This window comes from Crotalus tigris, unplaced genomic scaffold (assembly GCF_016545835.1).
Source record: "Crotalus tigris isolate CLP2741 ecotype Arizona unplaced genomic scaffold, ASM1654583v1 scf7180000018491.14276545383:2951260, whole genome shotgun sequence".
Classification (NCBI taxonomy): Eukaryota; Metazoa; Chordata; class Lepidosauria; order Squamata; family Viperidae; genus Crotalus; species Crotalus tigris.
Window position 1 is genome coordinate 2,319,929 of NW_024097037.1, and position 280,929 is coordinate 2,600,857.

Here is a 280,929-nt window from a genome sequence, read left to right on the forward strand (position 1 = left end):
TTAGTATAGACACATAAATATACTGTTTTATATGGTGCCCTGGGGATTTCAATATCTTAATAGTCCTATGCAAAAAGTTTGAGCATTTGTTACAAAGAATGTAACAAATTTGTTACAAAGAATGGTGTTTCTGAGATAACTTAGAACAGTCATGTAGGTAATTGCTTTTAATATGCAAAGGAATTTTTGAGGGCTCCTGCCCTCTGGAACATCTTGCTCCCCGATGTGAGGGTGTCAGATGATGTATATTAAACACTCAAGTCTTAGTAATTGCTCTAGCCACTTCTACTATGAAAGGTCAGAACCTAAGCTGAAGATGGAGGATGTATTTCCTATTATAATAATGGAATGAACACTTCTGCTGATGTGGATCCATACAGTAGCTATAGAACCGAACCAGGTTATAGAATCAATACCTAAGGCTAAAGAAAAAATGGGAGGACGAATACTGGCAATTATTAATCAGTACTTCTGATCTCCAGTGGTGGCTTATCAATGTGCAGATCAAAGAGAAAATAGGGGACATTGTGCTTTGATTTTTGCTTGCATGAATGGAGAGGGCTTGCTGTGTTCTAAATCATAAGAAGAAAACACATAAAGATGAGAAAGGGATGATTCCATGCTATTCTTGAAATAGTTCAGGTAATATTTAGCCTTAGAACTTAAGCTTTTGCTCTTGCATTACTGGGAATTATTGGTAAACCTGCATATTTCTCATAAATATGTGGATGTAACTGCAACCAAAATTAATATCATGAAGTCAAATGGAAAAAGGAATATAATATAGAAGGTGAGGTAATCTGGCTGTGACAGCTGTCATCCCAGTGGATTGATTGGCTAATCTGGCTGGCTAGGGAAGTGTCCCCTTCCTTCCTCCCAGCTCCATGGGTCTTCCTCCCAAAGCTGTGCACTTGGAAGAGGATGACTATAGCTGATAGAAGGAGCCCACCATTATTCAGTCAAGGAATATAATATGCTGGCAATTTAAATTAGAGGCAAGACTATATATGTAGAACAACTCAGCCAACATTCAGTTCTTTATTTGCTTACATCAGAGGTCCCCAACCTTTTGGGCACCAGGGACCGGTTCCGTGAAGAGAGGTTTTTCCGCAGACCGGAGGGTGCATGGTTTTGTGTGTTGCCTGCATCCCGCGGATGGGGCTTTGTTTGTTTGTGCGGACTGGTTGCTGGTATGCTGCGGCCCGGTACTGGTCCACAGACTGGGGGTTGGGGACCCCTGGCTTACACCCAATAGACAGAATCTTGCCAGATAAAACACTATTCTCATCCTAATGGACATACTCTGGGAGATTCTAGGGAGTAGTGGTCCTTACTCTGTCTCCTATCTAGTTCCGAACTGTCTACCTCTTGTCTCCTTCCTTTCTGGAATGTGCCTCCCTCCTTCCTGGGAAACTGCCATTTCACTGCAATCCATCACACCAACTCTCCCTTTTTGGACACTATCTCTCATATCAGTGAAAGAGCTAAGATCAGGTTTCTCACTAGACTACAGTGATCAAGGATGTTACTGGTAGTATCACATATTGTAGTGGGTGGAGAAGAAACCAAGCAGATTAATAGGCAACTTCAAGAAAAAAAATGCTATTTATTCTCTAGTTATCTGAGGAGACTGTCTTATGAGCCATAGATAGAAATATTTCAAGATGAGGAGGCAAAACAAAAAAATATTTGAAGACTAGAAGTCTAAACTTGAACCAAGAGAACCATGCACAGACTGGAAGCTGTCTATATTATGTGAGTTTAGCTTATAATGGATGTTAGTTTACTTCAGCTTTGAAATAATTACATTTAGGGGTTAAGTAAGATAGTAACGGAGCTGGAAATTCGAAAGCACATACTGTAATAAGATCAAACGTTCTGAGCAGGGGGTTGGACTAGATGATCTCCAAGGTCCCTTCCAACTTTACTACTACTACTACTACTACTACTACTACTACTATTACTATTATTATTATTGTCAGTGACTCTGAAAATAATAGCATTGTTAACTCCGGTGGATCAAAATTACAGTTGCATAGAGAACTGCAGCCCTGGCTGATCTTTCTTGTGATTCTGCTGGTAGGATTGATTGATTGATTGATTGATTTATCCTATTTCTTAACTGCCTATCTCCCTCAGAGAGGGGCTGTTGTTGCAAAGAAGTCTACAGAACGCAAGGAAGAAGTATTTAGATCGAATTCTATAGGGAGAGAGATAAAAGTAGCTAACAAATCTTCAATAAAATAAAAGAAATTTATGAGTAGGATATCTCATGCATGTATGCATGTCCTTGCATGCAGACACATTCACAGATAGAAGCACACTGTCTTTTGAGTTTTCATATCATATGACATTGTCGTATTTTCAAGCCAATTTTCATAACCAAAGATTAGAAACTTTTATAAAGTGATGAATAAAAATATCAGGATGATAAATTCAACATCTAAGATTTAATTCCATGCTTGAATTGTTTAAATAAATAATAGAGAAAGTCCTGAATTAAAGAAATGGGGGTGATGCTTGCTTGGTTCCCTAAATACCTGCACAAACAATATAAGAGTGGGTTTTGTGTCGTGTGGTTCAGAGCATAATAAGCCTCCCTGGTGAAAAGCTCCAGTGAACTTCATAACCCATAACCCACTGTAAATTGGAATTATTCTGATTACTGATTGCTTGGGAGGATTTTGAGCACACACAACAGTTGAAACAGATCAGAAGTTAAGGAGAGAAGAGACCGAACGGGAAGATAAAAGATGAATAAATGAGGAAGAAAAGGGAGATGAGAAACGGGAGGGACAGAGATGGTGTTTACAAGGGGCTGAATCAATTGTGGAATTTTAATCTGAGACCTGATATTGATTGGTGGGAGATGCAGCAAAAAACTGCAGTGCTATTAATACAGAGAACATACTGTAATTTATCAGTGTCAGACAGAGAATCCAACCTGCTGCTTTAATCCTTATGTTTTCTGGGTTTTTTTTTTTCATTACTAAATCTCCAGATAAAAGGGATGCTTATGTGATCCATGCTGGAGATCATTACAGAAAAGAAGTTCAATATTTCTCCATTTCAGAATGTTATAATCATATTATGCACATACTAATGATGTCTTACTGTGGAAATGTTGAATATTATATGTAATACTCGATAGAGGGGTTTGGGTTAGGCATTGTTCAATTTGCAGAAAGACAATATGCTTTGGAGAGGAGAATTTTAGAGAAATACAGAGTGTGTGTGTGATAGTTTGGTGTTGCCTATGGCTCTCTAGCATCCAGTCACTTATGTATTCAGCCAGACACACTACATTTTGTTAGCTAATAAAATGGAAGGTGATTGTGAGAGTGATAGCACAAGTTCTCAACTTTCTCATAGGAAAGCGGAGGAGGGTTTCTGCTGATTGGCAAGAAGAAAGAGGCAGGCTGAGATTTAAAACAGGTTTTCTGGAAGGAGTGTGTTTTCTGGAAGGAGATGGAGGTGTAATGGCTGGCAAACCAAAGAGGTGAACATATGTTTTAGTAGCCAATGGCCAATACATTGTATCTATTTTGTTTTTTATCCATCTTCGGCTTCAAAACTTTTTTGCTTAAAAGATAATAGAATTCAGATTTTTCAATCAAAGTCTGAAGCCAAGTGAACTATCAACATTCTGTGCTTTCTTTAATAAATAAAGAGGTTTTACTGAAAGTATAAGTAATGTGACTCTTATACATCGAGTCAATGTGCTTTTGAATATATATGAAAGAAATGAAGAAAAATATAGAAACATGCTCTTGAATTTTGAGTTCTGATCAACTGATAAAATTGAATCTCTTCAGCTGCGGCTTTGCCCTGCCTTGTGGCCTTGCCTTTGCCCTGTGGATTTGCCTTTACCTTGCCTTGCTTGCCTTTGCTTTGCCTTGGCTTGGCTTGCCTTGCCTTTGCATGTGGACTTTTTTTGTCTTTGTCTTAGAACTTGCCTTTGCCTGGGGAACTTGCTTTTGCCTAGTGGATTGGACTCGCCTTTGCCTTGAGGACTAGTATTGGCTTCATTTAAATAGCCTGTGGAACTCAATGGGGTTGAGTTAGTGCCAGGACAGAGAATTGCTGGGAAATAGCAATTCAAACTAGGAAGTCTTAATAAAGACTCCTTACACTCGGTGTGTCTATGCATGTGTGTGTGTGGGGGGGGGGGACAGCACAGTAACCCTCATAAATACATGCTGGTTGCCAATCACATGACTGTGGGGATGCTCCAACAGCTATAAATCTGAGGACCAGTCATTAGTCACTGTTTCCACTGCCTTTGTAACTTCAGACAGTTGCTAAATGAATAATTGTTAAATCCAGGACTATCCTGGATTTCAACTTCAAATCTATATTCTACTAAAACTCTTATTTCTGTTTGCCTGTAAACTTCAAGTGGATGAAATTGAAAGGTATAGGGCAACAATTATTGAACCAGGGTAACTTAAATGGGCTAATTTACAAAATGCTGGGACCCATGATTACTGTAGGAATGAAATTTGGGAAAGTTATGCCTGCTTCAGCTGAAATTTGAAATCTTTTAACAGCAGGGGGTGGGGGAAAGGAAAGGAAGGATAAGGGAGTGACTTGGATGCTTGCTGGTAAAGTAGGGCTGACTGGGGGGGCACTTGGGGGGGGGCACTGGTAGTGAATAGTTGAGTTCTTTTCTTCCCAGAAGAGAGGAAGACCTTGGAAACATGTCAGAATGGGGAGCAGGAGTATACTTTCCCTTGCAGTCCATGACTACTTTTGTTTCCTCTCCTCACTTCAAAGTGGCAGTGATCAATGATCTAAACATGAATTGAGCTATTTAAAATATAATAGTTGTATAAATATCTATTCCAAAATAATTTTTAAAAGTTGCTTTGCAGTAACAAAAGACAATAGACCTAAATTTGCTCAGGAAAAAATTATCTATAACTCCAAAGCAAATAATATCCTCACATAAAAGGTTTACTAGCCAGGAAACAAGATTGTCTTTCTCTTCTGCAAAGTAGATACATAGAAAATATATTTATATGGTTATTTGATAAAGAACAGGATGCTTAGTTGTATGGTTCACTGGCTATGGGTTGATTCTGTTATCTGACTATATAAAATTGCTTCAGTAAGAGTTAAAATACTTTTGAAATGAATTTGATTAATTAGCAAGCTAAATTTGTTTGGCAAAATATACTAGTATACTGTATGTTTAATATTTGTTTGTCCTCTTTTAGAGGCCTAGATATTAACATAATGTAAACTGTCCAGAGAAAATATAGTTCTGAAAAGTAGCACACAAATTTTTAAAATAAAATAAAATTTTAATTCATTTCAAAAGAGTTGATGGTTAAAGTGATTGTGAGTAATTTTACATAACATTCAGATTATTTGTAGAAAAACCTATTGCACATCAGATGTTACTAAATCAGACCTTCTAAGTCAGAAAATGAATAGCACAGGGACGTTTATTGTCTTATAGAATATCAAAAGGCACATTTCCCACTTACATTCAAATGTAAATTGTTTAGGTTTCCTGACGTGTTGCACCATTCTGTGCTTTTTTAAACTATATTTTCCAGGATGTTTCATCATTAGCTGAACTAGCTGGGAGTTTGGAGAGCTGAATTGCAGCAACAACAGGAGTGCCACATGCTTCTTAACCTTGTTCTCGATTTTCTGGTCATGCTTTGTTATGCTGTGGTGTTGAAAAGTTAAACTTCTTTAAAATTAGGTTTTCTTATTTAAGACTTGGATTTTTTATGTTTGAATCATGTTTCCACGGTCAACAGAAAATGACACTGAACTAAGGAAGTTGTTGGGATTCAGAATACCTTATGATACTGTAAGTGACCTTGAAGATGAAACAAAAGGCAGATAAAATGATGTGGGCTTGTATTTTGAGGAGAAGTATGAAAAAGAGCTACCTTGTCATAAAATAGAAAGAAATACATATCAGGATCCATGACAAAGGAAAGCCAAGACGCCAGCCTCAAGGCTAAGTCTGGCTGATGACATTATTGCTGATATTGAGACGGGCTTTTCCTGTCTGTGCAATGTAATTAATTATTTATGTTTATTGATATCAATCTATTGTCAGGGCACTCAGTCAGTTTGGCTTGGAGTCCAGTGATATTAATAAAGAAACTTTGTTTCAGGTCTCCATGCTTTACTTTGTATTGTAGTGGATCACTTTTTCCCACAAAACGTATTTATTATGGTTTGTCGCACAGTCAAACCATTTTTATGGCATTTTTATCCACCTGTGGAGTCCTTCCCAAGGACCTGGGATAGGCAAATGCTGATGTTTGATTGTGTAAGGGGTATTGTCATAGGATGTAAGCTGTTCTGAGTAACCCTAACCTTTTGCAATTTAGCAATGGCGAATTTGTCTGTGTCAGTGGTGTTACTCCACTTCTTTTGTGATTGCACCCAAGACATCTATTACTATGTACCTTTGCTTTCTTTTGCTATAGTCGTTCTATTTCTATTTGCAGGTGTTTCTGATTTGTTATCTTCTCCAGTTCTTTCTCTTCTCTTCTGCTCTCTCCAGGTACTGCCATGTCCATTATCCAGACTTTTTTTGTCTTTCTTATCGACAAGTGTTATTATGGTCTATTGCACACTCAACCAGATGTTCAGACTAAATTTGGCATTTTTGTTAACCTATCAAATCCTTCCCAAAGACCTGGAATAGGCAAATGTTAATGTTTGATGATGTTAAAAGTATCTTCATAGGATGTAAGCTATACTGAATAAAGCTGCTTTTTGCATTTGATTGATAGTGAATTTGTTGATGATGATGCTGTTCAAGTGATGCTCCAGTTGTTTTGGGATTGCATCCAAGGTGCCCATTGCGATAGGTATTACCTTTGCTTTCTTTTGCCACATGTGTTCTATTTCTATTTCTTGCCCATTTTGCCATTTGACGTGACTCTAAATGGCTTAGATTTGGTCCATTGTGGTTGGTATGAATGTTTAGATCCTTCAAACGTATCACAGAATCTGAAAAAAACTTTAAATGTAGTTATAGAAAAGTGTCCAGGGATATCTGAAAGAGATATCTGAAAGATTGTAATTAAGATCATCATCAAAATATTTTCTCTGGATGGGTCACAACTAGAGACAGGGCATATTTAGTGCACACTTAGGAATTTTTTTTTAATTAAGAAAGGTGTACTCAGTACCTTCTTTTTTAAGATGCCAAGTGAACTTCATCTTATGTTTTTCTTTTTGGTTTTTATGATGTTGTTTCTTTAAATGTTTATCATGATGTACAAGTGGCTTTTTAAAAAACATTGACTCTAGTTTTGTATTTCTTATTGATTGTAGACAGCTTACTTTATCTGTATTCTTAATATTGTCATAGTTTATTATGTTTTTCATTGTGAACTGTTCTTTAAACTTTGGTAAATCAATCAGCATAAAAATAATCATAACAAAAATCAAAGGCTGACTTCAGAAAACCTTCATGAAACTGAATATAGATAGAAACATTGACTAGGAAGATATCTGTATGCACCTCTAGGTTTTGGCTTGTTCAGAATGGATACTTTGACAATATAAATTTATGCTCTGAAAATATTATAATTTGCATAATTTGTGGAAATTTATATTTTCTGAGAAAAGTGAACCCTTTCAGTTAATTACACCTTATTGCTTTTACATATTTTACCAGATATCTTGACTTCTAGCAAAACTGGACTCCAACCATGGCAAAATGGCTTCCATTCACCTCCACTTGAATCCTGCTTTCTTGGACATTTTTCCACAGAAGAATGGAAGGAAGAACAAGCTTTACTTCAACCTACCAAATAAATTCATATTGAACAAGGACTAAGTGATTTTTTTTTAAAAAAAACTTTATTTCATGTACCAGGATTTTTTTTTAAATTTTTCCTCTTTTAAAAATTTTTCTTTTTAACAGTCTGAAAAAAAATAATAAAATAAAGAAAATGGAGATTTGTGTTGAATTAGTTTGAGATGAACATTAGCAATACCCTTATGGGAGAAAAAACAAAACCTTCATCAGTCCCAATCCTCCCTCTTCTCTCTCTCTCTCTCTCTCTCTCTCTCGCTCTCTCTCTCTCTTTCTCTCTCTCTCCTCATCCCATCTCATCTCATATTTACACACTCATTCTCATATGCACAAATATTCATTCATTCAACAATTTTGGGATTTCAATCAAAATACTGTCCTCTGCTTATGCTGGAGTACAGGAAAACAGTTTTTAACTCATTTCTTGGGCTTTGGGTATTAGCTTATTTAACTCCTCCCAACTTTTTATTGTTGCTGATGGGCAGGCTGAGGCTTGAGCTATAGTTGTAGGTTTAGACACTTAGTACTGAATGGGAGACCCCATACTGATTACTAACAATACTGTTTCACTGTATTTTCCAACTTGTTTCTGTTCAGTTATTTTGGGAGTGTATTCAATGAGTTATCAGCTAATGCCTGGAGAAGAACTGATTCTGCTATTGTCTCAGTGTTTCATATATTGTCCTCATGTTATCCTGAGTGGGACTCCATTTTTCTATCTAAGAAAATAAACTTAGGAGGAAGCAGCATTAAACTGGGTGGGTAGAGGTTTTTCTCTGACCCTATATAGATCCCAGCAGGTACAGAGTAGCTATGTGTGTGAAGGTTCTTTGAGTTGAAGCAGCACCAGCATGAGCAGGAAAAATCAAGCAGAAACCTAAAGGTAACTGGATATAATGGCTGGGTCAAGTTTACTTAATCCCCAATCTCCTTTCAAGGCAACACAAAAGGCTCAGATATTGCAAGACTACAGAGAATTAATTCCATATATTTTTGTCTGAAGCTCGATCTGCATCTTAAAGCTAACTCAGTACCACCAGCAGTATAACCAGATCTCTATTCTCACCCAAGACCTTGTTAGACACTACACTCTTAATCCCTCAGCTGCTGTGGCACCAAATGATCTTAACAAGTTTCATGGTGATTTAAATGGTTGTTGTGGGCATGTTATGCCTGAAATCTAAGGGATTGAGGGTGAGGAAGGGAACATGCCCCTTTTTGGTAGGAGAAGCAATGACATAAGTTGTGAGGAAGAAAATCAGATAATTGAAAAGGAAAGCTAGTATCTCTAATGTCCCACAAAGTTTTCTTCAATTGTAAGACCTCCAGATATGTTGACTTTTAATCCCAGACTATTTAACAATGGCCAACTGGAGGACCTTGGGATTGTAAAGGTTGCCTTACAGAGTTTATATTCCCATCCTGGGTCAAATATAGAAAGTTATTTCTGAAGTGAGCAATTTGGAGAATTTAGCATCCAAGCCTAGCAGCAAAGTAAATATAGGAAGCTCATTTTTTTGTGTGTGTTTAACTAAGAATGTTTAATAGATATTTTAATCTCTTTATTTTTTACTTATCTTAGTTTTTGCTAAGATTATACAAGACTTATAAGACATGTCTTCACCTGGCAGTAGGAACCTGCCAACATCCAGTTTCTTACTTACTAGTAAAGTCACAGGAACTCCTTTCACATGAGATTCTAACAACCTCTGGGATAAAGTTTTCAATATTTCTTTCAGGCCATAAATAAGGCAGGGTACCAGTACACGAATGGAGATCTGGCCTTTGTAATTAACAAATCAATTAGGGGGGACTTTCAGAAAAGCTTACATATTCCTGAGACAGAGGAAAGAAAGAAACTCAAAATAACCCCACCTTGATTTTGTTTGACTTAAGTTTGGACAGAAAAAATCCCTCATAAATTTTCAACATTCTGTTATTCTATTCTACAGTAATAAAGAACATTTCTGGAATCCCTGCCATGTTGTTTCTTGACTGGGCCTACTTCAAAGAGCTCACATCATTAGATCTGAGGTGCAAAAAATCTGGACAATGTCTAGATGCAACAAAGAGATGCAAATATACTGAATGCTTTGTTGCTACATAGTAGCCCTAAAATAAGGAAGAGTCTTGGCAGGTATTCTGTACTTCCCTTTCTCTTAATCACCTTGCTTCTCCATCTTACTGCATTTTTGAGGTCTTCCTTTCTTAATATGATCTAGCTAACCTCTGTGATAGAACATATACTATAATCCCTGCTTTCTTCCTGTCAGATACATCAACAATGAGAGGAGGACCAGATAGATCCTTTCTCAAATTCTGTCAAAACTTATAGAGCTGTCAGATTTCATGTTTGGGGCACTTTGGCTGTTCTGTCTTTGAATTAGAGACAAAAATAAGAAGCTGCAGTTTCTTCTAAACGTTGTCCTACAGAGGTGGGAAAAGCTGCACTTACCAAATATTTCCTCTTCTGAATGATTTTTAAAAACTCAGCGATAAATTGTCCCATACTACATATGGCAGACCATAAGTAGGTCTCAGAGAAAGGCAGACTGAATGTACAGCCAGAGATGGCTAGCACTAGCAACAGAAAGAAACCAGGGCATATTTTTTTTTAGTGTTATGGATTTGGCACCAGAGCTGAATTTCAGCGAAAGACAGCCTGTTCAGTGTACATGAGAGGAACGCCAATGGTTTTGACAACATTAATCCACAAAGCAGAAAAGCTACGGATGTAAATGAAGCTGAGTTCAGTGGGCAAATAGTAGCTATTTCGCCTAGCATCTTTCTAAAGCCTGCAGATGACTGCAAGGCAGAGGTGTCCACAGAGTTTAGTAAAAAAAAGTCAAAATAGCAGAGTTCTGCCTGCTTTTATATACAACACACATTTTAAAAAAGGGTGGTGTTTTGATACACCGTTGCAGCCACCATCCTGACATTTATATTTTTTTTTACCATGCCCCATGGATACCCCTGCTACAGGGGGAGAACAACTTCTAGATATTTTTATCAGTTTTCTAAACCAAATGATAGTGGCCTTATTTTCTCCCTGGGGAGATTGTTTTCTTAGTCCATAATTCTCATGACTGGGAGGGGAAGTGGGGAGGGAGGAAATGCTATTAATGTCAAATAACAGGGCAAGTACTGGGTATCATTTAAAAAAAAGTGCTGTTGATTTTTTTCTAAGATTTTAGTTTTCATAGTTTTCAAGTTGGAAAAGGATGAAAATAAAAATATTATCTCACTTTCTGGCAAGTAAATCCTCTCATTATATTTACATTTATTTATAGCTGTTTTATTTTAAAAAATGCCACTTTATATTAAGCTTTTTGTGGTTGTTGTTGCAATGTCCCGATTAACCTCAGAATAATCATAGGCTAATGAGGCTTTAACTTCCTGAGACCTGGAGATTAGCACACTGGCATTAACCTTGCAAATCCCCAAGGACAAGGAAGGTCACTGTTAAGCTCCATGGGCCAAAAAGGACACATTGAATCCCCAATTATTCCTAGGGTGGCGGGTTCAAAAACTTAGGTAGGTCCCAATGCACATACAAATAGGTTATCTACAAAGACACCAAAGTCACTGCATTTTATTTCTGGCAGGAGGTTGCCAGGAACTTGCAAATCCACAATGGGCTAAAAATGAAAATAAAAATAAACTAAGAAATTAAAGAGTAGATCTTCCCCCCTCCCCTCCCTCCAATCCAAAGAGCTGCCTCCTCTTTTTCCCACTTGTTTTTTTTTTAAATTATTATTATTATTATTTATTTCTTGGTTCCTTTTTTAAATCTGCTTTTATTAAATGTTAAAATAATGGTACATGGGAAATCATGCATTTTCTTTTAAATTTATTTTCTATTTTTTATATTTTTAAATTTCTCTTGATTTTTTTATTTTTTATTTTTTTCCTTTTTTTTAAACTTTTTTTCTTTCTTTTTGGATGTTTCACTTAAGTTTGTTTGTTGTTGGTTTTTTTTTTTTGCTTTTGGAAGGTTCCTATGGTTGCTTTCTTCTTGCCCCTACAGGCCCTCCCCACTGCTCCTCCCTCCTGCACCCAAGTCCTTCTCCCACCTTCCCTGTCCTCCAGTTTCAGCCCCTCATGATAGCTTCATACAGGGGTGGTCCGGCGGTTGGCTGTGTTAGTGTGGATAGAGTCTTTGTTTTCTTTCTGGATACAGTTGTGTACCTGGAGGAAGCTGTTATCCCTGTCTGAATTGTAGGTGGCTGTGGGGGTAGTAGCAGCCTTCAGGGGGTCCCTGGTCAGGGTATACATTGAGATTTCCGTGGATGGGAGGGTGTTGAACCCTTTGATCCCAACAGGAGAGGCATCCCTGGAGTGTGAAGGCTCAGTGGAACGGGAACTGGAGCGACTGCGTCTCTGATAGCGGTAGCGGTAGCTGGGTATGCGGGTGATGGCAGAGGACTGGAGGTAGTCCGTGGTGTGAGTGCTGGCACGCAGCTGTTTGTGCCGGTCAATGAACATGTGTACAGCCAGCACTCCAACCATCTCAGCTATAATGAAGGACAAGGCCCCAAAGTAGAAGGACCATCCATAAGAGTAACTGTTCTTCTTGGAGTCACTTTTTGAGGGGTCTCCAGCATTGGCTGATATGTACACAATAATGCCAATTATATTACTCAGACCTGTAGGCAAAGAGAAGGAGAAAAAAGTTATAAAATGTCTTCTATGCATACCTAATATAATTTGAAGAGGCTTTGTAGACAAGGGTGATTATTCTGCTGCTACTGAGATATTTTGACCTATTTCCCATTAATAACATGGCCATTTTGAAAAGCTTAATAGTACCAGACAGCCATTGAAAGATAGCATTTGGGGATTTATCTGAGACTCTGAATGTTCCAATACTGTTTGTATTAACATCATAATGACACTTCCTGACTCAAATTCCTTTTGAAAAACTTTTCAGAGCAGCCTTCCCCAGCCTGATATTCTCCAAATATATTGGACTTCAAGTTGTACATCCTTAGCCAGCACAGCTAGGAAGCTCAATTCTCCTTAATATTAACAATTAAAATCCTTACTTTAGGCCACAAAAATATAGAATGACAGAAGAGGAAACACAACACAATTCTAGCAAATATATGAATATATGTTTGTGTTATCCTAGACTAGTAATTGCCTCCATCATTTGATGGCATTGAATTTTCTCTCTACAGATTTAAATTGATGCTTTAGATAGGCTTTAGCTTACTTATTAATACTGTATAGAAAAAAATTGCATATATTGAGGTATTTGTTTCCTAATATGTTCAGCCATATAGAGTATTATTCAAATATTTTTGTACTCCTGTAATGATTTCTTATATCATATATTGCACCAACCTAACATAGACATTGCCATATCTATAGTATAACATTCACCAACTTGAATTCCTTACCAACTATTTGGAGATATATTTCATTGTATGTTGGAGAACTATTTGGGTTTTTTTAGATTCTATGTTTAAAACAGAATTGTATTTTTTTTTTTGTCCAAAGGATCCTATGATGATTTGCTGGAATCTCAAGACAGAGGTTCAAATTCTTTCTTGATGAAATCATTATTAGGATGGCATTTGACTAAACAAACAGCTTTACTCTGCTTTGGCAGTTTTCATGAATTTGGAGTTGAAGGGATAAACAACAGAGACCTTCTACTCCTAGTGTTTGGTTGGAGGGTATATTGCAATGCATCCACTTTGTTGATGTCTGTTGTTAAACTGAAATTTATTAGACCTGTATTTTGCCACCTTGGAAAATTATACTAATGGGCATCGAATAAAATATTGCTATCTAGACACCATTAATCTTTAGCAAACTAAAATATAAAGAAAGTCAAACAACTGCTGAATTACATGTCAGCTAGGCATACCTTACTAGGATTGCAAAGCTCTGGACAGCGACCAGATGGCAGCCAACATTAAGATTTTCTGTATCTCTGCTGTCATTTAGTAATAATCTGGTTTTAGAGGTGGAGTTGTAGAAGACCTAATCTTAGAGTTATCATGAGCCTATATGTACAAAGTCTGAGCCCTTTATGTGAGAGGAGATGCAATATTGACTCTCAACAATTGATAAGTGGTGTACAGTCTCTAACTAAGCTAAGACTTATATGAATAATGAAAGAATGATTTGTTTGCTATGTTTCTGGGCATTTTTAATTCAGACTCCCAAAGTTGGTTGCATTCTAGACCCTGATCCTGGAGAGACCACCGTGAGATCCTGGATGTCTCGTGGAAATCAGATGCACCAAAGTACTGCATGAAAGCCCTATGCAGAACATTGATATAATTTAGCCAATAGTGGAAGTAGGAAGGAATGGACAAGTATGGAGGTCTACAACTAGATTCATCATTAACCTTAAAACATAAGATCCCTCATGGATTGGGCCAAAGGTTCATTTAATCCAGCATTCTTTTTGGACAGTGGCCAGGCAAATACCTTCAGGAGCATATGAAGGTGATAACTGCCCCTTGCTATGTGGAGTGTATGCATAATATTTTAGGCATTCTGGGAAAAAAACAATAATCCAATTTCATCACTAGATGCTGCCACAATCAACATATGAAGAGAATAATTAGAAACAAGAGACAAATGTCACAAATAGAGAGACAGGCTCTTTAAAAAGCCCACATATACACTCCAACATTTTCATTGCTTAAAAGAGGATGTTACAGAGCTGGACTTTTACACAAGGAGTAATCTTAGACCTTATTTTGGCCTAGTTCGCTATGACGTGAAAACCTGTGTTTCAATTGTACCACTTCTTATTGCAGCCAGGGTTCACATGATCAAATGTTCCTCCATTAAAAAAACAAATAAAATACACTTCTGTATCTAGAAATATTTACATCTAGAAAAGAAGATGATTGGAAGAAAAGTTAAGCTAGAACTTTTCTTCTTGGCATCTGATTTTTCCAGGATTTCCTCAATAAGAAACTATTCTGAAGGGATTGTACTGTACTTCATTTGAAAGAGCAGGCAGTCCTTGACCTCCAATTGTCTCTGGATTTGCAGATAATGACTGTACCAAGGACTGTATTTGCAAAATTATGCCTAATTCACCAGCTGCAATTCTTCCTGAGCCAGTTAGATCTGGCAATAGTTACCTGTCCCTTTGTTACATCATAGTTAAAGTACTGCAGCATGTTTCATATGTGGCAGTCTTAAAGCTGTTCTTTGAAATAAAGGCAACATATATGTCATCAGATAAATAAGTAAAAAATTAATTATAATTTGTGCAAAATGCAGCTGCTATGTGGCTTAACACTCCAAGATACCAGGGTAATGTTATGCTTGTCCTAACACATCTCCCAGTTGTTTTCTAAGTGTAATTTAGAAAGTTATATTTTATGCTGTTGACTATAGGATATAGGAGATTTGATTTTCTTATTTGAATGTATAGATATTAATTTGGCTGCTAAAGAAAGACAGCCATAAACATGTCCCTGATTTTAGAGATTTATAGGGCCCCTGACAGGGTCTTCTGCATTTTCTCAAGCTATAATACAAGCTGCCTTAGGAAATGCATTTTGGAAAATGAGTGAACCCTTTGTCTTGAGCCAGGATTTTCTAATTGGTTGGTGATGACTTTAACTGTTAGGTCATCCTATCTAACTTAAATGGGTTTCTAATGTACATGCAGTTTTGTTATTGCCTGTCAGCCGCCTTGAGTTTCTATGAATGGAAAGGCAAGATTCAAACTGAAACAATAAACAAATGTCTACTGTTTGATATGGAGGGGTTTTTTTTTACTATTTTTTTTTGGGGGTATGGAAGAAATTCAATCCTGTGAGTCTTCACCTGCATGCTGCAGTGGTAAAGCCCAAACTTTCTTTCAATATTAAACGCGCATAGGAAGCCAAATAAAATTTCTTCATTTTTCTGAGCTGCTCTTTCTTAAACAACCTAGCAAACAGGACCTAATGTAGAAAAATGTTTTTGTTTGTTGAGATGTTCTTTTCTTCTGGTGAAAGATTATCCATATCACCATCCAATCTATGGTCAAATAAAGGTGAGAAGTCTTCTACTAAGGCAGTGCTTCTCAACCTTGGCAACTTTAAGATATACAGACTTCAGGATTGAGAAACATTACACTAGGGGTAAAAAAAAAAGAGGCAGCAGCCACATTTATCTGCTGTGGCCAACATAAAGTACTATATCTGGCACATACCTAAACAGATTTGCCACTTCCTTCCTGGAGGAAAAAGACGTGTTCAGCCTAGGAAAGCACTGATAGGGTAATATCAGGAGAATGGGAATAGGGGAACACATGTCTGATGTTCTTTGCCAAATATGTAAGTTGTCATCCAGGATCTTGGGTTTACTTTCATTAGCATTACTTTTAACATTTATGAAACCATATTACTAACAATGCTCTTGAAAAAAAATCCTGTCTGAATATAATGTATGTAAGGCAGCTGAAATTTTAGAGGCAGTGTATTGCATTGCCAGGGTCAAACTAAGTATGACAGCAGAAGGTCTATTTGTTTAGACATGATCGGAGAAGCCCAAGTTTCATGCAAGAAGAGATTTAAAGTGAAGGTAGAACCACATCTCAGAATTTCCAAATGAGGGTAGAAGAATCTTAGTTTTACAGCAAAAAAGCAGGTGAGCAGGTGAGATATATGCTCCACCTGCCCTCGGCATGTTGAAAACATTGTGGATAAATTATTGTTCATCATGCTATTGCTTGTTGTGACTCTAGTTTATTTTTTTTCTTCCAGTGAACTCCAGCACAGAACTGAATCTGGCTGTGGTGTTTGTGGGGGAGGGGAAGTAATGAGAAATTCCAGTGAAGAAAACAGAGGGCACTAGTTATATCCATGTGTTGCTCTATGACTGGATCTCCTGTTCCCAGCTCTATGCTCAGGTGACACACACACAAGTTTAAACAAATTATTCTTCCACTGTCAAATCTAGTTCGACTTCCTCTAAAATAGATTGCAACTTTGAAACATGGAATGCAACTGCAATGCATTCTTTCTCTCCTGCAATCACTTAGATTAAAACATCTCCTTTTTCATTTTGCATAATTTAATTCAGTTGAGGAAATGAATAGTGTGATTGGAGTTGGGAAATATTAGCATTCCCAGTCTTTTTCTTTTGATTTATGTTCCATCCCAATGCTCTGGGAACCGATTGTTCCCTTTACCTCCCAACACATTGGGTCCCTCCCTCCTTTTTGATTTTTGTGATTTTATCCCTGTGCAAAGAGGCAGCCCATTGGTCCCTCAGCCCTTTTACCTGCAGACACGAAGAAAATGCCGGCACTAAGGATGATGTTATGTCGGGTTTTGTAGAACTCGCTGGCTGCAATGCAGAGTCCACCCATAAAAAGCAGAATCACACTCAGGATCGGAAAAATACTAGAGGCTCTTACAGCCCCTGTAAGCAAAGAAAACCAGAGGGGTGGGGGAAGGTAAGGGAGGGGGAGGATGATAGCAAGTGTGGAAGACAAGGAGAGAAGGGAAGACATGCAGTTGGGGGGCGGAATTAAGGAAGAGTGTGGAAGATTGGTGAGGAGTGCAGCAAGGTGGAACAAAAAAGACATAGCAAAGAAGCACAGGAATTGGAAGGCCAGTGATAAGGAGAGAGAAAGAGGAGGAGAATGAAACAGAGCATCAACAGAAGAAGAAAGCTGTTACAAATGAACTATCAACATATTGGATATTAGAAGAGAGCAGTGTACTTAGAGCTGGGAACAGTCAAATGGCGTCTGGTAACCAAAACAAAACAAAAACAAAAACACAGTGCCATCCCTTTGAACATACAGAAACTCTAAAGGCCAGAAAATTAAAACGATGCCATGTACCATTCATCATATTGTTGACAAATTGCAATCAGCAGGAGATGTCCTGAAAATAAACACAGATATTGTGCAGAAGTGGGCATGGAAGACTCTCCAGATGGACCCAGTCCTTGCTCACAGGCAGGCCTGCACACAGACACATGGTGGTGGGGTGGGGAGCAGAGAAGGTTTTTTATCATTCAGGATTTGTGCCTCAAACATGGAATCTTATGAAGATTCCAGATGAAGTCTTCCATTTTTCACAGTCCCCCCTTTTATGCCTTGTATCTTTCCACAAAAAAATGTGTTAAGGAGGAAAAGAGGGAATTGCTACCCAATTGCCTTTCAGCTGCTAACACTTGACTCTAACTCCCTAGAAGCACATTATGCTTTGGAAATGTGTACGTGTATTGCAAATTAATGAAGGCTGTTATAGGTATTTGTATTCATTTACTGTATTTACCCTAAAAAAAAATGACAACTGATTTAAGGCTTCTTTCAAAAATAAAATTAGACAGGAAAAAATGTCTCTCACCTAGTGTATTATCATACTTCCTGGAAATCTAAAATGACCTTCTCCTTTAAAGGTTTGGGCAAATTTTAACTTCCTTGCATATAGATATAGTACTTCACTCCACACAGAGGCTAGCCAGTAGATGGCAATAGCATGCAGGTACATAAATGCACATAGACGTAATGATTTTCAGATTAAGCATTATGGAGAATGGGGAGCTTTTGCAAAAATATGTGTGACTAGTATGACTTTTTTTAAAAGCAAACATTAAAGCACTCTCTCATGAACAGTTGTAAGCATGTACATATATAAAATCTGACTCATCTAGGGATTTCTCACACATACAGTATATTAGATGATTAAAAGATGAACATGCACATTATGGGGTATCCATATAACAGACTCAGTACTTTTTATTTCCAGTGTATAATATAGCAGCATCTAAGTCAGCCCTCCTCATCTTGCTGGCTTCCCTAAACCTGCTGGTCTCTAAGCCTATGCTGGCTGGAAATTATGGAAGTTGAAGAGCAATCTGAATGAAGAGGACCTGGTTGGGATAGACTGATATAAATTATTCATATTAGAATAATCAGAAATACACTTTGAAAGTGTGGATAAAATTCATCCGTTTACAATTCTTTCAGTATGGTATGGCTTGGCTACATTAAAATGTATAAGTAAAATATTTATTTTGATGTAACAAAATATAATATATTGTTAGTTGTCTTGAGTGCTTAACTAGATGAAGCATGTATTTATCTTTTTAAAAGATTAAAAAATTCTTTACCTAGGGATAGGGAATAAACAGTCCCAACAAGATTTTTAATGCATCTGATTTCTTTTCATAAATCAATATCAAAATGTTCCTTTGTTTCCAGTTTTCCATCCCCACTAACTCCTGCAAACCTACAGGAAAACTTTGCAAGATGCAATAGCAAGACAAGTATCATGATAAAGAAGTTCACAGGAAATCTTTGGCACAAAGAACAAAGAACTAATTAACAGCAACTTTCTTTCTTGAAAGGGCCATGTGATTCTAAATTGAACTGTCAAGTTTGGCTAGTGGGTTATACAACACTGTAACTTAAACTTCAATTAACAAAATCTGGTTGTTATATTTACATAACATTCCATACTTCAACAAATCTTACAGCTTAATGTAATGGCCCAGTTCATATGTGTTAAACAAAGGTTGAGATTTCCACAACATGTTGGATGACAAAGTACCCAACTAGTTTAGTATATTGTTTAAATCCAGTTAATAAAAGCTATCAGTACATATTGTTAGGTCATATCCTTGTGTAACAAGAGTGATATATGTGTTGAAACAGGATGATCTGCATGTATTCTATCGTGGGGAGCTTTATGTGCAGTTGTCCCTGCATTGAGATGCTCCCTGGATCTAGCAAATGGGCTGAAAGCAAACAAGAAATGTGACTGCTAATGGGAAACCATCATGAGTGGTTAGCCATACAGATTGTCACTGACTGGGGAGTTAACGTCCCCAATTGTCAAGATTGGGAAATCCTGGTTTATACTGACAGTTTTATTTTCACAGTGCTATATACTAAATAAATAAATATTTTCACAATTTTCATATTTTGGCAGTATGATATTCTAGTAAGATGCTATGGAAGTTCTAGAAATGCATATAGTAATTCTTAGCTAAAGCTGGGCTAATTTTGACTAGAAACACTATCTAATCTGCAGGCTTGTCGTGAACATTGTAAGAAATTGAATATTTGTTGATAAAAGTTATAGTTCACATAACAAAAGTAATCCTAGTTGTGAGTATTGTGAGCGAAGTCAGTGTAAGAAACCAATTCGTTTTAATGTGATCAAATAATTCCCAATGTACTTTGAATTTCAACAGGATAACATTTTATTGTTTAAAAATCTCCATTTACTGTCTCCAGAAGGAGCTCTATAACTGCAGGAAAGTGATTATATATAGTTTTTTTCCTGAGAGTTTTAAAAGCGATTTGGAAACAAGTCACCTGTCGCCTAATACAGAATTTTTAGAACTCAAATTTTGGAAATTTTTTCATTTTAAACATTTCCTGTATTCATTTTGATCAAATTATGCCACTTTGAAGAAAAAGTAAGTGTTGCATTGAATAGCAGCTTTGCACATCCTGGCATTCTTCAGAGGGGCTGGACTGGAATTCCCTATGAATTCTAAGAAGAAATGCTTATTTATTAGAAAACAAAATGAACACAACACTGTTGTGATACCTCCATTCTTGGGTCATGATATCTGCTTTATTTGGTGTGAATTTTAGTTCTCATGCTGCTTTAGCCTTTTGGTTACCCAGAGGGTGGCATTCACAGGCAATACAATTCTATTTGTCACCAGTTTCTCAGAGGTTTTTCTAAAGAATGCATGAGTCAATAAAGGATGAAAAGGGGGAGAAACCTTTATGTTACAATGAGACACTTAATTTTTAGCCCTACAGTCTATGGGTATAATACCAAGTTCAGAATTTTTTTGTGGAAATCATGGACATGATTCTGTCCCACTCCAGGAGATTTAAAATCCACTGATTTCAAGTCTTTATTAGACAAGTATCTTTGTCCATGTTTCAGAGAGAGAACTATGCTTCACTAATGATCTCTAGAAAACACTGATGAGATTTAACACTGAGGAATGTCAGTAATTGCTAGGAGAGGCTCATGATCAAAGGTCTTGTAGAGCATAGGTGGATCCTACAATTTCCTTTTTTTTACACACATTTTAATTAGTCCAACACAATTGCAATAAAGAATCTTTTACGGTAACATAAGGCTTTTTCTGAACCAGTTTTCACTGGCTGGAAAAGAGCCATTTCATGAAAAAGCAAGCTGGTTACTGCAAACTAAGCTTAATTTGCATGATTTATTGCTATTGCAGGGCATAGATTTAATTAAAAACATGCAAATCTGCACATCCATTATTATCATTTTGTATGTATATGTGTATATCCACTCACCCACCCACACAACAGCCACTCTATGCAAGCTGATAAAGTACATTAAAATCCTCCATAAAACTAACAGATATAAAACATGGAAGCTAAAGCTATGCAGTTAGAAAGCCTGGGAAAATAAATAAACTGTAGCAAGGAATGGGCTTAATTTAATTTAATCTATGATATAGAATTGTTGCCTTGTAAGGTAGGTAGACAAAGTAACATTCTTTGTTATATCATTTGGCATTTACAATTTGCGTATTTGTGTGCAGATGATTTACAGAGGCACAGGTGGCTTTAGTGACTGCGGGATATTGTAGAAAATAATAAATAATGTGGGATTATTGCAACATGGAGCTGCATATAAATAGTTTACAGGCTTTAGTTATTATAAAATATGGTGGCAAGAGTATGGAATGACTGTAATGTTTTATCAGCAATGCATCATCTTCATTCTTTTTGATTTCATTTCCAGACTCAGTTATGCTGTTGGTTTGGGCTGCTATATTAGGGTAGACTGGAAATCAAAAGCACCCTAGAAGGTGACAGTGGCAAATCACTTCCGTAAGTCTGGGAAGTCTTGGGTGTGCAGGAAGAGAGATTTTTCTGCTGTTATCCCCTCCTTATGGAACATTCTGCCCCCAGAAGTGAGGTTGAGCCCCACTCTTCTGGTCTTCTGGAAGAGTGTGAAGACCTGGTTCTGCCAACTTGCACAGAGATTGAAGAGTAGCATGCATTCCTGGGGGTGGTTGGTGGCTTGAGGGCGCTCCCTCTGCCTTTTAATTTTTTTTTTAAACTCTGTTTTGAATTGTGTTTTGACAGGCGTATTTAATTGTGTTTTGATTTGTGTTTCTATAGTTTCCTGGTTTTATCTGTAAAATTGCTCATTTGGACAGTGAGATGGGTGGTATCTAAATTTGATAAACAATAAATAAATACAAGAAAATTGGATAGATCTGTCCATGAAATGACTAGGAGTGGAACTGACCTTGAAGGACACTTTTTATCTGAAGGGTTACCTGTTTCCTTTCTCTTACGTCCTCCACATATTTTCACATAACGAAATGCAAGCAGGTTTCAGTTATGGTCAAGTACTCATAGGACACATATAAGCCCAGCTAGTGCCTGTCTAGTATATTTTTAGTGAGAGATTTAAATTCTTCTCAGCTCATATTTTTACCTTGACTGGTTATGCTTGTTATTTTGTGGGACTTTTTAAATAGTTGCGTTTACCCGCTACCTAATTTGATATTAAAATGGTTTCTTTCCTGGGGGAGAAAATAGAGGGAAAAACCCTTCTCAGATTTTGTTTTTAGTAGTCAGTAGTTAACATATTTTAATTTGTTTTGCTTTGAGATGATTGTTTGTGCTTTTATGGATGTGGCTTTCATTAGATTTTAATTTTTGTGTCATCTATATTTATATAAAGCATCCTGAGAATAATTTGTTTTAGATGGATAATAATTCATTAATAAAAGAATAATATTATTTGGTGAAGGTTCAAGAATTATACTCCATCTTCCTTGGAGTGGAATTTATCAAGAAAGCTTCCATTCTTGCTTCTTCTGTTGATATATCAGTTATGATTTCAGTGTGATTAGTCTGCTCCTCATATATTGAAAACAACAGATGAATACTTGTGAAGTTTGGAGCTACACAGTATCTCCTGTGTTTTCAATATAAGAAGAGCAAACCAGATTAAATGAACAAGAACTATATGATCAGCTGAGAACCCCACAAATAATTCATAATTATTGTTTTTATTGCACCTACAAGACCAAGTATGATTACTCCTACTATTAAAACCATGGAATCTGGCATTACAGATATCTCAAGGGCAAACTATGTCCAGGATATATTTATCTCTTAGGCCCCTTCTACAAATGGAGGCCATACTATCTGGGACTGGCATTGCTCTTCACTGTTCCCATGACATCAAGAAGCTTGTTTGGAGAATAGGAAGCTGGCACAATTAATTTTAGGTTAGCTTCTGCTCTTGTAGAAACATTGAAAGATAGATAAATCCTGCTTTATCCCACCCAATTATTCCAGAGATTTACCCTTCTTTTCTACAGCCAAGGTGCCATGGTCTTGATGGCTCAGAAGAGTGGCTTTACTACTCAGCATCAAAAGTGGCAAGTGGGCCTTTTCCTAAATTTCCCCCTCTTAGTCTGAAGAGCAAACCCAACAAAGGGAGAATAAGAATGTGTACAGGCATTTGCAGGATGTATTTTTGGCACTCTCATACTGCACTGCTGAAATGAGCATTGGTAGGACAGAGCACAGGAGGACACTCAATTCTGGCTCTGGACCTGAGGTAGAGAGGTTGCCAACTGTGTGGAAATGCTTTTAGTGGAGAGACAAAAGGGGAAGGGTCATAGCCTAGTGATAGAATCCATGCTTTCAAAGACAATTTGCGTAAGCCTTGCCCTTTGCAGGTACACTGGATAAAAATTTCCAGTACCCTAGCCACAAATCATGAGCTAATACAATGTGTGAACCCAAACAATACTGGACTAGGTAAATACTTTGAATAAATGTACACATTTATATGCTCAATATTTTGGCTATATGAAAGGTTAAATATTATAATTCTTCTGGGCTTGCTTTCAAATTGTTATAGTTTTATATTGCTGATGATTGTTTAACCATTGTACATTTCTGCAGCCTGGGAGACTTGCTCAGGATGCTCCAGTAGTATTTTACCTTTTCCCAAATGTATAAACAGGATCACGGGAATATAAAGACCCCCAGAAGGTAGCAAAGCAAACCTGCAGATGAGATTTAGCCTCTATTTAAAGAAAAATATGTGAATACATTTGGAGCTCAAATTTACTGCAGCTTTTTCTAACCTGACATACCCAACTGTGTCAACTGCTATCATCCCCAACCAAGCAGGTTATGCTGGCTAAGAAACAAAATGGAGCTGGAGATTTTCCACACAGAAGAAATCTAGATTCGAGAGTTATGACCAGACGAATCTTCACTCGTCTTGAAACATACTTGACTGGTCATGCAACTCACTAGATTAGGCTGTAGTAGGATTAATTAATTTGTGGTTCCAATTTATATTGTGGAAACTCATTATTCTGTCATTATTTAGCATGTTGAATAAACCAGGCCATCAGATTAAGCCATAATATTAATAATTTGGACTCATCTGGATATCCTTCTAACTATAGAGGAAAGACACTGTACTAAAAGAATACAGTGAAATAAATAGAGTATACAATAGGTGCTAAAGAGGTGAAATATTATCAGTAAGAACACTTTTGTGGTATCTCCGGCCCTTCACAAAGTCAGTCTATATGTGTCCTCAGCTGTTCTAGCTTTAAGATTTCAGTCCATTGCCAACTTATATTTTTACTTACAGATATTCTATTATGCCTCATGAAAAAACTTGGAGATGCCCTGATGAGGGAGTGGCATATTTGGTGTTCCTGTTATCTGGTTGATGCTCTGCAGGATGCCCCTTCCTCCATTCATTAGTCGTTGCTGTTCGTGGGAAGTTTGGTTTGGGCTGCAGAAGAATCCAGATATCTGCTCTGTGATGATACCTACTTAAATGATGCCTGACCTCTTTTGTTTTACTTTTGCAATTGATATCCAGATGTTACTTAGGCTCCTTAAATACACTAGTCTTCTGGTCTTCTGGAAGACCACTAGCCTTTTTATTACCCCTGTGTTTAGTAGTCTTTCAAAAACTGGTCAGTAAAAAGATGGGCTGTCAGTCAGTTTAAATTAGAAAAATGGTGTTGCTTCTGTCCCAAATGAGGTTTCTCCTAGAGAGTTTCAGCCTCATAAATTGATGGCTTCTTTCTTGTTGACAATTGACATGGAGTGGAGTGGAGAGAAAGCCCAAGGACTGTATGAATCCCTGCCCTTAAGTGATCCCCCAGAAGAACTAGACACAAAAGACCACTTGCAAGATTTGTTACTGAGGCCAATTAGGGTTTGACTATCAGGGCACTATAAATTATGTTGGCATGTTTTTCTGCCCTCTTCATAGCTAGAGGAATGCATTTTAAAATGTGGCCATGAGGAAGGGCCCAGGGTTTTATCATATTGTGTTATATATATAAATGGAGCAATTATGCTTTCTTAATCTGGGTTTTGAATTTACTAAATTCTGTAAAACCAACCATTAAAAAGTCTTTCTGGAAACAGTCAGAGAAAGATATATATTTTTAGTCCTTTTTTTGACTGAGCTTTAAACAATAGTATATGAAATGGATTCCCTCCAATTTAGTTTATATTATTCTATGTATATCTATATTATTTTTATAGCCTCCCATTCTTCTAGGAGCTCAAGGCGGCATGTTTCCTCTCTAATTTTCCCCCATGACAACACCCCTGTAAAGTAGTTTGGGGTAAGACATGATGACCGATCCAAAGTTGCCTAGATCAACTCAAAGCTGGATGTCTCCACAAATACATTAACCACTACACCATGCTGTTTCTTCTTAGACTTTGTCCTAAGGCTGACAGTTCTGAGGTGCTGACAATTTCCATAAAGAGAAGATATGCAGAACAGGTGAAATAATCAGGAATAATAATACATCTTAGAAATAAATGTCATGGCCTTGACTTCAGAACACATGAAGGCAAAAATATCCTCTGATACATTTTCTTTTAAGTAAATTATCAGGGAACCAAATGAGCACATACATGCAAAAGACACAGCATGGGAATTGAACAGAACACTTTATGGCAAATACCCAGTGTCCTACTCAGGTAGCCCAACCAGGGTGTCATCCTTTGGGAATAAGTATTATCTAATGTCATCAGCAGAGAATGAAGGGCACCCCTGATCTGCTCAGAGAAGAAACAGAAAGAGAAGTTGCAGACTTACGGAGGAAATATTCTGCTGTGTCGGCTTCATACTCTGTGTCCTCGAGGAAGTGATCGATTTGCTTACACAGACCTTTAAAATTCCCTACAATAGAAGAGAAGAAACAATAAATGAGAATCCCAGAAATTGGAGGAGGAGCTTCCTTTCAGTCTTCTTTATTTAATTTGATTTAATTTTATTATTTCACCATTCGCCTTTGCTATAGGGGATCCAGATGTTCTACCCCTGCTATACTAGTATATTTTCTGACTGCAATAGTCTGCTGTTGAGGAAATGTGACTTTCTCCCCTTATCTGTCTCAGCAAGAATTTATATTCATGACAGTGAAGAGAATGTGGAAGGAGATTACACAGGTGTCAAAGTCACCTATTTGATAATGCTCATGACATCATTGTGCTGAGCTTGAGGCATCCATTTTAAAACAGCACATGCACACACAGAGTGACCGGAGACACACAATTTTCTGCAGAAATCCAATTCATTAAAGACAATCATTTAAGACTTCCTTTTTACTTCTTTGAAGGAGACACGTCAGCTGCTCTGTACATATTTCTGTGTTGCCTAAGCAGCTTAATAAGCAGTAACTCCTAACTCAAAGCTCAGAGTTACCTTCCTGGTATCTTCCCTGCATGAATAGCATCAGATACAGTATTGACCCACTGAAACTGTGTTAAGATTATATTGCAGCTAAGAATAAAATATAAGTTTTGTTTGTAACTAACCAGATGTCTATCAAACAACCAAATGCAAATGATGTGAGTATTTGATGTGCTTCCCTTCACTCCTACTTAAACATATTTGTTGATATAACATAACTAGTCACATGCACAGAGATACACCCATTGCATATTCATGTACACAGGGATTAAATCTATGGCATGTATTCAAATGTAATTGTGAATCTCTGTAGCAAGACATACTTTTTGATGCAAGATTTAACACTAAAATCAATGAATATGGCAACTCTATGCATGGCATTGAGACAGAGAATATGTTCTTATTAACACATTGACTTTAGTTAGTGAATTAATTTATGTTCTGGCTTCATAGAATTCACTGAATCATAAAGTAATTAAATGGGATGGATTCACACGGATCTTCTTTCCAAAAAAACCTTCATCAAGGTTAAGATTAGGCAAGCTTCATTTTTTATACAATCACTAGATGTTAAATTGACATGGATTAATCATGTTGTATGAAAACAGACACAGAATCTGCTTCCCAGTACTAACAATCCCATCTCTGATTACAGATATTACTATAATTTTGGTTGAGAACTACTGGAGAAGATAGTTCACTACAGGCTGATGACCAACTTACTATATCCTTTGTTATCATCCTTACTAAGTATCAGCTTTACCCAAGCTGGTATTCTACTAATTGTTGGATCTCATTTTCCATAGTTCCCAGATAATCTGGCTAAAGATTGTGTAGACTGAGGAATTAAGGAGCTTTTATACCATATTTTTGAAAGACATCAAATAAGCAAGCATGCTATGCATAATGGACATTTTAAAATTTAAAAAAAAAATCCAGATTAAATTCACTATCATACTAGCAAGATTAAGTGTAAAGGAAATGACTGCCTAATTGCAGGACCAACTTATTCATTAGGCGTAGTTGGTACAGTGCCTAAAGCCCATGAAAGTATTTTAATTTTTAAAAATCGGCTAGAATAAAAATGAAGCAGAAGTTATGTATTTTCATGCCTTGGCTTTCAGCCTTGAAAATATACACAATAAACAGAATGCAAATTCATAAAATACGAATAAAACATACACACAATTCAAATTAAAAACTCAGTCATATATTAAATGCCACTGTGGAAATAATGGAAATATAACTTTTAACAACTCTATTTTTAGAGAGGAAGAGGCCCATAAAAATCATCTCCAAATGGCAAACAAACTAGCACCAGGGATGGCAAGCTACATATCTGACAATTATGTTGGTTTTTGACCATAGTAAAGATTTGATTGATATCTGACAAAAGAGAATGGAAGAATCTTGTAGTCTGCAAGGTTGAGATCTAGCATTAATACAGATCAGATTTTATCTTGACCGAATAACCATAGATTGTGAATGATGGGTTTTCTAAGTAAACAGCATTGTGGTTGGATAATTTTGGTTCAATATATTGTGTGTTCCCAATCAGTATGTATCTTATAAGGATCAGTGTGATTGGGTATTATTTGCCATGGATTTTTGTATTGTGTAGATATAGCCTGATGAAAAGGTATAAGTTAAGAAAATAAGTTTTTTAAGAGACAATTCTTGGAAACCTAAGAAGTATCCTTAGGGCTGAGCTCAAGTCTTGCTGAATTCATGGGTACATTCATGTGGTTTTCTTTTGTGTGTTTCCTTGATGCTATGTTTAATCTACAGGCCGGGTATTATGTAGAAATCTCCCATCTGAGTACTAACCAGGCCTAATCCTATTCAACTTTCAAGCTTAGATAAGGCCAGTGAAGTAAATTCTAATGGAGAAATAAGGCCTCCTTATTCACATCTGTACCTAAAGTGAGCATGATTTAAGATAAAAAGAAAACGGCAAAATTACATTTCATTAAATCATAGGCCCCAAAGTGAACTAAAGTCTCTTACTGTGTCTATTTATAATAAAAGAGAAATAAGTGCTTTGGTGATAGTGGGAGATTTTTTTTCATTATAAAATAGCTGGTGTAGATGTAACTCTACTCTAGTTTTCATAAGGACTGCAACTGAGGTAAAATTAAGAATCTTCTTTCCTGCCAATTGCTAGGGTATTTTATTTATTTATATTTATTAAGAGTTTTCATATAATAAAAGACAATCAAAAAGAGGGGGAAAAGAAAAAAACATGCAGGAAAAGAAAAACTAAAGAAATATATAAGAAGCATATAAATGACTTCTAGCCTTTTAAACAGATTAATACAATCTCATTGTCCCTTGTTTCTCTTAAATATTTTGCAAATCCCCTCACCCCCTCCTTAATCCCCATCTTTCCTAATCTTCAAATCCACAAATCAGTCTTTTTCTTTTTTCAGCAAAAATCTATATAAGGATTCCTGTTTTTCAAAAATAATTTTTTTGTTTGTTCTCTTAAAAAACTGCTCAGTTTCACCTTTTCAGCAAGTCCTGACATTTTCACAATCAAATCCTTCACTGTGGGAATATCATAATTCTTCCATCATTTTGCATAAAACAATCTTGCTGCAGTTACCTGTACACTATCAGTCTACCATGTGTCTTTTTAAATTCATTGTCCATAAGTTCCAATTAGCAATATTAATGTTTGTCTCATTATGTGAATTTGTAGCCAAAATTTCTTTCTGAAAACTTCTAGGGAAGAAATGGTGAACTGAATATGGCTTTAATGAGAGCAGAACTGTTGACTGACATGAAATAAAGAGCTTAAATGATTCCTCCCTGGACAAGATCACCCACAAATGCTACAGACAGCTGCTCCTCATGAGGAGACTACAAAGTAGTGATCTCTGACAGGTTTAGATTACTAGGAGATGAGGGAATGCCATTGTGGCCCAAATGGCAGTTTGGCATCTTTAAAAAGAACATAAGGTTCACATATTCCTTTCTTAATCATCTTTGGAAATTACTTGTTAATTGCTTTTTGGTTATTACAAACTATCATAATGGCACAATTTACTACATTGGGTGAGTTTCCTTTAATTCTTAGTGAAAGTTTTATACAAGTATATAAAGATTTAAAAATATTTGGAGAAATAAACAGGAAAAGGTGAAAGTTATAAATGGACTAAGGGCCCAAATGGATTTAAAATAAGATTTTGAAACTATTTTTTTAACTAATATGAATTATTCCCATGGGAAAATGTTGTTGTTTACGATATTTAAAAATATATATGATAACAAAATTCCATAGCTTTTTTCATAAGTCCAGCATGCTTGATAAAATGTGCCTTCGTGTTTTTCACATTTCTAACACTGACTTGAAATAGCTTTGTATATTTTTTATAGATTCTCTTATGTCATATTCCAATGATATATCAAGTTATAAAAATACAAAATTCCAACCCAGTTACTAAAGTGACCTTCACCAGCTCTTTACTTTTAAAGAAAATGCACATAGCGCCAATGTTTGAATACTGTCAATATGAGCCTCCATTTCCTTTTCAAACGTAAATGCTTTTGCAATAAAGGCATAATCTGGAAAAGAGAGTTTTGTATCTGAAAGTTTTAGCAAAATAAAAGAAACAAAAAATAAATAAGATCCCAGAAATAGCTCGACAAATCAAACCAAAGTTAATTTGTCCCTATAGCTAACTAGAAATTCAGTTACTGCTCAGGGTCAAAGTATGTTAAGCTCCAAGGATCTCAGTAGACCCCATGTATTAATATTGTGCAGCAACTTGCCATGTAAATCAGTTTTGAAAAGAAAAGAAATATTCACTTGACATATTCACTTGAATCCGAGATTGAGTTGTAGCAAAATGTCTTGTCCACCATACCTCTTTAAAGTGGCCTCTAGGTGGCAGTGGGTATATTTCATTGGCCAATCCTCATAGGTTTTGAGGAGGTTGGTAGCCATTTTGAGGAGCTGTCAATTAAGTACAGCTATGACTGAAAAATGCAGTCTTATACTTCATTGGCCAAACAATAAAAGAGTTTTATAAATGTTATGTGATATCAATAGTGAATTATGGTTACTGAAATTTGACACAACCTCCTGGTATCTTGACTCAACAAATTACAAAATGTCTATCATTTGTTGAAGCAAAGTTGGCAAAAGACATCCCCCATTACTGTTGACTTTGCTCCAGGGTTGATCTGAGAATTTTACTGCCTGAGGCAGAACAACAATTGCAATACCTGCACAGACACACCCCTTGCTTGCAAGGCAGGCAAGTTATCTTGGCTCAGGGGGCTGAGAAGTTCACAACTCTCTCCCCCTGCACTTGCAATAAAGATACAAAAATAGTGAATGAAATTAATAACTATTTGTGGCCTTCCCAGATAGGCTGCCTTTGATCAGTAGTACAGCTGGCTCTTTTTCCGTATGTACAATTTTAATCTGTATTTCCTTCCTTGTAAAATGAAGAAGACTTTGGAAAGATTGTTGTTTGGGAAACAATGTTTGAAATTTGAATTTGAATTGTTTGGAAAACAATTGGCTCCACTTATCTAAAGGGCTTTGAATTAAAACTGGAAGGGAGAGGAGATGAGTCTTTAGGATCTAATCCCAAACATAAACCCCACAATATCCAATCCGACAATGAGGAACGGAATGGTGAGAAGAATGGGGAATTCAGGTATAAAACAAGAGAAACAGGATGCAACATAAGGGCTCAGATGCCTATACACTAAAGCTCAAAGTAAGGGAGAACAAACAGGATAAACTTGAAGACCTAATATATGAAGGCAGGTACAATGCTGTTCCATTACTGAAACTTGATGGGGTGAAACCCATGACTGGAATGTACTGCTAAAAGAATATAAATTGTTTAAAAGAAACAGATCTGACAAAAGAGGAGGTGGAGTTATATTTTATGCAAGGAATCATGACACCTTTGTAGAAATGCACAAAATCACAAATGAAAGCTTTCTAGAATGAATTGGGTGAAAATTAGAGGAAAAAGAAATGATATTGCTATAGGTATATATTACAGGCCACCTGTAATGTATTGAGGTGAAGTACTTAGAATTGTTGAAAAAACGGTCATAAGACTCTGTCAGTTAAGAACCAGACTTGCTGTCTACATGTTAATTATCTTGTGTTAAAGTGGGAACTAATACTTGAATCCTATTGGCTGCTACCTAGTTGTTGAGTATATAAATAGGGGTGGAGCTGCAGTTATCCAGGCTTCTGTTTAAATCTTTAATAAAGAGTTGTTTGTTCTCCTGCTGCCTCGTCGATGCCTCACTGAGCACCAAACATAACAGTGGCAACGAAGGTGGGATGTGCTGCCAAACTCGAAGAGCTGAGTCACTAAGGGAGTAAGCCAAGTGACAATGCCTTGGTTGGGGCCGCGTTCCCCCCCCTCATTCCTGCCAGTACGGAAACGCTGGAGGAAGAGTGCTCCCAGGAACCATCTCTGGAAGCTTAAAGAAACGTTGGCAGCACAAGGCTTTGCGAGGCCAAAAACAACGGAAAACAACTCACCATGGCCAAACTTGGGAAACTCTCAGAATTCGACGTCTCACATCCAGAGAGGTGGAGCTCATACGTTTTGAGAATCGAGAATTACTTAAGAGTCAACCAAGTTCATGAGGACGGCTTGAAGGCCGCAACGCTGCTGTGTGTTTGTGGCCAGGCGACTTTCGAGATCACCAAAAACTTAATAGCTCCAGCGCCGCTTGAATCTGTTGCTTATTCTGAACTTAAGAAAATGCTCAAAGAACACTTTGAGCCGAAGCTATCGGTCATCGCCTGGAGGCACGCCTTCGAAAGAAGAGACCAATGACCGGGTGAATCGGCTGCTGAATTCATTGCTATCCTTTGTCAAGTGGCCCGACCCTGCAAGTTAAAGATCTTGAAGAGAGGCTGAGAGACCACTTAGTGTGCGGGTTAAGAAGTAGGGATCTCCAACAGAAATTGTTCGCTAAAGAGACTATTTCATTTCAAGATGCCCTATGGGAGATCACAGCCAAAGAAGCCGCCGGGGGGCCATCAAGGTCTTACGGCTCTCCAGGAGCACTTCCTGTGTAAAGGCTGTCCACCAGGAGGGTGCTGAGAGGGTCGAAGACTCTGAATCAGATCAAGAGGTCGACCAGTTACAGCAGCCACCAGAAAGAAGGCCACAACGCCCAGTTGACAAGGCAGTTCCCTTCTCGAGATGTGTGGAGTGTGGAGGCCGACACAAACGTGCAGACTGCCGGTTCCTCACAGCAACGTGCCGTGCATGTGGCAAACAAGGCCACATCGCCGCTGTCTGTCAGGGTCGTCGGAGAGAGAGTCTACCAGAAGAGTTTCCCCAGTAAGGTACCAGGGCCCCAGGGCAACACAAGGTGGGCTATTGCACCACTAGGAGGAGCGTGCTTAGAACAGATGCCTATCGCCCTCTTAAGAAAAAACTGCATCTCAAAGTCAAGCTGCAGGAACTAGATACAGGGTCCGCATTGTCCATAATTTCCCAGGGGACTTTCACACACATTTGTAGTTGCAGCGGCAAAAGAGTTAAGCACAAGCCATCAAACCTCGTGTTAACCGATTTCCAAAACTCCCAAGTAACAGTCAAAGGGGAAGCTACACTCAGGGTGCAATTCAAGGGATTTAAGGACCCCCTGGAAGTCATAGTAGTTAAAGGCAACCGCACAAGCCTCATTGGGCTTGATTGGTTTGATGCATTGGGAATCAATGTAACTGGAATAAACAGCACACAAGCAGTGGACATAGCGGCAGTTTGCCGGGAATTTGCTGATGTTTTTAGCCCTCACTTAGGGAAATATAAAGGTCCTCCCATAGCTCTTCGGCTTGATCCTGCCATAACTCCAATATGGATCAAGCCGCGTAGAGTGCCCTTCACCCTTAAGCAGAAGATCGATGCAGAACTGGACAAGCTGGTACAGCAAGGCATCCTGCAGCCAGTTGATAGCAGTCAATGGGAAACCCCCATAGTTATGCCACTTAAGGCCAACGGAGAGGTGCGAATATGTGTAGATTACAAGTGCACTATCAATAGAGCACTCCAATAACACGCATATCCAGTGCCTGTAGTCAGCCATATTTTGGTGTCACTACAGGGAGGTCGCATCTTTGCCAGGTTAGATTTGGCTCAAGCCTATCAGCAACTGCGGGTGGATGATGCCACTGCCGGTGGATGATGCCACCAGAGTTACTCACAGAGGAGCTTTCAAGGTTAAGCGCCTATAATTTGGGGTCAGTGTTGCCCCAGGCCTTTTCCAGGGAGTGATGGAGTGCACGCTCAAGGGTATTCCAGGCGTGTGCCCATATTTCGATGATGTCCTCATAGCTGGGGAATCAGTCAAAAAATTGGCAGAACGGCTCAAGGCCATCCTTCAGTGCTTCCGCGAAGCGGGCTGAAGTTGAAGAGAGAGAAATGTAAGATTGGGGTAGCTTCAACTGAGTTTCTCGGTTTCTGTATAGATGCCCAAGGCATTCATCCTGCTGAATCCAAGCTCAAAGCAATTCAGCAGGCCCCCAATCCAAAATCAAAGGGGGAGCTCCAAGCGTTTCTAGAACTGCTCAATTTTTATCACGCCTTCCTACCTCACAAGGCCGCAGTGGCAGAACTGTTATACCAGCTCTTGGACAAGCATGCACAGTGGAAATGGATGAACGTCCATGAAAGGAGCTTTGCAGCAGTCAATCACTGCTGTCTTCAAACTCAGTTTTGTTGCATTTTAACAAAAAGCTGCCTGTCTGCATCGCTTGTGATGCATCACCCTATAGGGTGGGGGTTGTGCTAAGTCATTTAATGGCTAACGGAAGGCAAATTCCAATAGCTTATTACTCGAGGACGTTGTCCTCTGCAGACTGTAATTATGCTCAAATAGATAAAGAGGCCTTGGCCATAGTGGCAGGGATCAAGAAGTTCATGACTATTTGTATGGTAGGCCCTTTAAGGTCTTCATAGATGACAAGCCACTTCTGGGGTTGTTCACAACCAACAAGCAAACAACCCAGATCATATCTTCTAGGATGTTGAGGTGGTCAATATTCCTGTCAGCATATAATTTCAGCTTGATTCATAAACCAAGTAGGGAAATGGGTCATGCAGATGGCCTTAGCAGACTGCCCTTGCTGCAGTTAGAGCCTGACCCTGATCCAGCCACATGCATCCTGGCTATCCAGGATCTGCCTGAGTCTCCTTTTAATGCAGGGGACTTAGCTGTGGAGACAGCATCAGACACAACGCTAAGCCGCATGTTAAACTGGGTGCTCACAGGTTGGCCAGAAACTAGTCCAGGGACTAACTTCCAGAGTTTTAGTAGGAGGAAGGACGAGTTGTCAGCTCATAGGGGGTGCATCTTGTGGGGTAGTTGGGTTGTAGTCCCGAACTCACTGAGAACTAGAGTCTTGGAGTCTCTGCATGAGGGACATCTGGGAACAGTCCGGATAAAGGCACTCGCGCGAAGCTACCTTTGGTGGCCTGGGCTGGACAAAGATATTGAGGCTGCCACATTTGCCAGCAATCTAGGCCAGAGATGCCCCATGCCCCAGTCCACAGAACGGAAACCACACACGCCCCCTGTCCAGGATTCACATCGATTATGCAGGGCCTTTCCAAGGACAACTCTTCCTCATTGTGGTGGACAGTCACTCCAAGTGGTTAGAGGTCGCACCTATCCCCACTATGACTATTGCCAGGACCATCCAGGAGCTGTGCAGGATCTTTGCCACACATGGGTTAGCTGACGTGATTGTCTCAAACAATGGGGCTCAATTTACTGCTTCAGAATTTCAATCCTTTTTAAGGGCAAATATGATCAGCCCCTTTTCACCCAGCTTCAAACGGCCAAGTGGAGCGCATGGTCTGAACAGTGAAGGAATCCTTAAAGCAGATAATCACAGGTAACTGGCAACACAGACTGGCAGATTTCCTACACTGCCAATGCACAACCCCATGCACTTCCACGGGCAGAAGCCCAGCAGAATTAAGATGGGGCCGGTGCTTGATCACAAAGCTGGATTGCCTACATCCAGATAGAGTTGCCTCACAAGCAACACAGCCAAAGGCACCATGCACTTGCAAGTTGGCGACCTGGTCTGGGCGAGGAACTACGGGCAAGGGGCATTATGGGTGGTAACTGTGATTTGTAAGGTGACTGGGCCACTTTCGTACGAAGTGGTCCTGGAAGACGGCTGCGTGCTACGCAGGCACATCGATCAACTGCAGCAGAGGTTGGCAAACCAGTCAGTGACTCATGACTCTAGTGACAGTCAAACTCAGGAGCAGCACAATTGCAGTAGTGCATCAGATTCTGCCAGCTCTCAGAGTAAGGGATGAGACTCAAGTGTCTGGTGAGTCAATCCCAACCACTGATACCACAACCAATGGACAATGCCAGCTGACGGCTCCATTTTCAGGACTGGTGGAGTCTGTTCCACCTGTGGACACTGGCTCGGGCCTACCAGGACCGCCCAGCCACAGAGACTCAAGTCTACCTATGATGGATGGGTCCCATAGCCCTGGTCTTCCAAGCCTGGCAGGCGAGCTGACAGACCAGAAGCCTCCAGCAGTTTCGAGGCGTTCAGAACGGGCGAAAAGGCCACCAACATATTTAAGGGACTATGTTCAACATATGACCTGATGAACTATCTAGGGGAAAGGGATGTAATGTATAGAGGTGAAGTACTTGGAATTGTTGAAAAAAATGGTCATAAGACTCTGTCAGTTAAGAGCCAGACTTACTATCTACATGTTAATTATCTTGTGTTAAAGCGGGAATTAATACTTGAATCCTATTGGCTGCCTTCTAGTTGTTGAGTGTATAAATAGGGGTGGAGCTGCAGTTACCCAGGCTTCTGTTTAAACCTTTCATAAAAAGTTGTTTGTTTTCCTGCTGCCTCGTCGAAGCCTCACCGAGCACCAAACATAACACCATCCAATGAAGCAGAGGAAATTGACGGATTTTTTTTTTACTATCCAGTTAACTAAGATATTCACTAAAGACACTACTGTTTAGTGCTAAGTCATGTCTGACTCTTCATGACCCATGGACTATAGCACACCAGGCTCCCCTGTCCTCCCAAAGTTTGTCCAAATTATAGGAAATATAATAAAACTGTATTAATGGAGATGTTTAATTATTCTGATATTAAATAGGAGATAAACTATGCAGCAAGTGAAAGATCAAATACGTTCCTGATGTGCCTAGTTGACAACTTTGTTGCCCAAAAGATAGAGGAAGAAACTATCGGGTCAACTATATTGAACTTAATTCTTACCAATAGGGATAGGAAGGGGTAACAGTTGTCAGAACCCTGTGGGAGAGTGATCATGTTATACTAGAATTCAACATAATGCAGGCACAAGTAATTAAACCAAGTCAGACTAGTATTTTAGACTTTGAGAGAACTGACTTGAACAAACTAAGGGAGAGATTAGGAAAGATTCCATGGGTGGAAATACTAATGGGAAAAACAATTCAAGATGCTTGGGAAACTCTGAAAAATGAGATCATAATAGTCCAATCAAACACAATGCCACAGAGAAAGAAAAACAAAGACCTTAGATGAAACCAGCATGGCTGCATAAATAATTCTCTGATAAACTGAGGGACAGAAAGGACAAATATAAAAAAATGGAAAGGAGTGCACATACCTAGAACAGAATACCAACAAATAGCCTGAATCTGCAAGGACAGAGTCAGGAAAGCTAAGCCTCAGAATAAAATAAGACTTGTAACAAATGCCAAAGATAACAAAAGATTTTTTTTCAAAATATAAGGAACAAAACAAACAAACAAACAAACAAACAAAAACGAAGGAAATGATGGGAGAATATGGCAAGAAGGTGACAGGCAGCAGGGAAAAAGTAGAACTACTTAATTCCTTCTTTGCCTCTGTCTTCATGCAAAAAGGAAAAAAATAGTCCAGTCTACCAAAAGCAGTCCATGGTAAATAGAACAGGAATGAAAGTCAAAACAGGCAAGAAAATGGTAAGGAAACAACTATCTACTCTACACAAGTTCAAATTGTCAGGATCAAATGGCATACATCTCAGGATTCTGAAGGAGCTGGGAGATGTGATCTTGGAACCATTGAATAGAATCATTCACAGCTCCTGGACCATGAGGGAACTGCCAGAGGACTGGAAAGAAGCGATGTGGTTCCAAATCAAAAAAAGGAGGAAAAAGTGGAAACAGGAAACTACAGACCACTCAGCTTGACATCAATATCCTAGAAAAGATAACCAAGCAGCAGATTTGTGAACATCTACAAATGAACAAAGCAATTACCAGAAGCCAGCATGGGTTTGTTAAAAAACAGATCATGCCTGACAAAACCTCTTGCCTTCTTTGATAAAGTGACTAAATTAGTGGATCAGGGAAATGCTGTGGATATAGTATACTTAGATTTCAGTAAGCCATTTTACAAAATAGATCACAGCCTACTTCCTGGTAAGATAAAACAATGTGGGATAGACAGTATTATCACCACTTGGCCGACCATCTGCACTCAGAATGTAGTTCTCAATGGAACTACATTTACATGGAGAGACTCCTGCAGTAGGGTATCTCAAGGCTCTGTTTTAGGGCAAGTGCTCTTCAACATAAATGATCTAGATGAGGGAATAGAGGAGGAGTTCATCAAATTTGCAGATGACACCAAGTTCGGGGGAATTGCTAACACTTTGGAGCATAGAATCAAGGTTCAGAAGGATCTTGACAGATTTGAGTATTGGGCCCTATCCAACAAAATGCAGTTCAGTGGTGAGAAAAGTAAGGCCCTTCACCTAGGCAGGAAAAATCAAAAAATCAAATGCACAGGTATAGAATAGGTGGTACCTGGCCCAACAGTAATAAATGTGAGAGGGATCTAGGAGCCCTTGTGGACCACTATCTAAATCTGAGCCAGTACTGTGCTGCATTTGTAAAAAAAAAAAAAAGCCAATGCAGTCCTAGGCTGCATCAACAGAGGGATAGCATCAAGATCACAAGCAATGATAATACTGCTTTATACTGTATTATTGAGACTCCCCTTGGAATACTGCATTCAATTCTAGCCACCACATTTCAAAAAAGATGCTGAGATCCTAGAAAGAGTGCAGATAAGAGCAACTAAGATGATAAGGATCTGCAGAATAAATCATATGAGGAATGGTTAAAGGAACTAGGTACAGTATGTCTAGCTTTATGAAGAGAAGAATTAGAGGCGACATGATAGTTGCCACAGAGAGGAGAAGCTTGAATTATTCTCCAAAGTTACTGAGAACAGGACAAAACATAATGGGTAGAAATTCATTAAAATGGGATCCAATCTGGAAATAAGAAGAAATTTCCTGACAGTGAGAACAATTAATCAGTGGAACAGCTTGTCTCCCAAAGTTGTGGGTGCATCATCACTGGAAGTTTCCAAGGAAAGGTTGGACAAGGATTTGTCCAGGATGATATATGGTCTCCTGCCATGGGCAGGGGATTGGCCATGGCAGAACAGGTACATTCTGTTCTGTTCTAATTCTATTCTATTCTATTCTATTCTATTCTATTCTATTCTATTCTATTCTATTCTATTCTATTCTGTTCTGTTCTGTTCTGTTCTGTTCTGTTCTGTTCTGCTCATGTCTAATTAAAGAAAAAAATGGCCATGATTTTTTTTTTATTAACTTAGAAGCATCCTAATTTGACAGGTATAATTAAATGCAGGCCAGCATGAGGGTAGGGGAAAGGGAGGAGGGAAACAGATCCTGCTATGATTTGAGAGTCAGTGAGGTTCTGAAGAGTTGAATAACTGATAGTGTTCAGCTACTGAACAGCCTTGTTGGGACTTGATTGAGTGAAGTGAATGAAATTGAGCACAACTGACAAAAAAATCAGTTCTGCAGTCCTCATTACACAAAGCTGTAGAACTCTGTTCTTTTCTTCTTGGTAGGAAATTTGAGAAATTAATTTCAAAAAGTGGGAGCTGGATGGTATGACCGGAAGTCAGAAAGCATAGCGTTAGTTAAAGAGCAGACTCTTGGAGAAGATTGGCAGCAGGAAGGTGAAGGGGCATTCCTATATGTTATGTCCTGGGCCTGTGATTGACAAATCAGGTGCAGGAAGCTGCAGAGAGACCTGGGCAGACCATGTGGCTGCCCAGGCCAGACAGGCTGTCTCCAGCTGATTGCGCACGCGCAAAGCGGGAAAATACGTTGCATTTATTAGCTGACGCTGTCCCTGCAAAAGGGTATAAAAGGGATCCACACCATCTTGTGTGTAGTTCTGTTGAGTTCTGTTGAAGCTTAATAAAATAACAACTGTTATTACTCCTGCCTCGTCTCAATGCCTTACCAACGCACAGAACAGAACACTATATTTCCCCATGTGCCCATAATTGGATATTCTCGGGGAAAGAGGGAAAGCTATAGTACTTTTGTTAGAATACATGAAGTGAGAACATGAGGACATTTAAACCAAGGGCTGGAGGAATGAAATGAAGCAGCTTTGTGTGACCTATGGTAATATTAGCAAGGATTGTTAGGTGTGTGTAATGGGAAAAGGATCTTAGATCCCTAAATGTTTTTGAGCACATTCTGAAACTTGGAATTTGTTTCCAAATGCAAATTCAGCTGTGTTCACACTCATTTGGCAAAGAAGTCCAGCCTTGGTTACTTTAAGGTTTCTTAATTTCAGAATTAATTTAGTCTGAGTATGTGTATTGCTACTGTGAAACAATTCAGAACTCATTCTGATTTTGCAGAAATCACTCCAAGTTCTTCCATTAAATCCCAGTCTACCTTCTACCAACCCAGACTAGCTCTCCTGAGTCTGTGTTATATACCGGTACTAACATTCTTGGGAAATGAAGGCTTGTTATATTTTATTGGTTTAACAGTAGCAATATTAGTCATAATGTAATATCTATTGATTATTCTGACGATTATGGTGCCAAATATTTTTGCAGAACATAAGAGTCAGCACTGAAAAGGGAAACACAAACACAAATATTGTGCTCCAGTGAGAGAACTTGCATACTGAACTTGCAAATGGGCTTCCCTTTCTCCCTCAGGCATCCCTTAACTGAGAAGTACTAGAGTTCAAACCTATCTGGAAATCCTAATCCCTGAGATGGGAGTTGTGTCCAGGTAGTTAATTTCAATAGGAGAAAGAGATTCTGGTTTTTGAATTTTTCTGCAGTGAAAGATACTAACAATAGTTGGATGCTAATGGCATTTGGGTGCCTTTTTTTTAACCATTTATGAGAATCATATTTCCTCTCTATCCACAGGCATGTACTGTAAATGATAAAACAATGGGAATGAAAACAATTCCATTTTGCAGATGGCATGTCTTTATCTGTGACATTTTTGGACTCAGGTTTTTGAAAGTCAGTGCTTCCCAACTGGATCTAGTGGTTCATCTTTTTCATCGCCTTATCCAGTTAGTCTTGAGATGGAACTAGGATGGCAATGGAGCAGCAGCTTTTCCGCTAACCTCTTTATGATATTTTGCTTGTCTTATTCATTTTCATAAATACCTTGACTATACATTTGAATTTGTAATCTAGTTCTATTCAATAAACACATTCTCTTTAAGAGATATTTGAAATCTAATATATATATATATATATATATATATATATATATATATATATATATATATATATATATATATATATATATATATATAATCTAAGTTACCAAAACATCATGAAGCTTTAGATACATGTTGACACTGGGGAAAAAGAAGAAATGAAACAGACAGGTCAAAGCTCATAGATTCCATCTAAAACAACAAAGCAAAAATTGATGATTACATGATTTACAAGAAAACTATGAATAAAAATAACAACAAAATACATCCTCTCCATTCCTTCCCTAGCTCCAATAACTATGATATTCAATAAATACTATATATTAGAGTTCTACTTTCCCCCCATATATTTTATTGATTTTTTAAAAACATAAATCACTTAATAGTTGGTAAACAGTGTGTTTGCTGGGTTTACATTTGTAAAGAAAAATCATTAACAATTGGTTTCTATAATCCATAACCCACATAGTACATTTAGTTGATTTCCCCTTTTCCCCAAAATGTCTTCTTTGCAAACCTTGAAATAATACAGTTCTTATTATGTTGATAAATAACGGTTACATATATGATTTTTTTCCAATATTCCAAGAAATAATGATCACATCAATATAATATTGCTTTTCTATCTAATCATTCTGGTTGCCTCATCTTATATCCTGTTACAGTCCTTATTTAGATTTGTTTCTCCCATAAAGTTCAAAGTATTCTTTTTGGTTAAGATTTTCTCAACAGTTAATTACATTTAAAGATTTAAATCCATTTTTCCCATATAAACCATCTCAACACTTTTACATTTCTTAAAGAATGGGTAAAAACAGTAAAGAAAAGAAAAGAGAGCAAGAGTAAAGAAACATAAAAAGTAAAATACTACTTAAAATATATATATTCCTCCTAAGCTAATATATATTCATTCCCAAAATTTCTTATTCTTTTTAATCATGATTAAAAATATATTTAATCTTTAAATATTCCATTTAATGTGCCTAGTCATCTAATCCTTTAACTCTTATTCAAAACATTTTTTCTTTTTTATACATTATAGTTTCCCTAAATTCAGATACATTTAATTATCTAAAATATTTCCTACATCTAGATCATTTCAGCAGTATTATATTACTTATATCAAGAAATAAAATAAAAAGGGGGGAAAAGCATACAGTATTATTTAAGGAATTCATCTCTCTTAGAATGACATATGTATTCAGAATCTTTTCTATTTCTTTAACCATATTCAAACAAATGTTTCTTTTTTAAATATTCTCTCTGGTATATCCCATCATCTATTTTCTTAATTTTTACTTTGATCTTTTTCCTTTGATCAGTATCTTTCTTGATCAATGTGTTTTGCTGGATCAAAAAGTTTTTCCATATATTCATGACTGCTGGCTGTAGGTGTAAGAAATAAATTGAATAAAGTGTCTTTATGTGAGGCTTTTGCCTTTCCATGTTTCTTAAAAATGTTTTTCTTTCTCCTTCTTTGCTTCTCTTATCCCTTCCTTTCTCTCTGATGTTTTCAACATCTCTACATTCCATTTTATCCAATCTTTTTTTTTGTCTTCAGATTTATTTTGTAGTTAAGGAATGAGTTGTTTTTTTATTTCTTGTAAATTTTTTCCCACTAGGATTAAATCATGTTTTCTTCCTTTGTTAAGTTCTGTCTTTGAGTCTCTACTTTCAATTTTATGTCTGCTCCTTCTCTGTTGTTGTTTCCTGGAAGTTTTTTTGTTGCAAAGTTAATTTAGAGATAGATTGATTTGTATTTTCAAAGTTATTTTGGATTTCTTGTGATTTGAACTCAGTGTTATTTGAATTAACTGCAGTATACTATATATCTCCTCCTGAGAGATATTTATGTTTTCTTGGTGTGTTCTGTCTATATGTCTCTGGTCCATGATGGCCAAAAGTTGAAGTTTTCCTTCTTATCTGCAAATAGCTTTAGAGTCCCGGTTAAATAGATATTTGTAATCCAAAGGGTTCAGAAAAGATTTTTTCCCCCTAAAGTTTATAATTCTCTCTTTGTCTGCAGCCCATATTGTTGTCTTATTTTTGTCACAGCTGTTCTTTATTATTAAAGCTTTGAAGATCACAAACACAGATTAGCTTTTCCCAGGTTTTGGCAAGTTCTCTATGGAAATCATAGCTGTCATAATCTTCATCTACCACTAGGTGTCAGCATCTATTTAGTTTTCAATATGAACAATGGTCTTTAAAATGAGAGTCTTAACCATTCAACAATCTTAAACTTGTCCAAAGTTAAATTTTAGCTTTCAAGTATATAAATTTATTTCACTACCATATATTTTGATCCTGCATAGAAATTTTAATTCGCCGTTTCCGTTAGTATAAGGATGGGGCAGAAGTCCTCCTTCACTTTCAGGGGTATTTTGCTTCTTGGGGATCTTTTCCAGGAAAGTAAGTGTAGAATAGAAAAGGGAAAATCAGATTCCTCACCCAGTTTCAAGCACGCTGCTTACTGTAGTGCTGGTTAGTTCTTTTGGACTCCGGTTGCAAGTAGCTAGGGCTGATTGATGAAATACAGCCTTTCTCCTGTTGGGTTAGAAGGCTTTCCCCAAGACGAACGGAATGACTGCCATCATTCCAGAGTCGCTGGGGCACCCTTCTTTCTTCGCCACATCTCCAGGGTGGCTTGGACCCATTAGGGTCTTCAGGCAGGATGAAAGTTGGCTGCAGGGGTGTGGCATTCTGCAAGCCCATGACCAGTTGCTACCATGCAGGACCAAAAGTCCTAGAGTTCTCCTTTACTTTTCATGAGGAACTGAACTATCTGAATGAATTTCTGCCTTTATCAGCCTCCCCTTGCTGTTAATACATCTCTGAAGGGGGGGGGGAGAGTAAATCAAGCAATTATCAAAGGAATTCATGATAGGCTTTGCTGCTAGACAATGTCTATTAACTACATGAACTATAAACCACAAAGCTGGGCTCTTTAAAAAGAGCCTTTGAAATGTTTGTGCAAAATTATGCAGATAGGCTAGCAATTTTTACTGAAAATTGAAAACATTAGTACTCATATATTTGTGGACAGTCAAAGGAAACAAAATTATCTAGGAGAACAAATTAAGGTTAGAAAGGATATCTAAATACAGGAAGAATTTAAGCCTCACTTTCCACAAAAGAGACAAACCCAAGCAAGTTACAACTGTACCTTCAAGCAAATCAAGTTTCTTTAAACATTACACTCAACAGAACATTGGATGTTGGTTTATAAGAAGTGCTATCATTCTATCACTTAGCTCATTTTATACCATTGTGATATGATTGATCAAAGTGCTGTCAAAGGACTTCCTAGCATGACAGGACACAAATGAATTCTATTGCTTTCCACCATTTCCTGCACAAATGAAATCTTTTCTTTCTATTTTTCAAAGATATTCATGGCACAGATGAAAAAAAAAAGCCTGCATGTTTCGTTTTAACATTGCAGGCGGAAAGGTCCATGTCTCATGCCATAGGTAGCATGCCAAATGATAAAAACCACAGCAATCTAGCACCTTTAGCTTCTTGACAAGACACTGCATACTGAAATGATGCAAATAAAAATGACATTGATGAAGTTCTAGAAACAGAATTAATTAATTATTTTGAAGAATTGCAAACAAGAAGAAATATTGAGTCAAGTGGATGAATTGAAGCAAACACTGCTGTTAAGGTGAGCAGCAGCCAAACATTTAATTGACTGATATCTTTGGACTCTCATCTGACTATAGCTCTGCAGAAAATCATAATAAATTCTCTGAATCATGCAAACAACTCTACCAAAGAAGAAAAACAACCTATACCTCAGAAAGTCTACATGTCCTTTTGTTCAGAACTAGCCCAAACTGATTCCATCTTTATTCAGTTTCAGATAATGACAATCTGTTTCAATCTGTAGTATATGAGGACAAAAGAAAGTTACTATATCAAGAGTACATCCTAAACAAGTTCCCCAACTTACAAATCCAACTAGGTCAAGATAGCAAATTGATGGTCCAAAGTTGCTGCTTGCTAATGATCCCCATTCTGATTAAACAACAATATAGCAAAATCAGTATGTCTTCTTGCACTTAGACAACATAATACTCTGAATGCTGTCAGTTGACATGCTCCTAAGACTCCTAAATGCTATCTCTTGAAATATTGCTGGTGGTAATACCCATCAGAATTTAATTTCATCTTAATAGAAGAGACATGGTGCCTGGATATTTCTTCTTCTTTCTTGTCAGGATTTTGCTCATATACCATTCCTGCCACTAAATTCTGTATGGAAGAACAAGCGATATGTTATTAGTTTTGATCTCAGGTAATATGAAGGTAACTCTGCAACAAAAAGATTGATCAGACATTAATATGCCCAGTAGTCTATTGTAAATACTTTGGATTAATACAATTTTCTTGAAGATGACACTCAACTTTGTATCCAGCTTTGAAATGTATCTCATAGCTTATGCTATCTTCTAATTGTATTGAACAAAATCTCTTATCATTTCTAGCTACCATGCTATACTTTCTTTTCTGGGAACCTGAATAACTGTCCTATATTGGCTGCAGAAGGTTAGACTTTAGTGAGTTTATGCTATTTTTTTTCCAAAGCACCTACACTTTTGAGCATTAATTTCACAATGAACCTTGTTCTACTTCACACAGAACAGAAGCATTCCAAATATCCTCAGAAACTTTAATTATAGCTAGACTTATAATGGAAGAAAGGATGAATCTACCATAGCATTTAGAGTTCATGCATAGCCAAATCTTTGAGCTAGAGGTTGTCTTTCCAAATGTAAGTGTGATGGAGAGAATAAATGTAAGAAATAAAATGGAGTATGCACCTTTTTCCTCCCTGCCTTTTAGTGATGACCAGTCAAACTAATCTCTTTGCCTAATCCTATGTTCTTCCAACAGACCCTCCCTACCTCCATTCAAAGCTCCCTGCAACCCCATCTATACCAAAGATGAGAAGCCTCCTTACTAGCTCATAGTACAGTCCATGGGGAATCCTAACAAAGGATTTGCAATGTAGAGAAGCCTCAATGTTCATTTTCAATCAACTCATCATTCTCAACATTCCATCTCCTTCATAATGGACTTTGTCAGTTTTGTTGCTGAAAGACCCATTTTGCCTGACAATAGAAGTAATCTCAGGTATAAGGATACGGACCTGCCTTGGTTCACCAAACTGGCCAGCAAATCAGAGTCCTAGAATTTCCTGATTTATAATCCTTATGTTCTATAAAAATCTTTGCTTTCCCCTTCTTCATGGTCCCTCTTCCTTTTAAAGCAGGCACTCAATGATGGTGGCAATAAATATGGCTTCTTCTCCTTCCTGTTGGGCTCCATACTTCTGAATTTTCATGACAAGGGCTTTCACTTTGAAATCTTGACTCCAAATGCTCTTGACAAGTGATAATAGCCAGTTATAAGGAGAGGGACTTTTCAGAAAGAGTCCTCTATTTTAATATACTATTTCCTTTGGTTATTTCAGTTTGAGGAAATTAATTATGTTCTGAGATCTTTTAAAGTTATGTGGTTTTTTTGTATAAAAGTATGCATCTTAATAATTGTTTTTAACTGTCATATTTTTTTTGAAACAAATTTTATTGGTATTTAATTCTTAAAACAAAGTGCTCAAGACACACTATGGTGCAAACAATAATCAAATATTCCCTCTCTATTTCCCTCAAATAGCTTAATATATTTAAGATAATCCATTTCTAATTTAAATTTCTATTAATCCTAAACCTGTTTTGGAGCTTTATGAATTTACAATTACCAGTCAAATTTAACTTTAAATAAACACATTATCAAATCAGGTATCCCTTCCAGGTATATTCTAGTTCCTTAATTTTATCATAAGTCTTGTTTATTTCTTCTTCCACTAATATCTCCTAATTAAAATAAAATATTAGTCTATCCTATACATATCTAATCCATCCATCAATCAATCTCTTTAAGATAACAAGATAATATCAAACCTTAAATCATTTCAGTCCATTGGACGAGATTCAAATTTCATCCAGTTAATTATTATACCCAATAACATCCATATTATCAAACAAAAACACCAACTTATTAAATTAACATTCAATTAATTATTAAGTCAATCCAAATCTAAAACACCTCTTCAATTTTCTTCATTCCATTACATAATAGTTTTCATACAAATAAACCTGTTATTCCAAAAATACATTCTTAATCTATTTAATATATATATTCTAATAATCACCCATTTTTCTCTTAGTTCTAACTCAAAATCTTAATCCTTAAATCAATCCATAGTTCTACAGTGCCTTTGATCCATTACATATAATTTTAAATTTCTGTTTTCAGTCTTATTCTGGCCTTCTTTTTGTGCCAGGCCGGTTTCCATAACAAAGCTTCCCTTTCAGCCGATAGGTTTCTCTTTGCTGCTTGTAATATCATTTGAAACAATAAAAAGCATCCTGACCTCTGCATTGGACATCTATTTCTCTTATCCTTAAAGCCTCATTGCTTTAAAGTTCAAATCTCAGTCTTTGATTTTTCTGATCCTCGAAGATATAGATGAGATGCTTGTAAGATAAAATAAATTCCTCTTTAATCTCAATTGATTCATCTTCTAGTATGTTTTGGTTTGTAGAATGATCAGATGTAGTCTGAAAGTCAGTTTGAAGGTTTGGAGTAGAGTTTCTAGCTCTTAATTCTGTAGTAATCTCTTTCATTGTAGCACATATTTCTTCAGTAGCCTCATAAATATTTTCCATTATAAGTTTACAGTTTAATTGTGAATAAGGTTTCTCCATTTTAATAGTAATTGAAGAGAGTCCCTTTTTTCTTTTAGTGGAGGCTGTAATTAATAAAAGTTAGGGAATATCCACCCCCACAATTCCCACAGCTGCATCAGTTTATCTTTTCTCTTCAAGAATAGTTTGAAGGTCAAGTCCTTCTCATCTCCAAACAATAATCAGCAGTTGCAATGTTAACTTTTCACCACTAGATGTCCTCAGTAGATTAAAAAAATCTTTTCCAAACACCATTTCCCCCTTTTTTCTGTCTTTTAAAGGAAAAAATAGAAAAAGAAATAATCTTCCAATATAAAATAATAGTACAGCTCAGAAAAGAGTTTTTTCTGTATACCAAAGTAAATGAGAATAAAGTGTAGTCTTTAAAATTTTTTGTTCTATCCTTTTGTTCAACGCCTTTCTTCCCAGGCATACAAAAGCTGCTTTTTCAAGACAGGGAAGTAATTCCAACAAAGCTTTTACAGGCAATAAAAAAATTGTTTCACAGATTAAATCAGAAATTAAATCTGATCTCAAAGAAGAGATAACGGGGATAAAGTTTAAATTGCAAGAAAATAATAATGAATTACGACAAGATATACTGGCAGCTGTTTCAGGTTTGGCTACTGTGGTGGTTAAGCTCGATGCAAGGCTTGAGGAAGTGGAAGACAAAGTTGACTCTTTAGATGACAAAATTCAAGACGTGGAAAGGAAGGTGGACTCCTCACAAGAAGATATTTTGATGTTTCAGTACAGACAGATGGAGTATGCTCTGAGGATTAGAGGCCTCAAGGAAGATATGAATCAAGATTTGATGGAGGTGGTTCTTAGTGATCTGGCGCTGGCTTTGGATATGGATAAAGGAGAATTACAGAGAGAAGTGGAAAAAATTTATAGACTCAACTCCTGGATTGCTAAGCAGAAGAATTTGCCCAGAGATGTGGTGATTTACTTTACAAAGAAGTCCCTGCGGAATGAGATTATACAAGCTTTTTACAACAAAAGATTTCAGATTGCCGCCCAAGATGTCATCATTCTAAAGGAAATCCCATCTAAAATTTTAAGAAGTAGGAAAGACTTTGCTTTTTTAACCAATGAGCTTAAAGCTAGATCGATGCCATTCAGATGGGAAATTCCGATGGGTATCGTTTTGAGCCATGCTGGGACACGTTACAGATTGAACACAGTTGACAAAGCTAGAGATTTCTATACTTCGGTCCTGAGTGCAGGCTCAACTTTATCTGGTCGGAAATCTTTGAGTGGTAAGGAACCTGAGCAGCAATCTGAGGCACTAGATTTGGTTTCCGCAGGGATGATAGAAGTGGCAAAGCAACGCCAAACAGAGGCTAAAGAGCAGAGGATGACTCGTGCAGCCTATAAGCGTAAAGAGAAAGAGCAACGTAAAAAAGAGCCCAAAGAGAATTCTCCTGGAAGTGCATCACCGCCGGTGGGAGGAGCAAGACCCAAGAGTTATGCAACACACGCAGCTCTGTCAGAGTTTGATGGTGTCTTCTCCAGGCTGCGTGCCAAGGGAGATGGCAAAGTTTTTGACCTGGAATGTTAATGGATTGAATTCTCCTCAGAAACGGAAAAAAATCTTTTATTATTTGAAGCAACATACCAATGATGTTATTTGTTTACAGGAAACTCATATTCTACTTAAAGATCAGAAATATTTAGTTAATGCTCGTTTGGGATCTCATTTTATATCTCCTGCACCTGGGAAGAAAGGGGGAGTTGTTATATATGTCAAACAAAACCTGCCAGCTTGTCTGGTAGAATCAGATCCCCAGGGGAGATATGTGATGATTGAACTTGGTATTTATGGTAAGAAAGTACTTATAGTTGGACTTTATGCTCCAAATCAACAACAGGAACAATTTTATAAACAGTTACACCAAAAAATAACTTTGCTTGATTATAGATCAGTGGTATTAATGGGTGATTGGAATGGTGTCTTAGACACACAAAGGGATAAGAAAGGTTCCTCTCCTTTTCTTAAACAAGCAAGGCTACCTAAAGCCTTTTTTGATATGAAAGAAGACTGGGAATTAAGGGACTATTGGCGGGAACGTAATCAAGAGGAGAGAGACTTTACTTTTTTTTCTGACAGACACCAATCTTTTTCAAGAATTGACTTTTTCTTGATTACCACGGATTTGTATAATAAAGTAAAGAATGTAAAGATTTTTCCTAGATCACTGACGGATCATAGTCCAGTTTGGATGGAGTTGATTCAAGAGAAAGAGGAAAGAAGATCCTGGAGAGTTAATGAAAATTTGTTTAGACAAGAGAAGAATGTTCAAAAACTAAAGGAGTGTTTAAAGGACTATTTTGCTTTGAATATGTACAAGGGGACTTCAATGTCAATGGTATGGGATGCAGGTAAAGCATTTATGCGCGGTGTTTTGATAAAAATGAATAATTTTTATAAGCGAAATCAGATTCAGAAACGTAGAGAACTTGAAGATGAAATTAAACTAAAAGAAAGGGCTTTGATTCTAAATCCTTCTGATGAAAGTACTAAAGAATCTGTAAAGTTATTAAGGTCACAATTTAATATGTTGATAGCAGATCAAGCTGCAACCAATTTATTATTTATGAAACAAAATACATTTTGTAATGCTAATAAGCCGGGGAGATGGTTGGCTTATCAATTAAGAAAGAAACAGAGACAGAGAATAATAGAGAAAATAAATTATAAGGGTAAACTAGTTTCTCAGAAGGAATTAATTAAAAAATCTTTTTTGGATTATTATCAAAACCTATACAAATCTACTAATGTACAACTGTTAGATATAAATAAATATTTAGCTGAGGCAAGTTTTCCTAAACTGACTGAGGATCAGAAATATGAAATTAATGGTTTAATTACTAAGGAGGAAATTGCCTCAGCAATTCAACAATTGAAATTAGGGAAAGCACCGGGTACGGATGGGTTAACAGCTGTTTATTATAAAGCTTTAATGGAGGAGATGATCCAACCATTAAATGATCTTTTTAATGGTATCTTACAGGGTTTAGAGATTCCTCCTTCATGGCGTAGTGCTTTTATATCATTGATTCCAAAGGAGGATCAAGATCTTACTTTACCAAAAAATTATAGGCCTATATCTCTTTTAAACGTGGATTATAAGATATTTGTAAAAATTTTGGTAAATAGGCTTATGAGGGTGGTGCATCATCTTGTGCATAAAGATCAATCAGGGTTTATAACAGGAAGGTATATGAAAAACAATGTTAGACAAATTATTAATTTATTAGAATACTTAGATAAGAACAACCAAGTTCCTGCAGGGCTCATATTTTTAGATGCTGAAAAAGCATTTGACCAACTGAATTGGCATTTTATGCTAAGAGTAATGGAAGAAATGAATTTTGGTGAAAACATATTACAAGCCCTTAAGGTAATATATCAAAAACAAACAGCACAACTTATTGTTAATGGAGGTTTGTCGGAGGTTTTTACAATAGAGAAAGGTACTAGACAGGGGTGTCCTTTATCGCCATTGTTGTTTGTTTTAACATTGGAAATATTATTGATCAAAATTCGAGACTCTCAGGAAATTAAAGGAATATATGTTAATAAAAAAGAATATAAGTTGAGAGCTTTTGCGGATGACTTGGTTGTTACTTTGTCGCAACCTGATTATTCTGTAGTAAACTTATTACAGTTGATTCACCATTATGGTTTGGTTTCGGGTTTTAAGATTAATGTAAATAAGACTAAAATTTTACCTAAAAATATGTCGAGTCAGGAGAAGCAGATTTTGGTTAACTCGACGGGTTTTGAGATTGTTAATAAGGTAAAATATTTGGGGGTGATGCTGTCTGTTTCTAATGCAAAATTATTTAAAAATAATTATGAAAGGTTGTGGGTCGGGGTACAGAAAGACTTGAAGAATTGGGAAAAGCTGCAATTATCCCTCATGGGAAGAATTGCAGTGATAAAAATGAATATTCTACCCAAGTTTCTTTTTTTGTTTCAAATGTTACCAATTTTGAAAAATGAGATTAATTTAAATGAGTGGCAGAAGGGTCTCAATAAATTTATTTGGGCAGGGAAAAAACCAAGGGTTAAGTTCAAAATTATGCAAGACTTCCGTGAGAGGGGTGGACTCAAGGTACCAAATTTGAAATTATATTATGATGCGGTGGTTTTAACATTAATTAGTGACTGGGTAAATTTGACAAACTCTGAGATACTTTATCTAGAGGGATGGGATTTACTTTATGGGTGGCATGCCTATTTAATATTTAATAAAAAAATAGATTGGGCTTTTAAATCTCATATTTTAAGAATTTCTTTACTTAGGATCTGGAGAAAATATTATAAAAGTGATTTTAAAGTACCATTATGGGCTATACCTTGGCATGCGATAGAAGGAATAAAAAGAGGGGTTAAAATGGATATGGTGTCTTATAGACAGTTACTTAAATGGGATGGACAAAACTGGCAATTAAAATCACGGGAAGAATTAGCACAAGAAAATTTTACTTATTCTTGGTTCCAATATAGGCAACTACTAGATAGATGGAAGATGGATTGTAAGGTGGGTTTTCTTAGAGAAGATGAAAATCTTATTAAGCAACTGAAGGATCAAAGACAAACCCACATTAAGAGAATTTATGGGGTTTTAGTTGAATTGGACTCAGAAACGGAACTAATTAAAGATTGTATGATTAGATGGGCGCAGAACTTTGGTGAGCCAGTTTCATTGGACACCTGGGAAACTATTTGGGTGAGAAATGTCAAATTTACTCAAGCACAGAACTTAAGGGAGAATTTTTATAAAATGTTTTATAGATGGCACCTTGATCCACAAAAAATGTCTTATATGTACCCTGACGTGCAACCTAAATGTTGGAGATGTGGTTATAAGGAGGCTTCCTATTATCATATTTGGTGGTCATGCAGAGAGATAAAAGCATTTTGGATCAAAATATGGTGGAATATCCAGAGAATTTTTAGAAGGAGGGTAAAATTTACTCCGCAATTATTTTTGTTAGGTATTGTTACAGATTGTGATACAAAGGAGGTTGTATTGATGTTAAATTTGATCACAGCCGCGAGGCTGTTAGTTGGACAATATTGGAAGAAGGAATCTTTGCCTACATTGCAGGAATGGTTTTTTAAAGTAGCTTATCTGGCGGAAATGGCAAAGATTTCGGCTTTCTTAAAGCAACAAACGCAAGAGAAGTTTTTTGCTATCTGGGACAAATGGATAAAATTTATACAATTTAGATTGGGTATACAAAAATATCATATAGCTTTTTCATAAGTTTTATTTTTATATATATTATAGATATCTTTTATATATATATAAACATAAAGTTTTTAATTTAATTTTTTTTTTTTTTTTTATTATTTCTTAAGCCTATATTCTGCTCTGGGAAGCTCAGGGGGGGGGAAGGGAGGGTTTTTGGGAGGGGTGTGGGGTGGGGTTTTTTTTTTTTTTTATATGTATTGTTTAATTTTTTTTTCTTTTGTATATGTTGTTTTTTGTTTTGTATTGTTCTTGTTTTTCTTGTAAAATTTATAAAACTTTTAATAAAAAAAAAAAAAAAAAAAAAGACAGGGAAGTAATTCCAACAAAGCTTTTACAGGCAATAAAAAAAACAAAATAGGGTGAATAGAGGAGCAGAAGGGGCCTCACCCGGTTCATCCACGGTGGGTCTATTACGCTTAGATGTAATTGTGACTTTTGGCTGGTGCAGCAGGGTAATCAGCCATCTTGCAGGATGATCTTTGCTCCATTGGCCATAAGGAGATAGCTGGAGCCATGGGAGAGGCTGCCGCCCTCCCACAGTCACCAACAAGCCTCCTCCTTAGTGGTCACCCCTCCAAGGCAACTTTCGACCCATTAGGGGGTCTACCGGCGAAGAAAACCCGGCCAGAGTGGAGACGAGTCTTAAGACACGACCAGCGTCGCTGCGTACCGGAACCAGAAGTCATATTTTCTTTTAAAAAAAGCAAGAACAAAACTGTAGAGCTGGTCTATCCTTAAGAAAAGTGAAGCAGCTTCTTCAGACAAACAACAAAAATTAAAATAAGCAAGAAAATGGTAATATATATCCGACCTTGACAAATATAAATCACCAGGATCTGACAGATTACATTCCAGAGTTCTGAAGGAGCTGGCAGACGTTATCTCAGAACCATTGCACCATATCTTTCAAAAATCCTGGAGTACCAGGGAAGTACCTGATGATTGGAAAAGGGCTGATGTGGTTCCCATCTTCAAGCAAGGGAAAAAAAACAGACCCAGGAAACTACAGACCAATCAGTTTAACATCAATACTTGGAAGATCCTGGAAAAGATAATCAAAAAACAGATCTGCAAACAAGTAGAAGCAAACAAAGTTATAACCACTAGCTAGCACAGGTTTGTCAAAAAGAGAGCATACCCAAACCAATCTTATTTCATTAGTTGATAAAGTGACTAAATTAGTAGACTAGCAAGGCATTTGACAAACTTTCTGCTTAGTAAGCTAGAAAATGGTGGGATAGATAACACCACCACCAGATGGATCTGTAGCTGGCTGACAAAACGTACTCAGTGAGTAGTCCTCAATGGTACTACATCCACATGTAGTAGTGGGTTACCACTAGGTTCCATCTTAGCAGTGGGTTACCACTAGGTTCCATCTTAGGCCCAGTACTCTTTAATATCTTTATAAATGACCTAGATGAGGGAATAGAAGGGGAACTCATCAAATTTGCAGATGACTAAACTGCCAAGAATAGTCAGGAATAGCCAGAAGACAAGCTCAGGATCCAAAAGGATTTTGACAAACTTGAACAATGGGCCCTATCCAATAAAAGATGATTAGGGGACTGGAGGCTAAAGCATATAAGGAACAGCTGCTGGAATTGGGTATGTCTAGTTTAATGAAGAGAAGAACGAGGGGGGACATGATAGCAGTGTTCTAATATTTCAGGGGCTGCCACAAAGAAGAGGGTGTCAAGCTATTTTCCAAGGTGCCTGAAGGCAGGACAAGAAGCAATGGGTGGAAGCTAAGCAAGGAGAGAAGCAACCTAGAACTAAGGAGAAACTTCCTGACAGGTAGAACAATTAACTAGTGGAACAACCTGCCTCCAGAAGCGGTGAATGCTCCAACACTGGAGGTTTTTAAGAAGAGACTGGACAGCCATTTGTCCGAAATGGTATAGGGTTTCCTGCCTGAGCAGGGGGTTGGACTAGATGACCTCCAAGGTCCCTTCCAACTTTATTACTACTATTATTATTATTATTATTATTATTATTATTATTATTATTATTATTATTATTATTAATCATTGCACAGTCAGCCAGATATTCAGACTGGATTTGGCATTTTGACTACCTATCGAGTCCTTACCCAGGACCTGGGATAGGCAGATATGGATATTTGATGGTATTACAGATATCGTCGCAGGATGGAAGCAGTTTCTAGTAAGGCCGCCTTTTGCAATTGGCAAATAGCGAATTTGCCAATGCCAATAGTGTTCAAGTGGTGCTCCAGTTGTTTTGGGAGCCTATCACTATTGGTACTACCCTTGCTTGCTTTTGCCACAGTCTTTCTATTTCTATTTGTAGGTCTTTGTATTTTGTTATCTTCTCCAGTTCTTTCTTGTCTATTCTGCTGTCTCCAGGCACTGCCACGTCCACTATCCAGACTTTTTTGTCTTTCTTATCGACAATTGTTAAGTCTGGGGTGTTATGTTGCAGGTGCTTGTCTGTTTGAATTCTGAAGTCCCAGAGCAGTTTAATTTTATCATTTTCTATGACTTTCTCTATTTTATGATCCCACCAGTTTTTGCTTACAGGCAAATGATATTTTTTGCAGATCTTCCAATGCACCATTGTTGCTACTTTGTCATGCCGCTGCTTGTAGTCAGTCTGTGCAGTCTTCTTGCAACAGCTTACCAGGTGGTCCACTGTTGTTGTTGTTGTTGTTATTATTATTATTATTAAAATGAGTTTCAATGTGGAGAAAAGCAAAGTCTTACATTTAGGCAGGAAAAATCAAAGGTACAATTACAGATTAGGCAAGACCTAGCTTAAAAACAGTATCTGTGAGAGGGACCTTGGAGTCCTAGTGGATGATCACTTGACTATGAGCCAGAAATGTGCAGCAGCAGCCAAAAAAGCTAATACAATCCTGGGTTGTATAAACAGAGGCATAGAATGAAGAACACGGGAAGTATTAGTATAATACTAGTATAAAACCTAGTAAGACCACACCTGGAATACTGCAGCCAATTTTGGTCACCATATCACAAAAAAGATATTGAGAGTCTGGAAAAAATTCAGAGAAGAGCAACTAAGATGATCAAAGGCCTGGAGATTAAAACATATGAAGAACGGCTGCAGGACTTGGATTTGGCTAGTCTAAAGAAAAGAAGAATTAGGGGAGACATGATAGCAGTATTCCAGTATTTGAGGGGCTGCCACAAAGAAGAGGGCATCAAATTATTCTCCAAAGCACCAGAGAGCAAGACATGAAACAATGGTTGGAAACTGACGAAAGAGAGAAGCAACCTGGAATTAAGGAAAAACTTCCTAACAGTGAGGACAATTAACCAGTGGAACAGCTTGCCTCCGGAAATCGTGGACACTCCATCACTGGAGGTTTTTAAGAAGAGACTAGACTAGACTAGTCACTTGTCTGAAATGGTATAGGTTCTCCTGCTTGAGCAGGGGACTGAACTAGAAGACCTCCAAGGTCCCTTCTAGGTCTATTTTATTCATTATAGCTATTTACTTGGAGTGAACAGTGAGGCATTAGTGGAGAGAGATTATTGCCTCTGTTCTCTCTAAGCTGACCTGATGCCTTTTGGTGTGAAGAAGATGCGTTCTCCTCAACTGCCAAATCAGTCAGTTTTTATACATTGTATATTGTGTAGGGAAGGAGTGGCATCTGGTCCTTTTCCTTAGACAACAATTTGTTTGGGGTTATTCCTGATTACCACATGCCATGTAATTTGATTTTGTTTTTTCTGTGGTCAGCAAAATATTTTTATGTTTCCATCTGTTGGCTTGAGTTGTGATTATGATGGTTTTTGAGCTATACAGAGAATATTGTTACTGGATGGCCTGAATAGACATTGCAAATAAAATCAGAAGTTACACCTCTCTCCTGGCAAATACTTAATTTTGAGAAATGTTGTTATTTATAAATACATGAAAGTAATACATCCTACTCCTCAAATACTTAATTTTAAGATACCCAACAGTGAGGACTGAAGCTTCCAGACCTTGGCGAACAGGTATAGATAATATGTTAAAGGCATTCCAAATTCTCTACCCAATTAGGGATAACACAATAGGCATAGTTGGAATATCTAGACAAGATAAACCAGAGATTGACACTTACGAAGGACACTTATGATTATGATCACAGCCCCTCTTTGCAAAAGAGCAGTTGAGATCAAGTGTGACAAGATGGAATCTGCTTGATTAGTTGGTGCTTCATTGTATAAGATATGACTGTTCATCAACAAGGCGAACCTTTCTTGCCTAGCTGCTTACTAAGGAGCCCTGAAAGCCCTGAAACCAACAGAAAGACTTCAGTTATAATTGCAATGAAACAATTATTGAGAGAATGGCTTTCTACATACAGGTAGTCCTCCACTTATGACCAAAATTGGGAGCAGAATTTTTATTGCTAAGCAAGGCAGTTATTAGGTGATTCATGCTCAATACTACAATCTTTTTGCCATGGTTGTTAAGTGAAACATGTGGTTGTTAAGCAAATATGGCTCCCCTCCCTATTCATTTAATTGATGCAAGCTACTTGGGAAAATCATAAATAATCAAATGGCCCTAGGGCACCGTAGCTGTTGTAAATATATGCCAGTTGCCAAGCACCTGAATTTGGTCACATGACCATGGGGATCTTGTGACAGTTGTAAGTGCAAGGACCAGTCATGCCAATTTTATGCCATTGTAATTTTGCTAAATGAATGGTTATAAGTTGAGGACTGTCTATAAAGGATTTCTACCTTGGAAAGATTCAGATTATATTTTAATAAAATAAATAAAAAGTATATGGTTGATCTAGGCTTCTTTGTAAAAATAAGTATTAAAGTACTAAACTAGGCCTACTAGTTTTTAGTTAGCCATTATTGCTAGCAGTACTTGGAAATGTAGGTGACATGCATATACCTATCATTTTTTTTATTACTCAGGATCTGATGTTTTGTTCCTGAATAGGTGTCCATTGCAAATGTATTGTGCTTGAGATAATGGAAGGCAATGCAAATGTTCTGCTTCTCTAAATGCATCATCATCTGCAATCCATGTAATATAAAAAAGAAGTTAACTGCAAATGATAAAGCAGGAAAAATAAGCTTTTTATACCCAAGGACTACTTTAATGGCTGGGAGTAGATGAGTGCTACAAAGCAGTTAGGATAGCACCATGCATTTTGACATGATGGAAATTGATGAGGGTTTTGGGGAGGGAAGATGTTTTACTTTGTGTACTTTCTGTTATGTCCTGAGCCTGTGAAAGCAGGCTCGGGGCATTGCAACGGTCCCGGGCAGGTGCAGGCTGCCCGGGACCAGACTGGCTGTCGCCAGCACTCGCGTGCATGCGCGCCAAATGTTGCAGTTTGGCCCGGGAATCGCCTATAAAAAGGGCTGGGAGATTTGGGCGTTGTCGGTGTCTTGTAACCAGTATGCTGAACAGAAATAAAGAGGTTCCTGAGAACTACAACTGCTTCTCGTATCATTGCCATTTCGCGAAGGACTTAACACTGGCGACGAGGATGGGATTGCCTTACATCGACTGAAGACAGGTGTAAGCTTACCCTAGAGTCCTGAGCAGTAGGAACGGCGTTGACTCAGCAGCTGCCCGCCAATCCAGCGAGCATCGGGGGTAGGCTGGCTGATAGACCCTTCCTTTTCTACAAAAATGGCAAAAGTTGGAAGACTTTCAGAATTCGACGTCTTGCATCCGGAAAGATGGGAGTCCTACGTATCATTCCAAGATGCCTTGAGAGAGGTTACTGCAGAAGAGGCAGCGGGCGGCGCCATCAAGAACATGAGGCCGATCAGAAGCACTCCAGAAGCTGTGTCCGTGCACCAGGAAGGAGTCCAAAGGAACCCAGAGGAGAATCCTGACGATGAGGTAGACCGTCTCTACCCCACGAAAGAAGGGAAACAGAAGGAAAGCTTTTCAGCTCTCCCCAAGTGCCTCGGTTGTGGAGGTCGCCACAAGAGGACCGACTGTAGATTCCGCTCCGCTATCTGTAGGGCATGCAGAAAACAGGGACACATTGCAGCTGTGTGTCTGGGCCGTCAGAAGGTACAACCCCGGGAAGAATTGCACCTGAAAGGTACCAGGGTCCCCAGCCAAAACAGGGTGGGTTTCTGTGCTTCGCGACAAAGCGTTTATAGGACAGGCACACACAAGCCCATTAAGAAAAAGCTGTCACTTAAAGTGAAGCTACAAGGGGTTCCATTGGCTATGGAACTGGATACGGGGTCTGCACTTTCAATCATTTCTATGCACACGTTTAGGAAGATTTGTTCCGGCAGCAGATTTCAGGCCAAGCTGAGGCCTTCCGACATTGTGTTAACAGACTTTCAAAACTCCAGAGTGTGTGTTAAGGGGAGGCCACCCTTAACGTACAGTATAAGGATTTTGAAGGTCCACTAGATGTAATAGTAGTAGGGGGTGAGCGAACGAGTCTCATAGGACTCGATTGGTTTGAGGCCTTGGGAATACACGTCACAGGGCTCAATAGCTTGCAAACAGTAGACCTACAAGAAGTCTACAAAGAATTTGCAGATGTCTTCAGCCCACAGCTGGGCACGTACAAAGGACCCCCTGTGTCACTGAAACTAGACCCCACTGTCACCCCTATTAGAATTAAAGCAAGAAGGGTTCCTTTTGCCTTGAAAGGTAAAATTGACACCGAATTGGACAAATTGATTCAGCAAGGAGTTTTAGAACCTGTCGACTCCAGCCCTTGGGAGACCCCCATTGTCACGCCTCTTAAGGCAAATGGGGACATTCGCATCTGTGCCGATTACAAATGCACTCTGAATAAGGCATTGCAGCAACATGCCTATCCTGTTCCTGTGGTCAGCCATATTCTGGCCTCCCTCAAGGGGGGGGGGGCGTGTTTTTGCAAAGCTTGACCTAGCTCAGGCGTATCAACAGTTGCCTGTTGATGCTGCTGCTGCTGTAGCTCAAACCATTGTGACCCACAGGGGGGCATTCAAGGTAAAGAGGTTACAATTTGGAGTAAATGTTGCTCCTGGAATTTTCCAAAGCATAATGGAAAACACACTACGGGGTATACCAGGGGTTTGCCCCTATTTTGATGATGTCTTAATTGCTGGAGACTCTACACACAACTTAGCTGAGAGATTAAGGGCTGTCCTGCTGAGGTTCAGGAAAACGGGCCTCAAACTTAAGAAGGACAAATGTAAAATTGGGGTGCCTTCTACAGATTTTCTGGGATTCAAAATTGATGCTACCGGGATTCACCCTGCTGAATCCAAATTGAAAGCTATTATGCATGCTCCTAGGCCAAAGTCCAAGGCCGAACTACAGGCCTTTCTGGGCCTTCTGAACTTTTACAACTCCTTCCTTCCAAACAAGGCTAGTGTAGCCGAGCCTCTTCATAGGCTCTTGGACAAACAGGCAGTGTGGCAGTGGTCACAAAAACATGAAGCAAGTTTCAATGAGGTTAAGGCCTTTCTCACTTCTAACAGTGTGCTTGCACATTTCAATGAATCCCTTCCTGTGTGTATCGCTTGTGATGCTTCTCCTTATGGGGTGGGAGCTGTACTAAGCCACCTCAGACCGGATGGAACTCAGGTTCCTGTTGCATATTACTCCAGAACCTTGTCTTCAGCAGAGCGAAATTATGCTCAAATTGACAGGGAGGCTTTAGCTGTTGTTGCTGGAATCAAAAAGTTCCATGATTTCCTATATGGCAGGCATTTCACGGTCTTCACTGACCATAAGCCTTTGTTGGGGCTGTTTACCACACATAAACAAACTCCCCAAATCATCTCCCCCAGAATGCTGAGATGGTCTATCTTTCTGTCTGCCTATGATTTTTCCTTATTTCACAAACCTGGGAAAGAAATGGGCCATGCTGACGGCCTCAGTAGATTACCCCTGCCAGTAATAGAGGCTGACCCTGCACCAACAATCAATATCCTCTCCATTCAGGCCTTGCCTGAGTCCCCTTTAGATGCCAGGGATGTGGCTGCTGAATCAGCCACAGATCTCACACTTTCTCGTGTCCTATCTTGGGTTTTATCTGGATGGCCAGAGAGCTGTCCAGGCACTGAGTTTCAGAGTTTCTGGTCCAAAAGAAACGAGTTATCCACTTTCCAGGGTTGTCTGCTTTGGGGAAGCAGAGTTGTCATTCCTGCCTCAATGAGGACTAGGGTCTTAGGTTCCCTCCACGAGGGTCATCCTGGCATTGTACGTTTGAAGGCGCTTGCGCGCAGCCATTTGTGGTGGCCTGGGTTAGACAGAGACATTGAGGCTAAGGTGCATGCATGCCACCTTTGTCAGCGCTTATGCCCTGAAATGCCCCAAGCTCCTGTACATAGATGGGAGGAAACACAGTCTCCATGGTCTAGGGTGCACATTGATTACGCTGGGCCCTTTCAGGGTCAATTCTTCTTGGTCCTGGTTGACAGTCATTCAAAATGGCTTGAGGTTGTACCTGTGTCTTCCACCACCATCGCAAAGACTATTCAAGTACTGAGGGGGATTTTTGCTGCACACGGGCTTCCTGATGTCCTTGTATCTGACAATGGCCCTCAATTCACTTCTTCCGAATTCCAAGCTTTCTTACAAGCCAACATGATTCGTCATGCCACCTCTGCGCCTTTCCACCTGTCCACCAACGGTATGGCTGAACGCATGGTTCGCATCACCAAGGACGCCTTGAAGAAAATTACCTACGGAGACTGGCATCACAGGTTGGCTGACTTCCTCCTTTCTTATTGCACTACACCATCCACTTCTATGGGGAGGAGCCCAGCTGAACTTCGTTGGGGGTGCAAACTGACTACCAAGCTTGACCGGTTGCACCCGGACAGACTACCTTCCACAATCACACACCCCAGGGCACCTAGACAACTGCTGGTGGGTGCCCCGGTTTGGACTCGTAACTACGGGCCTGGTCATTCATGGGTCCCTGCCACTGTGTCCAGGGTCACAGGTCCTTTGTCCTACGAGGTTTCCCTGGACGACGGTCGTGTCCTGCGACGACACATCGACCAGCTCCGCACTAGATGGGACCTTCCCACGGAGACTCCTGGGTCTTTTCCAGGGGGGAGGGGGACCCCTTTGGGCAAAGGGAAGAGTGCGGGCTGCTGCCTATCATTAACGAGGGAGCTACAAACAGCTCATTCCGAGATTCTGTGAGTGCTCCAAACAGGAATCCATGGAGCCCAACTAGAACTCAGGCACCAGTGCCTACTCCAGCCAGGGAGTCACCCCGGGGTCATAATCACTACTCACCCGCATCACTCAGTACTCCAGTCAGGGAGGATATCCGGGAGCGTCCAAACAACCCACACCCTGCAAGAGAGCTGGCACACATTCCATCTAGTTGGCCCAACACTACCCCTGTCCCTAGAAGGGGGCAAGCACACAGGGAGGTGGTTGAGGAACCGAATCCCGACTACAACACATCCCCTGTCATCACTCAGGGGACAACTGAGTTTTGGGACAGCACTGAAACCCCAAGAAGCCCGGGTACAGAACGGGAACATGGGGAAAGACAACCTCTTGACAGGTCTAGAACAGACCTGGGAGGTTCTACAAAATTGCCCAACAGTGACAGTCACTTAAGAGGGCCAGAGAGCCTGCAGCCAGGCAGGACAACCAGGTCAAACAGAGAAAGAAGCCCTGGCCTGACGAGCCCGGTGGGCAAGCAAGCAGGCCAGGCATTGGAGCACAATCCTTGGGGATCACCAGAGCCTGGTAAGGGGGACAAGCATACATCACCCCTCAGTCAAGGGGTACTTGGAAGGTACCCAGAAGTCAGGAGGTCACAGAGAGCTAAAAGATCTCCTAAGTATTTAGAAGATTTTGTAACCCTACTGGCAAAACAGAGTTAACAGAGAGTATTCCTGTACACATAGGAAAATAGAACACTGGGGAACAATAGAAGCAAAAGGGATAACTGGTACAAAGCTAGTATGGGTACCACACTCGTATTGGGTTGTATATTATTAATTGTATGATCATAGTCTTAGCCGGGGGGGAAGGAGTGTTATGTCCTGAGCCTGTGAAAGCAGGCTCGGGGCATTGCAACAGTCCCGGGCAGGTGCAGGCTGCCCGGGACCAGACTGGCTGTCGCCAGCACTCGCGCGCATGTGCGAGTGCAGGCACGCCAAATGTTGCAGTTTGGCCCGGGAATTGCTTATAAAAAGGGCTGGGAGATTTGGGCGTTGTCGGCGTCTTGTAACCAGTATGCTGAACAGAAATAAAGAGGTTCCTGAGAACTACAACTGCTTCTCGTATCATTGCCATTTCGCGAAGGACTTAACACTTTCCATCTCTGAATGGCAGGAAACTAAAATTTGGCAATATATAATAATAATACTTTATTATTTTGTATAATAATAAATTTTGTGTGCATGAGCAAATTATAGAACAATCATATATGACAACCATCTTCTCACCACACTTCTTCCATAGTTTAAGTAGTACAATTCAACCAACCTCATAACAGTTTTGAAAAAATAAGCATTTTAAGTGTCTTTTTAAATTTCAGGAGATCACTCTCTCCAGGTATGATTCCAAGAAATGATGCTAAAACAGAAAAGGCTGTAAAATATTAAAAAAAACCAACGAACCCCGATTACATATGAATCGGAAGATGAATCGTGATCTGCTGATTTAAATAACTAGATGTTCCTGTAAGCAGAGCCATAAAAGCCATCACCCACCATTTAAACTCATTTTGCTCTTGGAGATTCTGCAAATCTAAAGACTGGTGAAAAGAAGAGATAGAAGAAAATTGGAAGAAGTCCAGAATTTCATGAACTGTACAATTCTGAAGTTGAACCAAAGGATTGGGGAGCAACTTTTGGAGGTTGCTGCCAGCAAACTACTATAGTAGTTCAAACAAGACACACTAAATCATGAACTTCTTCTTCCAGTGATCATGGTATGAAAGAGAAGAATACACACACATTCTTTGTAATCAGGAATCTTGTCCCAATTTATATTTGCAAAGGCTCTGTTGCATTAATGTTATTGTCCAAACCTTTATCCAATCAATTTTGTTTACATTTCAGATGCAATGCTGCTAAACATATAGCCACAATAAAGAAAGAATTGAAAACCTAAAGGGAAAAATGAGATAGAAGCAAGGGAAAACTGAGTAAAATGGAGAAATTAATGAAATATATATATTGAAAAATCAGTGAAAGAAACATGTGCACACTATGGAACTATTCAATTATCTGACCAAGAGGTAGAGAGATTCTTCATTTACTCAAGTTGTATTTTGATCAGTTTGATTGCTAAACTACCAAAAATATTGGCACTCTGCCAGGTCTTTTATACCATCACTGTGTCTTTTGAATGACCCCAAATATCTCATTTGGGGAATAATGAACTACAATGTTGTCAGTAGTTTTGTTCGTGTAGTTCTCCATCAGATTAAAAGAATTTTAAAAATGACAGCTTCTAAATAAGCTATATCTCTGGCCTGGAGATTGAATAGCATATAAATTCATTAACAGACAATTAAATAAAATACAATGTATCATCTCATGCATAAATGTGCTACCACAGGATCCCCCAAGATAAGCAGAAATGTGGACGTTTTGTAACCATACATTTAATATTTTGTGTAGCATAGCAGACTCTGAGAATAGTAATAGTTGGTCAGTCCTCCACCCCCAGGTAACGAATGAAAGCATATGTAAATATGCCTCCTTAATTTAATTCACTGGGTTGTGCTTCTCTAGAGAGATGCTGAATAAAGTACACTCCTAGAATATGCAGATATTTACATGGATATTTTGAAGGATGCTTTGAGTATGAACATACCACATATTTTTACTATGCGGTATAATTTGAATTCTTATCCATCAAATTGTCTTCTATATCCTTGTCAAACTGATGGCCTTTCCTCTGAAACTGCAACTCTCATGTAGATTTCCAGTTCTTATGCTGAGAATTGCAATTCCAACCCACCTCAGGGTTTATTTATTAAAAATGTAGGATCTGCTATTGGTCTATGAACCACCTCCAGTGCGATACTCCCCCATTGGGGCCCCAAATAAACTGGCAGATCCAGGTATTCAGGCCCTTATGGAAGGTCAAGGGGATGGGAGCCAATCTCACCTCAGGGGACAAGATGTTCTAAAGGGCAGGAGTCTCTGGGTTATCACTGTATTTTTCTAAAATGTGGTTATGATGTCAGTTACTAACATATGTGGCAAAGTCAGTTATACGCTTAGGGAATCCAATTTTGCTGTACATGAACTGGCATGATGCATAATAATGGCATAGTACAATAGTTGTTCTTGATTCAGATCCCTCTTTCCAAAACCTTTCAACATTTCTATCTCTACAATCCAGAATGAATATAAAAAACAGAAAATAGTGACATGCAGATATCTTTGGGATATATAAGGCCTGGCTTTCTTAAACTCAAGTTTATGCAAACGTTTTCATAAGGCATATTTAAGGGACATATAATTCTGTGTTACACATGCAGTGCAAAATAACACGGTATTCATATAAATAACTAACAAATGCAAAAAAATGGTTACACAAAGCTTTCTAGGATGGAATGTTTATATAAGTATGCTGTTAAGTCCTTCGTTCGCGTGAGAATGATGAAGACACATGGAGATGCTGAACAAACACTTTATTCTCCTTCTACAACAACCAAGCAAACACAAAAGGCACACAGGCCTTTTTATATGGCCAGAAGCCCGGTCAGTATCAACCAATAGGAACAGAGCATTTTGGCGCCGCTCTGTCTGGTCCCAGGCAGCTTTTGGAATGCCCTGGACCAAATGCTTGTGTCCTGAGCTTGCTTTTGCAGGCTCAGGACACAATATACACTATATTAAAAATGCACCCCCCACCCCCACACAGGATAGTTGCTTAAACTAGACTTCCTGCTGTTCTTTCGGTCCAACCCTATAATTGTATCACAATTCAATGAAGGAACTGAAGAGGACACAGAACTTGGAAAACAAAGTCTGTTGTCCTTCTGGTATCACAGACATGTCAGTATTTACCAAGGATGAATAAAATAGGAAACAAACAAAGAAAACATGGGCAGATTTTCTTTAGTATCTATTAGTTCTGTGTTAGCTGCTTCCCTGTGCCATGAGAAATTCTTGGGGCAACATTATTTGACTGGTTTTCCTTTAGAAGAGCAAAGGAAGGGTGAATTACAATCTCTTTGTAAATGTTCACCAGAACCTAGAAAACTGCAGCATACGAACATTGGCCCGTCTAAATCAATTATTTAAATCAGGGGTGAAGATCTAGTTGGCCTTTGATGCCTATCAGTCCAAACCACTGTAGTCAAAATGTGTGGAGGACTACAAGTTGGTATATCTATACAACACTGACTAGCATCAGGTTTCCTATCACTACCTGGAAGTTCCTGGGACTGAATATAGTAACCACTTATCACAGTATAGCAAAACAGCTATATTATGATTACTCCTCAATTTAGGACCACAATAGAGGCAGAAAAATTTGTTGCTAAGTGGTATGCATTAAATAAGGCATTACGTTTCTGCATCTGATTTTATAATCTTTTTTTGCTATGATCATTAAGCAAATCACTATGGTCATTAAGTGAGACATGTGTGACCCCAACTCGAGATCTTCCCTGCCTGTTTCTCCACTGACCTTGCTTGTCAGAAGGTAGCTGAGAAGATTGCAACTGGTGATCATGTGACCACAGGACACTGAGACAAATTATGACGGTTATCAAACACTCAAATCATGATCATGTGACTGTGGAGACGCTGTGATGGGCATAAATGAGAGGATCAATTATAAGTCAATTGTTTCAGCACTGTCATAACTTCAAATGGTCACTAAACAAATGGTCTTAAGGCTGAGGTACACTCTCTGTTTCTATCTAATGCAAATAGATGAAGTAAAGAAATATGCATTCAATTCATGTAATGGTTCATCAAACTAACCTCAGATCCTCAGAGAAAAACACTTTGAATATCAAGACATTCTTGTATTTTATGCACACCTGCTTCTCTTCTTTTTAGCATGGAAATGTAGTCTAATGTAGTCTAGAGGAATGGTATATTGCCTGAGCCCTGGTGGCATTAGATTCCATTTATTTTACAATGTACAGTGCCTATTTATTTATCTATCAATTCATCATATTTATATAGCCACTCATCTCACTATTAAATGTTTCTCCATAATTATGTAGAATAGCCTTACTAACAAGGTCCACATTCTTGCATATTCCTTGCCATTATCAAACCAGGGTTAAAAGGCTGATTCTAGAATCCTGTCTACATAAGCCACATTTCCACATGATCCCTGCATCTGAAGAATCTATCAGTGAAGATTTACTCACATGGATCTAGACCTCCATTCTTTGGGCATATATGATGAGGGATACAGCAAAGGGGAATAAAATGTATACAGCTTTGCTTTCCATAGAATTCCTAGCACACTGAAGTGGGTTTATATCTCCCATTCATTTTAATTAAAGAAACATTAGACAATCATTCTGAGCCATCAGCAATCAATTTCCTTTATAAAGGAAGGTTGCACATTCATAATAACACTTCTGCAGCAATGCCTCCCCCCTTTGTCTTAATCTTCTAGATTTTTGAAGTTGAAAAAAGCAATTGGGCATGTGGATGTGCAACCAAAGCAGGTTTTTTTTTAGCTATATGAGGGAAACATCCTAATGAATTTTATAAAAACAAAACCTTGCTTACTAGTTTGTAATTTTTAGTCAGTCAAAATGGATATTGTTCAGCCTGCCCATTTTGGAATTTGTCTTTAAATTGGCATAATTTTCTGTATCTTTCGACTTCTGGGCAAAAAAAGTTGTCTTTAGGGAGGGAATAGAACAAAATCTTGAAATTTTCATCTGAGCAAAAATGAGAAGTTGGTACATGTTACAATTGCAATTCCTCTTCCAAACCATTTTTTAATCCTATAAAGATGGATAAATGATAGGTAGATGATAAATAACAGGCATATGACATGATAGATAGATAGATAGATAGATAGATAGATAGATAGATAGATAGATAGATAGATGGATGGATGGATGGATGGATGGATGGATGGATGGATGGACGGATGGACGACGGACAGACAGATAGACAGATAGATAGATAGATAGATAGATAGATAGATAGATATTACTGTTTCCAAGTACAACAAATTTTATTTCAATTGAAAGATGTAATTCTGGAATATTTTTTTCCAGTTTTGAGCTTTATGCTGTTATTTCAGAAGTGCATAGAAACTTGCCTATTCTAGTCCACACTCCTTTTATTTTCATTCCATAATGGCATTGTTTTCGGGTAACCTGGTGTTTAGTGATCTAATATGATAACTTTATTCAATCTGAATTCTGCAGCTTTTTACACCTTTAAGCAAGAGAAAGGGAACACATTTGAAATAAGTGATAGGATTTTAAAGCCACCTCTTCCACCTTTCACACACAGTGAATACTCAGGGATCTCTGCCATCTGTACAAATTGTTCCAGTTTTTGAGGACAGGAACTTCAGATCATGCATCTAGGTCAACTTTTCTCAGCCTGGTGACTTTTATTTATTTATTTATTTAGTGTATGGCATCTACAGAGGTCGTGCAATGATTGATATACAACACTAATAAAACACATTATTCATACAAACACAAATATGAGTTTAAGTAAAGTATCAGCAAACATATAGATCTAGCAAGACTCATCCTGATTCTATTCAGGTGGCTCCATATTTTTCAGGTCAACTGCATTTCTGAAAGTAGTTTTGTTGGATCTGCATAATCTGTTTGGTTATGGTTATTATTAAAGGTCACCCATTTTAATCACCATTCTTCATCTAGATCAGCAGTTCTCAACCTGTGGGTCGCAACCCTTTTGGGGGTCAATCAACCGTTTCACAGGGGTTGCCTAAGACCATCGGAAAACACATATTTCCGATGGTCTTAGGAACCGAGACACCGCTCTCTCTGTTGCAGCCTCACTCTCTTCTATCTTTTCCTTCCCAACTCCCTGCAAGCTTGCAATACCCCTCAGGGCTTCACATTGCCTCCCAGAGGACTCAACTGTTTGGCGGCCAGAAGTTGGAGTCGCTCAGCTGTTGGTTGGGATGCCCACGGAGCTGACACCGATGCTGCCAGGTAGAACAGCACCGGTCTCTGGTCTTCTTTGCCGCCCCGCACATTATCATCGGCCCCTCCCCTGTCCGTTCATGTTGAGCCCACAGGGGCTTGACAGGGAGAGAGGGAGGGAAGGAGGAAGGGACTCCTCTTCCTCTCCTAAGGTTCAAAGCATGATCAGTTTCCCAAGGGCGCCACAATCCCAATTCATGTGTTTCTGCCATACCTCCCCAGCACTCCTGGGAACGGGGTGGGCGGAAGAAAGTTTGGCTGGGCTAAGCAAAGAAAAGCCACGGAGCCGTGATCTAAGATCGCAGGCAGGCCGGGGAAGGGGATGAAGAAGAGGAAGGGGATTGGGAGAGAGGAAACGCCAAGCTTGTCCTCGCCTTTCCCAAGGACCTCCTGTGCCACCTCACAGGAACATCTGGTTTCAGATTTACACCGCAAAAGTTTTTCTCGCGCAGAGGAGAGAGGAAAAACAATTGTGGAACACTCAGGAATCCCTTGCAAGGCACCATGTACCTTGGTGCTTATTTCCTAATGCCTTCCCCCCGTGTTTTCTGCTCCACCCCAAATTCGCCTCCCTTCCACTCTCCTTACGCAGCCATCTATGGTCTTAATATATCCCTCAGTCTGTCTCCCTTTCAATACCTTCTAAAATTCTTCATTCAGACAGGCTTACAGAATTTGGCTGGCAGGATGCAGGTAACCCCTCCCCCCTGTCCTGCCGTCTCCCATGGCACCGCGCCGCTCTGCGTCCCATGCCTCAAGCCTCCATGGCACAGGATTGCTGGCGTGGTCCCCAATGTCCGCTGACTCACTCCCCACCGCCGGCGACCATGCAAGCCCTGGCAACTGCTCCAGCCTAAGAAGCAGATGGCTGGGAGGCTGCCGCTGTGCCAACCTCCTGCGCCCATCAGCTGGCGACCCCCAAACTTGCGCTTGTCAGCTGGGAGGTCTGGCAAGGGAACCTTGGATGGTTTGGCTCCCCCACCCCTTTATTTACTGATCTGCCACAAGCTCGTGCAAACAAGCCCCGAGGAGAAGTGCAGGGCCAAGGTAAAAAAAAAAAAGCCTAGCGAAATACTCCCGAGGGGTAGCGTCGATCTGTAGTGGGAGGTGAAGGGGCGGGCGGGTGGGGGTCAACCAGAAGGGAACCGGGTCTGATAAGGGCGAAAGTTGAGTGAGGTTTTCCCCCTCGCCCTTCTCTCCGCCTCCCTTTGTGCAGCGGCGTCTCTGGCTGCTGCCTTCTCAGTCACCAAGAAAGGGAAAAAAAGAGCCGTGAGCGAGTTCCCCTTTCTGCCTCGTTGCTTAAAGCTTTTTTTTTTAAATGATCGCACATTCAGAACTCCTTGGGGCTTGTTTGCATGAGCTTGTGGCAGATTAGTAAATAAAGGGGTGGGGGAGCCAAACCGTCCAAGGCGTTTGCATCCTGAACGTGTGGACTCTGCTTTCATGACTTCCCACCACTGCCCCCTCTCTTCCCGCCCTGCTCTAGCAACATGCTGCTGCTGCTGCTGGCTGAGCTGAGCTGCAGCGCCGAGCCGGTCCCCATGCCTCCTGGTTGCCTGGCCATGCTCCGCCCACGGCCGCCCTCTGCGCCATGCCGGAACCTCCCTGGCGCCGCTTGGCCCGCCTCCCTCACAGTCGGAGGGCATCTGTGTGTGTCTCCAGACCTTACTGGACTATCATCCCCAGCAGCCCTAAAAAGCACTGTGGAAGAGTGGGGAATGCTGGGAGTTGCAGTTCATCACTATCTGGAAAAACATGACTCTCCAAAGATCCTTCCTTCCTTCCTTCCTTCCTTCCTTCCTTCCTTCCTTCCTTCCTTCCTTCCTTCCTTCCTTCCTTCGCCTTCCGTTCCCCTTCAATCTCTCCTTCCTTCCTTCCTTCCTTCCTTCCTTCCTTCCTTCCTTCCTTCCTTCCTTTCCCCCTCAATCTCCTTCCTTCTCCATCTCCATCCCTTCCCCTTCAATCTCCTTCCTTCCTTCCTTCCTTCCTTCCTTCCTTCCTTCCTTCCTTCCTTCCTTCCTTCCTTCCCCCTTCAATCTCCTTCCTTGTCCATCTCCTTCCTTTCCCCTTCAATCTTCCTTCCTTCCTTCAATCTCCATCTTCCTTCCTTCCTTCCCTTCTTCCTTCCTTCCTTCTTCCTTCCTCTCCTTCCTTCCCCTTCAATCTCCTTCCTTCTCCATCTCCTTCCTTTCCCCTTCAATCTTCCTTCCTTCCTTCCATCTTCATCTCCATCCCTTCCCCTTCAATCTCTCTCTCCTTCCTTCCTTCCTTCCTTCCCCCTTCAATCTCCTTCCTTCTCCATCTCCTTCCTTCCTTCCTTCCTTCCTTCCTTCCTTCCTTCCTTCCTTCCTTCCTTCTCTTCCTTCCTTCCTTCCCCTTCCCTCCCTCCCAACATTTTTGAGCAAGGAAGAGTAAGCTTCTCCAGCGAGCATTGCTATATTGTTTTTGTGATTAATCACTATGCTTTAATTATGTTCAATTCGTAACAATGAAAATACATCCTGCATATCAGATATTTACATTACGATTCATAACAGTAGCAAAATTACAGTTATGAAATAGCAACGAAAATAATTTTATGGTTGGGGGTCATCACAACATGAGGAACTGTATTAAGGGGTCGCGGCATTAGAAAGATTGAGAACCACTGATTTAGATCATAAGGCTATAGTACGTTATCCCAAATTGCTTTCCTAGGTTCAAGAAGGTGCAAGGTAGAGAGTTTAATATTTAAGTATTGGTAGATCTCTAGGAGTTAATGACTTGCTTATCTTAACCTGATGCCTTGAGATATGCTGACATTGCAACACAATGTTATAACACAATATTACAACACTTAAGAATACAGAGTCTTATATTTGTCTGCAGGTTGGTACCTATTATTGCTATTGTTCAACCATTCCCGCATCTTCAACACTGGCCAAGCTTATACAAGCCACTGGAAGTTGCAATTCAGCAAGATCTGAAGTTCTTCATATTGTTCATCATTATGTATTACACTATAACTGAATTGCATGGGACTGGCAAAACCCAAAGGCGTTTACTTACTTGCTTTGGTGTAAATGGTCACAGCTTTCAGCTTTCTTTCAGAAACACTTTTAGAACAGCAACCTGCTATTTATTATGATTTGAATTTGCTTCAGAAAAAGTACTTTTGTGTAGTTGATTTAATGTTTGGGAGAATACACTTGCCTGGCCCCAATTTTATTTTATTTGAGTAATGAGTAAGTTAGCACCTAAGTTTTTAAACTGTTCTTACAAGATATTTTATCTCACTGCTCCTGGTTGTATGTGAATTGAACATCTATTACAGCCTTCAGTGTTCTGCTGTTTTTATGCTTGCTTTGAAATTTGGCTGCCAATGGCATTGGCAGATTATAAATCCTGAGGGAATGTGCCTAACTTTGGATGTTTTCTGGGTCGAATTGTTTTCTTTTATTGATATGGGCTGGATCCAATAGGAATTTTGTGACAAACCTTTCACATCAATCAAATGGCTGATTTCAAATGTTGTTCAACCTGTTACTGCTGCAATTTTTTTTAATAAGGGCTAACGTCCTCCTGAGAATAAGCAGTTATTTCCTTCCACTTTGCTAGTGAGCCAAACAAAAGAAGCATCTTAGAATTTTAATCTTCCAGGTGGGGTTAAGAGAGAAAGAGATGAATACAGAAAGTATTGTATACAGGGTTATTCACTGAAGCGAGTGGGGGAAATTCAGGGCTGGTAACAGGATATGTTTGCAACTACAGTAGTGATTTATAATGTCTTATAGTGTCTCCTATCACAGAAGATGGCAGCACTTAGCTGACCTTAGTTGATCTTGAAAACAACAACAAATGAACAGGGGCAGTATGCCCAAAGTGGGAACTTATGCTTTATGATACCACCACCAACTTAAACAAACTTTGACAAGACATAAAGAAGCACCTTTGCAGAATGCAGTTTTTATTTTTTGGCTATGATTTTAGTAGCAGCTCCATTGTGACAGAATTTATTATTTGGGGGATGCAAAAGAATTGGTTATAGCCAAGGATTCTTGTGCTCCAGAGTCCAAAGACCTTATGTAATATTCAGAAAAGAACTTACAGTGCAGTGATTCAGTGTGGAGCTATTGTATATACAATGATTCCCCCCCTCCCCGGCAGGGACAAAACAAGATTTGCTTAGCAAGTGCAGATTACCGATTGTAAGGGTTCTCTAAATGTTAGTCTGTGGCTTGAGTTTCTTGTGTAACAATGGTATAGTGAGCTGGGTTTAGGCCTTGGCAAAACAAATAAACATCAGGAACTTGGAGTGCATATTTATTTATTTATTAAATTTGTTTGCCACTCATCTTCCTGCAAGTAATGTACTGTATACTTACTGGCTTGGACTATTTTGAGTAGAAAAGTTGTTGCTCCAGCAATTTCCTATAGATCACCAAGGCTTTATGAGAGCTGGTAGGGCCAAGGTGAATCTGAGGCAGAGCTTGATGCTGATTTTAATCTTTTAGGACTTGACATCATTTTTGAAGCCTTAGATTCCAGCATGGTTAACAGAAGAAATTGTGCAGATAATGTTTAGCCAAGAAGATTCAGAAAAAAGATATTCCCACTTTCCAGGCCTCTCCTGATTATAGGGACATGACATATCCTCTGTTAATACATATTAACTTTAACGAGCAACTATTTTATAGGAAATAATTTTATTTTATTTCTTATTTATTTATTAGTTATTTTCAAAAGGAATTCAACTTCTCCTTCCCCACTAATTGATTCACAACATTAAAGAATAGTGTGTGTCCACTTGCCTGTATGCATGGTGGCGCAGCAGTTAGAGTGCAGTACTGCAGGCCACTTTAGCTGACTGTTCAGCAGGTCAGCGGTTCAAATCTCACTGGCTCAAGGTTGACTCAGCCTTCCATCCTTCCGAGGTAGGTAAAATGAGGACCCAGATTGTTGGGGGCAATGTAAATATACATATACATTGCTTACTGGTGTACACCGCTTAGAGAGTGCTTGCACTTAAAGCGGTATATAAGTCTCATAAATAAATAAATAAATAAATATTCACTAGCTATTAGTTGTTTATATATCAATCCAAAACCTACTCAGCAAAATACCACAAGAAAAAGATAGACAGTAAAAAAATGATAAGGAAACAAACTGTTCTCAACAGTAAAAGTATTAAAGATTGATGGATTTTAGAAAACAAATTTTAAGTCCTAAAGGCCTTAGATAATGATTTCAGAATGTGGAAGAGAGAAAATGAGTGAGAATAAGGAATTTGATTTTGAAAATTCCCAAAGATTTTAGAAGGTGTTTTTTTTCTAAAAGTCTAATAGATTTAGGTAGTTCTGAGAATAATCCTTTCTGATCACTAGCAAAAATTAAGGTCGGTGAATATTCTAATTCCATATTGAAACTGCAAGTCAATATCTTTCTTGAACCTGATTTTTCCTAAATATGTATTCTCTGTGATTGAACAATATCAGCCTTGGAAAAGCTGATGTCATGGTTTGGAAAAGCTGATATAGAATGTTGGTGGATGGCCTGTTCACACATTTTATTGCCCATGAAAACAAGGTTTTTGTCTTCTATGACCTTGTTGATTAGACAGCTTCTTGCACGATTACAAAAGATCTTGACGACTACTACTACTACTACTACTACTACTACTACTACTATGGGTAGTTTAAAGATTAGAAAGATTAGTAACAAGAACTAATTTCCTTAAAATATTATGACTTTTGGGAGTCATAATATTTTTCTTATAGGCTACTAGTAATTTCTTGTAAATAAAAAATAATGTTTTAAATAGCACACTATAAGAAAGCCATGTATTCTCAGGTCTAAACATGTCCAAAACCAACCAAACCAAAATAAAACAAGGCTACCTGATTGCCTATTGCTGAACTGGATCATACAATCTTATAAAAGCCAAGAGTAGAAAATCTGCCATTAAATGCAATCATAGTGGCTATTGTAATGTTTCAATTCTGATTTGTTACCAAAATAAAAATGTGATTTGATGTTTTTGAGTTGGGCTCTGCTCTCTGTACCCAAGAATTGTATTTTGGGGTGTCCAATAAGGGAAATGGGGGAGATCCTTTCTTTAAGTGCAGAATAGTTGCATGATATCAGGGAAATTCTGGATGTAAGCAATTGTCTACCAGATTGATCCTTTTATAGGAACTGAAGTAAGAACTGGATGAATCATATTGTTTTTACAAAGTGGCAGTTGGGACATTCCCAGTAATCAGGGGCAAGGAAGTCACAGTGTCCAACAACAACAACAAAACACCTTTCTCATATTCCAGCTTCAGCCTATGTCAATGGCCATTATACTGGGAGAAGGCTTTTAAGTTGGGGAAGGCTATCACATTTAGTCTTGCGCATTGGGGATTTTCTTATCACACCAGTTTTATGATTCTCTTCCCTCTCGCCCACCCACTTTTTCATGCATCATTGTGGAAGGTTTATGGCAAAAACTTTGCTTTGGATGGAGGAAAGGGAATGAGAGCTGGGGTCTCTACAGTTTAAAAATGTACTAGATAAGCATATAACTACACAATGCAGAACTTTTATTTTATAAAAAAAATCTCATCATTTGAAATGTCATTTTGATGCAACTGTAGCACATATACATGGCCACTGTATATGTAGAGTAGACCAATTTCTGCTCCATACTATTGCCTTGAAGATGGGCATAACTTAAGTACATTGCAAGTTGGCTTTACACTAAGAGCTGCCAACTTGAATATTGATGTCTGTTGTTCTCCATCAATGATCAGGCCAAATCAAGCCCAGAGAGAAAAGCTGTCTTTTTACTTTGTTCATCATTAATAGCATTTCTCATGACAACACATTGGATAACAAACTTATCTTGAAGGACAGAAGTCTAAAGCATTAGAGCTGAAGCTGCATTATGTAATGTTTTGTCCCTTAAAATGCTTTTTGCATCTATGTAATCTTGCCCTATTCCAAACTATCTATTTCTTTCCTAAATAAATGTTATGCTTGGTTTACTGTAAATCAGTTTCAAAGTGTTGGAGGTGCCAAAATGTTCTGAACAGAACTGAAATAGCTGTAGAGAGACAGACTGTTCTATAAGGGTACTACTTCCCCAAAGGCTCAGTATTCTAAGAGGCTCAAAACCTGGATATTGCCTGCTATGTACTTTTATTAAAAGAAAAGGTCAAGATTGATCACTCGCTGCTGTACTTTTTTCTTCTTGTCAATCAGATACTTTGGATGGGGGGGGGTATGATGGCTCAGCAGTAAAAGATGCTGAGCTCGTCAGCTGGAAAGCTGACAGCCTGGTTCGAGATTCGAGATCCGTGTGATGGGGTGAGCTCCCGTTACTTGCCTGCCCACCTAGCAGTTTGAAAGCATGCAAATGCAAGTGGACAGATAGGTACCACTTTGGTGGGAAGGTGACAGCATCCCATGTACCTTGATGTAGAGACATGCTGGCCACAGGACCATGGATGTTTCTTTGGACAGCACTGATTCCCTTGGTTAAGAAATGGAGATGAGCACCGCCCCCTAGAGTCAGACACAACTGGAGAGGGGAAACTTTTACCTTTAGATTTGGATATTTGAACTTTTTAAATAGAAGGTATACTACATAGGTTCTGTAATAAACAAGAATGCATTTTATATTCTTCCTTTCCAGTAGAAGCTCAAGGCAACCTATGTGGGAAGGGGGAACTGTCATAGTTTTAGCCCCCAAACATTGAGCTGACAGAATGATGATCCCAAATTTACCCACTGAAAGGGGACAAATTCCAGGTCAAAGCCCAACACTTTCATACACATGAATCATTCAAGCACCATTCTAAACATATATGCATGCTGTCATATTCTCTACTCATTAATCATATTTCCTTTGTTGTCTGTCTCTAATCATAATAACAGTAGTAGGAATAATAGCAGTAACAACAAAAGAAAGTCTGTAACCTGGACTAGGAATAATTGAATCCTAGTTAAGGGCAGGAAGTTGAATTGATATTGAGATGTGAGCTGGGGCATATTGGTGAGAAGCAGTTGCAGGGAAATAGAATATTGAAAAACCAAAGGATTTAAAATATGGAAGAAGTAGAAAGCCAGAAGAGATATGAAGCAGAATGCCACTGATCATATACTGAAGAAGGAAAAAAAAGGAGTAGGGCACTTACTCAGCTTTAGCTATTTTAAAAATAAATGAGGAGCCCTGAATTTGACCTCTTTCTAGATTCCTGGCCAGGCAGAACAATTCAGCGACTATAAATGGGACACGTCTGAAAAATACCAGAGCATGCTAATTCTAAATGAGCATTAATTAACTGAGGTTGGGTTTGGGAAATAGTGGCAGCTTCAGGGACTATTAGTTGGCTAACCTAATCTAAATATTTTAAGAGAGCAACTTTAAAGATTGGGCTAGAGCCACATTTTGGGGGTCAATTAAAAAGTGGAATTTTAAGGGCATGCCATGGATGCTTTCATAAAATGTCTTCCATGGGATGGTTGCTAATTTACAGTGGTTCCCATAAAAAAATATCTATTTATCTCAAGAATTCCCATCTTCTCCTCTACTCCTTGGTCTCTTTTCTGGAAAAATGGGTACCAAGCAAAGCTTTAATTTGCAATCATTCACCTTTTTATTATTTAAAGAATGGTAATGGTATCTAAGTCATTGCAGAAATAAAGATTCTACAGGCAGATTCTTTGCTCTGCATCATGTCAGCCTTCCATTTATTTAAAAAATCATTAAAATAATTAAAATGAATACAAAATCCCAACTAAAGCCAGAGGGGCAGGGACATTTGAAAACTTCAGAGATGTTCATGGTAGCATAATTTTACTGTATGCTTTCTCTTTCCATGATTTAAACAAGATTTAGGATTTGTGGGCAGGGAATAGACAACAGATGTCTCCCCTTTGACTACTGAATTGTGAGACCAAGGAAAAGGATTTCTTCCCTGTATCATGGAAGGAAAGATGGGAAAACCATCTTTCATTCCATGATTTATGAAATATATCTTTCCATTCCAGGCATGTTTTTTCTAAGTTAAAATATTGATTGGGGCAGGAATGCAAATGGCATTGACTACATATCTTATTCCCCAAAAATCTCAAGAAAAGAAGGTCTCCATGGAGGCTGCTCCATCTCTCTCTCTCTTTCTTCTGCTTTCCTTCCTTCCTTCTCTTCCTTCCTTCCTTCCTTCCTTCTTCCCCCCTCCCCCTCTCTTTCTTTTGTTGTTATTCCAGGAGGTTTTTTTTCATTGACTGATGAAATTTTGCGCTCCACAATTGATCAGTTGGAGAGAGAACACAAATTGGCTCAAGATCATCTAATTTGTTCTCTGCATTCTGAGGTTTGTAGCACTGAAGATTATTGCAGAGCTAATTGTAAAACTGTGTAGAGATATTGGGGAGTACAAATGGGGTTCTATAGAAATACCAAGAGGATCCATTTTTCAGGATACATTGTTTAAGATAGCAGCTGGCCTCATTCATTACTGGCTGAAATCTTTCTGATCAGTTGAGAGATTTAAGTTTGGGGAAATCCAAATGAATATGCAATATTTCTTCTTTTTCTTTTTTTCTTTTTGTTTTTCCAGGAGAGGCATCAACATCTGTGTATATCATAACTTAGCCTTTAGTCTCTTAAGAACATTTCTCATCTGAAAAGGTGCCATCTGCTGATCGCATCTTTTACTGAATGAATACAAAATTTCTGCCTTTAATTAAAACACCCAACACCTCATATAGAATTCTACAGCATAAACACTGTGTCACTATTTTGTCTCCCAGACACTGGAGCTCATTGTATGTGTTAAACTAACCTTCCCATCCCCTCCAATTACAGTAGAGCTGAAGAGGTTTCTGTGGCAAGGAGAAATTTCATTTGTGGCAATGTCACAATACAGGTACAAAAGGGGTGTAGCTCTGTTGCAGCACACATTTCATGATTTTGCTCCTTGCCCCAGCCAGGCAGCCATAATTACAATTAGAATTCTCAGTCACCAGACTACTTAGGAGAAAGCATACAAAAATTCACTTCATTTTATTATGCATTTACTTGTCCTGTCTTTGAATTTGAAAATACATAGTTTATTTCAGTTTCTTCATATACTACGCCTTTTGATTTTGTTGCTTTGGAAAATCAGAGGCTTTTGGCTATAGAATGAAGTAACATAAGGACAGCTATACAATGTATGAAATTACACATGGAATGCTATAAAATGAGCTTAGCTGAATGATAATAGCCAGAGATGAGTGCGCCGCATACTCCTAGCGCATCCATCCATGCATATTCTTTGTTTTGCATGCAGTGATTTTCAAAGTCATTCAACCAAATGTAATGTGGTATCTCAGGCAATCAGCAGTGTTTCTATAAAATTCTCTTTTCACAGAGCATTCCATACAGATACAATCCAGCTATGATTCTTCTTCCTGCTTCAGCGTTTTTTTCTTCCATCCACTTCAACTACTGGAACAAAAACGTGAATTGAATACATGTTTTCTTTGCTTTTTTCTTAATCTGACATTTCATATTCTGAAGATTGATTGTTATTATGCCTATTATTTGTGCCCAAGCAAGACAATATTCTATAGCAAAGATGGACTGTGTTGCACAACAGTGGTCCTTTAGCTAATACTCAGCCAGACTAACTTCACAGAGCTGATGTAAGGACAATTCATGATAACCTCATTCCCCCACTTTCAATTTATTAGACTACATGCAGTTTTGTCAGTCTTTAAAGGTGGATAGTGTACTAGAAAAAAATCACATATCTCTAATTAGGGAGAGAAAGAAGTACATTTTAGAGCTGTGCATTATTTTATACTTATATTTATATATAAAGGTACTTTTAAGTGCTGCAAGCAGTACCTTGTCTGAAAGAGGAACTCAAGTCAAAACAATAACCTGTTTGAATGCTTTATAAATGTCCTGACAATGAATGCTTGGAAATCAAAATAATGATCTTGCTATGGCCTAAGAGGCAAATTTTCAGATATAAATGGCAAACCACAATTCTTATTTTGTAGTAATCCTTTCATTTGTCATACACTAAAATACTCAGCATGCCAAAACCCAGCATGTGTCAGTGAAGTTGTGAAATTCAGGGCCCAAGTAGGACAGACACAAAACCTTGGCAGATAGTTGAATTTTGCCATTTTTCTTGATACTTTCCCTGATAGACTGTGCCTTTAAAAGCTGTCTGACAATCATAAATTCAGTGGGGTGATATTTTTCTCCATCATTTTCCCCATCCTGTGAAAAGTTTCACCTACTGAATGTTTGTCTGTCAAACAGTTTTAAAGGAACAGGAGCGATATTGCAGGAAGAAGAAATAAAAATAAAAAAAAGAGAAAAAATGTGACAGTAGAACTTAACTGAAGTTAGTTGCCTTTAGAATTCCAGTTATAGGTAAATCTTAACAGAAAAAAAGTCTTCTTTGAAATGGTTTTCTTGGTGACAGCAGTGAGCCAGTTTGCCATTATTTCCTTCTACAGTGTTTTTCAGCCTCATCTCCCATCCAAGTACTTTCTAGGTCGAACCCTGGGGGTATTTTTGAGATCAACTGATAGCTGCCAGCAATTAATGCATTGTGTGAGAAAAGAACTGCTGCTTCAGCAGGAGTCCCCAACTGAGTGGATGTAGTTTACATTTGGAAAGCAGAAAATACCTCCCCACGGGGAGTGGACCTGTCCATTCACAAAATGGTTGCTGCAGTGGGTACAATGAGTCACAAAATACAAATCTGACACAAGACAAGCTAGTGAAAGTGTTCCTCATTAATGTCTCTATCATCCCATTGTCTACTCACTATCAACTCCCTATTTAACTTTATTTGTAAATAAATGAGCACAATAAAGCACAGGGTAGCTCTGGCTGGCTATTTTTATTTTTTATTTTCCAAAAATATCCAAAAACCTGCATCTTCTTGAGGGCCTACTAAATAGTCTGTGTTTTGCTGTACATGCAGCAGGATATAGACTGTTCACAGAAGTGGGGTGTTTTATCCATTTCCATTACAAAACTGAATTTGCAAGAATCTAGGGCATTGTGTGCCCCTTGGGACTACTTAATTAACACAGATTCACAATTTCTGTACTACAGTATACGTTTTAATTCATCTTAGTCATTCCTGCTTCTTGGACCACCTCCCTCTCTCACAACTGCAATTGAATTAGTTCAAGCCCAAATCTCGAGACCTGGAACCATTCTATTTGATTTGATTTTTTATTTTAAGAACTATACAGTCTTTAAAAACTTTTCTTTCCTTATAAAATATTTGCAAACATACATTTTCAATGTGACTTTCAAAATAGTATGGATGCCTAGTTTTGAAATCTGTGTGGTGGCTTGCAAATATTTTTAGCATTTTTCAGTCCTATGTGCTGCTGGACATTTATCTCAAACATCTCCCAATTTTTAAGAAAAGATAAACATTACAAAATTGAATATAGAATACAATTTTAATATTTTAGTGTATTTTTAAATTTTGAGACATCAGAAGGTTTTTCTGTGGTGTTCTGTTGTAATGAGTATGTTTTCTCTCTTTCAAATGACTTTTCCTTTATTTTCTCATTTTTCAAAATCAAGTTAAAGTTTCACAAAATCAGAATTACAAATTTGTTTCAAATGAAATATTTCAAAATTCAAGGCACACATTTTCAGGACTGTCCTCTTTTTCTTTTCCTCTGTTGATCTGTTGTCTCAATTAAGTACTATAATGTTTAAGAGCAGAGAAGTTAATTTCCTCCAAAAATAATGAAGTTTGCTTAACCATGATATTCCTGTATAAAGCCCGCATTAGAAGATTTCCAGCAGACAAAAGAACATCCCTTGCTTAGCTGGAAGTTCTCTATATGGAATACTCACTGACACAGACACAGAGGCAATTCTGGATCTGTTCCAGAAACAATACTGCAAAACTAAGGCTTATTGTGAAAGCTGCAAAATTGGGATGACGGGAGAAGAACAGTCAGACAAAGGGTGGGAGAGGGGGAGGAAAACGATTTGTTGTGTAAAATTCTCTTTCCAAGTCCTCGTAGCACTGAATTTTGTCAGCATCCAACTCATTGACTCATTTACATATTGCACTAAGGCATGGTTTAATTTGCTGAGTAAATCCCAATTTTCTGAATTTATACAAGATACTAAGTCAAAACCAAATAAATAATTTTGACTTAGATCACTGTAACATGTAACGGCCTACATATTGTTTCCTATTGGCTGCAGTTTTACACTGATTTTCTAGCAGTCAAGCCAACTGAATTTGACAAGCCTGACATTTGAATAGACATGAATGGCATTGCACTGTATGAAGTTTCATAATTAACAGTTCACCCTGTTTTTGAAATGCTAAAAATCAAGATATGAGATTCAAACTCTGACTGAATAAATACAGTATGGTAAAACAGCATTAGGAGTCCAAAATGGATAATTTTTCTATGATTGTATCTCAAAGATCATCGTAACCAAATCAGCCTAATACAGATGTACTATTTTAAGAGTAAGGTCTTTTATGTAACTGAAAAATGACTTTTTGTAATTATAACAAAATTAATATTAGAGATAAGAGAGAAAGTCAAATAAAAGTTAATAAACAATAAAAGCCTATGATTCTAAGCTTAATTTTATAATTAACTTTGAAACAAAACCAAGAATAAAACATATAAAAATGATTGAAGTTGTGATATCTGTCTTCAGTAGAGTTTTACAACTCTGAGAGATATGAATAATTGCAGACAACATTGTGTTTTCTCAATAGTGATATACTTCGTTTTTATGTGTGGCACTCCTTTGTTTAATATTCAACATACTGTGCCTGTCAAGGGAGATAAAGACTGAAATCCTACAATACCCAATAAAACATGCTATTCTTCATCCAGCATATTCCTGAGCTATTCTGTCATTAGAGGAGATCAGCACATAAGGAAGATTTGCACAATTATTTGTCAAACCTCATGTAGCTGGCAAAACCAAGAAAGCAAGACCAACATTGATTTCAGGAAGGCATCTTTAATACCAGTCTGGAATAAAAATAGGATCCTGAAAACTGTAAGAGAAAATTCCCAACCTCATGAGTTAATTAAGATGGGGTCTTTTTGAAGCACTTTCTTCCCATGTCTCTCACATTTGGATTAAATTGCAATTTCTCTCATAAACCAGATGCATTATTCTTCACTTTTCCACAGTCTCCTCCCTCCACCCAAATGAAATTACAAGGCTGGCTGGGGAATTTGCAAGCTGAAGTCCACACATCTTACAGTTATCAAGATTGAGAAACACTGGTAAATATTGTACATATAAATGCACCCTAGAGGATTTATTGACATCCCAGTAAAATAAATCAGTGTTGGATTGATGATTGTGCATACTGTACATATAACATCACCTTAAGGAAAGTATTGACATCCCACTAAAATAAATACACATCTGATTTATTTTAATGGAAACAAGTACAGTTAAATAATTGTTGGTCAACACCCATGTTCCTAAATGCAATTGACCTAAACCATCAAGGAAAACAGTGTGAAGAACATAATATTCTTAAATGGTCCAGCTCCTTGGTCTTAAAAGGCTGAAGCCATCTGAAGTAAAATGTATTGTGGGCTCTTGATACAGGGAGAAACAGCTGGGATATCTAATTCATTGTAAGGCTACTGTGAATTGGAGAGTTTATGGGAAAGCACAGTAATTGTACACACGCCATACCTTGCACACAATATTTCTACTTACAATTTGTTGATGTGATATATATAAAACTATAAATAGTTTCTTGTGAGAAACAAACTTATTTTGATTATCTTGGCTATTGGTTATCTTGGCTATTGCAAGCTATAAAAAAGATAAGAAAAATACAGATGATAAACCAAGAGAAAGACCTGAAATTTTTTTTCTTATTGGACTTACAAAAGAGGTTTGTTAAAGCCTTGAAAAAAATTTGTGTGATGGAATAAAGAATTGAAGATAAATCAAGTCCTATAACAATATTTTGAATTAAGGAGGCAAATAAATACCTTAAGATATTTTTGTGCAACATTTTGGCAATACCTTATGGACTTTTTACTCATACCAAAATTGAAAAAAATGATGTTTCATGGATTTGCTTATAAATAAGGGATGGGATATAGCATAAAGTGGATATGGCCACTTTAAGACTTGTGGATTCAACTCCCAGAATTCCCCAGCCAAGTCTGAGGACCCCTGGGATATAGGATGAAGAAATATTCATTGATAAGCTTACAGGGAGTGAGAGGTACTCAATTTGTTTATACTTGTAAAGAAGATTGGTAGTAATTTCCTTTATATATATATATTTTTCTTTTTCTTTTTTCCTGCACTTTTTAAACTTTTGTTCCATTCTTTCTTTCTCTAAATTTAATTTGTATTGGTTTTTACTCTTGTAATCAAAATTTTTAATAAAAAGTATATATATATATAAAAGGAATTGCCTGGGAGCCATTAGGTGAGAAGAAGAGGAATAAAGAATTTTGGGGGCAGGAAGGGATGGGAGAACTACCAATTCATTCTATTTCTGCACTGCAGGATTTAGGGATCTTGGTGTGTTACCAAGCAAAGGGGCAGGATTGTGACATGCCTCTAGTTTATTTCCAGAACATCATTCCAGGTTTTCTTTGGAGTGTGAGAGGACTCTGAGTTTAACAGAAAAAATGTTGAAGGCAACTATGGAGATGTTTTTGGAGAAAGTATATGTGACAGTTAGCAAAACATGAACTAAGAGATGGAAATATCAGAAATAAACTTAACGTGGCCTTGCCTTGACATTCTGTGGCATAAGAGGGAGAGGAGGGGAAACACTGCCATGATTTTAAGATTCTATTAAGGCAGTCTAGATCAGAAAAGTAGAGTGCTGATATTTTTGTGGAATCTACAGTATTTCCTAACCTGGCCTACCTTGAGCAACTGACACTACCCATCTTTCAATGTCAGTTCTAAGAGTAGCTGCTGTACCTGTTTTGGACTTTTTAATATTTCATCTTAGTTCAATTTTTTTAAAAATTGTACTCCTTGACTTTCATTATTAGAACTTTCAGCTCATATGTACTTTCAGTTATCAGAGTAACATTATTGGCATAGAGTAGATTATTAAAGATGTTTTTTCTGCATTTTTAACCACACAAATCTTCCAAACTAGCTTCCATCAATATATATTCAGCACGTAGATTGAATAAATATGAAGAGAGCATATGACTGTGTTTTATCCCTTTACTGATCTGGAACCAACCTGACATGGGTTAAGCTGTTTCACAATTCATGTTTAATGTGGATTGTGGTTTTATATTTTGTATATGAGGACAATTGGGAAGTTCTTGGATTCCTATTTTCTTAAGGTCATTCTACAGCTTGAACTAGTTAACACAATCTAAGAACTTTCTACAGCACTGGTGCCAAACTCGCTGCATCATGTGACGTGTTGCGACATTTCAAGACTTTTTTTCCCTTGCTGGAGCTGGGGTAGGCGTGGCTTCTGGGTGACACATCTGGCCTGCGGGCTGGCAGTTTCACACCCCTGTTCTACAGTATAGTCAAGAAAGCTCATATTGATTTCTTTTTGGAATTCTTTGGCTTTCTCATTAGCTATAATATATCTTGTTCTTCAGCCTTTTCTAAACCCAGCTTGAATAACTGATATTTCATTTCCATATAGGGTTCTACATGTGTTTTTTTGTTAGCATGTGAAATTAAGGATAATGTGTTTGCATGTTCTGTTAAATCTCCTTTCTTTGGTATTTGTTTATAAACAGGTCTCTTCCAATCTTCCAATCCATTGTGCTATTTTGCAAATTTGCTGGCCTAGTTTGGTTAGAACCTTGATTGATTCTTTTTCTATTGCTTGCTGTATTTCTATAGGTGCTCTATCAATTCCTCTAGCCTTTTGATTGGATAATGACTGAACCATCATCTGGTACTAGAGGTACTGGTAAATAATGAAATCTCTTTAAGTATCTTTGGTGTTGATTTCTCTACTGTGCAGAATTTTAGTATACGCCTTCCATATTCCCTTGATAATCTTGAGTCCATTATTATCTGTTTATTGGTATCTTTTAGCATTCCAATGTGAGGTTAGGACATTCTTCTCAGTTCAAGAATCTTTTAGAAAATTTTCTTTGTTCTTACACATCTGTTTCTATGTTCTTCTTTTTTTTACACAAGTTGTGACACTGCACTGATTCTCATCTCCTCTAATAGTTCTCAGAATTTTATTATGTTCCCCCCTGAGGCTGTAGCTTCTTGGCAATTTCAACTAGAAAACCATGGGTTCCAGGCTTCTCTAAGTCATGAAAACTGGATGGGTGACTCTAAGCCAACGAACAGAAAATGATATTTTTAAAAAATAAAATGATAAAATAAAAATGTGTAACTATGTACATGTCTGGTTGGCCAATTCCTGCCCCTTCCTTTAGTACATTTCTGAAAAAGAAGGATGGAGCATTATCAGCCTGGGTGGAATTTGGGGCTGACACAAAGTTGCTCACAACTGGTATAGTCACTGCCATTCCCTATCTAGCCCTTTGGGAGGCTTAGAAGTGAATGAATGAACAGCTGGAGTATGTATACATCACAGATATACATCTGTGTATATATATTGATGGACTATTGCTGCAGCATGCTTCTTTGTTCCTGTAATATTACAGGCCTTCCAAGGTGTAACCTGAAATATGCATAGCACCTGGTAGAGCTTACTCTATTCAAGATTGCTATCTCTTCCTATACTCCGTCTGGAATTCTTAACATTCTTAAAATTCCAAATATATTTGGAATAGATTCAATGGACACAACTCCAACATCAGGCTAACTTTTTCTCTTCTTCATTTCTCATCTCTTTGTGTTGTGTTTGACATGCAGCCAAGATGGAAATATCTGGAGAAATTGAAAGTTTTTGGTAGGTTTTTAAAAATATGTCATACTATATATTTTGAATGTTTACTCTCACATAAATATATAGTTTGAATTTTAAAGCAAGTCTTGTGTTTCTATGAAAGTAAAGATTGCATATCACTTAGTGAAGTCTCCCTCACTGACCTTGTTATGAATTTTTAATCCTGATTAAGAAAAAGAGAGCGACAGAAACTCCACTGAAATGTCTGTTTTTGGCTATTTGATGGAGCTTAAATCAATCATTTTCTTTAATTTAGTTCCTAGATATATTTGGGTTAAGATCAAAGCATGGCAACTGTACAGATTTGAATGATTTCATATGCAGATATATCAGGGTATGCATTATGCAGTCATGCACCCTTAACTCCACTGGAAAAAAAGCCATTAAAATGAATATAAACAACACTGATGCAAGTTTAAACAGCTACACAGCATCATCAATTATGCATTCAGTGCTTGAACCAACAGCTGCTAATCAGTCTCTCGCCTAAATGCAGAGAAGGTGACTGTGAGTAGTACGATGCTACAAAAGATGGGAAGGAGGAAGAGAGGGTACTTAAATGAGAAGGCAGGCAAGGCAAATATATGAGATCTTTATTTCCAAGATACACTTATTGCCTTCAATAGTGGAATGTTCCTTTCTCAAGAGATCACTGAAGCCAGGACAAAACAGAACAACATTTCTCAAATTGGAATGACTGGATGCTCATTTTCAAACCTACCTCATCTCAGAAATCATGTCCCTATTACAAACATATTCAAAACAAATGGATGTTACCTGATCCTCTAAAATAGGGGTGTCAAATTGCCGGCCCATGGGCTGGTTGCATTATGCAGAGGCCACACCCACCCCAGCTCCAGCAATGCAAAAAAAGTCACGATATGTCATGACACGTCACGTGATGTGGCAAGTTTGACACCTGTGCTCTAAAAGAACCCTGGTGATAGTTGAGGAGGATGTTGTAAGACCTTTCTGTTGCACCAGGCTCTTTCCCCCAAGTTGAGAGGCCATAGCTGAATTAGGGCAAGACCAAAGTTCAGCTATATCATACACCATTTTTCTCCTGTTTCTTCCTATATAGTTCATTAAATTATTCTGTCTAGTTGAATTTCCTCCTCCTTTGATAAGTATTTTTCCTTCATTTATGCAATTCTTTTACTCATTTTTTTAAAATTCTGTTATGCTTATACAAAATTATACCCTTTATCTACCAATGATGACTGCTACTTTGGTGCATTTTAAACCTGTCATTCATTTTTGTAGCTTCTCCATGTCAACCCATGAGTCTACCACACAATGCCACTATTGCTTCTCTGAAACAATCATCCACTCTCAAGAGCAGACTGGGATTAACACATGGCAAAATCTTTGAAGCCCTACTTCCTCACTACTCCTTTAACATTTGCTGGAGGGAGATTCAGCCTGGAAATAAGGAGAAATTTTCTGACAACGAGAATGATTAATCAGTGGAACAGCTTGCCTTCTGGAGTTGTGGTGCTCCACTGCTAGAGATTTTCAAGAAGAGTTTGGACAACCATTTGCCTGGAATGGTATCAGGACTCCTGCCTTGGGCAGGGGATTGAACTAGAAGACGTCCAAAGTCCTTTCCAGCCCTATGATTTTGTGATTCTAAGACCAGAGTTTTTAGCTTTCATTGGACAGGCTGCTTACCTTCTTTTCTGAACTACCAGCTCCTTCCTCCTTCATACACATTCATGTGCATTAAAAAAAGCATTGAGACTCTGAAAATTATCGTAGCACATATAGCTCTGCTGTCCTCTAAAGTTTGTGGGAGGTGCATTTGGCACCCTGGAGTGGAGGAAGCAAAAGTGCAATTATTGAGCCCTTTGCTAAAGAATTACAGCCCTTAATAGACTGTACATTAATTCTGTCTCAGAGGCCCTAAACATTAAAACCATTGGAGACATACAAGTTTTTAATTTTTTTAATAAAATGTATATTTACAAGATTAGCAATGAGTCCAATATGGCTTACAGTAATATGGATGAAAATAGCCACAATATAAAATTTCAATGTTACAAATGTAACAAATAAAAACCACAGCCAACAAGATCCTAAGAAATATCAACAAAGGTTTAAAAATAATAGTTTAACTGTTATTAATATAATCACTAAAGGGCAAGGGAAGATAAGTTCATCTTAGAATGAAATATAAGTTTTATATAGAAATGTCTAAGAAGGAACTTTTGCTGTGAGGAACTATTACTGAGGTGGCCTTCTTTTTATTTCTGTATAATGTTAGAAACCACAATGATTAAATCAAGATAGTATTCCTGTAGAAACACATAGGAGGTGCAATTGGAAGATTTATACAGAATAAATCAATTTATTTTTTACAGAAAAATTTCAAGATGTTTCAATCTTTGAAGGCTGAGTCCATTAAACCATGTCCCAAGAGTTGCAATCAGTAAATACAGGTAGTCCTCAACTTACGACACTTGAGGCCAAGATTTCTGTTGCTAAGTGACACATTTGTTAAGTGAGCTCTACCTCATTCTTGCCGCAGATATTAAGTGAAACATTGCAGTTGTTAATTTAAGCGAAACTGGTTTCCCCATTGACTTTGCTTGTTAGAAGGTTGCAAAAGGGGATCACATGACCCGGTAGACTGCAACTCTCATAAATATGAGTCAGTTGCCAAGTGTCTGAATTTTGATCACATGACATGGGGATGGTGCAATGGTTGTAAGTATGAAAAATGCTCATAAGTCACTTTTTTCAGTGCTGTTGTAACTTCAAACAGTCACTAAATGAACTGTTGTAAGTTGAGGACTACTTGTATAATACAGCCTTTGCCAGCTGCGTGATCACGGCACCTCAGTCAGGACCAAACAATTGCAGCTTTCAAGTCTTCCAGGGCTGTTCAAGGCAATGTGTTTGGTGTAGCAGTTACAGTAGCAGCCAGAAACCAGGAGATAGTGGCAGTTCTTCTGCATTCCTCCTCCGGGAAAAAATACAGTTATGACACTTACCAAGGCTGGTAAGCAAGAAGCACACCCAGAATCTTGCAAGTCTGAAAGTACATCTCTCCCCTCTCACCTTTAGAGTCCCAAAAACTAGGGAACCCCCTTCAGAGATATTTGCCATGTCCTTTCCTTCTGTGGCCTCAGATACCTTTTGTCTGACAGCTGTCAGCTCTTTGCAACTCTTCCTCCTATCTCCCAAGGCCATTCGCACATTATTACACATGATAATATTGCAGTATATATTACTATAATAAGGTGACCAACTTTTTTACAACAAAAAGGAGGACATGAATAAATTGAAGAAAAAATATCGTAAATAAAAGAAACATTGTATTTATTGCAACAATAATACAGAATACACTATAATATGATAAATGCATAATAAAAACATTTGTAACAATAACATTTTATATTTTAATTATGTTTACATGCTTATTAATTATTTAAATGAGTACTTTTCCATTGAATGAATATTTTTTGTCAATGTATCATCTTCTAACAATCTATTGGAAATATCTGAACAAGAAATATCCTTCATATTGAATTTTACGGCAAGTGCTGCAGCTAGAGTATCAACATTCAATCTTGATTTCTCACTTGTCCAAAAATCTACATGGCTGGACTGTGTGGGGGTGGGCGGCGGAGGCAGGTGTTGTGAGCCAGGCACTCCAGGATGGCCACGTAGGTGCGCAGGGTGAAGTGGTGGCAGCGCAGGTCAGCACTGTGTAGACCACCAGCTGGCGCAGCCCATGGAAAGTCAACTGCCTGCTGCGCCCCTGCCCACAGCCGCCCCGCCAGCACCGCTGCCCTGCCGTGGAGACCCAGCCCCGTGGGTAGCAAAGCACCAGCTGAGCCAGCTCCGGCCCTGCAGCCGCCCCTCAGCTGCCCCCCAGCACCACCGCTCACCCTGCGCATCCCCATAGAGCCAGCCCCGCAGCTTACAAAGGCAAAGCACCAGCCATGCCGGCTCTGGCCCTGCAGCAGCCCCCCCAGCCACCCCCCAGCACCACCACCCACCCTGCACATCCCTGTAGAGCCAGCCCCGCGGCTTGCAAAGGCAAAGCACCAGCCAAGCTAGCTCCGGCCCTGCAGCCGCCCCCCTCCCAGCACCACCGCCCACCCTGCGCATCCCCGTAGAGCCAGCCTCGTGGCTCGCAAAGGCAAAGCACCAGCTGCCCTGGCTCCAGCCCTGCAGTTGCCCCCCCGGCCACCCCCCAGCACCACTGCCCACCCTGTGTATCCCCGTAGAGCCGGCCCCACGGCTCGCAAAGCACCAGCCATGCCAGCTCCGGCCCTGCAGCCACCCCCCAGCCGCCCCCCAGCATCACCACCTACCCTGTGCATCCCTGTGTAGAACCAAACAGGGAAGATCAAGAGAAACTTGATGGTGTAGTTGGGTAGCAGTGAGGGGTGCAAAGTTCCTGCAACTTGCACGTGCAAAGTTTGCCGCCCGGGTGTTTTGGCGCGCTCAGCAGCAATTCCTATTGGCTTTCGAAAGCCAATAGAGGGAGTAGCACAGCTCAGGCAAAAGTTGAAAAAAACCATCAAAAAAAGGTCCCAGAACGCCTTCTGAGCATTCTATGAGGGAAAAAAAAGCCCTGCAGATAAGTCTTCAAATATAGAAAAAGAGGACATTTAGGAGGACATTTTCGAGGGAGGACAGAACAAAAGGAGGACTGTCCTCCCAAAAGGAGGACGGTATATGGAAAAGGAGGACATTTAGGAGGACACTTTTTGAGGGAGGACAGAACTCAAAAAAGGAAGACTGTCCTCCCAAAAGGAGGACGGTTGGTCACCTTAAATAAAGACCAATATCCCTCCAGCAGTAAAATGGATGATAAGAGCACTTCAAACTGCAAACATAAAGATATAATCTATTGAAAAACATATTGATTATACTTGTCCAGCAATGAAACATTATTAAAAAACTAACTTTTGTCCTGCATGTAAAGATATTAAATTTTACCTTCTTTCCAACCCATTACAGAGGCCAGCCATATTGTTGTTACTCTTAGGATGCCAGCAATTCAATGAAGCTCAAGAATGAACCTCTCATTCTATGACTCCTTTTTTTTCTTCTGACAGGCAGAAAATCCATAAGCACATATGATTGCATACCCATCAAATTACATCTTTTGGGGATAACCATCATTGTACAAAGAATAGAGAAAGAATAAGAAACAGACAACAGACAATAGATCCATGTCCCTGTTGGCTAATTAATGTCTCCTGGGTGGTAAAGTATGGTTAGGTCCATGTGGTGGTGAAAGCTTCTTTGTGGGAGGGGATAGTTCCACTTGTTCTAAAAGGCAATAGTCTGCCCCCTCCTCAATCAATCAAATCTGGAGGCTTTTTCTCCAGTCTCCAACCTTCCCTTTTAAGGGAAGGTTTGGGAGAAGGTGGGTTGGCTTACAGTTCTAGAAGCACTCAAAAAAGCAAATTATCTGGACCCTTTCAGTCTAAATTCATACCTGGTCATAGAACTAAAATGACATTGATTGTGTTTGTTGATTAGTTTTTTTTGGGGGGGGGGCATTGAGATGGGAGTAGTGCCAGGCCAAATTTATTTGGTGGCTTGATTGGTTTTATTGTTACTTTTTTGTGGTGAATTGAGAATGACTTTTCCTGACCTCATATTTTGGTTATGTGAATTATTATTTGCTCAGTTTTATTGTTTGGTTTAACTTCTTGAATGCTGCCCAGAATCATTGGAAAAAGACATGCACTTATATAAATGGTTCAAACAAAGAAACAAATCATATTTAAGCTCATAGCATTCATTATACCACTCTCTACCTTTCCATTCTTGCTTCTCTCATATCCATGTATGCTTCACACTTTGCTTTTTGTTCTTTAAACTTCTTATTCCTCTCTCCTTGACAATTTCCTCATGTCTATCCAAGCATGAGTTTCTTGATTTACCCCTCCTCTCAACTTTTCCTCTTCTTTTATATATTTGCTTTATTATTTGGTTACAATTAATTCTTCTAATATTATTTTTGTGTGACCATTCATTTTTGTACAGAATCTACATTTATTAATCACCCATTGATTCTTTGTCTCTTCTTTGCCATACCCACACTTTAAGTAACCAATTTGCACTGCATTGAACTTTTTCATTTTGCCACACCAAAAACACAGAATTCTGTGCTACCACGATCCTTCTCCCAACATTTGTATTTAATATTTCCCATCCATTTCCCATCATTAGTAACCATTTTATCAAGGTACTCAACTTCCATCTATTTGCTCTAGTTTTGTGCAATGCATGCATAACTTGCAATCATTCACCTCATTTACCCTATGGAACACATTACTGTGGTCTTTGATATATTTGATAGATCCATATGCCTCATTGCATCATGCAGTCTAACATTTGCTGCAAATCATTTGGGTTCTCAGTCACCAATAGGATTCATTTGCATACAAAAATACATGTACATTATCCCCAATGAAGACTACTCTAACATCCCTGCAAGGCTTCATACACTTATACATACATTAATATATTTAACAACTAAGAAGATTTCATATAATCTTTTCTGCCGTACCCTTTGCTAAACAACCCAGTTGTACACAAGCATGTTTATTTCCATTATATTGTATTTAACAACCAACTTTCAGCTCCATATTCATTCAGAACATGCCATAATTGAAACGTATCATTTTATTCTACACCTTCTCTAAATCAATAAATGATAGTAATAATGCTAAACAGATCTCACTATCCTCCTTGCCCAAGAAGTTGCTCAGTTTTTTCTTTTACCTTAGCATGCTTTCATTTTTTGTCAAGACAATAGCAAACCAGAGTTTGCCACCATAAAGAATGACTAAGGATTCTGCCTTGTAAAGCTGAGAGTAATTATTTCCTTCCTTAGCAGCTGTATCCTTTGACATGTAAAAGAACTAATTCTTTGAGCATTGTTGTTATTCTGTACAATACAAAAGAGAAAGTGAGAAAAGTGAGAGAATTAGAAAGTGTTTTTTTTTAATTGGTCAGATTGGAGACAAGCAATTTTTCAGGCTTGTGGGCACATTGGGAATTTTAAGAGCATCTCACTGGCATTCTTATAAAAAGATTGCTGTGATTTATATGACAACATGACTGAAATCACTGAGAATTATCTAACAAGAATGTTCTACCCCCCTAGCATACTACTGGTTTTTTTTTTCTGATCAGTTCGGCACATTTCTGGGTTGCAGCCAACATATTAAGTTTGATTTCCAAAAATACTTATGGAATCTTTGAGAGTTAGGTATTAATATAAATGATGGAATTGCAGCCTTTTTTATTATAGGGTCCTTGGTACTCTCTGAGTTCAGTTGTTTGCTTGCAGTACTGATGATGTTACCTATTAGGGCAATAAAACATCTGCAAAAAAACTACCAAGCTCAGAGAGCACCAAGGATCCCATAGTTCAACCCTGAACTACAAACATTTTCTTCTATTTGTCTTTTTAAGGTAAAGAATTGGATCTTCTTCCTTTTGTGATTGAAGACTGAAAGACTTTTGCCTATCTCAATCTCCTGTTTTGGCAGGCTAGGTTTTCAAATACTGTTCTGTAGATGTGTTGAACCCATTTGAGCTTCACACATTTATTTTATTTAGTTTCTCAGTGAAAATAATTAGAAAATCATGCTGCTGCTATTCATTAATTTCCACTAAAAATGTCATTGACACAAATTCTGAACTCTGGAGAGTTTGCGACTTCATATGGCCTGTGGGCTGCATGATACTCTCCTGCTCAATTTATTAAATATTTTTCTATATCGTGGCTATTCATATTGCTTCATGACATTTCCTGTTTTTAATTAAACTTTTTTTTAAAAAAATGTCAGTAGGGACATGGAGCCTGGTGGGAGAAGACCACAGGTACTCTGTTTATTCTCCAAACCAAGGTGACGAAACATTGATCCTTCAGAGGCTGTTGCTCAATGGGATCCCTCAGCCTAGCCAGCATGGCCAGTAGTCAAGGATGACGGAAGTTCATAGTTCTCAAATAACTGTGGTGTCCACACATCCCCAATTTGAGGATATGTCCATGAAACAAGGGGACTTTACATTTGGAGGATTCAAAGTTCTTCCTGCTCCGCCCACAGAATCTTTCTAGCTTAAATGCCACTAACAGAACAGGAGTTAGTGGTGAAGCATTTTAATACAAAGCAAAAGAAAAACAGTAGAGTAAATCTCTTTCACCATACGTTGCCTATCTGATAGAGAACCCAAGACTTCTGAGAAATCTTCCCATAGACTTTAACAGCACATCCTGAACTATATTTGAAAATACCATCAAGGATTTGGATGCTTACCATTAATGCTATTCTATTATTAATATTTCATTATCTTCCCATAGCATGGCAATCCGAAATGGCATTGTCTATTCTTAATTAAAAATTTGCAAGGGTTCATTTCCATTACTTTAGGAACAATTCAGTTTAAAATCAGTGATTTACTGTTAGGCTTCGTAAGAAAGTTTGTGATCATAACCATATTTGACATAATTTGTCAGTTTTTATTCTCTCAAACACATTATGTTAAAAAGAAAAAAACTATTATAGACAATAGATCTATAGGAGCAAATGTTCAAAACTGCTTGAAGACTTACAATTGCTCATCAAAGCTCTACTCTGCACATCTGGCAAATATAATGATGTAAGAGGCTTGTCAAGATGGCTTTAGACTGCATCATAATGAACATGCACTATTGGGTAGAATTAAGGCTGCAGGCACAAACTCTAGCAATTTTCTAATTTTCGTCTGCCTCCCTTTGCAAATGCAAATAATCAACTTTCCACTGTGTTCCTCCAAGAAGTCTGATTGTCAGGGTACCTATGAAAGACAATGGACAAGAAAGAATGGCAGAGTGGTCCCAGTTGTTAAGAAAGGCAGATATTGAATATAAAATGTGGCTAGAACATTTTGCATGAATGATCAGAATAGTCTTATCTGAAATTCCACCTGAAGGAGTTTACTGATTGAGAAGCCTCTCAATGTCTCTACCCTGGTGGCACCACAGGAATGGCAATAGTTGGCCTAAAATGAGCACCAAGGAAGCTACCGAGTTGGATAATGAAACATCTACAAGCAAATAAGCAAGCTTAGAGAGCATAAAGGATCCTACTGAGCAATTTCTTTTTGTGTGAATATTTATGTAAATCCTTGAATTCCTCAACAGTTCCATTGTCCAGCTATACCAGATGGTCTCAAATAACTTCAACTTTGTTATTTGTGAGAGGGACCTTGGGGCCCTAGTGGACGATCACTTGACTATGAGCCAGCAGTGTGCAGCAGCAGCCAAAAAAGCTAATACAATCCTGGATTGTATAAATAGAGGAATAGAATCAAAATCACACAAAGTATTAGTACCGCTTTATAAAACCCTAGTAAGACCACACCTGTAATACTGCAACCAATTTGGGTCACCATACTACTAAAAAGATGTTTAGACCTTGGAAAAAGTTCAGAGAAGAGCAACTAAGATGATCAAAGGCCTGGAGACTAAAACATATGAAGAACGGCTACAGGACTTGGATTTGGCTAGTCTAAAGAAAAGAAGAAACAGGGGTGACATGATAGCAGTATTCCAGTATTTGAGGGGCTGCCACAAATAAGAGGGCATCAAACTATTCTCCAAAGCACCAGAGGGCAGGACAAGAAACAATGGTTGTAAACTGACCAAACAGAAGCAACCTGGAATTAAGGAGAAACTTCCTAACAGTGAGGATAATTAACTTGGTTCCGACAGAAGAAATTCTTCAAAAGAACTTCGAGGCATTGTTTGTCTTAAAGAATCTTTTATTCGATAAACAAAGTATCAGCACTACATAGTCAAGACCAAAAACTAAATTCCCCTCCCTTGGATACAAAATAACAAAGCACAATTTCCTCTTCCAATAAACAGTCGTAAATCAGATTCCCCAATTAGCTTGAAGCAGGGATTTTCTCCCCAGCTCTCCAGCCTACCAAAACTCTATCAACTCTGGGCCCAATGACCTTGGGTTCCCATGGCTGAGTTATTATTGTTATGACTAGCTGGACTCTCATCCACATCCTCCCCCCAGCATCAACTAACTCTAAAAGCAATAGTGAAAAATGGCTCATTTCCACCTATTGTCAAAGCAAGAACATCCAATGTTAGCAGCATTGATACTTCCCTTCAGAAATCATGGGTGCTCCATCACTGGAGGTTTTTAAGAAGAGACTAGACAGTCACTTGTCTGAAATGATATAGGTTCTTCTGCTTGAGCAGGGGACTGGACTAGAAGACCTCCAAGGTCCCTTCCAGATCTATTCTATTCCCTTAAACAGCCAATAATCTGTCGACATTTGACTAATATAGATTCAGAGAGAGAACATTTTTGAATGTCAATAGCTTGTGAACATGTGGATGTTGTGATACAAATGGGACGGTATACATTTTTATCTTGAGTACATCAAGAAATGCCTTTCCATCCTTTCCAAATGGGGGCTTTGAAGCATTGTAAAAGACACTTTGTGCCTTTTCCTCCTGACTGCACTGTACAGCTGCTGTTATGTCTGCACTATCCTGCTAGGGAAATTGAATGCAGCTATGCATTGCATGATGGGACTATTGTCTAATGCAGTGCAAAAGGCCAAACACATCTGATTGCATAAAGATATTTCAGTAACATCAGGGACCTACATTACAAGACAGGAATCTAAAAATCTTTCACTTGCCCGGGGGACCCTGCCTTTCACAACAGAACTAGTATTTTAGCACAGAGAAGACAATTATCTCTCCCATCAATGTAATACAGTAATGAAGTTCTTTGCATGCCTCAGAGAAAGCAAAGGATTGATGACATGTGTAGAGAATTTTCACTCTGCTAAAATTGAGGGATAACATACTAGTTCACATTTGGTCACAAAAGTGAGAGTCTGATGCCTGTATATTTGTATGTATTGTATGTATTGTATTTTACCCTTTATAGGCGCACCTTTTAAGAAATGCAAAGAAAAATGCTAATAACCTTAGAATAACATTCCAGGGCCATCAGATTGTTTGGAGTATCTGCTGATTCCCTTCCAGCCTTGTCAGAAGCATGTGGCTTGATCTGACACCAGAACCTAGAAAGATCTCAAGAGACTAGGTAGAGGCTGCAATGAATTTCCAATAGCTCCCCACTGGTGTAATGTTTAGATTAGATAGTTGTCTCATTGCTTGCAATAGTAGGGAAAATCTTTTTTTTTAAGGAATAGTCTTGGAGATATGCATATACATCTCATTTCCATTTCAGTCTCCATCTAGTAGAGCTTGGGGTGGTTGCTATCCTCCCATTTTGGAGTGGTAGAACAGGGCAAAAAGATTGCTCTTCCTACCAAGAAAAAAATGATAATAAAGTAGAGGCTGCTAACTCATTTCTAAATCCAATTGCATAATACAATCCCCAGAATGATTCACTGTAACATCTGTAAAAAATATCATTTGTCAGTAATGAAAAATGGGTGGGAACATGTAGTTGAAAAAGTAGTAAAAAAACGAGCAAGTTAAAATATTGTGGGATTTCTGAATACCAATTGATAAAGTCTTGGCTTGTAACACAGTAGATTTAACTATGGTTAATAAGAAGAAAGTGTGGATACTTGATGTGGCAATACCAGAACATAGTAAAATGGAAGACAAAGAATTAGAGAAGATCACAAAATATCAAGAACTGAAAATCAAAGTTTAAAGATCATGGCCTAAACTAGCTTTAGTGGCTATCAGCACAGTGCGTATGATAATCAAAACATTTTGTATGGTATTTAGAAAATCTGCACATTGACAACATTTCCACCTCTCAACTACAAAAGGCCACACTGCTTGAATCTATATATACTACACCAATTATGACATTATGACATCCTAGGCTTTGGAGAAGAATGAACATTAAAGCCAAGAACTGGCAGCTGTGGTTTCACATTATTATATATGGTAATAATTAGGATTTATATCACCACAACAGATAAATAATGTTGTAAAATAATTTAAATTACTAATAAAAAATGGCCAATGATATATCTTCAAAAAAATATTAGCCAGGTGGCAAGATTTTTTTTATTTATTGGATTGAGAAAATATATAAATGTAGTCAAATACATACTTTCTAGGTTTGTCTCAGCTTATTTATTGATTTACAAAGCACATTGGGTAAAGGTTGCTGTTTTATCTCACCTCTTTGTAAAGATTGATGTTTTTTTATTGCACTATTTTATCTTTGGATGTTTTGAACTGTACCATGCTACCATTCACTGGATTGTAAGATATACCAAAACTGCTGTAAAACCAACCCATTTTCCCCACTTTGTCCTCATCTGTAGTGACTTCATATTTATTTATGGTGCTATCCTGTTTTATAGCTGCAATAGCTATAAATCCCTCTAGTGGGAAATAACAGGTCTAGAACTGAGAGGAGCTGAGAAAGTAGCAGACAGAGCAATGGGGAGAGAAAGCAACTTACTCTAAAGGGAGTTGTAAAGAGTTTGAATCTTTATTCTTATAGCAACATCAAATCCAAGATGCAAGTGAGAAAAAGTCATTATCGATGGTCCAAAGATTTGAGGCCAATGGGGATAGAGTCACCTGGTAAAGATTCAAAAGGTTGAGGATAAGATTTTGTAGTTCTAAGCAGCAATGAGAAGAGTAGCCAGCTAGCTTAAATCTACCAAGTGGGGCATATCTCCCCAAAGGACTGCTTAATCAATTTCCTGGGGTTGTCCTTCTTTTGAAAGTTTTTAGCCTCAGTTATTTACTGTTTCTGTGCTCTTGCTGTTTGATTTATCTCTACTCTTTAGGATTGCAAGGGAGAAGAGGCATGGATGCTAAGAGCAATTCGTTGCCAGCTGTTTCACTTCTGGAAAACAATGTATCTCCTGCCCTTCTGACAGTGGATGTGATTTCCATGTTTCCTGTGACACATAGCTTTGAAGAGCTATCAATTCCTCCTCTCTCTCCTCAAACAATCATTGCCTGTTTGGCTGAAATGGGGACATTTTCCCTATTTCAAGGTCTTCTTTCTCTTCTCCTTTGTAGAACTACACAATCCTGCCCTTCTCTCTGGAATTTTATCTCTTAGCTTTGGGTAGGGTTCTCTTTCTCTCTCCTTAGTTGTTCAAATGACTTTATTCAAATTAGTCCCTTTCTTCCTCTAAATTAGAATTGTCAAATGCCAAAGCCAGAATGTTTGGCTAATCCAGTGATTTGGTCCTATGGATGTTATTGCATGTTGAGCTGGTGAAAGGTGTGTGCATCTACTGCTTCCCATGATCATATGGTATTTGAGTAGCCCTTCCAATTCACATTTCAATCTAGGACTCATCCCACTTCATTCTCCCCTTTCCCTTCACCAAAATGGCATGCCAAACAGCCAAGAAAGATACCTGGGACCAGGAGGGAATGGCAAAAAACTGGATATATTATCAGTGCAGCTGGAAGCTGCAGACAAAACATTATAGGATTGATCTGTACAAATCTAGGAAATAGTCCATTAACTTAGCATCCAGCCTTTTAGAATGTCATGGAGAGGAGGAGATCACATGGTCTTCTCCTGCAATTGGGAGATAAGCAGCTCCTGGTGATGATAGTCAGCAAAAATCTCTGGGAGACCCAGAGATATTAGGATGTGGCAAGATCCAGATAAGAAAATGACTGGCTTCTACTTCCTGAAAAATAGGAATGCTCTGGAAAGCATAGAGTTGGAAAACATGATGGTTGGTGCAGGTTGCCCCAAAGTCCTGAACAAGCTTCTTGGATGAGAAGCAAAAGGTCTTTAACCAAAAACAAGAAGTCCAGTTGCCTTTTGAAAAAATACCTTTGGGACATCCATGACCTGAATGACTGAAAATCTCCATAGACAGTTGGGACAGGTTGTAACTGTTAAAGAGCTTGAAAGAATAACATCTGAGTAGAGGTATACATTTACTATAAATCATTCAACCATATGTAAAAAAATGAGGTCAATTATTTTACTGATAGTTTAGAAAAATATTGTTCTAAGGTGGCATTTGCTCTCTTCATCTGAGAACATGGGATGGGCATAGGACAGGTAGGGTTATTTCTTTTTCCCCATTCAATCATGTTGACTGCCCAGACTGCCCAGAGAAATCCTGCAGTTTTCTTGGCAAAATTTTACAGAAGTTGGCTTTGTGCCTAAGGCAGGACTAGAAGTCATAGTCTCCCAGTTTTTAGCCTGCTGCATTAACCACTATGCCACATTGGCTCTCAGATAGAACTTAAACATCCAATATTGATACTAAGATTTTCCAAATATGCTGTGAACTGTCCTTCTATAATAATTGAAATAATTGGGTCAATTATGGTTTCAGAAAACTTGTTGAATCAATGTTTGGGCTGTGGAGGGAAGGCTACAATAGAAAATGACATGAGTGAACTTAGAAAAATGATCACCTTCCAAGAATAGCATTTAGTTCCTATCTGCCAAATTTAAGAGACTGGATGATCTAGGACAAGGGTCCCCAACTTCTGGGTGCAGCTCACTAGTGGACCATGAGCTGTTTGTAACCGGGCTGCAGAAACAGCAGGCAAGCCATGTGAGTGGTTGGCAAGCATGCATACATGCACATGCATCCCCATTTGAGTGAGTCGTGGGTGCACATTCACATCGTTTGCACAAATGGAGCTGTACCCGTGTGTGTGTGCTTGCCGGCCACTCAAGCGGAACCATCCCCTTTCCTCCCCCACCGGTCCGCAAAGATGGAAAGGTTGGGGAACTCTGATCTAGGTTGCAGCTGCATGTTGGTGTAGTAGTGGCATCTCTCCCAATTCAGCTGTACACAAAGAGATTTAAGGTACTGGAACCACTGCTTATAGCTTTCTTTTTCCTTCCTTAGGCCAACTGTCAACAAACAATACCATTTAACATATACCTATTGCCAGGTTAGGCTCTCTAGGCAGATTAGATTCTCACTGCCTGCTTCTATACTCTCTGCTTCCTTGTAGACTGGTGGTACCTCAAGGACAAAATTCTTCTACCTTCATGAGGTATTCTTAACTTGACATGACCTAGCTGTCTTTTCTTCCATATTGCCACCACAAACATCTTGTATGAGTTACAGAATTGCTTTGTAGGCATGATAATGGGAAGGCTGTAAAAGTAGCAGTTTTTAGGTCAAAATTAATTCTTCCTATATCAAGGACTAGAGGAAAACTGTAGAGCAGAGGGAACAGGAGACTTGTTAGAATAGACATCAAAACCTACAGACTAACATGATGTCTATTTTAACATGAGACCATCAAAGTCATTGAGAAGGGAAATATTTTGAATACCCTGAAGTGTTCAACTACAGGCTATTATATTCAAGCTGTGAAGTGAGTTGGGATGAACAAGAGTGACTGGCCCAAGGTCATCTAATTGGCTGTCATGGCTAAGGCAGGACTAGAACTCACAATCTCCTGCTTTCTAGTCTGGTGGTTTAAGCAATGCACCAAACTGGCTTCCAATTGTTGTGATATGGGTCTCCCCATTCTGAAGGCAAGTGGTAGAAAGTAGAAAAGGGACCTCATCTATCCAAACCTTCACATATAGATATCCTTTTAATGAATATAGATTTGATCAACCCTCTGTCTCTTTCCCCCCTCACCAAACACAAATGTTTTGATTGGTTAAGGAAGGAGTCTCCTTTCCAGGTGCAAGAATCTTACAGGGCAGGGCAGGTATTAGGGAAGATTTTTTCATGCAGTATTCATGGGTCAGAAATATTCTTGTGATAAGAATCTTCCTGCTTGTTTTTCACACTGGGAGTATAAGAGAGATGAAAGTTAAAATAAGAAAAAGAATAATGCTCACAACATTGCAGGTCTGTTAGAAATTAGTGTTCTAAATTCTTGTCTATCCAGACCTTAGAGAATATTCGCTTTCAGCAAAAGGGCACCAGTGCTAAAAGGCTTCTTTAATGGCCCAAAGTTTCCTGTTAAAAACATTATAGTTAATTTTGGCTGGAAAGAGTTGTCACAAATGGAAAGCATAGTTTGAGGGGGGATGAAACTGTCCACAAAACATAGAGCAAATTATAAAGCTCCTATGGCAAAATTGGAAGCATCAGCCTGCACACGAAAGAAGCAGTTGGGGCCTAGGGATTGGACTGAGAAGTAAATGCCTGCCTGAATAAAGATTTAGTGAGCAATACTTAAAGGGAAACCTGTTTTGGTCAGATAGTATAATTCTACATCTTGTTCTACAAGATATAGAACACATTTATGGTAAAAATTAGCAAAACTCAGAAAAAAGTGTACATTTTTCCTTTTACTCTGCAAAACAGAATAGACTGAACTTAGCTGGATCATTCTGAATCCCTTCCAAGGAAATACAGGTCCCAATAGTCCAATTCAGGCATATTAAAAGCAATACTCTGCTGCATTCTTTGAGAATATCATTGATACCTAGGCATACCTGCATTAATACAGAAAAAAAAACCCTCAGGTGTGCCTGATGATTTCATCTCGTATTTCTTCAGGTCCCTCTTTAAACTGGTCAATGAAGCCTATTTCATACTAGCCCTCATCCTGAGCTAATGACTAAAATCTACTGTCTATTCTTCTACAGAGTGTGCTTATCCTGTCAGAGGTGATAGATTTTGTGGCTGGTGGTCACTTATAGCATTAAAGTTAGCCCTCAGAGGTATCACAAAATTGGTATAATTGTTCAAATCTGGGCTGTTCTGTATCAGAAGGGGGATTGCCTCTGTCATTAGGCCAATTATAAATCCTACATGAGATTGATCCATGGGAAATTGCTCAGGAAGACATATAATTTGTGAAGAAAGTAATAAATTCACTAGTATTTCCATCTAGGCAGAGAAGCAGTACATAGTTGAGGATGATTGGTGTTGCGGCAGCAATAGCTACTGAACATTAGGCCAGACCAGCTTGGAGTCACCGTTATGGCAGATTCTGCTCCACTTGCTGTGGTAACTGGTTTATTTTTCTGGGTTAACTGGTCCATCTGGATTGCAACTTGATTCTGGTATTGTTGGAAGGCATTGGCAAGTTGATCTATGGTCAGTAACATTACAAGAGGATTTATAGCCATTGTTTAATCTTGGGCTTGGAGCATGGATTATCCACTCATAATATGAGTAGACAGACCGTGCTGTCAGATTTCACATTAAGCATGGCAGTAAAGTTCAACTCTCTGCAAATGCAGCTCCATTTTGGATAACTGACAGCAAAGGTTTCACACACTCAGCACTGAAAGTACTTTACCGCCAACAAGAAATAAGTCACATAGGTGCAAAGCAAATGCTTAGGCAGAAGACAGCAATCAAGACTAGCATTAAACAATTTCTATATGTGTCAAAGTCTTCCTCCAACCCTTTTGAGTTAATTGTTTTTTTTTTTTTGTCAGACTTTCCTCTGCCCTGAGACTTGGGTATACATAATGGTTTTGACTGTCCTGAGAATTATTGGCTCCCACTGTGGCAGCCTCAGCCTGTACAGGAAGCATTCTATACCCAGAGTGATATGGAAAAGGAGAGCCATACCCAAGACCTACTCAGGGAGAAGATCCTCTATGCAGGAAAAATTCCATCAGTTACACAACTTCCTAGCTATCTAGAGTTATGGTACACTATATGCAGCATCCTTTGCACTTTGAGGAGCATAAGGCCAAGTACGGTCTGCCCCAAGACAAGTACTTAATGATCATCTAGCCGGCCACATTGGACCAGCCTGGGACACAGAGGGGCAATACTATTTTTTTTTAGAGAATGTTTGCTGTGGGTGTGAGTATGCATGTAGATGAATGGTGGCCCTGTTATATATAAATTTATTATTGTATTTAGGGTGTATGAATGCGGAAATTTTTTACTTTTTATGTATATAAATTGAGTGTGAATGTGTATTGAGTGTTTGGGGTATGAGAATGGTGGAGTCGGGGGTGGAGCCTGGTACCCCCTCTGCTGAGTGCAATAGCAAAAGTAGGGGGGGGGCAGGACTTACCCTTGGGCTTGGTTTGTATGGAAAGCGAGTCCGGTCAGGAAGGGAGAAGGCTGGTGAGGGTGGAGGTATTCCGGGGAGGGGAGAAGGTCGGAGCATCCCGGTCATGACTGGGATGGGCAGATATGGCGGGAGCCGAGGGGCAGGCCATCTTTGGGGAACGAGGACTCGCTATGTTAGAGCGATTCCTTGTTCCGGCCCCTCAAAAGGCTCATCCTGTAGTACTGGTGACAGGGGAGTACAGGGCCCTGATTGCAGGCTGCTGTTGCTTAATGCCAGGTCCGTTGTCAGCAAAGCCCCCCTTGTCTGTGATTTAATATTGGACAGCGGGGCGGACCTGGCATGTATAACCGAAACCTGGCTGGGCCCTGAGGGGGGTGTTTCCCTCTCGGAGATGTGCCCGGACGGGTTTGTGGTGCTTCATCAGCCTCGACATCAGGGCAGGGGTGGGGGAGTGGCAGTCATCGCTCGGAAGTCCTTGAGCCCTCGTGGGATTCCTGCCCCGGAGGTTGTTGGGTGGGAGTCCCTCCTATTGAAGTTGGGTTCACGGGTTCAGTTGGGCTTGCTGCTGATGTACCTACCTCCCAGCTGCGTTGCAACAGCCCTGCCTGCGTTGCTGGAGTCAGTAGCCGGGTTGGCGGTGGAGTTCCCCAGACTTATAGTACTGGGGGATTTTAATCTGCCATCACTCGGCGATCGCTCAGAGGGGGCGCAGGAGTTCATGGCTTCCATGGCAACCATGGACCTGACCCAGGTAATTCAGGACCCAACTCATAGGGGTGGTCACACACTCGACCTTGTGTTTCTCTCGGGGCAATGGAGACATGATCTGGAATTAAGGGGAATAGAGATCTCGCCCTTGTCATGGACAGATCATTTCCTATTGAGGCTGGACTTCAGAGCATCACTCCCCCATCGCAGGGAGAGGGAGCCGACTAGGTGGTTCCACCCCAGGCGCCTAATGGACCCAGATCGGTTCCAGGAGGAGCTTGGGGAAATACCTGACTCCCTTGTCCACAACTCGTCCGGGTCCCTGGTTGCGGCCTGGAATGAGGCGGCGTCCGGGGCCCTGGATCGAATTGCGCCTTTGCGACCTCTCTGTGGTGGTGGTCCCCGGAGGGCGCCTTGGTTTACTGAGGAGCTCCGGGAGATGAAGCGCCACAAGAGACGTCTAGAGCGACGTTGGAGGGCCAGTAACTCTGAATCTGACCGATCACTATTAAGAGCCTATCTTAGGACTTATTTAGTGGCAATAAGGGCGGCAAAGCGTGTTCACTTTTCCGCACTTATTGCGTCCACAGAATCTCGCCCGGCCGCCTTGTTTAGGGTGACCCGCTCCCTTCTTAAAGTGGAGGAGGCGGAGGAACCCTTGCAGGGGAGAGCTGAGGAGTTTGTTCAGTTTCTGTCGGACAAAATCGCTCAGATTCAGAGAGACCTGGACTCCGACTGGGCAGTGCCAGCCGAGTTGCCAGGGGCTGGTCTTAGTCATGTTATCTGGAGCGAGTTTGAGCCTGTGACCCCTGATGAAGTGGACAAGGCCGTGAGGGCAATGAATGCCGCCACCTGTTTATTGGACCCGTGCCCCTCCTGGCTGGTTTCTGCCAGTAGGGAGGTGACACGAGGCTGGCTCCAGGCGATAATCAACGCCTCCTTGATGGAGGGATCTTTCCCGCAACCTTTAAAGGAAGCAGTGGTGAGGCCCCTCCTCAAGAAGCCTTCCCTGGACCCAGCTGTTTTGAAGAACTTTCGTCCCGTCTCCAACCTCCCCTTTGTGGGGAAGGTTGTAGAGAAGGTGGTGGCGTCTCAACTCTTGCGATCCTTGGATGAAACCAATTATCTGGACCCTTTTCAATCTGGTTTCAGGCCCGCTACAGCACTGAGACTGCTTTGGTCGCACTGACCGATGACCTCTGGCGAGCCCGGGATAGGGGTTATTCCTCTATCCTGGTGCTTCTTGACCTCTCAGCGGCTTTCGATACCATCGACCATGGTATCCTTCTGCGTCGTCTCGGAGAGGTGGGGGTGGGCGGCACCGTATTGCGGTGGTTCTCCTCCTACCTCTCTGACAGGTCGCAGTCGGTGTTGGCGGGCGGACAGAGATCGACCCCTAGGCGCCTCGATTATGGGGTGCCTCAGGGCTCGGTCCTGTCCCCCCTCCTTTTTAACATCTACATGAAACCGCTGGGTGAGATCATTCGGCGACACGGGGTGAGGTATCATCAGTATGCGGATGATACCCAATTGTATATCTCCACCCCGTGTCCTTTCAGTGAAGCAGTCGACGTGATGTGCCGGTGCCTGGAAGATGTGAGGGTCTGGATGGGGGTGAACAGGCTTAGACTCAACCCTGACAAGACCGAGTGGCTCTGGGTCTTGCCTCCCAAAGGCCAACTGGATGGTCCATCTTTAGTCCTGGGGGGGGCAAATTTACCTCCCTCAGTGCAGGCACGCAACTTGGGTGTCCTCCTGGACTCACAGCTAAATTTGGAACAACATCTATCGGCTGTGGCCAGGGGGACCGTTGCACAGGTTCGCCTAGTGCACCAGTTGCGGCCTTATTTGGACCGGGAGGCTTTACTCACAGTCACTCATGCCCTTGTCACCTCAAGACTGGATTACTGTAACACGCTCTACATGGGGCTACCCTTGAAGGGCGTTCGGAGGCTGCAGTTGGTTCAGAATGCAGCCGCGAGAGCGATTGTGGGCGCGCCAAGGTACGCCCACGTGTCACCTATCCTCCGTGAGCTGCACTGGCTTCCTGTGGGTCTCCGGATGCAATTCAAGGTGTTGGTTATCACCTTCAAAGCCCTTCATGGCATAGGGCCAGGTTACTTACAGGACCGCATTCTGCCGCACAGCTCCCAGAGACCGGTGAGGTCCCATAGATTGGGCCTCCTTCAGGTCCCGTCGGCCAGACAATGTCGGCTGGCGGGCCCTCGGGGAAGGGCCTTTTCTGTGGTGGCTCCGACCTGGTGGAATCAACTTCCCCCCGAGGTTCGAACTACTCCCACCCTGCCGGCCTTTAAGAAAGCCGTTAAAACTCTCCTGTTCCAGCAGGCCTGGGGCTGATGTCCCCGGGGGGCCGGGATATGATCGGACTCGCGGTATGACTGGATTATTTTATTCTTTTATGACTGTTTTTAACCTTGTACGCCGCCCTGAGTCCTTTGGGATTGGGCGGCATATAAATATTTGTAAATAAATAAAATAAATAAATAAATAAACATCACATAATATTTAGTACTGTACTACTCTGTACCAGCTTGCATTACCATCACCATCACCATCACCATCACCATCACCATGTCCACTGCAGAGCACATTGGGCAGCAAGTATTTTCCAGTGTTTCGTCATTCACAGAATGCTTGGCATTGTACCAGCTCCACCTGGAGTCAGCTCTTCTTTTGAGATAACCCAGCCAGTCCCAAGTCTGGGTAAAGTCAGGAGGGTTGGGTGTAGGGTTACCACCCCTATCCCGTAAAAATAAAAAATCACTAAAGAAACATGACAATGCAAACTCTCACCAGTTTGCATTGTCATGTATCAACCATATTCATCTGTATTCCAGCATTTCAGCTGCTTCCCATAATACATCTGTACATAAGTCTTTTTTTTAAACATAGTACTCTTTACATTTTAAAATTTGTGTATTGGCCCAACCAACAGAAGGAGGCCTTTCTATGTAGGGTAGTAATGGAAGGCTTTGGCATGGTAGGTGCATGCTTTGAGGCCCGTGATTCAGCATATTCTTTCATTGCTGCAATATGCTCATCTGAACAAAATTCAAATAATGCTTCCACTGGCTGGCTGGCTACATATGCACAGCTTAGGCAAGGCTGATTTGAAGTGTGCAATCTTCTGTCATGGATCAGTACTTAAAAGAACTGCTTGGCTGCAAAATCAGGGTGACTTTCAAGGTCTGATAACTCATGAATTGCTAGATTAAAAACTGAAAATTGCTTATGCTATATGCCACTAGAAATTTAAGGATCTCTGCCTTCTAGTAATATATAGCTGAAGTTATTCCTTATAACAAGGGACATTATTTAGCACTGCAACATTTTGGTTGTCAACTTTTTTTTTGCTATTTTAGCTTCACTGTGATCTTAGCAAATAGGTCTAGAATGATGTCAAACTATGCAGTGTGACAATGACAATAACACAGATGAATAAAGATACCAAAAGAGACAATACAGTGAGCAATATCAGAAGATAAAAAGATAGGTCCATACAATTAGAGGATTACTAATTTTTGCAAAAGCAATATTTTAAAATAGAGCCTAAGAAAATCAGAGAATACATGGATTCTTTCACAGCATGTTGATAAAGGGTAAAATTACATATAGCTTCTCACGGTTCCAGTTTCTCCCATTGCCAAGAATTGTGGCTGTAATTTGGAGTGAAAAGTTATAATAGAAAGAAAAAGTTATAATAGAAAGAAAAAGACTTGATCCATAGGACATTGTTTCCAGTTCAACTGCTATGAAAAAGATAACAATGCTCATATGTTTTTATGTTCTTGTCTGATGTTAAAAAAACAATTGGAAAGAGTGAGTCTAGTAGAAAATAAAATTTGTTATTAGTTCCCATACATCTTACATATTTTAGAATTACTGGCTACAAAATCTCTTTCACCCACAAAAATGAATACAGAGTTATGCCTATGAAAATGCAGTTTCATCCTAAGCCTCCAGGAAGGAGTTGATTGTTCCAAAAACAAAGGCTTACAGGCAGTCTTCAATTTGCCACAGTTGTTCAATGAATCACTGCAGTTGTTAAGTGAATCCTGTAGTCGCTTAGCAAATCTAGCCTCTCCCATTAATTTTGCTTGTCAGTTGCTGGCTGGAAAGGTTACAAATGGTGATTACATGATTCCAGGACACTGCAGCTGTCATAAACACCTACTGATTGCCAAGTGTCCAAATTCTGATTTTGTGACCATGAGGATGCTGTAATGGTCATAAGTGTGAGGCTTGGCCACTTTTTTCAGTGCTGTTATGACTTTGAATGGTTGCGAAACAAATGATTGTAAGTCGAGGACTACATATAATTAGATTCTGGTGTGCCAGAATGTCACCTTCAGGGACCACGAAGATAAGCCTTTTCAAATTGCTTTCTTACATTTTTGGAACAGAGATCCATATGACCCCAAATTACTGGCCTTTAAGGTCATTAAAATCTGCCTTTTCTAGAAGTCTTTGGGACTGATGAATTATGAAGCATTCTTGTTTGTTGTGTGGTGCTTTGTTGTTTAAACTGAGTCTATTAATTGTCTCTGGCATACAACTGTTAATTAGTTCGCTTAGTTCAAGTTGAAGATATATTTTGAAATATTGGTTTACAGAACAGGATATGTAAGCAACTCCAACTTGATGACAATTCAAGTGGCATAGAAGCCCAGTAAAATCAATTAATGCAGAAACATTTATGAACATAGTTGTAAATATATTTTTTACCAAACAAGCGGATATGCCTTGATTGGCAGAAAGTATCTCCAACTGTTTGAAAATGGTTTCTTGATAGCTCGTCCTTTAGGAAACATTTGTTTGAAAAACAATGTCAAAACTTTGACAACTTTACTGCAGCTTTAATGTCCCTTTGCGAAAAGGGATTGGCTAGAGTTTCTATATTTTTCTCAAAAATAGTAAAAGAGAAACTGCCCTCTGAAATCAAGCACTTCCATATCACACTGGTTCCACTTTTCAATTATTCAAAAGCAAATTGAAAGTGACCTGGGCTCATGTTCATTGCCATCAGGTCTCAAAATGCTGAGAATAACTGCTGGAGAATGCAAAAGGTGGCATTCAATCAGTCTCTCTCTCCTTCATTCTTCCCCTGTTATCCTTCCCTTCATACTTTTATTTCATGTTCTGTGTATTATGCGGTGAGTTCTACAAAATAAAATTAAAATATGGAAAGGTAGCTAAGAAAGCAGAGGACCTGCACTGCTATCAAAGTACAAAGGTAGCTAAGAAAGCAGAGGACCTGCACTGCTATCAAAGTACAAAGCATTTTAAAGGGCTCTGACATAATGCCTTGGCAAGATGCCCTAAAATCTGACCTACTATCGGAAAGGAAAAATGATGGGGCTGAGCCAGAAGGGGGAGGGATGTGAGAGTTCCTTAACAGTCTGAAACCTCTCTGCCCACAACAGTTCTAGGTCTTCAACACAATATAAGAAAAAATAACTTTAGTATGATTTGCACACATCATAACACTGATGATCTTATCTCTTGACCCCTTGTGACAACATGGGATCTCAGAGTTCTGAAATCGCTTGAGATTAATACAGAGTCCTAAAACTGAAGACCCAGTGGGAAAGAAAGAGTAGATCAAGGTCAAAAGCACTTCTGAGGACTCAGCAATGTTTCCTAGGATCTGAAATCACCTACAGAAATATTATGCTATCTCCATCTAAGTTAAAAACTTGTATTTGTTTTTAAATGGAATTTTAGAAATGGAATAAATCTTCAAGGATCACTCCAAACAATCAGAGTGAATGTTGCCATTGGAACTTGTTAAGGAACTGTTGATGGTTTAATAATATACAGTATAGACATATTCAAGAAATATACAAACCATTTGGGGAATAAGCAAATTGGCTCAGAGGTATAGAAGAACAAATATTGCACGTTTTATGAAATCCACTAGAGCACATTTTGTACATTTTAAAGATGGGGAGTGGCATCTCTTGCCAAGGTCCCAGATCTAGATTGTATCCCAAGTAGTTGAAATCTGATTCAATTAGCAAGTTGAGCAGTTTGATGGAATAGTTGAAAGTCCTGGAACCCCTCTGGGAGATTGACCTCCCCCATTCTACATTTACAAGAGGGTAGATTAACACTTCTCAACTGATGAGCGGACGTCAACTCCTAGAGTTCTCAGTAATTATCATGCTGTCTAGGGAATTCTTGGAGTTAGAGTTTGCACAATTTGAAATTACTAAAGTTAGAAACTACTTAGATGTTTGGGACTTTTATGCCCTATAATGATTTCAGCAAATAAACAATAAACTATGGCTAGTATACTTGCAATTAACACCTTTACCTTACAGAAGGAAAATGCGCAAATGAAGTTAAAAAGAGTGTGTCATCAAAACATATACATTCCACAAATTTAATATCTTGAAATAACAGCCAAGCTTGGAAGCTTGGAATATTTTACATGGGGGATTAGAACTGGGGATGATGTTTAATTATTATTTAAGAAAGTCACTTGTAGATTTTATCAAACTTATCTATTAAACCTATGAATTCACAGCCTTCAGTGAGTAATGTAAGAACAAAGTGTGTCACTGTCTTAACATATCTTATTTGAGAATTAACAATATTGTTGTAAATTAGTTGTACTGTATTGTAAGCGTACTGTATTAAACCAGAACAATTTCAAGATTTCTATAGCCAGATTTTCCAAGTTTATCTCTCATATTCTTTTACTTAATGTGTAGAAAACATGGAAATAGAATCCTATTCTTACAATTCATCATAATAGTTAAACTTATTATTTTATTTGTTACATTTATATTTTCTTTTCCTGTAGCACCTGAAGGTGAAATACATAACACTCCCTCCTCCAAATTTTCTCTGGACATGAATTCCAAGGTCCAGGAGTATTTGCTCACCCTTTGTTAAGTGCAATCCACCAGTCTATCTGTTGGCTGGAAAATTTGTTGGAAACTGTCCTATCTGTAAACAAATCACTAGTCTACAAGGACAGATTATTTATCTGGGGTCTGTAATCTGTGCTCTTCAGGCAGAAATTAGGTGTCCAGTTCAGCCCTTCTACTCCACGCTATCAGCCCCCTCTACCACAAAGATCCTTCAGGAGAAGGGCAGTGTGGACAACTGTGGAATCTGGCAGGGTGAGAGCTGTGAACCATAAATACAAAGCTTTCACTGTGTCCCTGCATAACAGATACAGTGCCCTTGCTGACCTTAATAGGGACATTAAGGAGACAGGTCAAGGTAGTTGTGATGATAATTCAAATAAGAAGTGGATCATGGTCCGAGATAAAGAACTTGTTTTTGACAGGGAGAAGTGTGAATCAGGTTTTACACATCAGCCATGCAAGAAGAGCAAGGTATCCAAAAAAAAAGCCACCTTCTGGTTGGTGATTCAATTATAAAGGTTGTATATTTAGGAAAGGGACAAGAAACGTATTTTTAAAACAGTCAAGAATGCCAGCAAGGACTGCGATGTGGATGCTATTGTACATCTTGGCACCAACGATCTGTCTCAAAAAGATGTACTCTCTGTGCATAATGATTTCCAGAGCTTGAGGCAGGAACTTAGCAGGATAGGCTGTAGGCTTACTTTTTCAGAGGTTTTACCAGTGTATAAGGAGAAAAATGGAAAAGGCCAGCGTATAGCAGAATTCAATATGTGGCTAAAGGAGTGATGTAAAGGGGAAGGCTTTGATTATACTAGTCATAATGTCTATAGCTGATCCAATGAAAAAATGTACAAAAGAGATGGTTTGCATCCATCCAAGAAAGGGACTGGGTTACTTGGCAATAAATTCACAGATTTTCTGGAGGAATATTTAAACTAAACAATGGGGACAGTGAGTTAATTGATACAGAACATCCCTGTCCTGGGCAACCTAAAAATTATAGGGTTATCAGTGCATGTAACATAGATATGTGTGTGTGGACAAGAATATCAACCTTGCTGTCAAGCAAAATCAAGCTTTTAATAGTGAGTGCCACACAAAGTGCACCAACCAAACAGGTGGTAAGAAAATAGGGGAACTCAGGCACCACACAGGTTATGTAGAAAGTAAACCCAGGGTTAGTCATAAAGGACTCAAATGTCTATACACCAATGCACAGAGTATGAACAGTAAACAGGATGAACTAGAAATTCAGGTAAATGAGGGTAGATATGATATTGTTGCCATTACGGAAACATGGTGGGATGAAACCCACAAATGGAACACCCAGCTGAAGGAATTTAAATTATTTAAAAGAAACAGACCAAAAAAAGAGGAGGTGGAGTTGCTCTCTCTATAAGAAATAACTACATCGCTACAGAAATAGACCACAACAATGATGAAAACTGTCTTGAATGCATTTGGGTCAATATAAAGGGGGGGAAAATGACACTGCCATAAGTGTATACTATAGGCTGCCCAATCAAACAGAGGAAATAGATGAACTTTTTGCTAGTCAACTAACTAAAGTATGTAGGAAGCATATCACAATAGTAATGGAGGACTTTAATTACCCTGACATCAACTGGGAGACAAACTCTGCACCAAGTGGAAGATCAAACAAATTCCTGACAAACCTAGCAGACAACTTTGTCTCCCAAAAAGTAGAGAAGGGAACTAGGGGTTTAGCCATATTGGATCTAATCTTCACTAACAGAGATGAAATGATAGAAGGTGTTGAAGCCACAGGAACCTTGGGGGGAAGTGATCATGCAATATTGGAATTCAATATTATGCAAGCACAAGCAATAGAACACAGTCAAACTAGAGTGTTGGACTTTAAGAAAGCTAATTTCAATAAACTTAGAGAGAACTTGGGAAGCATTCCATGGATGAGAATCCTCAAGGGGAAAACAACTCAAGAAGCTTGGGAAATTTTGAAAAGTGAGATAATAATAATAATAGTAATAATAATAATAATAGTAATAATAATAGTAATAATAAATGCACTGAAATTGGTATATGAGGAAGGCTTACTGACTACGGGAGAGACCAAACTGGCCTACAAGGAAGACCAAATGAAGAACAGAATAGAGGCATGGGAAGACAAAGCAACACATGGCCAATACATTAAAAAAATAGCTGGGAAAGCAGATATTAACAAGACCTGGCAATGGCTAAGAGCAGGAAAATTGAAGAAAGAGACCGAGGGACTAATTCTGGCTGCACAAGACCAAGCCTTAAGGACAAATGCATATAAAATCAAAATTGAGAAGACAGCAACAGACAGTAAGTGCCGCCTATGCAAAGAAGCTGAAGAAACAGTGGACCACCTGGTAAGCTGTTGCAAGAAGATTGCACAGACTGACTACAAGCAGCGGCATGACAAAGTAGCAACAATGGTGCATTGGAAGATCTGCAAAAAATATCATTTGCCTGTAAGCAAAAACTGGTGGGATCATAAAATAGAGAAAGTCATAGAAAATGATAAAATTAAACTGCTCTGGGACTTCAGAATTCAAACAGACAAGCACCTGCAACATAACACCCCAGACTTAACAATTGTCGATAAGAAAGACAAAAAAGTCTGGATAGTGGACGTGGCAGTGCCTGGAGACAGCAGAATAGACGAGAAAGAACTGGAGAAGATAACAAAATACAAAGACCTACAAATAGAAATAGAAAGACTGTGGCAAAAGCAAGCAAGGGTAGTATCAATAGTAATAGGCTCCTTGGGTGCAATCCCAAAACAACTGGAGCATCACTTGAACACCATTGGCATTGACAAATTCGCTATTAGTCAATTGCAAAAGGCGGCCTTACTAGGAACTGCTTCCATCCTGCGACGATATCTGTAATACCATCAAACATCCACATCTGCCTATCCCAGGTCCTGGGTAAGGACTCGATAGGTAGACAAAATGCCAAATCCAGTCTGAACATCTGGCTGACTGTGCAATGATCCGTAATAATAATTGTTAGAGAATTTTAATTTTTCTGTTGGTGAAAAATAAATCAGAAGCTCTCACAGTTGACTGCATTTAGCTGATTCAAAATAACTTCTTTATATCAAAATATTTACATTACCATACATTCTTCTTTACAGCAACATAGCTTAATTGAAGACTTCTTACAGAGAGATACAGAGACAAACCTGAGACTGGAAATCCAGCTCCTAACTCAATACTCTTTTTGCACAGATTCAGTAGCACTTTCTTCACATTGGCTGACTGAGTTACCACATGACTCTTCCTGTTCATGAATATTCCAACACTCCTCCCTTCATGACAGGAAGAGACATCAGACCTATAGATTTAATACATTTTCCATAGTGAACATTACCCAATGGTTTAGTCATCATGTCTGCCAAATTATCCTCAGAAGAACAATGATGTAAACTAATCAATTTTCCTTTCACAGCTTCCCTGACATTACAGTATTTAATGTCTACATGTTTACTCCTGTTCTTCACCCTGTCACCAGTTGCCATTTTTATACAGGCAGCATTGTCTTCAAATACCTTTACAGATTCTTTTACATTAATATTTAAATCTTGCAACAACTGTACATACCATATTACTTCAGAACACAATTCAGATAAAGCAATAAACTCTGCTTCCGCTGTTGAAATAGCAACAGTTGTTTGTTTTCTGGACTTCCATTCAATCAGAGTCCCTCCAAACAATATTATAATCCCAGAATTTGATTTCCTTGTGTTTATGTCGTTTGCACAGTCACTATCGACATAACACTTTAATTTCAATTCCTCAGTAATCTGTATTTGAAGACCCAAATTTATAGTTCCCTTTAAATATCTGAGAACCCTTTTTACACCCATCCAATGTAACTTTGTAAGTGCAGCACTAAAACAACTCAAAATGCTTACTGCGCAAGCTATGTCTGGTCTGGACCACTGTGATAGATATAACAAACTCCCTATTGCCAAGTGATATATCTCTTGATCACAGGTTTCACCTTTGTCCGCACTTAAACTATTATAAAAATCCGCACTCATGGGTGTGGGAGCAGTATTGCAATCTGTCATATTGTATTTCTCCAATAACTGCTCAATTTTTCTCCTTTGATTGAGAATATAACCACCTTTTTCATTTTTCTGTATCTCTACACCGAGATAATTTTTTATTTCTCCCAAATTCTTTAATTCAAATTTCTTTCCTAATTTATCAGCAAATTCTTTGACTTGTGATGCATCCTTTGCGATGAAGCAAAGATCATCCACAAATGATAACAGTAGACAATTCCCTCCTTGTAACTGTCCAGTATATATACAGTTATCAGCTTTGCAACTTTTAAATCCAAGATCCTTTAAAGCAGTATCTAAACAGATATTCCAGTTTCTGGCTGACTGCTTCAGCCCATAAATAGCCTTGTTTAATTTATATACCATGTTAGGTTTTGCAATTTCATATCCTGGTGCTTGGATCATATAAATTTCTTCCTCTAACTCAGCATTGAGGAATGCAGTTGTGATATCAAAGTGCCAGATTTTATGCTTACATGCCACTGCCAACGCCAGTGCTAATCTTATACTCTCACTTTTCACAGTTGGCGCAAATACTTCATCGTAGTGCACATTCTTTAATTGTGAAAAACGTTGTGCCACTAACCTGGCCTTATACTGTATATCATTATTTGGCAATACCTTTTTCTTATATACCCACTTACAACCCACAGCTTTGGTTCCCTGTGGCAAAGTCACTGATTTAAATACTTCATGGTCTCTCATGGATTTCATCTCTTTATCCATGGCCTCCTTCCATCTTTCTTGTTCAGCTTTTGGTAATGCCAATACCTCTTTATAACTTCTTGGCTCATACCACACATTGCAAACCTTTACCTTGCTGGCAGAATACCTATCAGGCGGAATTCCTTTATTACATCGCTCTGACCTACGTGGTATTAACTGCTCCTGTGTCTCAATTCTTTCTGGTTTCATGTCTTGTTCAGCCTCTCCTCCCTGAACATTGACATCTTCAATAATCAATTTTTTATCATTAGATGAGTTATTGTCATTAAATAGATCACTGTCATTAAGTAAGACATACCCAGAATTTGCATTAATTCTGTCCCAATTTTGTTCTGCAAAATTAGCAGACCTTGAAATTATAATTCTTTTACTTCCATCGCTAAAGCGATATCCTTTTGATCCTGGCTCATAGCCCACAAACCTGAGCTTTCTTGCCTTTTGCTGTCCCTTTCTTCTGATTGCTTTTGGAATATGTACCCATGCAGTACTTCCAAAAATTCTCAAATATGCCAGTGATGGCTTTCTCCCATATAGAATGGCATATGGAGTATTATTAATAGAGGAACTCCACAGCCTGTTAACTATATAATTGGCAGTCAATATGGCTTCTCCCCAATATGACCTGCTCATACCAGAATCCTCTAATAATGAATCTTTCATTGTTTGCAAAACACCATTCCTTCTTTCAGCTACACCATTCTCTGCTGCTGTGTAAGGATTTGTACATCTGTGTCTTATCCCCAACTGCCCCAACCATTGTTGGAATTTAGTTGACATAAATTCAGTACCTCTGTCAGTCTGCAACTGACACATTTGTTGTCTGTACCTTCTCTCTACAAAACTTACCCACTGTTTAAATTGTTGTAGCACAGTGGTTCTCAACCTGTGGTTCGGGACCCCATTTGGGGTCGAACGACCATTTCACGGGGGTCGCCAAACAAGGCTGTCCGCCATTTTTCCCCCTTTTCTTTGGCCATGCCCCTGACACCCAGTGATGTATAAGTGGTTGGGGGTCACCACAACATGGGGAACTGTATTATGGGGTCGTGGCATTAGAATGGTTGAGAACCACTGTTGTAGCACCTCTGTCTTACTTCTAAGCAAGTAGCAAAATGAATACCTGCTATAATCATCAACAATTACCAGTGCATATTTTGCTCCTCCAAAACTGGCTTGCATAGGTCCCACCAGATCTGCATGGACCAGTTCTAGAACTCTTTTTGTTTGTCTTGTGCTACATTTACTAACTGGGAATGCCTTTGACTTCGATGCTTTACATACTGCACAGTCCAAATATGTTTTGCATCCCTTCAAATTTAGCCCTTTTGCAAAATCTTGCATTTGCTGCAAAATTTTAAAGCTTGCATGGCCAAGTCTTCTATGCAGAAGATGAATACATGAATCATGCTCTGCAACATTCTTAAATATATGGGAACATTGAACCTTTTGTCCCTACAATACATCTAGATTATCTTCCTTTATGCCTTCTGCACAAATATTCCCATTCCTTTTGATGAGACACTTCCCATTTACAAAAATGATCTCAAAACCTTATTTGTCTAAATTAGACACACTTAACAAATTATGTTCCATCTCAGGTACACAAAGCACATTGGTAAACTTTGATTCCAAATATGGAATTTTTACATCGCCTTTTCCAATGACTTTTGCTTTCTGGCCATTTGCCAAAGCCACAGCTTCTTGTGCTACTGGAACAAACCTGCAAAATAATTCAGAGTCATTAACTATTGTTTGACTTGCCCCCCTATCTATTAGCCACTTGTCTCTGTTGTTGCTATAGCAAACTTTTGCAACACCAAAATGTTCCTTTTGCAAAGCAGTCATTTTTGGTTGCACAAATGTCATTTGCTGCAAACAGTTCCTCTGCAAACAGTTCCTTTGTGAATGTATCTTTTCTCCACAAATGTAGCAATTCTTTTCTAGCTTAGCTCTCTGCTTGCAAAATCTCTCCTTTGTTGCAACTTGGTCCGGGTCCGATCTGCTTGTTTTTTCTCCTCCAGAGACTTGCAGTCTGGACCCCCTCCTCGTGGCTGCTTCTAAAATGGTGCTTTATTTCTTCATTAAGCAAACATGCCTTTAAAGCCTCAAAATTTAAGTCTTGCTCTTCTTTACACTCAAATATTGTATCTAAACTGTTCAACACCAATAAAACCTTCTGGGACTCAGGGAATTTAATCCCACGTTGTTCTAAGTCCAAAAATAAACTTTGCATTTTATTTAAATGCTGTTCCATAGATTCACCTGGTTGCAAACAGGCCTGTAAAGTTTTCTTGACAATTGCACTATATTGCATGCAGAAACATTCACGTGCACAGCTCTCAACTTCAACCAAATCTCCTTTGCAGTCTTTGAATTTGCAACATTTAGAAATTGTTCATCATCTAAATTCAAGATGAGATAAGCCATTGCTTTATCATGACCTTTCTGATCAGCAGCTGCAAATACTTGTGGTGGATTTTCTACAATATACCACAGCTCTTTAGCTTTCAGCAAACATTCCATTTTTGTAGCCCATATAATGTAATTCTTCTGGCCCAAACGAGGCACACAGCTTTCCTTAAATTCCATTGCAGCCATTCTGCTAATTCTGCCTTGTTTTTATACTTTCTAAACACAGGCAATTTCTTCCAGCTTTAAATTACAATGCAGTCCTTAGTAAGCTCTGGGCCCATAACCTGTTAGAGAATTTTAATTTCTCTGTTGGTGAAAAATAAATCAGAAGCTCTCACAGTTGACTGCATTTAGCTGATTCAAAATAACTTCTTTATATCAAAATATTTACATTACCATATATTCTTCTTTACAGCAACATAGCTCAATTGAAGACTTCTTACAGAGAGATACAGAGACAAACCAGAGACTGGAAATCCAGCTCCTAACTCAATACCCTTTTGCACAGACTCAGTAGCACTTTCTTCACATTGGCTGACTGAGTTACCACATGACTCTTCCTGTTCATGAATATTCCAACAATAATAATAGTAATAATAGTCTTCCGGTGGATTTGCGCTGGCGATGGCGGCTACTTTGTAGCCGTCCTCCTGAGAAAGTGTTAGAACCACTAAGAACAGCAGGCATCAGCTGTTCTGCGGTTCAGAACCTCCTTCCCAGGCAAAGGGAGGGAGGGGAGTATCATCTGAATAGTGGTAGAGCCTCTGAAACCCCCCCAAGGAAATTTTTTTGGGGGGTGAAAAGAGTGCTCCCACGGAGTTCAGATTGTCTCCACTTCTCAGCTGTCTTTGTCTCCAGGGACAAAGCGAGACGCTGCTCCCACCTCCGCGATTATAGAGATCTGGTGAGTTATTTTAAAAGTGGACAGAGCTGAATAAAGGATTTTATTTTTTTTTATTTTATTGGGACTTTTAGTTTAAAGATTTATTTTTATTCCCTTTTTTTTCTTTCGCTGAAAGGGAAAGTAAAATGGCGATCGGCAGGGTTTTTTTTTTTTTAAGTGACCGGAATTGAACAGAACGGATTTGATTACTCATAATGATTTTTTGAAGTGGATTTGGGTTTTAAGAGGATTATTTCCCCTTTTTGTTTAATCCTTTTTTTTTACTTTTTTAAGGGATTTTTTTTGTATCTTTTGTATTTTTTTTCTCTTAAGAAGGAGGAAAGGAGAAATAAATTTTTGAAAATGGCTTCAAAGCGTCAAGCAACTTCTACAGTACCGAAGGCGGCTTCTTCTCCTGCAATACTACCAGCACAACAACCTAAACCTATACCACCATCTTCTCCCCCTCTGCAACCAATAACGGTAAAAGATATGCAAGATATAATGGGAAATGCTATATCTCAAATCAGAGGTGAAATGAAAGAGCTTTTAGTGGAGAATAATAGTATTTTGAGGCAAGATATAGTTTTGGCTTTAAAAGGACTTACTTCTGTGGTTGAAAAATTGGATTCTTGACTTGAAGAAGTTGCAGACAAGGTGCAGGTTTTGGAGGAAAAGTTTGAAGGAATGGAGAAAAAGGTGGAAATTTCACAAGATGAAATTGTTATGTCTCAATATAGAGAGATGGAGTTTGCTTTAAGAATCAGGGGCTTGAGAGAGGACATGCAACAAGACTTGAGAGAGATGATAGTGAATGATTTTGCTGTGATCTTGGACAGAGAAAAAGAGGAAATATCTAGAGAAATTGAAAAAATATTTAGAGTTAATTCCTGGGTTGCAAAGCAAAGAAACCTGCCAAGAGATGTGGTAATTTACTTTGGGAAAAGATCTCTGCGCAATGAAATCATACGAGCTTTTTATAATAAGAGGTTCCAGATTGCTGCACAAGATGTTATAATTTTAAAGGAGATCCCATCTAAAATTTTAAGAAGAAGAAAAGAGTTTGCTTTTCTGACTGACGAACTTAAAAAAAGGCAAATGCCATTCAGATGGGATATTCCAACTGGAATAGTGGTGAGCTTTGCGGGGACACGTTATAGACTTAATACTGTTTTTAAAGCAAAGAAGTTTTATACTTCGGTCCTGGGAGCACGCTCATCACCACCTATAATGCTTAAAGTCTTGGATGGGAAGGAGGTTGAACAGCAGTCTGAAGAAGCTGTGTTGATGAAAGCTGGAAAATCACAGGCTGAGTGGTTTCAACAAGTTGAGATGAAAGAGCAAAGAATGACTCGGGCAGCGCATAGACGTAAGGAAAAGGAACAATAGAAGAAAGATATCAAAGAAGTTTTACAAGAATCTGCTTCTGAGCCTGTGGGAGGAGCAAGACCTAAGAGATCTTCGGTACAATCTTCAATGGCAGATCTTCAAGCAGTCTTCTCCAGGCTTTTGGATGAGGGAGATGGTAAAGCTCCTGACATGGAATGCTAATGGCCTTAATTCCCCTCAAAAGAGAAAGAAAATATTTCACTATTTGAAGCAGCATAATAATGACATTATTTGCTTGCAGGAAACGCATATTATTTCTAAGGATCAAAAATATTTAGTTAATGCTCGATTGGGATCTCATTTTGTATCTTCTGCTCTTGGGAAGAAAGGGGGTGTAGTTATTTATGTTAAGCAAAATTTATCATCTTGTTTAGTAGATTCTGATCCTCAAGGGAGATATGTTATGATTGAAGTGGGACTGTATGGTAAGAAAATACTTACAATAGGTTTGTATGCACCAAACCAACAACAGGAACAATTTTATAGGTTGTTGCATCAAAAATTGATTTCATTGGATTACAGATCTGTTATATTGATGGGAGATTGGAATGGAGTTTTAGATACATGTAGAGACAAAAAAGGACTTTCTACTTCTTTTAAACAGGCTAAATTACCTAAGGCTTTTTTTGATTTGAAAGAGGACTGGGAGTTGCGAGACTATTGGCGAGAACACAATCTGGAAGAGAGAGACTTCACTTTCTTTTCGGATAGACATCAATCTTTTTCAAGAATTGACTTTTTTTTGATTACAACAGATTTATACTTTAGAGTAAAGAATGTAAAGATATTCTCAAGGACATTGACAGATCACAGTCCAGTATGGATGGAATTGGCTACTGAAAAAGAGGAGAGAAGATCTTGGAGGTTGAATGAAAATTTGTTTAGGCAAGAAATGAATGTTCAGAAACTTAAAGAGCATTTAAAGGAATATTTTGTTTTAAATATGCATAAGGGTACTTCAATGTCAATGGTATGGGATGCAGGTAAAGCTTATATGCGTGGGGTTTTGATGCAAATGAATAAGATTCATAGACAGAAACAGGTGCAGAAACGTAAGGAGTTGGAAGATGAGATTAAATTAAAAGAAAAAGTTTTAATCTTGAATCCTACAGATGAGAAGATTAAGGAAAATGTAAAATTGCTTAAATCGCAATTTAATATGTTAATGGCAGATCAGACTGCAACTAACTTACTGTACATGAAACATAACACATTTTGTAATGCTAATAAGCCAGGGAGATGGCTGGCTTATCAATTGCGAAAGAAACAGAAGTTGAGAATTATAGACAAAATAAATTATAAAGGTAAACTGGTATTTCAGAAGGACTTGATTAAGAAATCTTTTTTAGATTATTATAAAAATTATATATGGGTAGGAAAGTACAGGCTTTAGATATAGATAAATATCTACAAGATGCTCATTTTCCTAAACTAACAGAAGATCAGAAACAAGAAATTAATGGATTAATTTCCACGGAGGAAATTGTGACAGCAATTAAAGAATTAAAGTTAGGTAAGGCACCTGGTACTGATGGATTGACATCAATTTATTACAAGACTTTGATAGATGAGCTTATAGAACCTCTAAGGGAACTTTTTAATAATATATTACATGGTTTAGAGACTCCCTTGTCTTGGGGCAGAGCTTTTATATCTTTGATTCCAAAAGAAGACCAAGATCTTACGTTACCAAAGAATTATAGACCTATATCTCTCTTGAATGTAGATTATAAGATTTTTTCGAAAATTTTAGCTAATAGATTTATGGTCGTGTTGAACCAATTAATACATATGGATCAAACTGGTTTTATAACCGGAAGGTATATGAAAAATAATGTCAGACAAATTATTAATTTAATAGAATATTTGGATAAGAACAATCAAATTTCAGCAGGACTGATATTTTTAGATGCTGAAAAAGCTTTTGATCAATTAAATTGGCAATTTATGCTAAGATTGGTTGAGGAAATGAATTTTGGAGATAAAATTTTACAGGCCCTTCGAGCTATTTATCAAAAACAAACGGCACAACTTATAGTTAATGGAGGTTTATCAGAGGTATTCCCAATTGAAAAGGGGACTAGACAGGGTTGTCCATTGTCTCCACTGCTGTTTGTGTTAACCTTGGAAATTTTATTGATTAAAATTCGGGAATCATCGAAGATAAAAGGAATAGAAATTAACAAAAAAGAATACAAATTAAGGGCTTTTGCAGATGATCTAGTTGTTACATTATCTCAACCATCTTATTCTGTAATGGAGTTGTTACAATTGATAAATCAATATGGACAAGTTTCAGGTTTTAAAATTAATAACAATAAGACTAAAATATTGTCTAAGAACATGACCAACTTGGATAAGGAGACATTGGTTAGATTGACAGGCTTTGAGGTTGTTAATAAGGTAAAATATTTGGGTGTTATTTTATCTGCTTCCAACTCAAAATTGTATAAAAATAATTATGAAACGCTGTGGGTTAGAATACAAAAGGATTTGGATAATTGGAAAAAGCTGCAATTGTCCCTTTTGGGGAGAATAGCAGCGATTAAAATGAATGTTCTGCCAAAATTTCTCTTTTTATTTCAAATGATACCTATTTTAAAGAAAGAAGCAAATTTAGATGAGTGGTAGAAAGGTATCAATAAATTTATTTGGGCAGGGAAAAAACCAAGAGTAAAACTTAAAATTTTACAAGTCATACGAGAGAGAGGTGGACTTAAGGTACTGAATTTGAAATTGTATTACGATGCTGTGGTCTTAAAATCAATTAGTGATTGGGTCAATCTAACAAATGTAGATATACTCCTTTTGGAGGGATGGGATTTACTTTTTGGATGGCATGCCTATTTAATTTATAATAAAAAGGTTGACAGGGTCTTTAGATCTCATATTTTAAGAACTTCTTTACTCTGGGTTTGGAATAAATACTATAGAAGTGATTCAAGAATTCCATTATGGGCTATTCCATGGCATGCAATAGAAGGAATAAGGAGAGGAGTTAAGATGGATATTATTTCTTATACACAATTACTTAAGTGGGATGGTAAAAATTGGCAATTAAAATCTATGGATGAATTAGCACAAGAAAATATTATTTACTCATGGTTTCAGTATAGACAATTATTGGAAAGGTGGAAGATAGATTATAAGGTGGGCTTGCTTAGAGAGGATGAGAATTTGTTAAAACAAATTAGAGATCAAAGTCGAACCCATATTAAAAGAATTTATGGTGTTTTGGTGGAATTGGATTCAGAAGCAGAGCTAGTTAAAGATTGTATGGTTAAGTGGGCACAAAATTTTGATGAACCGGTTTTATTAGATACATGGGAGATTATTTGGGTGAGGAATGTTAAATTCACGCAAGCCCAAAACTTACGGGAAAACTTTTATAAAATGTTTTATAGATGGCACCTTGATCCACAAAAAATGTCTCGTATGTATCCAAACCTGCAGCCTAAATGTTGGAGATGTGGTTGCTTGGATGCTACTTATTATCATATTTGGTGGTCATGTAAAAGTATCAAAGCTTTTTGGATTAAGATATGGTGGAATATTCAAAGAATTTTTAAAAGAAGGATAAAATTTACTCCACAATTGTTTTTGTTGGGTATTGTTTCTGATTGTGATGATAAAGAGATTATTTTAATGTAAAATTTAATTACTGTGGCTAGGTTGTTAATAGGGCAATATTGGAAGAAGGAATTTTTGCCTACTTTGCAAGAATGGTTTTTTAAAGTTAACTACTTAGCGGAAATGGCAAAAATTTTGGCTTTCTTGAAAGATCAATCGCAAGAGAAGTATCTTTTGGTGTGGAAAAGATGAATAAATTTTATACAATATAAGTATGATATAAGAAAATATTATCTAGCTTTTGAATAATTTATATAAGTTTAAGATATTATTTAGAAGTGTAATTGTTATTATTCTTTATTTTTTTATTTTTTTTAATTTCTTTTTTATTTTCTCTTTTGTTTTTCCTCTTTTTGTTTTTTATATATAATGGAGTTAAAGTATTTTACAATTTGTTTATTGAGCGTAATTATATTTGCTTAAGGTTTATTTGGGTTTAAAACCTTTTTTCTTTTAAGATCTAGTTAAGCCTGTATTCAGCTTTTGGAAGAACGGGGGAGGGTTTTGGGGTGGGTTGGGAGGGATTGGGGAAGGGGTTTTTATTGTAAAATTTAAAAAAAATTTAATAAAAAAATAGTAATAATAGTAATAATAGTAATAGTAATAATAATAATAATAATAATAATGTTGGAAGGGACCTTGGAGGTCATCTAGTCCAAACCCCTGCTCAGGCAGGAAACCCTATACCATTTCAGACAAATGGCTGTCCAGTTTCTTCTTAAAAACTTCCAGTGTTGGAGCCATTTATCCAAAAAGTTATAAGGTTACCTGCCTGAGCAGGGGGTTGGATAATAAAAGTCCAGTCTAGCACAATACCAACAAAGAAGAAAAATAACAGCTCTCAAAAGAAAGCAGCATGGCTGCATAAAGAACTCTCTGATAAATTGAAAGATAAAATGGACAAGTATAAAAAGTGGAAAGAGGGGCACATAACTAAGGCAGAATATCAGCAAATAGCCCAAGCGTGCAAAGATGAAGTGAGGAACACTAAGGCTCAAAATGAACTGAGGCTTGTGATCAAAGTTAAAAATAACAAAAAAGCTTCTTTCAACAAGTAAAAAACAAGACAAAAGTTAAGGAAATGATTGGTCCATTAGTGGGGGAAAGTGGCAAGCAACAGGGAGAAAGCAGAACTAGTTAACTCGGTTTTTGCATCTGTCTTTACACAAAGGGAAAAAAAGTCTAACCTATCAAAAACAGTACCATAAAAAATAGATTAAAAACACAAGTTTAAGATAGGCAAGAAAATGGTAAGTGAGCATCTGTCCAGCCTAGATGAGTTCAAATCACCAGGACCAGATGGATTACACCCCAAGATTCTCAAGGAACTGGCAGATGTGATCTCAGAACCACTGAATTATATTTTTCAAAGATCCTGGAGCACTGGGGAACTACCAGAGGACTGGAAGAGAGCTGATGTAGTTCCCATCTTCAAAAAAGGGGGAAAAAAATAGGTTGCTCAGCATCTCAATCAGGACCCCATCCTCCTCCTATAGCCAAGAGATTCTGAAGTCACCAGGGAAAAATCTCGCATCTGTCAGCCTTTGGGGAGCTCGTTTTAAACCACATGTTAAATGTTTTTTGAGAAGACAGCTATTTTAAAAGCAGCTGAAGGGCAGGGCAGCATTTGCTCAGGGCAATGGCTGAACTCCTTTCCCCTTCTCTTTGCAACCACTGTCTTCCTCTCTCGCATGTTAGCTGTTCAGGTTTTGGCATGACATGTGAATGCAGCCACTGCCTTTTCGAGAACAAATAGTTTCCTTTTGTTTCTTGACCATGCCAAAAAATCGCCAACTGGCTGGCTCTGTCAAAATGGTAGAATTCTTCTTAGGGCTGTTTCAGAATTCTAGTCTGGATGATTGTTGGCAGACCTTGGAAGAATGGAAAGCTGAGTCAACTTTGAGCTCCATTAGGATCAGACTCCAGGCTGTGGGCAGAGTTAACCTGCAATACTGCACTTTAGCACTGCACCACCAGGGTAGGAATAGGAATAGGAACAGAATAGAATAGAGCAGAGCAGAGCAGAGCAGAGCAGAGCAGAGCAGAGCAGAGCAGAGCAGAACAGAACAGAACAACAGAACAGAATAGAATTATATTATTGGGAAGTATGATTGGACATCGTCTCCGGTGCATAAACTCTCAGTGTACATATAGACAACAAAGTAATATAATCATAAGAAACAGACAGGAGACGGTAGTAGAAAAAATGAGAAGGATAAAGATGAAAAAGTTCATGGGGATCTTTCTTTCCCTTCCTTTCTTCCCTATTTTAAATTCCAGGGCAGCAGCTTTTTGTGTTGAAAAAAGTTTTCCGACAGACAGATTGCCTAGCAAGATTGGAAAAAACATACAGTATCTCACTTACTTCCTTGGGATATTGGGAAACAGCTGAGGGGGCCAGAACACTCCTCCCTTCTCCAACCACCCTTCCATCACCACCCTTTGCTATTTTTAGAGCTATTTATAAAGAGAGATTCTTAAAGAGCAGGGAACTCAAGTTAAAAAGTAGTTTGTAAATTTGACAAGTGCTGTTGGATAAAGCAGGAATTCTCATTAGGGATGAACCCCTAGTCCAATAACTGAATGACTATAAAATATTAACTTTGGTCCCTGTTATTACAGAGTCACTCATCCACCCCTGTTCATGGTGAGAAAAATAATATTTGTATTAACAGCTGCTAATCTACATTTTCTACTAAGAGAAGCCAACTGCATGTTAAATATGGATTCACCTCCAGAAAGATCAATTAATCTGCTTGAGCTGGCAATAAATCCTCAATCAGCTAAATTTACCTATTTAGGCTGCAAATTATACTGTACTATAATGTGCAGTGCTTGCTGTTACTACAGTTTTTCAATGTCTTTTAAGGCCTGATGCTTCTTATTGTGCTGCAAATCATACTATCTGGTCAGCAGAGTTTCTCTTTTCCATGGCAGGAAGTGATAAATGTTTGTTTCAAGACCAGCAGAGGTAAATTAAACCAAGCGACACATAAATTCTCATCTATTATGCAAGTTAATTATATCTTTTCAGGTAACTGGGAGATGCTCTCCTGCTGGTTAAAATAAATCTAATCTGTTGCATCCATTAAAATGAAAAAATGAAATGTAAGTGTTATTCCTGAATGAAATAAAAAGTCTGCCAGAAAGTTTCCACCATTTACAGGTAAAAAGGCTATAAGCACGGAGAAGGCCCAGCTATCATTGTCTTGCTTGTAAAAGTAGGAAAAATAGAAGAGAAACTATTATTGTGACCCAGGTGTGTACATGGGTGCATCATGTTTGCTCTCCTGCAAGGATGGAAGGAGAATTAACATATCAGCAGTCACATTAATCATAGTTCAGACAGAACTATCACCTGGCCATGACTGAGGCCAAAGTGGAAGAAGGGATTCAAATCCAGTCAGGGATTTTTAAATCCAGCTTCACCTTCAATCAGTTTCTGCACTGGAGACAAGCCCTGCAGAAGGTCCTTAAGAAGCCAGGAGGTGAATTCAAGAAAGTAATATTCAGGCTTTGGGGCTGGAAAATCTGGAGTTTCCCATAGAGAGAGAGAGATAAGAATGTGATTTTCTGTTTGCCTATTCATGTTTTGGGCTTTAATGCATTTTTATTATTGAATAATAATAAACAATTTCAGATATAATCCAATTACATTCTGGAGAGCCGTAAAGAAATTACTCTTTCTCTAGGCACAGGAGCTGTGGCTGGTTTGTTGGAAATATAGCAATAGACTTATATACTGCTTCACAATGCTTTATAGCCCTCTCTAAGGGGTTTTGCATATTGCCCCCAACAATCTTGCTCCTCATTTTACTGACCTCAGAAGGATGGAAGGCTGTGTCAGCCTTGAGCCGGTGAGAATCAAACTGCTGGCAGTCATCAGAATTAGCCTTCAATACTGCATTCTAACCATTGCACCACCATGGCTTTTGGGAGTATCCTGGAACAATGGCTGAGGTGCCTTTTACATTATTTGAACTTTTTTTTTAAATGTTACCATTTTGTGTTTTATAGTTGTGCTCTAAGATAGGCAGCCATATGGATCTTGTAAATTAAAATGTTAATAAGCTAAAGAAACAATAGGCCAGGGGTCTCCAACCCCCAGTCTATGGACCAGTACCAGGCCCTGGCATACCAGCAACCGTCCGCACAAACAAGCAAAGCCTCATCTCCAGGATGCAGGCAGCACACAAAACCATGCCCCTCCGGTCCATGGAAAAACCTTACTCTACGTAACCAGTCCCTGATGCCCAAAAGGTTGAGGACCTCTGCAATAACCACCTAGTTAATTGCTAAAGAAATTGCACAGTCTTATTACAAACAATGATATGACAAAGTAGTAACAATGGTGCATTGGAAGATCTGCAAGAAATATCGTTTTCCAAACAAGAATTAATGGGACCACAAAAAGGACTAAGTAATAGAAAATGAAGCAGCTAAAGTGCTCTGGGACTTTAGACTTCAAACAGACAAGTTTGCTATATAACATCTAACAACTGTTGATAAGAAAGACAAAAAAGTCTGGATAGTGAATTTTGCAGTACTTTGAAACAGCAGAATAGAATAGAGAAAACACAAAGACCTGAAAAAAATAAGTAAAACAATTCTGGCAAAGGAAAGCAAGGATAGTACTAATAGTAACAGCACTTTAGGTTAAATCCCAAAACATATGGAGTACCACTTGAATACCATTGGCATTGACAAAATCACCATCAGTCAATTACAAACAACAGATTTACTCGGAACAGCTTACATCTTGTGACGATATTTTAAATATTATTAAATAACATATGCCTATTCCAGGTCCTTGGAAAGGATTTGATAGGTAGACAAAAATGCCATATCCAGTCAAAATGTCTGGCTGATTGCCCAACCAAAAGTAATATTTTTTGTGTTTAATTTATTGTACACTACTCAAACTCACAATATCCATGTTCCATGAAATATGAATTCTTTAAATAAATAAATAAATAAGGAAACAAATAATGGTGCAGCAAAGAATAAAGTTCTTTTAACTGTAAACCTAGATTGTATTTTTAAGTTGAACTGAGATGCGCAGACTTATACAATGGGTATTTTTCAATATTACTGTATGTCCTTAATTATTGTAACCCTGTGTTTAAAGACACAGACAAAAGGAATTCATTGGAATATCCACAAAGAAAACCACAGGGTTTCCATAACAAGTCCTTCAACTACAGGCCATTTTGCCACTATTTAGTTACAGCATCTTCTAGCATCTGTCACTCATTGCTGAGTTGATATAAAGCCTGACCTTCTTAATGTTATATGAGCACAAGGATGGTTAGATGATTTTGGAAGACTATATAAGTAATTAGTAGGGAAATTGCCATATTACTTTGTAAAGAAGCCTGAGAATTTCTTCTGTCTTCAAAGAATTTAATGTAATATAGCTAGCCGAGCTTTGTCCATTCCTTTTCTTTCATCTTGTTCCTTATTTACTGATATTCAGCATGAACAAAATAATACCAACCTCCTCCATTTCTTCTCTTGCCTATAATGTTGCATGATCACCTTTTTATCTTCTACAACTCAGGAATTCTCTATATAATCAAACCTAGGAATAAGGCCATTCTGAAATGTATCAGGGTATATTAATAATATCATAGTATTATAAAAGCTACTTCAATCTAGCTCCAGATTTGGACTGCAAAAACTGATCACTTTCTAGGTGGCAGCAAGGTTCTATGGTTTTTCCATATTTTTTATTGCCATCTAGTGGCTGCCTTTGTTCTTGCAGTTCAATTCTACAAGTTGGGGGGAAAGCTACAAAACTGCTATTTTTAAGCGGGCATATTTGATTCACATTCCCTATATCAATATTAATGATTTTCTCTATTTCTAAAGTGCAACTCTCTAATAAAAATGTGTGTATATATGTAACTACCTCAGAAGTAATTTACAATTACTTTACTCAAAGAAAAATTGCTTGTGCAAAATAGCATTTTTCATATATAGAGAAATACATACAAAGTTTTTTAAAAAGAAAATAGTGGATCAGTGCAGAATCAGTGTAGAAAGAGGACACATGGAATTAGGAAGGCAAAGAATGGGAGCAAAGCCATTCTAGACTGCAACATAGAACATTAATTTTGTTAAAAATCACTGCCATAAACCTTTTGCATATCACTCAGAGTTTCTGACCGTCTGGATGGGGACAATATAAACTCTTCAAAAAACCGAGAACAACTTTGTGTATCACACTGATGAAGAGTTAATTTTTATCATTGTGCAAAATGCAAACTTCAACTGGACATGTCATTTTCCATTAGAGGAGATCAGAAGTTATTAATGAAATAAATGATGACAATAAAGTTGTGTTTGGCTTGGCTCATGCTTTTGCTATACAGCAACTCTGGTGATCAAATTCTCTCAAAGGAAAGCTCTTCTAACAATTTCTAGTTTGAAAATGACAAATAATTCAATTGAAAATATTACTAATTAACAATATTATTTGAAACATCCCAACAAACAAACTAGCAAAACCTGAACAAAAATCTGCAGAAGAAAATCAAGTAAAACCAAGTAAAACCAGCCCCTCAAACTGCCCAAGTTGACAGACTTCAACTTGGCAAAAGGCAACCTATTTGTGGGCCTAGGATATGGCAATGATTCACTATGCACAATAATCAAGGTTAACTGCCATGACTAACTGCTTGTGTGATTATGTCAGAGCACTTGGAAACAATTAACATCTGCAGTATGTAAATAGTAATACCCTTACAGCTGCTACTACTATTGAAAATAGTTGCAGAGTGAATATTTGACAGCAGTTACAGAGATTTTGGCAGAAATGCCATAATTGAGGCAGCTGCAGTCCAAAATATGGGTTGCCTATTCTGTGGTAAGGTAGCTGGTCTGAGTAAAGCAGACTAATACTACAACAGGGGTATCTCCAACACAAGAGAGCAAAAGGCAGCCATGTTTCTTTTTTCAAGCTCTGCAGTTGGCCTAATTCTTTGTCTTGATATGAGGAGATTACAACAGGGAGAGGCAAATGACTCTGGAAGGAACAGGTAAGGGGATTTCTGCTGTCTTTCTTCTACTTTGTCTATTGACTGTTGTCTATTGAAGTAATGATTTATATTTCAAGTACAACTCACACCTTTCTTGTGAGAAGTTCCCTGGATTATTCCCAACTTCAAGTTCCCATTTGATTGGATCTTAGGTAATATTTTTTTCAACCAAACATCTGGAAATGTGATCAGTCAGAGCAGCCCACAAATGGTCAGGCAAGCTTGAGAGTAGCATTTTTAGAAGCAAGAATATTAGATTTCCAAAACAAACTGATTGGAGCTAATTGTTTACATAGTGAAGCTCAGTAGGGCTATAATATTCTCAAAATTAGATATGGATCTCTGAACACACGCCCAGCCCAATTAATTGTTTTAATTATCAGAACTGAGCCCTAAAATTTAGCACAAACTTATCTTGGTTTTTCCCAAGAGAGAAAAAACTTTCCTTACGTTTTATTTCACTTAGAGAAAAAAGGCACAGTAAAAGTGTGTCTGCAAATGCTTAATTAGGTCAGTTAATAGGAATAGCTGTATTTGATTCACATATGAAGGCTATTAATACTGACCTTGCTTAGATTTGTATTGTGTGAATCATCCATTTAGTCTATAGTTCTGTACATTGTGCAATCCTGTTTAAGAACAAAGTTAAGTATGTTATGTGACTATAATCACAGGGACATTTTTATTGTTAAATAGTTGGAAATCAGAAACTTCTACCTATTGTGGATCTTGCTGAACTTTTTTGATCCCACCGAGGACCATTCTGAGCTGAATGGATCAATGATAGCACCATGTGTTCTATCAATTATCTTAAAATTAAGGGGATTTTGTGAATCTCACTTGATGAAAGCTTAGATCATAATAAACTAGTTTTTATTTAGCCATAACTATATCAGTACATTTTATAAAACGCCAAAGATGAATTTCATCATAATAAGAGACACTGTAACTTGTATTAAAAAAGGCTAAAAATGCACAGCTGAGCAGCATTTTTAAAGAAAAAGGAACTGGCTTCAATCAAATTAAGTTAAAGCTCCTATGCAAGAAAAAAAAAAACTTTGCCTGGCACTGAAATGACTTCAACAGATGGACATGGTTTACCCATTTGGAAACTAAAAGGGCAATGACTGCTGCTTGGCATAAAAAGTGGCAACCCCATTTGGCATCACAAATAGTCTGCGTCATGCCTTTTTGTAGAAATTCAATTTTTCTAGAATCTTATACTGCTTGTTCCCTGACCAACATGCTTCCAGATGGAGCTCTAATTTTCTGCCTGACTCTCATGGCTGATTAGAGAGAATCAAATAATATCATCTTACTCTTATAACTCCCTCCCTCCATCTCATCTGTCTCATCTTTAAACATTTATATCCCTATTAAGGAAGAAAACACAGAATAGCTGTGCAGCATCTTTTGGCAGATGACATTGATGGCAAAGGTCTCTAGTCTGGTGACGTGAACTCCTCCTCCTATAAGCCCCTGGTATATCCAGTTAGCTGAGAACATTCTAAGAATGACCCACAATTTCTATTAAGTTTCTGCTAACTTCTTCCATTCCAAATTCAAGTATGGGGGAAAGTGCTACAATGCTATAATATGCTTAAAAGAAAGAGAGGACATTCCCAAACAGTCTCAGTTCCAGAGTAAATACCTAATGTGAAAAAAGTATACTCTGATGTTTTAATTATCCCAGATCTCAAGAAACTCCTGAACAACTTGCGTTTTGAAGGCTGAAGACCCTTAGTTTTACTGGTCAGATTACCTTTTTCTCCTTAATACATTGAAAAACATGGGAAGGATGAAAATAGATGTCTGGATATTCATTAGAAATCCATGAACAAAATTGGGTGGTTTTTTTGCAAAATAAAAAGCCTACTTGGAATCATGAGTTTGAACTTGCAGAGAGGCAGTTGAGAGGATACATATCTTAAAATTCTGCAAAAGAAGCCAGGCTCTCTGAGCATTCATGCTGGGCCGGGTTGCCAAGCCAACTAATGTCACTAACTTGACAAAGCACATTCTATTTGGTTGAAAAACCCTCAGCTTCCCACGCTCCCATTCCTTGCTATGCTAACTTTCTATCATTTTTCTTTGCCAGAAAATATATCCTATAACATAACATCAGATTCTCCATCTCATGGTATAGGGTTTAATAATAACTTCATAGCACCCAGGTATTTTGAGCCTGATTTCCTTGCCACCCACTGTCTACTATTGTTATGAACTGAAGTCCAAAGCATCTGGAAACCCTAGACTGCCTGCCCTGTTACAGCAGATGAAAAGGGCTTCCTCATCTCTCTTCAGAATCTGAATTTGGGGCTATGTTCTAGCCCTTTCAAGGTGCTGACAAAAGACCAGCTTACTATCAGGAGAAAAAGAGTAAGCAAATGCCTCTTGTTGCATACTCTCCATTGCAGTATCATTGGGCTGTTCTATTGACAAGACAACTTTGGTTTGAACAGAATTTAAGGTCTGATTGTAGTCTTATATATCCAGATATTGAGACTAACCTTGCATTGGTGTTGCAACATTGCTAACAATTAGATTTTTAAAATTAGCTTCCTGATTATTAATTCACAATTTGTTCACAGTTTTCTGTCAGTTACCATTGTTCCCCCCTTTCCAAGACAGGTTGGATTAAAAAGTCAGAGAAAGTTGTTGATCCTGTTTTTAAAGATACAGTTGTGGTAAATAATTGTAACATTTGTAACTTATTAAACTAATTTCTTCAATTTCCTTTATTCCTTTTCTGGACTTCTAAAGCTAAGTAGATCATATTTTTATGATTTCTCATCTTGTAAGGGGAAAACAGAGAAATCCACTTTGGTATAAAAGGTGTTTTTTCCCCCCAGCGATTTGCTATTTTTTGTGGTAGGAACACATTTGCCACATGGAAGGTACTAGAGTGAATAAACACTGTTATATTAATATTAAGGTTAACAAAACCAACAGATCCTAGTAAACACTAGAACATTCTACAAACGTGCATCCATACATATTTCAGTCAATCTGAAAAAGGATTTCTTTAGTATGTTTTTAGTTACATAATCTTCTGATTATGTAACTACTTCACATTACTTATTACTGTTTGTAGCACCCCATGCTCCTTAGATATCACATTACACCAGACAAGGTTTTGTCCAAAGATAGTTGGGTCACTGGAGCCAATAGATCGGAAAGACTTCTGCTGAACCCTGAAAACTTAGTGCCAGGGAGAGATGGCTATACTGGGTTAGATGGCTAAACTGCATGACCAGGTATAAAATTTTCAGTCTTTTAGGCATGCTTGCTCCAATGCCTCCTGCATTAAGGAATAATTTTGGGGGAATAAGTCTCACTGCATTCATGAAATTTACTACACATCAAGCTTACAGAAGGATTTATAGACACCTAGAAGCAAATGCAACTGTTATTTCTTGGTTTATCAACCAAACATAAAGCATCAAATAATACAAGCCTCAAATAATAATTCAGGTTGCGCTGCATAGGAAAATAGGGAAATGCTTTATGCTTATTTATTTCCTTATAAGTACTAATACTCTTCAAGCACAGAATAGTCTTCCAGGTATATTTTAACAAGCACTTTTAACACTTCGGAAAGAAGGGAGGAAATGAGATGGAGTCTATAAAGGTATAGAACATAAGATGTTTAGGCTTTGAAAGCTTTCTGGAGCAAAATCCAGGACTAGAGATTTGCTCAGTGATTCATTTAGTAACTTGCTTGAAAAGGAATGAGAGGAGTAAAGAACCTGGATGAAATATAATTGTTAAACTAGCACCTGTTAGCAATTCAGAGATAATCCTCCTTCAGAGATGCTGGCAGCTGGAAGGAAAAACTGATGACCTACCTAATTGTCAAGAAATAGTGCTGTAGCAGAAATCTCCAAAGGGACAAGAAGTGCTTTCATCTCCAGCAAAGCTAATTCTGAGAGAGACTGAATGCTGTAGGTTTAATAAGAGAGAAGTGTGCATGGATTGCCAGTCCGACTCCAACCATTGTTAAGGACTGATGTAGCCAGTGAAGTTAGTACAGGATTTGCTAAGTCACCATGAAAATGCACAAAGGGACAGTGAGCAATAGAGAAGTTTCCCACCAACCCACCCAATATTAAAATAGCAGTGGTCTCTGTAAAGATCTATCAGAACTCTGAAATTGTGGGAAACAATCTGAATGGTTCCTCAACTCACTTGACTTTTGAGTCAAATCCCCTAAGAATCTTTCCTGTTCTCTGGCAACAGAAATTCAATAAAAATAAAAATTAACAGAAATTGTGAAGAAACAGCTTTCATGATACAGCCTCCTTTCCCTTGCATAATGAAAAGACTAATCTTATACATAGATAGCACTGTGTAAACAGCAATAATACTAATTAGCAATAAATTCCCCATGCTTGGTTTTACATCACAAACGAACAGCGTCTTCAATAAGGATGCTTCCTTCCTGGCTATGCTGCTTTCTGAGGATCCCCAGCCATAATACAAGTAGTCCTTGAGTTATAACCACAACTGAGTCCAAAATTTATGTTGCTAACTGAAACATTTGTGATGTGAGTTTTGCCACATTTTATGTTTTTCCTGCCGCTGTTGTTAAGTGAATCATTGCATTTGTTAAGTTAGTAACATGGGTGTTAAGTGAAACTGGCTTCCCCATTGACTTTGCCTGTCAGAAGGTTGCAAAAGGGATCACATGACCCCAGAACACTGCAACCGTCATAAATATGAGTCAGTTGCCAAACTTTTGAATTTTGATCATGTGACCATGGGAATGCCACAACGGTCATAAGTGTGAAAAATGGTCATAAGTTACTATTTTCAGTGCCATTCTAACTTTGAATAGTCACTAAATGAACTGTTGTAAGTTGAGGACTTCCTGTACACTATTGCTGGAGATCTGATACCACAGATTAAAATGTTCTTCTCTGCCTTTTGTAACCTTGGGTCTTCTGAATATAGTAAATCACCTTCTTCACTCTGGTGATCTACAAATACATGCTCAGCCAGACTTTTTTAGCTTGGTAACTTTCAGAAATGTTGGATCAGCCCCTTCCAATCAACAGAAGCACCATAAGATTGGGGGAGGCTGTTTCAGAACAGAGAATGGAGCATTTCTCATTCTTTTGTAACAGAAATATAACTATCATTCTTAAAAATATTGTCATACAATTTACATACAAATATAAATTGGGTTCACATTGGATCAGAAAAATGGTTAAAAAAAACAAACACAACTTCACGGAAGGTTTAGCTGAGGAAGGTCAATAAGAAAAAGAAGTCTTTTGTTATTTAGGCAAAATAGTGCTACTGACTTCAATCTTTATTTCTAAGGCTGTCACCAGGTTTCTTGGTTTCTTTGTTTGTTTAAACAGAATGGCAGTTTCTTTTTCTTCTTTACTCCTTTAACTTTCCAAAACCTTAACTCAAAATTTTGTATAAATTAGGATAAAACAATGGTCCCATGTTCCAATATTTTATATGACAGAACTTTCGCCTTAACATTAAAAAGCCCTTTAATGTCTCGATCAAATAGAGGAAAATATAACCTCTCTCTGTGTTTTTGCATTGCAAGTATGATGCCTGCTGCTTTGAGGTCTTAGAAACTGGGGCAAGGTAAAGGAGGGAGCACAGGAGGAGAAGGCTGGCTTGTGACAGCTGGTAAGGTAAAGCTGAAGAGACATCTGAGAGAGAGAGAGCAGTAAGTAAAAGGTGAGGGGAGACTCAGAAAAAACAGACAACAGAAAACCTACACTGAGAACAATGGAAGTAATTGCCAGAAAGAAATGGTGAGTGTGTCCACGCTTTAGTAGTGAAAGCATCATCCTGTAGCTGACAAGAAGTTTGAGGTTGTCCTTAATTGGTTGGGTTTATGACCTTTAAATCTGTAACATTAAAATATTTTTACATTGCTTAAGAGTTCAATGCTTTTCTCATCCATATTAGATAACTGGACATATCCTACCTTCTATTTTTCTTCCAGCTCAGTCATTATCTTAATCTTTTGTGGCACAAAACTTGTACACTAGTCCCTGAAGATGCTAGCCTAGTAGTAGATCCTTTGATGTTGATGAAAACATTAGAATATGCATGTAGTACCAGCTTAAAGACAATACATGGACACTCAAGAGTTAATTCAAAGGGGAAGTGTGTAGAACTGTCACCTTACATCTGTTGTGAAGTTCATCTATTTTTCCTAGAAGACATTCAGGCAGGAAAGGTTTCGCCATGCACAAAGTATTTTTGGGTGGACAACATGCAAGATCTGGTGTGTATTTAATACGAAATAGACAAAGTGAACCAAATTGACCATCTTATGGTGTTTGAAGGATAGAATAAAATGCTGGAACAATGAGTCTGAAAAAAGAGCGTTTAGGGATGAAATGGAGGAAAACCTGAGTTTGATAGAGGGGAAAGTTTAATGTTTTGTATGTCGGACATCAGTAAGATTTTTCTGTTTCTTTTGTTTTTGGATTTAACTACCCATGTCATGTGAAACTCCAATTAGTTTTGAAATGGGTGCATGGCCAAGAGAGTAAGGATAAAATCTGTCTGGTACACTGATCAGTGTCAGGCTCCTATGCTTTGTTTCAGTAGAAGAAAACCCAAAAAGGAGCTATGTATTGTATATTTAACCTAATAGGTCATCTAACCAAACTGTTTACTCTTAGATCAGTATTAATATATAGTATAGGTGGTAACTTGCTCAATAGTAGTAACTGTGACAGGGACCTCGGAGTCCTAATGGACAATCACTTAAATATGAGCCAGCAGTGTGCTGCAGCTGCCAAAAAAACCAACACAGTGCTAGGCTGCATTAACAGAGGGATAGAATCAAGATCACGTGAAGTGTTAATACCACTCTTCAATGCCTTGGTAAGGCCACACTTGGAATACTGCATCCAGTTTTGGTCACCACGATGTAAAAAAGATGTTGAGATTCTAGAAAGAGTACAGAGAAGAGCAACAGAGATGATTAGGGGACTGGAGGCTAAAGCATATAAGGAACGGTTGCTGGAATTGGGTATGTCTAGTTTAATGAAGAGAAGAATGAGGGGGGACATGATAGCAGTGTTCCAATATCTCAGGGGCTGCCACAAAGAAGAGAGAGTCAAGTTATTCTGCAAGGTGCCTGAAGGCAGGACAAGAAGCAATGGATGGAAACTAATCAAGGAGAGAAGCAACCTAGAGCTAAGGAGAAACTTCCTGACAGTTAGAGCAATTAACCAGTTGAACAATCTGCCTCCAGAAGCCGTGAATGCTCCACCACTGGAAGTTTTTAAGAAGAGACTGGACTGCCATTTGTCTGAAATGGTATAGGGTTTCCTGCCTGAGCAGCGGGTTGGACTATATGACCACCAAGGTACCTTCCAACTGGATGATGATGATGACGATGATGATGGATCATCGCACAGTCAGCCAGATGTTCAGACTGGATTTGGCATTTTGTCTACCTATCGAGTCCTTACCCAGGACCTGGGATAGGCAGATGTGGATGTTTGATGGTATTACAGGTATCGTTGCAAGATGGAAGCAGTTCCTAGTAAGGCCGCCTTTTGCAATTGACTAATGGCAAATTTGTCAATGCCAATGGTGTTCAAGTGATGCTCCAGTTGTTTTGGGATTGCACCCAAGGCGCCTATGACTATTGATACTACCCTTGCTTGCTTTTGCCACAGTCTTTCTATTTCTATTTGTAGGTCTTTGTATTTTGTTATCTTCTCCAGTTCTTTCTCTTCTATTATGCTGTCTCCAGGCACTGCCACATCCACTATCCAGACTTTTTTGTCTTTCTTATCGACAATTGTTAAGTCTGGGGTGTTATGTTGCAGGTGCTTGTCTGTTTGAATTCTGAAGTCCCAGAGCAGTTTAATTTTATCATTTTCTATGACTTTCTCTATTTTATGATCCCACCAGTTTTTGCTTACAGGCAAATGATATTTTTTGCAGATCTTCCAATGCACCATTGTTGCTACTTTGTCATGCTTTATTATTATTATTATTATTATTATTATTATTATTATTATACACAAGCACAATGATACAGGTAGTCCTTGACTTATGAAATTCATTCATTCATTCATTTATTCATTCATTTCCTTTATTATTTTTACAAATAACTCAAGGAAGCAAACCTATCCAACACACCTTCCTCCTACAAGAACAACCTTGTGAGCTGGGTTGGACTGAGAGGCTCAAAGTCACCCAGCCTGCTTTCTACCCTGGTACCTTAATCACTAGACTAAACTGATCCATTTATTTAATGTTTCTTCAAAATTATGATGGCTGTGGAAAAAAGTGACATCAATCCTTGCATTTACAATCTTCATATTTACAATAGTTGCACTGTCCTGGGTTTATGTGGTCACCATTTGTGACCTTCCCATTCAGCTCTGACAAGCAGAGTCAATGGGGGAAGCTGGATTGACTTAACCTCATGGTTCATTTAACAACTGCAGTGATTTGCTTAAGGACCACAGCAAAAAAGGTCAAAAAAATTGGGTAGGACTTTACAATTGCCTCACTTAGCAACAGAAGTTCCAGTCCCAATTATGGTCTTAGTCAAGGACTACCTATAGTAATTAGTAAGAGTTTTCTCTTCTAACTCTGAGTTACTTCACAATAGGAACAAACTCTGATAAGCAGGTACTGAGTTTATCAACCATAAATATGTAAGTATGTATTGGCTTCATCAATATGGTTATTCATCAATATTATTATTCTGCAGTCTGGTTTGCCTTAGCAATAGAGTTCAATGTGTTGACTGAACCCAGTGGGAATTGTAGTTCAAAATACTTGGAAAGCATCTACTTTTAGAAACCTGCAGTTTTTATAGGAATTCATAGCAAAAATGGTAACTTAAAAAAACTATTGTACTATTTTTTGGGAGACACTTTTTATTTTATTAATGAAAAGGGTTTAATTTTTTTTACAAGAGAGCCATTATATACTTAAAATATTTGTTTCATATATTTATTGAAGAACTTTGAAGGCAATTAGTAACTAATAAAATAAAATAATCCTATCTAAAATAAAAAATCCACAGAAATTAAAATGCCCATGAGAAAGTCTTTTTTAAAACAAAATAGCATCCTGCAGATTTAATACAGTTTCAAGCATTGTTCTTCTAACACCAGTAAAGTACAGCTCCAAAAAAATAAAAGATTAAGAATTAATATTTTAAAAGATTTCCAGGCCAGCCAAAATCATACAACTGACAATTAATGAAATACAAAGTGCATTTAATTTCTTTTGCCAAAGAGTTGACATGTGAAATGATGTTTGTCTTCTCAAAAGGGATATAAGGCACAGAATGCTCTCTTAAATCATGCCAAAACTGAGTCAGTACTGAAGTATCTGCTCTCAGCTCAAAGCTCCTCTTTACAAAGAAACATAATATTCTATAGAAAAATGTCTTTCTTTTTTGTGTATAGGAATGTAATATTTTAATTATGTGAACTATCATAGTCACAAATGATGGATGGATGGATGGGTAGATGGATGACCTTTTATTAGCTCTTTGTGTGACTTGCCCACTTGGAATAAATACTATTAAAGGACAAGCAAATGCAGTTGTAGATATGATTATAATGAGGAATTCCCCCTTAGAATTAAGTTTCCAATCATATTTCATTGAACTGTGTTCTATCTATATTAAAAAGGAATGCCATTTATTTATTCTTTTAGTCTTGCTTTTCATTGAATTTATCATCTGCCTATATTGTTACACAGACCTGCTGTTCAATTTCAATGCTGTATTTAAAAATTGTTGTTTATTACAAGGCAGCAAGCATGCATTAGTTGTTTAAAGAAATACCACTGAAATAATAATAGAATTACTTATACTTATTTAAATTACATTAATTAATGTTATGTATCATTAAATCAGAATATACTAATTATGAGGGACTTGGAAAGACAATATACTTAGAAAAATAGCATATGAATGTATTAAATAAATGCACATTGCAATATGCTCTAATAATGCATTTATCTTTTAATAAAACTATTTATTTTACATATTTACAGAATTACAGTACAGAACAGTACAGTACAAAGTTGGAAGTGACCCTGGAGGTCTTCTAGTCCAATCCCCTGCTCAGACAGAAAATCCTATACCATTTCAGACAAGTGATTGTCCAATCTCTTCTTAAAAATCTCCAGCAGCAAGCCCACTTGGAGCTGAAACGGGTTTGGCTTTTAATGAAAAAACATATAATTTGGCCCAGAGAGAGAAAAAGATACATTTCATTTTGAATTTGGTTTTAATTACTGAAATTTGAAAGATAAAGACAGTTTAATTTGTTTTTTTTACTTTGTACTTTTCTTTTTTCTTTAAGATTAAAGATTGTTTTGTTAAAAAAAGAAAACAAAGATAAAGATTGTTTATCAAGATCAAAAGTCAGATTTGGGTTGCAAGAAGCTAATAGTCATCCAGATTTTTTTCAGCACAGATCTGTTAGCTCTGGCTGATAGAATTTTGCCTCACTATCCAAAGGTTTGTTTGCCCATCTTCATCCTAGTAACCAGTCAGTCCTTTAAAACAAATCCTCATCCAATATTGTTTTACTAATTTTTAATTATATTTGTGTTTTGTACATTTTTTGTAGTTTGTTTTCTGAAAAAAAAATCCTAAACGAAATACAATTTTAATTGTAGCCTCACATAAAGAACAATGAACCAATTCCAATCCCTAAAATCTCCACTTCAGCCTTATTGTGCCGTTCTTCAACATAAATCTTCCTAAAGCCTCCATTATTTTTTCTAGAGCACTTTCATTCTGGTTCCACTTCTTGTGCCAGCGATCCAAAGTCACCTCTCAACAAGGCCTCTTTCATGCTTGATGTCACACAATGCTCACAGGACCTGCCTTAGCCAACTTTCAAGATCTGCTGCTTTCTGTGTGTAAAAGTAGCACATGCAAATCCCTTGGTTTGATAATGCCACTTACTTTTGTCTCCAGGAATATTTATAGGGGAGATTGCCAGCCCCACATTGAGCTGTGTATGAACGGGGAGACAGGAAAGCATCAGTGCAAATGTGCTGTATAAGGAGTGTGCTGGCTGCTGAGACTTGTAAATAGACAAGCATCACAAAACAGTAGAGTTTCTTGCCTGCAGTTTTACTTTTTCCTCAGGAAACTGATTCTGTAAAGCTGCTTTGAGACTTCCGAGTGTTCAGAAAATCAAGGGTCTCTTTCCTTTCAAGATACTTCCAAAGTTACAGCAAAAGCAGTACCCTAATGTCTTCTCTTTCCTCTTTCGTTCCAACAACAAAGAAAATGAAACAGCTTTTGCTACAAAGATGAAATAATTAACTAAAGTTAAAAAAAAAAAATGCTGGAAAAAATAAAGCTAGGAATAGGGATACGGGCCAATATAAATAGTGATGATGGGAATCAGTTTTATATAATGAATATGTAATTCCATTGACTTCAAGACCTTATGAGGGCCCCAAAAGCTGGGTGTAGTCTCATAAGATCTCCAAAGATGACATTATACTCTTAATACAACATTAGTGGCGTATTTTAAATTATTTTGACATGAGTGGAAATTATTAAATGATAAAATGAAATAGCCTTTTCTAAAAATTGTTATTTGAATGCAAACTTATGTGTAAAAAAATAAAGTATGTTTTATTTTAGTTACAGGTAAATGTAAATGAAACCAATTAATTAATCAATAATTGCTTCAAGCAAGAGCTGCTTAAGATTGCAATCTGAGATGCAGCAGTAATGACATCTGTTTTTTGCCATATTGTGAAGTCAAGGTGAATAATTACTAGTGTATTAGGTACCCAATGCAGAAAACCTGGCAAGATTTTGGAGTTGGATTATCATGTTTTAATTATTTGCTTTGTCTTTTGGCTCTTGAATGTTCTAGTTAGAAAAGTAGATACATCTGAAAGAAAGCACTTTTTTTATCTTGGTATATATATATTTCTTTTTATGACCCTTTAATCCCTTTGTTTCAGGGTGGAGTGGAGCTGAGATTTACTGGCTGGATGCCCTTCCTGATGCCTAACAAAGAGTTCGCAACAGATATTTTCTGTTTGTATCCTGAAAATGAAACATCTACCACCACCAGATGGATCCATAGCTGGCTGACCGGCCGTACTCAGCGAGTGGTCCTCAATGGAACTGCATCTATATGGAGGGAAGTGTGTAGTGGGGTGCCCCAGGGCTCTGTTCTGGGCCCAGTACTCGTCAACATCTTCATCAATGACTTGGATGAAGGGATAGATGGGGAACTCATCAAATTTGCAGACGACACCAAGCTGGCAGGAATAGCCAACACTCCAGAAGACAGGCTTAAGATACAGAAGGATCTGGAAAGACTTGAACACTGGGCACTAACTAACAAAATGAAATTCAATGGTGAAAAAAGCAAGGTTCTACATTTAGGCAAGAAAAACCAAATGCACAAGTACAGCATAGGTGGCACCATGCTCAATAGTAGTAACTGTGAGAGGGACCTCTGAGTCCTAGTAGACAATCACTTAAATATTAGCCAGCAGTGTGCTGCAGCTGCCAAAAAGGCCAACACAGTGCTAGGCTGCATTAACAGAGGGATAGAATCAAGATCATGTGAAGTATTAATACCACTCTTCAATGACTTGGTAAGGCCACACTTGGAATACTGCATCCAGTTTTGGTCACCACTATGTAAAAAAGATGTTGAGACTCTAGAAAGAGTACAGAGAAGAGCAACAAAGATGATTAGGGGACTGGAGGCTAAAACATATAAGGAACGGTTGCGAGAATTGGGTATGTCTAGTTTAACGAAGAGAAGGACAAGGGGGGACATGATAGCAGTATTCCAATATCTCAGGGGCTGCCATAAAGAAGAGGGAATTAAGCTATTTTCCAAGCACCTGAAGGCAGGACAAGAAGCAACGGGTGGAAACTCATCAAGGAGAGAAGCAACCTAGAACTAAGGAGAAACTTCCTGACAGTGAGAACAATTAATCAGTGGAACAGCTTGCCTCCAGAAGCAGTAAATGCTCCAACACTGGAAGTTTTTAAGAAGAGACTGGACAGCCATTTCTCCGAAATGGTGTAGGGTTTCCTGCCCGAGCAGGGGGTTGGACTAGATGACCTCTAAGGTCCCTTCCAACTTTACTACTATTACTATTACTATTACCTAGGACTAAACTCTCAAACTCTGAGTGGGAGGTGAGGGTTTTCACCTCTAGGTCACAGCACCACTCTTCTATCTTGGCATAAATACAAAATATTCTATTAATAATAATAAATAATAAAAATAATAAACCTTTGACTCTGAATCATCTTTAGCTGGCTGTCTTATTGCCTGCATGCATTAAGTATTGTTTGAATATTCTGCCTATAGACAAGATCAAAAAAGTCAATCAACTTTGAATGCTTTATCATGATAAGAACTGCTCTGTTGTATGTGAAGGCTAGTGCAAGCCATTTGTTGCAGTAGAGAAATTAAAGAGCTTTCCTATCTAGCAGTCTCTTGGTTCAGGACACAAATCCATTGCTCCTCTGTAGAACGGTAAATTTGAATGGTTTTAGATTCTTTGGCTCTCAGAAGAGAAAACATCAAAACATGCCCAGGTGTGTACACGTTTTAGAATGAATGAAACATGATTTGGGAATATAAGAAGAAGGAAGGACATGTTGTTCTGTAAGCCAAAAGAGGAAAAATAATGGCCAAGGATAGCAAGGTTTAGGCAATGGCTACAATTTTAGAAACTAAACTCAAAAATGATTTCCAACTTCCCCAGATCTGTTTTCTGCAACCATTTTTGAACATTAAAACAGAAATACTGCTTTAGACCTGGAGAAAGCATACTGTATAATCTGTAAATATAAAAGTAAATTAAATAGATTTTCTTTTTAATTATGACCATTACGCAATCTTGAATGAACACACACACACACACACATACACACACACACACACACACACACACACACACAAACCTATGAGTCTAGTATGCTTGATGTGAGCCAACAAACAAGGTTGGTCTGCAAAAACAGTTGATAAGCCCCACCACTCCAGAACCCCCCAGAGAAAATTACTTTATATCAGTGTCTTTCCAGAAAAAGGCAATGATTGTTTTCTCAACTATTTCCATTTATATATGCTAATTTAATATCTCATTGTGAATTTGATTCGTCAGTCTTTTGTCTTTAATTTAATGATGTAGTTGTTTTCCTCTATTATTCTGTATTTAAATGTGTCTTTCTGATTCTATTTGCACTGAATTGGCTGTGTCTTATTAGATTTGGTTATAATTATGATTAATTTAACTTATTCTTAGAGAGTCAGTTTGATGTAGTGATTAAGGCAACAAGCTAAAAACTAGGAAACTCTCAGTTCTAGTCACAGCTTAGACACAAAATCTGCTGGGTGACCTTGGGCCAGTCACTTTCTCTCAGCCCTAGGAAGGAGGCAATGGCAAGCCACTTCTTAAAAACCTTGCCAAGAAAACTGCAGAGATTTATCCAGTCTCTGAGAATCAGTCTTAACTGAACAGAACAAATATATGTTCTTAATTCATACACATCTACGCATACACATATGTGGGAACAATCCAGGCTGGATTCCTTCTCATGTCTTTTTAAATATAGCCCTACTATAGCCTATTCAGACATAAATGCCCCTGAATGTAATAGGAATACATTCAAGCAAATATGAAACACTAGGTTCTAACTTTGGGTAGAAAATGTAGACAATATAATAGAGTAATTTATGGACAAGGGTAAGTGGTACAATCCAAAAGTTATTTTAGGGTATGTGTTGAGTCTCTGGATGTTCTTATGCATCAGAAAATAGGCAAACCTTTATTGATCATGCATAATTCTTGTATATACTCCCAATTTTCAAAATTTAAATTGTATCTTGATTTTCAGACAATTTTTCATTACTATGATAGAATTCAATTTCCTTCCTATAATCCTAAATTACTTTAAAACTATATGCCAGGCATGTCAAACTTGTGACATCATGTGACGTCACGTGATGTATTGGGATTTTTTCCCAATTGCCGGCAATGGGGTGGGCGCGGTTTTGGCATGACGCATCCGGCCTGCGGGCTGGCAGTTTGATATGTCTGCTATATACACTGTTTAGCTCCATAGATGCCAAAACTGTAGGCACATCTGGAAGAGAAGGCCGCAGATGATTTTTGATGGAAATATCGTGCAATATGTTGCTGCCATCATGGTCTTTGGATGCATGACCCCAGAGAGGTCTAACAAATAGCGTATATTGAGAAGCCCTCCCCATGGTGTCTTTCTCTCTTTCAATGGAATATAACTAGGCAATCCATCCCTTCTGTAAATCTGTGACTCAGTAGAAAGGTACATGGCATTACAAAACTTAAAATGATCAATAGGAAGACACTACTACATCACAACTCATTTACTGTACTGATCTTGTGGCTGACTAATTATTGTAAATGATAGAATAATTTTCAAGAGATGATGCTGAATGACACAGCAGTATGGCTTGCCACAGCTTTATGGGGTGACTTCATTCTGATTGGCATAGAGAGTACACCTACTAGATGATTGAGCCAATTAAATGTCCCACTAACCCACGAAACCCATGTAGCCATCTTTTATTAAGTAATCAAGTAAATGGAATGGGTGAACCCTACTCCTGATGTGGGTATGGATTCATGATATCTAATACTGATCTCCAGGGAAAGGAAACCTGATTTCTAACACCATTAATCTGATTATTGGCCATACCATCTGTTGTGTCCTGAGCCTGCTAAGAGCAGAAAGCAGGCTCAGAATTGTTGCAAATGGTCCCGGGCAAACCAAAAGCTGCCTGGGACCAGACAGGGTGTCGCCAGCATTGTGCACATGTGCAAGGCGCGAAAATGGTCAGTTCCTATTGGTTTACACTGTCTGGGTCTCAGCACCTATAAAAGGCCTGCGTGCCTTTTGCTGCTTGCTTGGTTGTAGGAGAAGAAGTAATAAAGAGCTTGTTGTTTCACCATGTGTCTTCATCAATTGCCAACAAACAGAAAACACAACACTGGCAACGAAGATGGAACCCCTGCAAGCAAGAAAAACAAATAGGACTCACCAAGGAAGTCCTGAAGACTGGGAAGATGGCATTTGTGACTCAGCCTACCAGTACAGTGTTGCTGGAGATGAGCTCGGCAAAAGGACCCTTTCCCCAACTACTAGCTTGCAGAGGAGGCGAAGGCCGTAAAAGTTTACAATGTTGAAAATTGGCTGCTTGACTGACTTTGATGTCTCCCACCCTGAGAGATGGAACTCATATGTAGCAAGAGTGGAGAACTACTTTAGAGTAAATCAAATCAGGAAAGATGGCCTGAAGGTAGCAATTCTTCTGTGTACCCGTGGACAGGAAGCTTTTGACATCACAGAAAATCTGGTGGCCCCTGCACTTCTGGAGTCAGTAATGTATACTGACTTGAAGAAGATGTTGAAGAAACATTTCCAGCCTAAATTATCTGTCATCGCTTGGAGGCACACATTCGAGCAGAGAGAACAGAGGCCAGATGAATCTGCTGTGGACTTCATTGCTGCCTTAAGACAAGTGGCCAGGCCTTGTGAGTTCAAGGATCTGGAAGAGAGGCTGTGAGATTGCTTCGTGTGTGGCTTACGGAGAAGAGACCTCCAACAGAAGATCTTTGCGGAAGAAGAGGTATCGTTCCAAGATGCTTTAAGAGAGGTTGCAGCTGAGGAAGCAGCAGGCGGTACTGTGAAGGCTTTGTGGCTCACCAGGAACCCTCCAGCCACCGTGACCATCCATCAAGAGGGCGCTTGAGAAGATTCAGAAGCGGATCCTGAAGAGGAGGTGGACAGACTTCACCAGCCAACAGAAAGAAGGCCGAAGGGGTGTCCAGACAAGGCCCTAGCATTTCTTCAGTGCTTCGGGTGCAGAGGACGCCACAAGCGAGCTTACTGCAGATTTCGCTCCACCATTTGCTGAGCATGTGGCAGGCAAGGCCACATTGCCTCCATCTGTTTGGGTTGCCAGAAGGTCCAACCTCGGAAAGAATTGCTTCAGAAAGGTACTAGAGCCCCATCCAACACAGTTGAACTCAGGCCATCGAATTTAATACTTACTGATTTTCAGAATTCCAAAGTCAATGTGAAGGGGGAGGCCAAGCTCAAGGTGCATTGTAAGGATTTTGAGGGTTTCCTGGATGTGGTGAACGCACAAGTGGGGGTGAACGCACAAGTCTTATTGGACTCGATTGGTTCGAGGTTCTGGGAATCCAAGTGGCTGGGCTTCAAAACTTGCAAATGTTGGGCCTTGCAGAAGTCTGCAAGGAGTTTGCTGATGTGTTTAGTTCAGAGCTAGGATACTACAAGGGGCCTCCCATTGCATTACATTTAGACCCAACTATCACGCCCATCAGGGTCAAGCCTAGAAGGGTGCCTTTTGCCTTCAAAAGCAAGATAGATGCAGAGCTGGACAAATTGCTCCAGTAGGGCATCTTAGAACCTATGGACTCTAGTCCATGGGAAACCCCCATAGTAACGCCTCTAAAGGCTAATGGAGAAGTCCGCATATGCGCAGACTATAAGTGCACATTGAATAAAGCGTTGCAACAGCACGCATATCCAGTGCCTGTTGTAAGCCACATTCTGGCCTCCCTCAAAGGGAGGGGGGCACATCTTTGCAAAACTTGATTTGGCACAGGCTATCAACAGTTACCTGTTGATGAGGCAACTGCAGAGGCCCAGATGATTGTAACACACAGGGGGGTCTTTAAGGTTAAAAGACTGCAATTTGGGGTTAATAATGCCCCTGGCATATTCCAAAGTGTCATGGAGCACACACTTTGTGGTATTCCTGGGGTCTGTCCCTACTTCAACGACATCCTCATTGCTGGGGAGTCATCTCAAAATCTGGCAGAAAGGTTAAGGGCTGTCTTGCTTCATTTCTGCAAAGCAGGCCTTAAATTGAAGCAGGATAAATGCAAAATAGGAGTCACTTCCACTTACTTCTTAGGTTTCAGGATTGATGCCCAAGGCATTCACCCTGCTGAATCCAAGCTTCAAGTGATTCAGCAGGCACCAACCCCAAGTCCAAGAGAGGGCTGCAAGCTTTCTTGGGCTCTTAAAATTCTATCACACATTCCTCCCTCATAAGGCTGCAGTGGCAGAGTCGTTACACCGGCTCTTAGATAAGCAGGCTCCATGGCAGTGGACTAAAGTCCATGAAAGGCGTTTCAATGAGGTTAAGGCCTTGCTCTCTTCAAATGCTGTGTTAGCGCATTTCAATGAGGAACTGCCTGTATGCATTGCATGCGATGCTTCTCCTTATGGGGTGGGAGCAGTACTTAGCCACTTGAAGGCTGATGGGACACAGGTCCCTATAGCATATTATTCAAGGACTCTGTCATCTGCAGAGTGGAATTACGCTCAGATTGACAGAGAAGCCTTGGTCATAGTGGCTGGCATAAAGAAATTCCATGATTTCTTATATGGCCGCCATTTCACAGTCTATACAGACCATAAGCCTTTGTTGGGTTTGTTTACAACTAACAAACAGACACCACACATTATTTCCCCACGTATGCTGAGATGGTCAATTTTCCTGTCAGCATATGATTATAGTCTAATCCACAAACCTGGAAAAGAGATGGGCCATGCAGACGGCCTCAGCAGATTGCCTCTCAAACAAATAGAGACAGATCCTGCTCCTGCTATTAACATTCTCTCCATTCAGGAGTTGCCTGAATCTCCCCTAAATGCTAGGGACGTGGTTGCAGAAACTGCCACTGATCACACGCTCATACGCGTGCTGTCCTGGGTGTTGTCAGGATGGCCTGACACGTGCCCAGATACAGAGTTTCAAAGCTTCTGGCAAAGGAAGCATGAACTTTCCACTTTCAAGGGGTGCCTGTTATGGGGTAGTAGGGTAGTCATCCCAGTCTCATTGAGGTCTAGAATCTTGCTTTCTCTGCATGAGGGACATCCTGGTATAGTCAGGATGAAAGCGCTTGCGCGCAGCCATCTCTGGTGGCCTGGGCTCGATAAAGCCATCGAGGTGCAGGTGCATGGGTGCCAAGTGTGCCAGCAGTCATGGCCTGAAATGCCTCAGGCCCCAGTACATAGGTGGGAGGAAACTCAAACCCCGTGGTCTCAGGTACATATAGATTATGCTGGGCCCTTTCAGGGGCAATTCTTCCTTCTCCTCATTGACAGCCATTCCAAGTGGCTAGAGGTTGTTCCTGTTTCCTCCACCACTACTGCCAGGACCATCCAGGTGCTGAGAGGAATTTTTTGCCTCACATGGACTTCCAGATGTCCTGGTTTCAGATAATGGCCCCCAATTTACCTCTTTTGAGTTCCAGGCTTTTCTTCAGGCCAACTTGATCTGGCATGCGACTTCTACTCCCTTCCACCCATCTACCAAGGGCCAAGCAGAGAGGATGGTGCGCACTACCAAAGATGCTCTCAAGAAACTGACTTATGGTAACTGGCATCGCAGGTTAGCATATTTCCTTCTTGCACACCGCACCACACCTTGCACAGCCACAGGGAAGAGCCCAGCAGAACTCCACTGGGGTCGTCGCCTCATCACCAAACTGGACAGGTTGCACCCAGACTGGGTGGCTTCACAGGTGTCACAACAGTGGACACCTAGGAGACTTCAGGTGGGCGATCCTGTCTGGGCAAGGAAATATGGGCCTGGACATCTCTGGGTCACAGCAGTGGTATACCAGGTCTCTGGGCCACTGTCATATGAAGTAGCCTTGGAGGATGGATGTGTTCTTCGCAGACACATAGATCAACTGCACTGGAGGCTTCACAGCCATGCTTCCGCTCCTGGTTCTGTTCTGGGGGGGGGAGGGAAGGAGGACCATAATATGCATTCTGGGTCACAGGTTTCCAGGCCTAACAGGGCCTCACAAACTGCTGAGGATGTTTGGGGGTCATCCCAAGTTTCTGAAAGTGCGCCGAACAGGAATTCCCAGGAAAGGGAGTCACCCTGCACATCTGTTATTGCTCCAGACAGGGAGTTGCACTGGGGGTATCCACATAATCCAAATACTTCAGATAGTGCTCCAGGCAGGGAGTCGCACTGGGGGTATCCACACAATTCAAACACAGACCTGGACAGGGAATTCCACCAGAGGCACTCTCACAATTCAGCAATTGCTCTGAAAAGGAAGTCTGTAGCAAAGGGGGTTGCCATGGAGGCGGGTCCTGACTCTGGCACCTCTGGCATGTGCACGAGGGCTACGGAGTACTGGGGCACTTCTGCCATTCAGGCCTCTCCAACTGCTGGCTTTGGGCTTGAGGGACAGTGTTCCCAAGAGGAGTCCATTGTGGACTCGGGGACTTCCACGCCTCCAAGGTACATTGGCTTGGACTCAGAGGGTCCAGCCAGTCAGCAGCTGGGTGGGTCACCTGGGTATTTGGGGCAAGCGAGCAGGTAGGTCAGGCACACTCACCAACCATTAGAAGGTCACAGCGGGCCAAGTGCCCACCCAACACATGGGGAACCTTGCTAATAGGTCGCTGAATGAGGGTTAACACTCAGTAAAGAGTATCATATGTTTAATTTAATAATTATTTTGTCAAAGTGTCTTGTCTGTGCGCAGACCAGAGTGACTTCACTCTTCCTGCCTTTGAACAATGTACTGTGCGTAAAGCTAGGTGTCTTTTATCTAGGGGTGAGGGGTGTTGTGTCCTGAGCCTGCTAAGAGCAGAAAGCAGGCTCAGAATTGTTGCAAATGGTCCCGGGCAAACCATAAGCTGCCCGGGACCAGACAGGGTGGTGCCAGCATTGTGCGCATGCGCAAGGCGTGAAAATGGTCAGTTCCTATTGGTTCACACTGTCTGGGTCTCAGGCCCTATAAAAGGCCTGCGTGCCTTTTGCTGCTTGCTTGGTTGTAGGAGAAGAAGTAATAAAGAGCTTGTTGTTTCACCATGTGTCTTCGTCAATTGCCAACGAACGGAAAACACAACACCATCCATATGCAATTTATTATTTAGATTGCTGTCAAGTAGCTCTAATGAAATACTTTGATATTTTTGCTCCTCCTTCTGGTCAACCAAGAGTGGAAAGAGAAGAAAGGAAATAATACCATAAACTTTGTTATAATATTTCTATTGTACTTTAATTCTGAGGTAAGTGAAGGTCCATTCTGCTAAATAGTGTGAGGATTACATATACATTCATGTGCATGAGTATAAAATCCTTAACTAGTCTGTACACTTTCAATATGATAATACGTTACATCTTGTTGGCTACTGCAGTCTTCCCCAATCTAGTGCCCTCGAGAAAGTTTGGGCTATAGTGCCAACTATCTGCAGCCAGACAGAGGGATAGGAGAGGTCCTGGAATAAACTAACAGCATGACATAGATGATAGCCTGCTCTTCATTAGATGAAAAGAACCCTTGCCAACATATTGTGCACAAAAAGGGTATGCTGTAGATCTCTTGAAACTGCTAGATCAGCCCTAGAAACTGTTTATAAAGATAATAGCAAGGAGCAGGCTGGCAACATTTGAAATAATCTGCCTCTCCACACAAATCTGTGAAGATCATTTGTCGCTCATTAAAAGAATCCTCTCTTTTCCAAACTTCCCAGCCTGGTGTAGGAGATATTCCAGTTAGATTTTTAATAAATTGGCTTTGTCTATATTCAAATTTGGCTAAAAAATCCCCTTCTGAGGCCTGGACGTTTCTTAAACACACACATATATGGATTTTTCTCTCTTCTATGCTCTAGCCAACTGAATCACAAATGATAAAGATTATTTCCATCCAAAACTTCTGACAGGGAAAATTAGAGCTACCATATGTTAGAATTTTTTGTACCTCATTCTGACCATCTAGCAATCATCCAAATTTTTGCACCCCAGATACTATAGACAAGTAACTGCTAACTAAATCAGTTATTATTACTGTTTGAAAACAATTATAATTACAATTACAATAATTACAATTCATCATGAATGATTATAATCAGGATTTTCTGTGAACTGGAACAGCCTTCTCCAATGTGATATAGTTGAAAAACATAGTCACAAGATTAATAAGTAATAACTTGATTGTTGTGGCTGCAAGTCATAATAACATAGCATTGCATATAAAGATAATAAAAAGCTTCCCCTGAAGTATTTAGGGACAATCAAGATCCATTGGAACAAGTGAGTATCTGGGAGATTGATGAAGTTCAAAAGAATATTATTATTTTGAAGTACAGGTGTGTTGCAGCGGTGTAAGAAATAGTCAGGTATGCTCATACACAGTTGGGCTTATTTAACTATGGTGTAGAGAATAAACCATAATTAGCAGGCTTTGGAGAGCCACTCATTTGAAATCCATCTGTGCATTACTGGATCCTTCATACAGATAAAATTTTAAGTCAATCTGATGCAATGTCAGGATCACATACAATAACTTTATTTAAAATATCTGTATACTTCTTCCCATTATATATCTCAAAGCATTTTATAGTACTTCAAAGAAAGCACCTTTATTCTGCTAAATTGTGAGGCTTCCAGCTGTGTGGTTGTGGCTGAATGTGGTTTTTGCCTCTAAATTATTCCAGGCTGCATTAAAATTCTTCATATTGTTTGTATGTGAATCAGTGTATGTTCTTAACATTGGTGCTTGTCTAATTTGACTAGACATCATCATTTCTCATATGTATGCATTTGTTCTAAACCTCTGAAGTGAGACAGAATACAGCTGGCTATATGTGAAGTTTATTGAAGCATAATAACCCATTTGAAGAAATAAAGAAATAAAGAAATACTTCCCCAGGATTTATAGAAAGGACAGGCTTGACAAATATTGCTGAACTCTAACTTCCAACAGATCCAGGTAAATGGTCAAAAGGTCAGAGATGATAATAACTTATAAGAACACTATTTTAAAGTCTGCGTTGGACAATGTTTGCTTCCTTTGCTCAAGCTTTGAACAATACTTTTTTCTTTGCTTAAAAACATATCAAACTGGATCAAGAGGTTGAGTGTCAGAATGAAACAGTCACCCAAAGCCTCTGTAATCTATCACCTAGTTTTATGGTGTCACAATGCTTTTTGTTATTTTTTTAGTGCAGCAAATACGTAGACCTTCTAAAATCTTCGGAGAAGACTCCTAAGAATACTGTGGACAATCAAGAAAACAAACGAACACTGAACAAATCAACTCAGAGTTTTCACTAGAGATACAAGTGACCATATCAAAACTATGTATTCTACTTCAGTTACATTATGCAAAGACTCAGAAGAAGGCTCTAATGCTGGGAAAGGTGGAAATAAAGAGAAGGAAGATGAAAAGCAGCGAAGTAGAAAGACTCAATTACAGTGATGAAGAGTGAAAACCTCAAAGAACAGGTTAGGGATAGATTGTAATGGAGAAAATCTGTATATGTAGTTGCTAAGAGTCAACACCAACTTAATGGCACATGATCAAAACCTTAATAAACCTCATTAGCTGTACTAACCTAACAATGCCAACCCCCCATAAAAATTCTGGAATCTGTTCAGAAAGATTATCTAGAAGTACAGATCAAGTCCTAACAACTGCAGCTTTTAAAAAGAATAACAGCTGAGTTGGTTCATGAGAAAAAAATAAAATCCAAAATCCATAGCTGGACAATAACTTTCATTCAACCTAACTACCCCAAGAGTTTGCATATTCTTGAGTCCTGAAAGTTCTTCTTTATCCAGCAACATGAAATAAAACTAGGAAAGCTTCAAAATTAGGACGTAGAATGTACAGTATAGCTCAAGGCTAAATAAAATAGTAATGCATATAAATTGGAGGTATTGAGCAATTCTAAATCCTAAATGATGATCAATTCAGGATCTGCACAACTATGGACAGACAAGCAAAACCTAAGTATTCTCTCCACACTTTTTAAAAGAAAGATTAACAGGTTTGTGGGCAAAGATATTCCCCTTTTCATTGATGCCAATAGAGATTTTTTAAAATATATCCCAGGCCTGTCTATATGTACAAATCTTTCTTTAACAAGAGGGATGAAGAAAGCTTTGTGGTCTTAGTCCAAACCAACCCAAAAATCTTGCACCAAAGAAACCCAGAAAAAGGGCAACATAATATTCATGTACATATTGTTTGTTTTAGCCTACAAAATTAGTCTCAAGATGAGGATCATAGGCTGAATATGTTAGATCATAATAGGTGCATTCGATTACTTAGCTCTCTGAGATATAAAAAGTATTGCATGATCGCTCCTTCTATTTAGATTAAACCAGTATTAAACCTGTATCTTGCCTTGAATGCAAGCACAAGATCTCAGTTTGGCAGACAGCAGCAGTAAAGGAAAGAACAAACGAAGCAAGATCTTTGTATTAAACTTCAGTCCATATTTGCATGGAGGCAAATGCAGGTTTATAATAAATTATACATTTTTAAAGAAGAAGCAGCCAAAACATCAAGTTTATGCTTCTATTAATTCCTGTTGGGCGTTATTTTTTTTAAAAAATATGAAAATAAGCTTAGCAGCAACCCTATATACAGGAAGCTTCTATTTATTAACCGAGCACTAATGCTACAGGCAAGCTAGCTGTATTTTTGAGTCGCAACCCCAAGGGAGATCATGGAAAATTTGGATCTCTCAGTCCACCTCTCAGCTCTGCAAAAATAAAAAGGTAAAAAAGAAAAAAAGGACACTGAGAAGTAGAAGCAGTAGTAGTAACAACGGAAAATGAAAATGGCACAATCCCTGGTTCCTGCTCAGGTAGCAACAGGAAGTTGCTTTTACACAGAGTTTTTATTAATGAAGATGATAACCAGTTGGTTCAGAACAGAAAATCAATTACTATTTGTTTAATAATCAGCCGTGCTGGATTAAACACCACAAGAAAACAATAACCATCTCGGATATGGGCAATGTGTCCCTTATATGAAATCAGATTAGTAATCCAGATAGTAGAGAATGGTCAAGCGGTAGCTATCCAGAATCTGCAGGAAAATTGTTACCAGCTCTGAATGGAGACCCAGAGATCGAACATCAGGCCTCTATATGCAAGACGGCTATTACACTGATCCATAAACCTTCCTTTAAACAGTGTTTTAAAAACTTAAACTGAAGAAAATTAATCTCCAGATATTTTGAATTACAGCCTTCACAACTTCTTGTCATTGGCCATACAATCTCAGGGCAAATTGGATATTAAACTCGAAGAAATCTGAAGGACATTGGCTTCCTTAAGCCAGCTTCCATTTTTCATTTCTAAAGGTGGGTATCTTCTGAAGGTGAGTATCTACTGAAGATGGGTACTGAATTTAGGAGTGCTCCACTTACAAAATACAGAGCTATAGACTTGGAAGGGACCTTGGAATTCTTCTAGTCCAACCCCCTGCTCAAGCAGGAGACCCTATACCATTTCAGACGACTGGCGGTCCAATCTCTTCTTAAAAGCCTCCAGTGATGAAGCACCCACAACTTCTGAAGGCAAGCTGTTCCACTGGTTAATTGTCCTCACTGTTAGGAAGTTTCTCCTTATATCCCTCCTTGTGGTACCATTTGTCAGCTAATTATAAATCCATCTGTCTATCCCATATTTTTCTAGCTTACCAAGAAGTATGTTGTGGTCTACTTTGTTGAATGCCTTACTGAAATTTAAGTACGAAGTGTGGTTTCTATAGAACTGGTTTCTATGAAGTATACTATGTCCACATAGTATACTTCATAAAAACCAGTTCTATAGAAACCACACTTCATAGAAACCAATGACCCAACCTCAGTTAGACTGTTTTCTTCACCCGAACATACAGTACAAGACTGCTAATATAGCTGAGAATTTTAATCCTATTAGCCTGAGATAAAGGGGATTAATATATTCTTGAAAAAACAAAAAACAAATAAAAGACCAGACTTCTGATTAGGGGGTTTGAGTATACCTACTAAGTAGAATGGTTTGCAATATTTAGTGCTCTGTGATCTGGTCACATATTTAACCTGAAAAAGTGATTAATACCCAAGTAAAATTTATTGCAATCTTAAAGACTTAACAAATCAAGGGAATAATCAGATATTTCCATCCAATATTACTATCTGAATACCAAGGATAGTCAAGCCAGTATTAAGTTAGTTCCAACATTATTTCTATTGCAATGAAGCCAAAATCATAGTTCATATCAAGAAAATATTTGGCACTTTCATTCATTTCCCATCTTTGCTTCAAATATTTCCCCAAATTTCAGACTGAAATGTATGCATTAGAAATTTGAAACTCATGTGCACATTCTGTTAGAATGTTTGGAAATCTTCATGAGCTATTTTCTGTGACTGAATCACTAACTTGAATTATCAGCTACTCATAATTAGATTCCTCAAAATCTCTCTCCCCTATTATATTATGATGCTATTGACTTAAAGTGCTTGAATGGTTTGTGTTTTCTCTGTAGTTACACAGAATCAAGTCTTCCTTCAGCTCCAAGAGAGCTAGAAACTTGTTCAAAAAAAAGTAATAATAAAAGAGAGGTTAATATTAAGGTTCTAATAAGTTCTCATCTCAGCAAAAATGAGAAGACAGGAACAGAGCAAAGAATTTAATATAACCTGAAACTCCTGCACAAAAGGACACTAAATTGTAAATTGTAATTCCTAATAAAAAACAAGTTAACACTAAGATATTCAATACAGAGGGAATAATAGTTGTATGTAATAGATAATAAATAATTAAACACGTTGAAAGTGGTTTGGAAAAGGAGTTATGGAATTGCATAGCAACATGAACAGAACACTTCTTTAAAAAATAATATCTTTTTTCCAGGCTTCTATATCAACTTAAAAAAAAACCCATTAAGGACTTAACTTGTTAAAGAAACTGCATCCCTAAGGTGATTCTTTAAAGCAGCCATATCAACTTTTAGCCTTGCACAGAAGCCATAAAAAAATCCTTTAAAGAGGTCCTGGAATTAAGATTCCATGTACAGCAGGCATGTCAACCCACGACCTCATGTGACATCATGTGACGTATCATGACTTTTCCCCCATTGCCGGCAATGGGGTGGGCACAGTTTCGACGTGACGCATCCGGCCCATGGGCCGGCAGTTTGACATGCCTGATGTACAGCATTCTAAAACTCCAAATCATTTCCTAGGCCTCTGCTTACTTTCTGGCAGTATGGGGTAATAATGGCCCAAACCCAGCTGTCCCTGATTGTAGTAGATGTAGTAAATGTAATAATAAGAACAACCATATCACCTTGGGTACTAGCTCCTGTTAGTGCCAGATTCTGTTGTGCTTTGTGTTATGTCCTGAGCCTGTGCAAGCAGGCTCGGGGCATTGCAAACAGTCCCGGACAGGTGCAAGTTGCCTGGGACCAGACAGGCTGTCGCCAGTACTTGTGCGCATGCGCAAGTGCTGGTGCGCCAAAAGTTGCAGATTGACCCGGGAATGGCCTATATAAGAGGCCAAGAGTTTTGGGCGTTGCCGGCGTCTTCCAACTGTAAGCTGAACTAAGAATAAAGAAGTCTTGAGAACTACAACTGTTTCTCGTGTCTTGCCATTTCACGAAGGACGCAACACTGGCGACGAAGGTGGGATGCCTTACATCAATCGAAAAGGTGTAAGCTTACCCAAGTGAGTCCTGAGCGGCAGGAACGGCGTTGACTCGGCAGCTACCCGCCAATCCAGCGTGCATTCGGGGGTAGGCTGGCAGATAGACCCTTCCTTCTACAAAATGGCAAAAATTGGAAGGCTTTTGGAATTCGACGTCTCACATCCAGAGAGGTGGGAGTCCTACGTAGCCAGGGTGGAAAACTACCTCAAGGTAAATCAAGTACGGGAAGATAGTTTAAAGGCTGCCACCCTGCTGTGCAGCACCTGTCCCTCTAGAGTCTGTCAACTACGCAGATCTAAAAAAGCTACTGAAGGAGCACTTCCAGCCCAAGATGTCCATCATCGCGTGGTGCCACACCTTCGAGCAGAGGGATCAACAACCCAGAGAATCGGCCAAGGAGTACATCGCCGCGTTGAGGAAAGCTGCCAAACATTGCGAGTTCAAAGACCTCGAAAAACGACTGAGGGACAGATTTGTATGTGGTCTAAGGCATAGAGAGTTACAACAGAGACTTTTTGCCAAGGAGGACTTGTCATTCCAAGATGCCTTGAGAGAGGTCACCGCAGAAGAAGCAGTGGGCGGCGCCAACATGCGGCCGATCAGAAACAGTCCAGATGCTGTGTCCGTGCACCAGGAAGAAGTCCAAAGAAACTCTGAGGAGGATCCTGACAAGGAAGTGGACCGTCTCCACCCCACAAAGGAAGGAAAACAAAAAGGAAGCTTTTCAGCTCTCCCCAAGTGCATCAGTTGTGGAGGTCGCCACAAGAGAACTGACTGCAAGTTCCGCTCCACTATCTGCAGGGCGTGTGGAAAACAAGGACACATTGCAGCTGTGTGCCTGGGCCGTCAGAAGGTACAACCTCAGGAAGAATTGCGCCTGAAAGGTCCAGGGTTCCCAGCCAAAACAGGGTAGGGTTTTGCGCTTCGCGAAGAAGCATCTATAGGACAGGCACACACAAGCCCATTAACAAAAAGCTGTCACTTAAGGTGAAGCTACAAGGGGTTCCATTGGCTATGGAACTGGATACGGGGTCTGCACTTTCAATCATTTCCATGCAAACGTTTAGGAAGATTTGTTCCGGTAGTGGAACTCAGGCTAAGCTGAGGCCTTCTGACATTGTGTTAACAGACTTTCAAAACTCCAGAGTGTGTGTTAAGGGGGAGGCCACCCTTAACGTACAGTATAAGGATTTTGAAGGTCCACTAGATCTAATAGTAGTAGGGGGTGAACGAACGAGTCTCATAGGACTCGATTGGTTTGAGGCCTTGGGAATACACGTCACAGGGCTCAATAGTCTGCAAACACTTGACCTACAAGAAGTCTGCAAAGAATTTGCAGATGTTTCAGCCCCCAGCTGGGCACATACAAAGGACCCCCTGTGTCATTAAAACTAGACCCCACTGTCACTCCCATTAGAATTAAAGCAAGAAGGGTCCCTTTTGCTTTAAAAAGTAAAATTGACACTGAGTTGGACAAACTGATTCAGCAAGGAGTTCTAGAACCTGTTGACTCCAGTCCCTGGGAAACCCCCATTGTCACGCCTCTCAAGGCAAATGGGGACATTCGCATCTGTGCTGATTACAAATGCACTCTGAATAAGGCATTGCAGCAACATGCCTATCCTGTTCCTGTGGTCAGTCATATTCTGGCCTCCCTCAAGGGGGGGCGCGTTTTTGCAAAGCTTGACCTAGCTCAAGCATATCAACAGCTGCCTGTTGATGATGATACTGCTGTAGTGCAGACCATTGTGACCCACAGAGGGGCCTTCAAGGTGAAGAGGCTACAATTTGGAGTAAATGTCGCTCCTGGAATTTTCCAAAGCGTAATGGAAAACACACTACGGGGTATACCAGGGGTTTGCCCCTATTTTGATGATGTCTTAATTGCAGGAGATTCTACACACAATTTAGCTGAGAGATTAAGGGCTGTCCTGTTAAGGTTCAGGAAAACGGGGCTCAAGCTTAAGAAGGACAAATGTAAAATTGGGGTGCCTTCTACTGATTTTTTGGGATTCAAAATTGATGCTACTGGGATTCACCCTGCTGAATCCAAACTGAAAGCTATTATGCATGCTCCCAGGCCAAAGTCTAAGGCCGAACTACAGGCTTTCCTGGGCCTTCTGAATTTCTACAATTCCTTTCTTCCACATAAGGCTAGTGTAGCTGAGCCTCTTCACTGGCTATTAGACAAACAGGCAGTGTGGCAGTGGTCACAAAAACATGAGGCAAGTTTCAATGAGGTCAAGGCCTTACTCACTTCTAACAGTGTACTCGCACATTTCAATGAATCCCTTCCTGTGTGCATCGCTTGTGATGCTTCTCCTTATGGGGTAGGAGCTGTACTAAGCCACCTCAGGGCAGATGGAACTCAGGTTCCTGTTGCATACTACTCCAGAACCTTGTCTGCTGCTGAGCGTAATTATGCTCAAATAGACAGGGAGGCTTTAGCTGTGGTTGCTGGAATTAAAAAATTCCATGATTTTTTATATGGCAGGCATTTCACGGTCTTCACTGACCATAAGCCTTTGTTGGGACTGTTTACCACACGTAAGCAAACTCCCCAAATCATCTCCCCCAGAATGCTAAGATGGTCTATCTTTCTTTCTGCCTATGATTTCTCCCTACTTCATAAACCTGGGAAGGAAATGGGCCTTGCTGATGGCCTCAGTAGGTTACCCCTGCCGGTAATAGAAGCTGACCCTGCTCCAGCTATCAATCTTCTCTCCATTCAGGCCTTGCCCGAGTCTCCTTTGAATGCCAGAGATGTAGCCTCTGAATCAGGCACAGATCACACACTTTCACGTGTCCTTTTTATCTGGATGGCCAGAGAGCTGTCCTGGCACTGAGTTTCAGAGTTTCTGGTCTAAAAGGAACGAGTTGTCCACCTTCCAGGGTTGTCTGCTTTGGGGAAGCAGAGTTGTCATTCCTACATCAATGAGGACTAGGGTCTTAGGTTCCCTCCACGAGGGTCATCCTGGCATTGTATGCATGAAGGTGCTCGCGCGCAGCCATTTGTGGTGGCCTGGGTTAGATAGTGACATTGAAGCTAAGGTGCATGCATGCCACCTTTGCCAACGCTCGTGCCCCGAAATGCCACAAGCTCCTGTACATAGATGGGAAGGAAACACAGTCTCCATGGTCTAGGGTGCACATTGACTACGCTGGGCCCTTTCAGGGTCAATTCTTCTTGATCCTAGTTGACAGCCATTCAAAATGGCTTGAGGTTGTACCTGTATCTTCCACCACCACTGCAAAGACTATTCAAGTACTGAGGGGGATTTTTGCTGCACACGGGCTTCCAGATGTCATCGTGTCTGACAATGGCCCTCAATTCACTTCTTCCGAATTCCAAGCTTTCTTACAGACTAACATGATTCATCATGCCACCTCTGCACCTTTCCACCCGTCCACCAACGGTATGGCTGAATGCATGGTTCGCATCACCAAGGACGCCTTGAAGAAAATTACGTACGGAGACTGGCATCACAGGTTGGCTGACTTCCTCCTTTCTTATCGCACTACACCGTCCACTTCTACGGGGAGGAGCCCAGCTGAACTTCGTTGGGGGCGCAAACTGACTACCAAGCTTGACCGGTTGCATCCAGATAGACTGCCTTCTTCTTACACACGCCCCAGGGCACCTAGACAACTGCTTGCGGGTGCCCCGGTTTGGACTCGTAACTAAGGGCCTGGTCATTCATGGGTCCCCGCTTCTATATCCAGGGTCACAGGTCCTCTGTCTTACGAGGTGTCCCTGGACAATGGTCGTGTCCTGTGTCGACACATCGACCAACTTCACCCTAGACGGGACCTTCCCACTGAGACTCCTGGGTCTTTTCCGGGGGGGAGGGGGACCCCTTTGGGCAAGGGGAAGGGCATGGGCTGCTGCCCATTATCAATGAGGAAGTCACAAACAGCTCATCTCAAGATTCCGCAAGTGCTCCAAACAGGAATTCAAGGAGCCCAACTAGATACCAGGCATCAACGCCTACTCCAGCCAGGGAGTCACCCCGGGGGCATAATCACTACTCACCCGCATCACACAGTACTCCAGTCAGTCTTCAGATGCAGTAAGAACAGGAGTTATTATTGAAGCAGAAATTGTATATTACATGACAGCCAGCTGTCAACATTACTCCGAAGGCTGTCTTTATATTACTAATGGTTTTTCCCCCTAAAATAATTGCCAAAATCCAAAAAGAAAACCCAACTTGATTATCATGGCTTCCATCAAGGGACACTGGTAACATCTGCTTAGGTTGTGAGGGAAGTGCTGAAAATCAGAGTACAATATTTTGTATTAGTTTTTTTTTAAAATAAAAATTTGTATATTCTCCTGATTCTCAAAACAGCAAGGTATTCCCAGGACAGCATGCCTGGATCTGGTTTCCTTTGGGAGGCGAGTCTTCCAGTATATGTGTAGTATTAGATTTGTTTATGCATTAATTTACTTATTTTTTAGAGGTACTTCTACAGACTACGTTAAGACTGACTTCTGGCAGTTTACACAGAATATGAAATGCAAAAATCAAACAAAATTAATACAAATGCAAAGAGTCCTTTGCAATTTATACATTTATAAATTGTACAAGTAGGAAGTAGGTAGGATGACTAGCATGGAAATTTCTTACCTGAAAAGAGATCCAGACTCAGTGTGAACTCCCCAAGGGGAAAGAGATGCATCTCCAATATGCCTTCAATTCAGATTTTGCTTCTGATCAAAGTTGTGTTTAACACAGCAGGAACATTTACACCAAACCATTAATTTAAAGGAGCTAGGATGGCAACGAGGCCTCTAATGGGAACCATGAATGCAAATAAAAGAACTCTGTTGCTTAAAGAAGTCTCAAATTCAGAGACTTGTGCATTTTTAAAAAACAAAAAAAGAAATGAATCCAGTTCTGTTACAGTAGAGGAAGAAACGAAATGAAACAATAAATACATTCCATCAGGAAGTGGGATTTGGGATAGGGCTATATGTAGACATATTTAGCTAGGGCCCCCTCAAATTTAGTAGCATTGTTGGATAATTTTTTTATAGCCATTCCACTTCAAGGATCATTTCATTCTGTCCTAACTCCTAATCCATCAACAACCTTCCCCCACCATTGTAAGTCCATCCATATCTAAGATCAATATTATTTCAAGGCCAACTCACACTCAGCAAACAAACTACTGTCTCAGTGTAGTAATATAGTAGATTTCCCACTCTCTCTCTCTCTCTCTCTCTCTCTCTCTCTCTCTCTCTCTCTCCCTCCCTCCCTCCCTCCCTCCCTCCCTCCCCATACATCTTTGTTCCTCCTCTTTTATTTTCCATTTCTTTTGTTTTGCTCTTTTTTAGGTAGCTTCCCAAAGCTTCGGTTATTTTCCACAAACTCTCATTAAATATGCTTGCTTTTATCATTTACTTTTTCCCCTTCACAAGGAGACTCATTCATGGCTATGAATTCTTTTTTTAAAAAATAATTTTTTATTTTTCCAAACTCTCCCCCATACATATACTGTGATATTTATCAGATGTTAACATACATTCTTTTTACATTCATATATAAGATACTTTTGATAAAATGAAATAAATACATACAGATGACTTTTGGTGTTGCTCGCCCATTTCCCCTTTCACTGTATCCACACTCCTTCTTCTCTACCTTCTTTCTCCCTTTCTTCTCTTCCCTACTTCCCTCTTCTTCCTCTCCTCTTCTCTTTCCTTCACCACTTCTCCCCACTTCTCTTCTCCTCCAACCTCCCTACTTCCTTCTCCCCTCCTTTACTCTTTTCTCTCTCCTCTCCTTTCTTCCCTCTCATCCCTCTTCAGATACAATTCAGGGGTAATGTCTGAGCAACTCCTCTCTCCAAATTTCCCTATCTGTATTATATACAATAAGATTAATTTTCTCTTACATTAATACTTCTATTTATCTAACCTTCTCGGTATATTCATCTATAAATATTTATACAACCTCCAGTTATTCAATACTGTGTCGCCTGGGTCTCCCTCCTTATCTGCTCCTTCTTCTTCCATCTAAATTGATGTTAACTATCTTTTAACCATATTCTTTTTCCAACCAATCATAAAAAGTTCCCCAGATTTCACAGTAGTCTGACTCTGCCTTATCTTTAATTGTCATTGTTAGTCTATTCATTTCTCCACATTCCAGTATTTTCCCAATTACCTCTCCCTCTGGGGGGGGGGGGGCGGGCTTTCAGTGCTTTCCAATTTTGTGCAAACACAATCCTGGCTGCCATGATTATATGAATAATTAAATATGTTTTCTCTTTATTGTATTTCTCTGGTAGAATACCCAACAGGAATATTTCTGGTCTTAGTTCTATACGTTGTTGTATCATCTTTTCTATCCATGTTCTAATTATATTCCAATAAGTTTTAGCTTCTACACATGTCCACCACATATGGTAGAAGGAACCTGGTATCTGATGACATTTCTAACATTTCATAAACCTGTCCTTAAACATTTTAGCTAATCTTTCTGGAAACATGTGCCATCTGTAAAACATTTTGTACATATTTTCTTTATACACAGTCGCGATTGTCAATTTATAGTTTCTTTCCCATAGTTGCTGCCATCTATCTAATTCAATTGTGTATCCAAAATTCCTTGTCCATTTTATCATTGTCTCTTTCACTTGTTCCTTCTCTAACTCCATATGTAGTAGATAACTGTACATTTTTAAATCCATTTTTCTTCAGTTCCTGTGAGTATTTCATCTAACTCTGTTGTCCCCAAATTAACACCATCTATTTTAACATCTTTTTCATATCTAGATTGTATTTGTGTTCTCGTGTACCAATCCATCTTTATTCCTTGTTCCTCTAATTGTTGTTTGGTTTTCAACTCCCCCATATCTGTTAGTAAGTCTTTATATCTTATAATGTTTCCCATGTTAAACATATTGGGGTGTATTAGCGCCTCCATAGTTGAGAGCCAATTTGGAATCTTCAAATAATGCTTTCTCTTTACTTTCTCCCAGACCCCAAATAAAGAATTCCTTATATGGTTCTCTGGAAATAGGTATGTATTCTGTTTTTTCCATACCATATAAAAGCATGCCATCCCAACTGTAAATCATGTCCCTCTAATGTCAATAATCTTGTATTCCTCAGTAAGATCCATTCTCTCATCCATGATAATGCTGCAGCCTGATAGTACAATTCCCAATTAGGTAGACCAAACCCACCTCTCAATCTTGTATCTTGTAACATTTTTAGATTAATCCTTGCTTTTTTTCCCTGCCAAATATATTTCAAAATTATTTTATTAAGCCCGTCAAAATATTTCTTATCTAATCTTATTGGTATTGTTGAAAACAAAAACAATAATTGTGGTAATATATTCATTTTGATTATTGCAATCCTTCCCATTAATGATAATTGTATATTTTTCCATTTATCCAAATCTACTTCAATTTGTCTTTTCAATTTATGATAATTATCCTCTTTAATTGTTGTGTATCTTGTTGTCAGGTGGATCCCTAAATATTTTACCTTCTTTACAGTCTGTATATCTAATTTTCCCACCAGTTCTTTTTTTTGTTTTTCAGTAATATTTTTCACTAACATTTTGGTTTTATCTTTATTAATTTTCAACCCAGCTACCTCACCATATTTTTCTATTTGTTCTATTAATACAGGTCCTGTCTCTAATGGTTCCTCCAAAATAAATACTAAATCGTCTGCGAATGCTTGTAGCTTATATTCTTCCCTCTTAATTTTCATCCCTTTTATGTCATTATTCTGTCTTATACGCCTATTTAATACCTCTAATGTCAGAACAAACAGTGGAGATAGGGGACAGCTCTGTCTTGTTCTTTTCATAATATTGATCTTCTTGGTCGTATCTCCATTTATCATTACTTTGGCTGATTGCTTATTATAAATTGTTCTGATTACATTTATAAATTTCTCCCCACAATCCATAGTCTGTAATTGGCTTATCATGAATTGCCAGTTCACATTGTCAAATGCCTTCTGTGTGTCCAGGAACACCAATGCAATCTGTTTCTCGGGGTGTGTTTCATAATATTCTAGTGTGTTCAATATAATTCGCATATTGTCTCTAATCTGTCTTTTGGATAAGAAGCCATTTTGATCTGATTGTATAAATTCATTTAAATTTTTTTTAAGTCTTTCCGCCATTATTGATGCAAATATTTTGTAGTCTGTGTTTCCGTTTCTTCCTTTGGTATGAGAGTAATAAGAGTTTCGGACCACGAATCTGGTATCTTATGGCTATGAATACTTACTGACCTGTATTTATTGAAAATCTGTTATTTGTAGGTAAAAAAATAAAGACTCAATTCAAGGCCAAAGCAATAGCTGGAAACAGTATCCTATCTGACATAATAACACATTTAAAACAACCTATTGTATTCCCCTGTGGGAATTAAAATCAACACATCTGGGGAGCACCAAGTTGGGAAAACCTGCTTTACTGTACTAAGGTAATTATTTAATTTGCAGGTGAATACTTTTATTTCCAAATAGGTACATTACTTATGGTATTTTTATTATTAAAATGCTATGATCTTGCTATGCAGTTTACAAGTTGTTTTTTTTTAAAAAGAAATATTAGGGAAAAATCTGCATGCAAGGTAAAAATATATTACAGGTAGTCTTCGACTTATGATAACAATTGAGCCCAAAATTTATGTTGCTAAGTGAGACATTTGTTAAGGATTTGTTAATGAGTTTTGCCCCATTTTAGAACTTTTCTTGCCACATTTGTTAAGTGAATCACTGCAGCTATTAAATTAATAACACGGTTGTTAAGTGAATCTGGCTTCCTCATTGACTTTGCTTGTAAGAAGGTCGCAAAAGGCAATCACATGTCCCTGGGACACTGCAACTGTCATAAATGTGAGGCAGTTGTCAAGATCCGAATGTAAATCACATAACCATGGGGATCCTGCAACAGTCATAAGAGTGAAAAATGGTCATAAGTCACTTTTTTCAGTGCCGTTTAACTTCGGATGGCCACTAAGTGAACTGCTGTAAATCAAGGACTACCCGTATAGTTAAGAAGCATTTATAAAAATTCCTACCATGGGCAAAATTGCAAATAAAAATGTATGCATTTGGAAAATGTGTATAAAATATGAACATAATTTTTTTACTACAAACTTTTTAAATATAAAAATAGCCCAAACTAGTAAGATAACAGGAGACTATGAGAATGACCTCATGAATGGGATAAATCAATGTTATGAACAGAAAAATAAAAAGTTGTCAAACAGAAACTTCAAGTTTTGCAAAAATTGGAAACTGGGGGACTACTAAATTCACCTGTCTCTCTATTATGAACTTTTATTTGGCCTTTAAATTTGTTCCTGTAAACCAGCAACAAGCGAAATCACGAAGTTGGTTCATACGTCATCATCAATCATCATCAGATGATTTGCTTGGTAGCTATTGAGCAAGTAACAACAAATTCCATTCCCCTACCTTGTTTTCCTGAAACTAATTAATTTAGGGCAAGGAATGGATTTTATGCAGGATATTCTAGTACTCAACATAAGTTAATGAGCTCCATATTTTTAAATTGTAAGACCGAATCACCATACCATGCCAGAAGAACTGGAAGACCTATTCACCGTACCATACCTAATCACTCATACACTGCCAATGGGAGTTTGCCTGCCCTCTGTCATCACAAGAAGTGGGCATCTCTTTAACATGCAGACAGAGGAAAATCGGTACTGGACGATGAGAAGAGGGCAGGTGAAACTGGCATACTTATTCCACTCTTCCTTCTCTACTGTAGAGTTTACATAGTTTTCAAACTGACTGAAGAGAACTTTAGTGCATGTCTCTTATTCCAGGTTCTCCAATAATATATATTCAGTAGCCCATAGCCCTGCCTTTTCCTATGATGGGTTTAGTGGTGTAATACAAGAATCTAGAACTTCCATCAGTTCAAAGTCACATTAGACTTTGTGCAATAGACTAGAGGAGACAAAATTCATTGGGGAGCTCAGGAATGATGAACCTGGCAGCTTAGTTGATGTAAGACTTAAAATACCTATGTCATCTCTTACCCATCTCCCTCCTCAATTTCAAGAATGACAGAAAAAGTATTGAAAAATTTATTCTTATATATAGTGTCTCTGAAAGCTGTCAAACAAATGCAGATGGGCCATCTTCAGATATCAGAACATACTTTTCATCCTCAGCAACATTTTGCATATGGTGAACAGCGTATCCTACATTGTTACCTGTGGCTCACATTAACCACAGCACAATTTTCCATGCTATATTTCTGTTAGGATGTTCCAGAAGTACCTATTTCTTTGGTGGACTTTGGTTGCTCCTCTCAGATTCCAATTGAAATGGACCAGGCAGAACTGCCATTTGTTATATTTGAATACCTAAAATCTAAATCAGACCCACAAAACCTGGCATCCACCAAATGTAGTCTATCAGTATAGACTATATTTGGGGTAGTTATTATGGTGACTGATCTGTGGAACAGAAAAGACACAGAGCATCAGCAAGAAATGCTCCAAGAAGGCTGGAGCAAATTTTGCATATTTGGATACCCATGATATTTATTAACTATTACAAGTGATCCTCACTTGACGATCATTTATTCAGTGACTGAAGTTATATCAGTGCTGAAATTGAGAAATAAAAGATTGCTTTATTTAGAGGGACATGACCTTCAGCTAGGTTGGCATGCTTTTATGTGGTATGAGAAATCTAAAGCTCATAAGTACTTTCAAAATCATGCGATAAGAAATGTACTACTTTCAGAATGGGAGAAAATTAAACATAAAATATACATGAAAATACCTGAGTGGCTTTCAACAATGGAAGCATTTGCTTATCCAAATCTGATGAATTATGACAAACTGGTTAGTTATAAAGACATTTTAGATAAAGAGGGAAAACTTAAGGACAGGCAAACTTTACAACTAAAAGGTATTGACTTGACATGGTGGTCCTACTTGCAAATTCAAACAAGATACGAAAAAGATATAAAATCGACAGGTTTTTACAAAGAACAGATGCCATTGGATAAAATTTTGTTAAAAACAGATGAGAATTTGATTTAAAAACTCTATAAATTTCTTTTAAACTGGAAGATGGAAGAAGAACAAGTGAAAGAAACAATGATAGTATGGGCAAAGAACTTTGGATATTCTATAGATTTGGAAGACTGGCAAAAACTTTGGGATAAAAATATTAAGCTTACAAAAGCGGTAGCACATAAAGAAAACTTATATAAGATGTTCTATAGATGGCATATGACACCAGTTCGCTTAACGAAAATGTTTAAAAATGTTTCGGATATCTGCTGGAAATGTAAACAACACCCAGGCACTTATTACCATGCCTGGTGGACATGCCCTATTGCTAAGAAATATTGGTCTAAGATCCATAGATGGTTGGAAAAGATGGTGAAACTACAGATAGAATTTAAACCAGAATTGTTTTTGTTAGGAATATTAAGACCTAATTATGGCAAAGAGAATGACTACTTGATATTGCATGTTTTAACTGCTGCAAGGATAGTATTTGCCCAATTTTGGAAAAATGAGAATTTACCATCTGATCAGATTATTATTACCAAAATTTTAGACTGTGCAGAAATGGATAGACTAACATCAGAAATGAAAGAAAAAGATGATTCAATTTATTTTAGAACTTGGGAAAATTTTTATCAATGGTTAGAGACATGTTAGAACTTGAAGGATTCAATATTTTAGAATAGATGACTGATTTTTAATCGAGTTCTAACTAACATTTTGATGATATGATTACTTTTCCTGATTTACTGATTTTCATTTGTTACTTTTGATTGCTAGGATTTTTTTTGAGATTTTATTAGTAGTGTTTACTTAATAGATCAACATATTTGTTTACTAATTGTTTTTAATATGTTACAGTCTAAGCTTTATTAAAAATAGTTGAATATGATATTTACTCATTATTATGATCCGGATGGTTGCTTGTTTGTTGAAATATGTGATTGTACCTATCCTTATTTTATCCTAATTCCTTATTTCCTTCCCCTCCCCCTTTCCTTCTACCCCTCCCTTTACCATACCTGTATTGTTCCTATTTTTCCTCATCTATATAAACTTAATAAAATTTTGTTAAAAAAAAAGTATCAGAATTGCCATCACTAAGTGGCATGGTCATGTGACATCACACTTTATGAATGCTTTGCTTAGCAGTGGAAATCCCAGTTCCAATTATTGTTGTTAATTGAAGATTACCTGTATTTGGAGAAATGGAGAAATTCTAGTCATTCTATTTAAAAGTAGTAGTGGTGAGGGGAGGGATGCATAAGAAGAGAATCAGACATTATTGTATTTGGTCGGATAACTTCCTTGCAACAAAAGACATAGCTGAGTGGCTGGGACTATATTTATCCTTGCCTAAATCATTTCTGCCACTGGACTTCAGTTTGCATCTGAACGGGAATTCTGCCTATTTTGGGCTATCCCAGTTGTAACAGGCCACTGTGTCTTTCTCTGAAAAATTATATTTGAGCTGCATAACTGAAAGAAACTGAACAAAGATGTGAAGTCAGTGAATGGCCTTTAGGCAAACCTCCATTTCTCAAACTCAGTGCAGCTTTGCCTTCCCTCTTACCCACCTTTTATAAAATGTTACAGAACTGCTGGGAGAATGGGCCTAAAAGGGCTTTGAGCATTTATAAACAACACAGGAAGAACAGAGAGGCTGTAGCACAAGGCAAAGATCTTCACATCAGTTATAATCAATAGAAGTACTTACTTTTCATAAAGAAGTATAGGATGTTCATAAGTACTCAATAAAATTGGAAGTTAGAGCATCTGTAAAGGGAAGGTGCATAATCTTACATTTTAAATATTCATAGAATAGAACAAGGATTCAAGACTTCTTGGTGGTCATACGTTTTAAGAAAATTATTTTCTCTTTCTTCAGGGCTATTACTTTATTAAAAATAACATAGGAAGAGAATAAGGTACTATATACATTATATTAGGAGTGAGGAACTCTGGGCTTAATAATTACTCTTTATTTTTATTTTGTTTTTCCATTTTTGCTTCTGAAGGCAATAGGGATATGACAATGATGTCATTGGAGGGGTTGCGGTCAACCATTATGAGATCTTTCATTGATAAATTACAACATTTCCCCTTATTTTACTTATGAGAAGAGGTTGAGCTTCCCAGAAATCTGACATCTCTGAGTTTTATTTTGAAAGAAAATCCAGGAAAAAAAGTGCTAGAGAAAATTACCCTCCTGCAAATGACTTTCAATTATATAATCTTGGGAGTTTTGAAGGCCATAAAAATGGGGTTGGTATTCCATGGGTCTCTTATCCTTCTCCTAATAGTGGAAGCATATCTTAAGGCTTTGTATGGATCAAAGCATGGACTGTCTTTTAATTTGAGTGAGAATCTGAAAATCCTTCATTGTTCTTCCCCTTTAGCCAAACAAACAGCCCAGCAAATGTTATTCTGCATCTTTGGCCTAGTTTTCTGCATATGCCATTTCCTTCTCTTTGTTATTGGATTATTTGTGCTTTTAGAGTGAAAGAATGTCCAATTACTTTAGCTTCCACAAGCCATTTATTTATTTTACTAGGTTTATATGCTGCTCCAATTGTTTCCCAACTCTGCGTGGCTTACAATCTTACTATGTGTACAATTAAGAAATAAACAACTAAGATTTCACAAAGAATAGAATGTGCAAACCTGAAATTTTAAGCATTCTTGATGACTAAGAGAATTCCCTGTAAAAAAATTAAGTGAATTCTAAATTGGACTTTAAATGGAGTAAAACTGAAGTACCTTCATAACAAGTCACCTTTTAATATTCTTTGATTTTTAAAAAAAAAATCTTCTATTTTAATTAAAAGCTGCTCCTATTTTTAGATTTCTAAAACTATTGAGTTAGCTGCAGATTTATTTTCCATACAAATGAAAGGGCTTGTTCTGTCCATTGAAACTATTTGCTCCAAGGATGGGACCCTCCTAGTGAGAATGAACCAGTTCTTCCCTTCAGGTCTACCTTCCACATTTAAATTTTTTGGGAAAGTCAGTAGAGTATGGGGAAATAGAAATAAGCAATCTCCTTTCCTTGATGAAATTTCCAAAGTGACAGCAAATTCTGGATTACTCCAGTAACTGCATAGGGGGGTCTCCTATATCCCCTAATCTAATTTAATTATGTTTGAACTTTACTCTGAAATACTGCTGTAATGGGCCAATGCCAAAAGTTCTGCAATTCAGAAATAGGAAACAAGTTTGCAAGTCCAAAGTCTATAGTGGTGTTTCTTACCCTTGGCAACCTGAAGATGTGTGGACTTTTGCTGGCTGGGGAATTCTGGGAATTGAAGTCCAGACAGATTCAAGTTGGCAAGGTTGAGAAACACTGTAGGCTCTAGTCAACATATCTAATGATGAAGGATAATGGAAGATGCAGTACAACAATATCTGCAGTGTCACTGATTTTCCATCCCTGCTTTAATGCAATAGTTTGCATATATAGAGAGATTGCTAATCATTCCTGCTGCACTTCACATGGTCTTCAAGATTTTGATTAAAATAATAAACAGGAAAAATTAGCAAGTGATGTGATTAAATAATTGCAAAAATCAGACCCAATGGTCTTATGGGACATTCTTTTAGAATATTAACTTCATCTGTGAAACTTGCAATTAACATTCTTTTTCTCCCTATCTTCAAAGTCAAAAAGTGTTTTTTTTAAATCTCCTGATAAAATTTGGTAACATAAAGGGTATGCACACACACATATACACAGAGAAATCTGTATCTTGACACAACACCCAGCCTGTTTAGCCTCATTAATATAGAAAATATAAACAATGTCAAATTCACTAGCCCTATATTTTATAAATAGCAGAATCCTCATCCCCACAGAATGATTTTTGACATGCTTTGATCCCCCAAAGCAGCTGGAGATCTGGTTGATTCCTGGGAGACAGAACCTAGGCTTGTCCACACTGCAACCTTAAATTAAACTCCTGTGACTAAATCAGATGGAAATGAAGCAGTCTAAGAAATCTCTTTCCCTGTGTTTTTTTCTGGACCACATTTACCCTAGCCACGACAGGCGCATTTTCTTGCCTCATTCGTCTTTTTTTTTTTTTTTTTGTCATTTGGGATGGAAGGAGTAAGTACAAAACTGTTGGTAATTTTTCCTCATTAATGAGGTAGACACCAGTGAATTTAAAAAAAAAAAAGGCTAAGGAGACCAGTGACTGGTGATTTGAGGAGAAGAGGTATTCCTGTCACGCCAACCAAGTGGAATAGAGTAGTTTGTGACTACAAAGAAATGAAGCGCAGCAGGTGAACCAGACAGCACTGCTTGAGTTGGCACAAGGCACGAAGCCCTACTTTTAACTCATTGCAAAAAATGACAGGCAGGAGTTGCTTTCCTGGGGAGCTGGGTACAAGTAGAGGACAGTGCCATGTTTCGTGCCTCAGAAAAATTGTCAGAAGTCCATACCCATGGTGGGGCAAGGAGGTCATATGGATCAGCCTGATGTGGGAGCCCTACACATGTTGATTTGTATCCTGATAGAGGAATGATGAGTTAGAAATGTATTAAAGAAACGAAAAACTCCTGTATGTCACCTAATGAATTCTGTATTTTGCAAAGGTTTCTGGAAATTAGAGATGATGCTAATTGTGAGTATAAATGGTGTACACATTTATTTCTAAAAGTGACCTGAATCAATCTTTCTTTCTTTCTTTCTTTCTTTCTTTCTTTCTTTCTTTCTTTCTTTCTTTCTTTCTTTCTCTTGTTGATAAAGGGCAAATGAGTGAATGAATGTAAGCATAAAATAAATGGAGGAGGGCGGTGAGGAATTTGGAGGCAGAGATGCAAAATCAAAACATTTCACCAACAATGAGAAGTAATAAGATATATGAAATATATGGTGGAGCTTAGTCTTCTCTTGGGCCCCATAGGCTACCATGTTGCTGTTGTTCATCCACATATTATTTAGGCCTTTTAAATGGTTGTTTGGGAGTATATATTCTAACTAGCAGTTGGAAAGATTATGTCTGCTGAGGTTAATGTAATCATCAGACAGGCCTTCTTCTATCACGTTTGTCCTTTTATCTTCTTGTGTCCTGAAAGCAGAAAAAAATAGCTGATATTGCAGTCACATTGGCCATTGAGATATCATGGAATGGTTGTCAGAGACCTCAAATAACCTTTTATCATCGACAGAGTCCAAGGTAGCTCCTAGTGGAAGTATATCACCTGTCACTTCTCCCTGATGTAGTCTGGCCTTATTAGCTCATATTTCAAAATGTACTTGTCTCTCAAATGCTTCATACTTGCATACCTGACCAATAGGATATTTCTTTTTCTTTTAACCTATATCCAGAGGGGCATTGGTTTTGAAGGAAACAGTTTGCCACTTAGGTTGACCTGGATTTTTATAATGAAGCATGCAGAAAAATAACAACTGAGATCTGAGCCGCTGTGTCTTTCTAAATCTTGTGAAATATTGAAATGCTTCTCAATAATGAAGGAAGAGAAGATAGTTCAAAGACTCTTCCTCTCCCACCTGATAATAGGAATCTAGTGATAATAATAATAACAATAATAAAGTTGGAAGGGACCTTGGAGGTCATCTAGTCCAACCCCTTGCTCAGGCAGGAAACCCTATACCATTTTGGACAAATGGCTGTCCAGTCTCTTCTTAAAAACTTCCAGTGTTGGAGCATTTACCGCTTCTGGAGGCAGGTTGTTCCACTGATTAATTGTTCTAACTGTCAGGAAATTTCTCCTTAGTTCTAGGTTGCTTCTCCCTTTGATTAGTTCCTATCCATTGCTTCTTGTCTTGCCTTCAGGTGCTTTGAAAAATAGCTTGATTCCCTCTTCTTTGTGGCAGCCCCTGAAATATTGGAATACTGCTATCATGTCCCCCCTCGTCCTTCTCTTCGTTAAACTAGACATACCCAATTCCAGCAACCGTTCCTTATATGTTTTAGCCTCCAGTTCCCTAATCATCTTTGTTGCTCTTCTCTGTACTATTTCTAGAGTCTCAACATCTTTTTTACATCGTGGTGACCAAAACTGGATGCAGTATTCCAAGTGTGGCCTTAGCAAGGCATTGTAAAGTGGTATTAATACTTCACGTGATCTTGATTCTATCCCTCTGCTAATACAGCCCAGCACTGTGTTGGCTTTTTTGGCAGCTGCAGCACACTGCTGGCTCATATTTAAGTGATTGTCCACTAGGACTCTGAGGTCCCTGTCACAGTTACTACTATTGAGCATGGTGCCACTTATGCTGTGCATTTGGTTTTTCTTGCCTAAATGTAGAACCTTGCTTTGATAAACCCCAGTATTTTCAATGATGACCTGACAGTTAGAAAATTATGCATTTTAAGGTGGATAGCCTGTAGAACATTGGCCCGATTCAATGTATGCCAGTAATTCTTATGTAAGTATCCAGTTTTCTTCAACAGCAAACATAAAATCATCTCTCTCTCTTTCTGTCTCAATCTTTTTTTCTCAGAAGAGTGACTCATGATTTATACTAATCTGTGAGAAGAACAAAAACATACTAAACAACACATACTTTGCCTTGTGGATATTTAGAACAACAAAAGCAACACATGCCATCCAATGGTACTAATTTCAAGTTCACCATTGATTCTACAGACTCCTGCATCTCTGCTAAAGGAATAAAAGTAGGAAGTTTAACTGGCATACTGAAACATGGCCAGTTCATCCAACAGCTTATAATTTCTGCCGCTCCACAGTGCTTTACAGCACTCTCTGAGTAGTTTACAATGTCAGTGTATTTCCCCCAACAATCTGGGTCCTCATTTTCCCAACTCAGAAGGCTGGAAGGCTGAGTTGTTCATAATATTCAAATTGTCATTCCAATGAGAACTGCCTGAGCCTTTCACCACACATCAGTAGAATTCCTGAAATTTTCTTCAATAGTCTGCTTTTCACCAATTTCAAAGGAATTTTCATTTGATTAAAAACACACTAGGAAATAAGACATTATTGTCAAGCTAATAAGTTACAATGAACTGCACCAAAACAGATGAAAAGCTGGCTGTGCACTATAGATTTATTCCATATTAATTATAAGTGTAAGTTATAGAGCGAAAAAGCACTTAATTCCACCTTATAGCTCACTTGCCACTCAAAAATTAAGGTTTTGGTAGTAAGAGTGAGAAGATTTTAAAAAAATAAAACTACTATCTACAGCTATTTATATTACAAGTAACTGACCCATTAAGAGGTGCTCAGCGGTTAAAGAAACTGAGCTCATCAGCTGGAAAGCTGACAGCTCAGGTTTGAAACCTGAGTGCTGTGTGACAGGGTGAGCTCCCATTACTTCTCCCAGCTCCTGCCCACCTAGAAGTCTGAAAGCATGCAAATGTGAGTAGATTAATAGGTATCACTTTGGTGGGAGGGTAACAGCATTCCATGCACCTTAGCATATAGCCATGCTAGTCACAGGACCATGGAAGTGTCTTCGGACAATGCTGGCTCCCTCGGCAAAGAAATGGAGATGAGCACCACCCCTAGCGTTAAGAAGAGACTGGACAGTCAGTTATCTGAAATGGTATAGGTTCTCCTGCTTGAGCAGGGGACTGTACTAGAAGACCTGCAAGATTCTATTCTATTCTATTCTAAACTGTGAGACGTATCTCGGAGTCCTAGTGGACAGTCACTTAAATATGAGCCAGCAGTGTGCTGCAGCTGGCAAAAAAGCCAACAAAGTGCTAGGCTGTATTAATGGAGGGATAGAATCAAGATCACGTGAAGTATTAATACCACTTTACAATGCCTTGGTAAGGCCACACTTGGAATACTGCATCCAGTTTTGGTCACCACGATGTAAAAAAGATGTTAAGACTCTAGAAAAAGTACAGAGAAGAGCAACAAAGATGATTAGGGGACTGGAGGCTAAAACATATAAGGAACGGTTGCTGGAATTGGGTATGTCTAGTTTAATGAAGAGAAGGATGAGGGGGGACATGATAGCAGTATTCCAATATTTCAGGGGTTGCCACAAAGAAGAGGGAGTCAAGCTATTCTCTAAAGCATCTGAAGGCAAGACAAGAAGCAATGGATGGAAACTAATCAAAGAGAGAAGCAACCTAGAACTAAGGAGAAATTTCCTGACAGTTAGAACAATTAATCAGTTGAACAACCTGCCTCCAGAAGCTGTGAATGCTCCACTACTGGAAGTTTTTAAGAAGAGACTGGACAGCCATTTGTCTAAAATGGTATAGGGTTTCCTGCCTGAGCAGGGGGTTAGATTAGATGATGTCCAAGATCCCTTCCAATTATTATTATTATTATTATTATTATTATTATTATTATTATTATTATTATTATTATTATTATTATATTCTTTTTTTAATACAATGCACTTTTTATTTTGTTTCCATTCACTTTGGCCTGGCTCTCCGTATTATTTAGAGGTTGGTTCTGGCATCTTACTAGAGGTGAGGCCAGATGATTTATACTATGTAGGATGATTAATCTAACCGATTACAGTATTTTATTAAATTATGTTTCAGCAAACCATGGATTAATTTGAGTTCTGAAATTTAAAAGATGCTCTAATCTGATCCTATGTTTAGTTAGGCAGAAACAGACATCTTTTGATTGTGGGTAGTGGTGTCATTTGTTAATTATTATTATCCTTTTGTTGCTAGGAAAGATACTTGTGATATTTTCAAGTTTGAAAGTCAAAATAACTGCACTTCCTTGTTATAGCCTTGCCCAATCATGACTGTGCAGGCTAGGATCCTCCAGATGTTTGTGAACTACAACTCCCAACATCCCTATGACAGTTTGAACAAAGAGGAACTGTAATTCAGCAATATTTGAAGAGGCACATATTACTTAGCTGAGATGAACTAGGTGGTAGTTAAGAACAGCAGCACAGTCTGGGAGGATAACAAATACATACATAGGATATAAAAATAAAAATGGATTCTCAGTAAAACCTTACAATCACTTCATAATAGTTATATAATTATCATTATTCAGTGATCCAAATCAGCTGTATGCACAAGCAGGCTATTTCACTGTCCTTGCTCACTAACAGGATTTAACTAGCTTAGTCCCCTTAGATTAGTTTGAGATTTTCTTGTTTCTCTTAATCTATTCTTTTAAAAACCTATTATTTTATATAAATTATCTTTGCAGTCCTGCAAACCTGAGATATAAAGTATGCCCTTATGCCCTTCTTATTTTTTTCAGTGCTGGCTTTAGTGGGTCAATATTTGTTACCTGAGTTGCTTGTTGTAAAGAGAAGGTAGAGAATCAGCATGAAGAAAACTACCTCAATTCCAACATGGCAATTGGGAAAAAGAAGAAAAGTTTACATAGAAAAGTGCCAAGGTGTAAAAAAAGGCCATGCCAGCTTCCTCTTTTATGACCTGCCAAACAATTGACAAACTTTTCCTCTGGTTGATTCCTAAGACTTTAGTTACCACCTTTGAGCAAGTCAAAGGCACATATATTGTAGAAGGCAGTTCCTTAATATCACTTGGTTTAAATGTCTCTTTGTCTTTCTGCCAATGTGAGGAAATTAACATTTCATTTATTTTGTCTATTTTAACTTATTTCACAATGGTGATTTGTTTTAACATACATAACAACCTTTCTGGTGCTAGGATTTTTTATAATGCAAATGGTTCTGTGACATCTTCCTACAATGACATGTACAAAATACTGAGAAGGGTCTTAATCATTCTTCTTTAATGGTACTAGGTAGTAAGACCAGAAATTCCTACCCATTTAAAAAAAAATCAAGATACAGTACCTATCAGCTAATGAAATTTGGTCCATGGCTGCAAAAAGTATTTAAAGGAGATCCACAGTGAGGAAATGTTGAGAACCACTGAATTAATGTATACAGGAATCTTTCAGACTTACTGCAATACAAACCAATTAAATGTTACTGCAAAGGAAGCTAATTCAAGATAAAGCTGTGTGGAACTGATAACATGAAACATAAATTACTGTGCAAATAGAAATGTGAGAACACTATCCCTATATTCATGTAAACATAAAGAGGTCTATACATATAAGGAGGACAGGCTGTTTAGCCATCTACAGCTTCTGAATGGTTTGGGATATATATTATCTCTCTCTAAGTTGTTATTGCCAAATGCAAATGCTAGCAAAGATTGTTTCAAAGGAGTGCATTTACTTTCTTCTAAAACAACAATTTCATTAACCCACCCCGTGGTACATTCAGATGGGCATGACAATTCCCATTATTCCCAACTAACCATCCATATGTTCTATTTATCTAGAATGGATCAGATTTTGGGGAGGTGGGATTGTATAGTTGAAGCAGCAAAATTAAATATCTACCCAGCTGTATTTGTGATGATATTTTCTTCCAGCCTACATATTAATTAGTGGCCACAAGATATAAGATACAAGGGATGTCCTACAAGCAAAGCCAGGGACACAATGAGAGAAAAGGTCCATTTTTTTCTCAGAAGTGGTAGAAATGGAAGCCATGAGCTGAAAAAATGAAGTGTGTGTGCAGAGGTGCACAGACATATGTGATATAGCTTTCCTTATCCTTATGAGCAAAAGCAAGTCCCCTATTTCTCAGTTGCAAGAAAGAAAGAAAGAAGAAAGAAAGAAAGAAAGAAAAAGAGAAAGAAAGAAAGAAAGAAAGAAAGAAAGAAAGAAAGAGAAAGAAAGAAAGAAAGAAAGAAAGAAAGAAAGAAAGAAGGAAAGAAAGAAAGAAGATAGGCATCAAAAAAGCAATTTTAAACTAGGTGGGAACAATAGCGAGAAGTGTCATAATAACAAAGGGTTCATTGAAAGAGATAGAGGAACCAAGAGTGAGAAACTGTGAGATGGAAAGTTTACAGAATGATGACACAAGAGGATAAAAGAAAGTTATCATGGAGCTGAATACAAAAGTATAAATAGCCAACACACACACACACACACACACACACACACACACACACATAAAGAAAAAGCAGCAAAGAGATAAAAATGTAGATGGAGGAATGAAGTTGTAGAAAGCAGAGAGGAAGGGGGGGGGGGTTAGTCTTTCTATTAAGTGAAAGTAAAGACAATATTTTCCCCAAGTTCAACCACTTAGTTTTCTTGTCCACGATATAAAAATGTTTTGCTATTGTCTTTTTCTGGCTGCGTTTAGCCTACAGCTGCGGGATTTTTAAAGGCATGCATTAAAGAGGAAAAAAAATGCTAAGGACTCTAGTATAGCTACCTTCCTCTTAATTTCCTTCATTTTAAGCATTGCTATAAAATGTTCATATATTGGAGTAAGATGGGGTAGAGCCTAAAGAGCATTCTCCTTAACTTCATTAGATATGTGTTTTTAAAATGTTCCACAATCTATCAATTAATTTTCATATTCTTGAAGAAAGAAATAAGAAAGAAATATAAAGCATCATTTTCCTTTGTAAAAGGTGAATATAGACCATTCAGCAATGATGCAAGAATGGGTTAGATCTGGACAAGATCTCCATAAAATTAGATTCATTACCCATTGGGCTGGTGACTTACTGATAAAAAAAAATCTCAGCACTCTGAGATTTAGAAATATCTTGCCTTAGTCTTTCTGGATCATAGTAAATTCATGTGTGAGTGTGTGTGTGTGTGGAGAGAGAGAGGGGGGGGGGGGAGAGAGAAAGAGAGAGAGAGAGAGGGAGAGAGGGAGAAAGGGAGAGGGGGGGGGTTTTGGCTACTTTAGTTCCCACAAAGTGAATCAGGTGCACAAGACATTGAAAAACAAAAGAGGCTATTGAAGAGAGTGTCCTTCAGCATCTCTGAAAATATTATTTATCACCCAGTGTTATGGAGAGTGTTGTTGGTGGTGGTGGTGCTATTACAACTTAGCTTTGACATCCCCTTTCCTATCTTAACCTCACCTACTTGCTAGCATGGTCCATTTCAGGATTTTAACTCATGTACAGAAAAAGCCTTGATCTTTCTCTTAATTTATTTTGTACAATCCATCTTTGAGGAATGCATGTTGCATTGTTTACCTCTACCATTCAAACCAGTCTACAAGAGTTTATAAAATCAAATCAAGCATATACGTGCAGATGATTACCAAGTTGACAAAATCTGTATCTTCACATCAGTTTTTCAAAAGAAGCTGTGTGATTTCTCTACTGTCAGACATTTTTGGACAATGAAAGAAAATACAACAGATATTCTGCAAGCAAGCTTATTCTCATGCAGGAGAGAGGACTAGTTAATCTAGGCCACAGCTCTAGCAACAGCTCGTCAAATCAGTCCAGATGTGGAAGAACATTGTTTCAGTTGGAAATGTCAATGACTGGGCTTCATATCTGCACAGCATGACTGAGCTACACCTCATCTCCAATCCTTGCTGCATCTGGACAACAAGCCATTGGCATGCATCGTGTGCTCAGCAGTTGCTTGCTGCTCTGTGTGCAATACAGTGCTATATGCAGCAAAGTTACAACCATCCTGCCTTTATCCACAGCAGCTACGAATGTGGTGCTCTGAGGAGACCTCAGGCTGGAACAGCAGGTTGTATTATAAATCTGCCTGGATGTGCAAGAGCAGAGCTGTGCAAGTCTTGGCACTATTTGCAGGTGTTTGGGATGGCAAAACTGAGGAAGTCAAGCACAGCAGTTTACAAAACTGGAACAGCATTCCCGTTGCCAGTCACAACTGGTGTCCATCAGAAAAAAATGCTGAAGACCCATTAATATAAAAAGCAATTGGGAAACTGAGAACAGACTGAGGCTGAAGGGCAGTGGCAGAATTCCACAGGGGTCTCTGTGTGTCTGTTTCTGTACGTAAAACAGACAGATGCAAGAGATGAAGAGAAAAGGATGAGAGACTGAGATTGAATAATATGGATTTGGCCTCAGTAATGAGAAAAATGAGAAAAAAGCTAGGTAACAGCTGCTTGCCTTCTATCCCAGTTTCTGACAAGAGCTGGTTTTTATCATGGTCAAAATTTCCTGCAAAAGGGAAGTAGGGAGTTTGTTAGCATTCTTCAAAAAAAAAAAAAAAAAGGGGGGGGGGGAGGATTTCGTAGGTGGCATTTCTTTCCAACACCAGATTTTGCATTCAACTTCTTGTCATCACTCTAGGCAACCCACCTGTGATGTCTAACTTGTTTTACATCTCCCATATTTCCTCTTACTAGATGTTCTTTCTGCTTATTTACAAGTCTCAGTAACCAATCTTTCTTTGATAGCAATGACATGACAAAGTCCATAGCCAGAAAGTGAAAGAAAATCACATTTATTCTTATGTGCTTCTGAAGGCACAAAGTTATCTCCCCCCCCCTCTTATTTCTGGAACTCTTTAGAAGGGGACCACATTAGCACCTGCTCACAAGGAGCTCAGATCTAGCATTAATCAAAAACAATTGATAAAAACTACTGAGAAATAGCCATGAGAAAGAAAGAAAACAATTTCTACAAGAACAAATAGTGTGGCAGAAGCAAAGTTGCAGATTTCATCTTCTTGATATGCAAATGAGCAATTAAAAACTGAAATGATCCTTTCCTAGAACAGAAAATGAATAGCAGAAAATTAATCTGCTACAACTGAAGCTAGAAGCTTACTTGAAATACAGCTTCTCGAATTCAGCTGAACCTACGCCCAAGTAAGTCTCTGTAGCAAACTTTTTCAACCTGGTGACCTCCAGAATTGTTGGGATTGCAATTCTTAGAATTCCTACCTGGATTCTTGGGTTATAGGTGAATTGAAGGGTGCTTCAGAGAGAAGAGAGTTTATTAACTACAAAAATATGACTATTCTTCAAATATTGAATACCCATCCTAAAGTTATTAACATCTGGCAGAAAAATGTTTGCTGGTTTCAGTTTGGTTTACAAACCAAAGAGCTCAGATTTTATCCACAGCATCTCTAGGTAGAGCTAGAAAAAATAATTGTCTAAAAAGCATCACAGAAAACTGTTTGATGATTTGAGTGAGTCTTGGGTAGCTTCCTATGATCCTATGTTCTTACAAAGATGTTTTTGAATGTATAGATGGAAAAACAATTTGGAGTTTTGATTAGGAGAAAAAATGAGTTGAAGGCATTAAATATTGCAGTTTCTTCACTATGAATTATGCATTCCAGAGCATTCATTTCTATCTTTGAGCAAGAAGCTTATGGAATAGGTGCTGGTCTAGAAAAAGGAGACTATGAATTCTAGGTTTGCTTAAGCTTGAAATCTGACTTGGTAACTCTGGGCCAGTCACTCCTTCTCAGCCCAACCCACCTCATAGGATTTATGCTGTTGTGGGGAAAATATGAGGAGGGGGAAGAAGTATTAGGTATGTTTGCCATAAAGATAGATAATGAGAGAGATAAATGGTGAGATAGAGAGACAGACAGATAATCAGATAACAACATCTGCCTATCTTAGGTAGATAAAAATGCCAAATCCAGTCTAAACATCTGGCTGACTGTGCAACCAACCATAGTAATAACAATATGGGAAGCCTGCCTTCTTGGAGCACATGTGCTGAACCAGAACATTATATACAAATATATATATGTCACATTCAGATCCCCAAAAAGAAACACAACATAATTTTGAAAAACCTTAATAGAAAGATGTGTTCTTTTTATGGATAAAATTGTGGGCATAGGTTCTACTATATGGTATTGAGTTTTTTTAAAAATTGAACTATTAGGGGCTAGATAAAATTGCTTCTGATGCTACGTTCAGTATATACTTCAATTTATCTAAACCTGATTCAGAAGGATGTTACAATCTACTTGACTGTCCTGCCAATCTCAACTCAGTGCCTCCCACAGTTTAGTATTAAGTTGACATGTAATATTGGATAGGGAAAGTCATACTCCTGTTGAGTGTATTTTAGAGAGAAAAGGAAAAGAACCATAAGCCCACTGTGTCTGATTTGGCTTACTTTTGTAAGACTGCAGCTCTAAAAGGAGAACAGATTGATGTCACTATTAACTAGTAATATTAATCAATCCCTGTCATTCATTTGAATTGGAAAGACCACTAGGGTCAGACATCTTAACTTAGCTCTAATGTTGAGGGGTCAGACAGAAGAACCTCAATGGCTAACCACAAACTATCCCATATTTTAACACAAGCACGTCCCTGGCAGCTTCTTAAAAAGAAAGATCCAAGAAGATCTGTCCCTTAGTATAGGCATAAATATACTGCATTTCAGAGTTTTTGTGTGGGTATTTTTGCACATTTTCAGAGAAAAATCAGATCCTTCCTTAAAAACAGAAATTGAAATTAAATTTAATTTAAAAAGTTCTAAATCCCTCTTGCCAGGAACTATCGACTCTATAACAAAAGCTACTTTTAAAATGAAGTCCCAGCTTGAAGAAGTTATTTCAGTATTCCTTCAGATATTCACAATGAAGGTGCAGCTTCTTTAATCATGTCTTACTCAATAAATCACAATTATCTGGGTTCAGACATATTAAACTACCACTAAGTTTGCAAACTAAAGTGACTTGCTTCATGCTGATCCAAAACCAAAGAAACATGTGGTATATATTTAACATGTGTAGGTATTATTTAAACCAGTTCACCTGTACAGAAAGACATTAGCTAAGTTCACACAATATGCTAAAGCCTAGATCTGGGTTAATGAAGCACAGTTTTGATGTTCACCACAAATCACATTGTGGTTTAAGATGATAGTTTAGTTCATACACATGCTAAGACAAGATCTGGGTTCTGAAAGCACACTGTATCACACACTACCTAGTGATATAATGTAGTGTGTTGCATGAATCCAGCCAAGCAGTTTATCAATCAAACCTTGGCAGGAAGCAGAGGCACTGGGCGATCTCTTCCTTCCTAGTGATCAATTTCAATTAGGATGGAAAGGAACAGAAGAATTTCTCAGGCAGTGGGGGTGGAGGAGACCGATCTCAGAACTGAAAGGTGACAAATTAGAAACACCCAGCAGGCTTTTCTTCTGGGGCCAGGGGCTCAGGAAAGACCAACAGTCCTGCCGCCAGCCCTTTGGGGCACTAGGGTCTGTGATCCACTAGGATCCCAGCTTTTGGGGCAACTGGGTCTAGAGATCCACTCGGATCTCAGATGAGTTGTGCAGAACCAAGAGCAAGTCAAAAGCAGCGAAGCTCACTGACCCCTAGCTAGCGTCGGGCACACTCTCCCTAGGCACTTGCTTTAGGGAATGGGCAGCAACAGGCAGAGGGGGTGCCCGCCTATTTTCCAGGATCTTAACTTTTAAGGCAACTGAGCTGGGAAAGAAGAATCGTGAATAAAGCAGCTTCCATGCTTGGCTCACTCGCTGCTCCTCAATCCGAGCTGCAAAGGCTTTGCGGGATGGCGGGCGGTCGCGCGCATGTAAAATAGTTCCCCGGTCCAGGAGAGCGGGGAAGCACCGGGCAGGCCCAGAGCCAAGGCTGCTGCTCACACATCTCACACCCATTTTGCTGTGCTAGAATGAAGGGCCCGAAGTCGTTTGAGAACAGGCGTAGGCACGCGAGCCACCGATTGCAAGAGGCTGGTGATGCGGCGCGTCCTGAGATGGGGACAATTAGGAGCTTTTAATTAAAACGTCCTTGCTTTTTTAATCTCCGGGTGCTCGCGGCCCAGGGAGCGGGCGAAGGGTGGGGAGGGGGGGTGGACGGAAAGGAGGAGGAGGAGAAGGGGAGGGGGAGAAAAGAGACTCGTACAAAAATAGACGAAAGGAGAAAGCCCCCCCCCCCGGCTCTCCTCCTTGACACCCCGCCTCCTCATCTCCCCGCTCCGCGCCAAATGTCCTGGAGCCAGAGGTACGTGCCCGAGGATCTAGAAGCTCAATCGCACATTCACAATATACGGCAACAGCCCCCTCCCCACAATCTCTCTGCTAAGGGTCGCTTGGCTCCTTCCAGCTCTCTCCCCCATCAGCCACTGCCTAAAAACCCCTAAAGCCAGAGAAAGCCACAGAAGGGGCTTTTCTCCTTTCTCGCCCCCCCTCCTCCTCCTCTAAGCCCCTTTTCTTGAGCTTTCTAGCGGACAGCGTTCTTTCGTCAAGAGGTCATATCACGCTTTCATTTAGCGGTTAAGGAACGGGGCTGTCGGGTTAAATATTGGAACGTATACTCTCCCTTCCCTAGAGGTGGACGCGCGCCCCCGGGGGTGTATTTGAAACACCCTCGATTAATTGGCTGCTTTTGCTTCCCCAGCCCCCACCCCTGGCTTGAAGAGACCCAGGCGGAAGGTCCTCTGCAGAATATGTTAAAAGGCAGCGGCTTGGAGAGAGAAAGGGCACCAAATGCAGTATGCGTCAAACAGACCATCGCTCAATGAAGTCACTTAGCTATTCAAAACATGTTCTGCCATCACTCAACCATTTGCACCAAGAAGAGGCGCGCGGGGCGGGGAGGGGGGAGGAGGGTGGAAGACGCTCTCTTTCCTGGCTACAATCGTTTCCAAAGAACAGCGTTTGCTTTCTCTTTTCCCCTTTCCATTTTTTAGGGAATAGTGAGCTTGGGCGAGAGAAGAGAGGAGTATTAGGGCAGGTCGGCACATTTTATATTCCCGTTTCTATCCCGCTTACAGTCTTGCGGGATATATTTCCCGTTCTCAGCCCAGGCATCACTGGCAGTTGTCAGGACTAGCTCGTTTTTGAGGCGGGGACACAACACAAGCATGTAGACGCGTGTTATTTCTGTCCCCTTCCCCGTGCTAGTTCTTATCTTAAAGAGCACGGAGTATTAGGAATTCCTATCTATCAAGCACCCCTACACCACGGAGGATCTGAACAGTCAACATTCCATTTTCCTCTCCATAGTTCTCCGCATCATCATCATCATCATCATCATCATCATCATCATCATCATCATCATCATCATCTCTTGCACCCTAATACCCCTACATCTCTTGCACACTGATCCTCTCCTCTTCCAGTGCCTGATTTTTCAGAAGCTAGCTGCCATCCCGGCATATTACGGGTGAGAGCAGGTTTGGCATGTTCTCCTTCACTTTCCCACTAGAGGAGGAGGAGAGGAAAGAGTTAGAAAGGGTGTTCACCCTTCCTGTTTCCACCACTTGTTCATTTGGAGATTTGAGTGTTTAAATTCCATTCATCAGCTGCAAGTTCTAGAAAGGAGAGCAAACAAAACCACATCCATCCCAAACTATACTATGGTTGCCTGGAGACCATTACGAAAGCTCCCCCTCCCATTGCTTAAAAAAGAAACTCTTCTGGACCAAGGCAATGAGGGACATTTGAGCTTACCAAATGAGACAGCTGCCTAGACATAACAAAATCTACAGTTGGAGAATGACTTTAAGAATATTAATGGTTGCAAAGAAAATTAACTAGATGGGAAGTTTGCTTTTCCTTCCTTGATTTCTCTGTCCCAGACTTCATCAATCCAGTTGAAAAGAAGGAGAACACTTATTCCCCCTTGTTTTTATAAACCCAACAACCCATTCCAATTATGCAACTTTTGACTTGCATTTTATAAAGGAACTCAACAGAAATTACCAAGCAATTCAGGGAATAAGGAGACAAATGGAGGGATGGGGGGGGGGAAGGGGGATAATGGGAATGTGTCTGCCTTATATTGACAACTTGACTGTCTCTCTTCTGAAACTAAATCAAACACCCTGCTTTGTTTGTGGTTGGGATTGAAGTAAGAAAATGGTGGAATGGGGAGCATGGGGGGGGGGAAGATGAAAGAATTGGAGAGATCTAGATTTAAATACCTTCCAAGCAGCAGGTTCTCCATAATCCAGAATGGGTCATGACTTCTTCATTCTTTTTGCTGGTTTCATTCTCTCCGGTTCCTTTCATCTTGCAAACCCCTCTGGAGTAAAGCCAGTAATCGGTTCCCACAGCTATGGTCATGAGGCTGAAGGCAGCGAAAGCACCAACGGTGGTTAAAAGCATCTGAACACCTCTGTCAAAGAGCCCCATAATTCTTCATTATACAAATACCCAACTGCTTTCTGATTCTTGGGCTGTTTGTGTATGTGTGTATAATGTTAGTAAAAGAAATGATAATCTTAATAACTATTTGAGATCAATAGAGAGAATCTATATATAAAAAAAGAGGTAAGAAAGCCCACTGAATTCAGTGTAAATGAAAAAAAAATCACACAGAAGAGGCTTGATTTTCAAAAGGAAAAAATGTTCCAGTTGTTAATATTTTATATAATATTATAAAGAAAATAAGAAAGAAAATAGGTATCCCTCCCCCCCAAAATGAGATGCCTTAATCCCTTTTTCTAAAATTCTGGTCTCCAGTTTCCATATGTGATGGCTAATTTGGAGATGGCTTCCACAGTGAACAGGGGAGCAGCAGCAGCAGCAGCAGCAGTGGCAACCGAAGCAGCATTCTCAACACACTCTCTCATTATCTGGACCTAGACAGTTAGAGACTGTAAGAGTAGAGGTGCAACCTTCAGTCTTCTTTCTTAGCTCTGCAGCCTGCGCCATGAACAATCCTTTTCTTCCCAGTGTATATTCCTTGGATTTTCCCCCTTATTTTGTCTGTTTGCTGGTTTTGGTTTCAATTCTTTTCTTCTCCGATCCCGTTTTTCTTTTCCTTTTCCTTTTTTCTTACCACCAAGCCAGACTTGCCAGTTTCTTGTAAGCCCTTGCTTTCAACTGAACAGGTGCTGAGCATTTGCCATCCATGGCTCTTCCTCCAAGGCAGTGTAGAGAAGTAGTTGTTACTCTCTCTCTCTCTCTCTCTCTCTCTCTCTCTCTCTCTTGAGATGGTGAGCTTCAGGAGTGGTAGTAGCTAACAGTTGGGTAGGGGAGGGGGGAACTTCTGCCAGATGGATTTTTGAGATGGATTTCCCCTTCCTGCCCCCTCTCTGCAAAGCTTCCGAAGATCAGAAAACCAGAAAAGCTTGCTGCAGGATACGCTGCCCGTCGGTGTCTCTCGCCTCGCTTTCCTTGTGAATTCCGCTCTCCACCTACTGCATTAACGTAGTGGTGCTGAAATGGACAGCTCCCTGCACTGATCACTCCGCGGTGCTGAAGAACAGCTCTGTTAGCTCTTTACCCGGGGTGCTGCCGGGAAAACTGAGGAGGCATTGGAGATTGGGGTGGGGTGGGGGGTGAGGGGAATCTTTCACTTCCTAGATCCTCTTCGCCAGCATCTGTAAGTGAGAATAATTGTCCTAGCTCTCAGAAGCAGGAAGGGCGGGGCTATTAGCCTTCCTGCTCGTCCTTTTCCATTTTCACTCCTCTTCTCCCAATCCCTGAAATTATCTCTCCCATAGGTTTCAGAAACTCGGAGAGAACCATACCCCCCTTTATTTGTACTCCAGCCAAACTCTAAATTCAGTTGTCACATCTCAATTAGATGTGCAAAAAACTTCAACTAGAAGACAGTGAAAATGAAATAGAGAAAAATATAGTGCATTATGTATGTTAGCAAAACAAAATATAAGCAAGAAAAATCAATACTAATTATTCTTCAATGCGTGATACATGGGAAAAAAAGAACAGTGAGGTACTATTGCTCAATGTTTGTTGTTTTATTCTTTCTTTAATTGCTGGAAATCAATTGATCTCTCTCTCTCCCCCCCCTTTTTTAGAAGGTTCGTGGTATATATTTTCTTTGTGCAGAATAGAATAAAGCAGACAAAAAGATTATTTCAAACACCTTTAAATTCTTAAAGAGAGGGGAGATCATAAGGAGAGAAGAAGAACCCTACAGGATCAGACCAAATCATTGCCAGTCCCATTACTTTGTTTCCTGAAGTGGCCTGTCAAATACCCCTGGGAAACCCATAAGTAAATTTTGAGGATAATAGTTCACTCTCATTTAAGTCATCAGTGTATGATAACTTGAACATATGTGCTAGTGAATCCGGATGTAGCATACAGAGATCACGACTAAACTTATCCTCCATGAAGTAAATTCTTCCCTCTTTAAGGCCATGGCAATTATTTTAATTTCTAACTATGTTAATATAGTAGGATAAGATAACATTGGACTGATTGTGATTCAGTTAAAGTTAAATCCTAATGCAGTTTATTTGTTTGGTCATACAAAGTTATGTGAACACAATAATTGCATTCCTTTTCTAATCCATGTTAAGATTTGACATGCTGTCTGAACAGTGGGTATTGTGTACAAAGTACTTTATTTAAGGTGTTGTGAAATTCCAACACTGAGATTTTTTTGTTAAACAAGGATTCTACTATAGTACCATTAGGTGATACAGCAATAGTTCAGTGCCTTTCCATCTCTTTTCCAATTGTAATTAGTTAATTTACCCCCAAAATATTTGAAAACTCTAAAACACATAATTTGTAATTAATATAACAGTAAAGGACACTATATGATTCTCATTTACTTTCTCATCCAATCGATTTTATTGATCTCTAAACAATTTCATATCTCAGAAAACTAGATAGACTGGAAAGACCAATGCAATTTTGTCAGAAGAATTTGTGGGGAAGTTGAATTTGTAGAAGAGATCGAGATGCGTTACATTTTCATAACCCTATTAGCTTATTTCGTTCTCTTGCTCTCTTTAAAGGCTGAGCAGGTTTGGTTAAACAATCATTCAAGGATCTGATCTCCATTAATCAGTATGTGAAAGATAAATGACTTACCTGCCAGAGTCATATACAATATGAGAAATATTCATCATTCTTAAGATTACTTTTTTAATGCTCTTAAACTAATAAAGATCTCATATAATGATTAAATACCATTTAATCATTGGTGGCCAGTTGTCCCATTCCACAAGTGGCTGTATGTGGCATCTTATCTATGGAGTTGGATGTCAGGATAAGGAAAAGATGTTGTTGGTATATTACCTCAGCATCCTTAGTAAAGTTGTTTGACTTCATGCCCAGTATAATGAAGGCCCCCCCCCACAGTCTCTGGTGCAGGGAATTTTTAATTTTGATACCCTGGTGGGAGAGCAAGATAAGTTTAGATTTCATAGATTTCAGTCAACTGTGGATCCATCATAAGTTATCATAGGCCTGAATTGCATAGGGAACCAGTTTGAGCCAGTTTGGTCTAGTAGTTAAGGCACTAGCATAGAAAGCAGGAGACTGTGAGTTCTAATCCTTTAGCTATGAAAGCCAACTGAATGACTGGGTTGGGCCAGTCATTCTCTCTCAGCCCAACTCACCTCAAGGGGTCCTTTTGGGAAAAATAAGAGGAGGAAGTTGTGTTGGATATTTGAGTTGTCTGTAGAAATAATAAAGCTCGGATACAAACAAACAAACAAAAAGATCTTGGATCCAACTTTTACTGTAAAATAATGGGAGTTTGATTTGGAAATGGAGGTCATATCCTTTACTCATTTGACATGGACAAGGCACTTCCTGGTTAAGATGTGGTTAGATGACTGTTAGGAAGCTAAATTAAGAGGATCTGCCTGAGCTGCCTTATGGGTTCTGATCATTTTCAGAATGAAGTTCTGGAGTTTGCCAACAATCTGACAGACTGTTCAGTCAGCTGCCTGGCTGAAGTAAGGAAGGGGTGAAAGTGCTTAACAGGATTTCTCTTGAGTGGTCATTCTGGGTAGTCAACACAGGGAGTTTCTTGAATTACCGAGAAGATCAAATGTCATAAGAGACAAGCAGAGTCATATGAAAAAAGACAAAGACCAAATATAATTGACCATAACCTGGAGGTAAGGGTTGACATCTCCCTATAATTATTGTACCTTTGGGTGGCAAGCAAAATACCTTGTTTAGGGTTACTTATTTCCTGTTTGGGAGTAATAGAGTGGAACATTTTCTTGCAGGGTACTATGACCTATCTGCAAAACATTTTCAAAACAAAATCACTCATAATCACTCTGAGTTGGATGCTGGCTCTGTGAAGTCTCATGACAGATGATTTGAGATTCAAACTTATGAACTCTGAGGAAATGATCAGAGTTGTTTGCAAGATGAACTCCATCAACTATATATTTGATCCTTGCACGGGAGTGGAAGTCACAAATGGCCATGCATGAAGAAATTTATATGGATCCCTTCCAATCTGGGTTTGGTATAGGGCAGAAAACAGAAAATGCTTGATTTGTTTTTGTAGATCAGGCATGTCAAACTGCCAGCCCGAGGGCCGGATGCATCACACTGAAACCACGCCCACCCCATTGCCGGCAATGGGGAAAAAGTCACAACACGTAACATGCAAATTTCACATGCTTGTTGTAGATGAACTGCAGCAGGATCGAGATTAAGGGAACACACACCTCCTTGCCTTGCTTGATTGCATAGTTACATTTGATACCACTGGTATGGTATTCTCTGGACCATCAGTGAGCATGGGATTGGGTACTATTGAGAACCACAGAAATTACCTAGGAGAAGAAATGCAACATTTAGCACAACATGAATTAAGTCTGGGAAGAAAACTATTTTTTAAAAAAAATAAAAAACAAAGTCACTTTGTCTTAATTATGTTTGATCCAAGACAGAAGGAAAGCTGATCCACCTGGGTTTGAGGTCTAAGCACCTTGTGACAGGGTGATTTTCCATTACTTGCATCAGCTCCTGCCTACCTAGCAGTTCAAAAGCATGCAAATGGGAGTAGATAAATAGGTACCACTTCAACAGGAAGGTAACAGCATTCCATGTGCCTCAGCATGTGCCTGAAGCATCTTCAGACAACGCTGACTCCCTCAGCTAAAAAACAGAGATGAGCATCACCCTCTAGAGATGAACATGACTATATGGGGAAAATTTTACCTTTATATAAAAATATATATTAAAACAACAACATAGCAAAAGGAGAAGAATTTGGGTGAGGTACTTGGAAGGAGAACGCAGCAGATTTAGAAAGGATTACACTTTCCATGTTTTTTTTCTCTTTGACAATATATGTATTTTCATCTGTGCATTTTTTCCATTTCTTTTTTGTCACTCTTTTGAAAGCAATAAAAGAATTAATTAAAAGAAAAATCTTTGAAAGGATTAAACAGTTCCTCTGATGGTCATCACACCAGTACAAAACTTTACTTTCAATTGTTTTTCTTACATCAGAGAAAGAGACCAAGATGATTTAAATAACATAATGAATTTTTGCACTGTCAAGCATAGATTTGCAGAGTTTTGGCTTGAAACTTTATATCGCATCATCACTGGATGCTCTCTAAATGCCTCTAGGAATTTGAATATTTATGAAATTACAGAATTTGAGTAGTTGCTTGCATAAAAATGACTGCAAAATGATTATATTAATTCCTTTTTATTCTGGTGGTTCAATGAAGTGGCTAGTGGGTTTTGAAGGAGTTATATAGCAGACTTACCTAAATCAGTTCTGCTGAAGCCTTTCTTTATCCGTGGGTGAGCTTAGATGTACAGTATGTCAGTATTAGGTCATGGCCTGTAATAGCTGGACAGAAGTATTGTGTGGTTTCTATTTCTAATTCTTTTGACACTCATCAAACTGTTCCTGGTTGGGGAGATGTATTGAGCCAACAGAAGCCTGATTGGCTTTATTGTAACAAAGCATCCATTTGAACACAATATATTGTCCTGAGATTTTAGTTCAACATATTCTTTAAATGGAAGAATTATGAATTGAGTTGATTTATAGTTCAGGATAACTCTGAACTTGAATGGCATTTTGAAGTTAGCAGGAAGGACAATCTTTATGCCAGACTGAAATAATAAAGACACTTTAAGTCCATGGTCATGTGGCTGGCATTACACTGACAACAAGAACCATTACTGTTCTGTTTGGAAGTTGACATGCTTTTCTTTTTGTGAGGTGTGATGCTCTGAGGAGGTTTTTTAAATAGTTCTATTCCATTCTCTTCAAGTGTACCTTTTTCTTTCAGAGGGATGTCTTATAATCAAGTACCACAAAAAGACAGCTGGACAGTTCTAAAATATACACTGTTCTATACAGTGCTTTTTTTCTAAAAAAAAAGGTGCCGGAACTCACACACGTCATACAACCCGCCTTGCCTACCCTACAAGGTTCCATCCAAAAAAGGTGCCAGAACTCTGTTCTGGGCATTCTATGAGAAAAAAAGCCCTGGTTCTATAATATACACAGCCCCAGGACAAAATTAATGGAAAGATAGTGGCCAAAATAGTGTTTTTAAACTTCTCTCTCTTTTTTATGTTCTCACATTAAAAACAAGAGGAGCTTCAATCATGCCAATATGACTGCCATTTTGACTTTTTTTTACCATATCCTGTGGCAATTGGGGCACATAAGCTTCACTCTCTCCTTAAAGGTATTAAAGATAGGAAACTCATGAACAGCTAAACTGCTGACACTGAACGGGCTAGTTATCAATAACATTAACAGAAAATACAGTTTTGCCATTTAAAAAAATATTGGTTCAGAATTCAAACTTTCAGTATAAGCATACTTTCTGTGACAGGGCCCTACATTTCTGAAAATTTTGATGAGCTTTTCAAAATCGCTATTATTCCTTTCTATATCTGGGCTTCAAAATTAACCTTGCCAATTCTCACAACCGATGTTATTCTCTTACTCAGTTTGCAAAATTATCAGTAAGCAAATATGGTCCACTGAGAGGAACAAGATCGTCTCTGATCCCACTTGCTTCACAAAGATGCTAGCCATTCCAAGAAGTTCTTTGCTATTAGATATGCACCATTTATTTGCTCATAAATTTAGGTACATTATAGCATGGGTTGAGGGCTGGAGGTCAGGCCATTCTTCAGTCCTGGCAAATAACATCACAAAATCTTTTTTTGCAAGCTGCAGACATCAGCTCCCATAAGGAACAAAGGGAATAAAGGAGACATCAAATCACCCCTGTACATAAATACTGTTTTTTTTGTATCCTTGAGTTGTTCTGTTCTCACCCACCAAATTGGTGGTATATTCACCTACAATTCACACCAAGCAAATACAGTGAAAAATTCGGAGGAGGTATTTCATAACAGCTCTATTTAGGTTTGTTCCATTCACAGGTGATAGGCTTACAGGAAGTCTGGAAAATGGAGGCCAGTTGCCTGGGGTTGCAGCAGTTAACTAGGTGGCCCACTGTTTCTTCAGCTTCTTTGCCAAGATAAATTTGCTGTCTCTTGCTATTATCTCAATTCTGGCTTGGTATGTATTTGTCTTTAAGACTTGTGCAGGCAGGATTAGCCCCTCTGAATCCTTCAACTTTCCAGCACTTAACCATTGCCAGGTTTTGCAATTATCTGCTTTTTCTGCTAGTTTTTATTTAATGTTTGTGTGTACTGGCCATGTGATACTTTGCATTGCCACATCTCTTTTCTATTCTTCTAGTACACGGGTGTCAAACGTGCCGCATCACGTGATGTGTCGCGACATATCACAACTTTTTTTGCATTGCCAGAGCTGGGGTGGGCGTGGCCTCTGTATGATGCAACTGGCCTGTGGGCTGGCAATTTGACACCCCTGTTCTAGTAGGTCATTTTTGTCTCTTTGATATTCAATAAGCTTTCTAAGTGTACTAACTTCAATGTAACTTCATTGCCCTTCAGATATTCTTCCAATGACCTTTTATCTTCTTCAACTGTCTAGTGTACTTGCACAATTCCATATCCACCTATACTCCTTGGTAAATCAAGTCTTCAACATTGCAGTGTGGATGAAAGATATGATTCATTGTCATTGTTTTTCTAGCTTGAGTTCAGTGCTCTATTCCAGCTGTGTATTTAATGACTGGATTTGCTCAGATGTTAATTGTCTTGATGGTATTTCTTCCACTGAGTTGATTTTCTTCACTCTTATGATATATTCACTACCTTCTCTTGGGTTCAATATGCTTAATGTTGTTAAAGCTTGAAGGATGTCCAGGTATTTGGAGTGATCCAGACTCTTGTTATTTCCATAGAACATCTTGATTCCTTCGCTTTTCACTCTTGTTTGCCCAGGTTTCACTTGCATGATTGAAAAATGCTGATTAAAATATGAGCTTTTAAATTTGCCATCTTGAACTTCAACACATTCCTTTATGTTGAGTTTTTCCTGGTGAGTATGCCCTGAGAAGTCAAAAGTGTCCAGGATATTTGGCGTTCCTTTTTGACTGAGGAAGAACTATCTTTGGGAATAGATATCAAGTTGCCTAGTTCAACATTAAATTTAGGGTCTAGATTTCACTTTTTACACTAGACAGACTTTGATCTGATGATTCAGTGAACTCTTCTGATTCAGCATTTGTTCTCAAGAAGCAAGCATTAGGAAAGATACTATGGGATTATATACATGAAAACATTATTTTTCCTGAAGTGCAATCCTGTAAATAGGAGTAGAAATAATCCAGTCCACTGGGCAGTTCTTGAAAAAAAAATCAATATAGCTGATCAATATCTCAGTCTATTTTTCTAAGTGTATGTCTCCACAGGAACCACTCCAAAGCTGTTCATTTGGAAGAAAGTATTACAGGTAGTCCTCAATTTACACATATTCATTTAGCAATTGTTTAAAGTTATGACAGTGCTGAAAAGAGTGACTTTTGATGTATCCTTGCACTTAGCATTATTGCAGCATTCCCATGGTCATGTGATCATGATCTGAGTGCTCTGCAACCAACATATATTTATGATATTTAAATCTCAGTGTCACATTATCACCATTTGTGACCCTCCCAACTGGCTTCTAACAAGCAAAATCGATGGGAGAAGCTGGATTCACTTAATGGTCACATGATTCGCTTAAAGGCCACAGCAAAAAGGTCATAAAATCAGGTGTGGCCATGTAATGACTCACTAAATGACCACACTGCAGTCCAACTGTGGTCATAGGTTGAGGACTACCTGTAGTGAAACTGGCATTATGTTTGTATATGAGACTTATGCCAACCTCAATTTTGCCATCTCATATTGCTTTGCACAAACTTCAACTGCAAGAAGACACACTATTCAGGGCCTGGCTCAGCAGAGGGTTCCTTCTGACCTTAGCAAATGCCAGAACAAGAAGAGGAACACAGAAAGCGAATAAAAAAATAGGAGATCCACAGCTTCTACTGTTCTTGCTCTACTTTTCTTCTATTCTGTCAGTGTTTGTTTTCATCTTTCCCTAGATTATTTTCCTTTGCTTCACTTCATTGAACAAACTTATAATGAAATAATTGTTTCATTCATTTTTCCCCCACTTTAATAGTGAGATCATGTACCTGACATTACCTGATGTCAGAACCTAAGCAGGATAGGTCCTGGTTAGTATCTGAGTGGGGAATCAAAACTGAAAGAAGAATCTGAATCAAAAATGGCAAATCACTTCTTTAATGCTGCTTGGAAAACTGCATGGATGTAGTTCTCAGGAGTTGGGCTTAACTTGAGAGCATCGTTATATAGTATGCATATTTTAAATTAGCATGCTCTGATTTTCTTTATTTGACTATCTTTTGGGTGTGATATATACGACTGCTAAAATTCCCAGCCAGTTTGGCCCTTAGTATCATGTGGATGTGGCGCTCCCTGAGGAGCAATGTGCTTCTGGGTACATTGAAGCTAAATAGAGGATTCTGATCCTTTCAGATATTCCTGGATCTGACATTCTCTGGATGTGTCAACCCTCCAAGGTAGATCAGATTAGCATTTGATATCATGTAGGTCAGTACTATTTTTATTGTAAGGCTACCACAATAGAAATTTGCAAGTCTGAGTACATTTCCCCCTCTCTTTATCCTTGTCAGAACTAGGGAGGCTCATGTCCAAGACATTTGCTCAGGTTACATTCCTGGCCCAGGCTCAAGTCACTTTTAACTAATCATGGCCTTGGTAGCAGCTCTTCCTTCTGCCCCTCAAGGCCATTCCTTCCTTCCTCCATTTGAGATGTTTGAGAAGTGTCTCTCTGATTCTGAGAAAAAAAAAACCTTGAACTTTTACCTATTTGTATGGCGTTCTTGTTTCAGAAATACAGGCTCAGTTAGCCACTATTTATAGAAGGAATAGAATTGATACAAACCAAAGTTTATTCATAAGTACTGCAAAAGCCTTTTCTGGCAATCTGCAGTTGAGCCCTCAATAGGATCCGAGACTCAGGATCTGAGACTCAGGACCTGAAAGAATTCCTTAAAATCTTTGGTCTACTTAAAACAGTGACTTGTTATATTCACCGAAACCCTGAATCTGATATACAGACACTGGCCTAGCTTATTGTTATAGTTCAAAAACACAATTATACTCTAGGGAGATTGGCTGATCATTCTTGCTAGGAATTCTGGAAATTAAAATCTGACTACTATACATCCGCAGATTATCAGAGTGCGGAATTACTCCAATTCTGCAACACAGAGAAGTGTTATAGTGGCATGTATCATCCCACTTAAAAGGAGTTAGTGAGAATGTTTCTCTTCACCTCCAGATGCAATTATTATATTATTTATCTATTGCTGGAGGCATCCTCCTTTATCATATATAGAAAGTCAGCATGACTTATTGCATGTAAACTGTATGTTAAAAGAAGAAATGCACAATCTTTGTTCAGAATGCACCAACTTTTAATTATAGTAACAAATCCATACTCTTGTTATTATATTACTGGTGAAGTTTGACGGGCTGGTTATCATTTATAAAGCCCTGAGTGGCCTAGGTCCAGGTGATTTGTTGGACTGTCTCTCTTTAAGGGTATCTGCATGTTCCACTATGTCTGAAAGGATGGGTATAGTTCTGGTTCCTTCTGTTACATGTTGCCATCTGGTGGGATCCATAGCTGCTCCTGCCCTCTGGAATGTGCTTCCTCCTGAGATCTGGCAGGCACTCCCCTCTTAGCTTTCTCCAGAGACTTAAAGACCTGGTTTTTCACACAATTCACATTGAGGCAGTATGAGACTATTATACTATTGGTACTACCTTTGCTTTCTTTTGCCACACTCATTCTGTTATTATTATCATTACTACTATTTTACTATTGTTTGTGATGTGCCCATGGTTATGCTGCATAACCATAAGTTCATCCTCCCCTCTCCTAAACAAAAAAAAAAAAAAAAAAAAAAAACCAAAAGAAGTTAAATCCATGATTTGTCATTTCTGAATTATTCACCTACAGCGTCTTTACATTATTGTTCAGTCATTGTTGAAATAATAAAGCTATCCACATTGTTGTTATTTTAGCACAATGATGCCTGGATGACTCTAAAAGTTGACAGAAATCATTACTATTGTGGAACTGTTGTTAGTAAATTATTAATCTGAATTTAACAGAAGCAGAGATAGTAGTAAAGAGGCATATGGGGTTGCAGTGGAGAACAATAGTGAATATCAGAAACAATTTGTAGGGTCAATAAAATTTATATAATGTGCTTTTTAAAATAATTTTGTTACATTTGGTTGCAATAATTAATTTTTTAACTAAAGATAGCCAAAGATAGCCAAACTCTGGAAAAAGAGGAGACAGACCACTTTGGCAGTAAAATCTAGCAAGTGCAGAATCTTAGGTGAAGAATATTAGTGTTCTAAGATGCCACCACAATTATGGGAAATGAACAGAATATCTTCCTTCTCTCAAAAATATATGATACTCCAGAAAAGATTGGAGGATGCAAAGAGATTTCTGAGACAGAAAACAGAGACAATTACTCTGATCACACTCAGAGTAATTCTGCAGTGTAATTCTACATCAATTATTGATTGATTGATCTTTCATGAGCTTTCAAAGAGAAATGGCCAGAAAACGAGACCACATAATCCCAAAATGCCAAAGACTGAAATCCATTAAATTTGTGGTCTCACATCAATTTTAGTAAATATACAGTACTTTGGGACCTTTTCATAATATCCATACAAGTTTAATGTCCTTTTGCTTATTTTGAAAACATTCTCAGATTTGAGTGCATATTCTGATATGGACTCAATAGTAGTTAAACCAAACCATAAACCTAGGATAGCTTTATAGGTACATCTAAAATGCAGATCAAGGAGAGAATCAAATGATTTCTCTTTTGAAAGGGGTAATTTCAAGTTATGACAGGAAGGAATTGGATGAGATGGAGGAAGGTTAAGATTAAACAAAAAAATTAATATCTTCTATTTTAATTTGTCTATTAAGTGTGCAATGTAAAATGCTCTGATTTAATTTGGATATTTTAGGGATCCCTCTGACTGATTAAATAAAACAGGGCAGGAAATTTGTCAAGTCTAACAAATACCAGAATCAAGTCTAACAGCATCTACATTTTTACAGCGCTAGCAAATATATTGAACTATGCTTGTAACTGAATTTAACAGTAGTAACTGAATTTATGAGACATAGTACAATTATTGTATTGGCTTTGTTGCTTTTCAGTGGCCCTTTCTATTTCTGAAATTCTGCTGAAGTGAACAGGAATACAACAGTGTAAGTCAAACATTTCTTCCAATATTTTTAATAAATTACCAAGAGACCTCAACAGTATGTAAGTCTAATAATAATAATAATTCTTATGTAATATTACTAATGAGAAAACATTATACCTTCCCATCCTTAATTGCCTTCTTAACACCATTTGTTCATATTGCTATCTGCCAATGAATAGAACTTCTGACCTTTAAGAGTTTTCACACACCATTTCAGCTTTTCAGTCCACCAATTTAGTTTTATATCTGAAAGGTCAATTTTGGCTCCTAATTCTTATCATAATTCACTGTGGAATTTTCCTTACCATTCATATGGCTTTTCCAAGTGCTCATGTCATCTGATAAATTCTAGCTGACTCTTGGAGACTCTTGTAAACTTTCATGTCCTATTGAACGCCGTAGAATTTATGGCTTACAAATGTTTTTAGTGCCATACTTTATTTCTCTGATCATTCTGCTTTCTTCCCATAATTTACCTAGAGCTTCTTCCTTTTTTGTATTACTTCCCACACAACATTTCTCTCATTCTTGAATTATTCTAATGTCACAAATAGTTTTGCAAATATCAATGTCCCCTTTTCAAATTCCATTTTTTCTCAGTTTTCCTTTCCCTGAATCTTGTTAGGTACAATACTTGTAAAGAACTCCCAGTAAGTGCTTTTGAATTTAAGTTTTAGCTAGCAAGTTTCATGTTGTCTTCTCATACATTTAAGATTACACAAGTTTTTATATTTGCTACTATATAAGAGTGCTATTTTCTACTAGTAGCAATTAAGTTTAATTATTAGCCATACTAAATAAACAGCATAGGTAAAGGAAAGGATTAAGTCTATTTTTCTCCAAATTTGGACAATTATATATATATATATTTAACCTATTAGAAATAGGAGCTAAGTAGACCACAATAAAAGCAAAATGACTATTCTTTTTTATACCCCCTTTCTACATAAGTTCAAACAATGTAACTAAACATTTTGTAACTTGACTAGAAAATGTTGAAATTCTTTCAGCATTTTCCCAATGCCAACTGGTGCAATACTATTTTATTGTGGAGACAATTACTGAGGAATTGTTACATGGAATAGGCTCTTCATTATTATGAACTGAGACTGGGCAATGGGATACATGTAATTTTATGAGCATTCTGGACCCTATCAAGTATTTTGAACTAGCAGAAGTAAAATTTATCTATCCCATGAAATATCTATCCCAAATAAGACTTCTACAACTGTTTCCCCTTCCCTTTAAATAGCAAAGTGCTTCTATATTGTTGCCAAGAAAGCGACATGGCTGTGTTCTTGTGGCCTCTGTGACTGAGCTCCCTAATGAGTGGAACTCAGAGAGCCCTGTCCTATTCTGTGTAGATCTGGAACAATGAGTCAGGCTCTCCCAGGCACATTATCTGCCTAAGAGTTTGTTTCTGAACTGTTTTTATCTCCTTTCTCTTTGCATGTTTTGGTGGAATGTGAACATTCAGCAGTTGCCTAATCGATAAGAGAAGGGAAGAAATCAATGCATGTCAGCCATTAGTTCTAAATAGAGGGCAGCCTGTTAATAAGGCATACCAGCTGAAATAATGGTTTTCTGTGTGTGTATATTTTTTTTGGGGGGGGACGTTTGTTAGGAATATATGTAAATTCTGTGAGAGAAATCGGACTAAAGATTAAAATTCATATTTATGAATTCTTATGCAGTTATGCCAAAAGCTATGGGCTTTCTCTCATCTGTAGACATACAAGGAACAGATCAAATCAAATACTTTTTTTGGCTGCAAGTCAAATTAAGCAGAACATTCTCTATTCTTAAATGAAGATGTCTGTACAATGTACAATGCTATAAAACTGGAGGAAGATTTACCCTCAATTTATGCACTGCCTAGAAAAGTTGATACACTCATAGTCAAAACATCCTTATTACAAATACATCTGACATGGAAGTTTTTCTCTTGGGGAGTTTTTCTCTGCAAACAGGGAATAAATGCTTAGGATACTTCCAAGTTCTTTAGACTGCAAGATCTGGAACAGATCTAGTTCTTTGCAACGCACGTAAAAAAACCCCCAACAACCCATAAGCCAGCATTGCAATTTTTGGATTTTGAGTTAATATATCAGGCATTGTTAAATGTAATAAGAGACATATACAGTAGCTATGTTTTAACTATGGTACACTACAGTAAATATAATGATATTATCTAACAAGCTGCATGTTATTATATCTTGATTCAGACATCCGATGCCTTAAATGTAGAAGAGGCAAGGTTGGAAAAAGTATATACCTAGAGTGGTAAACCCAAACAAAAATGATCAATGTTTGGTAGAGCAACCCTTACCCAAGAAGAACACTTCTGGGGTAGAGGAGGAAACATTAAGGAGCATATCTCAAAGAGGTGATGTCATGTATTGAAACTCCAAGATGATTGACAGATTTTATTAATTGATTGATTTGTATCCAGCCTTTAATATTTTTATAAACAACTTAAGGCAGCAAACATGCCAAACACAGCTTACTTCTCCTATTGTCCCCACAACAACAACCCTGTGAGGTGAGTTAATGAGAGAGAGAGAGAGAGGGAGGGAGGGAGAGAGAAAGGGAGGGAGGGAGAAGGAGGGAGGGAGAGATAGGGAGGGAGGGAGAGAGAGGGAGGGAGGGAGGGAGGGAGAGAGGGAGGGAGGGAGAGGGAGAGAGAGAGAGGGAGGGAGGGAGGGAGGGAGGGAGGGAGGGAGAGGGAGAGGGAGAGAGAGAGACTCTTTCTCTGGCAAGGAAATGTTGATAATCTTTTCAAAAGAAATTATTGTTTGTGACAGTTTAATACCGAAGGAATCAGAAAATGAAGAAAATCAAGCAGAAACTAAATGTTTCTTTTCTTAAACTCTTCACTGTACTCTTTTTTGTAAGCTTGTTAGCATTTTTAACTAAGAATTAAAGTCTATGGATAGCTAGGTCAACCCCATAGTAAGCAATGTACCCCATATTAGAAATGGAGTTTTAAGTATGAATATAAAAGATAGACATCTTTATAATTCATAGGATTGCGTCTGCGTTCTCCCATAAATGTCTTCCTTTTTTAAAAAAAAAGAAAAACCAACAAAATTAGAAGACTCCAGCAGTATCAGAACTGGCTAGCCATGTTATTCACATGCTGGACAAATGAGGTAAGATAATAATTTCTGATTAAATAAATATTTGTGATGCAGCTATGCTTAGATTTTTCCGTTTAAAGAGATGAGAAAAATGAGAAAATCACAAAATGAGAGAATATTATATATTAATGTGCGGACAATAAAAGTGCAAATACATTAAAGCAGCAATTGGGCTAATTCACAATAATTCTTACAGAGCAGTGATGTTGCATACATTTTTATTTAAAATTTGTTTTGTTCTATGATGTGCAAATCTGAAACTGTCCCTGCTCTTCAGATAAAAAAAAACTATATCTTTCTATGTTGCTCTTACTACAATGATACCAGGCTTACTTTCATTACAAACTTGGTTGTCAGCACTTTTATGTATTTCATCTGTTAGTAGATACATGTGAAATGAACAATTCCAAAATTGTTATGTTTTGTGCTACAGTTTGTTACCTGTTAACTATTGTTGAATACTGAATGCAGTCATTGATCTGTCACTCTTTTATCCCTTGGCTTTTAATTTAGCTTTAATTTTGGTACTTAGTATTTTATTCAGTTTCTTTTAATTGACTGTGTTACACTGTTGGCAGCGCTGATCTTGTGACCAGAATATAATGAAATGAAAATGAAATGCTGGTTATTTTTCAAGTGCAGGTACAGGTGGCAATGGGAAAGATAAATCAGTTGTTTCTTGATTTGCTGAAGCTACTTCCCACAGTTTCCATCTCTGCTTAATACTTACAAACCAGAACCCCTTCTAAGAAACATCATTACCTGAATTCTGTACAAAACAGACTTGCTTGCCAGAAACAGTGTGTGCACAGTAATAATAAAAAAAACTGCCACCATAGACAAGCCCATTGGTCCTTGAAGCTCAGCTCACAATTTCATCATAGACACCGGCTAACCCTGATTTTTTTTCCCAAGAGAACTGTAAGGCAAACAGAAGAAACTCTTGACTTTTGTTCACTCTCACCTTCTGGCATTTCAAAATTTAGGGACAAGCCTGCACTATCAGAGCATCATGGCTAATAGCAATAAATGGACTTTTTCATTTGGATCCTTCCTGAAAACCCTAATCAAAAGATTATTGCTTGGTCCCATTCTTTCGGTCTTTGGTCATAAAATGCTGAATTAGCTTAGGCTGGAGGAGTGAGTTGCTATAGATCAGTGATGGCGAACCTTTTAGAGACTGAGTGCCCAAACTGCAACCCAAAACCCACTTATGTATCATCGGGTGCTGGGCAGGTGTCGCCCATTAGGTGGGCATGGCTTCAGTGGTAATGGCAGACTGGGTGGGACTAAAAAGTTCAATCAATCAATTCCAACTTTGCGAGATCTTTTTTTTCCCCTGCGAGAAGTTGAAATTGATTGGACTTTTTTTTTTTTGCACATGGCGGCGGAGGCCTAAAGCGAAAAGGTTTTATAAAACCCAGCTGAACGCCTAGGACTGGGGTGATGGCGCGCGTGCCCACAGAGAGGGCTCTGCATGCCATCTGTGGCACTCATGCCATAAGTTCACCACCACGGCTATAGATTCTTCTCATTCTCTGATATCCTGAGCCTAAAAACTTAATTTCTAGAATGTTGTCACATAAAAAACCCAATGGTCAAAAAAGGATTGCTGCAGTGAACATTTAAAGAGGCGGACCTGGTAAGTAATTGGAAAAGGTTGTAGACTAGATAGGGAAGCCAAAAAAGTCCTGGAAGAAAACAGCAGGAAACCATTCTGGTATTTTTTTTCCAATGAAACAACATGGAAACCAGGAATCTTTACCTAAGAAAATACTAATTCTGGATTTCATTAGCCATGTTTGATTTTTCAGAGATGGAAACAACCTCAGTAAGAGAAACAAACAAATCAAAACTTTATGAACTCAGTGAGATCAGAACTCTACAAGGACTGATCGCTTAGAAGTCAAATAGCATACAAGCAGTCCTCATTTAGTGACCAACTCATTTAGCAACTGTTCACAATTTTAATGGTGATAAAAAAATAAATGTGACCAGTTTTTGCACTTACAGCCTGCAAAGTAAAGGAAAGTTTGTAAAAGCATGATGTTTACTTAATGCCCGCAGGTCCCAATTGTGGTTTTAGATGAAGACCACCTGTAATGTTCTTCTAGGAAACTGGTATTTGCATGTAAACACAGATATAATACAAAGGAAAACTAACCTATAACAAACTAACTAAAATAAGAAACCTGACAATTAACATATGGCTGCTGCAGGAAACTCAAAGACCTAACAAAAAACACTCTGGTGTACTGGTTAAGCTGTTAGACTATAAACTAGCAAAGAATAAATGGTATCCTTCCAGTGACATTGGGCCCACCTATGACCCAGGGTAATTGTGAGAAAAATGGGAGAAACAGCAGGTTACATCACAAATGAAAACAAAAACCCTATAAGGCAGAAGAAGCAAATAAATAGAAAATGCAATTTCTATAATATTGCCACTTAACTGATTTGCATCAAGAGCAAAATGGGCAGTGCTGAATTTCTAAAATTAAAAAAAAGTAATAGGTTTTTAATCCACTTGGAAGTCATTTCAGTCCTTTCCCACTGGCTCAATATTTGTAATTAGTTTTTGATAATGGGGATGGGAGGAGTTAGGATATGGCCAAAGTAAGTTGCCACATTTTAAAAAATCTGAATTCTTTTAACTTAAATTCAGTTCAGAGTTTAATCCTGGCTGCAATCCTAGGAAATAGGCAGAACGCCCAGTGTTGTTCTTATAGTTATTATTATTATTATTATAAGTATGGATGGGAGACCAAGGATGGATTGAAGCTCTGTGAAAGAGTGTCTTGCTTTCTGCCTTTGAAGCATATGATTTTTTATTCATTTGTCTAATCTATTTTTGACTTTAGTTCATTTCCAGATGCTCCTGAATGAATGGTCTACCATGTATAAAACTCTAAATAGGTGTAAGGACCATGAGCGGAAAGAAATGGTCTGTCAAATCAATAAGCAAATGAATCGGATCTTAATAGTTAAATGTCAGTGCAAATGGAATTCCCTCTAATTTTACAGAAAACAATAGCTGATTCCATATTTGCATAGCAATGTATATTGACGTGGCTGGTTTTTATTCATGGGCAGTTGTTAAGCAATCCTGTTAACAAAGTGGCAAGAATTTAAGTTGCTGGGTTTCAAAATGTAATAAATTGTTGTCATTATCACTGTTCCTCTTTAGGCCATTGTGCTATATCATGTTATTAAAAATGCCGTATGTGTTAAGCAGAACTGTCTGGAGGCAGAAAATCTGGCAGCATCTGTTTATACATATTGTAATATATATATATATATGTGTGTATCTAGAACTTCACTGTTGCCAATTTACTGAAGTATCCCTGGAACTGTTAGGTTTTGTAGGAGAATTATGAAGGAGAATATTCATATTTTTGAATATGATTTGGATGAAAAATTATAAGCCCACAAAGTAAGTAACCCATCTACCGGATGAGAATGTGAAATTCAAGACTGCTTTATAGGACCAAGTATTATATGCATTTATCTCTGAATCTGAACTACAATATGTCTTTTCTAAAGCTTTACCTTTTCATAAATACACCAAAATCTGTCTTTTGCAATGAGACATATTAATATTCCAAAGTAAAAATATTCAAAATATAAAATTTTACAAATATATAACATTTTTTTTTACAACGACCAGCTGTAGATTGACTACAAACAATGGATGACAAAATAGCAATAGTGGTGCATTGGAATATCTGCAAGGAATACTATTTGCCTGCAAGCAAAAACTGGTGGAACCACAAAATAGAAAAAATAATAGAAAATGAAGAAGATAAAGTGCTCTGGGACTTAAGAAATCAAACAGACAACCAACAGATAAAAAGTCTGGATAGTAGATGTTGCAGTGCCTAGAGAAAGCAGAATGGAAGAAAAATGTAGATGATTCTCCAGATGTGTTTTGGGATTCCATGCAAAGGGCCTATTACCATTGGTACTATCTTTCATATCTTTTGCCTCAGTTATTCTACTTCTATTTGCAAGTTTTTGTATTTTAAAAAATCACAAACTACCAAAACTTGCAAATAGAACAACTGTGCCCAAAAGACATCAAAGAAAGGACTTGGCCCTTTGTATGCAATCCCAAAACATCTGGAGCATCACTTGAACACCTTCTACACTGACAAATCACCAAGTCAATTGCAAAAGGCAGCTTTACTTGGAATAATTTACACATTGCGACTATGTCTTTAACACCATCAAACATCCACAACTGCCTGTCCCAGGTCATTGGGAAGCTCTCTGGTGGATAAAAATGCCAAATCCAGTCTAAACATTTGGCTGATTGTGACTAACCAAATCTACTGTTATGACAAAATAATCAAAAAGTTAATCAGTAATATTATATATATATAAACACTCTTTATACTCTGCCCTCCCAGTTTATGTTACAATCAGAAGTAAACTTCAAGATATTCAAAAGGATTGTCTAGACTAGGGTTTTCAGAGGCAGAACCTTAAATACAATAGAAAGGGATACAAATAAAAAACATATGTCATTCCAACTGTTCTGTTGATAGGCATAATATCAAATAATCTCCAGGAGCATATCTATTTATATTTTATAAGTTACCTTTTCTCCAGAGGTTCAAGATGTATTGGTTCCAATGGAGCTCCTCCATAAGTAGCAGTGAAACACGAAGAATTGCCCTCCTTATCAATTGCCAATTATGCCATATGAATTTTTCATGATGTATAGTCAGATGTATTTCCAGTACTGTATGCTTTATTGTTCACCTCATAAGAATGGAAAGAGTAGGCTTTCCAGTGGGTGGGTCACTGGAATGAGGCCATTTTCTTAGAAACAATCATTTTCAGGCCATGAAGTTGATGTTTCTCAATTGTAGCCCCCCTTTGGAATTGATCAACTAGCTCCCATCTTTGACTTTTAAGAACACCATTAAAATCAGACTAAGCAGGACCTGGGAATGACAGATATAAGACTCCCTTTGACAAATTATGTTTTGATGTTTTGAGTATCGATTGGATGCAACACCTTTCGTGATTTAAATTGCATTTTTAATGGTTATCCTGTATTATTATTATTTTCCCTTTTTAACCTTCTTACTGGAAAAGGGGAATGTAAGATATCCATAGACATTTTGGATTGGAGTGAGCTATAAGCCACAAAGTGTTCATGCTGTCATGAGAAGCTAAACTAATCCTGAGACAATCTTTATTTTACATGCAATGAATCCAACAATTGCTATGATTGCCTTTTGCAGAAAAGTAGTGATTGTCCTTTTACAATAGCCACACATGCAAGTAACACATTTTCAACTGAAGGATAAAGTATCCAATATATTTTATCCATGTGATTTCTGCTATATGCCATGTTCTTGGTAGCTTGCCCAAAGACACTAGATACTCCAGTTTTACATAGAGTCTTATCTGTAATTGGCCTATATTCATCTTTAGCTCCATTTGCTCTGGGCTATATTTCTCTTTTGACACAAATACAGTAGAGCCCCTCCCCCTTGAATAAACACCTTTGCACATTCAAGGACAAAGTAGAAATGAAATGGATCACAACTTAGCCCACTGGGATTTGCAGTTTTGCAGCTTGTCCCCTTATGATGCTGACAGTATTCTCACTTTACTTCAAGAGCAAGAGAAGGAAATGGACTAAAAGGAGGTAGAGAAAGGTAGAACTGAACTAAAAGGAACCTAGAAGGGGTAAATACAGAGGTGAAAGTAATACTTTATATGAGAAGCATTACATAAAGGAACCTAAAAGAAGTGACGTGCATTAGCACAGAGGAAGAGAAATGACAAGATAATACTAATAAATTAATACAAAAAGAAAAAAAGAATATATTTTCCCAATGTTCCTCTGAATGAAATATTTAAAAGTAACTAGTGTGAACTGCATTTTGGAATGCACAGGCAATAAGCATATCAGCTATTATTATTCATTCAGATACATAAGCCAGTGCAATGGAGTGATTGAAGTATTGGACTGGAACCACAGAATCAAGTCCCAGTTAACCCCAGAAATCTTTCAGTAGCTTTGTGACTGTCACTTTTACTGGTAGCACAATTCACCTCCTAAAGTTGCTCTTCTGAGATAAAAGTAGAAAACTTAGTGTGTAAGCTACCTTGGGTTCTCATGTCATGAATTTTAAAAAAATCAGGTGAAATAAAACACATTTACAGCAAAGTTGGAGCTGCTTCTGTAAAACTGATAAAGGGAACTTTATACTATATGAAGTTGCCTTTATATGGATAGATGAAGACAGGAATTGTAAATAGTGCAGATAGACTTTTCAACATATTAAAACGAGATGGATGGAAATGTGGAATTTAGATAGCAATTTTTGGGGGGTCAGCTTTGAAAAAAATGCATTCAGGCTACAGGAATAGCACCATATATCAATACATCACAACCAATTACAAAGTGCTGTCTAATTTGTTCAGAATGCCAACATTTCTGCCACACAGTCTCTTTGATTGCTATAACTTGCATACAGACCAACTAATATGGATTTGATGGAAATATTTCTCCCTGAAATTATCACTGCTCATCAATTATTTGTATGACCAAACTGATACGACATCTATAAAATTAAAAAGAGGAACCTTAATTACTTTTACCCTTTTAAACTACAGCTGAATTAATGTGTCTCCTCTATATAGTTGAGTGGCATATTAAGATACACAAGCATGAAGAGTAAACTTGAGTAAACGAGGACAGATCATGTGGATTTACAAAAGCAAGCAGAATTGTTTTGTCAAAAAATACTTAATAGCTTACTACATACATACAGTACACTATCTGAGAAGAAAATAATCGAAAAGATAAATGAGTTTATGAAACATAATCCTAGCTAGATTTCAGTTTCTAAGACATTAGTTGCTAAGAAATGCACTATAAAGCTAAATTTCATTACAAACATTAGCTAAAACAAACTCTACTAGTTAAAGAGATCAGTATTTATTCATAAGCAACAAGATGTGAACAAAACACTATGCCTTTAAAGACAAACCATTTTTTAGTTTAGGCTAGTTCCCACAGTTTGATAGATATTAAAACTAAATATTATGGGATCTAAATCTGGTTAACAATTAAATTTTAAGGAAAAATGATTGATCACATTATGCATCAGTGTCAATAATAATAATAATAATAATAATAAAGTTGGAAGGGATCTTGGAGGTCATCTAGTCCAACCCCCTGCTCAGGCAGCAAACCCTATACCATTTCAGACAAATGGCTGTCCAGTCTTTTCTTAAAAACTTCCAGTGGTGGAGCATTCACCACTTCTGGAGGCAGGTTGTTCCACTGGTTAATTGTTCTGTCAGGAAGTTTCTCCTTAGTTCTAGATTGCTTCTCTCCTTGATTAGTTTCCATTCGTTGCTTCTTGTCCTGCCTTCAGGCACCTTGGAAAATAGCTTGACTCCCTCTTCTTTGTGGCAGCCCCTGAGATATTGGAACACTGCTATCATTTCCCCCCTCATCCTTCTCTTCATTAAACTAGAGGTACCCAATTCCAGCAGCCTTTCCTTATTTGCTTTAGCCTCCAGTCCCCTAATCATCTTTGTTGCTCTTCTCTGTACTCTTTCTAGAGTCTCAACTTCTTTTTTACATTGTGGTGACCAAAACTGGATGCAGTATTCCAAGTGTGGCCTTACCAAGGCATTGTAAAGTGGTATTAATACTTCATGTGACCTTGATTCTATCCCTCTGTTAATGCAGCCCAGCACTGTGTTGGCCTTTTTGGCAGCTGCAGCACACTGCTGGCTCATATTTAAGTGATTGTCCACTAGGACTCTGAGGTCCCTCTCACAGTTAGTACTATTGAGCAAGGTACCGCCTATACTATACCTGTATATTTGGTTTTTGTTGCCTAAATGTAGAACCTTACTTTTTTCGCCATTGAATTTCATTTTGTTAGATAGTGTACAAGGAAATGACTGGTTTTGTGGACAGTTAATATAAACATGAAATATATCACAGAAGTGCTTTATGTACATTCTCTACATCATTGCAGAGGGATAAAAAGCACTGTTATTACAAGTAGCCCTTGACTTATGATCACACTTAAGCCCCAAATTTCCATTGCTAAGCAAGACAGTTGTTAAGTGAGTTTTGTCCCACTATAAGACCTTTCTTGCCAGTCATTAAGCGAATCACTACATTGTTAAGTGAATCTGGCTTCCCCATTGACTTTGCTTGTCAAAAGGTTGCAAAAGGGGTCCATGTGATTCCGGGGCACTGCAACTGTCATAAATACATGCCAGTTGCCAAACATCCAAATGTTGATCATGTGACCCTGGGGATGCTGCAGCAGTCCTGTGAAAAAGTCATAAGCACACTTTTTTTCAATGCCTTTGTAACTTTGAATGGTACTAAAGGAATGGTTGTAAGCTGAGGACTACTTGTAGGTGAGTTATGATGAATATAAACTGAGTACAGCTTTTGGGTGTGTTTAAACAATGTTTATTCATCATTTACAAAACCATGGTTTATTCAATTAATCCAATTTTCTGGATTTACAAGACACACTGAACCATAAACCAACACATATGCTACATTCAATTATGTGAGACTAAATATGGTTCTGTGAGTTATATGAATGTAGTATTTGAGTCTTTCCCCAGAAATTATAGGAAGTGTATCATCCATACTGGAATGGGTAGACATTTGTAGAAATATTGAAGGAAAGCCTAGCTGCTTTAGAAAAGTATTAGCTTGCCTTGTTATGGTCTTGGGGTATGGTATATAAGACATATATGCAGTGATATAAGTAAGACTATTCCTTCCTATAAAGCATATGTGGCATACTCCCCACCATTCATTCAAGCAGGGAGAACTTTTCATTTTAAATAGAGAGAGAAACTAATCTCGTTTTACTTTAAATAATAAAATCAATCCCCCCCCCCTTTTCCCCATGCTATGGTGCCTATCTAGCTCTTTAGAACTTGTCTAAGTAATATAATTTGGCCATTGCTGTTCATCTACTGGGATGTAAATAATAAGACATCTGATCTTGCATGGACTATGGGCCTTGAAATTCTAATCTCAAAGGGCATTTTGGCTAACGAGAAGCCATTACAGTTCCTTTGGCTATCAGTTCCCCATGCCATATAAAGTCATGGAAACGTTAGGACATCTGTATACATGTCCTAGCACATCTGTCAATATGCATCCTCTGATGCAGCAAAGATGCATTAAAATGATGTATTAACTTCTTGAGGACTTATGGTGAAGCCTCCATTCCAACACATTCTCTTGGCTCAACTCTGCAGGTGATGCTTGCAAATCTATGCAGCTGTTCCATTTCATCCTGCTCCTTTTTCACAGCATAGAAACTGAGATCTTAAGCAGCAAAGAATCTCTTTAAATGTTAGTCGGCCGTCAGCAATCAAACTGTTGGATCTGCTTTTACTTCATCATCCATACAGTCCATCCAAGCATGCTCATTCCATATATGTATGTATGTAAGTAGCCTACAATTGGATATTTTACTGTTTCTGGCCATATGGCTGTAATAAATTGATTTTATTCCTGTTGATGAAGCTCCAGTTGCTTATGGTGAAAAGATTTACAAAGGGGACCCTGCTGATACCACCCTACGCCTGGTAACCATTCCATTTATCTGTGCATTATACACCTCTGGAGGCTTTCCTGGTGGTACCCTTACTTCAGAAGAATGTGAAAATATGACCGACATCACAGCCACAAGAACCATTTGCACAAAATACCATCATATAATACAGAAATTTTGAAGACAAATACCCCATTCTCTGGGTCATGTAGTACTAGTTGACCCAGATATACTGTCCATTTTGCCATTGCAGCTTATGCTCTAATTTTAGTCTCCTAATCTGACATCATCAAGGTTTCTCTTTTCCAGTGTTGTGATAAACTTGCTTTTGCAATTGTTAACAAATAACTTAGCAAGCTGTGATATTTTTTTGGGGGGGGTTTCTAGAATCATACCTAATAAAAATATATGTGGCTGCAATTTGAAATGTATTGTTTGGGATTTTTTGAATATGTTGATTATTTCTTTATGGTACCTTTGAGGTTTTTAACATAACTGCCACATATGGCAGAATTGTTCTTGCTTTGTTGTGGCATTTCCAACCATCAGTCTTGATTCATGCTGTTCCTATTTTCTCATTGCTAGAGGGACAAATGAAGTCATTTTGTCAGCAACTATCAAGTCTGCATATCCCTGTTTTCTAATATCTCGGTATCTTTAAATGATCTGGTTATTTAATCTCTATCTTATTACATCTATAAGTAGCCTATCAGTCTGCCTTCATACCACAGTTGCTTGTCTCCTCTGACCCTCCCCAAATCTTGCCTTCCTACAGCCCATCTTGCTGCATCTCAAATATTTCCAAGCCCTTGCTCTCTGATATGGCAGCAAAAATTTTTGTTGCTGACCGCTGCATTGCTAGGAGACAAACACATGCCCGGCCTTGTGCAGGCCAATTTCCGCCTGAGTGCCCCAAGTCACATATCTCCAGCATCATCTCCAGCACTGAAAAGCAGATGGTAAAATAAATGAAAGCAGTCTTGCTACGAGAATGAAGGGAATGCCTGCTTAGGATAACCCTAATTCAAAATTCATTTTTAAACTCATATTAATACTTATAATTAAATTTCAATTTTTTTCTAGCACTGTGAAGTAAATAATAATCTTAGGTATCAATATCAATTGAAACATACCAATGGCTGGAGAAAGGTGTAGACTCTGTCTAGGATTTCATATAAAAATATTCTTGGTCAGTTAAAAACAGGATAACATTGAGAGAGATATGATGGGTTTTACAAACAGGGCAAAAGGCTCACGGCCAGTGCTAAAATTTGTAATATTTTCCACATTGTAACTTCGTAAGTTACAAACCTGAGCCAAGAAATAATTAGTACTATTTCAGCTTAGCGAAGAAAAACAACCTTATAGAAAGTAGCCCGCTCACATGAAGTCTTCTTTAACTCTGTGCTCTCTATCCCTTCTCTTCTGCTAGCTGTCACTTCTGTTTAGCTATTTTTCCTATCCGTAAGGAATGAAAACCACACCGTGTAGTGTAATATGAAGTTGTTGAAAGAGCATTGCAAGAATGATTACATAAACATCAATGAGAGAGAGAGAGAAGGAGGAAGAGGAGGAGTGAAAAAAAATAAATTCAAGACTATCTCTTTTTGATTCTCTTTGAAAGAGGGAGAAATATTTGGTTATTATATCCTAAAAAATAGAGCTCCACTAGCCATTGCAATGTCTTGCCTCTTGATCTGATCTAACTATTAATCTTAAAAATCATCATGATTACCTCTGTACACTACTCAGTACTAGGCTGAATTCAAACACTATCAACTAACAACAGCAGTATAAGCTGCTGTGGTTCAATTGTTGCCTAAGAAAACCGTTCTTAGATCTTCAACCATGAGAATATGGAGAATAGAAAGAGCTTATTTTAGAGACTCAGCTTTTTGCATTAATACTCTCCCACTAAAGCCGAGCTTAATCTGCCCCTTTGACACAACTATCTATCTATCATCTATCTATCTATCTATCTATCTATCTATCTATCTATCTATCTATCTATCTATCTATCTATCTATCTATCTATCATTTATCTATCTATTTATCATATTTAAGAGCTGTGTATCTTTCTCACAGAAGAAATCTGGGCGGTGTACAATAAAATATTAAAATGAGTATATAAAATTTAAAAGAGGCAAGGAATGCTAGAAATTGATTAAAAGGATGGGGGGCTTATTAGGCATAAAGAAAATTTGGAGTACCAATGTAAAGTCTATTATTGCCGCATCATTTACTTGTTAATTATCCCCACAAAATATAGAAAGAAAATTTGAAAGAAAATTATTTTTAAAAGAATGTTGGCTAAAAAAATATGTTCACATATTGATGTGAATCTTGATAAAGTCTAGATTATGTATAAATATTATATTTCAAGTTGCAGTTGTTTATGTTTTTCCTATGTTAGATTATAGATTTTGCTTTTCTTAATGTTAATCCAGTTCTTAAAGAGATGGGAATACCAGACCATCTTATTTGTCTCTTGAGAAACCTATATGCAGGTCAAGAAGCAACAGTGAGAACTGGACATGGAACCACTGATTGGTTCAAAATTGGAAAAGGAGTCCGGCAAGGCTGTATACTGTCGCCCTGCCTATTTAACCTATATGCAGAGCACATCATGAGAAAGGCAGGGCTAGATGAAACAAAAGTTGGAATTAAGATTGCCCGGAGAAATATCAACAACCTAAGATATGCAGATGATACCACTCTAATGGCAGAAAGTGAAGAGGAGCTAAAGAACCTCTTGATGCGGGTGAAGAAGGAGAGTGCAAAAGTTGGCTTGAAACTCAACATTAAGAAAACCAAAATCATGGCATCCGGCCCTCTCAATTCCTGGCAAATAGATGGGGAAGAAATGGAGGTAGTGACAGATTTTATTTTTCTGGGCTCCAAGATCACCTCAGATGGGGACTGCAGCCAAGAAATTAAAAGACGCTTGCTCCTGGGGAGGAAAGCTATGGCAAATCTAGACAGCATACTAAAAAGCAGAGATATCACCCTGCCAACAAAAGTGCGTATAGTCCAGGCCAGGGTTTTCCCAGTTGCAATGTATGGCTGTGAAAGTTGGACCATAAGAAAGGCTGAGCGCCAAGAATTGAGGCCTTTGAACTATGGTGCTGGAGAAGACTCCTGCGAGTCCCTTGGACTGCAAGGCGTTCAAACCGGTCAGTCCTAGAAGAGATCAACCCCGACTGCTCTTTAGAAGGCCAGATCCTGAAGTTGAAACTCAAATACTTGGGCCACCTAATGAGAAGGAAGGACTCACTGGAAAAGGACCTAATGCTGGGAAAGATTGAGGGCAATAGAAGAAGGGGACGACAGAGAATGAGATGGCTGGATGGAGTCAATGAAGCAGTAGGTGTGAACTTAAATGGACTCCAGAAGATGGTAGAGGACAGGAGGACCTGGAGGAGCGTTGTCCATGGGGTCGCGATGGGTCGGACACGACTTCGCAATTAACAACAACAACGTTAATCCAGAACCAAGTATGAAATTGGACTGGGCTATCCCCATTATGACTTAGTTCTGAATAAGCCACTTCAGGCATAGAACCAATGGAACAACCTGCCTCCAGAAGCAGTGAATGCTCCAACACTGGAAGTTTTTAAGAAGAGACTGGACAGCCATTTGTCCGAAATGGTATAGGGTTTCCTGCCTGAACAGAGGGTTGGACTCGTTGACCTCCAAGATCCCTTCCAACTTCATTATTATTATTATTATTGATAATCGCACAGTCAGCCAGACGTTCAGACTGGATTTGGCATTTTGTCTACCTATCGAGTCCTTACCCAGGACCTGGGATAGGCAGATGTGGATGACTGATGGCACTACAGATATCATCGTAGGATGGAAGCAGTTCTCAGTAAGGCCGCCTCTTGCAAATGACTAATAGCGAATTTGTCAATGCCAATGGTGTTCAAGTGGTGCTCCAGTTGTCTTGGGATTGCACCCAAGGAGCCTATTACTATTGGTACTACCCTTGCTTGCTTTTGCCAGTCTTTCTATTTCTATTTGTAGGTCTTTGTATTTTGTTATCTTCTCCAGTTCTTTCTCGTCTATTCTGCTGTCTCCAGGCACTGCCACGTCCACTATCCAGACTTTTTTGTCTTTCTTATCGACAATTGTTAAGTCTGGGGTGTTATGTTGCAGGTGCTTGTCTGTTTGAATTCTGAAGTCCCAGAGCAGTTTAATTTTATCATTTTCTATGACTTTCTCTATTTTATGATCCCACCAATTTTTGCTTACAGGCAAATGATATTTTTTGCAGATCTTCCAATGCACCATTGTTGCTATTTTGTCATGCCGCTGCTTATAGTCAGTCTGTGCAATCTTCTTGCAATAGCTTACCAGGTGGTCCACTGTTTCTTCAGTTTCTTTGCATAGGCGGCACTTACTGTTTGTTGCTGTCTTCTCAATTTTGACTTTATATGCATTTGTCCTTAGGGCTTGGTCTTGTGCAGCCAGAATTAGTCCCTCGGTCTTTCTTCAATTTTCCTGCTCTCAGCCATTGCCAGGTCTTGTTATTATCTGCTTTCCCAGCTATTTAATGTATTGGCCATGTAGTGCTTTGTCTTCCCATGCCTCTATTCTGTTCTTCATTTGGTCTTTCTTGTAGGCCAGTTTGGTCTCTCCAGTAGTCAGTAAGCCTTCCTGATATACTAATTTCAGATGATGATGATGATGATTACTATCGTGTTATTTCTGCAATCAACCTTATGCAATGTTCCATGTGGCCTCTGAGCTCATTATGCATTCACAATCAATGGTTAGGATTCAATTCATACATTTTACTATACGAGTGGGCATAATAGATCAGTTCTAAGAAAAGATCTGCTGCTTTTCTTTAAATGTATGATTTTTAAAAGCAAATTCATCAAATCCACCCAAGATTCCATGTCTGCCTGCTTGCTTGAACATGACCACTATTCCTTTACTTCTTGGAGAAGCAGTATTGTCAAATGAACCTCACACCCCATCATACATCTTTTCATTCATGCTGCCATCTGACAAGTGCAAATAGGACAGTAGCTCACAAAGGTTAAGAGAACTTCATATCTGAATACCCCAAATATAAAGCTTCCTTCAGGATCATGATAACAAAACTAGGAATGGAAAATCTTTGACAGTTCTAACTTCCAATGCAGGACTGGAAATATGGCATTTGCCAAACTGCCCAACATTCTCAATTTGCAGTTTTCTCTACTAATTATTTCAGTTTAACAAAGTACACTTAGAAAATGAAAATGTCAATAATGGTAGTAAAGGTAACTTGAGGAATGCAATTCCTTTTGGAGTTACCCGAACACAGCTAACTGTGTGTACTGAAATAATTAATGTATTCATTACCGGTTGATCTTTTCTAAGTATCCAGCAATATGTAGCAATATTAGTAAGTGTGTGTGTGTGAGGGATACAGAAGGTACAGCTGGGCTGTGCAAAGCACTCAGAGGGATGCTTTGTGAAATAATCAAAGCGTGCCATCAAACCTATTGCTCAAGTGTCAAGAAAGCTGCATCTCTCAAAGGTTTTGTGCAGCAATTTCAAAAGTAACTCAAAATTGTTTTGTGTCTATACATACAGATTCAGGTAGTCAGGAAAGGTGCACAGCCCTAGGGTAGTTACCAAATTTAAATCTGAAAGATACATTTAATTAAAAATTAATATACTCAGAATAGTGTAGTTTGTGACCTAACTATTCAACTCAAACTTGTTGAAAAACATTTGATATGGTCTTTAAAGTGCAGATTTTGCTTTCTTAATGAGCCAGATGACCTTTTGCAAAGAGCACTGAGCAGCCACACAAGCAGAAAAAAGCAAAAAAAAAAAAGCAAGCAAGCTAGTTCAAGAAGAGCAACAGTTTTGGAAAGCAATTCTAAACTGAAGTAAATTAGAAGCAAGTAGACTTAGGCAAGACCTATCCATTTCTTGCAACAGGAATAAAATATTTTCTCCTCTGGTAGCATTGGAGACCTGATGGGTTTGAAATCCTGCCTTTTTCATACAATTCAAATCTACCCAAGCAATGCACTAGCTTCATTTTTGGTTCACTCATTTTGTATGTAGTAAGGTATATCAAATTTCATATCTGTGGATTTCTATCATTTTTGTTTTAAATTAAATCTATGATGGGTTTCTGTCCCATTTCTAACTGGCAGAAACATTACATTATTTTTAACAATAGGATATTTTGGAACTATGTGCCCTGACCTGCTCTGAGCCCCTGGCTTATTATGATAAGTCTTCCCAATATAATCTTTCAGTTTAAAATAAACACATTTTTTATTATTCCCAGCAGATTCTTTGTATACCAATGATGGAAACATTGAAAAGTCCACCAGTTACAGTTTCGTGATATGAACAATAAAAGATATGAAGAAACCCTGTCAAATTAATCTCCTAACCTGCTGTTTTTAGAACAATATAGTATTAAGAATGACATTGGGTAAAGTGGTGTCCCAACCTTTTTGTTCCATTAAAATAATTGGTCCCCTGCAATTAGAAAAGGGCAACAAAAAGGCCTATAACAGTGATGGCGAACCCTTTAAAGTCCGAGTGCCCAAACTGCAACCCAAAAGCCACTTATGCATTGTCAGGTGCCAGGTGGGTGTGGCCCATTGGCTGGGTGTGGTCCATTGGGTGGGCGTGGCTGCGGTGGTAATGGCAGACTGGGTGGGACTAAAAAGTTCAATCAATCAATTCCAACTTTGCAAGATCTTTTTTCCCCCCCCGCAAGAAGTTGAAATTGATTGAACTTTTTTTTTTTTGCACACGGCGGTGGAGGCCTAAAGCGAAAAGGTTTTATAAAACCCAGCTGAAGGCCTAGGACTGGGGCGATGGCACGTGTGCCCACAGAGAGGGCTCTGAGTGCTGCCTCTGGCACCACTGGTGGCAGGAACAAAATTGAAGAAGAAAATGCTCTAAGGCAGACATGTCAAACTTGCAACGTCATGTGACATTGCGCAACATATCGGAGCTTTTTCGCCGTTGCTGGCAATGGGGTGGGTGCGGCTCCGGTAAGATGAAACCGGCCTGCGGGCCAGCAGTTTGACATCCCTGCTCTAAGGATTAAGAATTAATCATTTCTAACTTTAGGAAATTAAAGTTAAAATATAATTTTTATGTTGATTTCTGAATAACAATTACTTGGTATAACTTAACTGCAAGAAATAGATTGTTCGTATTGTTGAAATGTACAGAGTAATGGCATGTTTATTAACTTTTGATAGATTTCTCCTTATGAAATTTGTCAAATATTTCACAGTATTTAAACTCTGAATTCATGCAAAAATGATAACCAAAAAGAATGTTTCTTATAAAAAAGTCCATCACAGGATAAACAATAAGCAGATGAGACTTGAAATTACAGTTGAAGAATTATAATTCTCTATGATGGAAAGCAAATGACAACCAAAATCTACTTTCCATTTTCACTGATTTTGCCTTTGTTAATTAGTGTGTCTTCTTTTTAATCCACCATATTGTATTTAAGGACACCTCACACCAATGAATGAAAAATTTCTACTTTCTCTTTGTACAATCGATGGAAAGAATTTGCCACAATGTGAAAAGGAGCTTCAAAATTTTCCATCTCTTTCTGAAAAGAGAAAAAGAAAAAAATTACAAATGGGTTAGTAGAGTTATATCATCAAGCTATTGCATAAATCAACCAAAGTAATCCAGCCTTTACTTAAAATGCAAATAAATGCATTTACATATATCCAGTAAAGTAAAGTACTCACTACTGATATCTCACAGTATTCCAGGCCATTTGCTTCTGCCCACTGTTGAGCTTGTTTGCGCTCTACAACTCTCCTATCACTTAAATCAATCTTATTGCCCACCAGGACAGCTAAAAAAAAAAAAAAAAAAAAGGAAAGGATATATTGGATTGTTACAGATAAGCAAGCTAACAAGTTAAAAGTAATAGTCTGATGTTTATCAAGAGAAAAGGATTACAAAGGAATCAGCTAGAATATAAATTTTTACAATTCTGCATTGTATGGCTGAGTAAACTGAAGAAAGCAATTGTTTAGAATTAAGGTCTCTGTTTTCCAGCATATTTGAGGAGTATGAGCTGTAGAAAGAAAATATATATGCAAAGACATTTAAAATTTCCTACCTGGAATATGAATACCTGATGTTTGGATTCTCAGCCTTTCTAGCCACTGAGCAGAGTTATTGAAAGATTGCTCATTGGTGACATCGTACACAATGCACAGGGCATTGGGCTGTTCCCACTATATAGTAAAAGGAAAACATTATAAATTAAGCTGAAATAAATCACCCTTACATCCTCTATAAGAAGAAAGACAAAATGTTGTTGTAGAAGAAACATAATAAAATCCAATTTAAAATAGTCTATTTTTTTTTTTTTACAAAAATCCAGAGGCAATTCCATTTGGAAATATCTTCTTCTTATAAAGGGGGACATGTTTTTTAAGTTTTAAATATACTTCTATCCAAAAATGTGTGAACAAACAAAACAACATTTAATAAGAGTACATTTGTTTTAAAGTCTGGAGTATCAGCCATTTCCAAGGAAACAAAGTAATTTGTTTCAAACAGAAATAAATTAAGGAAGAGAAAATGATGCCTTTAACTGCAATTAAACTTTACTCTTTGAATTGTCAATTTAAAAAACCAATTAAAACAGTTACAGCTACTTCTGTGTTTTAAATATGCGAAACAAGAATACATATTCAAGGTCTCTGAACAATTAAGGTATAGAAAATAACTGTACTTTCTAGCATAAGAATCAGACCAGCTACCGTTGCATGAAGACGTATAGCATGTTTTCTTGCTAAAGGGGCATATTTGTTCTCTGGGACACCTCCTAAATGATGAACAAAAGCTTGGGGACTGCCCTCATGAGGAACTGGTAGTGCTTTCCTTTGGGAAAGAGGACTTCAGGGAGAGAATGGCCTTGGTTTCACAGGCCAGATGGGAGTCCTGTTGATCCAAAAAACCTGAGACAGAATTTCTTATGATTTATCTAATTCATTCGGTAATGGACTTGAGCTTTGGTCATCTTGCATTTGAGCCCTGCAGTGTGCTCTATTTGGGGTTGCTCTTAAAGACCACTTGGAAGCTGCAGCTGGTCCAGAATGCAGCAGCAAAAGCAATTCTGGGGATACTTAGTACTGCCATGTAATACCAATGCTTCATGGCTCCCAGCTGGCTTCCAGGTACAATTGAAAGTGCTGGTTATCACCTATAAGGCCCTTCATGGCAAAGAGACTAGATACTTCAGAGACTATTTGCTGATCTGGCATACTCAAGGTCTATTAAGCAATTGCACCGAATGGAACTCTGGAAATAGAGCCTCTGTGACTGTGGCTGTGCTCTGAAATGACATTCCCCCTAGAGAGTCGCATGTCTGTTTCTCCAATCTTGTTTAGAGAAGCCCTTAAGATCTAGCTTTTTCTCTTGGCCTTGGGGTAGAGCGGGTGCACCCCCTGCTAGATTGTCTGATTTGTGAGATTTATTTTCTTTGGATGTTTTTCTATTTTGTTAAAAGTTTTGTTTTACATCTTCTTTAGTGTACACTGTGCAAAGTCTTAAAAATTAGGTGGCATATACTATAACTGAAATAAAATAAACAAAATAAAGTATTTTAAATAAGAATCACGGTATCCAAACTAACAGCAGATCCTCCTGGAGAAAAGATAGTTGAATGAAGATTTTTATACTTGCCAATTTATCTAGTATTTCAGAAAAGAGTTCTTTGCCTGCTGAATCAAAGAAGAAGAATTCCTGAAAAGAGAACAAATACATTTTTTAATTAAAATATTTCATAGTTCAGAACAGTTTTTGAATTCTAGAATTTTCAGACACAGCTGGGGGGAAAAGTCTCTTTCTGCAAATGGCTAATCAGCTTGCAGCATAAAAGATAAATGTAATTTATTGAGTTAAGATCACAAATTCAAACTCCATAGACAGAATAGCTCCAGGCCATACCTAAGTTGCAAAGATATAATACCAGGTATTATTCCCAGTTAACTTAATGCATACTGTAAACAAAACAGCAAATGGCAATTTAACAGTTATATATTTCTGATGCAAAAATATAAGACTTTCAATGACTATGGGATCTTAAAATAAATTTGACACAAAAGGTATAAAATAAATTCGCATAAGTTGTGTTGGGAATATATTCATGCATTTCCTCTTACTGAGTTTTCTGATGACACAAATACCACCTTCAAAACATTGGCTTTCCTCAAACAAAAATATACAAAACTCAAAATACTTCTAAGAAAATACTGTGTTGAACATTCCATACGAATAAAGATGTTTATAATATTTATTAAGTTTAAACAATGCAATTTGTGTTTAAAGAAGGCTGGATAAAGCAAATATAGGTAGTCCTCGACTTTCGACCACAACGGAACCCAAAATTTATGTTAAGTGAGAAATTTGTTAACTGAGTTTTACCCCATTTTATGACTTTTCTTCCCACTTTTGTTAAGTGAATCACTGTTGTTAAATTATCAACATGGTTGTTAAGCGAATCTGGCTTCCCAATTAACTTTGATTGTCAGAAAGTTGCAAAAGGGGATCACATGACCTTGGGATACTGCAACTGTCATAAATTTGAGTCACTTTCCAAGCATCTGAATTTTATTCATGTGACTGCGGGGATACCGGAACCGTCATAAGTGTGAAAAATGGTGCTAAGTCACTTTTTTCAGTGTTGCTGAAACTTTGGTCACTAAACAATCTGTTATAAGTTGAGGTCTACCTGTATAGTATCAAAAAAACTGGATTATTGTTATGCGCTGTACATGGGGTTGCCTGAAGACCATCCGGAAATTACAGTTGGTACAAAATGCAAAAGTGCAAGCATTAATGGGTGCCTCTCAGGATACCCATCAGCATTGCTATGGTGATTGGTTGCCAATAGATTTCAGGTGCAATTTAATATGCTCGGTATTACCTATAAGGCCCTTTATAGCTTAGGGCCTGGATATCTTAGAGCAGTGGTTCTCAATCTTTCTAATGTCGTGACCCCATAATACAGTTTCCCATGTTGTGGTGACCCCCAACCACTTATACATCACCGGGTGCCAGGGGCATGGCCAAAGAAAAGGGGGAAAAATGGCGGTCAGCCTTGTTTGGTGACCCCCATGAAATGGTCGTTCGACCCCAAATGGGATCCCGACCCACAGGTTGAGAACCACCGTCTTAGAGACTACCTATCTCCAATCTTTATGGACCACCAATATGTTCTGGCAGAATGGATGTGCTCCAGATCTCTATTAAATGTTGTTGTTTTATGGGACTAAGGAAGCGTGCCTTCTTTGTTATGGCCCTACTCTTTGGACAGCACTTTCCAGAGGTATGGACATTTCCCTCTGTCCTAGGGTTATGAAACAACTTTAAGATTTGGCTTGGGCCTTAGGCTTGGGATGATGTATTTGTGAGCCTGTTTTGGTTTGGTTTGATATTGTTATGATTATCTTAGTTTGTGGTCCCTCTGGTGCTGTATATTTTTAACTGCTTTTATTGTTTGGTATTTATAAGTCACCCAGAGTTTATGGGAGTGAGTGGATATAATAAATTTGAAATAATAATAATGCAACTAATTATGACTATTTCTATTTTTTTTAATCTGGGAGAAATTCAGATTAAAAGATTCACAGACAATGAAATGCCATCCCTATTTCTACACAGGCAATATTAAAGTTCCGCATGCAGCTGAACACAAATAGCTAAACTTAACAAAATATAAACAATATTTCTGAGAAAACTGTCTGTTCAAGGAGTTTTTAAAAAATATAAATCTAAATCATAGTCAATCTTACCACGCTATCATTTGTTCCTGGAATAGGTACTGTCTTCATCAATAGTTCCACTCCTATTGTCTATTGTTCAGAACATAGAAAAATATATCAAATAATAATAAATTCAGTTTACTTTACAACTTGTTAGGTCTCTCAAGTGAACCTTCGCAATACCTAGTGCTCGATATTTTTCAGTCAGAGAAACTCAAATACTGGAGAGTAAGAGCTTGGCTGAAAAAACAAAATTAGAATGAAAAATGATGTATTCACTTAATTTAATTATATTTTTTATTAAAGTTTATTAAAGTTCTTTAAAGTTTATTCTATATTGCTTGGGGATGCGTTCATACATATATTTAGCCAACAATCTAAAGTAACACAAATACATTTCAAATAGAAAATGGGCATGTAAAGGTCAGATCGGCATTATATCTGCCAGTTCCAATTGAGCTTCTATATAAACAGGCTACTAAGGGATGCCCATTACTTTTTTTATGTGTATGTATGTAGTGGAAAATGGAATGGAATAATTTTCCCACCTGAAAATAACTGGTTGGATAAAGGTATAAACTGGCCCTAGCATTTTTAAAAAATTGTTCTAATATTCCTTAAAGATCATAATTAATACTTAATTCCTCAGTATCTCTCATAAGGCTCACCAGGGTATAATTTTTCTGAAAATGAGCCCCATCATTGCAGAACATCTGGACCAAAGCTGTCTTCCCCACAGTTGAATCACCTGCATCACAAATGGATAAAAACGCTCTTTGATTAAGCCATTTGTACTTAAGAAATTGTGAATTCTCTTCCATTTTATTATTATTGGCTATGTTAAACAACAAATATATATCTATACTAAGCTTTCTGTGGAAAGCCTAAACCCATAGAAATTCAAGGGTGAGTCAGGGGTATGCATATAGTACCCTCTAGGCTTCCTGGCTGGTTTGAATTTAATTTAGTTTTTTTTAAAAAAAATACTTGAAGTTAAATAGGAAGCAGACATGCTACAGAATGCACCAACCTCCAGCATTCTCTTTAATATTGATACGTGGGACAAATTCCATGCTTGGAATAATTAGGAACAAAATTAAACAATAAAGCTCTCATTAGAATATTATTTTAATCTATGATGACTTGGCAGTAGAAATTTCATATGTAATTCCAATCATCAAACATCTCAGAAAGGATACAATGAAGCTGAAAATGGGCAAAAAAAGGCACACATAATTAAAAAAGGTGCTTAGCATGGTGTTTTTTAGGGTGGCAGTTCTTCCTAGTGATGGTGAATTTTTTTAAAATGTCAATTGCCCGCCCAGCAACCTGTATGTGGAACAGATTTAGAACACAGATATACAGCCCACAATTTGGGGTTCAGGTACCTCTTATACAATATACTATTGTCTATGTCATACGACAGGAATTTACCTAGCTGCCCTTATCACCTTTCTCCACCATTAACATATCCTATCGGTATGTCTGTCTTAATTTACTGCTCTAGTCCACCCTGATTCTCATCACCCACTGCAGTACAGACCCTGTGCCAATGCAGTGTAGATCTTGGCAATGTAAATATTTGTATAGGTTTTGAGAGAGACTAATAGAAAAAAACAGGAAAAAAGTCTTTATTGGGGTTCTGGGAATTATTTTTCAGCTAACAGGTTCTGCAGTTTGAAAAACCCTGGATTTAGAGATGCCAAAAGACACTCAAACTAACAGGCATGTAGGGAAAGAACACTGTCCTATAAAGGTAAGGAAATTGATTCAATTTGTGCTCCATCAAACTGCCTTTGAAGCAATTCTCACTGGTTAAAAATTTTAGCACAACAGTAGAACACGTGATTTGCATGAAGGAAATCTCAAAAGTTTCAGATTGCTGGCATTCCTAGCTAAATCAGGAAAAACTCCAGCCTGAACTGTTGCAAAGCAGCAATCAGCAAGTGATTGGGTTCACAATTTTCCTAAGCCTAAGCACAGTTTTACAGTTTACTAAATATACCAGCATGACACCAAGCCAAAGAAGCCACATTATAGCTTGGCTGCTAAATTTAAAGTTAGGAGGAATCTCATCCTACTGAGAATCCAGCAGATTCCTCGTCCTTATTTCCAAATTACCCAACTCATTTTAAGTGCAATTTTAGATAGGAAACCGCTGGGAAGTAACTGAGTATCCTGACCCAAGTCTTGATTTAGGATTACCCAGGGCCTGTAAAAAAACAAAGATACAACTGAAAACAGTGGCGGCCAGTTTGGGGACTCACCCACCACGATGCATTTGGCAGCCAGTTTCACCATGGCCTGTACTGATCTTCACCATAAAAACGGGCCTTCGGGGAAGCTGGAGGAAGAGATGTGCATTTATTGGGACTAAGATGTGAGAGATTAAATGGAGCCAAGAGACATCAGGCTCTCATGGAAGCGGAGGGGCGGGTGTGATGCAGAGGGGAGAAAGAAAGAGAGAGAGACAGACAGAGAGAGAGAGAGACAGAGAGATCTCTGGAGATCCTGCTAGAAGAAGACTGTTGATTTCCACTGTGGGGGACACAATAAAGCCCCACATTCACCGCCTTTTCTTCTTGGTCGCAGGGAAATACAATACGAAGCTCTCTTAGCAACAGTACACGAAGAACCCCGCTACTCTTCCATTCATTGGCTGATGCCTCCATCGGAGGATTCCAAATAGGAAAAGTCGATTGGTTAAGCGTTTCGCTAGAACGTTTCCATTGGCTGTCACTTTCATGTTTTCCCGCCTTTTGGGCTAGGCACTGCCCCTGGCCTCAGTGTATTGGTTCTCAGCATATGTCGCTCAAAAGAAAATCAGTTTGTGATTGATAAGATCGATGGCCAATCTCTTCTTCAATGGCATGATGCCGTCCTGCCCCCTCCACGCTCAGGCAAAGGATGATGTCATTCGAAGCTACAATTTTGGCGTGCGTTGGCCTTAGCGTTGTAGTTCTACCCGGTAATTTATGATACCCTTAAGAGACTATTTTATGATTGGCTAAGTGCAGATGGATTGTACCATTTGAACAAAAATGTCCTTTTGTTTGTATATCAATTTTCAAAGAAAAGCTTGTTCTGATTGATGAGATAATCTTTTATATATTTAGTTGTGCTTTCTCTGGAGTCTCCATTTAGGCCCTAAAGCGATGTACAAAAGAATGAACCGTCCCTTTCAACCCCGCCCCCGCCGTTCTGAATAATGGACTTTCTTACACCGCTCTTTAGCTCTCATGTACTTTCTCGCGTCTGGCTCGCTACAACGCAAGGTTAACTGAGTTTTTGACGCCTGCGTACTCTGCTGCAGCCGCTCCCTGCCCCCAATCCCGCTTTAGGAAAGGGCAGCGAGGGGTTGAGGCTGCTGCGCGTTTGAGACATTTCTCCAACGGCCTCAACCGCTCCTTCCTTCCCCTTTTCATTGTGATTGACTGACAGCCACATTTAAGACTTGTGCAGCCACTGCCCTCAAATCTGTGAGGAGCAGAAACGGCTTCTGCTGAAGTAGCTTCTGCTATCAGCCCTTCATGACTTCCCAAGCAAAAAGCCGAAACGAGATCATCATTATTATTATTTCGCATTATTTTACCAGAGTTTTTCCCCTTTCTTGAAGGAGTTCAAAATGGAACAGTTGATCTTGGTCTCATAAATCACACTAAGGCCAACATACCCGTTTGCACGCATATTTTCTCCTAACTTCCTCACCTGTTCCAGCTTTTGTAAAATTGCCCTTATTGTCAAAATCCTTTGTGGGGGACAAAATAGAAAAAGATTTAAGTCTGCCTCAAAGCCTGAATCCAGAGGCTGATCTCAATCAGGCCGTAGCAGCAAGCTGGATCTGTATGTAAACCAAATGCTTTAAAAGTAATGCATTTTGGATGGTGAAATTAAATAATCAGAACAGCTGAAATAAGAAAATGAGTCTCAAACTGTAAATGGGTGCTTCCTTTTTTTCAGTCACCACAAGTTGAGGTTGTGTTTATTTTTCAAATTGGAAACAGTTCTGCAGAAGCAAAACCATTAGATGCATTGATTCTCTGACTTGACAGGGTCAAGGTAGCAGCTCTCAAGGAAGTTTGGAAAAAGCTTGGCATAACAGAAAAGTTGCCTATGATATTCCCTTGGAACCTCCAAGATACAGTTCAATTCCCTCTTGTACTCATTTCTTAAGATTCAATTCACACTATACTTCACTTTCTTTTCTGTAGAAGTTAACAGTTTTGTTTTTATTGTACAAAATGGTGAGGCAGTGTGAGAGACAGATCTAACAAAAAAGGGTATAATTACAGTGCCAGTATAACGCATTCTGAGTATGCTCTAAAATCAGTGTCTTCAAAAACCTGTCAGTCCACCCTGAGAAGCAGTCAGTCAGTGATAAAGTTTCTGGGAAAAAATGAGAAATTTCAAAAGAAGGACAATAGCCAAACAAAGAATGAAAATAGTTGAAGAAACCATTACTCAAGTTTTAGAAATTTTGCCGTTACCAAAGAAATTTATATTAAAAATTTTACTTGCAGGGATTATACGTTTATAAAAGACAAATTTGTGAGTTTGAATATGATACAAAAGAAACTACAAAAGCATACGTGGTAATTTAATAATAGTTTATTCAGCTATTCAGCTCAGGATTTGGGGTTTACATTACATAATGTCCATAGTGTTGATACTTGATATTCATTTGCTCCATCTCATTGTAGCCTGATGAGCAACAGTTCACCAAGATTTTTATGGTCATAATATCATTGAGAAAATCTAAGCCATCTTGTCTTGTACTTTTGTCTTCAATGTTTCTATTTTCTATTGCCTTCAATTTTTCCAAGTTCATAATACTTTAGATTAAATGTGGTTAGCAGTTTTCAAATAATTAAAAGGCTGTCATATGAAAAATGAGCAGTTGGTGATTATTAAAAAAGAAAAGGCAGGAGACAAAGCAGCTGCAGAGAAGACTTAAACTAAATAGACACTTCACTTTAAGCCATAGCTTGTTTATCTATGGTTTGTTAAGCCAGTTATACTTTCTTCTGATTTATTCTGATATGCTGAATGTATATTGAGGAATTGGAAAAAGATGACTATGATTTTTAAAACTGGAGGAGGAAACATCAATAATCTAAGCTGTACTGATGATACTACTCTATAGCTGAAAATATGAGTGATTTCCAATGTTAGTAATGAAAGTCAAGGAGCACAGTGAACAGGCATCTAAGATTAAGTATAAAGAAGACTAGGAATTCACAGTAAAATTATGTTGAACTGTTCTGTCGTTAGGATTAACAATAAAGGAACAAAAAGTCAAGGAATATACTATAGACTAGCACTAGCAATGAAATCTTGGAAAAGATACTCATGCTGTGATGTGTCTGCTTACAAAGATCAAAATTATGTAGCCAATGTTTTTCTTTTTACTTTATTTTATTTTATGGAGTCTAAATAAGCAGAATAGAAAGAGAATTGATCCTTTTAGTATTGGAGAAGATTCCTGAGCATGCCACGGATAGCCAAGGAAGCAAACAAATGGATCATTGAACAAACTATTCCAGACTTCTCACTTGATACCCAAACGGCCAGGTTTAAAAATCATCATATTTTGGATATCTAGATTTCTTGATCGTCTATAATGCTGGGAAAGGTGGAAGAAAAGAAAAGAGGGCTCTTTTCAAGATTTAGGGATAGGAAACGTAGTACTATTTTATAGTTGAAATATATAATTACGACCCATAACCTCTAATATCTTTCTATTTCTCCCTGTGAGGGAGATGGGCAGTTTCTAAACATGATAAATAAAATAAATGCTAGGACTGCAGAAAACATAGTCTAACTAAGGGGAGCTGAAGCACATTGCATTAAACAATCTACTTGGTACTATCTGCAGTAATATTGATATAAACATTTTTGCAAGAATAGTCATTGTTCTTAATCTCTTACTACTGGCCATATTGGAGCTGATAGAAATTTTTATTTTAAGCTATCTGAAGAGCACCAGGTTGCAAATATATTATGCCTGCACTCATATATGTAGACTGGTAAAGGAGAATCATCATCATCACCATCATCATCATATTCATCTATTTAGTTATGAATTATAATTTTGATGGTGTAGAAGCACTGGATGAAGGAAGCAAGAGTTAATATTACTGTAACGCATGGGAGCTGTTTAATAAAATATAAAGAGGATAGCATTTACTAATAATCTTTTCTTATTATCATTGAAGAATAAAGGGCAAGGGCAGAAGGACAGTTCTGATACAGCAAAAAATGCTACGTATCATCTAAACTGCTACATGTCCAGAATTTGAGAAGTATTTTCATGAGCCAAAGGAATAAAACCCTATGTAAATTCTGATCACATTTCTGCCTAGAATGTTCTCTAATGAGAAAGCCATCCAATGTGAATTCTAAAGTTAGTGAGTATGAATTGAAGCTGGAGTAAATCACAAATGTTAGAACAAGCAGCCAAATGTAAAAATATCAGCAAAGCAAAATACTTGGATGACAATAACACAAAATCTTTATTATCATTTACTTGTAATTCATGCTTTGTGATTTAGACAGATATAAGGAGATAGATGCATTGAAACATATCTTAGCAGCCAAATGAAGTAATGCTGTTCAGTATTTCTCTAAAGTGTCTTCATTCCTTGTTTGGGATATGAAACTTACAACACAAAATAGAGATTTCTGCAGGGGAGCAGAAACAAATGGTATGGCACAATCTCTTATTTAATTTCTGTGGAGTTCATTGGTGCTACATAACTCTGCAGAAAGGGAAGCATGTTCTTATTAGCTCACCCCAAATGTCTAATGGGGTTTATTGGTTTCCAACAGATATTTGGGTCAGATTATAAAGATATAAATTTTGGTTTAATCTAGCTTTTTACATTTGTTTTTTCAATTCTACAGTCATTCATCTGTATGCCTGGAAAAAAGTATCTGCATCTTGAAAAAAATCAAGATGCCACCAAACTGTGTTTTTTTATGTGCATTGCACAGGTGTTAAGATATGTGTCTATTTTATCAAAAAGCTAATGGAATAGCAACAAATTGCTATCTCAGTAAAATTATGAGGTATCTGGTTCACTGGATAGAATACATTTTCTAATTCTTGTCCCCCTATGATTCTGTTATATTAAATATTGATTCTCACAGCTGGAAAAGTATTGAAAATAGTATTCAGGGTAAAGTTCCAGGTTCCACACTCCCCATTATTTGCAACTTCTGAATTTAGGTTGCTAGGCCAAGCGTAACTCTTGTTCTTGCATAATCACACATCAATAGATTATTTCAATAAATACTATGCCTAATTTATGTGCATGAGAATATAGTTTAGTCCCTGGGTGAGCAAGACTGACCTACATTTCTTTTAGAGCTGCCTGCATCCTCCAAAGAAATTGATTACTAATTCTATAATAGCAGGTTGTAATTACTGAATATTATACTAAATGATGGCTCCAAATATTTCTTCTTTTTTGTAAACATTTCATGAAAATGTATGAAGGCTTGGGAGACTGTTAACAGGCAGGTAATACTTTTGCCTCTTATAAAGAAGAAAGTTGATTATCTTAAAAATGTGGAGATAACTTGGATATATGCTAGGTGTGTAGTCTGGATTTTCTACTTTTTATTTCATAATAAATAATGTGTTGCATCTTTCTGCTCAATCATCTAGACATGTTATTTTTTTTTCTATTGCTTTTTTCCCCACTAGAAGATAAGCATGGTTTTTCTTGATTAGGTTTCAACGACTATCTGTGTTGTGCCAGATGGATCATACACACAACAGGTAGGGCAGGTGTCTTGCTATGTGGGTGGCAGTGGCAAGAGAGCATTTATTTGAGACAATGCTGTCCTTAAGTAATCTTATAGACAAGCCATATGATATGTGTCTGCTCAGTAAGGCCTAGGAAATGCATTGTACCATAGTCCCAGGCTTATACTGCTGCAGTTAACGCTCTCTGTAATGTCTTTTCTATTAGGTTATTTTCAAGAATTTTGATTATAAATTGACTTTTAAAAATGGCAAATCAACTATTATTAACCAATGTGGAACAAATAACAACATAATTTAGACCCATTGAAAAAAAATCGAATGAAAGTTGTTAGGAGCCAATTCATACATTTACAGGCATTTATTAGTGAATAATTATTATCCCATAAACTCAGCTGGAGGTGTGAATCAATCCTAGTTAAGAAGTTTGTGCAAAGTCATGTGGAAGTCAGTCTTGTTATAGTTCTTTATTACTTTCAGTAGTAGTGGTATATGTAGTAGTATACGTAATATCCAAAGTCCACAGAGTGATGGTCTAGCTAGCATACTAGGAAAGGATCAGCAATCAAACATCAGGGGCATGTTTAAGGCTTCAGACTGCTGTTACTGTATGAAACTAAATTATCCATAACAAATGGGCAGCAGAGAAGAACAGTTCCCTCACCACTAGTACATGAATGCCCTGTCTTTAGACATCCAGATATGGAGGCAGCCTTCAGAAAGGATGAACCCCATGTCTTAACAGTAATTTGTATCCACTGTTGTCTCCTGCTGTGCACATAATGTCCTATCAAACAGCTAGGCAATATTGCAATTCAGATTGGTTATGTGGGCAAAGGAGACCTAGATTTTCTGTCAGTTTTCCTATCTGCCCCCATGAATGCTGGTAGCTAGAAAGTAATATCTGATCCATACTGAATATTGATAAAGAATACTATATTGATACAAATCGGTACTACATAATATACATGATTTCTATATTGGTTTTCTTTCCTCTTTATTTTAATCATTATGGTGCATATAGGATTTTTATATTGTCACTATTGCATTTTGTTCCTGTTGTAGTTGTTATATTTCACCAATAAAAATATTTTCTAAATATAAGAAAGATCAGTTTTTATTCTAATTTTCTCCATCACATTAAGAGATCTTTAAAGAAATCAGACTAAGCTTGCGAGGAACTGATTTTTCTCCCTTGCATATGATTACAAAAATGTAAAATCATGCTTTATCACCAACCTATCCCATTGCCATGATTTTAAAGGGAAGGAATGCAAATAATGCTGAGCTCGGCATAATGCTGTTTCACATAATTATTGCCGTAAAATTAATTAACAAGAATTACCTTAAAAAACACTCTACAACTCAATACCCATTCCTACTATGTGTTCAACTTTATGCCAGTTCTGATGCAGATAGCAGGATGGGAAAATGCCTTAACCTCACTGGCTCCCTTGAAATTGCTGCTAGTCATGATTGATGATGCTGGACTTAGAACAAACATCAGTATGACTCAGGAAAAATCAGCTGTTTTCAATACCTCAGGCAGAGTAAGAAAGATAAAGGTAATCTCTGTGTTTGTTATTATTGCAAATGTTCTGCTCAGTTGGACTGCACTCAGGCAGAATCTATTTATTACTATGGGAGAAAGATGACTCTCTGTAGAATTGTCCAAAGGGAATGGGAATAAAAACACCAACTACATTAACAATTTAACCTAGGTTTGTTGATTAGAAGCATTTTACATTGTACTGTACTAATTACCAGTATTCCCAAAGGCCAATAATTTGACTTAAAGATAATGTAGTGCCACCTTTTGGCCATGGGAGGTCAGTGGTTGCTGAGAAAAAGATCCTTTAAAACACTTTCTGAATTCACAATCCTGTATTGAGATTTAGTTTTCAAAACCTGAGATGTCAGTCTTGATCACAGGAGAGAGAAGAATGCTGCTGGTATGTGCCAGCCTAAAGAACTGATGGATGATCATCTCAGATTTGGAGGCAGTTTGTGGTTTAGACGTTAAAGTGGCCAAAGAGGCCACAGCGTAGGACGAGCTCGTCCAAGATGGCTGTACTCTGATCTGTGACAGCATTTGGGATGTATGAATAGTATCTGCATCTGTGTTGTAGAAGCCAGCCGAACCAATCCTGAAAAGGTGTGTATTTGTGTGCAGCATATACAACTGCCGCACATAATCACTGGAGTGAAGGGCTTCCAATTGCATGAGGAACAGTTTGGCTGTGATCTGCATTAGCCCAATGACATATTGGTATTTCCTTTCCTCTAAGCCAGAATATTCAATGGCTTATGCTGCATCAGGAAGACATCACTTTGGGTAAGCCTTCCTCTGGAGCATTCTGTTTTCTGAATTGAATCAGGACATAAAAAGGGCTTCTCAGAAGAGGTGAATTTGTGGAAGTCTGTTTTTATGGAGACTTACCAGACACAGAGGGTTCTTTTTCTCCTTTAAATGTAAACCTCCTTTACATTTTCAAAGTGAATTCCTTTGCTTTAGCCTGCTTTTTATATGCCACAAGGAAAAGAAAGTTCAGTGCTTTTAACGGTCTCCTTCCTCATGGTTTGAATTGTGGCAAGAGAGGAGCTAGGTTTCCATGCCACATGTGTCACATGTAGTGAACATCTGCAACAGAGTGCCTCGGTATTCACCTATATTTCTCTCTCATTTTAGAATTATGCACGGTCACAGAATGAAGTTACATGTAGACTCTTCAGAAATAGAATAGACTCCAGAAATGGGGGAGGGTGGAAGTAGTAGAGCAGATTCCCTTCCCTCCCTTCCAGAAGATATCTATCCAAGGTGTCAAGAACCAATGAACCAATCCAGAGGAGGGTAGAGCCAACTGAAATTCTTTCAATCTCCCCTTCTATGATTGCTATCAAATACATTTCATAGTATTTGAAATGGCATGAATCCCAGAATGACTTTGCTCTGTTTTCTGTTAGTTTATTTATAAACTAGAAATATAATTTTTAGGAAAGACTGACATATACACAGTGCTTTTTTTCTAAAAAAAGAAAAAAAAAAGGTGCCAGAACTCACACACGTCATACAACCCGCCTTGCCTACCCTACAAGGTTCCATCCAAAAAAGGTGCCGGAACTCTGTTCTGGGCGTTCTATGAGAAAAAAAGCCCTGCATATACACGTTTGTCATAGCCTACTATTCAATGACAGCACAATCCTAAATGAAAAAAAAAAAAATCACAGAACTCTTTTTAGTGGGCTTTTGTTGCCATTGCTTAGATAAGCCATTTCACAAATGGCTGTGAGAGTGTTATCCTGTTGAATTTTTATAATATTTGTATTTATTATTCTTTCATCGAGTTCTAGGCAATGTGTGTTGATTTGATCTTATTTGATCCCATGGTAATCTACTGAGGTTAGACAGAAGGAAAGTGATCTGGCTTTTTGAATATGTAGCATTTAAATCAAAATATTTGGTGATGCATTTATCTGGCAAGGGAAAAAAGCAAGAATAAGATGAAAATGTTACAAGAAGACCCCTTGGAGACAAGCTCTAAATTATTGACAAAGATTGAAGAATTTGGAGAAGTATAAGACCAAAGTGATAGTCAAAAACCTCAAGATAAACAAAAAAACCAATTGTCAGAAAAAACAGATCTCCAGATAGTTAAGAAAGTTAAATACCTGGGGATATACTTAACATCAAGGTGTGCAACATCAAAAGATGATAATTATCTTAAACTATTAAAACAAATTAAATTAGACTTGGAAAAATGGAAAAATTTACAACTATCAATGTTGGGAAGAATAGCGACAGTGAAAATGAATATTTTACCAAAACTACCGTACTTTTTTTATTCCAGACAATACCTATAAAGTTAGAGAATTGTTTTTTGATGAGTTAAATGCAATGATTTTGAAATTTATCTGGCAAGGGAAAAAAGCAAGAATAAGACTAAAAATGGTGTAAGAAACGAAAGAAAATGGAGGATTTGGGTTACCAGACTGGGTTCTATACTATCAAGCAGCTGCATTAACATAGTTAAAAGAATGGATAACCCTTAGACACCCTTAGAAACAAAAGATTACCATACTTACAAGGACACAACTTACAACTTGGCTTTTCTATGGTATGAGAAGAATAAAATCCATAAATACTTTCAAAATCACTATGTAAGAAATGCCTTGCTTTTAACATGGGAAAAGATAAAAATGAAAAATTATATGAAAATACCAGGATGGATCTCGACAATGGAAGCATTTGTGCACCCAAATTTAATCAACTATGAGAAACTTGTGACCTATAGAGACATTTTGAATACTGAAGGGAAATTACAAACTAAACAAGAATTGGAACAACAGGGCATTGAGCTATCATGGTGGCCACACTTGCAAATGCAAATGAGATATGAAAAAGATGCCAAAACATATGGTTTCGATAAAGACCAAACAGATACTATTGACATCAGATGAAAAATTGATTAAGAAACTTTGTAAATTTTTGTTAAACTTGAAGATGGAAGATGAACAAGTTGAAGAACTTGGGCAAAAAAAATTGGGCACAATGTAGAATTAGAAAAATGGCAAAACCTGTGGGAAAGAAAATATAAAATAAGGGTATTTTATACTTATAAAGAAAATTTATATAAAATGTTTAAAAACATGTCTAGTAATTGTTGGAAATGTAGGCAAAAGCCAGGCATATACTTCACCTCTGGTGGACATATCCCAAAGAAAAAAAATTCTGGTCAAAAATACATATATGCAGTGGTGGGATTCAAATATGTGAACAACCAGTTGTCTGTGTGGATGCTACTTCCGGAAGTCCATTCTGGGCCTGGGCAACAAAAAATTAGCTACTGGTTCTGCTGAAGTGGTGCAGACCAGCTGAATCCCACCACTGCATATGTGGCTAGAGAAAATGTTAAGAAAACATGTAGATTTTAAGCCAGAACTATTTCTTTTAGGTATAATCACAGAAAACTATGATATATATATGGACAGGCTTACATTGAGAATGAAAGGGAAAGAAGACATAGAATATTTTCAAACACGGGATAACTTTTACAAATGACTAGAAAAACGAAGTAGAGAGTAAGAATGGAAATTGTATTATTATTAATGTCAAATATGTGGACCCACATATACACGTTGTTTATTAAGCACTAAAGATTTGTAACTACAAAAAATAATAAAATATCTATAACAAAAAAATATTTGGTGGTGACACCAAACTGTGTTTCCACCATATATTTCATCCCTAGTTTAGGGAATGATTTCTGAATAGTATTATATATCACGTGCTAATATTCAGATAACTTCTGTATTGTGCATATATCGCATCATAGATATGGTGGCAGATAAATGAATTGTCTGGGCAATGCAATTACTTCTTGGCAGACAATCCAATGGAATTCTTCATGTCTTTTGTCTCCTATTGATTCATGATAAGCCCTTAGCCATTATTTTAAACTGGAGAACATATCATGGCCCTTGTACTATGTATTGTACTTTGTGCCATAGAATCCAGAATCTATTTCCTAATACTTTCCCATCCTGTCCCAGAATTTCATAGAAGAGAACTGAAATGAAAAATAAAATTCCACTAATTGCTGAAAATTAATGGAAATTGAACTACAGTATTCATTAAAATACATGCTAATATGTATAGTATTTCTCTAAATTGAGGCAGCAGAAAGCATTAAAAAAGAACATTGTAGTAGAGGTGACATTAATTTTAATATTTACATCATCCATTTTTGGATAAATATATTTTACATGTAAATACAATAATTAAATCTGAAAAAAGCATGAAGTTTGTCTTAATTTAATTTTTTTCTCTCCCCCTCCCCCAAGCTGAGAGATGGTATGCAGTCAGCTATCCCTATCCACTCCGTTCATCTTAATTTGTTTTGCAAAATTTGCAGTGACCAGCTCTTCTCAATGGCCACATTCCCAATTACCTAAAGTATTCCAAGGTTATAGCTTAATTTTTGTCCATTATCTTGTGATAGAAGAACATCAATAATAACCTGAATTTCTAGAACTATTGTAGAGAAGAGTTATAGTGGATATAAAAAAAATCTACATACCCCTGTTAAAATGCCAATTTTTGAGATGTAAAAAAAAAAATCAGATCAAGATAAATTACTTCATTTCCCCCCACCTTTAATATAACACATAAGGTTTCCCTGGAATTGCTGTTCAGACATTTGCAGAGGCCTGCACCAAGTCCACCTGGTTGTCCAGAAATCTGATAACTCCTTGGTTTTGCATACAGCCCCCTAGAACAGCTTTTTTCATTTTTATTATTTTTTTGGCGATAGAGAAAACCTTGAAATAATGTTCAACTCTCAGGGGACCTCTGCATACAAATTGCAGAAAATACGAAAACTCTGGAGCCATTGGTGCTCTCTGAGCTTGGTTATTTGCTTGCAAATGTTTCATTACCCTAATAAGTAACCTAAGCAGTATTACCAACCATTAGATGTTATCTAATTGGGTAATGAAATGTATGCAAGTAAACAACCAAACCCAGAGAGCACCAGGGTTTCCACAGTTCAACCCTGATCTACATATATTCTCTTCTAGTGGAATATGAAAATGTCACAATACAATTACTTTCTAACCTAGACAATCCATGTTTTACAATGTTTACAGCAATGGAAAAGTGACAGATTGGCAGCTGAATCATGTAAAATTCCCACCACTGCAAGTGCTTGCCAGCATTGTGTGGCAGGCAAAGTTTGTGCAAAGTAGAAAAAAAAGTTGGTCTCTTGGTACTCCCAGAAGAATCCAGTTAGTAAAGGCTATGAGAGGATCAGAAGCCACAGTGGAGAAGCTCTGCCATAATCCAAGTAGAAGGAGCCAAGAAGTTGCAGACTCCTGTTTTTATTGAGTTGAAGGCCCTAGATCTAATAACAAACACATGGTAGGTACAACAGCTGGCAGATACACAGTTTTGCCAACCCTTGATGGTATCCATAGCATCCATAACTTCCTACATTTAAACCCTGCCTTATTCCATACTCTAATACAGGTGTATCCAACTTGCAGCCCGTGAGCTCCAAGATGACCCTGCACAGTTAGTAATGTGTCCCCACAAGACAATAAAAATATAAAATATAAGGAAAATGTGTTAATTATATACATTAACTATAGTATATACATTCATTAACTATACTTTATATGTGACCCAAGACAATTCCCCTTCATTTAATGCAGCCCAGGCAAGGTTGGATAACCATGGTGTTACACAACCTCAGCTCTGTTCTTTTTTATTCAGATATATGCAAGCTGCCTGGAGCAAAAGTAGAAGTGAAGAACTAAAGTTATACAGGACTGCAAGCAGGCTGCACTACCTAGGAAGCAGGACTTCATTGTACAAAGAGTACAATCCATCCTGAGGAAGGAAACTGTTTTGACAAGGACCAAAGTGGTTAGAGTTAAAAATGGATCACCTTTTACACTGTCCGGGTGAATACAACTTTCATAGGTATGTATTCACCCATTTCTGAGTGAGGGTTGGAAAGAGGTTTCTTCCTTCCTTCCTTACTTTGTTTATTTATTACATTTAAGAAGCCACCCATCTCACGACTCTGACTTTGGGCAGCATACAATAAAAAGCAATAAAAATACATTAAAAATGATAAAAGATGCATATAATAAGGCCACAGGAGAGTTTTAAAAACTCATATACAAAGATTTTGCCAGCTTCCTATTCTCAAGAGAACACTGGACCTGATGATAAAACCAAGGGCCTTCTAGGAGATCTGTTGGGGGGAGCCCAATCTCATGTCAGGGTAAATATTTCACAGGGCGAGTGCTACAGCAGAAAAGTCTCACTTCCTGGGTAAACTCCTTAGCAGACAGGACCCATAACATGCCCTTCCTACCTGGCTGATGGAACAGGTAGATGTAATAGGGAAGAGTCAATCCCTCAGATACTCTGATCCCATACCATGTAGTGTTTTAAAGGTCAGAATCAGTATCTTTAATTGTACCTGGAAGCAAACTAACAACCATAGCAGGTCTCATAATGTCCCTTTCTGGAGGCACACGTAACTGCTTGCAGTGTCACCCTTTGTACCACATTTTGAAGCTTCCAAATACTTATAAATAATCTTCAAGGGCAGCCCCATATAGAGTACATTTCAGTAGTCCACTCAGGAGGTGACCAGGACACAAGCAACTATGAGCAGAAATAACTAGAGAAAATAACAGGCACTTCTCAGTTTTTGACAATAGTTCACTGTGTCATAAATTTGCTGCAGAGAATAGCCAAGATTCAGGAGCAAGAGAAATGGTTGTGTTGTACATGAAAACTTCCCTTGCAATGGATAAGATCTAGAATAAAATTCTGTTGCTTTGGAAGAGTAAACTCTGCAGCACTTTTTCCCCTAAGGCAGGAATGGTATTAGTTGCACAGAAATCTCAATAAAAGTATTTCTTTTCTGTTCATCTGAATTTTTGGGGAAGTAGTATGAATCATTTTGTTTCTCATAGAGGCTACTTACTGGCACTGCTGGTAGACATGCACTACTGTCCATTCTAGAACTGATTGGCTATTCTCTGCCTCTGGTTGAAATAGTTGGAAAGGCTGTGCATAAGGTATTTTCCAGATATGCATAATTTCTTGAATATATGAATAGAGAAATAGTCACCTAACATTTTTGTAAATAAGCAAAATCTGAGGCAGGTAAGAAATATTGTAAAGTATTGTGATGATTTCATTTAAAGGATTTGGCTGTCAAATGAAGTTTTGTAACTGCCATCACTGTAGATTTGTAAAGTTCCTATGAACATGTGTATGTGTGCATGTGCAGGAAAGTTTTGGAGAAAGAAATCAGTCTTGCCAGAAAGCAATAACAAGATACGATGAGATTAAATTAGCTACACTTGGAATATATTTTATTGAAATAATGCCCTCCCAATCCTCTCAGTGTCCCTTCCCCTTCATGTCAAAATAACATAAGAGAAACAGGGAGAACAGAGTCCAGATTGATGTGACCTTTATTATTTTAAGAGCATTTCCAGCACAATTACAGTGTTACAGGACTGCAGCAGAAAGTTGAAGTTTGAACAAGATAGATGAACAGGTGAAGAACAAAAGAGGCCCATACAAACAAGGTGGTAAATGATAGATGAAGATTCAGATGAATCCAAACCTTTATGATTGATTCACCAGGATAATAAATTCTGGAAGAATGATAAAAATGAGAAGGAAACAAATGGTCAGTAAACAGAAGAGATAGCTGTGACAAAAGCAGCCAACTTTGTTGGTTATTTTTTATAACTGTTTTCCCTGTCTCACAGCAATCAAGGGGTAAGTGATAGATCATGTATTTCCTGTGCAGAAGGTTGTCTCATATTCAATTTCTACACTGTCCAGCTAGAATTGGGAAAACATCAGTCCATCTAGCAACACTAAGTTAGTCTTGACTATATTAGGCTAGATAGACCAAGGATAAAACTTACAAAGCAGCTTCTTATGTTCCTAGATATTATAATTCTCAACCATCTGTAGCTACTGTTGCTGATTAGGAATTTTGGGAGTTGTAATCCTAACATTTCTGGAGAGCATCAGGTTGGGAAGATTTGTAAGCTGACATGAAGCATCTCCTTGAAAGAAATTATGTTACCTCAGAGGGAATTGCATTGCCTCTGGTATAAAGTGGTTCATCACAAACCAACCTGGCCTGTCTCTTGCAGGCCTAATATTTAGTCTTGAGAAAATGGGATTAGAGCAGCACATTGTTGACTAAGGTAATTGATAAACTGAACATATACATATCTACTGACACAGAAGCAGCCTGATAGTAGAACCATTTCATGAGAGAAGGGTTAAACCCTTTCACTGCATGTGTTCAAATACTCTGAAATCTAAATTATAGTATTTGGGGGAATACTATAATTTAGATTTCTGGACTGAGCAAGGCGGAAGGCTCGATAGCCTGAACTGCCCCTTCCAACCTTATGATTTTATCACTATCTTTGAATGAATAATTATTAGTTCAGGTTCTTTAACTCGGAATGTCTGGTACGAAAGTTGAGATGTCCAGGGCAGTACACTTACCATCAATACCTATTTTGCCATCCTCATCTTTATCTCCAGCACCCATAAATTCTTGGGTTTCTTTGTCAGTGAGATGCCTGCTATTGGGGGAAAAAATCTGCAACATGAACCTGTGAATGGAAAGAAAAAGAACAGAAGAGCTGATTCCAGAGGTAATGGTTGTATAAATATTTATATTTGTTATATAGATATAGAATTTTATTTTATTTCAAAAAATGGTAAAAATAGTTTTTGGGAGAAAACTGAGATAATATAAAAACTATCTAGATCTTAAGATCTTAAGAAATGTCTGAATGTCTGAACAATAGAAGGAAACAAAAGAAAAACCCACACAAATTGAAACAGAACTAAAATGTATAATGAAAATTAAATCTTGTGCAAATCCAGACAGAATGAAAAGGATTTTAAATTAAGAATGAAAGGCTTCTGTGTAATGTATCTAGTAAACATGTATAAGTAGTCTGTTCTAAATTCAGGTTTAGTTATAAAAATCAAATTAATTTGTAAAATAAAGCTTATTTGTGTAGTCTAGTTTCCAAGAAAAATTATTTATGTATATCTTAGCTTATTGAGGAGAGAGGACATATAAGGAATGAGACAGGTTCTTCAGTGTATGAGACCTAAAGTACAGAGGACTTTAATGATCGACCAACCTGGAATTAATGGCAGCAACTGAACGTCATAGGACAAATCCTTGTGCTTGCAGAAGTCAGCATCCAATAAAGATCACCCTCCTTTATTTGGACCAACTGAAATTTCTAAATTATCCTGAAGGTCATCTTCATGGAAATTGATATTCAAGTGAAATGTCTATGGAGAGTCTCAATCATCCAGGTCATGGTTATCCCAAAGATGCTTTTCTGAAAGGCAACTGGACTTTCTTGGGGGTTTTTTCCTTGAAAATGTTTCACTTCTCATTCATTCTTCATGAACTGAAGAAGCTTCTTGGATGAGAAACAAAACATCTTCAAAGAAAAAAAAACAAAAAAGTCCACTTGCCTTTTGAAAAAGCACCTTTGGTTCAAGTGGAATGGATTACAGCAGAATGCAAAGCGGTTTGATGATAAAGTATACTCCGGCCACATTCTTGAACTGAAGAATATTCCTGGAATATTCTTATGTTTAAGCTAGCCACTTACTTAAGGGGAAACAGGATGCCATTAATTCCTAGTCAGCTAAACCACCCATCACCCTCAGCACCTTCCTCTCTGACTTATCTAGATTTATGGTATATGCTTTCTCTTTAATGTATGTTTGTGTTATAGAGGAGGAAAAACCTTGAATGAATAACCTTAAATTTGCCTAGGAAAGGATGTTGTCACTTGTTAGGTACTTAACAAGAAAGAGAATGCAACTAGAAAAAGCACAATTTCAGATGCTATGGTGGTTATTTCAAGCCATTCTCCATCTCTGTAATTCAAGCTATATTGGCTGAAACTGTCCTACAGAATTTTTACACAGAAAAGGATGGATGGACTCTTAATGGACTTAAAACCAGAATAGATTTAATGGAGTTAAGTTTCAGGAGAATAGATCTTAGTTGAACATCATGAGAAATGTTTCAAAATCAACACAAATAAATAATAGATTTTACCCATTTGATGGGCTGGAGGGAAAATTGTTATTTTGATTTATTCGATTTTATGTCTGCCCATCTTATCTAAGAAACTCTCGGTGGTTCATAACAGGTAAAAAAAAAACAAGTTAAAAACCAATATGCAAAAATGTAAAAACATGTAAAACATGTAAACTGTCTATAATTAGTTTAAAAAATCGAAAATTATGATCACCAGCAGAATTTATTCTACATCAGCTTAACTGTAAGAGCTCCCCAAAATGGCATGCCTCCCTCTCCTTTAGCAGTTCAGGATGGTGATGGACTTGGACAGTTCCATGATTTGCTCAATATGTATAACATAGGCTGTAGTCTTTAATGTAACATTACTGTTTTCCCCTCCCCTCCTCTTCCCTCCCCTGCCCTGCCCTGCCCTGAAAGTTAGCTAGAGTATTAGGAATAACATTTTAATTCAGTTCAGAATTTTATATTCAGATTGCATTCTGATTTTATTTCTTTAATGATTTATTAGTGACAAAGAGTAGTATAGACAGGTATACTTTCCATATGACTAGAATTATGGAAGTTTATCAACTATGCCTGTATTTTTCTGCTAGTAGCCAGGGTCAAAAATATCAACCTGTATTCCACATTACTAGCATATAGCACATTTCAGTTGGTACATGTTGTGAAAGGAATATTAATCTTTGCTTACTGTATTTCACCGGGTTCAAGATAGCCATTTTTATCTGTATCCAGAATGCTAAAAAACATTTTCAGTTCTTGGAGGCTTTTCTTTTTCAATCCCAACACCTCAAAGAATTTCTTGTAGTCAAAAGAATTGGTAGCTGCAGGAAGATGAACAGAATTTGGCTTGCATGAGCAATTTTTGTTCCTTTTGTAGAAGACATGGTCCATTCATTTTCACAGTATAGGAGCAATTAACTGATACATGTTTGTTCATTTTTTGGGAAAAGCAACGTCAGGTGATTTAACTATGTTAATGAGTGCCATCACAGCTTGAACCAATAATTGTAAATAAAATAGTGGAGATAGTTCACCCACCAAATGTAAATAATATTGTAACCAAAAATGACCAAATGTTAGTATCCATTTCAGCCTTACTTATTCTGGTGCCTTCCAGATACATTGGGATCAGAATTTCTCATACAGATTGCAGAAAGCTGATCTGTATGCACATATATAAACATTATTTTAATTTTTGTCCTTCACATTTCATTTGGCATCCTTTCTTTAATGATTCTATTCCATCATTTTTTGATATTAGTGTAACTCTTGTTCCACTGCAAGTTGGCCACGGTGAGTTATCCCATTCTGTGACTATAGTCTTTGAAAATGGGATCCAGGCATGGTCTTGTTAGGAGACTCAGAGAGAGAAACACTATCTGGTGGATGAGATTTATGTAAATAATAGATTTATATAAATGAGATTTATATAAATAATGTCTTAACTGAGAACAGAACTGTGGTATCTGGTATTCCTATACAATGATTATATAGCTCATGTACAGCAAACAAGAAATTTCTCGCATCTCTGATCTATTGCTTCCACTGCTGAGCAATAGCAATCCTATGGTGGAACATGTATTCAAGTGAAAAGAGAAGGAAGTGATGGCTGATATGACTTTGTTAATATTGTAAAGATATTACAACAGAGCATAAAATCTACAAATGTAATGGCTACTTCAAACATCTACTTACCGTGCAAATGGAATTCATATTCATTGGAATGGTTAATGTGACAAAAGTCCACTCTAGCAGCCTTTGTGCTCAGCTGCAACTTAGCACAGTACAATATTGTTGTTCTGCTTTGTTGCCTTTATCTCATTTCCAGGCTATGAGTGAAAAGCACTAAAGTTGTCATTAGGTGTGTCCCTTTAAGATGACATTGTCCTCACCACAGTTTTAAAGTAGGTAAAATCTAGAAAGCCCTATCCGACTGTCAGAAATGATCATAAGTATATTTGGGGAGTACTGGGAAGTGCAGAGAATCCTGTGGTCACTATCCAGCATTCTCTCTCTGCTTTTGCCATACCTCCCTTCTTTCTAGGGCTGTTTCTCCCTCCTTCCTTCCTTCCTTCCTTCCTTCCTTCCTCCCTCCCTCCCTCCCTCCCTCCCTTCCTCCCTCCCTTCCCTCCCTCCCTTCCTGAAAGATGCCCAGCTTGTGCAAAAATGGTAGAAAAGTTAGGATGGACAAGCCTACCAATCCCATTCTTCTTAATGTGCCCTGATTGCTGTATCTTTTCCTACCAGCTGAAACAGGAAGTAGGCAAGATAGAGCAAATAACTATTAACCTTGCCTTTAATTATTGGCATGCTCATAAATAACCAAATAGCATTTGGCAGTGACTTGAAACAGATGCAGTGGAGGCAGGATAGGGATTGGCAATGGAAACAACAAAGTTTATGATTCATGGATGGATGGATAGTCCATTCATCCCCAACTCAAGGTCATCTGTTGGCAGGAAGAATGCAAAAATTAGATGACTGTAACTAGTAAAACTGCTGCTGCTGCATGTAATCTAAGTATGTATGTATGTATGTATGTATGTATGTATGTATTCATTCATTCTATTGTTCATTTGTTTCCTATCTTTCTTCTATTACAAATAGTTCAAGACAGCAAACATGTCCAACACATCTTCCTCCTCCTGTTTCCTCATAAAAACAACCCTGTGAGGTAGGTGTGGTTGAGATAAAATGATTGGCCCAAAGTCACCCAGCTGGCTTTCATGGCTAAGGTGGGACTTGAACTCACCATCTCTTGCTTTCTAGCCTGGTACCATTTCAGCTTTGCACATTTTGTTCCTCGCTTTTCTTCCTTTTTTTTATTTTTAGGAATACCTAGTACTTTACATAGCATATAGTGAGTATTCACTTGGAAAGCAGCATGGACTAGATAGTGAATAGATGACCATATAGATGTGTGTAGATAAATACATACTTGTGACAACTGTAGAAGCAAGACTTTTTATCTAATTGCTTTGAACACAGGCATGAATTGTACCTATCTTATTATGGCAGGACCCTGTCAGTTTATATGAAATAACACTGCTTTTAATTGGGACTGTCAAGGGATGACTGCAAATTGATTGCCCCGCAAATTAGATGTGGCCAGCATTATATGAACAAAAGAGACTATTAGGTTGCAGTTACATCCTCATGCCAATTGAAACTGCAATTGGGAAAATGAGCCTAGGAAATGATGTAGTTGCTTTAAAGAATTACAGACAATTCTGTTGTCTATTGAATACTATTCTCATGTTCTGTCTTGCTAGAAGCACCATCTCCACATTATTTGTGAAGCACTGCATAACCATAATGGAGATAATAAGACTATTTTTGTGGTATTTTGGAAAGCACAGTAGGGAACATCAAACCAAAAAGGATGCAAATGTAACTTTAGTTTTTAAGAAGAAAGAGGGTTAAGGTAGGGTTAAAATGGGAATTGTAAGAACTCACTGTCTATTGACCAGGCATATGTTATTCTAAATTATTTATATAATTGTACCATTTGCAGTAAAGATCCCTGCTCCATGGTATTTACAGCCAACATTTCACCTTTTTGTTTTATTTTTTGTTTACTTATTTTTCCATTAAGTACCACAAGTGCTTTTCCACTAAGTCCAAAGCCAGATGTAGTAATGTTTCTATAATTATTAATAGATTTATATTCCACCTTTATTTTATAAAGTCCGAGGTACCACAATTAATGCTTTAGTCTCCTATTTTCCTCATTGCAACAGAAGTAGGCTTTGCCAAAAGAGGCTGACTGACCCAAAGTCATCCAGGTGACCTTATTTGCCTTCAGCTACATTTTAGGACCTGATCAGGAAACCAGCCTAAGAAGCTGAAAGATAATCACTTCTCTTCCTCTCTCTCTGTCTCTCATCTTTCTGTCTCTCTCTCCCATCCCCTTTCAGCCTACAGATATGTCCCAGCTGCCTAATAGAGCTAAGTGTGAACTTTTGCTAATGAGGACTAAACTCAGTGTAATACAGGAAATTAATATATTCATGATTGCATGATATTCACACAGTTTCACCCAAAAGATTCAAGACACTTCAGGTCGTAAAGAAAGAAGTATTTTAAATACCAAGCCAATAATTTGTTTTTTTTTGGGGGGGGGGCAGAGACGGATACAGGATCTAGCAGTTCAGTGGTCTGGTTATAGCCCAGAGAAAAGAGAGGAATTTTTCTGAGGTCCACTGGATGTCCAGGGCATTGGCAGAGTTCTACAAGAAAAGAAGTAGTAGTTTCAAGAAAATGAGAAAGTAATATTCTGTTAGATCAGTATATGATGAGTCCTAGGAGAAGAGAAGACAAGGCAATAGATATTTTAACCATCATTCTGTAATAGAAAAAAAAATCCTGGGAGAATTTCCCATTGTCAATCAAGAGTGCAGAATACTGCTTCCTTAATTTCCATATTTTAAAATTGCTGTCTACATCTTAAGCAGAAGGGAAGGCTAGAATTAAAGAGGGTTGACAAATAGCTATTTGTTTAAGCTTTTCTCCAGTGGATATTTTGTATAAATTATTTCACAGTGTGCGATGAGATATTACTTAGGAGATGACTATAAAACAGGCTTTGTATATATCACAGCCATGACATGAGCTTGTCTCTCTGACTCTCTCTCTCACACACACATGCACACGCCTCACACAATAACAACAGTAAGAACAACAATAATAATGTTGATGATAATCCTCAAGAGTTTAAATGGCTCAATTTAAATAGTGAGATAATTGTCACCTTGGTTTATACATCCAGGAGAAGTAACGGGGAAATCTGATACAGTGACTTTAAGAAGTGCTCTGATTGGCAATGTCTTTCATTTGGACAGCTTTCTTTTTCTGGAACAGCATGTAAATTTAGAGGAAATCAATGAACAGAAAGAGGAGGAAGATGTGAGTTGGAAATCAGTCCACTCCTAGAGGAATCTGTTCTATGGCACACTTTCCTTGTGTGATTGCTATTGTTTCATTCAGGGCATTTACCAAGGTCACAGCAAAATCACACAAAAATTGCAGTGTTTAACTAAAAGGGGAAAGGACACAATTTAGTCTGTAACTTGCATTAAGCAAATATATACAGAGAAGCAGAGATTAGCCCAGGACTGGACTCTCTTTTTCTGGTGGAATGATCAGATTTCTGCCTCTCGAAATGAACAGGATTTTCTTCCCCAATTTAGGGGATGAAGAAAACCATTCCATAACTAAACTGTGAATTCACCTGTGTTACTAAAAATAAATTCATGGATTAAAATTGTTTTAATTGCAAGCATATGTCTAGCCATGAAGCTGATATGCTTTTATTTGGGGTTGATTCATAGATCGTGGGGTTTTTGCAAAAAATAAAGTGGATTTTGTAAGTTTCAGACCTGCTCATTTGTCTCTCAACCATATGATATCAGATAGTTTGAGAGAGTGACAGTTCCAAAAAGCTGATTTGGGACACTGCTTAAAGTGCTGGACCAAAACTGTAACACTCTAGTCTTGTGGATGGCTTGGATCAACCACTCCCTCAACCCAACCCACTTCATAGGATTGTTGCTGTGGGGAAAACAGGAAAAAGGAACATTATGTATACACCCTAAAGTGTATAAAAGAAAAAAAAAGGCAGGATATAAATATAATAAGGAGAAAAATAAAGTCCCATAGAAGAGAAAAGCCTGAAGATACTTGGGTGAAATAGCACTGGCTTGCTTGAAGGAGATTTCTAGGTAAACTAATCCAGATTTGTCTTCCAGGTAAACTACTCCAGATTTTGGAGGAAAAGAAGCCTGTGCCAAACAGACAATGTTGACCGTGCAGTCTAATATATTTGGAGGGCCCTAAGACTTCATAATGCTAAACCAGATAGTTCTATGTTCAGCCATGCCCACTGGTATTACTTGACAGCAGTACATCCATCTGCAGTCTGGGCACACTCAAGTTATATGGAATTTCCCAGTCAGCATAGTCAATGGCCATTGCTGAGAATTACGTGACTTAAAAGTCCATAGAACAGAAGCAAACCAAGGAATGCTTCAGCAATACTTATAATATCAAAGGAGCATATACATCGAAGACATATCCACCAAAGTGATAATTTGAGAGATTAGAGTGGCCAGACATCAAAGAAGGCAGGAGAAGAGATTTTTGATAGAAAGAAATTCAGCAAATCTGGTCTGCATGCCAAGCAACACCTGGAGAAATAACCTTTTTGATGCAGCTGGCAATGTGTGGGAGCTTGTCATTCTTCTTTCTTGCATCAGACCACTGTGGATTCCTTCCTCACCCCCCCCCCCAGAAGAAGTAGAATAAGCTGAACCTGGCCCTGTGTTTTAACATGACCTTTCTGCCCCTTGAGCCCATGGTCACAAGAGGGCATCTATGGTGTCCAGAATGCCCATCTAGCGACAAAAATGAATCAATCACTATGTGCCAACATCAAATAATTATGGGAAGTTGCAAGGAAATATGACCATTCCTGTCTTCATTCTGCCCTTATAAATGACTCCATTAAAAGTAATTGATTTCCTCTCCTCCCCTTTAAAAAAAAAAAACTGTCTCCTGGAAAGCAAATAAAAAATAAACCAAACCAATGACAAGAATTTGAAACTCTTGGAAAGATGGGAAAACAGAGCAGAATATTGCTAAAAACGTGGCAACCTTGCTTTCTCCAGGTTGGTGGCAAGGCAACTTTTACTGTATATGCCCTGGTCGTAGAGAGTCCGGCTTTGCGGGCGCTGCAGTGCAAAAGATCTGGCGTGTCCCTGGCTGAAGGGTAAAGCCAGAACTTCCTTTGGGCGCTCTTCCTTGGGCTGATAGAATGTGCGGTCTCCGCTAGCGCAGCACAGCAGCAGCAGCAGCAGCCGCCTCCCAGCGTCCCCCCTCGGACAAGCTTTCCTTACGCTCAAGGAAGTTTTTGGCGCAGGGCTCGTCCCCGGACTCTTCCCGTCTGCCTGCTTAGGCTTGGGCGCCCAGCCCTCTCTCCCTTCTCCCGGCGCCTCCAGTTCCCTCTCCTGCCTGAGCTCCACTTTTTTTTTTTCCAGCGACGCGGACCTTCCCGCACCCATCCTTCCCGCCCCGTGGGAAAGGCTCACCCGCAAAGGCTCTCAACATCTTCTTGATCTCCTCGTCGGTAAACAAGTCAGCCATCGCCATCCTTGCAACTGTTGGGGGAAAGAGTGGGAGATAAAGTGCAAGGGAAGACTTCAGATGGAGGGGGGAGGGGAAAAGTATCCTTCTCCTCGGTTTTGCTCATATGACCAGAGCTGCAGTGCTGGGCGGGGATGGCACACCGGGATAAGGCTGGACCCGTGCCAGCCACCACCACTACCACTGCCAGCAGCAGCAGCAGCAGCAGCAGAAGTGCGGCGAGGCGCGCACCTAGGGCAGTTCTGCGGGTCGCTCGGCCAGGCGCACTACTTTGCAAAGGGACCAAGACCAGATCAGAATCAAGACTTGTCTTGTCTGGGAGAAAGAGCCATTTAGGGCACGGAGAAACGTGTGCGTGCGTGTGTGTGTGTGTGTGGGGGGAGAGCAGTGCAGCAGAAAAACGGGCCAATGCCAAAACCAGCACTATAATTATAATTATTATTATTATTTTAAATCAGGGGCAGTTGTAAGATCGCTCCTATCTTTCCTCCGAGCCCCGGAAGATCCTTGCAAAAAGAGAGCGAAGTTCTGCCTTTCGTGCTACTCTCAGCATTAATCCGCAAGGCAGCAGAAGGAATTTGCCCAAGGTCACCCAGTGAATGAACTCCGGACGCCCGCACTGTAAAAAATAAATCCTGCTCTCTCGGGGCTTAGTTCTAGAGAGGAGATAGGCTTTTCCCATTCCAGCATGCAAAGCTATACCTCTCCATCACCCTTTTTGTATTGTGAATTAAGTACCGCGGAGGGGGGGGTGGTGGTGGCGGGAAGGCGGCCGTGGGAAGAGGTACTTGTATTTGGTCTTCCTTGCTGCTCCAGACAAGACTTGCATTGTGCACACCTCAACCTCACCTTTTTGATAGATAAGAAGAGGCTTCCTGCCACACGCTTATTTTCCCACCATTCAGGTTTTTAGAGATGGCTCCTCCACCTAACTTTCCCAACTCTGTCCAAGATACTTGGCCCCGTCCCTGCTTCTCCTTCTTAATGGATCTGACACAGTAATGGAAGGAATATAGATGGAAGGAGCTGTAGGAAAATACAGAGTGGTTATATATGGCAGCAAGGTTGTGTAAAAGGTTCACACTTGAAACAATATTCAGCTACATGATAGCAGCCAGTCAGGTTCAGAAATCTAGATTTATTTTACTAGATCTTATGCTTTTTCTTCTCATTTAATCAAAAATTTTATAACTCGGATATAAGATGTATTTTCCCTTCTATAGTTGGTTCTCCATATTAACCAAGGCAGCATCCTCTTGGGATTGGTTCTTTCACATATATTTTGAATGAGCCATTGTAATATTTTAAAATAAGTTACAAACATCCCTTTTGATTTTATTTTAAGGACAGCTTGATTTTGTTTAAATTTCTTTTTTCCTGAAATTGCTTATGATCTTATTAAGTGTTCTCAGCAATTTAACTTTTACACACTGGCTGAAAAGCAGCTCTTTTCTCATCGTTTCCAGTCTGATTCAGAACTTAGCCCAATGTTTTACCTTCATTTTAGTGTGCTATGTTCTAAAACTGCAGCTATAGTCATCTATAGTCAGAATAAAGTCTCTGCACTCAATATGATGCGTAGCTGAATAAATGTTCCTAGTGTTCACTCTAAAACATTTTCCAACATATTCTTTTGGATCCTGTATATATATATATTAGTTAAAAACATCAGGTATTCCTCCTCCTCCCCCTCCTCTTCCTCTTCCTCCTCCTCCTCCTCCCTCCTTCCACCATAATAATAATTATAACAATTCATTTTTTATTCTTCTATGAGTCTGTAGGGATGTAAAATCAGGAGAAAACAAAAGCTTTAAAGACTGCATTAATCACAAAGAAAAAGTGGAAACGGCTTTTCGATAAATGTGCTTAACAATAAAAGAGGGTAAAAACCAGTCAAAGGAAATCCGAGAAAAACATAGATCTTACAAAGTCATTTAAACAAGGACAAAGAGTATCAGACCAATTTTCAGTAGGAAGAAAATTACAAAAGTAAGGGCTTGAGGAAATGTAATGCATTATTCCTGCTGATCTTTCTTGGAACAAAAGGGCCATACTCCAAAAGAAAGAAAAGAACATAGATGAAGGATAAAAGATAAAAAGATCAAAAGTATAGTCTGAAATATAATGCTCAAATAGCAGAAGCCAGTGAGGCTTGCAAAGGGAAGCTGTACCCAGTCTAAATAGAAAGAACAAAAAGTAAAGTATGCTGTGCCATTTGCAAAATGTTGATCGTTTAGAGATCACTCAGGGAAGCCATAATTATATCCTCCTGCTTGGTACCTCAAAATTATTCTCAGAAAGTTTACCAGATGGCTAAAATCTTTTTAGTATTATATTGTGTGTGTGTGTGTGTGTGTGTGTGTGTGCAGGGAGAAGTGGAGCACTGGCATTTCTGACTACAATGTTTCTAATAAAGGAGAATAGTTGTAGCGCAGGGTCAAAATGAGGGGTCCTTGAAAAAAAGTTTGGTTGTTTTCTTGCAGATGTTTCATTATCCAAACTGGATAACGTCATCAGGGCTTGTCATATTAGTACAGTGTTTCTGTAAAGATACTTGCATAAATTTACTGTATATATGACTTTACTATATATGACTTTTGTTGTTTTTTACTTAGAGAAAACCACCCTTTTTGTGTCCTTTGGGTGTCATTTTCTATAGTGATAGCTGTATTGTACTGATACTTTTAGGGCCACTAGATTCTTGATGGTACCAGCTTTTGCTTACTCCTACCTTGTATCCGATGCACGGACATTGGTTATGCCAGGAGTAAGAATTTATGACACTCTTCTCCCAAATGCTAAATTGTATCTTCCAATATTCTTTTGCAGTAGCTAAATTGTTGGGACTTATGAGAATTGTAATTTGGCAAGGTCTGTAGAGGCCATGAATTTTTCATCTTTTTTTTGTGAATTCTGCTCTATAATCCTAGGTTGTTCTTATTTATTTGCCAAAGGTTATATCCTAATCCAGGCCATAGCTATTCTGCTTCCCTCCAAACAGGTGTAGTTATCTTCCCATTTTATCCTATCAATAACCCTAAGAAGGAATTTGATAGAGAAATGGCTGACTGTTCTAGATTTATATACTTTATTGAAATTCTGTGTTAGATTTGAGATTAAAACAGTCTTTTTCATCTTGGGCAAGTATTCTAACCATTCAGCTACACCAGCATCAAAAATGTCCTTAAATTCTATAATTCATCTGTAGTTAACAGTGACATTCCTGTTCACATTCTAAATTTGACCCAACTGGATTTATTGCAACTGATATAGCTTTGCTCAAAATTTATTTATTTATTTATTACATTTCTGTGCCACCTATTTACTCTGGGCAGCTAACAAATAATAAAAAGATAAATACATCTAGTCCTCGACTTACGACTACAATTGAGCCCAAAATTTCTGTTCCTAAGCAAGACATTTGTTAAGTCATTTTTTTCCTCATTTTACGACCTTTCTTGCCACAGTTGTTAAGTGAATCACTGCATTTATTAAGTTAATAATATGGTTGTTAAGTGTAACTGGCTTCCCCATTGACTTTGCTGGTCAGAAGGTTGCCAAAGATGATCATGTGATCCCAGCAGACTGCAACCGTCATAAATATGAGTCAGTTGCAAGGCGTCTGAATTTTGATCATATGACCATGGGGATGCTGCAAGGGTCATAAGTGTGAACAACAATTGTAAGTCATTTTTTCAGTGCCATTGCAACTTTGAATGGTCACTAAATGAACTGTTATAAGTTGAGGATTACCTATATATTGAATCTTGATGACCAAAAATACCAGTTTAAATGCATAGAGCCAGTTTCATGTATTGGTTCAGGGAAACCAGGAGACTGTGAGTTCTAGTTTTGCCTTAGGCACGAAAGCTGACTGGTTTACCTTGGGCCAGTCACTGTCTCACAACCCAACCCACCTCCCCGATTGTTGTGAGGAAAATAGGAGGAAATAATATTATGCATGTTCCCTGCTTTGAGTTATATATACAATACAAATAATAAAGACAGGATAAAAATCAGATAGATAGATAGATAGATAGATAGATAGGTAGATAGATAGATAGATAGATAGATAGATAGATAGATAGATAGATTTTTGTATTACTCTTTTGTCTAGAGATGGATGCATTGAGTACTAATTGGAAAGAGCAGGCAGGAAATGAACAAAGTTGCCTGTAAACTGCAAGGATAAATAGTTCTGCAGGTATACTCATAAATTTAGGGAGATCAGGTAAGAAAAGAGAGACAATTTGTTGTAGTGGTGAAGGCATCAGGCTAGAAACTAAAGCCCGTGATTCACAGTGGCAAGAAAGGTGATACAATGGGGCAAAACTCACTTAACAAATGTCTCGCTTAGCAACAGAAAATTTGGGCTCAGTTGTGTTTGTAAACTGAAGACTGCCTGTATTTCTAAAACTTTGCCAAGAAAACTGCAGGGACTTTTACAGGCAGTTGTCACAAGTCAAAAACTGGCTTAAAGGCACATGGGCACTTGTATGTGTATGTGCACACTCACTCACTCATTCACTTACTCTCTCACACATACACAAGTGATAAAAGTTGCAAAATAACTTTTCCTATACATGCTTAATAGAGAGGTAAATGACTTGAGTCTTAACCAGATGAACTCCTAGTAAAGCGGAGGGGTCTCTTCATAAAATGCAATCCCTGAAGAACCCACTTCATTTCTTTTATGGCTTCTGATAAAACTTCAATAAGGAGTTCTGAGATTTATTGGAGATCAAGAGATACAAAGACAGCTGGAGCTCCAGGAAGCAGATAGTTCATAGAAGAGACAGCCAAGTGAGAACTTTTGCAGGTCCCCCCCCCCTCTTTTGCAAGTCAAAAGAGGATCTTTGAAAAACAGCCTCTGCTTGATTAGATTGCCTGGAATAAATCAGGAGAAAGAGCAGTTGAAGGGTCCAGTTGAAACTCAACTCTGTTATTGTTAATTGGAGGAGGGGACGATTGCCCCAACAGTTGTCCTGCTGTCTTAGTCCAGATGAGTTTTGTACTCAAGGCAGATCATCAATTCAAATAGACAATCCCAAGAGTTATGGTTTTACCAGCACACTTCCAGATTACTGGCTTGGAAAGACAAATAGAAGAAAGAATGAGGTGAGAAAAGCAGTGTGAGTGGGTGTGTTTGTGTGTATATATATGGGGGATAAGGATGGGCCATGAACATTTGGTCCCCACCCTCTTCAGAGGTCTGGGTGACAGTTCTGGAGTGCATCTGGTTGAAGACCTGAGTGAGTGCAGGAGGGATGGATGTTCTTTATTATCAGAGGATTGGGTGAGGTCCCAGGAAAAGCATTGAAAGGAATTCTCATAGATCAGGGGTCTGCAACCCTGACAACTTTAAGACTTGTGGACTTCAACTCCCAGAATTCCTCAACCAGCATGCTGGCTGAGGAATTCTGGGAGCTGAAGTCCACAATTCTTAAAGTTGTCAGGATTGCAGACCCCTGATCTATGGGAATTACAGATCTCCAAACCCAGGTTTTCCACGCTGTAGATTTCACTCCCTTCTCCCACTCTGCTCCTTCCATTTCTATTATCGGCGAGAAAAATGTGTGTGAGAGGTGCATAAAAAAGGCCGAGGAGGAACAAAAACGGGAGAATAAAACTTCTTGCGCCTTAACACGTGTTCTTTCTTTAATACGAAAATAGTTTTTCTACAGTCGCCCGTTCCAATTGGCACTCTCTCCGCCCATTTGGTACTATAGCTCGGATCTGTGTCGGATCGCCCTGCTTGGTTAAAACTGAATTATCTGTCCTGGAAGATAATTGTCTGTTCCTGGAAGAAACACCTGTCATTCCAAAAAAGAAAGAAACAGACTAGGGTGCCTCTTCTCTTTGGGCGACCCAATTGCTGCCTCCCTTCGTGGCAGATTTACTCAGTAACTCGTGGGATTGGAGATCTGTCCCGGGACTAGGTGGGGTGAGAGGTGTCGCCAGCAATAGAAATGAGCTGTTTGCTGGTCCTTATGGTTCCTCTCCCGCTCCAATTAGAGGACAGATTTTTGTTAGGGAAAGTTGATGTCGGAGGGGACAAACTCAGTCGGGCGGGGCAAAGGGAACTGACTCCCTCTAGACAGGACGCGTTCTTGTCTAGATTAATTAATTAATTAATCAGTTAATCAGTGGAACCACCTGCCTCCAGAAGCTTTGAATGCTCCAACACTGGAAGTTTTTAAGAAGAGACTGGACAGCCATTTGTCTGAAATGGTACAGGGTTCCTGCCTGAGCAGGGGGTTGGACTAGATAATCTCCAAGGTCCCTTTCAAAGTTATGATTATGATTATCTATTCTGCAGGACAGATATCCATAAAGGTAGCTGAAAAGCAAAGGGTTCTCACAAGTCTGTGCAACAAGTGCAGGTACTCCATTAAGATTGTTTGGTATCGATTGGCAAGATTCTTAGTTCTGAAGAAAGAAAAAGAAAGAAAGAAAGAAAGAAAGAGGAAAGAAGGAAGGGAAGGAAAGTAACTTGGAATGTGAAATTTTCATACCAAAGCTTAGTCGTGTATGGAGACAAAAATTTGAATGAATTCTGTAGTCAAAATTTTGTGTTGAGTGTCTGTTCCATAGGGACAGCCTAAGGAAGAAGGTCCCAAGGAATGAATGTACAAAACGAAGACATTAGAAAGCGGGGGTGAGGGGTGGATGCAGATGCCGCCTTCAGAGCGAAATTGCAATAGTTTCTGGAGTAGAATTTATTTAGGTAGATCATGTTTGGGCTACTATTGCTGGTTAAGTTCAGAACAAAAAGCTTTAGTGTTAAATAGGAGGAATCTACTTCACGGACGAAAGCTTTCTTCCATCTCCAAGAAACTGGCGCGTTGCAAAAATGCCGCACGCAATAGGTTGAGCTCCGCTTTACGGACGCGGAGCCCAACCTATCTCTTCCAACGTGGGGAGGCATATAAGAGAAACAAACTTGTCTTGAAGGAGGAGAAATTGAAACGTTAAAGGAGAAGCGTGGCTAGGAGGAATAATGTAGCACCCGTGCCGCAAATCGACCAGCCTCCTCAGCACGCGCCGCGCTTCACCGGCCTTGTCTGCACGGTCTCTTTGGACCACGTGGAAAACAGATTCTGGGGCCTGATTCTGTTTTTTATTCCTGTGGGAGGGGGGAAAGCTACAGTAAATTCTCGGCGGATCTTTGGGACGCGCTCCTCCTCCTCCTCCTCCACCGCCGCCGCCGCCAGAGCTAAACCAAGGCGCGAATGGAAGAAGAGTGACTGGCTGGCATGTAGTTTCCTCAGCCCTTTTGGCGCTCACGATCACCAATAGGAAGGCTCCTGCAGAGCTCCTAGGGCTAGGCAGAAGCTTTCAAAGTTAAGCCGGACAAACGCGGTAACAAAAAATCTAGAGACGGAAGGGAAAAGGAGGGGTTGAAGGCTTTGCTGTTCTCGTTTTCCCCTTCCTCTTAGAGATCCTGCCCCGCCCCGGGAGAAGTTAGCGGCCTGGGGCTCCGGGGGTTCGGTTATAACCTCCCCTCCCTTTGCTCGGCTCTTTCCTTTCTTGCTTTTCCTTTCTTTTGCAGGGTCAATCCCCGGCTCTCCTGGCCGCGGTTCCTCCTCGCCACCCGCCTATCGAGTTCTCTTCCGAGCGCTTTGCGCGCCCTCCTGCTTGGGAGAGGAGAAAGGCCTCGAATTTTGCTTATTTGCAGGGTGGAGGAGAAGAGATGCTGAACTGCGGGGTCCTCGGTGCTCTCTGAGCTTGCTTGTTTTGTTGCAGACGTTTCATTACCCAGATTAGGAAACATCATCAGTGCAACCAGGCTCAGAGTGTACCGAGGACCCCTCATTTCAACCCCAAGCTACAAATATTCTCCTTCATTGCTACCACATATGGGCGTCAAAAGCTTCAGACAACAGACAATCGAAAAAAATTTCCTGTAGGCACACTTCTGCCAAAGAACAATTTTTCCTCCTGCATGAATGCCTACCTACCAGTGTCAAGTACAAACCACCAAGCAACTGCACAGCTGGATAGAAAATAGCCCAAGAAAGTGGGGGAAAAGTGATCATGATCACAGAGCCACACCCTCAGAGACTAGCATTGATGATGTTACCTCCTTAGGGTAGTGAAATATCTGCAAGAAAACAAGTAAGAGAGCACAAAGGACCCCCCCTCATTTCAACCTTGAGCTACAAATATTCTCCTTCATAGATACTGAACTTTACCAGAATGCCTGGAGGTCAGCAATGGGTAGGGAAGCACTTTGACCACCAAAGCATCAGGCTGGCCCTCAGATCTGGAGGTTGGGCAGCCTCTTTTTCCAGGCAGCCCTATCTTAGCTCTCCAATGTATGTCACTAGGCATACTGGTGGGTTTGGGAGATGCTCTTAGGAAAGGTGACACGCCAGGTGTCTACTTTTAAGGACTCCTGACTTTTCTTTTTTGGATAGGTCATGTCCCCCCTGCCCCCCTTCTATACACACTTGTGTCAAATGCCCTGGATCGGTGGTAGTGGTATTACATGTATCTTTTCTAAACAAAATCAATAACTAGCACTGACTTTGGCTTTTTTTTGTAACTCATCTCCTTACCTTGAAAAGCAGAACTGCTGATTTTAAACTCTATTGTCCAATTTAGGATAAATTACACAGCATTTAGCACATTTATTTAGTATTCAGATATGAAAGGCATGTCCCCTTCTTTTTGCTCTAAAACAGGATTTAAAATGGGTAATAGTAATAAATTACAGATTAAAAAAACACAATACCAATTATTTGGTCAAAAGATCTTAAAATCCCATCATGTGAAAAGTTTGTTCAGCATTTTTTGTTTTGAGTTTTTTTTCAGAAGCAAAACAAATAATTTTTGAATACTTTTTTTAAAGCCAAGGAGACTAGAAACTTAGGAACTGGGATAATGCTGAGCCATGCAAATTTCATAGGTAGGAAATTTCATATTATGTCAGAAACTGTGTAAAAAAGTTGGGTTTTTCCTTCCGTGTTACCTGATCACCATGACTTGATTTATCTGGACTGACCTGAGATTTTGGTATATGAGTTTGCCTGCTCTGTTGCAAGCTTAATTTTGCATCTAGCAACCCTATGTATTATATTCACTTCATAGATTAAATCACCTTCAAAAAAAATTTCACTGTAGTAAGGAAACAGAAGGTGGGAATAAGCAACCAACTTTAGTCTTTTCTCTATTAAGAGTTCTTAAAGCTCTAAGTCCAACTTTTAACTTATCTATAGCAATCACAATAAGAGTGAACAGAGAGAAAAGAGAGAGAGAAGGAATAATACTATTCTATTCAACCTTCTCCAAACTAAGAGGAATGAATGTGTTCTTTGGTCCTAGTTGTCACAGTTTTAACTATATGGAGACATCTGATCACTTCTGATAATAGTCAGATCTTCATGGATAAATGGGTTTCGTTTGGTTATTCTTGGTTATTTCTGAAGCTTACATAACAGAGAGGTTGTCCCTGCAGTGAGAACCAGTACTTTTCACTGAGGATTCAGAATATATGCAAGACAGAAAAGTCAGGCCTTTTACATTCTTTTCTGCTCCAGTCCTGCAAAGGTAATCAGAGGAGTTCACTGTTAGCTGGGGATTTATTCTAGTCACAAGACCTAAAAACATAGGAACATAAAATCAGATATCAGGCTATCTTTGTAATAAGGATTATGTTGAAAGATGTGATAATATGTTTGGGCCTCACAACAGTTGTGCTTGTCTGACTTCAATTACCAATAAATACATCAGGCTTATTTCAAGGTCAGCAGTGATTCAGGCTGGGGATTGTGGATTCAAAGGTGGTCTAAGTCCATGGAAACAGCAAGAGAAAAAAAATCAAACTAAGTCAGAGTTCCAGGCAAGAAGTCTAGGCAGCTAAGAATTTTAAGACAACAATCAATGAACTTCATAAATTATTTTTTTCCCTGTTTTATGCAAAAAAATCCATAAAGGGTTTCCAGTCAGCAATAAATGTAGATGTTGCCATTTTTCTGATCAAAAAAAGTCAATTTAGCCATCTCAGCTAGTTCCATCGTTTTCACCAACCATCCTCCATTGTGGACAGTGCAGAATCTTTCCATCTTTGTGCATGCAATTATGTCTACAATACAATAATCATGCTGTAGTTGTCATGTATAAAAACAAAGTTCTATGACTTTTTTCCAACTGTTTGTTCATCAATCCTTCCAATTTTTTTAACATGACTACCAAACATGATAAAATATCTTCTCTCCTTCACATTTCCAATATAAATTTGAAGTACCTTTATACATTCTAGATAATAGATAACATAATGTACATTTTAATCCTTTCATCCATGTATTTCCCATTGTTTCATCTGTATATTATAGCTTAAAATTTTAGTTTATTTTGTCGTACGTTCTCTTTCTTGTCCTTCTGTTTCAAATTTCAGTAGAGCTTTATACATTTTAGCAATTACATGTTCATAACCTGTACACAATTCTATTTCATTTTATAAAATTCTCTCCAAAAATCTATCTACCAGAACCTTGAATAAGAAAGCCAAGTTCAAATTGTCAAGTCTCCTCTAGATCTAAGAAGATAAGTGGGGCTTCTTTTTCATTATGTTGCTCCAAATATTCCAAAATGTCCAACACATTTTAAAGATTGTCTTTTAACAATAGTTTAGGTAAACATCAACAACGATTCTTTGATGGCACTATAGTTACAGTGAGCATTACAATCTGGTTTACATTACCGTTATCTTTTGTTTTGTAAAATCTATCAATCATCTGCACCGTTTAATAAAATAAAATTCCTGTGAAGGTCTGATTTATTTGTCTAATCCAACTCCAATTTATTTAAAAGCACTTTTACACAGAAACAAAATCTTTGATGGTAACTATCTCCTTCATCTATTTTAAACTTTCTTACATCAACTCCTTGTTAGACTTTTTGCTGAAGGTTGAAGCTTCTACTGAGAATTCAAAGTGAACTTGATGTCCCTTGAGGAGAGGGGATGGGATTGTGGTAGAGATTGGTGGCCAGATGATGACCAGCAAAGTCTTTCCAGAAAAAAGAGATCACCCACTTGCATTCCAGACAGCTGATCCTCATGAGTAGACTGTAGGAATCGAAGTTTTGCAGTCTGCTCATGAGTTGAGTGACTGGAAGCAGAAGGATTTCAATCAAGCTCACAGTAGTAAGGCAGCCTATGGAATAAGTTTTGCATGAACCTTATTTCTTAAAAACTTTAAAGTGTGACTAATTTAAAGCTAAAGAGATTTTCTGAATGGCAGGATAAAAATTCCACTTGTTGAGTTGGTATTTTTTTCTAGAGTAAAAAAGAATGAAGAAAAAAAAAAGGTTTTAAAGACACAACAATAGGCACTTCTGATCAGAATTAAAGTCACATCTGTTGTTTTGGGTGGTAAGAATTTGTCGGTCTACTTTTGGTTCAAAGTATTTTTCCAAAAATGACTACCCTTAGCAAATTTAGAAGAAAGAAATATGGTTACAAGAATACTGGATAGTGAAGTCTTCCTCACTGTCTTTTTAAAATCTCCTTTCTGTGATTGAGTAAACTTCTGATGTTTGCACTGATATTGAAGAAGTTTGCAGGTGACTATTTATCAAAACATCTCCTGAGTCCTCATTAGACTGAGATATAATAACTAGGTATGATAACTATAATACGTACAATCTTACCACACGATAACTTAACTCTTTTGGACTTTCTCTGTTAAAGAGAAAAATTCTGCACTTCTAGTTTATACCTTTTGATTTCATTTAAAAGCATTGTTCAGAATTGCAAATAGATAAACATATTAACAAAGTAAGATGCAATCTAAATTGGTGGTGGGGTTGACCATTCTATATTTCTTATGGCTTCAATTTCAGCTGTAGTATGAATCACAGAATTGAATTGGACATTAAAAGCTATACTGTACAATCCTTTGCTATTGAAGGACACCAGCCAGTGTTTGCACTGAAGAAGAGGCCACCATTTCTAAAACCTTGATTTCATTATTGTATAGCTTTTATATTTATCTATTCACTTTTCATTAGTTGATCCTAATTTTATCCTCTGATCAAAATATATTTCACTGTCTTTGTTTCAATGCCTTAGTATATTGCAGGATCCAATCTGAGTCAATCACCAGGACCAGAGTTTTATTCTTCCAAGCTTTTGAACTCGTGCTGGAGCCCATCCTCAGGGACTTTCTTTCTCCAGAACATTCTGGAGAGAAAGAAGTTCCCTGAGGATGGGCACCAGCATGAGTCAAAAGCTTGGAAGAATAAAACTCTGGTCCCTGTGATCAAGTCAGATTGGACCCTGCAACATTATCCTGGGACATGCGTATTTGTCTTCATTCACGACTTAATATATGATCAAAAAGTTCATTAAATCTTTTTAAAAAATTAAGTAAATGTTCAATTTTATTTTTCCTTCATCAGGTATAGATTTTTCCTTCCTTCAATAATTTTAAATGTGTATTTTCCTTTTAATCTTTCTATTCATATTTTATATTTCTTTGATTTCTTAATCTGTTTGTTCACTACAGGTAATCTTTGACTTATAACCACAGTTGAGCCCAAAATTTATGTTGCTTAGTGAGACATTTGTTAAATAAGTTTTGCCTCATTTTACGACCTTTCTTGCCACAGTTGTTAAGTGATTCATGGCAGGTACGTTAGTAACATAGTTGTTGAGTGAATCTGGCTTCCCCGTTGACTTTGCTTTCAGAAAGTCACAAAAGGGGATCACGTGACCCCAGGACACTATGATAAATATGAGTCAGTTGAAAAGTATTTGAATTTTGATCACATGACCATGGGAATGCTGCAATGGTTGCCACCTTTTTCAGTGCTGTTGTAACTTTGTAGGTTGAGGATTACCTATACAAATATTCATAGGCTTCATTATTTGCTCAGCATAATGCTAATTATGTAATCTTACAATTGACAGTTAGCAGCTAGCAGGTCTCTGACATTGCTGAGGGTGAAAATGGTCTGCTTATTCAAAAGCCAGGACAAAAAGCTTATTGCCATCCATGGGTAGAGAAGCCAATTCAGACAGATCTTTCCTTTCTTTTTCCTGGAAGTTCCTTGGAGGGGCTTATTGGCAGAGCAATCATATGCAAAGGAAAGGAAATCTATAACATTCATCAGCCACTGTGAGAGAATGCAAGGACTCTGTCAAATGGTAATTTACCTGGCAATATTTTATGAGCCAGAAGCAGTTTTTCCACCTGAAAAGACTGGGAAAGAAATGTACAGTTTGATATCTCAGGGTCACCCTTACAAATCCAAATCTAGTTAGGAGTTATTGAAAACTGTCACTGGCATCTGTGTCCAATTTAATTGGTGGCTTTCAACAGCACAATGGGCAGCCTCTAATGATGATTGACTGCCTGATTTTTCTTATGCTGAAAAGCCCAGGGGTTCAGAGAAACAGGATGCAGGTTAGATTAGGGCAGAAGCAGGGTTGTAGCACATGCAAATAAGATAGGATCATATTCCCAACCCCAGGAAGTTTTCTGACTGTGTTTTTTTTCCTCCTGTCCTTCAAGGCCATTTCTTATGGCCTCTACAAGCTCTTGAATAAAATATTCGTAGTTTATGTGGACATTTCTAAAAAATGCATACATTTGCATGTTGAAGTGAGTGCTTTAATAATAGAAGACCCGTAGTCTTCTTTTTTATCATCTAGTTATGCCAGCCAAGGCCATAATTTTAATATTAGACAAAGATACTCTGGATGCAAATGATCTAGCCGTGGCTAATATTTTAGAAAATATCCTAACAGAAGAACATTTGGTAAACCATTTAGTCTCTTCTCAGGAAAGGAATAGCCTGTAAAATATTAATAGCACATAAAAATTAATTTTATGTACATTCTGTTGCAAAATCTTTGTCACCAGACATTTTGGGGAGGTAATGCATCAAACAACAGCAATAATACATGGGAAATGTTCCAATAATACAGAGTGTCCACTTCTACCCTTTATCATATTTTCTATCAAAAATTTGTTAGGGAAATTCCAAGCTATCAGCCCTAGTTATTGATAAAGATGTAGTGCCTTTGATATTAGTTCCTTCCCATCTAACATGTTCAATACAATATTGACCATTTGCCAATTGAGCCCATTCAAAATATATACTTTCAATTAGAACCTCTTAAAACCTCACAACTATATCAATAGTCACAAATTGAAAAATTATAATTATGAACAGGAGCAATCTCAAAATTCCATACCAAAAGATATAGTTTTCCAATCTAGGCAAAATAAACAGAACAAGGTACAGTACTGTGATTGTTCAAATTGATGAGGAAAGATCAAATGAGGGTCTTTAATAAGATTAATTATTCCCATGGTCTTGATCACAGGAAAAATGACCAATGGATTTCTGGGGAGTCCTTTTTGAGTGGTGATTCTGTACTGCTGTATTAACTCAGAAAGGGGACAGACACATTTTTGTATCTGCCACTAAACCTGCTAGCAATCTTGCTGGATTATTTTGCAGAAGAAGAGAAAAGATCTACATTCATCGCATGTGTGGTACAGAGACAGCCTTAACCAATTCTGCCTCTCCTAGAAAGAGTTGCTCTTTGAGGATGTAAACAGAGAGTTGACCAAGAGGAACCTCCAGAAGGACTGAAGAGAAAGGGAGGGAGGTTATAAGATCAGAAGATGAAGGGTGATGAGCCCACCTGTCTAGTCTGTCTAGTCTGGTTTAAAGTCATGAAAGAAGGAGGAAGTTGTGGACAAAAAAGGCACAACACTCCACTCAGGGAGGAAAGGTGCTCAGACAAAGGGGGAAAAATGTTTAAAATGGTTGTCCAAGCTGGCAACTTTAAGACTTGTGGACTTTAACTCCCAGAATTCCTCAGCCAGCATGACTGGTTGGAGAATTCTGGGAGTTGAAGTCCACAAGTTTTAAAGTTGCTATGCTTGGACAACCATTTTAAGCATTTTTTAATTACCTCTAGATTAAAAGATCACTAATGCTTTACTTTTTTTGATTCCTCACCTACATGATTTGTTGGCTAGCACCACTACCACTTTCAACAGCACAATCAGCAGCTATTCACTCTGTCATTTCAGGATAGCAATTTTACTAACCTTGGTTTTGAGCTACAGTAATAGGTAGACTGTAGGGGAATAGGGACAGAAGAAAAACACATTAATAGGACTGTGTGGATGAACCCCAAGATAGAGAGAGAGAGAGAAAAGAAAAGATAAAGTAACATGTTAGAGAGTGTTTATGACCCAAGTTATTTTGAGACTTAGCTGTGATGCAGCAGTTGCGAAAAGCAACAATTCCAAGACTCCCTTTCTTGTTAATCCTATGGGAGAACAAAAGTGTTTGTAGACATATTGGGAACAAAACAAAACAAAAACAAAACTAGAAATGTGTAAATGTGTGTGGATAGAAACTCCTAGTAACCTTCTCATTGATGTCAGAGAAGAAAAAAGAAGCGCTGTTAAGATGAGAGAAGAAGCTGTAATGTGGATTGGAGATAATGAGATGGGTTAATTTTATAAACGGAGAATTGTGTTCTATCAGGCAGTTTGTGAAATTGCTACTGTAGTTTTATTCACATCAAGATAGGAATGCTCATGCAATTAAAGGCACATATCAGACTAACTCTGTAGAAACTTCTACACTGCTACCCTTCTGCCTACTTTGAATGAAATTTAAGATTTCAGACTGGTGGTGGGGACACATTTCTTTGGAACAACTATTGGGCAAGTTGTGTTAGACATGAGTATTATGAGAAGTTGGAATAACCAAAATATGATAAGTAGGATGAGTAAGGTTCCCTCCCTTGAGTATCACGTACTAAGATGGTGTAAAGTCTATCTTAACTCAAGTCCCAAATGGGAGCATATAACTTTGCTTTTTGACATTTCAAGTAAATATACTTTTCATGTCCTAATTAAACTATCACTGTTACTATGAGCTAAGAGTTTTCATGAAACTCTCAACTTCATTTTTTCAACCAGCAATGCCTCTGATGCAGGATTATGCTACTAAAATTGAAAGCAGAACTCTTTGAACAGTTTTAATTTTAATTATTTTATTTTTTTAAAAAAATATTCTATATTTTTATACGGTTTTATCTTGTTAAATGCACCAAGAGACCTAGATAGCTGGTGAAATAGAACAGAAGATCAGGACTTCTTTCTAGGACTTCTGATTTTTAGCAGATATGTCATGGTAACTGAAATTTCCCACTGTCACTGTGTTGTGATTTTATGAACATTTTTGTCATCTGACAAAGAAAAACTTATCCATTTCTTTTTCCTGTCCACATAAATAAACTCCCATAACAATAGCCCATTTGTTTGTTTCTCTTTTTATTCTTAGCCACCCTCAATAGGATTTCTGTGCTATGATTCATACATTTCTGGGTAGACATATGTTCTTTTATAATAAATTTCCACATTCACTTCCTTTCTGTAGAGTTTATGGTTTTGAATAACTTGTAGCCTTCCATAACTATTTTCTAATTGTATATGTCATCTCACCAAGTTTGAGAGATTATTAGGACATCATATTTTTCATCCTGTGTTGAGATTTAAGTTTGTTTTCCTTAGTCTGTGCATTGGTGTAGAAATATGAAACCTGAGTGTTACTCAGTGTTTCTCAGCCTCAACCATTTTAAGATGTGTGGACTTCACGTCGGCATGCTGTTTGAGAAATTCTGGGAGTTGAAGTCCACACATCTTTAAATGGCTGAGGTTGAGAATATTGCTCTAGTAACTTTGATTCTCTCCAATAATCTCAATCCTATTTCCAGCAATGCCTAGCAGTCTAGTAAAGAGCTGGCTTCTTACCTTGTGGACTAGCTGCCTCTCAGAACTGTTATGAGGACAGGTTTATCACAGTCATAACCTGTTTTTTGAACATTTACAACAGCAATAAATTTTGGCTACATAACAAACTGAAAAAATACGTTGTTTAAATGAAGACCTGAAGTAGAATAATAACTAAATAAATAAATAAATAAACAAACCTTTTATTATCAAAGTATAACATGTATACAGTGAAATTGGCTGAGCCTCTTTCTGTGCCCCCTTCACCACAAACTCAAGGTGACTACAAATCCCCAACTTATTTCATCCTGTGAACTAATTGCATATCATGCCGGCCTCACGAGTCTGTCATGCATAAAATTATAAAGGTATGTCCCATTCAGAAGCCTGACAGACCATGGATAAAAGCTGTTCTTCAGCCTGTTGGTACGGCTGGCTATGTTTCTGTATCTCCTACCCAATGGTAAGAGAGTAAAAAGGTACCAACCAGAGTCATCCCTGAGAATTTTCCTCACTCTGCCAAGGCAATGGGCCCTGGCGATGTCATACAGTGGAGTCAGGGAACAGCCCACGATGTCTTGTGCCATGCTCACCACCCTCTGCAATACCTTCCTATCTGCGGCTGTCAGGCCAGCATACAAAACCATACAATATGTGAGAAAGCTTTCAATAGTAGACCGTTAGAAGAAGGTCATGAGTCGTCGTTCTACCCTGTTCTTCCGCAAAACCCTGAGGAAGTGGAGTCTCTGTTGGGCCTTTCTGGCCACCTGGGTTGTATTAGTTTTCCAGGTAAGATCTTCACAGAGGTAGACTCCCAGGAATTTGAAGGAGGAAACTCTCTCTACACAGTCCCCTCTGATGTAAAGTGGGGCAGGTTCCTCTCTTTTCCTCTAGAAGTCTAGCACCATCTCCTTCGTCTTGCCAATATTCAGGTGCAGGTTGTTCTCTAGGCACCATGAGGATAGTTTTTGTACCTCCCCCCTGTACACTGTCTCATCTCCACTTGTAATGAGACCCACCACGGTGGTGTCATCTGCGAACTTGATGATCGCAGTGGATGGGTCGGATGATACACAGTCATATGTGTACAATGAGTACAGGTAGGGGCTAAGCATGCAGCCCCGTGATGAGCCAGTGCCAAGCTTCGGGGGTGTGTGTGGATAAGACAGACCCAACTCTCACTGTTTGTAGCCGGTCCTTCAGAAAGTCATTAATCCGATCACAGATAGAGGGATGAAACTTCAAGTCAATCAGCTTTTCAATAAGAATAGTATTAAAAGCCGAACTATAATCAATGAAAAGCATCCTGACATAACTTCCAGGTTTCTTCAGATGACTTGCTACCGAGCGTAAAGCGGTAGCTATGGCATCATCTGTCGACCTATTTCCCCTGTAGGCAAACTGGTGTTTATCAAAATCCGGTGGGAGGCATGTCCTAAGATGTTGGCGAACCAATCTCTCAAAGCATTTCATCACTACAGATGTTAGTGCAATAGGTCTGTAGTCATTTAGGCAACTGATTGCTGTTTTCTTTGGAACTGGGACTATGGTGACTGCTTTCAAGCATAATGGTACACAGGTTGTTTGCAGGGAGATGTTAAAGATCCTTGTCAGGACCCCTGCTAATTGGTCAGCACAATTCTTTACCACAGTCCCCAGTACCCCATCTGGGCCTGCAGCTTTGCTGGGGTTCACAGCCTTCAATACAGCTTTCACCTGATGTTCGTGCAAGGTGAGTGGCTGAGAATCAGAAGGCCAGCCAGCAGGGGCTTCATTCGCCTCATAACGAGCGAAGATGTTCAGCTCTTCTGCCAGTGAGGCATCAGTGTTCACCGTGTTTCTCGTATTGCCCTTATAGTTGGTTAAATGCTGCAGTCCCTGCCACACTTGCTTCGGGTTGTTGTCTGCTAGTTGGTTTTCCACCTTGCATTTATATTGTAATCTTGCCATCCTAATGCCTCTCCTAAGAAGTACTGCTTGCTCCATTTTTTTTTTGTAATTACAGTCCCCAATGCCAGCTCTCATTTCTAAAATATGGCAGTCAGTTCCATTAAGGAAGACATTTTAAAAAAATGGGGGAAGAAAACAAACCCTAACTGCTTTCTCAAGCACTGTAAAAACTAAATATTCACTGACTAAATCATTAAAAATCAGAAATAAGCCTTTCTTACAAGTAGTTGGAAGAGTGACTATGAGGCTTGCTTTATGTCTTAGCTTCTAGAAGGGCCTCAGGTTATCTCCTATTTTAAAATAGCTTTACTATAATAAAATTCCACTGTAGACCATAAATGGGATGATGAAAAAGTTATCCTCTGACTTCCACATTAGGAGGGCTCAGAGAAATAGCAGCATGATAGGGAGTAGTAGTTCATCGGAACTCATAACTGTAAATTAGCTTTCTTTGCCTGCTTAGACATCTTTATTATAATTGCCTTTGCTACTTATGTGGCTGGCATGCTTTATCCATTCATTCTTGACTTACTAAGCTTGTACTGGTTCATGAGAGCAAATTGTTACATTTTCTGGAATTTTGTGAATCGGTTGAGAGCAGTGTCACTACAGCTGGCCCACTGATCAGCTGTTTGGTGGCTAGTGGTATGGCCTCATCAGCGAAGATTGGCTGGTTCAGTCTAGTTCAGTGACATTAGGTTATGATGCAAGTACATCACATTTAGATGTGGTATGGCTGTTGAGCAACTTAGCCTTGCCTAACTCTATTCCTGGCTTGACATCCCCATCCCATCTGCAACTTGACCAACAGAAGTTTTTTGAAAGGGTTTTAGCAACTTTGCTCACTAGCAAATTACATATCTAGACACAGGTAGAAAGAAAACAGAACCTGCACCCAGACATACTGCTCATGTGAACTTATTGAACAGCTGGACTTAAGTGGCAGGCTGCATTCTTAGACTGGCTTTCTCTCATGCTGACATCACTAAGTTTGAACTAGTTAAAAGACATGCAAAAAAGCATTTGATATAAAGACAGTCTCCTAGCAAGTCTGTTTATACTTACTAGTTTTCACTTCCACCTTCCGTTAAATTAGCTGCATCCTATATACATACAATGTGGGATTCCAAAATTTAATTTAGTTTAACTGTTGGTTGCAGCTTGCAAATAAGATTAGTAGGATGAATTTACTTAAAAGAGTGTAATGAACCTAAGAAGAAAAGGGTGACCAGCAGCAAGACGGATGGGCTTAATTGCAGTGGCATCAAGGGCACAGCTGGAAGACTTGAAAGAACAGGTTAGGGACAGATAGTTATGGATAAAATCTATCCATGTGATCATTAAGAGTGGATAATGATTTGACAGCACATAATCAATCAAAAAAGTAAAACAAAGCAAAGATTAAGAGCTATTCTTTACTGCCATCTATTGATCATTTAGATTTTTACAGCCCAGATCCTACTAATAGCCTCATAAAAAAAAACCCTGACAATTAAGAAAAACAATAAAACAATCCATGTTTACCTGAATCCTACCTTGAAAAATGGTAGAGGAAAAAAAAGCATCACCAATGAATGACAGGAAAGGTAATGGGAGAAATGTGGTATCAGGGAAAATGAGGCCAAGGAGTTTGCATATCAAAACACAGAGAACATTGGAATGGAACAAGCATGATGTAGTAAGTCATGCTTCCCCCAGTACTTCCAGCCAGAATGGCCAGTAGCAGGACTATGGAGGAAATTACAGAAATTTTGTCCAGCATTACTAGAGAATAGCAGTTATGGAAAGCTATAAACTACTGCTTCATTTCTTAGTCTTCTTTTTGACACCAGAATTGATTTGTGAAGGGTAGGACATAGTGGTGGTAATGGTAGGTAAGCATAAGAAGCTGTCCAGTATCACTGCAAAATTATTAGATATTCTAGCATTTGCCTTGCCATGATTTTCCCCCTCTAGTCTGGAATTTGAAGCAACAACCAGGGATTTGGGAATAGCTACCATTTCATTTTTATACTGTGGGTCTGAAATAGCTTAGTCCTTGGAGCATTTGGGGAACAAGACAGGAACCAGCAGTCCTCACTGCTTGGAATTGACCCTTCTTTTGTTCCTACTAATCTCAATTAGGCTGTATACCTTAGGCAAACTTTTCAAAACTACAGAATAACCTTCATTTTCAGAAGTCTTCCCTCATGCTGGGTGAATTACACTGGAGATGTTTAGAAACCCTGGGCCTATAATTAGTTGATCTTAGAAGAAAAGAATTCTGTATATTAACACTGGGATATTTCAGCTACTTTGATGGAGAATGTAATTGCTCTGGGGTATCCAGATAATGAAAAAATCTAAGCGGAAAATGTAATACCTCTTTGTGGGCCAATTTCTACTGGAGACCTTGTACAAGCAGTTAAGTAAGCCTTAGTGGATGTCTTCATAACTGATCATCCACTGGCTGATAAAAGCATGAAAAATAAAATGAGATTTCTGTGCCAGGCTAGTGTTAAATATTATCAAATATTAATACACATAGGCCCAATCCAAGGGATGGAGGTTGACCAAAGAAGAAGGAAGTTCACACATTGTGCTCAGCTACACTAGTCTAAGTCTAGTAATTGTAGTCTATAACCCATGTCATGATTTAATTTGTTGTCTGAACCTGGCCATTGTGGCTTATTCAGCAAACCATGACCTGAGCTGCATGGGAAGCCATAGCTCTTTCAGGCCTTGTCATTGGTTTCCCTTTTGCCCTCACTCTTTGGGTTGGGGCAATGGTGGATTTGGGATTCTGAATCTGATTGCCAACTCCAAAAGATGACATGAAAAAACAAAATGTGTGTGTATCTGTGTATGTCTGTGCAAAATAGATGAGCAGGGGTGCAGTGACCTTATTATCTGTTACCTGGGGAATGTAATGGCACAGAATGATTCCTGCAATTCCTGAATTGCAGCTGATATCAGGAGTCTGGTTGACTAAGCCAAGACATCTAAGCACTAGCTCATTCTCTTAAATTCAGAATCCATCTTTTACTACAACTACGGTATATATACCTGTCTTTCTTCGTCTCTATGTCTCCTTCCTACTTTCTTTGCTGGCTGGGTTTCTTAGAGGAGTCTTCATTACAAAGGTTACCATATTTTGTTGCTGCTCCTTTTTGCAGGACAAAAATAATCTTGGTGAGAATGTAAAATCAATTTATCTTCTACTTTCTCTCCTTCATTAACATTCATGTGTGACAAAAATAGTACAAAAGAGATTCACATACTCCTGTTTAATAGATGCAGCTTTATACAGAGTTTGATGCCGGCAAACCTCTTCATTTACATCTTAACTTTACAGCTTGACTGAATTTAAGATTTACTTGATAAAGCTAATCTGACAGATTTCAGAAGATTTATTTCCAAATTAGTAGACATGCCATTTCAGCCTCTGACACAACTTGTCCCAATCAGTCCACTTACAAGGGTTGACTGTTGAGATACTTTTAAGTCCACAGTACAGCAACACTAAAGGAAAGCTGTGTTAATCTATGGTGACAAAAAGTCAGAAGTCCGGTAGCAATTTTCCTTTTCATTAAAAGGCATAAGCTTTCATGAGCTTATCACTTTTAATAACATATGTTGTACACAGAAAAGATTCTATCAGACTCCTGATTTAGTTCAACAATGTGAAATCCACAAATGCCAAAACATTCTTGAATGACCATCCTAAAATTAAATCATGTTTAAAATCAAAACATTATCACTGTATGATATTGCTAATCCAAATAAGTTGTCACAAGGTTTCTGCTGGAGTTCTCTCACATCAGATAAATTGAGCAATGGGGCCTATTAACCCATAAGGTTGCTGGCCCCTTCTATATAACAGACCAAACATGCCATAAATGTTGTCTCTGCAAAACAGAGATATTCTTTATTATACCTCTGTAGATATAACTCTGTGCATGGAATAATGGACTGGATTCTTATTTTACTCATCTTATGTCTTTCCTTCTTAGCCAAGATGAATGATTTATGTTGACTGGTTCACCTTGTTGCTTCTCATAAATTAAAAAGCAGGAGATATAGGTCAAGTTCTGAAACCATATTTTATGCTGCTGGAGAAATGTTAGTCCCCATCTGTTCTCTTCTGTGTTCCCTTCTGGTTCCTTTTTTTTTTTTTTTTTTGCTTCTCTCCCTTCTGTACAAATTGTAATCTGCTCAGAAGCTTTCTTCCTTCATAATTTCATCTTTATCTCTGGAATGTTTATCCTAAAAGAAAACTTGGTGGTTTTTTTTTTTTTTAAAGTCAGAATGTGAAAAACCATATCTAACACAAACAATACAACACATTTTCATCTCATCATCCTGGGAGTTATAGAAGCAAATCTGCCAAACTACTGAAAAGCATCAGAAAATCCCTACCAATGGATGCAGAGACAAGTTATGGTTAGATAAGCTACAGACTGATGTTACTGAACTGTTGTGGTCTAGTAACAATTGTCTGACCAATTTTCTGTTGAGACAATCTGGGCCACAAAGAAAGGGAAAATGAAGGGGAAGGACAGCCTTTCTGCATAGATTTTGTTGGGCAAGGGTAGAAATCATCCAAAAATCCTGATGCAACTCTAAGCATTTTTTTTCCTTGTCTCCTTGCTCCCTGTGTTTCTCTTATGTATTATTTCAGAGTTTGGGTATCTTTTTGCAGTTGGTGTCTGGCAGGCTGTCTAAAAGAATCTCAAATGACTTCGCATTAGAACCTGAACATAAAATAAGCACCATTTTTGGAGGGAAAAATTCATATACAGTGGCAGACTAAAACAGCATAATGTTACCAGATCTGGACTGCAGAAATTCTGACACAGAGAGAGTGGGTTGGGAGGAGGGATCTTGAAGAACTTTAAGAACTATTTCTGATTAGCCATCTTGTGGCTCCCCCATCTTTTCCTTCCCTAGATTCCCATACAGTCCTGTGGGAGCCCAGAATATATTAGCTTTTTGAGGCAAAGTGTTTGAAGATAGATAATTAGTTGCTGTGGCCTTGAACGCCCTCTTAAAATTGATTTAAGGGTATATTTTGGTTCTATCTCCTCCCTTTTCATTCAGCAATATGTGCTTCCAGAATGTGCACACTTAGTTTAGTGAATTGCCTATTTCAGGGGTAGGCAGCATTTAGTGTAAGGGTGTCACTGTGCCTTTTGACCCTTTTCCTACCAGACTCACTTCCCAGTCTGACGTTTTAGAATGAAAACACTGAAATAAAAAGCTGGCATGTGGCAATGCAGAGTAGCAACCTTACTCAGTTATTGACTACTTGTTGTTTATGTTGCTTGCTTCTTGCTTGCTTTGAACTCCAAGACTGAATTTCCATGCCAATAATTTTCCTTTCTGATTAGTACACTTCTTTTATATCTTCCTTTAAGAGATGGGGAGAGGGAATGCATCTTTTCTAAAGCTTATTCTCTTTCTAGTTTAGTTTCTCCTCTGAAACCTTCTGCAAAATCTTCCCATCATCCTGAAACCCTTTTTTCATATTGTCTTCCTACCAAAATCAATTTACTTCAAAATTTCTGTAGCAACGCTCTTCTAAAGGCATTGCATTGTGTAAACCATACCAATACATGCCACCTTGTGCTTTCTGTATCTCTTTTCTGCCATCTAGTGACTGTCCAGATGTCTGTGGCCTGGATATGATAGTCCTAATTACGTATAATTTCCTACACAGTTAACTGGGACAGTTATAGTCTTATTGGGTGATCTTATTAGGTGACCTACCTAATTTAACAGCTTTGTGGATTCCTACTTGAGTGTGCAATATGGCATTGTATAAGTGGCATATCCCCAACGGGAGCAGGTACATTAATTTTTTTGAAATAAAATTAATAGAGATTATTACAGATTTAAAGTAGCACACATTGATTTGCATATTGTATGATTTACCCTACCCATTATTCCAAAATCACAATGAAAGCCTTTCTTCCAGATGATTCTAACTTGGCAGTTTATGTTGGTCTTATGTGAATTAGTCCTTGCTCAAACTGATGGAAGGCTAATAAAATCTGAAACCCTCCCCACTTTGGAACAGGAGTAGCAATAGCATAAAGTGATGACTTGTTTGGCCTGGTTCTCTTCTTAGCCTTAGTTTATAATCAATAAAATGGGAATATTGTCAATGTTCATAGGAATGGAAGGAGAATGAGAGCTATCACTGGGCATTTATTCGTGAAGTTTATAGAGGTAAGTGAGAGGGATAAGTGAAGGGGCAACTTTCTCTTTTTTATGTTGTTATAAGTCTTAGCACATTAGGTTCTATATATAATATGTATTATTTCTATACATTGATGTTTGTATAATCTCTTTAAAATTATTAGCATTCTATTATTTGAATAACTTAGAACAGGGGTGTCAAACTCAATTTCACGGAGGGCCGCATCAGCATTGTGGTTGCCCTGGGGGGCCTGGGTGAGTGTGGCCAGAGTGAGTGCAGCCTACTGGGTGGGTATGGATGGAGTGGGTGTGGCCTACTGGTTGGGTGTGGCCAGTTCTACATCATTTGCATCAAGGATGCCTATGGGGGCCTGGGCAGGAGTGGGACAGAACTGAGGATCTCTGGCAGAAGGGGGTGGGACCGGGGCAAGTGCCAAGGCATGGTCCACCGGGGCAAGTGCCAGGATGGCCACCACAAAATTGTACATTGGCTCCCGACTGGCCAGGGCCTAGGCAGCGGGGGCCGTTCCCTCACTGTTTCCAGCATGGCTTCGCGAGCCACATGAAACCACTTCACAGGCTGCATCCGGCCCCCGGGCCTTGTGTTTGACATGTCTGACTTAGGATATTGAGGAGAGAAAAGAGAAAGAAAAAAATCATTCCATCAAGGTTAATTAATATTTAGGGTGGAAATATTACAAGTGTAAAATTATTTAGCTTTTTCATCCATTTAAAAATAACCATTAAAAACATCAAATTAATTTTATATATTAGAGATTTTGATCTTAAGCTAATTACTTATTAAAGTTTCCCTTGTATTGTTATTTAGTGTGTGTGTCTGTGTTTCCTATGAATAAAAGGAAAAAATAGATAAGCAGAACAAACTTAACAAGAATTAATTACAAAAAAAGAAAAAAAGATAAAAAGGGAAAGGAAATTATATAAAAAGAACTATTGGATTTTTTTTATTCCCCCTCTTTTTATATCTCTGCTGATCTGTAATATTTGTAGATCTTTAGGCCCTCTTAAAACCAGATTGTGAGTGATTGCATTTGTATTTGCCTTCTAGGTGATGTGTTGACATATGGGAACTTCTTAAATTGAGTTAAATTTCTTAGTTAAACCCCTCCTCTCATCATTAGGCAACTCTCTTGTCAGAGCAATTGTACCAAGTTAGGACATTTTCCTACTACCAGTGCATTAAAATACAACTGTTGTATTTTAATGCACTGGTAGGGGAGGGATGGGGAAAATTGTTTTGTTTTTGTATTGTAAAATCTTAAAAATTTTCAATAAAATACAACTGACTCATATTTGAATCAATATGACACCACTGCCAATGCTTCTGCTAGGTCTGTTGCATCTGTTCTGAGTTGCTGTTAAATGGAGTTGTCCTGATTGCAGAGACATTATAGATAAGGTGACTGGTTTTCTTAATTCATTCCTCTGTCATTGCCTTTGAGCAAGTCACTAGCATACTGGTAAACATCTACCAATCCAGGTATTGCAACAGAAAATGGGTATCCCTAAGTACAACATGATGCTTGACTTTTTGTTTTTTTGCCCTCTTATCATTCCATTTGGGCATCTCTCAAGTAAAATTGATTAGAAATGAAGAAAGATGTGGAAACAGAAAAGAAATAGCCAAAGAGAGGAGGAAGATAGACCCTGCCATGATCATGAAATAAACTTGGTACAGGAATCTGAATTTGACAGTGGTAGAATAAACACATCTCTTGCAGTACTACGGTATGTAGGTATGAGGCTCTGGGGGACAGGGACAGGGATGGTGGAAATGGACAAACATAATTGAAAATAAGCAACAAAAGCTACTGACATCCTTTTTTAAAATACTGCAGTGAGGAAAATGAGGTTTAATGTTAAAGGTATATATCAGAAAAAATATTAAAGTGATACAATAAAAATATGCTCACTCTTCTTTCCCCCAAACAATTTTAGAGATCTACTTTCATCTTCTTGTTGGAAAACCAGAGTTCAAGTAAGCAAGTGGTATGAAAGGAGGTATGAAAGGAATGCAAGTTTTTAAGAAGAGACTGGACAGCCATCTGTCCAAAATGGTGTAGGGTTTCCTGCCTGAGCAGGGGGTTGGACTCGATGACCTCCAAGGTCCCTTCCAACTTTATTATTATTATTAGTGCCAATAAAGAGAGCAAAAGAATGCTGGCTAGTGAGCATAAATCAGGCAATTGGTCCCCAAATACACTTCTGATTGCTTCTGACAATGAGGCAGTTGACAAAATATTCTAGATTTAATCTACCTTATAACTGTGGTGGGGACAGTATTGTCATAAAGAGTACACAAAGGGGTACACCTAATGACAGCTTCAGTGTTTCACCCACAGCTTGGGACAAGATGAACAAAACAGAACAGTGATGTTCTCACGGCAATATTATGCTCGGGGCAATATTGAACTCTAAGGCTTAGAAGAAATACAAAATGTCACAAGGCTTTAATACAATCACAATTC

The 280,929-nt window shown here is 38.4% G+C and overlaps 3 protein-coding genes across 5 annotated transcripts; all 3 read right to left on the minus strand.

The window, feature by feature from the left end:
* Positions 1–11,667: 11,667 nt before the first annotated feature.
* CACNG2 (calcium voltage-gated channel auxiliary subunit gamma 2) lies at positions 11,668–191,290 on the minus strand. Of its 3 annotated transcripts, none has more exons than XM_039353104.1 (4): positions 189,974–191,290; positions 25,909–25,992; positions 17,051–17,116; positions 11,668–12,447 (listed from the first exon to the last, which is right to left on the minus strand). In XM_039353104.1, the coding sequence occupies exons 1-4, from the start codon at positions 190,182–190,184 to the stop codon at positions 11,912–11,914; spliced, it is 897 nt and encodes a 298-aa protein (XP_039209038.1). In that variant the 5' UTR covers positions 190,185–191,290; the 3' UTR covers positions 11,668–11,911. The 3 variants fall into 3 exon arrangements, with proteins under 3 accessions (XP_039209038.1, XP_039209037.1, XP_039209039.1); XM_039353103.1 differs by having other exon boundaries at positions 17,051–17,191; positions 189,974–191,288; XM_039353105.1 differs by lacking the exon at positions 17,051–17,116.
* A 31,107-nt stretch (positions 191,291–222,397) lies between these two features.
* On the minus strand, positions 222,398–229,641 carry IFT27 (intraflagellar transport 27). The gene is made up of 7 exons (XM_039353106.1): positions 229,256–229,641; positions 227,657–227,736; positions 227,019–227,078; positions 224,908–224,967; positions 223,334–223,451; positions 222,954–223,063; positions 222,398–222,808 (listed from the first exon to the last, which is right to left on the minus strand). Exons 1-7 carry the CDS (start codon positions 229,287–229,289, stop codon positions 222,710–222,712), a joined length of 561 nt encoding a protein of 186 aa, XP_039209040.1. The 5' UTR covers positions 229,290–229,641; the 3' UTR covers positions 222,398–222,709.
* Positions 229,642–243,735: 14,094 nt separating this feature from the next.
* Positions 243,736–253,802, minus strand: PVALB (parvalbumin). Its single transcript, XM_039353135.1, has 4 exons — positions 253,484–253,802; positions 247,087–247,219; positions 244,817–244,926; positions 243,736–243,939 (listed from the first exon to the last, which is right to left on the minus strand). The coding sequence occupies exons 1-4, from the start codon at positions 253,542–253,544 to the stop codon at positions 243,911–243,913; spliced, it is 333 nt and encodes a 110-aa protein (XP_039209069.1). The 5' UTR covers positions 253,545–253,802; the 3' UTR covers positions 243,736–243,910.
* Between the last annotated feature and the right edge of the window lie 27,127 nt (positions 253,803–280,929).

Bases quoted from the DNA above. Each gene is read 5' to 3' on its own strand.
- CACNG2 (XM_039353103.1), bottom strand. From the start codon at position 190,184: ATGGGGCTCTTTGACAGAGGTGTTCAGATGCTTTTAACCACCGTTGGT. The intron at 25,993-189,973 runs GTATTTAAATCT...CTTCTATTGTAG, and splicing joins GAGAACCTGCTGCTTGGAAG to GGAATTTTAAAGGTCTGTGT. The intron at 12,448-17,050 runs GTAAAAGGGCTG...CTTTGCCTACAG, and splicing joins CATTTTCTTCGTGTCTGCAG to GTCTGAGTAATATAATTGGC.
- IFT27 (XM_039353106.1), bottom strand. From the start codon at position 229,289: ATGGTGAAACTGGCTGCCAAATGCATCGTGGTGG. The intron at 227,737-229,255 runs GTGAGTCCCCAA...TTTGTGATGCAG, and splicing joins TGCCAAATGCATCGTGGTGG to GTGATTCAACTGTGGGGAAG. The intron at 227,079-227,656 runs GTGAGCCTTATG...TCTGAACAATAG, and splicing joins TTCAGAAAAATTATACCCTG to ACAATAGGAGTGGAACTATT.
- PVALB (XM_039353135.1), bottom strand. From the start codon at position 253,544: ATGGCGATGGCTGACTTGTTTACCGACGAGGAGATCAAGAAGATGTTG. The intron at 247,220-253,483 runs GTGAGCCTTTCC...ATCTTCCTGCAG, and splicing joins GATGTTGAGAGCCTTTGCGG to CTACCAATTCTTTTGACTAC. The intron at 244,927-247,086 runs GTAAGCAAAGAT...TTCCATTCACAG, and splicing joins CTTGAACCCGGTGAAATACA to GTTCATGTTGCAGATTTTTT.